Raw genomic sequence first — 284,935 nt, forward strand, 5'->3', positions numbered from 1 at the left:
AGAGACAATATTTGTAGTAACAACAAAAAGGACTGGGCGTGGTGGCTCACATCTGTAATCCCAGCACTTTGGGAGGCCAAGGCAGGCAGATCACTTGAGGTCAGGAGTTCAAGATCAGCCTGACCAATATAGTGAAACCCCATCTCTACTAAAAATACAAAAATTAGCCAGGTGCGGTGGTGAGTACCTGTAGTCCCAGCTACTCAGGAGACTGAGACAGAATTGCTTGAACCCAGGAGGCAGAAGTTGCACTGAGCCAAGATCATGCCACTGCACTCCAGCAACAGTGAGACTTCATCTCAAAGAAAGAAAGAAAGAAAACCTAATTCTCCATCTATAAAGGAATGGCAGATGTGCAATTAACCCATTGTATGTTCATACAATGGACTATTAGGCAGCTATTACACACAATCAGTTACACTATCTTCATTACCTGGAAGGATATTAATTATATACTGGTTGCAGAGAATAAAAGAAATTGCAGAATAATGGTGTTTGAAATGCTTGTTCCCCAGTGCTGTAAGGAAATAGCACTTGAACATAAATTTAATTTACTCGGCAAGGCCATTTTTATACTTTCTGCAGAAAGGGTACACTCACCAGCATTTGTGCCATGAGAGTACACTGAACAAAGGAGACAGGGTCATTTATAACCTGACGTGTCCACTTTACTGCTGTGTCCGGTTTCTATTGGCTGGAACAGGACCTCACATTCTGTATTTGTCCTGATTGGCTAGCAACTTAGAACTTTTTAAAGGAGGCAAAAGTAGAGGAGAACAAAGGAAAGAGGAAGTAACTTGTGGAAGACTGAGAAAGGTAAAAACACCTTCAAATAAGGAAGAGGAACAGGCTATGACCTAATGCTCGCTTGGACCAGTATAAGCATGCCAGGGCAAATATTGAAGCTAATTTGTGGGAGCTAAGAACATAAAGTACATTGATTTCTTTATCATGGCTAGCAGATATTTAAGAATGTTAGCACAGGTCTTTGAATAAATGTTGCTTCTAAGAGAAGTTACTATTTATTCCTAATTAAATGGGGAGGAAAATCTTTGAAGAGGAACCTCTACTTTACTTTTTACAAAGTGTACAATGTGATCCATTAAAAAAATGCACACTTTACTTATTTGTGTACATTTGAGTGAGTGTGGAACAGGGTGGGAAAGGATGCACCCAAGATATCAATATTGGTCATCTTAGTGGGTAGTAACACAGCAGGAACAAGGAGAGCATCTTTACTTTTTATGTCTATTTTAAAGTTGTTGTGCATATTACTGCATGCATTTTGGGGGATTAAAGAATAATATAATAAAGAAAAAGTAAAGGAAGAAAATGAAATTTGATGAAACTATAAGAAAAAAATGCTCAGAAAGTGTTCAGAGTTCTAAAAAATATTCAAGGAAGAGATAATTCCAACATTATAAAAACTATTACAGAGTAGAAAAATGGAAATCGTCTAACATAATTTTTGGAGGCTAGATTTACCATGGTACTAAAACTAGAAAGGAAAACTTGAGCCCAATTTCACTTGCAATTGACCATCCCTGCAAAAAAATCCAAAATAAGACATTAACAAATTGACTTAGGTTATTAAAAAGATAAGACAAATTATCCAGTAATTGAAGGTAGTTTCACATTAGAAAATCTATTAATATAATTCTAACCTTAACAGATTAAAGGAGAAACTATAAATGCTGAAAAAAAAGTGTGACATTCCTTTTTTTTTTTTTTTTAAGAAAAATCAAGGCTATTTAGTAAGTTGGGGATATAGAGACCCTTCCTTCAACTGATGCACCATGCTGACTGTATTCCCTGGGCCCGTAAGTTCCAGTTTTCACTCATCTGCAGAGACCCTGGCAAAGGTTTCTACTTGCCTGGTGTGTCCTCTGGTTTCCTGCTGAAACTGACTAACAGGAAATTCACCAAAAAGATGGAGGAAGGAGGAGAGTGGGTCAGGGTATTTGTTTCTGGGTCTCCTCCCCGCAAAGTCACCTGAGTAGTTGCTGGAGCTCTCAAGGCAGCAGACTCCACAGGACTCTTCCTTCTGCGTTCTGGCACCTGCTCCCTCTTCATCCCTCTGCCTTAGAGGTGTTGAGTGTGCTGCTGCTCCTGAGCCCTGGATTGCTTCTCTACCCTTTGTGGTACCCTTTACCTGAACCTTTGTCAATACAGCAAATTCTTGTTATTGTACGTAGATCTGTCCTACAAAGTCACTACAAACACTGAATTAAGAAATACCGAATCATCACACCTAGAGGAAATATAAAGTTAGGTACCTGAGAGCCTGTGGTCAAATATTTTCATTAACCAATCAATACATAACCTTGCTTTCTATGTGTTTCTTACACATATTTAATCTATATCATTGACTTGTTAACATTGAACTTACAGCCTTATACCATAACTCATGCCTGAATGAAGCTTCTCCAACACACGTATTTTCTCCTTAAGGCACATCATAGCCTTTGAGGGCTAAATTCTGATTTTTTTTTTATCTTGCTGAAATTCCTATCTAAGGAGTCTGGGGAATCATGCCCTACAAACCATAAATTCTCATCAGATGGGTTTTATTCAACCTTGTATATCGTGACTTACTTTCCAATCTAACTCTGAAATAATGAGAAAGAAAATCAAAATGTTCTACTCCAAAATATGTTTCTCTGCCATATCTTAAACTTGACCTGCAAAGTGTCTTGTGGGAAAATCTACATTCTATAGAAAATCCCCTTTCCCCTTTGGTTTCCTTCCTTCCTTTCCAAATCCAGGAGATAATCAACCAAGAGTCAGGCACCATTTTAAGTCCGATGAGAAACATTTTACAACCGCTCTCTCTAAAGTCTGCTATCTGCGAGCTCCCTCTGCACAATAAAACTTGGTCTCCATAATCCTTTATCTTAACCTGAACATTTCCTTTCTATTGATCCCAGGTCTTCAAATAAACTCAACCAATTGTCAACTAGAAAATGTTTAAATTTACCTATAGCCTGGAAGCCCCGCTTTGAGTTGTCCCACCTTTCTGAACCAAACCAATGTATTTCTTAAATGTATTTGATTCATGTCTCATGCCTCCCAAAAGTATATAAAACCAAACTATATCCCAACCACCTTAGGCACATGTTCTCAGGACTTCCTGAGGGCTGTGTCATGGGCCATGGTCACTCATATTTGGCTCAGAATAAATCTCTTAAAATATTTTGCAGAGTTTGACTCTTTTCGTCAACACCTTCTTTCTCTAAATAGACAGCACCTCAGCAATGTGTTTCAGGGCCATTTTAAACAGAAAAATCACAAGAAAAAGCACAGAAATTCAACAAAATGTGGCACTAAATAAACCACGAAAAAATGCATGTTTATTTATGAGAGCTTAAACAAGAAGGCAGATGACACCTTGTTTGACATCAGCTGGGAAGATGCACATTGGTGACTCCATTTGTTTTTCACCATTCTGTGTATAAATGTTCATGAATTACTGAGAAAGTAAGGTGGTTACTGGTTATAGGGTTACAAATAAATTTTAACAAGTAGGTAAATTTGCAAATATAGAATCGTGAATAATGAGGATCGACTCTTTATAAACAAACTCTTCTCAGATTATGCTATTTCAAAATGTTATCAATTTCTTATTGGGAGTCTGATTTAATAGGTACATATGACAGAAATCTATTGCAAGTACCATAATAAATGATGAAAAATTAGAAGCATTACTATTAACGGAACAAGGAAAGGCTGTTGCATCATTCTCTGTGCTGGACATCCTTAGCCAATGTGATAAGGAATAAACAAAAACATGAATATTGACAAGAAAAACCAAAAATGTCTTTGATTTAGAATGACATAATTATCCACCCATGAAGTCCAAGAAAATAAATTAAAACCCTATTTAGCCAGAGTTCAACAATGTGAATGCACATAAAATCAACATATGAAAAGTAATAGCTTCTCAATTTGCTTACCAAAACCAATTAGAAATTGAAAAAATAATTGCATTTACACCACCAATAAAACCTCTAAAATTCCTAGGAATAATAAGCAAAATATAACATTCATAAGGATAAAAAAATAAAACTTATTAAAGACAAAAAAAATCTGAATAAATGGAGAGTTATACCATGTTCCTTATTTGGATGACTCAATATTTTAAAAATGTCAGTTATCCCCAAATTGATCTATAAATTCTTTGCAATACCACTCAAAACCTCCTCCCCATCTCAAATCTTACAACATATGTCAAATGTTTTTATATTTTTATTTGGAAGAGAATATGTGCCAGACCAGAAAAGTCTATTTTGAAATAGGAGACTAAGGAGGCTATAAAAGTACACTATAAGTTATAATAATTTAAAAAGTGTGACATAAGGAAGGAAATAAAGACATCAATGGAACATAATTTAGAGTCTAGAAACAGACCTATGTATGTATAGAAATTTAGTAAATGACAAAGGCTGCATTTGGGACCAGTAAGTAAAAAATTCAATAAATGATGCTGGAAAATAAATGGTGCAAGATGGTATTTGCAACATATATAATAAGAGACAGCAGATGAATATACAGAATATATAAGCAATTCTTACAAATCAGTAAGAGAAAACGCAAAAGAAAAGTGGACAAAGAATCTGAAAAGACAATTTAGAGGAAAACATGCAAATGACCAGCAACTAAAGGAAAAGATCCTCAATTTCAACAGCAATCAAGGAAATGCAAATTAGAGGAGCAATGAGATATCACTTCCAGCCATCAGTTTGGCAAAAATGGAAGAGACTGATCTTAGCAAGCATTAATGAGGAGGTGAGGAAATGGTATTTTCCTGCATTATAAGTGGTACAGTTCTTTTGGAGTACAACATGGCAGTAGAAATTAAAATATGAAATACACATACTAGATGATCCAAAAATCCACTTCTAGTTATCTAATGTAGAGAAGTACTTGCACATAAACTCAAAATATTGATTGTAGCAGTGAAAAAATTGGAAACCAACTTAAATGTCCATTAAGAATGGTTAAATAATCTGTTATACTTTTATACTATGGCTCATTGTGGCAATTTTTAAAAAGCTTGAACAGTATATATGAGCACTGAAATATATCTAACACATATACTGTTAAATTTTAAAAGCATATTGTTGGTAAATACCATGTTATGTAATATACTATGTTAAATTTAAAAATCTACACAAAACTGTTTACTTCTATTTTTGCTGATGTTGGTATGTATGTAAACACATTTTAAAATACCTGTAAGAATACACTCCAGACTCCCGGGCAAGATGGCTGAATAAGAGCGGCTCCAGTCTGCAGCTCCCAGGGAGACCAATGCAGAAGGTGGGTGATTTCTACGTATGCAACTGAGGTACCTGGTTGATCCCACTGGGACTGGTTAGACAGTGGGTGCAGCCCATGGAGGGTGAGCAGAAGCAGGGTGGGGCATCACCTGACCTGGGAAGCACAAGAGGTGGGGGAACTCCCTCCCCTAGCCAAGGGAAGCCGTGAGGGACTGTGCCATGAGGGACTGTGTTATCTGGTCCAGATACTACGTTTTTCCCAAGGTCTTCCCAACCCACAGACTGGGAGATTCCCTCAGGTGCCTAAGCCACAAGGGCCCTGGGTTTCAAGCACAAATCTGGGCAGCTGTTTGGGCAGACACGGAGCTAGCTGCAGGAGTTTTTTTCATACCCCAGTGGTATCTGGAATGCCAGCAAGACAGAACCGTTCACTCTCCTGTAAAGGGGGCTGAAGCCAGGGAGCTAATTGGTCTTGCTTATTGGAACCCACCCCCACAGAGCCCAGCAAACTAAGATCCACTGCCTTGAAATTCTCGCTGCCAGCACAGCAATCTGAAGTTGACCTGGGAACACTGGAGTTTGGTGGGAAAAGGGGTGTCTGCCATTACTGAGGCTTGAGTAGGTGGTTTTCCCCTCACAGTGTAAGCAAAGCTGCCAGGAAGTTCAGACTGGGTGGAGCCCACCACAGCACCTCAAAACCTCTGCAGCCAGACTGCCTCTCTAGATTCCTCCTCTCTGGGCAGGGCATCTCTGAAAGAAAGGCAGCAGGCCCAGTCAGGGGCTTATAGATAAAACTCTCATCTCCCTAGGACAGAGCACCTGGGGGAAGGGGCAGCTGTGGGTACAACTTCAACAGACATAAACATTTCTGCCTGCCAGCTCTGAAGAGAGCAGCAGATCTCCCAGCACAGCACTTGAGCTCTGCTAAGGGATAGACTGCTTCTTCAAGTGGGTCCCTGACCCCCGTGCCTCCTGATGGGGAGACACCTCCCAACAGGGGTCAACAGGCACCTCACACAGAAGAGCTCCTGCTGGCATCTGGAGGGTGCTCCTCTGGGACAAAGCTTCCAGAGGAAGGAGCAGGCAGCAAACTTTGCAGTTCTGCAGCCTCCACTGGTGATACCCAGGCAAACAATGTCTGGAGTGGACCCCCAGAAAACTCTAGCAGACCTGCAGAAGAAGGGCCTGACTGTGAGAAGGAAAATTAACAAACAGAAAGCAATAGCATCAATATCAACAAAAAGGACAACCACGCAAAAACTCCATCCGAAGGTCACCAACAGCAAAGACCAAAGGTAGATAAATCCTCGAAGATGAGGGAACTACCAGCAAAAAAAAGACTGAAAATGCCAAAAACCAGAATGCCTTTCTCCTCCAAAGGATCACAACTCCTTGCCAGCAATGGAACAAAACTGGATGGAGAATGAGTTTGATGAATTAACAGAAGCCGGTTTCAAAATGTGGGTAATAACAAATGACTCTGAGTTAAAGGAGCATGTTCTAACCCAATGCAAGGACGCTAAGAACTTTGATAAAAGGTTGGAGGAACTGCTAACTAGAATAACCAGTCTAGAGAAGAACATAAATGACCTGATAGAACTGAAAAACATCGCACGAGAACTTCGTGAAGAATACACAAGTATCAATAGCCAAATTGATCAAGCAGAAGAAAGGATATCAGAGATTGAATATCAACTTAATGAAATAAAGCACGAACACAAGATTAGAGAAAAAAGAATGAAAAGGAAATAGCAAAGCCGTCAAGAAATATGGGACTATGTGAAAAGACCGAACCTACGTTTGATTGGTATACCTGAAAGTGACAGGGAGAATGAAACCAAGTTGGAAAGCACTTCGGGATATTATCCAGGAGAACTTCACCAACATAGCAAGACATGCCAATGTTCAAATTCAGGAAATACAGAGAAAACCACAAAGATACTCCTCAAGAAGAGCAACCCAAGACACATAATCGTGAGATTCACCAAGGTTAAAATGAAGGAAAAAAATGTTAAGAGCTGCCAGAGAGAAAGGTTGGGTTACCCACAAAGGGAAGCCCATCAGACTAACAGAGGATCTCTCAGCAGAAACCCTACAAGCCACAAGAGAGTGAGAGCCAATATTCAACATTCTTAGAGAAAAGAATTTTCAACCCAGAATTTCATATCCAGCCAAACGAAGCTTCATAAGTGAAGGAGAAATAAAATCCTTGACAGACAAGCAAATGCTCAGAGATTTTGTCACCACCAGGCTTGCCTTACAAAACTCCTGAAGGAGCACTAAATATGAAAAGGAACAACCGGTACCAGTCACTGCAAAAACATACCAAATTGTAAAGACCATTGACACTATGAAGAAACTGCATCAACTAAAGGGCAAAATAACCAGCTAGCATCATAATGACAGGATCAAATTCATACATAACAATATTAACCTTAAATGTAAATGGGCTAAATGCCCCAGTTAAAAGACACACTGGCAAATTGGATAAAGACTCAAGAAATATCAGTGTGCTGTATTCAGGAGACCCATCTCATGTGCAAAGACACGCATAGACTCAAAATAAAGGGATGAAGGAATATTTTCCAAGCAAATGTAAAGCAAAATAAAGAGCAGGGGTTGCAATCCTAGCCACTGATAAAACAGATTTTAACCAACAAAGATTAAAAAATACAAAGAAGGGCATTACATAATGGTAAAGGGATCAATGCAACAAGAAGAGCTAACTATCTTAAATATACATGCATCCAATACAGGAGCACCCAGATTCATAAAGTAAGTTCTTAGAGACCTACAAAGAGACTTAGACTCCCACACAATAATAGTGGGAGACTTTAACACCACATTGTCAATATTAGACAGATCAACAAGACAGAAAATTAACAAGGATATTCAGAACTTGAACTCAGCTCTGCACCAAGTGGACCTAATAGACATCTACAGAACTCTCTACCCCAAATCAACAGAATATACATTGTTAGCACCACATAGCACGTATTCTAAAATGAACCACATAATTGGAAGTAAAACACTCCTCAGGAAATGCAAAAGAACAGAAATCATGACAGTCTCTCAGACTACAGTGCAATCAAATTAGAACTCAGGATTAAGAAACTCACTCAAAACTGCACAACTTCATGGGAACTGTACAACCTGCTCCTCAATGACTACTGGGTAAATAAGGAAATTAGGGCAGAAATAAATAAGTTGTTTGAAACCGATAAAAAGAAATATACAAACCTGCATGTTCTGCACATGTATCACAGAACTTAAAGTATTAAAAAAAAATGCACTCCAAATTGGTAAGCTGATGTTACCTGTGGTGAGGTAAATGCGATTGGAAGGTGGTCATGAAACCCTTACCTTATTTTTTATTTTAAAATTTAAAAAAATTTTAATTGTGGTAAAAAGCACATGAAATTTACCATCTTAATCATTTTCAAGTGTACAGTTCAGCAGTGTTCAGTGTATTCACTTTATTGTGCAACAGATCTCCAGACTTTTTTCATTTTGCAAAACTGAAACGCTGTGCCTACTGAACAACAAACCCAGGCTGGGCACAGTGGCTCACGCCTGTAATCCCAGCACTTTGGGAGGCCGAGGCAGATGAATCACTTGAGGTCAGGAGTTTGAGACCAGCCTGGTCAACATGCTGAAACTTCATCTCTGTTAAAAATACAAAAATTAGCTGGGCATGGTAGAGGGTGTCTGTAATCCCAGCTACTCAGAAGGCTGAAGCAGGAGAATCGCTTGAACCTTGGAGGTGGAGGTTGCAGTGAGCCAAGATGGCACTGCTGCTCTCCAGCCTGGGCCACAGAGCAAGACTCTGTCTCACAATAAATAAATAAATACGTACATACGTACATACATGCATAAATACATAAATAAATAAAAAATACAAAACAACAGACTCCAATTTTCCCCTCCCTCCAACTCTTGGTGACCACCATTCTACTTTCCGATTCTATGAATTTGACTATTTCAGACATCTCATATAAATAGAATCACATAGTGAAACCCAGACCCTGTCCCAAATCTTCCTAACACATAGTATTTGTCTTTTTCTGACTGGCATGCTTTACTTAGCATAATGTCTTCACATTGTGCATGTGTCAGGATTTCCTAATTTTTTAAGGCTGAGTAGTATTTCATTGTATGGATACACCACATTTCATTTATTCATTCATCTGTCAATGGATACAACAGCCACCCTTTGAACATGGGTGTACAAATACAAGTTTGAGATCCTGCTTTCACTTCTTTTAGAACAAGTAATCCCTGCTTACTTGTTCCTCAGGATACATTGCAAGACCCCCAGGGGCTGCCTGAAACTGCAGATAGTACCAAACCTTACTGTGTTTTTTTTCCCTATACATGACATACTTACGATCAAGTTTAATTTATAAATTAGGCACAGTAAGTGATTAACAGCAAGAACTGATAATAAAACAAAACAGTTATAACCAATATGTCAGTATTACTACTATGGCACTTTGGTGCCATCATTAAGTGTAATAAGGATTACTTAAACACAGCACCACTGAGATAGCTACCAAGTGACTCATGAATAGGGAGTGTAGACACTGGAAAACGAGAGGATTTATGTCCTGGGTGGGATAGAACTGACCTAGTGAGATTTCATCACACTACTCAGAATGACAAGTGATTTATAACTCATGAATTGTCTATTTCTGGAATTTCCCATTTAACATTTTCAGACTAAGGTTGACCATGGGTAGCTGAAACCACAGATAAGGGGGGGAAACTACAGTATAATCGGTACTGAGATTGCTGGATCATATGACAGTTCTATTTTTAATTTTATGGAAACCACCATAGTGTTATTTTAGTTTTATTGTTTGAATATTTTACAACAAAAAATATATTTATGCATTATTCATGTAATTAAGGGTAAAGGAAAAAATTAGTCTAGACAGACGTAGTTCAAAGGAGACCAAGAACCAACTAATAGTGGTTTTGGCAACAGCTAAGAATGGGCATGTTTGGTGGTCAGTGGTCTACCAAATGGCCAGTGAACTGGAAGTGCTGAATGAACTGGAAGTGCTGAATACTAAAGACCAAGCATTTAATTAGCATTACTAATTGTTTTGTTATTCACAAGTATCCACTCTCCTTGCCGGTGGGAGGCTTATAAGTCCCTACCTAACAGTGGCCATATGAGTTGCTTTGGCCAATGAACCACGAGCAGGAGTGCCTTGCGCCCATTCCAGGGAGATGCTTTAGGAGCAGGGCCATGATTTTCAAGTCCTCCTTCCCGTCTGCTGAGTTAACCAGCCATGTCCTACACACAGGCTGTGACGGCAGTCTGGGGCCCAAAGGGAAGGTGCGTTCAACAGAGCTGCAGCCAAACTTTGACACACAGGAAGTGTGAATGAGAAATCGAATTTGGTAGTTGAAAATGGCTGGACTGGCTGGGGGCGGTGGCTCACGCCTATAATCCCAGCGCGTTGGGAGGCCAAGGTGGGTGGATCCCTTCAGCTCAGGAGTTCAAGACCAGCCTAGGCAACATTGTGAAACCTCATTTCTTAAAAAAACTACAAAAATTGGCCGGGCATGGTGGCTCACGCCTGTAATTCCAGCACTTTGGGAAGCTGAGATGGGCAGATCACCTGAGGTTGGGAGTTCGAGACCAGCCTGACCAACATGGAGAAACCCCGTCTCTACTAAAAGTATAAAATTAGCCAGGCATGGTGGTTCACGTCTGTAATCCCAGCTACTCGGGAGGCTGAGGCAGGAGAATCACCTGAACCCGGGAGGTGGAGTTTGCAGTAAGCTGAGATTGGGCCACTGTACTCCAGCCTGGGCAACAGAGCAAGACTCCATCTCAAAAAAAAAAAAAAAAAAATTAGCCAGCTCTGGTGGTGAGAGCCTACAGTACCAACTATTTGGGGGGCTGAGGCAGGGGGATTGCTTGAACCTGGGAGGTCGAGGCTGCAGTGAGCCAAGATCCTGCATTCCAGCCTGGGTGACAAAGTGTCTCAAAAAAAAAAAAAAAAAAAAAAGCTGGACTTATTTTTGATACCACAGGACACTCTGGTCTGCCTCATGCAAGCAGTCTACCCAGAACTTCTTACCTACATGAGGACCGTGAACTCGGAGTGGGAAAAGAGATCTGTAAACCAGAGGCCTCCTCCGCTCCAGGAGCTCTCAGTCTTCTGAAGGTGGGTACACATCGCCCCCAGGCCAGGAAAAATTCCCAACACCATAATGTGTCCACATGGCATTCCAGGGATGGGGCCTCACTGCTCACGACTTGGCCTCTCAGAAATTAGCCAGAGCCCTGTCAGCCTGAAAGGGACAAAGAGCATTGCCCTGAACACTCCCTGCTATGTTAAACACTCCCTTGTATGATCATCAGAACGAACTTCAGACGTAGGAGGAATACAAGGACTATTCCAGAGGAGGCTACACCCCGTTCTCTCCCATCAAAAACCTTCTCACGTTAAGGCAGAGGAGTAGTAGCTCCGTCTCATGAACTGTCTTCCAAAATGCAGTGTTGAGAGGATTGACCAACGTGTGAGGCTAGAAAGGGCAACCAGCCCATCATCTCTGGAGCAATGGCAGGCACAGCATGTGGCAGCCGCTTCCAGAGTGCCCTCTGTCAGGAGAAGGACAATCAGCTTCACTCTGGTAGAGTGACATCTCCCTGCTTTGCTTGCAGAGTTTTACCTGGTTGGCACCAGTCCCATTAAAAGGGAAGGTAAAACTGGGCCCTGAGTTTAGCCTCATTCCGTGGAAATGGCTAAAAATTTCCCTTTCTATTCATTTGTTGTCTTAGTATTTTTTTTCACCAGAAGACTATGCGAGAAAAGTATTTTAGACAAGCTGTGGCAAAAGAAAACTGAATCATTACAAAGATTAATCATCACTGGCCAAAAAATAAAAAAATAAAAAAAAAAAAAAAGAAAAGATAAAAGCCTGACGTTAACTCCATGAAAGCAGGTATGAAATCAAGGGCATCAGACTCTTCTGGCTAATGTTCTCATTTTTCTGGCCTATCTCCAGCTGGCCTGAAATGTTGACGCAATTGCTGAGAAACAGTGACAAATAAAAACATGGTGGAAATCCATAGGACTTAAGGTTTTCTGAGATTCTGTGAAACAGACGTTTGTTGAAGCAAATGTCAATTCTCAAGTCTTGGTAAAAACATTCTAAGTATATGGTTTTACTGTCTCTACTGAAATGTACGACGTTGAAGCTGAGGCCTATGAGGTAGGTGTTTTCTCCTGACACTCTATGCCCGTAGGCAGTGGTGGGAGTTCCCCCTACGTGCCCTAGTCAATTAGCCCTTCCTTAATGAGCATTGTCCAGTCTCCCTTTGAAGACAAGGGTTCTCTAGGGAGGAGAATGGTGCCCGGGTACAAGGAATTCAGAATTCTGCCCTCTGACTTCAGCATTAAGGAATCTTGGGCAAGTCATAGCATCTCTGGCCTCATTTCTTCTGTCTATAAAATGAGGGCAAAATAATTATGGCCCATATATTCTACTATCTGATTTGTTAGGACAAATGTCATGACCACATCGGCATGAAATGTGGATGAGACTGAGGAGTACATCAGAGACACTTAATCAGGATGGTGAAAGAAGAGAATCAGGGCAGAAACACCTCATCCCCTGCTCTCCCGGCCAGCCGGCGGGGAGCAGGGGCAGGGAGCAGAGACTGGTGGTGGAGCCAGTTTGAAAACATAAGTGTGAATGAAATGTATGGTATATTTGCTATATCTATGTTGCCTTTTTAGTAAATTGCATAACATATGTATGATTCTAGATGCCATATATTATGATTTTTAGATAGATAGATAAAGAATATGTTTCCGTTGTTTTCACCGGATGCTTTCATTATGTTTAAAAATTTTCAAGTTAGAGGAATCCTGTGGATGGTATTAAGGAGAAAAACCCAAAGAATATAGGTCTGCCTCTGATATTTTCATTAATGAATCCTTTTCAATTTCCATCCTGGTGCCTCAATGTGGGGAGCAGAGCCAATAAGCAGGTCTCTCTTTAAACATGGGGAGATAACAGGCATCATTCTGGCGTGGGTTAGCCGTCCCTTTGCATCTGAATCTTTTCAAATTGACACATAAAGCTGATGCTAGCAGTTAGCAGAATGCTGCATCCTTGTAAAGAGAATTTCTGTTTTTTGAGACAGAGTCTTGCTCTGTCACCCAGGCTGGAGTGCAGTGGCCCAATCTCAGCTCACTGCAACCTCCACCTCCCAGGTTCAAGCAGTTCTCCTGACTCAGCCTCCCGAGTAGCTGGGATTACAGGCGCCCGCCACCACGCCCAGCTAATTTTTGTATTTTTAGTAGAGACGAGGCTTCATTCACCATGTTAGCCAGGATGGCCTCGATCTCTTGACCTTGTGATCTGCTCGCTTTGGCCTCCCAAAATGCTGGGATTACAGGCGTGAGCCACCACGCCTGGCCTGTAAAGATAATTTCTATGCCATTCTAGGTGCGACTATAAACTGAGCGGAAGCTCGTGCTTTCACACCTGGCACCAACGTACAGGTACATGAACATACTGTGCATTATTTACATTGCAATTTTCCAAGAAAATAAACAATAGCAACAAAAACCTGAAGCAGTAATTAGCAAAAACAAAAAGTGTGTGTATGTGTGTGGGGAGGGATGAGTCATTGTCATTTGGAAAAATCTTAGTGCATTTCTTATGTATACCCATTTGGGAGCATTCTTTAGCTAATCTACATAAAATCAACTTGGGCTTCATCAACTCTGCTGGAAAAAGAAGATGAAACACACCTTGTGACCACCAGCAAGGGATCTAGGGGAGGACAGATTTTTTAATTACATCATTAATTTCCAAAGACACAGCCATTGTTCTTGAGCTCACCAAACATAAAAATGCGCCAGAGAAAACGTAATTTTGAGTGCTAATAAAAAGAACACAAAAGGTTTCATTCACCAGCAATCTCTGCTTCCTTTGATTTACAGTTTTCAGAAAGCAACAGTGTCATTGAACTACAGGGTCACAGAGCCGCCTCCCGGTGGAACGCTGATTAGATGGCCTTCCCTGACGTACATTCAGTAAATGAGTGGATGACGGCCAACTCCTCATCACCCAGACACAGCGGACCTGGTGATCACGGTGAACGTGTTCACAGGAAGTAGGGCCAATCACTGCCCGGCTGGTGTGGGTCTGCTGCACACAGAGCCCTTGGCTGATTTTATTTCAGACATCCTCTCAACTGATACCCTCTTGCCAAAGGAGGAAAGCATTACTGCAGATAACACAAAATGGTAATTAATCAGCCCGAGGCTTTCCTTAAATTCCTTCTCTCTACTTCCTGAGAGGCAATTTCTGGAATTTCCATCTGCATCACACAGGACAACTGCTACATTAGTTACTGGGTTGGCCGCAGAATGTAGGAGTAGTTCTCACTTCTCTTGGAATTATGGAGTAGACTGCACAAGGGAGGGGTTCACAGGGCACCTTCACTATACTGGTCATGTTTCATAGCTTGAGCTGGGTGATGAGAACATGAGCGTCATGTTATTCCCTAGCCCTTTTCTTACATATCTCAAATATAGCATAGCATATTCTTTCTAAGAAAAGTAGACTCAAATATGAGGGCTTTGGGAACTAATTCAATTCTCATAAATTATTTATGTCCGTATGCCCTTTTTTGCTCCAGATAAGAATTATTTCATGCAATTAAAATTTTCTCCACTCAGAAGAATGCCTTGCTATCATTTAAATGATAAAGATATACATAAAAAAGAAATAGTAAGAGCAAAGCACTATTTTTTGTGTGTGTGGGGGGGTGATCCCTGTTCTAGCTTCACGCCCCTCATCAAAGATAGCCAATCTCTCTTTTCTACTCCTATAGGTACATATATTTCCACATTGCACTTCCAAATGTAATGTGAGGTTTTACTCATGCATCTTGTTCATCTTTTCTGGGCATTGATCACTTAAGGTAGGCAAGAAGCAAGGACTAATGTCCTGGGCTAGAAGGGACGGGAATGTTTGGAAGGAAAACTTCCATGATTAGAGAGACAGCTATGATCTTAATGGAAAAATTTTGATGGGAATCGCGACATGTTAAACTTGCCCTAGAATCATGTGCCCAGAGACTTGTGCAAGACGTTCCAAGTGCAGGAACAGAAGGGCAACAGTCACCAGCTGGGGTCCTTGAGACCTTTTGGTTAGAACCAGCAGGTCTCTTGGCTCAAGGGCTGAGTGCTAAGATAAGGAGCCTAAATGGGCCAGGCACAAACGGGTCAAAACTGAGCAATGGAGCCAGTTTTATGATTTAAACTGACTCCAAAGAGGCTGCACATGTGGTTCGTTTATAACTGAGATGAAGTAGATTTTTCTAAGGGCCATTCATCTCAGAGCGTCAGGAGCTGGGTGATTCCCGGCTGAGCAGAAGCAAGGTCACATGTGAGGAACAGAGCTGTGGTCCTATGGTCCCGACCTAAAGAGGGGTCCCTTTTTATCCCTTGGGTAGTCACGGAAGATACAAGTATCAAATCTTGGCAAGCCTGCCACTTTATGGCTGCTTTGGGACAAAAGCTCTTCTTTCTACAACTCTTCGGAATGAGAATCTCCAGCATAAAGTGGGACTCATCAGCTGCCCCGGTGCATGCATGGACACTTGCTGTGTGAAGACACAGGGCGCTGAGAGCCAGGCTGCCCCTTGTCAAGCTGTGAGCATCTCCCATCACTTGGGGCTTCCTTACTCTTCCTCCACACCTTTCTTTTCCTTCTTCGGGTGTCTAACATGAAATTCTTTTGTGGAGATTTTTTTCTCTTACAATCTTTTAAAATTGGGGATAATAATTCACTTGCTATAAAATTCACCACTTTAAAGTATATAATTCAGCCAGGCATGGTGGCTCACACCTGTAATGCCAGCACCTTGGGAGGCAGAGGCAAGTTGATCACCTGAGGTCAGGAGTTCGAGACCAGCCTGACCAACATAGTGAAACCCTGTCTCTACTAAAAATGCAAAATGAGCCGGGCATGGTGGTGGGCACCTGTAATCTCAGCTACTTGGGAGGCTGAGGCAGGGGAATCGCTTGAACCCGGGAGGTGGAGGATGCACTATACTCCAGCCCGGGCAACAAGAGTGAAACTCTATCTCCAAAAAAAAAAAAAAAAAAAAGATATATCTTTCAGTGATCTTATTGTAAACTCGTTCCTTCAGCAGAGCCTGCTTTGCCTTTTGGTGCTGCAGACTGTTCTCTGCCGTGGCTCTTTTGGGTGGTGTTCTTCCTGCGTTTGTTTCTCTCTGACAAAGATGAACTAGAACAAAGCAGGAGCTCTGCTTTCCCCTCCAGCTGCCTCTGTCCTCACCTGCAGTTGGCAAGGATACCCCTGCCTGCAGTCCTACCATTGATTGGCATCTGACTGCCCACTGGCTCCCCATATGCTAAGAGCTCACTCCAACCTGCCTCGTGATATTTGGTGGAGGGAGGGCGCTAATAATTCACGTAGACTCCATTGATTTTTGCCATCTCCTCGGTTCCTCTTACTCCCTCTTTTTCCCTAGAGATGCAGTTAGGAAACTAGCTAACAGTCCTTGAAGCCAAACTGAGTTTCTGAATTTACCGCATTCCTAAAATAGTGGGGAAAAAAATCAAGAATTGGGCCTCAAGAAAAATCACATACTAGCAAATTGTGTTCCTGTCTGATTGTGTTGTAGGAAAAACCAGGTTCTTGTCACACCACCAGGAAAATTTAGGCACACAGATACGTTGTAGGGTGAGTGGGGCAGGGTTTATTGGGTGAAAGGGAAAAAGGGAAAGAGGAGCTCTCGGCAAAGTGAGAGTCCTGCTGGCAGGCCCCCACCTTACAGACTGAATCCCAGGCCACCACACAGGACCCCAAGAGGCCAGGCTCCTCCCCCACTGCAAACAGGGTGAACTTTCCCTGGCTCCATCCCCTTACCCCAGTGCGCAGGTGGCCATTACATAGAGAGCATCAGTCGGGAAAGGGCAGGCTTCATCCAGGACCAGCTGTTCGGTTTTTCAGCCTTCAGCCTGTTTTAGGCTTGAAGGTGGACTTTTTCCGGAGACGTTGACTGTCTCCTGTCTCTATCAATAGTGAAGCGGTCTGGCAAATCCACACCTTCAGGGATATGACATGTGCTGAGAAAGGATATTCTTTGATGTTTAGAAAATAATGAGATGGCTCAAACAAGTGAGTATCTTTCTCCATGAGAATAGAGAGTTCAGGAGACATAGCCAGGGAATATCTGGTATTTGTCTGATTTCACTGCACAAAATGACCATCCAATGGCCAGAAATAACCATGGATGCATACAACTTTATGAGAATACAATGAAGAGAATTCCAAACTCAGAAAATATTAAGAATTAAGGAGTATTCATTTTCCAAAAACAATGCTGCATTTTTGTGTTGCTGAAATTTTGTTGTACTGGATGTGGCTGACAGCAAATGGGTCGGAGACTGCAGAGATTTCCGTACTGATAATTTTTACACTCGAATATGGATCCCTCAGAATGTAGAGTAGGATGAACCCTCAGAAACTCAGGACCATATAGCTGTGTGATTACCCACAATTATGGGCCAGATCAGAGTGGATTTTTGTATTTTAAATTGATGTTGCTGGAGACTTCCTCCATAAAAGCTAATGAAAACCATATCTCCTGGAATTCTAGTAAAGTTGAGAGGTGAAGAAAGATGGTAAATTAGCAGTTCAGACAGCTGCTTTTCTACCCACAGAACCCTGAAAAACCACCAGGCAGGAGACTGGCTCACACAGCCTCGTAAATGACGGCAGTGTTGTGAATTGCCTTCCCCTGGGAGCTTAGGAAAAGCAGAGAGGGCAGGTCTCATCCTCAGCTCATTCAGCAGGTCCTGAGTTGGATAGAAGCCTCTGAAGTTTCCACAAGCTCCCCGATGATTCTGCACAGCACACCAATATTTCAGAACCTCGAATACAATGAAAACAGTTTACATTTGAAATCAAGTAGGCATGAGTTCAATTTTAGAGTCATGCATTGGGTGACCTTGAGCCAGTTGCTTCTCTCTGAGCTTCAGTTGTCTCTACATTACCTACCTTGCAGGGCTATTGCGAAGATTCATTTAATGGATGCACTGAGTGTTGATCTCAGCGCTTGACACTTCATGGATGATTAATAAATATAGCTTCCGTATTAGTCTGCTTGGACTAACTCCTCTGACAAAGTACCACGAGCAGATGCCTCAAACAACCACAATTTATTTTCTCATGGCTCTTGAGGCTGGGGGTCCAGGGTCAAGATGTTGGCAGGGTTGGTTTCTCCTGACACCCCTCTCCTTGGTTTGCAGATGGCCACCTTTTCGCTGTGTCCTCACGGGCCTTTTCTCTGTGTCCACGTCCCATGTCTCTTCCTCTTCTTATAAGGGCACCAGTCTTATTGGATTAGGGCCCCATTCTATGACCTCATTTAACCTTCATCATCTCCTTAAAGGCCATGTTTCCACATACAGTCACATAGGGGTTAGAGCTTCAACCTGTGAATTGCGGGGGCCACAACTTAGTCCACAACATTTTCCTTCGCCTTATCCTTTTTCCTATTCTCCTTCCCATTCCTATTAGCATCTGCAGTAGTGTATGAATGAACTATCTTTAACTCAAAAGAATACTTTGATAATAATTATTTGATAAGAGCTCTGATTGAAGGTAAGGGTGAGGAGGAGGTGGGGGCATTTTGCTCAAGGCATGGGCTTTGTGGAAAGCCAGACCCCCAAGCCCTCCAAGAGACTCAACTCTTACCTAAAGGATGTGATTACTCTTGCTAGTTCAATTTCTCTTGAACTAGCAAAAGTTTCTTTTGAAGTAAAAGAAAATAGAGATGGAGAAGGCACAGAATTCTCCTCTGTCCAAATTCTGAGGCCTTGCATTTCCAGATTTTGAAGGTTGGTTTGTTTTACTCTCTTATGATACATCACAGCAGAGTAAAAGAAAAGTCCTTTCACATTTCCTAAGTGGAAAGCGTAACTTTGCGGCATATTATTTCTTGACAGAGTGGTTACTGAGCACCTATTTTTAGAGGCTATAATGTTCTGTTTCAGACATGTGAGTCTCTATCCCAGGCAGAGTGTCTCTCCCTTCCCTGTCCCCAAATGTCTCCTTCATGGTTGCATACAAAGTTCCATAAAGGCTGGCAGCCTCAGAATCGAATTTGTGATGTGAATTTTGTTCATTCTGATGCTACATGGCAGCACCTTACTGTCTCAGAATCCGTCCTTTATATAACCGGCAGCACACTGAAGTGGTTCAGTCTATGAATCACAACCACTGCATTGTTCTCTTATTCATATTATAACGAATTAAGTTTTCTGGCTCAGACTATGAATTTTACTGCTTTTCTAATTTCTCACCTTCCTTGGCTCTTTGTTTTTTCACACGAAACTGAAGCAGCCTTCCAGAAATATATGCATTTATCATATATATATATTCATATTTCTCTGCTTGATTTAAAATGTGCTACTATGATTACTCTGAATTGTAAATGACAAATTGAATGGAGAAGGCTGGGGAAAGTTACTTATTTATAGTAATGTATATTTTTCTGTGATAACTTAGGCAGAGATTAAGGCCTAAGGTATGGCATTAATTAAGCCCTCATCTCTGCCTAAGTTAGGAGCATTTCAGATGCATTATCATCCAGACAGTTCTAACCACTCTAGTGGCCTGCAGCAGTTGAAATACCCATACTCTTTGCTCCTCTCTTTTCCTGTTTGCCCCATACTTGGGGAAGGGGTTATATGGTTAAATCCTAGAATGTCAGAGCCCAAAGAGCTCTTAGCATCTCTGAATCCAATCTCCCCTCTTTCCCTCAACTTTTAATTAAATCAAAGTCAAACCACATCATTCTCCAGCACCCCCAACTCCCCTGCTGTGAAGCAAGGTGCAATCTACTGCTCCTGGGTTCAGTCGTATGACTTGCTTTGGACAATGGAATGTTAACAGATATAGTGTGAGGAGAATCTTGGAAAATGCTTATGTATTTGGGCTGCTCTCTGGTACTTCCGCTAGTGCAAACAGAATGTGACTGGGCTAGCCCATTGGTTTCAGGGGGGGATAAATGAGACATATGAGCAGTATTGTCAGCAAAGCTTCCTCAGCACAAGACTAAGGCAGAGCTCCCCAGCTGACCTGCAGATAATTGAGTGAACCAAGCCAAGATCAGCAGAGCCACCTAGCTTAGCCCAGCCCAACCTCGATCCACCAAATTCCAGACAACTCACAGATATGTAAGTTATAAAAATAAATGGTCACCATTTCTAAGTCATTAACTTTGGGGAGGCTCATCATGCATATTTTTGTGGCAATGGCAAATACATTACAGTTGTGTCACTTGCTTTCTCTTGTCGTCTGCCAGATCTCTCCGCTTGAAAAGTTCTTTTCACATTTTGTAATTTATAAGTAATATGTAGGATGATACTTCTAAACTATGTATATTCATTCACATTTTATTCAGTTATTTCAGCAGCTATTCATGATCTTTATCTGAATTAAGTATTACACTAAGAATTGCAAACTGCTGATTTTTCTATGATTCCTTCTATGTTAATCAGCTAAGAGTGCTTTTATAAAGAGCATTTCCTTGCCCATTTTTTATTGTAGTACAAGTAAAAGCTTGTGGGTTCTCTTTTATTCAATACATTATAATCCATTCCTATAATCCATTGTTATTAATCCATTATTATTCTTTTTGATGCCCAAATTGTGTCAAGTTTGGCCAGTGGGAGCTCCTTCAAGTCAGCTTTTGGGTCCTTTCCGCATGTTCCCTTCAGTCTTTAAACACTTTCTGCCTTTTGGCAATGTGAGATGCCCTCTGTTGCTGGATTTAATTTGCTAGTCTTTTGTTCAGGATTTTTGTATTGGTGTTCATGAGAGAAGCTGATCTGTAGTTTTCTTGTAATGTCCTTGTCATGTTTTGGAACAAAGAATTGGTCTCATAATATGAATTGGGTAGTGGTTCCTTCCTCCTCTATTTTCATAGAAGAACTTGTGTAGAATTGGTATTATCTCCTCCTTACATATTTGGTAGAATTCATCAGGGAAGTCACCTAGGGCTGGGGTGGCTTTTGTAGAAGGGCCTTGTCCTTCAAATGCTTTCTCTTTGTAGTCTTCATTTGATATTAAGGACTCAGCCCCTGCTCCATTTTTGCTTACATTTATTTGCACAGTAAATTTTGTCCATCATTTTCCTTTTAACCTTTCCCAGTCACTTGGTCTGATAATATACATTTTGGGTAGAATATGGTTGAATTTTATTTTTTGCAGGTTACAACTTCCTCTGTTCTCTGGGAGTTTGACTTCTCTGTCATTGTCTGAGTTCTGTCTTGAAGTCTCGTCTGTGCTCTTCCCAGCCTTGTTATTTCTTCCAAATATGCATTCCCAGTTGGTGGTCTTTTCCTGTCTATCCCTGACAGCCTCAAATTACCATCGCCTCTGCCTGCACATGGCCTCACTGTTACTAGCTTATTCAAAATTAATCTCAGAGCCCATAACAGGGCCCAGCCCACAGGAGGGTCTTAATAAAGATTTATTTAATGACTGGTGATAGGTATGGCATTAATTAGTATCAGGTTTATTGGTTTAAAAAAAAAAAAAAAGAAAACCCAAATATCAGTGGCTTAAAAAGGTGATTTATCCCTTCCTTATATAAGAGTCTTTAGGCCTCTAGGCATTTTGTCCAGAGTTTGGGTCAATAAATCCTCAGAGACATAGGCTCCTTCTAAATTATTATTCTGCCATCCCAAGAGTATACATACTTCTCATCCTCATAGTCTAAGATGGCCCACATCTGAGGCCACAGGATGGAAGAAGGAATGAAGAACCAGCAGAGGTCATGTTCCCGGAGTCTGTTAGGGAAGGTTCCTGGAATCTGTCACACACACAGCACTTCGACTTGGTATCATTAGCCAGAATTTAGTCACGTGGCCACACTTTCTACGAGAGAAGTTGGAATGTGTTGTCTTAGTCTGGATAGCAATGTGCCCAGCTTAAATTGTATTACTAGAGAAGACAAGGTAGTGATTTCCTGGGGAATCCTTAGCAACTGGAGAAGACTAAAGACCTGAAAAGGCACAGCATATTTGTGAAAACAACATGAAGTGTGACGGAGCGGGATCATAGCATGAATGAGGCAACGTGGTAGATTCACTAAAAGGATAGGGAGGGGCTAGACTTAGACAATAAGACTTAGACTTTGGATATTATCCTGTGGACTATTTTTATCAGTCAAGGTCTTGAGAGAAATAAATTACACTCTTGAAAGGGGTGAAATGTTTTAATGAAGAGATTATTTAAAAAGTGGGTAGGACTGAGAAAAATGAACAAGGGATGTGAAGTGCTCCAAGGCAAGCAACAGCAGGAACTGCCAGGACTGCCAGGGCACGTGGACAAGCAGTTGCTGGAACCCAACAGGTGTGGTTGTAGGAAACGGGTCTCAGACAAGAGCGGTGCCTTTGGGAGAGGAACACTGTTCCTGCAACATTTACCCTGAAAGCAGAACTGGTGATACAATTTGCAGGGCCCAGTGCAATATGAAAACGAAGGCCCCTTGTTAAAAAATTAGTCCAAATTCCAAGGAGGCAACAGCAGGCTGTTAAACCAAGTGTGGAGCCTTTCTGAGCACGGTGCCCTGTGCAACTGTGTAGACTAAGTGCCCATGAAGCTGGCTTGCCTGCCAGGGAAGATGCTGGAGGAAGAACACCCAAAACGACTCTATCTTCCAGCCCTCTGACTCTTGCCAGTGGATCCCTTTGCCCACAGCTGAGTAGTAGTCAAACTCTAGGAGCCTGATTGAAGCCCTCCATGATGGTCAGGCGTCGGAGGGGATGAACAGCGCATCTGGAGGAGCTGGGGAGATCTAGCTCCTCTATGGAGGGCCACCAGAAATTTTTAAGCAGAATGGCATATGCAATTTATTTTTAGAAAGAGCTTTTTGGCAGCAGTGTGGAGGAGGGACTGCAGAGGCCGGAGGCAGAAAGGCCAATTAAGAGGCTATTATGATAGTTCTATAGTTGGTTTTTTTTTTTTTTTATCACAACTCACAGTAAGAAATACATTATTTATATCGGTAACCAGTGACAGATACATACATATCAAGGAAACCCAAAGTCTGTGAAACAACATAAATCCTTACTCAATGTAACAATACTTAACCTTATTAGAAGCAAAGTGCTCTGGTTTCATTTTTTAAAAATGCTGGCTTCAAACCACAAAACTGATTCTATGAATCAGAGCTTTTGATTTAAAAAAAAAATTTGGTCTAAGTAGTGCGGTAAGCAGAAAAATGCCCTTCCTACAAGATGTTCATGATCTGATCCTTGGAACCTCGGAATGTTTGAACAGTACATGGTTGATTGTTATATACATAGCAAAACCTAATAAGTGAAAATGTTACTTCCTTTGGCAAAGGGATTCAGCAGATTTGATGATGTTAAGGACCTTGCCATGGAGGTTACCCTAGATCATCCAGGCAGGGCCAATGTAATCTTGAAGGTTCTTACAGGTGACAGAGGGAGCCAGGAAAGTCAGAGCCAGAGAAGATGTGATGAAGCAAGCAGGGTCCGAGTGACACAGCAGGCAATGGATGGCTTGGATGAAGTGGAAGGGGATCAGGAGCCGAGAAAAGTCAGCAACCTCTAGACGGCAGAAAATGTAAGGGAACGGATTCTCCTCTGGAAGCCCCCAAAGGAATTCAGCCCTGCTGACACCTTGGTTTTAGCCCAGTGAGATCCACAAGACTCCTGACCTCCAGAACTGTGAGATGGTAAACAGGTGTTGCTTTAAGCACTCAAGTTTGCCGTCATATGTTATCGTAGCAACATGAAACTAATACATGGAGGGAGACGAAGACAGTGGGGTGAAGGCGGTGTCAGTGTGGGAGGGGTGGAGAAGAAGGGGCCTAATATTCCAGCAGGACTCTTTTCTTTTTTTTTCTCTCTTAAGGTCAAGGACCACAGCCCCAAGACAAACCATGGTGTTTCTTCCCTTCAAGTTTTATATTCCTGGGGAAGTTAAAATGAGTATCAAAGACTTAGAGGGGGACAAAAGTCTGTTTTAAAACTGTTTTACTGACATGAATGTATGGACTCAGGGCAATTAGATGAATGTGCAGTACCTATGAGCTAATCTCGAAAATGGAAGGAGCCACCTACGTGGTGTTTTTTTTTTACTTAGTTTTAGCTGCTTGAGGAAATGAACTGGATCAGCAAAGCTCTCACAGATGGTTCTATCTAGACCTCACAAAGCAAAGCAAACATTATTGATTTTTCCAGAAATGAAAGAAGAAACTGCTACCATGTAGAAAGGGCCATCAGACCCACAGTGAAACTAGGAGATGAGTGATTAGTAAAAGGGGCAGATGAGCAAATGAGTTAGCACAAAACTAGTTGTATCTATTGTTGAACGCAGGACAAGCAAATCAACAATCGGATCTGGTAATGATGTGCTTCTAGGAAGGTTACTCTTATTTATAAGTGTCATGATCAATTCATATTTATAAGGATACTTATTCTGAAAGCACAAATCATCTGAAAAACAAAACAAAACCAGAAAGTATAATTTAAAATAAGAAATCATTTACAACAGCAAGAAAAAACATAAAGTACTTAAGGAAAAAAATCCACAGATATCCAAGACCTTTACCTAGAAAATTATAAAACTTTATAGAGACCACATGCAATGGCTCACATCTTAATGCCAGCACTTTGAGAGGCTGAGGTGAGAAGATTGCTTGAGGCCAGGAGTTTCAGACCAGCCTGGGCAACATGGAAAGACCCTGTTTCTACCGAAAATTTTTTTAAAAGTTAGCCAGGCTTGGCGGCGCACACCTGTAGTCCCAGCTACTCTGAAGGTGGAGGTGAGAGGATCGCTTGAGGCCAGGAGGTACAAACTGCAGTGAGCCATGTTTGTGTCACTGCCTTCCAGTCGGTGACAGAGAGAAATCTTGTCTCTAAAATTAAAATAAAGAGAACTTTATAGGAAACATAGCAAGATCTAATAAATGAAAAGTAAGTTCATGTTTGTGGATGGGATGACTATTTCAAAGATGCCAGTCTCCCTCCAGGTTATTCTATATGTTCAGTGCAGTAGAATTCAATGAGTGTGAGTGTGTGTTGAGTGTGTGTGTACTTTAACAAGATGATCCCAGAGTCCATGCGGACCAGCAAGGCGAAGAATTTACAGCAGTATGGGAAGCACTGACCTTTCAGATGTCTCCCTTATCCTAAGGCTCTGTCAATAGGACTATGGCATAGAGGCAGGAAAAGGTACACAGACTCACAGGACAGACAGCAATGGACCATGCACCTGTGTAACCTCGATCCATGACAGAGGTGACGTTATAGCTCAGAAGCAAAGAGTGGACGATTCAATAAATAGCAATGGGACAACTGACTGTCAATATGAAAAAGCATACAAATAGACCTAAATGTGAAAAGCAAAATTTTAAAACTTTTAGAAGACTATAGGAGGATATTGTTGTAATATCAAGGAAGGCAATAACGTCCAAAATATATACACAAAACACAAAGGAAAACATGGATTCATTTGATTATACTAAAATTTAAAGCTGAAGTATAATAAAAAACACCACAAACACCACAAGAAGGCCCACCAAGCCTGGGAGAAAATTGTAAATACAGATAACTAATCATGGAGTAGAGCCCAGACTATATTAATAACCCTACATATCAATTCCAGCCAACCAACCCAAGAGGTAGGTGGGCAATGGGTATATACTGGCAAGTCACAGTAGAGGAAACCTATAGATGGTAAATATACAATGACATGCTCAACTTCACTAGTAACTGAACAAACAAAAGCAAATAAGAGATGCTATCCCACTCTCATCAAAGTGCTTCCACTTTGTATCCTACTCTCATGTGTATCTCATGTGTACAAGAGTGTATCCCACTCTCATGCAAAAATGTGTAAATGTGGCAATATCAAGTATTGGAGAGAATGTGGGAAACAGAAACTTTCATGCTATCCTAGTAGGCATGTAAATTGGTACAAACATTTTGGCAAACAATATGATGGCATCTAGAGAAGTTGAAGAGGTGCATATTCTATAACCCAGCAACTCTGCTCCTAGAAATGTTCCCTACAGAAACTCAAGCCTGTGTACAAGGAGACTCATACGACCCTTATGTCAGCATTGTCTATACTGGAAACAACAAAATATCCATTATTAGGAAAATTAATAGTGACATAGTCATCCAAAGAAGTACTATAAGGTAGTCAAAAATGAATTAACTAGGGCCTCATGCATGTTAAGCCTTTTTTTTTTTTTTTGGAGATGGAGACTCACTGCAACCTCTGCCTCCCAGCCTCAAGCAATTCTCCTGCCTCAGCCTCCCAAGTATCTGGAATTACAGGCGCACGCCACCACGCCCAGCTAATTTTTTGTATTTTTAGTGGAAACAGGTTTCACCATGGTGGCCAGGCTGGTCTCAAACTCCTGACCTCAAGTGATCCACTGCCTCAACCTCCCAAAGTGCTAGGATTACTGGCGTGAGCCACTGTGCCCAGTCTCAACAATAAGTCTTAAAAAACACAGTGTCAAACAGAAAGTAAAATTGTAGTAAAATACATATTGTTTATGTAGTAAAATACATATTAGTAAAATAACATGCAAAACAATCCTGTATTGTTTAGCTATACAAACACATGTGTGGAGATTATGAAAAACATCCATAAGAATGGTAAGGCCAAACTCAGAACAGAAGTCAGGTTCAGGAAGAAGGGAGGAGAATGGAATGCAGGTGGGTGGGAATACACAGGAGGCTGATCTGTAAGGTTTTATTTATACTTGATACTCATTATTGTATTTTATGCTAGTTACTGATACTTTTTTGTATGCTCGAACAGTTTTATTTAAAAAACTCCAACCCTCCAATGTGGCAACAAAGCCACTCACCATCTTCCCCTCTCTAAGGCATCTTTGCCAACCTTTGCAGGCTCCTGCCTACTGCTCCCCATGTACCACTGGGCTCTGGATGTACCAAAGTTTTGGGTCATTTCCTGAATGTGTCTCTTTTCTTTATGCCGTTGCTTACTGCTTCCTCTCCCTGTAATGCCTTCCCTCTAAACCCCACCTGGAAAGCGATTCCTCCTAGATTCATTTCATGTATCATCTCTGGAGTGAAGGGTGCTTATTCTTCAATGTTATGTCTCTGGAATGTGCACAGGACTCATCTGGAGATCTTATTAAGGCTGGTTGTGGTGGCTCACACCTGTAATCCCAGCACTTTGGGAGGCCAAGGTGAGAGGATCGTTTGAACCCACAAGTTCAAGACCAGCTTTGCCAACATAGCAAGAGCCTGTCTCTGCAAAAATAAAAATAGTAAAACTAGCCAAGTATGATGGCATATGCTTACAAGCAGGAAGATCATTTGAGCCCAGAAATTTGAGGCTGCAGTGAGCTATGATCGCCCCACTGCACAGCAGCCTGGGTGACAGATTGAGACCCCATCTCAGCAAAACAAAAAACAAACGAACAGAAAGGAAACTGCAGGGTCTGATTCGGTAGGTCTAGTTGGCGTCCCTGATTCTGCATTCCTAATGAGCTCTCCGGCGGTGCCAATGGGGTGGTCTGTGAGCAGCCAGATCCTCATGACCCCACCTTCTTCCTGGACTCCCACCCGCTCCTCTGTATTCCCTCCTTGCAACACTCATTGTGTTGTTCTGGGTCTGTTTTTTGGTATCTGTCTTTTCAATGAAACTAGTAAGGATAGCAACTGCAAAGAGTAACATTCCTGCCCCGCACTTCACAGTATTACCAGTATTCATTTGTCAAACGTTCAAAACATTCCAATGTTGAAAGTACGATTGTATTTTGCGCCTCAGGTGAAACCTTATGAAATCTCTTAAAACAGTTCTGTTTAAGTTGAGCTTTATATCCCAGGCCAGTGGGAACAGGTATACAAAGCTGTCAATGAATATTGTCTGCAGATCAGGTCTGAATAAGTTCCTAATTACAGTGCTCCGTGGGAGGGGAGAGCTGGAAAAATGTTCTGAACCCCAGGGCAGAGGAGCCTTTGGAGTTCCGGGGATTTAGTGACTTAGTCACAAGCCAGGATTTTGCTATCAGCACTAAGATAGCTTACAGGAGGTTTGCAGACCTGCTCTAAGTATAGTACTAAATAAATTAATAAATAAATTAATTAATTAATAACGCAGGCAGAGAGAAAGGGTAAATGAAGCTGCCTGAAGATGAACTCGAGTGACCTGGCCAAGGTTCTGCTCCTGCAAGCCCTCTCTGTCGGCTGAGAGCCCAGCCAGCTCCACCTGCGAGAGGCGGCACAGCCAGGCAGGGTGGAGCCGAGTGCAGGCTCTCACCTGCCCACGAGTCCAATTCTGGCGCTGCCACTGGGCGACTAGGACATCTTCAGCAACTTGCTTCACCCTTCTGGGCCTTCGGGTGCCAGATTTAGAAAACGAAATATTGCATGAGACGTATGTATACCAGAAAAGTATTACTGGTTTGCCTGAAATTCAAATACAACCGGATATCTTATATTTTATCTGGCAAGCTTATCTGGACCTCAGTCTCTTTGTGTCTAAAATAGACATAATATAGTACGTACCTCCTAAGGTTGTCAGGATGAAATGATTCTATAGATGTAAAGTGCTCACCCTAGAGCGTGGCTCCAAGGAAATGCTCAGAAAGGCAACTTTCCTACCACTTCCTCACTTCACGATCAACATCTGTTGCCAGAATCGTTAGTACAGGTTCTAATTGTCATCCTAATTCCAATTTCCCCTGCCTTTCACTTCTTCTCCGCATGACTGCCAGAGATAATGTTTGAAAAGATCAATTGGGCCAGGCACGGTGGCTCAAGCCTGTAATCCCAGCACTTTGGGAGGCCGAGGAAGGTGGATCATCTGAGGTTGGGAGTTCAAGATCAGCCTGAACAACACGGTGAAACCCTATCTCTACTAAAAATACAAAAAATTATCCCAGTGTGGTGGTGTGTGCCTGTAATCCCAACTACTTGGGAGGCTGAGGCAGGAGAATTGCTTGAACCCGGGGGGGCAGAGCTGAGATCGCACCACTGCGCTCCAGTCTAGGCAACAGTGAGACTCTGCCTGAAAAAAAAACCAAACCCTTTACTTCTAAAATCCAATCAGTCAAATATTAACCTTTATCTTAAACTATATTTCTTTTTTCAATAACTTTTTTTTGGAATAGTTTTAATTTTACAGAAAAGTTACAAATAGAGTACACACAGTTCTCATATACCTCCCATGAAGTTTCCACTAATGTTAACCCCTTTCATTACCATGGTACATTTGTCAAAAACAAGAAATTAACATTGGTACAGTATCATCAACGAAACTCCAGGCATTATTCGTATTTCGCCAGTATTTCTACTAGGGTCCTTTTTCTGTTACAGGATTTCATCCAGAATCCCACATTACATTTAATCATCACATCTCGTTAGTCTCTTCTGACCTTCTCGGTCTTTTCTTGTTTATCAGCACCCAGACAGTTTTGAGTGCTGGCCAGGTATGTTGTACAATATCTCTCAATTTGGGTTTGCTTGATGTTTCCTCATCATTAGAATAAGATTATGGGTTTTGAGGAGGAATACCCAGGGCATAATCCTGATTCTACATTGTCTCACATTAGTTTACAAAAGTTGATACTGCGGAAGCAGCCTCCAAGATGGTGAACACCTCCTGGAACTCATTCCCATGTACAGTCCCCCCCGAACCATGAATTAGGATTAGTCTGTGGATCTCATAGAATACTGTGGAATCGATAACGTGTGACATCTGAGGCCAGGTCATAGAAGGCATTGCAGCATCCTCCTCGGTTTTGTGGGTAGGATTTGCTCTGGGGCAAGTCAGCTGCTGTGTTGTGAAGACACTCCAAGACAACTGTGGAGGGGACCCACCCTGCCAGCCACATGAATGGCATCACCTGGAAGCAGATCTTCCAGCCCCAGTTGAGCCTTCAAGTGAGCACAGCCCTGACACATCTGACTGATCCTCATGAGAAATCTCAAGCTAGAGCTATCAGTCCACCTGTTTCCAAAGTCCTGGCCCACAGAAACTGTGACAGAAAAGAAATGCTTATTATTTATGCAAGTTACTAAATTTGGGGACAATTTGTTACAAAGCAATTAGATAATGAATACAGAAACACTCAGAAAAGTATCCAAAAAAAAAAAAACCATCAAATTTTACAATTCCAAAATAAATTCATTATAACTTGAATATAATCCCTTCTTTTAATGCTTAACCATACTTAAACTATGCCTTTGTATAATTTTAAAAAATAAAACTGGGATCATAATGTAAGTTCACTTTTATATACTGACATTTTCCCCACTTAGTGTGTAAATACATTGTAGATGACTTATCCATGTTATTAGAAAATTCTTCAGAAACATAAGTTTAATGGTTCTATAATATACTAAATGGATAGTCCACAATTGAGTCAAATCTTTGGACGTTTAAATTGTTTCCATATTTGTGCTATTATAAATATTACCACAAAAAAATACCTTTGAAAGAGAAAATACAGGAAACTGCTGGGAGCATAGGTTGGAAGCTCGTTTTGTGTAGGCATGTTCTAATTCTGCCCCTCCCTAGCTCTACAGCGTCGAGCAAGTTCCTTGGTATCTGTGCCTTGTTTTCCTCTCCTATAAAATAAGGAATGCAGTACCCTTCCTGGCATTTATTATTAATTTTTGTGGTAAAATTTACATAACATTTACCATTTTAACCCTTTTTAAGTGTACAATTTCGTGACATTAAGTACATTTTCATTGTTATATAACCATCACCACCATCCATATAAAAACTCTTTCATCATCCCAGACTGAAACTCTGTACCCATTAAATGGTAACTCCTCATTCTCTCCTCTACCCAGCCCTGGTAACCACTGTTTTACTTTCTGTCTTTATGAATATGACTACTTTGAGTATACTATTTGTCCTTTTTGATCTAGCTAATTTCACTTAGTATAATGTCATTTTTAAAGGGCTGAATAATATTCCATTATATATACCTTTTCCATATATTATAGAACTATGTATATATAAATTGCATATATTGTAAAAATTATATATAAAGGGAAATTATATGTATAAATATATATAAAATGTGATATATATACACTACTATATATATTTATGCCACATATATGTATTTATACCACTTGTGTGTGACCTTGACTATCTCCATTGCCTGCATCACCCTGGCTAACCAGGAGTCCTGAGTCTGTACACGTGACCAGTTCATTCCTACCACAACCAGCATTTGAGAAAGTCAGTGCACTAAGGCTATACCCAAGGAATCTCACAGAGTCTACATCACTCTCCTGCCACCCCATCAGAACTGGTGCTGGTACCTATCACTTCTCTGGATCCCTTGCAGGCATTCCCCAACACCAGCTTGGAGTGTGACAGCCCCACTGGGCAGCTAGACCCATAGGAGCAGCAACGTTCACAGTAGTCTGGCTCTCAGGGACTCCTACTTCTAGGACAAGGAGGAATGCACAACATCAAGGGAGCAACCTGTGGGACAAAAGAATTCAGAGAGCAAGGCTTCAGTCCCAGAACTTTCCGCTTGTGGAAAGTTTATTTTAGTAGAGGCACAGGTGCAGTGCGAGGCTCAGTGGGAAAAGTCTGTGATTTTATCTCAGCAGTCAGGCAGTGAGGTTGAATCAGTAATTTTTTAAAAATTGAAACAAAAGAAAAGCCCAGGTTCAGATGAATCCACAGCCAAATTCTACCAGACCTTTAGAATTGGTAACAATCCTACTGAAACTATTTCAAAAGATTGAGAAAGAGGAACTCCTCACTAACTCATTCTATGAAGCCAGCATTACCCCAAAACCAAAACAAGGGAAGGACATAACAACAAAGAAAACTATAGACCAACATCCCTGATGAACATAGATGCAAAATTCCTCAAAAAAATACCAGCAAACTGCATCCAATAGCACATCAAAAAGACAATACACCATCATCAAGTGGGTTCAGCCCAGAGATGCAAGATGGTTTAACACACATTAGTCAATAAATGAGATACATCACGCAAGCAGAATTAAAAACCAAAACCATATGATCATCTCAGTAGGTGCAGAAAAACCAGCATCACTTTATGATTAAAAACCCTCAACAAACTAGGCATAGAAAGAATATACCTCAAAATAATGAAAGCTGCATATGACAAACCTACAGCCAACATCATACTAAATGAGGAAAAGTTGAAAGCATTCCCCACAAGAACTGAAACAAGACAAGGATGCCCACTTTCACCACTTCTATTTGACATAGTACTGGAAGTTTTAGCCAGAGCAATTAGGCAAAAGAAATAAATAAAGGCATCCAGATTGGAAAAGAGAAAGTCAAACTATCCCTGTTTGCTTAATAATATGATCTTATATCTAGAAAACTCTAAGGACTCCTCCAAAAAATTCCTAGATTTAATAAGTGAATTTGATAAAGTCTCAGGTTACAAGATCAATGTACACAAAGCATAGCACTGCTATACACCAGCAACAATCAAGTTGAGAATCAAATCAAGAACTCAATCCCTTTTACAACAGCTGTAAAAAAAATGCCTGGAATATACGTAACCAAGGAGGTGAAATATCTCTACAAGGAGAACTATAAAATACTTCTGAAAGAAATCCTAAATGACACAAACAAATGGAAATATATCTCACAGTCATGGATTGGGAGAATCAATATTGTAAAGATGACCATACTGCCCAATGCAATCTACAGATTCAATGCAATTCCTATCAAAATTCCAATATCATTTTTCATGGAATTAGAAAAAATAATCCTAATAGCCAAAGTGATCCTAAGAAAAAGAACAAATCTGGAACCATCACATTACCTGGCTTCAAATTATACTACAAGGCTGTAGTTAACAGCATGGTATTGGCATAAAAATAGATACATAGACAAATGGAACAGAATAGGGAACTCAGAAATACAACCAAATACTTTGTTGAACTGATCTTCAACAAAGCATACAACAACATAAATCAGGAAAATACCCTATTCAATAAGTGGTGCTGAGAAAACTGGATGGCCACATGCAGAAGAATGAAACCAGATCTCTGTCTTTCACTTTATACAACAATCAACTCAAGCTGGATCAAAGACTTAAGTCTAAGACCTGAAACCATAAAAATTCTAGAAGAAAGCCTAAGAAAAACTTCTGGACACTGGCTATTTAAGGTTTTTCAAAAAACAGCCATGTAAACTCAAAGTACAGTATCGCTATTCCAGTAATCTTTGGTTCATTCCGAATGGGTCTCCAAAGAACTTTACAGATATTAATCAGATAATCTTCCCTGTTTCCTTAAGAGGTAGATGAGGGAGTCAACAGCCTAATCCCATAAAAAGAGAAAACCAAGGAAATGCCGGTCGCTGAGATGCAGCTGGAGGCAGAGCCAAGAACCTGACTCTTGACTCCTGGCAGATGGACAAGATGCATTCGGTGAGTTGAGCAACGGATCAGTAACTGTGATTGAGTAAGAGCTGTCTTTCCACCCTTCTTGATGCATGCACCCAGCCTCTCCCTCCGCGGACAGTTATTAAATAATGCCTCCCTCTCAGGGAGAGTCGGGGCTTGCTTTACTGCGGGATCTGGCTTAAAAGTTTCGCCCTGCCGACTGCCTCTGGGAGCCTCCAGTGACTCATTTCCTGCTCCTGGGCTTGTGCTGTAGCTCGCAGCGATGACCCCTGGGTCTCCACTCCTTTGCCATCACTGTTTCCTGGCCTCCCACAGGCTGCCAGGACTCCACCAAAACCCTCCTGGGTGCATTCCTCATCCCGGTTCCCACCCGCCCTGGGTAGGACTTGAAGTTGCCAGAGCAGTAGCAGTCAAGTCTGATTGCCAAGGACCGGGGCAATCACTCAGCATTGACAGTCTCACCAACATTCCGGCCTCCAAGCTTCGTTTCTGCTCATACCCTCACCTGGAATACTCTTCCCAGTCCTCCTCAGCTCCCCCAGTACCGTCATTCTCCAGCCTCTGCATCCAGATCCTCCCTCTCCTCCTCTGCCTCCTCCAGACCCTCTTTATTAGCGCTCAGGAACTTGACAATGTGCATAGCTTAACAGAGCCCTTTGCCCTCCTGGTAAAGGAAAACAGGCAACAAATTGTAAACATAGAATAAGACTATATAAAATACAGAGAAGTGCTACAAAGAAAACAAAACAGGCTCATTGACCAGGGAAGGAGTGGGAGTATTTATTTAGACCACACAGCCTTGGAGGAGGTGATGTTTGAGTTGAGACTTGAGTGAGGAGATGGAGCCAGCCTTGAAAAGGTCTGAGGAAAAGTGTATCTGATGGGAGGCAGAGGTTGTTCAAAGGCCCTGGGGTAGAAATAACTTGGCATTGGAGGAAAAGGAGAAAAATGTCATCTGATGGGGGAGGAGGTGGGTGAGGGGTGAGTGGGTCAGGGCGAGAGAGTTCATTCAGGACTGTGTGGGAGCTGATGGCAGGCAGGTTCCACCCCAATTGCTTTCTGTTGGTGGAGTGAGGATCAGACAAATGCCTTGTGTGCTGGGTCCTGTTACACTGCAGTAGTGAGGATGTCACTTGAGAGAGGCATTTGGTCCTTCCTTCTCCAGTCCCCAGTTAAGTTCTACTGGCTGGGCCTTCTGTCAAGTATTCTGTGGGCTGCACTGGGCTTTTTAGTTGGGAAGCCATTATTAATAGTTCCTGTTCAGAGCACTCTGCAAAAGAGTGGCAGATTGTGGAGGCAACGTGTAGCTTGAAGCTCTTCCAGACCTCCAGGACTACTGGTAGGAGACAATGGCAGAGCCCGTCATCATAACTTCTTTCCTCCTGGCTCCTTAGTTCTAGAAAACCAACCTTGCATTATTTTACACAAATTGGATGATCAAGACAAAGTCTCAGTGTCACTGAGTGATTGAAAACGCATTTGCAATGACAAGAGAGGTGAGAAAGTGGAGGAGTTCACAGGGTGGAGGTGATTCTTTCACAGTTCTGTTTCCAATTCTTTAGCCCTGGGCTTTGAGGGATCCGATAAAGGAGTGGAATAGTCCCATTTCCTTCCTCTTAATAATTAGAACAGCCTTAATGACGAATGCTTACTGAACACACACTGACAGCCAAACAGAATGTTCAGCAGTTTACCTGGGAAACTTGTTCAGTCTTCACAACTGCTCACTTTTCAGATGAAGCTCAGAGAGATTAAGGAATCTGGCCACTGTCATATCCTTGGCCAGTGGCAGGTCCAACATTCAAACCCAGTCTGAGTCTAGATTCTAAGGCCTGACCCACTGTGTGTCCTGCCTCTAAGTGGCTGTTCCTGTTCCTTATCTGTTCCTGGTTGCCAGCATCGGCTGAAGCACTTTGAGCTTCTTCCATGCCTGGAAACTGTTCTGAGGCTGAGCCTGTCAGTGGAGAGCTGCTGTCCCTTGAGGTGCTGACCCGCACTGTCAGAAGGAAAGCCAGAGTGGAAGGCAAATCCAGGACTGGCAGAGCCAGGAGAAGCCCTTTGTATATTCCCCTTGGGAAAAAACATGAGGAAATTGCATTTTTTAATAAATGAGTTTAGACAAGCCTCTTTTTTTACTCCATATCCGGGAATAGCCAACCTTCTCTAGAAGCTTCTTGACTGCAGAGGGGGAAATTTCCCAGATGTTTTTGGAAAGTTGGCTCTGTCTGTCATGTGCTGTGCTCCTCAAGGCTGAGCATTTGGTTTGCAGGCAGTGGGGACCAGCTAGGGACACCCTCACAGGTGCTTTTTCGCATGCAATGTCAGAGTTGAAGTGGTCAGCAAAATTGGCTTAAAATAAGAGCACAATGCTACAACAAGGGGCAACCTTGATGAAGGCAGTTTGCCCCTGGACAGTTCCATGGGTTGGCTATCCCTGTGAAAGTGTGCATCCCCCAGAGGCTGGCCCAGCATGGCAGGCCTGGGACCCTGATATGGGTCAGTGTAGTGGGTTGAATCACGGCCCCCAAGAAGATATGGCCAAATCCTAACCTGTGGAACCTGTGACTGTGACCTTATTTAGAAAAAGTGTCTTTACAGATGTAATTAAGTTAAGGATCTTGAGAGGAAATCATCCTGGATTTAGGGCGGGCCCTAAGTCCACTGACAGGTATCTTTATTAAGAGAAAAGTGGGAGAGCTTTGATGCACAGGGGAGAAGCCTGCATGAAGAAGGAAGCAGAGACTGGAGTGATGCAGCCACAAGCCAGTGAGCCTGGAGCCACCAGGAGCTGGCAGAAGCAAACAGGGATTATTCCCTAGAACCTTCAGAGGAAGTGTGGCCTCTCTGATACCTTGATTTCCAACTCTTGACTTCCAGAACTGTGAGAGAATGAATTTTTGTTGTTTTAAGTCACTCCATTTGTGGTCATTTGTTACAGTAGCCCCAGAAAACTAATAAAGAGAGCCCTGCTCTTGTCTCGGGCCTGTTTTACTATTTATACTTCCCCCACCCCAGAGTAACAAGTTATGCACTTACAATGAGAAACACACTGAGAAGGGGAGGCCAGCACCTGCTCAGGGCATTCTGCCTCTGTAGACAGTTGGAGGGCAGAAAATCAGATGCTGGTGCTGGTGGACATTCAGAATGTTCTCCTGGCCCAGGTCCTGGGAAGGAATCTCTCTCCTGACTCTGGGGACAGCCTTGCTGGGTGGCTTCTAGAGGTTTAACCAGCACCCCAGCTCCCTGTGTGTGGGGAGAAGGGGAGGTGAACCTGGCTTCCCTGACTTCCTCTCTTCTGTCCAAGCCTTTGGCCTACAGAGCGAGCCATCCTGTGGATTCTCACTGCCCTTCTCTAAATAGGGCATGGCTAGAACCCCACATACTCTATTATCACCACAGGCCACATTTCATGTTTCCTCCTTTAGCCAGCTTGAGTTTTGGATGTTTCCAATGTCTTTGGTGACATGTTTACCAATAACTCTTCTTAGTTAATTCTCACAGATGGCTAATCCTTTATCAGTAAATTTTTCTAGTTTCACTCTAAGAACCCAAGTCCTTGAGAAGCAAGGGAGGCACCCCATGGCCAAGACTCACACTTTTTGGCAAGAGGGCTGGTGGTGCTCAGAGAAGTCCACAGCCATGGGGAGAGTTGGGCCCCTGACATGAGCTGCAGAGCCATAAACAAGATGCAAAGGAATGGCCTTTAGTTGGTGCTTATTATCAGGAAGATTCATCCTTACTACTCTTTTTTCTCTGTGTGTGTAAGTGAGTATGTGTGTGTGGTATGTGTATTGAGGTGTGGGTCAGACACTAGCCACCACAGTGTTTGGCTTTTTCCAACTGTAAATATAAGGAAGAGACTTTGAAGGTCTTATTGTTTTTTCCTTTCCATTCTAAAATCCTAAGATCCTATGGAACATGTCCCAGGAGAATTTCAAACAAAAAATAAGGAGTTCACAAACACTTTCAACTGTTCAAGCTTATGCGGGAACTCTAAACCCACAGGAAGAAGAAACTTTTCGACGACTCCTCATTGATTCACTGTTATAACACTCGACCCTCTCAGCAGAATGTGCTGCTGTGAGGGACTCGCACTGGGTAACATCATAAGCTCTTTTGGTTTGTTCTTACAACATTTGTCCTTGAGCAACCTTGCAGGTGGCAAGACTGCTGCCCACAGAGGGGATGCCTGCGGATGCATTAGTGTTTCACCGCCAGCCCTGGGTGACAGTCGCCAGGCTTCATCTTCTGAAGAACAGCGTTCCTTTATTTGTCTGGTTCTCCCTTTGACTCCTGACTGCACCCTTTTCCTGCTGATTTCCTTGCACACAACGAGGATTTCCTTGCAATAAAGGGAAAAATAGACAAGTATGTGAAATGCAGAAAACTATATGATGAGCAGCTCAACAGCAGATGCATTCAGCTCCATTTCTTCCATTCCTGGATTCACCTGTGGCCCCAGCAGCCCCATCTCTGACTCTCAAAATATCAAATGGACACTCTCACCTGAAGACATGGTGGCCCAATGTGCTGGCCCTCTGTAGGAGGGTTTTGATCTCATTTTTGCTCTGTTCCTTCTTTGCTTTGTCTCCTCTGTTTTTGTGGACTTGGTTTGTGGAGTGGGGAGGGTGGTGTGAAGAGGTGCACGGTCCCAGGAATTGTCCTCTCTGCAAAGCTAATGAGACCTGCTTGGGCCTTGTCTGTACCTAGCTCTATCTAGCTGAAAGACCAGCCCAGGCACAGACCCCACTGGGTGGTGTACAGGAGTTCATGTGTAACTCTTGTTTCTGAGACTCACTAGGCAAAGGCCAGAGATAGAGCCTCAGAACACTGTGGACCCACTCCCGTCTGGTTTTCCCACATTCCCTCCTATTCTCCTCTCACATGCCCTCTCTGTCCCGGCACTGTGTGCCGGCCCTTGGGGATAGACTGGTGAGCAAACCTAACACGGATCGTGTCCTCTATTCACTCAGGGATTGGTTTTCCTTTTGTAATGCTGGGGAAATGCCCAAGCAGGGAACAGGTTTGTCTCCTCCCTTCGCTGAATGTGTGGATACTGGAGCTCAAGTCCTGCCCCGGCTCCACCTCCGTCTGCAATGAGCAGAGAACTCCATCACCTCCAGACAGGCCCTGGCCCCAGACCCAGCCTTGTTCTGAAGGTGTCTAGCACCCTCTGTTGGTGACCCAGACCAAATACCCTGGGCCTTGGCTTGGGACACGGGCTGCCCCAGGGAACCTTATCAGCTCAACGGAACCCTGTGTGTTGTGCGTCTGTCCAACCACATACTCCTACATGCCAGACTGTTCTAGGGGGTGAGGATATACAAATGTGCAGGGTAAGTGTTTAGTCTCCTTACATGTTTCAACTCCCGTCTTTTGAAGGAGGATCCCAATGCTGGAAGATGGACCAGGAACAGGGCTCATTCTAGTACTAGGCTTTCAAAACACTAGGCTTTGAATAATCCCTTTCAAAGCACTAGGCTGAGAGGTCTAAGCATCAAGAGGCCCCTCTATGGCTGTCCTCTGTTCCCTAGAGTTCCTGACCTCAGAGGACAGATCTGGCCCCACCCCTGTGCCACCTGCAGAATCATGGGCTCAATTCCTCTGGGGAGACTGAAACTCCTGTTCCCCCCATGCCTACCTTCACCCTCATCCTGTAACTCCTCCCTTCTTCTCCCTAAATGGGAACTCACTGGCAGTGGGCATGACTGGGCAAGGGTGAGTCCCTATCAGAATCCTCTGTCTTCTTCCTTCCAGCCAAGCTGTCATTGCTGGGCCCTTTATATACCTGATGCTCCTGCTGGTCCCCTGACCAGCTCCCCTGCCATTTAAAGGCCAACGCACACACCTTGATGTTCAGCAACGACTGTGGGAAACTCATGCTCCCTTTCTTGCTCCAACAAGATCATAAAAATACAGTTGTGTGCAAGAGGCTGGCCCTCCAGATCCCTGCATGTGCCACCACATCCTTCAAATGAATCAGCTCTTTCAGAGGGACCAGCCCTGAGAGGGCAGAATGCTCATGAGCAGAAAGACAGAATGCAAGCTTTTCATTTGTTTGTTTTCCCTTTCTGGGATTTATGTAGTTTAACATTTTTCTTTTAACTTTTGTTTCAATAGAACAACTTTATTGACTTATAATCTATGTGCCATCCAATTTACCTATTTAACAGGTACAATTCAATGGTTTTTAGCATATTCACAGAGTCATGCAGCCATCACCACAATCAATTTTAGAACATTTTTCTCACCCCATAAAGAAATCTCATACCCATTAGAAATCCTTTCCCATTTCCCCCAGGAACCCCCAGCCCCTGGCAACTACTAATCCACTTTCTCCCTCTATGGATTTGCTTATTCTGGACATTTCAAATAAATGAGATCACACAACATGTGGCCTTTTGTGTCTGGCTTCACTCACAAAACAAGCTTTTGCTCCATATTTTATTTGCATTTTAATCAGAGTGACCATATAATTTGTCATCCAAACTGGGACACTTTTAGAGGGAAAGGGATGCTTTTCATATTTGTGCTGTGACAAGCAGCATAAACTGGGGTTGCACGGATGAGAACGTCCTTCCTTCTACTGAAATGGTAAATAATCCACACCTCCCACCCACTCTGCAGCTACCTGCCTTCCCCTCCCTAAGTCAAAATCAGCAAATCTCAGTAACCTCAGGTCTTGCCAATAACGGAAGTTAATGTACTTCCAGAGTTGCTAATGCTCTGTTTACAGCTGAAGCATGCTTCTAATTTATGGGAGAAAGAAGACTAATTTCCCCCAAAGAGACAAGAACTGGCAGTTTTATTTTTCATTTTGGAAGCATGAAATTTGACTGCACGGGGTGCAAACTGTGAAAGAAAGCAGATGCAGAAAACAAAGCTGTTATGACAAATGTGGGAAGGATGTCTTGAACTATGGGCCATCAGAATGAGACTCTGGGAGGCTTAATTGGGTAGGTCACGCGTCGCAGTTCTGAAAAGGGCAATGTAATTATTTATTGTTGTGCTGTTCAATGCACCTGGCTCAATGTCACCTCTCACTGCGATGGTCTCTCCCATGCTCTTTTTGATACTCTGAAAATTGCTTCAGTGTTTGTAAGTAAATGCAAAATTTATTATTTTTTAATTATAGGTATCTGTTGGGTGCAGATAGAAGTTAAGGCTGCTTGACAACACCCTCCCTCACCGCCGGCAAATGAGCATGAGAAGCAATTCAGCAGCAGACATTTTTAACTATTGATTCCCTCCTGGCTGCAGCAAGGCTTGATCAAATAAGGAAATCTCTCTATCACCACACATAGTATTGAGGGCCCACCACATGCAAGCTACTACTCTAAACACCCTGTAAGAATTGCAAACGGAATATATTTCGGCTGCCTTGGAATGGCACCGTGCAAAAGGAAAAATTATATATAGTAACGAAGAAATCATCTTTCCCTAATCTGTCTCTGATCAGACCTCTGCATCAGTCGTGAGCCTAAATTCTCTAAGAAATCCACTGATTTTTCAATGAATTTTTTGTGTTCTGAATTCACTAAGAAAGCCAATTTGGACCACCTATCCCAGTGTGCTCAGAGATTGCCCCATGTGGAAGGTGGTTGGGTTCTTGCTGTTTAGGGATAGGCTCTGTCCTGGGAGCTGGATGTTGGGTCTTGACATCTCCAGGCCAAGGAGGCTCCCTTGTGACCATCCTGTTCTGGACCCCAGATGCAAATGTGCTCTGCTGGCATCCCAAGCAGCCTTTGTTTGTGTGTGTTTTGTGTCTCAGCTCATCCATCTGGCTCCCCTTCTGCCACCTTTTCTTCTATTTACGCCCACCATTCTCGATTTGTCTTCCAGCTCTTTCTGAACCAATTATGCTATAGACAGATTTAGTCAATTTCCAGGCCAGATGCTCAAATACATCCTCTTCTGCATTAAAGATCATCAACGTAGGCTCCCAGCCAGCCACAGGATTTACAGACCCTTGGAATTCCAGGAGAAATCCTCAGAAACTTTTCTGATTCGGGTACTATTCCCAAATTCATTCACTCGGGGGGAAAAAGGCCACTGATTTACCAACAGCGTGGAAAACATCTTACGCGCGGGTCCGCGGACCCAGTCTCTCCCATAGTCAAAAGATCTGGCCTAGACTAACTGGTGCAGGTATGTCCTGATATGATATTCTGCACAAGCTCCGCCACACACCACTTCTAGGAATGGTGAGCCATGTTGGAGAAGCCTCTCAGCAGTTGGGCAGACCCACGCCTCTAGCCTAGAAAACTGGGTTTTTCTCATCAGCGCTATTTTCCACACTTTCTTGCTGGTTCAAATTGTTGATGAAAAAGCCAAACTCTGTAAAACAATTTGAAGAGAATTATTCTGAGCCAAATGTGAGGACCATGACCCATGACACAGCTCCAGGAGGTCCTAAGAACATGTGCCCAGGGTGGTTGGGTTCCAGCTTGATTTCCTACACTTTAGGGAAAGAGAGGTTACAGGCAGACATCAATCAATACATGTAACATGTACATTGGTTCCGTCTGGAAAGACAGGACAACTTGGAGCATGGGCTTGTAAGTCATAGGTAGATTCAAAGATTTCCTGATTGGCAATTGGTCGAGAGAATTAAGTTATTATCTAAAGACCTGGAATCAATAGAAAGGAGTGTCTGGGTTAAGATAAAGGGTTGTGGAGACCAAAGTTCTTATTCTGTAAAGTCCTATAGGTAGCTGCCCTTAGAGGCAATAGATGGCAAATGTTTCCTACTCAGACTTTTCAAAGGTGCTAGACTCTCAGCTAATCTCTCCAGCATCAGAAAAAGACCTGGAAAAGGAAGAATGTAAATTTCCCCAAGAGACAGCTTCGCACTGCTCTTTCAAAATATGTCAAAGAAATATATTGAGAGGGAAAATACTTTGATTTCTTTCAGGGCCTGCTATCTGTCATGTGATGTTATGCTAGAGTCGGGTTGGAATTTGGTATCTTATTGCTACCAAGAGTCTGTTTTGTTAATCTTAAGATCTCTGTTTTAATTTAATGCTGGTCAGTTGTTCCTGAATTCCAAAGGCAGGAGAGTATAATGAAGCGTATCTAACCACTGCCCCCCTTCCTATCATGGCCCCAAACTAGTTTTTCAGGTTTACTGTGGAATCCCCTTGGCTGAGAGGTGAGGTCCATTAAGTCAGTTGCCGGGCGGAGGGGGGAGGGGGCGGAAGGGTTAAATTTTATTTTTGGTTTACAGGGTGCTATTTGTGCAGAGTCCTCCGTATTTTCAAGGTATGTAGCATGTTTAAGACCATTATCTCTTGCCTCACCTTCAAGGTCCAGGAAAGGCAGCAGCACCAATGAAACAGGTATTTTAAGGAGGAAAAGCTCCTCCGTTCACCCCACCAGGGAAAGAAACTAGCCCCTCAGCTGGGACTCAGTGGATCCTTACAGAGCAGGTATTCTCGCCACCGGGGCAAAAATCCAAGGGCTCCGGGGTTCCTGGCTCATGGGAAAGTCGCCCATCACTTCCAGAGCCACAGGCAGATACCTCTTTACCATTCATGCTCTCCCAAAGGCATCCCTGGCTTCCTGCTGAGAAGTAAGTCTCAAAATTCAGTGTGCAAAAGGGCTCTCTAGGCTGGGTGCAGTGGCTCATGTCTGTAATCCCAGCACTTTGGGAGGTCAAGGCGGGTGGATCACCTAAGGGCAGGAGTTCGAGGCCAGCCTGGCCAACATGGCAAAACCCTGTCTCTACTAAAAATACAAAAAGTTAGCCAGGCATTGTGGTGGGCGCCTTTAATCCCAGCTACTTGGGAGGCTGAGGCAGGAGAATTGCTTGAACCTGGGAGGGGGAAGTTGCAGTGAGCTGAGATTGCGCTGTTGTACTCCAGCCTGGGCAACAGAGCGAGACTCTGTCTCCAAAAAAAAAAAAAAAAAAAGGGTGGCAGGGGAGCTCGCTAATCCACTTCCAGGGGTCTTAATTCAATGAGACCCATAAAGCCACATCTTAAACAAGCACCCAGGTGATGTCGATACAGGGCATCACCAACCGCAAAATACTAGCCACCTGGTGGCATGGCTGCCCTTTATCTCCAGGCTTCTTGGCTCCAAAGACAAATGCTCTTGATGCTACCCCATAGGTTGCATGCAGACTGCTCCACCTGGTTCCCAGGTATGAAGAGTCCAACGAAAGTCCAGGGGATACAGCAGAGGGAGGAGCCGTAGAACCTGGAGGCCAGACGGAGCACTCTGTATACAGCCTGTGGGCAGCGTGAAGAGCCCCTGGTCAAACCTGAAGACAGAGAGGACAAAACCAGTCTCACCTTGACCGAAGTCACCCCAGAGGAGCCATTGGTTTGAAGGCCTGAGGAAGAGAAGGATCCAATGTCACCAACAATTGTCCTACCACCATAGGTTAACCCTGAAGGTCAAGCCTTCCAAAACTCCCTCTGCTTTACTGATGATCAACATTACATTAACTATGTTAAATACGACATGTAGTACATGATGAGTGTGGAGTCAAAAGGAAGCCAGGCTAAACTTGTTCATAAAAAGTGCAATTTCCTCCTCTTTTTCCCCAAGGGGAATATAGAAAGATTTTGGCCTGACTCTGCCAATCCTGGATTTGCCTTCTGCTTGGGCTTTCCTCTGACAGTGCATGTCTGCACCTCAAGGGACATAATATACATTTGATATTGCTTAATAAACTTTTATTCTGTGCCACAAGGTGGGGACCCTCCTTGTGGGAGGCAACAGCATGTATGAAGACCCTGGATAAGACAGTGCTCTGATCACTCGCTCCTGAAAGTCTGTAGGGCTCACAGACTAGCAGCATCACCTAGAGCATGTTAGAAACACAGGTTCTCAGCCCTCACCTCCCAAATCAGAATATGCATTTAACGAGATGTCCAGGTGACTTGTATGCGCATGAAAAATCGAGAGGCTCTGCTTTGTTTCTCACAAACCACTGCGAGCTCGGATTCACGGAGGCACAAAAGGGTTACATAACTTTGGTTCTTAAAGTAGTATACTTCTGGATTTTGTCTTTACGGTAGATGTACCTCAGCCCATGCCTTTTCTTTTTCTTGTAAATACAGGTGTACAGATTTCTATTAATAAATGAATTCCAAATTGATTTCTGAAGCCAGAGCTGACTGTGCACTGCTGCACTCTGGTGGGGAAGACCTGGAATTGCAGGTAAATGCTGGCTCCCATACAATTCAGAAGGAATTCCTGTTAGCCAAGGCTCCTGGACTCCTCAAGGGAATCTTTAAAATTAGTAAGCACACTTTTTACACCTCACATGTCTCATATCTAACCTGTGTCTGGGTTAATTAAATGGATTTAAGACCTCAGGTACCTGACCGATCAGTGTTAACTTTGTTCTGAAGAAACAGTCACAGTCAATGTTTCTTACTGCAGTCTTTGGGCACAAGCGTTTGGCTCTCTCTGGTACCTGCCACCTGTGAGGGTACACATGTCTCTGGTACATTAGCTCCTGCTACTGAGGGTCCTCAGCTCCATAGCAAGAGCCACTTGAGAATGACACCTGCATTTTTAGGCTTTGACTATGGGAGGATGCAAAAGAAGAAAAATGGTTCTGCCCCACTGCCTGGGCTTGGCTGAAGTGAAGATGACTGTTTAGGCAGCTCGAGGGGAATCCTCTGGGACTCTTTCCCAGGATAATTTTCAATACCCACCCCGGGGCCCCCTGGCCACCTCCCCGACCTGCCCAGCCAGAAGCAACCTCTCTTATTCCTGAGTGCTTAAAGCTCTTTGTCCTCAGCTCCTTGCACCCAGAGTTACCGGATTTACCAGGAGTAATGTGAGAAGACAGTAACCGTTCCTGCTTGCTGTCCTCTGCTGGGCAGAAAGCCCATGGGGAGCAGGGATCATCTTTCGTCACTCGGGGCAGGAGTCAATGATGTACATAATCCTAGAGACAGATTTTATAAATGGCCAAGTCTATCCCCTTATTAAACTGCAGCCACCAGCATGCCCAGCCATAGAACTGTAAGGCCTGCATTCGCTGACACCATGGATGTGGGCCTCCTCTGTGGGGACAGCCAGCCCTGTACAGTGCTCTAAATATCTGTGGATCTCCTGCCAAAGTGCTCAAGGCTGATAGGGGGTGAGTGCCCAGGATGGAGCCACCGGCTGAAATGTGACAAGATGAGAGTCTTCCAGACTTGTGGCCCAACATTTCATCCAGAATAAAGCGTATCTGAGATTTTACTGTCTCCCTGAAGAACAATCACATTAAGTGTGATTGATTGGTTGAAGTGTGAGCTATAAGCTGGCATGGGGCAGGCCTCATATCAGCTTCGGAGCTGGAGCTATTGGGCCTCAACCATCGGTCCACACTAATGCTGTTCTCCTGGCCTTTCCAGCTGTCCTATCAAAGAGTGAGGAACCCCGTAGACTTCCCTGTTCTGGGTTCTAGATTTTAAACACCTTCCTGTGGCTTTAAGGAATGTCCTTCAGTCTGAATACAATCTTGCTTAGTCTGGGTTTCTTTTGACTGTAAGCACTCTTGGAATAGTGTAAGTCATTGTCAGGAAGCAATAGGGAAGAAAGAGGCTTATCAACAAAACCATCAGTGTCAGGTGTAGAAACTGCTGCTGTGGAAAGTGAGCCTGGAAGACCTGTCTTGAGTCCTAACTCTCTGTCTTTTTCTAGTGGGAGTCCCTGGACAAATCTTTTTTTTTTTTTTTTAATTTATTTATTATTATTATACTTTAAGTTGTAGGGTACATGTGCATAACGTGCAGGTTTGTTACATGTGTATACTTGTGCCACGTTGGTGTGCTGCACCCATCAACTCGTCATTTACATCAGGTATAACTCCCAATGCAATCCCTACCCCCTCCCCCCTCCCCATGATAGGCCCCGGTGTGTGATGTTCCCCTTCCTGAGTCCAAGTGATCTCATTGTTCAGTTCCCACCTATGAGTGAGAACATGCGGTGTTTGGTTTTCTGTTCTTGTGATAGTTTGCTAAGAATGATGGTTTCCAGCTGCATCCATGTCCCTACAAAGGACACAAACTCATCCTTTTTGATGGCTGCATAGTATTCCATGGTGTATATGTGCCACATTTTCTTAATCCAATCTGTCACTGATGGACATTTGGGTTGATTCCAAGTCTTTGCTATTGTGAATAGTGCTGCAATAAACATACGTGTGCATGTGTCTTTATAGCAGCATAATTTATAATCCTTTGGGTACATACCCAGTAATGGGATGGCTGGGTCGTATGGTACATCTAGTTCTAGATCCTTGAGGAATCGCCATACTGTTTTCCGTAATGGTTGAACTAGTTTACAATCCAACCAACAGTGTAAAAGTGTTCCTATTTCTCCACATCCTCTCCAGCACCTGTTGTTTCCTGACTTTTTAATGATCGCCATTCTAACTGGTGTGAGATGGTATCTCATTGTGGTTTGGATTTATTCTAGTAAGCCATTCATCTAATCTGTTTTCAAGGTTTTTACCTTCTTTGCGATAGGTTCAAACATTCTCCTTTAGCTCAGAGAAGTTTGTTATTACCGATCTTCTGAAGCCTTCTTCTCTCAACTCATGAAAGTCATTCTCTGTCCAGCTTTGTTCCATTGCTGGCAAGGAGCTGCATTCCTTTGGAGGAGAATTGGCCGAGATTATGCCACTGCACTCCAGCCTGGGTGACAGAGTGAGACTCCGGCTCGAAAAAAAAAAAAGAAAAAATAATAATCTGTCCTATGAGCACAGTAATTCACATCCTTCCTCAACACTCCAAAATATCAGTAATATAAATACTATAAAAGTGTATTTCTCACTCACACAGACAAAGGCACGCCAGGGCTAGCATGGCAGCAATATGATGATCAGGGAACTGGTCTTCTGTCTTGTTGCTCTTCTGTTGTTAACATAAGACTTTTACTTCATGGTCCAAGACGACTTCTTGGGCTCCAGTCATCAAAATCACATTTCTGCCAGCAAGAAGGAATAAGGCAGGAGAATGAGCACACTGTTCCTTTAAGGATGCCTTTCTGGAAGTCATATATGACACTCCTTATATTTCATTGGTTAAAATTTAGTCAGATGACCACCTGAGCTCAAGGGAGATACAGTGGTCAGTTAAAAATCACATGTTCTAATACTAAAGAAGAAGGGTAAGTGAATGAATGGTAGGGGACAACTGGTAGCCTTCGCCACAACTCCCAAATCTATACCTCCAGGCCAGACTCCTCTATAGCTTCCACCACTTTGGTATTAAAAGGCATTTTAAACCCAAATGTCTAAGGCTGAGCTCATGATCTCTCCAAAACCAGCTCCATTTCTGATGTTCCCTTTCTCAGCGAAGGACACCACTGTCTAGCTGTGCAAGCCAGAAACTCAGGAGCCATCCTTGATTCTTAAGACAGAAAGCATTATTTGCTCACAATTCATCCTTGCATGGCTTCCCTGGGGTGGAGTTTAATTCCCTCTGTTACTGTCTTTGGGCTTTGCCATTTGGTGTCCTGTGGCTGATGTATACACAAAGACACTTTTTAGGCTTTGTCTTGCCGGTGACTTGGAATGGGCTGTGTGCTTTGGTGTGGCCTCTTGCCCTTCTTCTATCAACCATGGAGAGCTTGCCCTGTGTTGCTGCAGGTCCTAGAACAAGAGACACAAAGGGATGCCCTGAACCTCACCTGCGACCTGAAGCAGAAATGCCCCAGTCAACCTGCAGAACTATTAACAAGAGAAATAAATGATTATTGTAAGCCACTGAGAATTTGGAGTTGCTATTCAGCATTATAGGGGAGACCTAAGTAATACAATTATCTGACTCTCCACCTCTGTTCCTTCATTAAACCCTATCTGTGGATCTCAATAACATCTTAAAATCCCGTTCTTCACTTCATCTCCAGTGCCACCACCATCTGAGCCAAGCTACTGCCACTTTTTGTCTGGGCCACTGCAATGACCTCCTGCCTGTTCTCACAGCCTTTGCTCTGGCCGCGTGGCACTTAGCTCTCCACCCAGCAGCAAGGGTGACCTTGGAAAGGAATTACATTAATAATAGGAATGGGTCTGAACACTATCTCGGCCCAGGGGGTTCTGTTAGTCTTATCCACATACAGAAATGAAGGATCTCTTCCATCTGAAGCATCACTAGCCCATTTGGGTATGTCCTCGTTATTATTTTCTCTTTGGAAAGGGAATGTACACAGGTCATCAGCCATTTAATTGAGGAGATAGTTTGGATGGACTGAACAAAAAGGGGTGTCGCCTCTGCTGGGTTAGTGATGGGCAAAGTGCAGGCAGCTGGGAAGATGGCCCCTCAGCCCAGGCCACTGACAAGCCGCATGCTTTCCCCCAGATAGGGGCAGTCTGTGGCTGGGTTGGGGAAGCCTGGCTGGGTCCCCACAGGCACCCTGATGTTCTGGGGGGCAGAGGGTGAGCAGTCTCTCCACGCAGGCTCTTCTCTGCTCTCGTTGTGGTTCCCACAGGTCAAGAAGGCCCTCTGGCCTCTGTTCTTCTCCTCTTAGTCCACTCCCCTCCCCCTGCGTTTACTCCAGCTGACCACTGTCTACTCACCTTTGAATGAACTTTGTTGCCCTGCAGGGCTCTGCTTTTTGAGTCACTAAAAGCTCTGCTCTTAAAAATCAGAGCTTTGGTTATTTCTATGATCTCTGAAGTGGATGTCGATAGTGGAACCTTGACCCTGGCTCTGTCTTTGCTTTCCAAGAAAGCACCATTTTAATTCACCTCAGCAAGAGATGCTCTGACTTACGAGTGCAAAAGAAGAAAAGCCCAGTCATACGTGAATAGCTTTAAAACATCTCAGTGTGCACCAGCATCACTGCACTGCTCCCACTCGAAACGGCCCATGGCTTTCTATTGTGCTTAAGACAAAAATATTCAATATGGCCCCAAAGAGCCCAAATGGTCTGGTTTTTGCCTTTCTGTCCACCTGGATATTGGCACTGCAGCCACTGCAGCCTGCTTTCTGTACCTCAAATAAGTCATGCTGTCTCCCCAAGGAATCTCGTCTCCCCTTTCTCCACCCTTAACTCCTTCTCCTCCTTCCTCTGGAAGACACCTCTCAAGCCACCCAGCTTCTGTGGTTCCTGTGGAATGAACCCCTATATCCTGCCTCCCTTTATCTCAGGTGTTTCCTTCACTTCTTGGGTTAGTTGGTTACTATCTCTCTGTCTCCCTGATTGTGTAAGCTGCTGGAGAACTGACGTGTAGTTCTTTTTCACCACTGGTCTTTAGCAAATGAATGGAAGAAATAGATGGGTGAATGGATGGTAGTTCCTCACTGAAGACAATCTTGCAGTATTGAAGTTGGCAATATTCTGGTGGTTTGATGCCAGGCTAAGTCTTTGAGGCTTTGCCACAAATAGGGAAAGGATATTGATCTGCAAAGGAGAGTTTAACTGGCTGGTGATATGAGAATCCATTGGGTCCTAACCCAATTTTATTCATCAACGTGATCAGTGGCCAGATAGAGCCTTCTGAATGGCTAGAATATATTGCTGCCTCTGGGATAATTTGAGGTGGGAGAATCAAATCTTCCTAAGTCACCTGCTTCTCCCCTCTGGAAATGTTACCCCTCGTGTGGGCTGCTCTTCAAGAAACTTCCACTAAATCCAAATAATTCTAGGAAGGCTCAGTCCTCATGAGCTACACTTTAGGCAGTTGAATGGACAGCTGAGCCCTGGAGATCAGGGGAGTGGGATGGGGAAGCAAGAGGCAGGTGGAAGGAGAGAGAAATGGAGAGGTGATCAGGAGGCAGGCAGTGCGGATGAAACCCTGGCAGGGGAGTCGGGCATCAAAGGTCATCATCACCTTCACAGATTTGCCACACTCTGGTCCTTTTACCTTCATGCCTCATGATTCGACAAAAATGTCCTTTCACCATTTTGACTTTTTTTCCACTTCAAGGAAAAAAGATACAAAAACAAACAGGATAAATTTATTTAGAGGTAAATGGAAGCATCCGGACATGGAGATGGGGTGTTTGGCGTGTGAACGTCTCCTCTGGAAAAGCTTAGCTTAGTCCTCCATTTATTCCTTCAAGCAATGCTACTGAGGTCTACCACGTACCAGGCACTGTGCAGCCACCGGAAATAGAGAGGGAACAAAATAGACAGTTTTATGCTGCAGAATTCTGGGAATTTCCCATGAAGGCTTTGAGAGAAAAGAGCATGCATTCTCTTGTGTCTGCCCGGTCTCCCACGGCTTGGAACTGCCTGGATGTGATGGGACGTGGGACTTGGGGCAAGTTGAGGAATATATTGTATTGTTGGGAGGCATAGCAAGCATATGAGCGAAAAGGAAGCACTCTTCTTCTTTCCCATCATGTTTGGGTTTTGGCGACAGGGTAGGGGAAGATAAGGGGAAAGAGGGATGTGAGTGAGGTGCTGGATTCCAGGAAATGTCCTCACTGAAGTTTGAATATTCTGATGGCCTGATGCCAGCCTGAGGCTTTGAAGCTTTGCTGCAAATAGGGAAAATATGTTGGTCTGCAAAGGAGAGTCTAACTGGCTGGTGATATTCAAATCCATTAAATTTGCTGCGTCTTATGTTATTTATTTTTGTTCCTGATACCCAATTTCTACACTTCTGCAGTTATGTAAGGGCTAGAATCTTCATGTCCTAGCATCCCACCCTTAATAAAATTCCCTTTATTCCTTTCCTCACATTTATTACACATCTTCCTCCCTCCCCAGGCCATGATAGTGGGCATGTACAAAATAAAGCTATCCTGCGATTTCAATCAAAGCCACATAATGTCTTTCTAAAGCACTACTCTGCTTTGAAAAGTCAATATTCCCCCACTGGCAATTTCCCATAATGCGGTTAGTTTAACAAAATAAAATTTGAGAAAACAAAACATTGTGAGAATGATTGTGTTCCTACAAGTTCTCCTTCATTTTCTACTCTTTGGCATTTCTTAGCATTTCTCATGTCCTACCTCATTGTTGGCTAAGTGAGAAAGCCAAGAAAAGCTGGCCTTAAGCCTTTTGAGAGAAAAGGGTGAAGTTTTTAGGGTCTCTTGCATGAAAGTGATAGAAACTTAATTTGAGCTAGCCAGAGTCAAAAATCAAGTAGGGCAGAGCTTGGGGCTTATTAGCAGAAGGAGAGGAGATGAATCCTGGGCAGTGGGATGAACAGGTGTCCACATGGAGGCCGAAAGCAAGTGGTTCCTTCTCCTTCCCAACCAGACCATTAGGAGAAAGGTCAGGGGTGGAGGCGCTGGGAGAGGCTTCTGCCGTTTGGGAAAGGTGTCTAGGCTGAGGGGTTGAAAGTGGTTAATTGGGAAAAGGGATTGTCCAGAGCAGTGTGGGACTCTGTTCTGCACCCCTTTGCTTGGCAAAAAGGAAAACCTCTCCAAAGAGCTGTCTGCAAAAGTTGTGTGCACTCTCACCAGCATGCTCCTGCATGGCATCCATCCACCCTGTGCACCTCCCTCCCCACTGAAGCTGTGCGGGACTAGATCACCAAGAGCCTCCAGATCGCCAACTTCAAGGGGTGTTTTGGTCTTTAAGTTGCTCTGTTGGACATACTCGTCCACTCCTCTTGAAACCTTATCCTTTCTTGAGCGTCTGGGCATCGCTCTTGGCCTCTAAGGTCCTGCACTCTCTCGGTTTTGCACCTACTTCCTGACCTCTGTCATTCTCCTCTGCGGGCTTCTCCTCCCCTTGCTCCCTAGCTGCTGGGCAGCATCAAGGTTTGGTCCTGGGCTCTCTTCTGGTGTCTGTCTATGTGCTCCCTTTAAGTAGTTTCAGTGATCAGCATTTCCACCTAGATGTCCTAGAGACATCTCCAATTCAGACATGAAAACAGGACCTTTGAAGCCCTTCACTCAGTCCAAGTCTCATCCTCCCCATACCTTCTTGTCTCTGCAAGAGGCACTGCCATTCACTTGGGTACTAGCGCCCGTAATTACTGCATCCCATCCCGGACTCACATGTCTATTCTCCTCTATCTAACCTCTGTCTAACCCAGTGGCAAGTTCTGTTGTCTGTATTTCAAACTATATCTGGTACAAGCCCATCTCTCTTTATCTCCACCACAACCATCTGGGTCAAAGCCACAGTCCCCTCTCATGTGGCCAACGGCAGCAGCCCCCTCACGGGTCTCCCTGTTTCCTCTTTTGCCACCTCCCACAATTTTCCACAAAGTGTTCTTTGAGAGGCAGATTATGTCACTTCCCTACTGAAATCCTTTCGCTGATGTTCCATTGCCCTGAGGATAAAGGCCAACAAACTTCCGCCTATTCTGGCTCCTCTTAACCTCACAGCCTCATCCCATGACCGTCTCCTGCTCTTTTGCTCTGCACCAGTCACACGGCCCCAGTGTTCTCGGACTACACACAGCTCTTCCCTGCCCTGGGGCCTTTGCACTCACTCCTTCCCCTTCCCCGACTTGGAAACATTTTTCTCTAATTGCTTCGTTGTCGTTATCTTTTTTCTAATCACTTATGACTCAGCCTAAATATCACCTCCTCAGAAAGACATTTGCTTTTTAGCACTCAGCTATTTCTCTCCGGTTACAAATGATCATTTGCAATCATTTATTCGTTTAATTATTTACTGTGTCTCACATTAGAAAGATTCCAAGGACAGGAATAAAAACATCTGTCATGTTCTCTAGTTCTCATTAATGACTAGCCCAAGACCTGGCAGATAATGTATACTCAAGGAATGGCTTTTGAATGATGAGTACAAATAGCATCAAGATAACTACCATTATGTCAGTCAGAGTTCTAATTTTGAGTGCTGAACTGTAAATGTTCTGTGGGTGAAACTTTTTTTGAAATATTTAAATGACCTGGAATTGAGATCATGTTATGTCTTAAGGTGAACTCAGAGAATTTCATGCTGCATTAATTTTCTTTTCTTTTCTTTCCTTTTTTTTTTTTTTTTTTTTTTTTTGAGGAGTCTTACTCTGTTGCCCAGGCTGGAGTGCAATGGTGGAGTGCTTGGCTCACTGCAACCTCTGCCTCCTGGGTTCAAGTGATTCTCCTGCCTCAGCCTCCCAAGTAGCTGGTATTACAGGCACCCACCACCATGCCCCACTAATTTTTGTATTTTTAGTAGAGACAGGGTTTTGCCATGTTGGCCTGGCTGGTCTCGAACTCCTGGCCTCAGGCTATCCACCAACCTTGGCCTCCCACAGTGCTGGGATTACAGGTGTCAGCCACGGCGCCTGGCCGGCATGAATTTTCAAACAGAACAAAGTTATATTCCTTTGGTAGGTGCAAGAGGAGGAAAATTTCTGTGGCAAGACTATTTATTACTCTGATCAAAAATGCTGCTAGCAAATAGGATCTAAGCGGACTATTACTGAAATGGATAGGAAACTGCCAAGGAATCTGTATCTATATGTGAAAAAAGGAAAAGAGTGAAAATAAAACTGAGATTCTTTTTTGGAAACAAAGCCACCACTTGCCATCAAAACGTTTCTGTTGCTGACCTGCTGACCACTGCACCCTCCCTCACCAAAAAAAACCCAAGAAATTATTTAAAAAGAATCCTTCAGAGTTATCAAGCAGATGAGATTCCTTGAAGCGGGAGTCTAAGGAGACACGTAAAGTTACTTCCTCACAATGTCGCTAACTAGTGAAAGGTGAGAAAGAGTTTTCTCAACGGTTGCAACATTTTCAATAAAAATATGTTCACCATTCAACAATGACACCACTGAGTCACTCTATTATTTAACATAAATTTATTTTTTTCAGATGAACGTTAAAAAATATATCAAATTATATTTTCAATTATATTTTATTAAGTGTTCTTCATTTTATGTGGATTTTGCTTATTTTTTGAGTATCTCATTTTTAATTAGTCTTTAATAATTTAGTGTTTGATAAAATATAACAATTATAAATGTTTTTATTGCTGTTTGTAACATGTTTATAATTTATCTGATGTGTAAGGTATTGAATATTTGTGTTCACTAATTTTTTTTTTTGAGACAGGGTCTCCCACTGTCACCCAGGCTGGAGTGTACCAGCATAATATCGGCTCATGGCAACCTCTGTCTCCCAGGCTCAAGCGATCCTCCCACCTCAGCCTCCCGAGTAGCTGGGAGTGTGTTAGGCATGTTCCACCACGCCCAGCTGATTTTTGTAGTTTTTGTAGAGACGGGTTTTCCCCGCGTTGCCCAGGCTGGTTTTGAACTCCTGGACTTAAGCGATCTGTCCACTTCAACCTCCCAGAGTGCTGGGATAATAGGCATGAGCCACTGCACCCAGCCATTTTCACTAATTTTTAAAATAAATGTCACACTCATAAGAATATCAGTACCAGTGCTACTGCTTTATTATAAATCTAAACAGAGCAGACAACATGACAGCTTTGTTGTTTTGTTCCAGCGCAGCGATCGCCACCCTCGCCTGGCCCCAGCAGCCGACAGCTCATCTATCACAGGATGCTTGTGCCCGCCTATCACAGGATGCCACTTATCACAGGCACCCTGTCTATCACAGGATGCTTCCTGATGATCAAGGTTTGAGGATCAAGGTGTTTGCAGCTTATCTCCTCTGGTCTGGACTGGGCTGATCCAAGTGTGCCTGATCCAAGCAGAGGTTTTGTGGTTACTCATCCACGGAAAGAGGAGGACCCTGCATGGAACACATGGTGTGTGTCCCTTTAACCACCACAGTTGTCCTACCGTGCGGGTAGCATTGATACTATTTTCAGTTGAGGACACTAGGGTTTAAAGAGCTTAGATAATTTCCCCAGATCCCGCAGCTAGTGAGTGTGGGAGCCAATAGCTGAGCCCATGCCAGTCAGACACCAAAGCCTTTCCATTCTGCCTCCCTTCCTGATGCCAGGAGCCACCAGACACTGCACTCTGGCAATAACCAGCTCCGGTGTCTCTAAGAGAGAAGGGTCAGGTGGCTTCGTGCTGTACTGGACCTGGGATAGAATTTCAGAACCAAGTTCAGGGTTGCAAAAAGTGATCCCAACAACGGACCAGGGAGGGCACCATGCAGAGCTGCCCTACCTTCTGTTGCTTGCTCCTAGCTGAATATAAAATGGAGAAGGGTGTTCTCTTCCTTGCTCTTGCCCGCAAGGGCACTTGACCTGCTAAGAGGAGAGAAGAGAATCTCCTTGATGGGAACTTCTATGGAGGCTTTCTCTAAGTTCAAATCCCTGGAAACACCAAAAATTCTGTACAATTTTAATTGCAGATGTTTCATTCATTAAACTTGATAATCAGTACTCCTGTTATTACTATCAATACTACTACTGTTATTACTATCCTGTTATTGCTATCAATAATACTGCTACTGTTATTACTATCCTGTTATTGCTATCAATAATACTGCTACTGTTATTACTATCCTGTTATTGCTATCAATAATACTGCTACTGTTATTACTATCCTGTTATTGCTATCAATAATACTGCTACTGTTATTACTATCCTGTTATTGCTATCAATAATACTGCTACTGTTATTACTACTACTGGTTAACATTTTCAGAAACCTAACTTGACTCTCCTCAACTGCAGCTTCTTAGCGAACTCATCATCTGTGGAGAAACTGATGAAGCTTTGGGATGGGAGTGTTGATGACGATTTAAAATAAAAGCTTTTTACTGCTTTTTGTGCACAGAACCACAAAGTTCATATTTTAATTGATGCCATAAGTATTTGAAAGAATTATCTTTACTTTTTTTTTTTTTTTTTGTCACCCAGGTTGGAGTGCAGTGGTACGATCTCAGCTCACTGCAAGCTCCGCCTCCTGGATTCACGCCATTCTCCTACCTCGGCCTCCCAAGTAGCTGGGACTACGGGCGCCCACCACCATGCCTGGCTAATTTTTTTTGTATTTTTAATAGAGACGGGGTCTCACCATGTTAGTGAGGATGGTCTCCATCTTCTGACCTCGTGACCCACCCTCCTTGGCCTCTCAAAGTGCTGGGATTACAGGCGTGAGCCACCGCGCCCGGCCAAATTATTACTATTTTTAGTTAAGGTTGTATATTCTAACTATAATCCACTAGGTACTTATCAATAATATCAACTTGCATCAGGACATTTTGTATGCTGTTTGTCTCAAATTGATTTTTAAATAAAATTCCTAGATTTTCAAATTCAGCACACATCCTATCAGATTATTCTGTTTGCCTTTGCTTTCGACTTCAAATAAAAGTTACTCCCTGCTAAATTGGATGGGTAAAATGTCTGAGTAATAATTGACTAAGCAGTCGTGACAACAGCAGTGAGCTCTGCAATGACGCACTCAAGCTTACCAGCACAAGTGTATCTGTAAGTGCATATTTTGAACTAGCCCAGCATTTGTTCCTGAGTCACGAACAAGTTGTGCAGTGACATTTATTCCTGGCTTTCACTCTTGTCTATAATCTTGGGAGACCAAGATAAAGAGACCAAGATTTTACAGATGAAGTAAAAATCCTTTGGGAGTAGATTAAAACAATTGTATGCACCCAAAGTATTGTAAAACACTTAGAGTCAAATCTCTCACAGGTAAAGGCAAATCCAAGGGGCTGTCACATCTGGTATGTCACTGAAAGCCTGAAATAAATTATATCAGCCTTTCTTAGCCCAAGGGTTGATTTTAATTCAAAACAATTCAGACTCATACTAGATTACAATAAAATGCAAATAGTCACCAGGCCTTGTACATTCTAAGTATTCTAGCTAAAGACTAAAAATGAAGAGTTGGCCAGGCGCGGTGGCTCATGCCTGTAATCTCAGCACTTTGGGAGGCTGAGGTGGGTGGATGACCTGAGGTCAGGAGTCAGAGACCAGCCTGGCCAACATAGCAAAACCCCGTCTCTACTGAAAAAAAAAAAAAAAAAAAAAAAAGCAAAAAAATTAGCCAGGCATGGTGGCAGGCGCCTGTAATCCGAGCTAGTTGGGAGGTTGAGGCAGGAGAATCTCTTGAACCCAGGAGGCAGAGGTTGCAGAGAGCCGAGATCGCACCGCTGCACTCCAGCCTGGGCCACAGAGTGAGACTCTATCCTAAAAGTAAAATAAATAGATCAATAAATAAATAAACGCAGAGTCCCACCAAGCCTTGCAGGCCACATTCAATCCACGTTTCAGGGAATTAAGCACTAAAAAGTCAGAAACACATTTAGGTTTGGGTGTAAGTTCTATGTGTTGGAAAATGTTACACTGTTTTATTGAAGTTTTTAAAAATTGAAACCATAAAATTAAGGAATACGGCTTTGCTGAATTCTTAAGAAACTGAGGACTTTATTTTTTCAATTTTCTGAGGCATGCAGTTTATTCAAAATAACCATTCTATTCCCCATGCAAGTTTAAAGAAACTGGACTATTTAAACCGTCAACCATTCCTAAGGAGCTATTTTTTAAAAATAGACTTTAATAGCAAACACTGGAAACAATTTAAAAGTACATCAGTAAAGAAAATGTTAAAATATAGAAAGTCCTCAGAGGTACATTACTCAGAAAAAAAGAAAAGTTGTAGAATACTATGCCCAGTACCATCCCATTAATTTTAAAAAGAATCCTGTATATGCGTATGCTTGCACACTCCAAACTGAAACAGTGGCAACATGGGAGAGAAGAGGAGGTTTGGGCAGAAAGTGGATGTGTTCATGTAAGATTTTGAAGTTAAACATTAACAAGCAAAACAAGACTAATAACAAACAAGAAACAAACAAAAAGTGCACGAGGATTCTGAACTAATCACAGCATGTATTCGGTTACCACAGCAAAGTCCCGCCGCCTGGGTGGCCTAAACAGCAGGGTTTTATTTTCTCACAGTTCTGGAGGCTGGAAGTCCAGCACGAAGGTGTTGGCAGGTGTGGCTTCTTCTGCCACCTCGCTCCTTGGCGTGCGGAAGGCCGTCTTCCCCCTTCCTCACACGGCCTTTCCTCTGTGCATGTGCAGCCCTGGGTTCTCTTTTTCCCCAGTGTGTCCTTACCCCCTTTTCTTATAAAGACACAATTGGCAGGGCACGATGTCTCATGCCTGTAATCCCAGCACTTTGAGAGTCTGAGGCGGGTGGATCACGAGGTCAAGAGATCGAGACCATCCTGGCCAACATGGTGAAATCCCTTCTCTACTAAAAATACAAAAATTAACTGGGCATGGTGGCACAACCCTGTAGTCCCATCTACTTGGGAAGCTGAGGCAGGAGGATCACTTGAACCCGGGAGGTGGAGGTTGCAGCAAGCCAAGATTGTGCCACCACACTCCAGCCTGGCAACAGAGTGAGAATTCACCTCAAAAAAAAAAAAAAAAAGACACCATCATATTCCATTAGGACCCACCCTATATTTTAACTTAAAAGACCCTGTCTCCATTAGGACCCACACTATATTTTAACTTAAAAGACCCTGTCTCCAAAAATGGTTACATTTTGAGGGACTAGGGGATGGACTTCAGCATGGGAATCTCAGGAGCACAATTCGGCCCCTAACGCAGTGTTTCTGTTTCTGGTTCTAACCTGTTTGTGCTTCACAGTGTATTGGTTTTAACAACAACTACGCAGTTTTGCACTCTAGGTGGGCACATGACTTTGAAAATGTATTCTCAGAAACTAAGTCTTAGATACAAAAATCCCCTGCAGCTTCACTAGGATACAATGTGAAGGTGGTGCCTCTCAAGCTAGTTCTCTGAGCCTCTCCTTCACGCTCACATGGAGCTTCATTCCTAGTTCCATCGCCCTGCCTCAGCCGTGTCCTGGGTGTCTCCTCTGTCTCTCAACATCCACGTGGGTTTGCCACATAGTGGTTATTACGGGTTGAATTATGTCCTCCCAAAAGTCATACGTTGAAGAAGTCCTACCCCCAGGACCTCAGAATGTGACCTTATTTGGAAATAGGGTCGTTGCTGATGTAGTTGGTTAAGATGAGGTGATGCTGGAATAGGATGGGCCCTAATCCAAGATGACTGATGTCCTTATAAAAAAAGAGGAGATTTGGACTCAGACACACCCAGGGAGAATGCCACGTGAACATGAAATCGGAGACTGGGGTGATGTGTCTGCAAGCCGAGGAAAGCCAAGACGGCCAGCCAGCCACCAGGCAGTGGAGAGAGGCCTGGAGTCCCTCTTGGCCCTCAGAGAAACCAGTCCTACAGACACCTGGGGCTCAGTCTTCTCGCCTCCAGTACTGGGAGACGATAAATGTCTGTGTTTCAGTCACCCAGTTGGAGGTACTTTGTTACGACAGTCCTAGCAAACAAATACAGTAAGTATCAATAAAGAGTGAGGACGGGTGCGGTGGCTCAAGCCTGTAATCCCAGCACTCTGGGAGGCCAAGGCGGTGGATCACTTAAGGTCAAGGGTTTGAGACCAGCCTGGCCAACATGGTAAAACCCCATCTCTACTAAAAATACAGAGGTTAGCCAAGTGTGGTGGCCGGCACCTGTGATCCCAGCTGCTGAGGAGGCTGAGACAGAAGAACTGCTTGAACCCAGAAAGCAGAAGCTGCAGTGAGCCGAGATCACACCACTGCACTCCAGCCTGGGCAACAGAGCAAGACTCTGCCTTAATCAATCAATCAATCAATCAATCAATCAAAGAGTGAAAAGAGGCACCGTTAACAGCTACACTCAGGCCATAGGCATCACTGGGACATATGGCTCCCCTTCCTATAAATCATTGCTGAATTTGATTCTCTTTAGTTTCTTGTCCTTTTTTGCTGTCTCTCCTCCCGATAAGAATGTGTAGGACCTTGGGTGACAGGAAGAAGGTCTATTTCTTCACTGCAGAATGTCTCATTCTACCTCCAATGAATCAAATGTTTTCTTGAGTGCTACTCACATCGTCATTTGCTTAAAGTAATGAGGAACAGTGAGAAGAGTTCAGATCAGAAGCAGCGAGCTTTGCATCAACGCACTCCAGCTTACCAGCACAAGCCTATCTGTAGGTGGGTGCAGAGTTCGAACTGGCTCAGCATTTGTTCCTGAGTCAAGCACAAGCTGTGCAATAACGTTCGTTTCTGGCTTTCACTCTTGTCTATGGTCTTGGAGACAGTTCTCAAATATTTACAGCTACAGTTCTTACTTTTTACTTGGGAGCTTGTCTTGGGGATCCCCATAGCAGTTCTGGGGAACTGAGACCAGGGACCAAATTTGCATTTGTGGCTCATGCGCCTACCCCATCTGGCAAGGCTAAGTTCTACCTGTTCCATTGCTTCAAATCCGGGCATTCATTCTTGCAGCTGTGGGTCAGACAACACAAAGCCCCAATTTTAATGTTTGTTTTCCTGTTTGGTGTGGATACCCTATCTGTCTCTGCAATGCACTCATGAACACATAAGCCAAAAATAGCTACGGTGGGTCATAGGTCAAAGCAATTCATGAAGATAAACTTTCTGAGAAATTTGCTCTGAAAATCTTTTGCAATTATGGGATCAGTATAATTATGTCTGATGGTTTCTACCACTCAGGAACTGTTTAATCTCCATCCCTTGGGAAGTGGGGTCAAGATGATGTGGGTTCAGGTTGTAGGAGGTAGGTGTCCAGGAGTAGGGGCAATATGTGGAGTGGCAATTACTAGAAAAAACAAAAACCCCAAGGCAGTCCCAGGCCAGGGTCAGAATCAAGCAGCAGGGCCAGGCCTCCCAGCCGTGTGAATCTGGGCCAAGGCTGTATGTGTGTATGTGTGTGCGTGTGTGAGTAAGAGAAGGCACCAATGCACTGAAGAGAACAAAGCAGATAGAAATAGGATAAAAATCTGGAGTTATTCCTGACCCCAAATTAGGCCACTTAAGTGCTGTGTTTGTTAAAGTAGCATCCATGGCTTCCGAGATGCATATGTAAGATGCATGAAGAAATGAGAGGCATTTTCCAGCTGGTTATCTTTTACGTCATCGCTTGATCAAAGGCAATTCTAGCACTTTGGGAGGCAGGGACGGGAGGATCACTTGAGCCTAGGAGTTTGAGACCAGCCTGGGCTACATAGTGAGACTGCATCTCTACTGAAAATAAAAAAATTAGCTGGGCATGGTGCACACGCCTTTAGTCCCAGCTACTCAGGAAGCTGAGGTGGGAGAATCGCTTGACCCCAGGAGTGCGCGGCTGCAGTGAGCCACGATTGGACCACTCTACTCCAGCCTGGGTAGCAGAGACCCCATTTCTGAAAAACAAAAATAATACTTTAAAAATAAGGATAGGCCAGGCGTGGTGGCTCACAACTGTAATCCCAGCACTTTGGGAGGCCGAGGTGGGAGGATCATGAGGTCAGGAGATCGAGACCATCCAGGCTAACACGGTGAAACCCTGTCTCTATTAAAAATACAAAAAAATTAGCCAGGTGTGGTGGTGGGCGCCTGTAGTCCCAGCTACTTGGGAGGCTGAGGCAGGAGAATGGCGTGAACCCAGGAGACGGAGCTTGCAGTGAGCCGAGATCATGCCACTGCATTCCAGCTTGGGCGAACAAGGGAGATTCCGTCTTAAAAATAATAATAATAAAAATTTAAAAAATAAGGATAACATTGGCCAGATGCAGTGCCTCATGTCTGTAATCCCAGCACTTTGGGAGGCTGAGGCTGGCGGATCACCTGAGGTCAGGAGTTCGAGACCAGCCTGGCCAACATGGTGAAACCCCGTCTCTACTAAAAATACAAAAAAATTAGCTGGGCGTGGTGGCAGGTGCCTGTAATCCCAACTACTTGGGAGTCTGAGGCAGGAAAATCACTTGAGCCCAGGAGGCGGAGTTCGCAGTGAGCCGAGATCGCGCCCCTGCACTCCAGCCTGGGCAATGAGAGCGAAACTCTGTCTCCAAAAAATAAATAAACAAATAAAGATAACACTGCCATCAAGTTCTATGAAGGCCTTGCATGGTATGATTGAAATAATGTGATGTAGGGATGTAGCTCTTGGATAAAGAGTAGACTAAGAATCGTTGGATAAATGGGCATACACACTAGCTGAGCGTCTCCCACGCCTGGTAAGCGGCAGACCTGCCTCGACAGGCTTCTGGTGTGCTCCCTCCTGCCGCTCCGTCCACCAGATGACAGTGACAGCCTCTGCAGTGGTGTGGAAATCAGCACGTTCTCTTTCTCACTCTGAAGGAAAAGGCTGGGAATGATCTCACCCCAAGACCTCATTGTTCTGCCAAGTCAATCACCCCCGAGGCTCCAAAGCGTTTGCTCCTCGGTGCTGACTTTCGTGGAGCCTCTAATGAGGCCCAGCACGGCCTAGCGTTGTGTCCTCCAGGCCTCGTCGTCTGCCTTTCTTGGAACGTGGACTGAGAGCTTGTTTTGGATCGTCACCAATCAGGCCTTCGCTATGGCCAGGAGGTCTCAGTAGACAAGCCGGGTAATTGAACATATGCAAGTTGTTTATTTTGTCCATAAAGCAGTGACCACACTCGGAGGAGAAATTGCCTTGTTAAAAAAAATACTCTGTTCCTCATCACTCGATGCCTGGCTCTGCCAGCTGCAGGGACTTTCCAGCAATTAAAATAAACAATTCCACATGGGCACAGTCAACCTTGCAGAAAAAAGGTGTCAGGAAATAAAGATGTCACAGAATTTGAAATAAAATGTGTTTAAGAGCAGCCTGGCTCTCTTGAATTGGAAAGTGGCTTTTCTTGGAGCTGTAAGAGTCTTAACGACTTTAGAACTGGAAGAGAATGGAGTGTCCATGTGGTCCAGCCTCCATGTTTGACGGCGAAGGAAACTGAGAGCTGGTTTTTCCAGTACTGCAATTGGGCTGTGGAAGAGCTGAGACTATAAACCTGCGCCTGACTCTCAGGGCTGTGCCTTCCTGTCTTTTGGAGATGATCAGTAGGGACAAGAGCCGTCAAAGAAGGCTCCAGGAGACAGCTCTGGCTGTAGATCTGGAATTAGAGGGCCTAGTGGAGATCACTACAGGGCAGGGGACAAATGAGAATGAGAATGAAGGCCCAGGGGCAGGAGTGAACAGGATATATTCCTGGAACCAGAGAGGAGATTAGCCTGGTAAGTTGTGGGGGAAAGTAAGGATTAAAGTTGGATAGTAGAATACATTGGTTAGTCAGAGGCAGCAATCGCAGGAACCAGGTGCCAGGCTAGACAGTTAAAGCAGAAAGGACTTAGCAGTATATGCTACTTGGACAATGGAAAGAAGAAACAAAGCCTCTAGTCTCTAGGTTAAGCTTCTAAGAATGACTATTTTTTTCTTTCTTTCTTTCCCTTCCTCCCCCTCCCTCCCTCCCTCCCTCCCTCCCTCCCTCCCTCCCTCCCTCCCTCCCTCCCTCCCTTCCTTCCTTCCTTCCTTCCTTCCTTCCTTCCTTCCTTCCTTCCTTCCTTCCTTCCTTCCTTCCTTCCTTCCCTCCCTCCCTCCCTCCCTCCCTCCCTCCCTCTCTCTCTCTGTTTCTTTGTTTCTTTCTTTCTTGATGGAGTTTTGCTCTTGTTGTCCAGGCTGGAGTGCAATGGTGTGGTCTCAGCTCACTGCAACTTCTGCCTCCTGGTTTCAAGTGATTCCCTTGTCTCAGTGTCCCAAGGAGCTAGGATTACAGGCATGTGCCACCAGTCCAGCTAACTTTTTGTATTTTTAGTAGACACAGGGTTTCACCATGTTGGCCAGACTGGTCTCCAATTCTTGACCTCAGGCGATCTGCCAGCCTTGGCCTCCCTAAGTGCTGGGATTACAGGTGTGAGCCACTGCACCTGGCCAACCAAGAATGACTCTTAACCACACTGTAGAAGTGGTCACCAAGAGAGCAGAGAGGGCTCTGCTATGACCTGGCAGCTGCCACATTAAGAAGCTGCCTCCAGACCAGGAAGCCACTGCCTCCAAACCAGACCCCCCTGCCCTTGTCGCAACCCACGCTGGCAAAATGGATGCTTCACCCCCAGTTCTCTTCCACATACCTCAGCTTTGAATCAGATCTCACCAAGTGCATCTGACAGTCGGAATCTCCTCACAGCTGGGATTCTAACTGCGGTAGAGTCAGAAAAATGTAATTTTTAGCTCTCAATTTGGGCGGCTTATGAAAGGAATGCTGGAAGGGTTTGGGATGGATGCTGAACAAGCCACTCCACAGTATTCACTGCACATGGAGAGCTTGGAGCCACAGGACAGGGACCTGTGATCGGGAGCCTGGGCTTGCGTCGTCACAAGTAAGGAGTTGCTGATAATTTCTTGGTTAGAAGAGAGTCATGAAGAAAGTGATTTTGAAATGATTTCTCTAAAGATATTATGCAGGCTTGACTTGTCAACAGGAATTCTCGGATAAGGAGGAATGTATAGGAGGTGATTGCATCATATGCGTAAGAGATAATGAAGCCTTGGAACAGGCTGACAAGAGTAGAGAGGAAGAGGATAATAACTAATAGCAAATTGGGAAGATTTGGTGATTAATGAAATGAGAAATAAAATGAACCATAAACTCCACGAGCAGAGACTATGCCACTTGTCCTTGAACTGCGAGTATCTCTGCCAGTGCTTGGCATGTGATACGTGCCCAGTGAATGACTAGGAAATGAATGAAAGGGAAAAGTCAAAGATGGCGAGTGATCACCGAAAGGAACGTTTTAAAATAACTATTGAAAACACGGAGAGTCAATAGACTTTGCTATTTTCCCCTCTTTGGGACCACCAGCCTGAGAAGTAAACAGAGCACTTTACAAAGAGTCAAAGAGTCAAGGGGGAGACTGGGGATACTGAGGGGCAGAGGAATGGGAGAAATGGGAAAAGTGAAGCACAGAACTGACTCCCCAGCAGAAAGGAGGGTTCCAGGACTACGCCTAAATCGGAAGAACCATCTGAAGCCCCATGTGGGAATGTTGACACCTGCCATTCCCACACCACCCCTGCAGCCAGGCAGAGTGATCCCAGGTTCCACACAGCAATACAGCAGCAAAGAGCAGGGTGCAGCTTCTCCAACAGGCTGCACATGGCCACAGTCAAGCTTTCTGCCCTTTCCTTCTATTCCCCCACTCCATTGCCTCAAACTCCAGAACACTGTAATTAGACAACTAACATGTAGATTATTAAAAAATCAAAGGACTAGACATAGCTAAAAATTCAAGCACACTGGCACAGAAGAAAGGTTTCCAGTAATCTCAGTGTATGCAAACGAAGACAACAGAGATGTTAAAACGGAGAGGAGAATGGATATGGTACAGAAAAGAAGAGAAACCAACATAAGAACAATCGTGTGTTCCTGAAGCAGAGGATTGAAAAGGGGTGGAGAAGGTTTACTCAAAGATATCTACATGGGCTCTCCCAGGCAGGATTGACTCTGCAAATTAAAAGCACACCCCATGTTCTTGGAGATTTTGATACTCCAGGAGGTTCTGTGCCAAAAAATCTCCAGGCATCCAGAAAAACACAAATCAACTGCAACAGAAATCAACTACAACAGAAACAAATTAGACCAGCCTGAGAATTCTTCATAGCAATCAAAGCCGTAAGACAATGGAGTAACGTCAACAGAGTTCCAGGAAGTGTGACCTGAGACTATCTAACCTGTCAAGGTGCCCTTCAAATGGAAAGGGAACAGGCAGACATCTCCACACAATGTCATGAATCTTCTCGAAAAAACATTTACCATAAAACGTTGGGAGTTTGAGACCAGCCTGGCCAACATGGCAGAACCCCGTCTCTACTAAAAATACAAAAATTAGCTGGGTGTGGTGGCACGGACCTGTAATTCCGGCTACTCGGGAGGCTGAGACATGAGAATTGCTTGAACCCAGGAGGTGGAGGTTGCAGGAGCCAAGATCGTGCCACTGTCCTCCAGCCTGGGTGACAGAGCGAGACTCTGTCTCAAAAACAAAACAAACAAACAAACAAAAAAACAAGCAAAAAAAAGTTACCAACTTTAGGTGAATCATGATTTAAAAACAAAAATGACAAGGAGTAGGAAAGCCCTGATAAAAGACTGACAAGTAAGTGAAACTCGTTTAAATATTGAATTAAAACTGAACAATTAGGAGAATACTAATTAAAGAGCACAGTGCAAGTGATGGAAACCTGGAACTTTTTTTTTTTTTTTTTGAGACGGAGTTTCACTCTTGTCACCCAGGCTGGAGTACTGTGGCGCGATCTCGGATCACTGCAACCTCCAACTCCCGGGCTCGAGAGATTCTCCTGCCTCAGCCTCCCAAGTAGCTGGGATTACAGGCGTCCACCACCACGCCTGGCTAGTTTTTGTATTTTTAGTAGAGACGGGGTTTCACCATGTTGGCCAGGCTGGTCTCAAACTCCTGACCTCGGGTGATTCACCTGCCTCGGCCTCCCAAAGTGCTGAGATTACAAGTGTGAGCCACTGCACCCGGCATGGAACATTTTGAGATAATCATGTAACCTACAAAATACGGAGGGGGTTAGGTGGAAGAAGTATTAATATTTTCGTCTTTCATAGCAGGGAGTCAGTATTTTCTGAAATTGATATGTAATGTGTAATACAAACAATAATGCCAGTGTCTTCTCTTCTGCGTCCCTCATAATTACTCTTTTCTTAATCCTAGACAGATTTTTAAGAAATCATCCTGTAGTGGTGAAGATATTTTTATGTGACAGTCAGTGTGTCCTTTGGTTTCACTTCAGTTTCTTATGTTAAATTTAACTAAAATTAAATACCTAAAAATTGTAAATGGCTGCAATTACATGATCCCAAGTTTTTAAATGTGAATTTGTTTATTAACCATTTCAACTATCTGTATGAAAGAAAAATATTCCGTTAATATTCTTACTTAAGAGTGATGGGCCGAGTGCAGTGGCTCACGCCTGTAATCCCAGCGCTATGGGAGGCCAAGGTGGGAGGCTTACTTGAGGCCAGAAGTTGGAGACCAACCTGGGCAACATAGGGAGACCCTGTCTCCTCAAAAAAAAAAAAAAAAGAGTGAAGGGCTTGGGGTAATGTGAAACATTTTCATCTCTTCATGTTTAGGACCGTTTAAATTCCTTATAGTAAGCATTTTTTAAACAAAAATTTATAATTTCTTGCAATATAAAGACTGAAGGGAAATATGCCAAGGTGACAACCAGAGTTCATTCCATGTGATGTGAATGTGGATGATACCTGTGCAACTGTCTTTGAAAAAAGTCCAAACCTCAAAGTCATTGGCAGGGCTTCCAAGGTTCCTCAGTCACATTCTTTGCTTACTTTTCCAGCCTCCCCTTTCTCAATTCCTTTGTAGAGATGGGGTCTCTCTATGTTGCCCAGGCTGGTCCCAAACTGCTGGGCTCAAACAACCCTCCTGCCTTGGCCTCCCAAAGTGCTGGAATTATAGGCATGAGCCACCTCACCCAGCCCCATTTTAACCAGTTTTAAGTGTGTAATTCAAAAGTGTTAAGTACATTCACAATGTTATGCATCCATCACCACTTTCAATTCCCAGAACGTTCTCACCGTTCCAAACTGAAACTCTATACTCAACAAACAACAACGCCCCACTCTTAGCCCCAGGCGGCCACCATTCTACTTTCTGTCTCTGTGAATGTACCTGTTCTTGGGACTGCACATGAGCGGGATCATGCAGTATTTGTCCCTCTATGACTGGCTTATTTTATTTAGCATAGTGTTTTCTATGTTCACGCATTTTATAGCACGTGTCAGAATGTCCTTCCTAGTTAAGGCTGACTAATATTCCATTGTACATGCTACATTTTAAATATCCATTTGCATTTTGTGTATAATGCTACATTTTGTATATCCATTTGCATCTTGTGTATGCTGCATTTTGTATGTCCTTTGATGAACATCTGGGTCATTTCCACCCTTTGGCTGTTGTGAGAATGCTGCTATAATCACTGATGCACAAGTCCTACTCGTTTGTAAGGATTCCTGCTGAATATCATCTTCTGAAAGCCATTCCTGGTTTCCTTATTTGGGGCTGGGTACCTACCCATTGTGTTCTTGTGATGTCTTGTGTATACACCATCTTATTTGTTAGGTTATCCTGCAATTGCTGGTTTGTAAGTTCTGCTTGCCATCTTCCCCACTAGACTATGGGCTTCTTGAGAGTAGAGATCACTTCATTTGACTCGGAATCCTTACTAGCTCACCTAATGCTTAGAACACAGGCGACAGTCAATACTATAGCAGAAAGGGTTTCACTGTCCAGGTTTGCAACACATTCTAGTAATATAGCTGGACCTCTGATGTTAGAGGATAAGAATCCCACAGGACAGGTATGGTGGCTCACACCTGCAATCCCAGCACTTTGGGAGGTTAAGGCAGAGTTCAAGATCAGCCTGGGAAACATAGACACTCTGTCTGTACAAAATTTTTTTAAAAAAATTAGCCAGATGTGGTGGAGCATGCCTGTGATCCCAGCTACTTGGGAGGCTGAGGTGGGAGGATTGTTGGAGCCTGGGAGATTGAGACTGCAGTGAGCCAGGATTGCATCACTGCACTGCAGCCTGGGTGACAGAGCAAAATCCTGTCTCAAAAGAAAAATAAGAATACCTCAGACAAAGCCAGAAAACCAAATAAACAGGAAGAGTGAGGCAAGGGTTCCAAAGATGTCCTATTTTGGGGAGCTATTATGGCAGGAGCCCCCACCCACGTTGCTGAATGTTTTACCTTTCATGAGAGTTCTCAGTTGCACAGTGTGTTAGTGAGGTTCTCCAGAGAAGCAAAACCAACAGGATGTATACATAGAGAAACAGGGATTTATTACAAAGCATTGGCTCCCACAATTACGGAGGCTGGCAAGCACTAAGCTCCGCAGGGGAAATTGGCCAGCTGGAGCCCCGGGAGAGCCAGCAGTGCACTTCCAAATACTGGCAGGCTTGAGACCCAGACTAACATTTCAGTTCAAGTCCAAAGGCAAGAAAAAGCCAATGTCAGGCAGGAAGAATCCTCTCTTAAACTGTGGAGAATCAGTCCTTTTGTTCTAGTCTAGCCTTCCACTGATGGGACGAGGCCCACCCGCATGGAAGGGACAATCCGTTCTACTCAGTCCGCTGATTTCAACACTAACTGCATCCACGACACCCTCACAGAAACACCCATATGTTTGACCAAACATCTGGGCACCCTGTGGCCTAGTCAAGTCAAACATAAAATTGACCATCACACATAGCTTCTCAAGTCACGCACATGCCTTTTTCGGATCCAACGTGAGGATAAAGCAGAAAGTCACATTAAGAGGGTGTGAACCCCGAAAAGCTGAGACAGGTCTCAGTCAATTTAGAAAGTTTATTTTGCCAAGGTTGAGGACGCATGCCCGTAACACAGTCTCAGGAGGCCCTGATGACATGTGGCCAAGGTGGTCAGAGCTCAGTTTGGTTTTCTACATTTTAGGGAGACATGAGACATCAATCAGCATATGTAAGATGAACATTGGTTCCGTCTGGAAAGGCAGGACAACTTGAGTAGGAGAAGGGCATCCATTTGTCTCTTATCTGCCTATTTGTCTCTTATCTGCCAGGTCATAGGCAGATAAGAGACAAATGGATGCATTCTTTTGAGTTTCTGATTAGCCACTCCAAAAAAGGCAATTAGATATGTGTTTATCTCAGTGAGCAGAAGGTGACTTTGAATAGAATGGGAAACAAATTTGCCCTAAGCAGTTTCCAGCTTGACTCTTCCCTTTAGCTCAGTGGTTTTGGGACCCCAAGATATTTTCCTTTCACAAGGGAAACTAGCCTATGTCCCAGGAGGTGGACGGAGCTGCCTTTGAAAGCATGGGTCCAATGAGTCTACACTCATTGCTGTGGGCACAGGCCACCAGTAGACTTAGGGGCTGAGGATGAATGAGCACAGCTGACTAGGAAAACACCTTTAAAGCAGGAAACTGGCCCGGTGCGGTGGCTCATACCTGTAATCCCAACACTTTGGGAGGCCGAGGTGGGCGGATCACCTGAGGTCAGGAGTTTGAGACCAGCCTGGACAACATGATGAAACCCCGTTTCTACTAAAAATACAACAATTAGCCAGGTGTGGTGGCGTGCGCCTATAGTCCCAGTTACTCGGGAGGCTGAGGCAGGAGAATTGCTTGAGCCCGGGAGGTGGAGGTTGCAGTCAGTTGAGATCGCACCACTGCACTCCAGCTGGGCGACAGAGCAAGACTTCATCTCAAAAAAAAAAAAAAAAAAAAAGAAAAGAAATAAAAATAGGAAACAAAGTGCCCCAAGCCATGATTACTGCGTTGAAATCTTACTTTGAGAAAACTATATTCTAAAGTTGAGTACGCAAAACTGGAGAAAAATGAGGATAAAGTAAGGCCATGGAATACAAGAAACCCAGCCTACTGTACGAAGCCTGGTTTATATACATTTTCTTTCCACAATATTTCCCTAGTCTTGGCATGTAAGCTTTGTCCAAGCCTCTATCCGGTAGGGAATCTTGGCTTAGACAATATACTAAGGGATGGTCACATTTTCGTTACAACAGGAAAGTGGTTCTTTGGAGAAACTGATGATGTAAGGAGGTCTTTATAATTAAGTACAAGTCCCAAGACCATCCTGGCTTGTCAAGGAAAAACACACTAGAAAGGAGATGGCAGGGAAGGGACGGGCTGCCAAGAGATGAAAATAGGAATGTGTATAGGCAGGAAAATAACACTGACAAAGGGAAGAAAGGCAGGAACCAGCAGAGAAATTAAGGAGGGATGGAATCAGATTTGGAAACGTGCTTGGACGTAAACTAATTCATCCTTACGTCCAATACATGACTCTTCTCTCTCCTACCTACTAGGCAGGGCATTTTTGCTTTCTGACAGCATCTACTTGAACACCTCCTGCGATGGAAGCTCACTATCAAAAATAACTCCTTTCCTTTTTGCACGGTGCTGAGCCAAACTGAATCAAACTTTGTCTACCTGCAAATTCTGCCCATTAGCTCTGTTCTGACCACTGCAGCAACTCTCAATAGGTATGACGCCTTTTGACACAGCGGCCCTTCAAGTAACTTCAGTTTCTTCTCTCTGGCTGGGGGTTAAACATCAACACTTCCTCTGACAGCACCACCCTGACACCATTTCTAGATCCTACATGATCCTGGTTGGTCATTTGTGAACACACTTCAGATGTGTCAATAACTTTGAAATGTGGAACCTAGAACTGAACACAACATTCCACGTCATCGATGAAATTGGAGCACAACATTATTGTTCATATCCTGAGACTTACTGTCCTGTTAATAAAGTCTGAGATAGAACTTACTTTTTGGCAGCCCTTCAACAACGTTGGGTCACACGGAGGCTAAAATCAGTTTTAAATTACTGCTCCATCTTCTGATCACATCATAGATTCCAGGAGCTCTCCGATTATTGGATTTTATTTCAACACTAAAAAATGTTGAGAACAACATAGCATTATATTTTTTAAAAAAAGGTTCTAAGGAAGGATATTTTAAAAAGGCAAAAGATTAAAAGAAAATGATATCCAATGGAAAGTCATATCTAATGCAGAGTTTAGGAACTGGTAAATATGTGGGCAAATATAAAAGCATTTTCAAAAGTCATCTTTTTATTTCTTTAAAAGATAACTGGCTGTTTAAAACAATGATTATATGTTCTGAGATTTGTAACATATAAAGGCACAATGTATGGCATGAGAGCACAACAGACAGAGGCGGAGAAGTGCAAGTAATCTTCTTTCAGGTCTTGAATTACATGTGAAGTAGTGTAATGTTATTGAAGGTAGACTGTGAAAACTTCAAATGTATATTGTAAGCCCTAGCTATTAAGCCAATCGTAGAGTTAGAATTAAAAATACCGTGATGTAAGCTTCCCATTTATAAATTTAAAAAAAGAAAAATGCTTGATCTAGAAAGAGAACAGATGAGACAATCCTTAGTGTGGCATAACTGGTTTTCTCAATGCCAGGACATTAAACTGGTATGTCCATAATTACATTAAATGTAAATAGTAAAAAGGCTGGTGCGGTGGCTCACGCCTGGAATCCCAGAACTTTGGGAGGCTGAGGCAGATGGATTGCTTGAGGCCAGGAGTTCGAGACCAGCCTGGACAACGTGGTGAAACCCATCTCTACTAAAAATACAAAAATTAGCTGGGTGTGGTGGTGCATGTCTGTAGTCTCAGCTACTTGGGAGGCTGAGGCAGGAGAACCACTTCAACCTGGGAGGCGGAGGTTGCAGTGAGTCGAGATCGCACCACTGTGCTCCAGCTTGACAGAGCAAGACTGTCTCAAAAAAAAAAAAAAAGAAAGAAAGAAAGAAAGATAAAAGCACTCCAGTTAAAGGGTAGAGATTGAATAGTTCTTGTAAAAAAAAAAAGTAATAATCTACTATACACAGTATATAAGAAATATACTTTAAACACATAAATGGGTTAAAAATAAAGAATGAAAAAGGATACACTACGTAAGCTGTAGTCATGAGGAAACTGAAGTGGGGATGTTGTAACTGCCCAGTGGGCTCACGTTGCCCGCTGCCTAGACAGCCGATTTATCAAGACAAGGAATTGCAGTAGAGAAAGCGTAATTTATGCAGAGCAGGCTGTGGGGGAGACTGGAGTTTTATTATTATTCAAATCAGTCTCCCTGAAAACTCAGGGATCAGAGATTTTAAGGATAATTCGGTGGGTAGGGCCAGTGGGTTGGGAGTGCGGATTGGTTGGTTTGGGGATGAAATCATAGGGAGTCCAAGCTGTCCTTTTGCACTGAGTCAGTTCCTGGATGGGGGCCACTGGACTGGTTGGCACCTCCAGGCTGGGGACACCCAGTTGTCAGAAATGCAAAAACCTGAAAAAACATCTCAACAGACCAATCTTAGGTTCACAATGGTGATGTTACCTTCAAGAGGAAGTTGCAATCTTATGACCTCTGGAAGTTGCAATCTTATGACCTCTGGAATAATGGCGGGCAATATTGAGAATTCCAGCCCCTCTCATCCTTAACTTCGTGGCTGGTGACCTTTTATTTGTTTTGCAAGAACAGTTTCACTTTTGGTCAGGGCTATTATCTAAACCCTAAACTAAGTTCCTTCCCAAGGCTCATTCGGCCTATACCCAGGAATGGGCAAGGACAGTTTAGAGGTTAGAAGCAAGATGGAGTTGGTTAGGTCTGATGTCTTTCACAGTCATAATTTCCTTAGTTATAATTTTGCAAAGGCAGTTTCAATGTTAGTATCAGGAAAAAAATAGAATTTAGGAAAAGTAATATTGAAATAAGAGACGGGGCTCAGACACTGGACCAAATTGAGGACTAGCTAAAACAGGGACAGGGCAGAAGCACCTTTCCATCATGCCTACCAGTGTGCCTGTCAGTTTACCATTGCCATGGCAATACCCAGAACTTACCACCCCTTTCCATGACAATGACTCAGCAAGCAGAAAGTTACAGCCCTTTATTAAACATGTCTGCATAATCCGCCCCATCATTTGCATATAATTAAAAATAAATAGAAATATGACTACAAAACTGCCTCTAAACTACTACCCTGGACACAATGACTATGAGGCATCCCTCCCTCCCTCCCTGCCTCCCTGCCCTGCTCTGCAAGGAGCAGTCCCCTTTGCTGCTACCATGCACTGCTGCTTCAATAAAAGTTGCCGTCTGATACCACTAGCTCACCATTCAGTTTTTTCCTGGACAAAGCCAAAAACCCTCCCTGACTAAGCCTCAGTTTTGGGGCTCGCCTGCCCTGCATCATCATCAGAAATGAAGATAAACGTAATGATAAAAGGAACAAAGAGGCCGGGCGTAGTGGCTCATGCCTGTAATCCCAGCACTTTGGGAGGCTGAGGCAGGTGGATCACTTGAGGTTGGGAGTTCGAGACCAGTCTGACAAACATGGAGAAACCCGTCTCTTCTAAAAATACAAAATTAGCCAGGCGTGGTGGCGCATGCATGTAACCCCAGCTACTTGGGAGGCTGAGGCAGAAGAATCGCCTGAACCCGGGAGGTGGAGGTTTCAGTGAGCCGAGATCGCGCCACTGCATTCCAGCTTGGGCAACAAGAGTGAAACTCCGTCTCAAAAAAAAAAAAAAAAAAAAGGAACAAAGAGATACTGCAATCCTAATTGTGTATGCGCCTAATTACACAGCTTCAAATGCATGAAGCAAAAGCTGACAAAATAGAGAGTTAGACAAATCCAGATTTACAGTTCTCTCAGTGATAGAAAAAGCAGACAGAAAATCAGTAAGACCTGAACAACACTATCAACAAGTTTGACCTAATTGAGATTTATAGAAAACAACATTCAATAATAGCAGCATTCACTTTTATCCCGAATATATATCCTATTATAGGGCACATGGAATTTTTACTGGAATAGACCCTGTGCTGGGCCATGAAGCAAATTTCAATACACTTAATTAAAATTATACAGAGAATGTTTTTCAGTCTATAGTGGAATTAATTTGAAAATTGATAATTAAAAGATATCTTAAAATTCCTACTTGGGGCCGGGCACGGTGGCTCATGCCTGTAATCCCAGCACTTTGGGAGCCGGAGGTGGGTGGATCACGAGGTCAGGAGATCGAGACCATCCTGGCTAACATGGTGAAACTCCATCTGTACTAAAAATACAAAAAAAAAAAAAAAAATTAGCCTGGCATGGTGGCGGGCGCCTGTAGTCCCAGCTACTTGGGATGCTGAGGCAGGAGAATGGCATGATCCTGGGAAGCGGAGCTTGCAGTGAGCCGAGATCGCGCCACTGCCCTCCAGCCTGGGCAACAGAGTGAGACTCCGTCTCAAAAAAAAAAAAAAAAAGAAAAACAAAACAAAATTCCTACTTGGAAAGAAAACACATATTGATAAATAAGCCATGAATAGAAATCACAAGGGAAATTAGAATTTTTTTTAACTGATTGAAAATGAGAACACAATATAGCCAAGTTTGTGGGATGCAGCCTAAGCAGCACACAAAAGGAAAAAAATTAATCTAAGCTTTCTACCTCAAGAAGCTAGAAAAAGTGAGAGCACACTAACAATAGAAACAGAAAATAAAATAACAGTGGAGATCAATGAAATAGAAAATAGGTAAGTAATCCAAATCAAAAAACACTGAAAATAAAATGCTGTTTCTTTGAGAGCAATAAAGTATATAAGCCACTAGCTACACTGAAATAAAAAGAAAGAAAAGACAAAAATTACCTGTATCGGGAATGAAAAAAGATGATATTGTTACAGATGCTATGGCATTTAAAGTATAAAAAGTAAAGATTATTAACAATTGTATGTCAATCCATTTGATACTTGGATGAAAATGGCATGCCTATAAAATGGAGTATTATAGAGCTATAAGCAAATGCGTTTTCAAAGATTTAATATTCTGGGAATACGCTTGTGATACGTAAAGATGAAAATCACATACAAACTCTGTATACAGTACTCTTTTATTTTAATGTATACATATTCATAAAGAGGACTAGTGGAAATTTGCCAAGATATTAAGGGCTGATTTTGGATAGTGGGATTTTCTTCCCCTCATACTTTTCTGTAATCATGGGATTACAGTCCTAAAATGGAAAAATATCAATTTTAAAAACAGAAAAAAATTATAAGGCGTATTTTTAAGAATCGTCTTTGCCTGAGAAAATGAACCTTCAATGTTCAAAGAATAAATGGGACTTCTCTGGGCCTGTTTTATCATCTGTAAAATGGGCCTATGTTATGACCACAGAACAGTGCTTGTCACTAAGTAAACAGTCAATAAATGACAGCCTTAAAATACAGAACACCCCAGGACTGCAAAGGAGGCAGTGCCCTCAGGCGAGTCAGGGGTCAGAGCAAGAAAGTGAAGGGAACTTTCAGAGAGGTCGAAGGCATATGGCAAGTTTCCAATGGAGCCTGACCTCCAGAGGCCAGTACAGGGTTTCTGGAATGGGGGAGGGTGTGTGACAGAAAGTGGGAATAGAAAAGGGGATGTCCTGGGCTGGTAGAGACTCCAGTGAGGACACTGAGAGGGGATGTGGCTGTCTGAGGTTCCTTCTGGTCTCAGAGCAGATGATGATGGCGAGGTTGTGAGAGAGTGCCTAGGGCTTGCCCTCCACTTCTGACAATGAAACTGGGAGAGGAACAGGTTACTCAGAGTGCACAAGTTCTTTCAGAACTCGGAAATGTAACTGAAATATAACTTTAGCTGGGTCTGGTGACTTGAACCAAGGTAGCGGGGCACCTGCTTCCTGTCGTTGTCACCTCGGTTGGTTTCCAGTGCCACATTAACTGTCCTCATTCCCAGCTTTAGCGTGTGCTCCCTTCTAGGGATCTGCTCCAAGCCATAGGTGTTCAGATTTAACGTGGTTGGTATGAGGCCCAGGCATCGATATTAAAAAGTAAAAAAATGATAACTCCCTGAGTGATTCTAATGCACAGCCACACTTGAGAAATATGGGGTGTATCCCTGCTGGTTTTTGTGTGACCATAACAAACATGTAGCTTTTATTATTTTTCTGTCAATTCTAGCTCATCCCAGGCCTTTCCAACATTATTCACAGAAGTGTTTGGCACTTATTATATTCATCCTTGATTTATATATCCAAACTCCCACTTTCTGTTCATGTTTTTTAAAATTATGAGATTGGAGAGCTGACTCGTAGCCACAATGGTCTCTTTTGATGCCTCTTTTCCCTTCATCAGAATAATCTGTGACTACACAGCAGATACTTATTTTTCAGAGATCTGAATACATAGAAGCATCTTCGTATTTTCTCTCATCTTTTTGTAAGCTAATTTCATAAGGTTTGGAGTAGATGTTGATGCCTAACACTCTCTTCTATGTATATGATGCTTTGAACTGGAAGAAGGAAAAAGCTCCAACAGATTACTTCCCAAGAAGCCCAGAGCATCAGGCTCCACACTGAGCAAAGTCAGCAGCTCTTCTAATGTATAGACTCAATGGTATTCCTATCAAACTACCAATGACATTCTTCACAGAACAGAAAAAAAACTATTTTAAAACCCATATGGAACCAAAAAAAGAGCCCCAATAGCCAAGGCAATCCTAAGCAAAAAGAACAATGCTGGAGACATCAGAGGCATCATGCCACCTGACTTTGAACTATACTACAGGGCTACAGTAACCAAAACAGCATGGTACTGGCACAAAAACAGGCACACAGACTGATGGAACAGAATAGAGAGCCCAGAAATAAGGCTGCACTCTATGGCCATCTGATCTCCAAGAAACCTGGCAAAAACAAGCATGGGGAAAGGACTCCCTATTCAATAAATGGTGCTGGGATAACTGGCTAGCCATATGCAGAAAACTGAAGCTGGACCCCTTCCTTACACCAGAAAAAAATCAACTCAAGACGGAATAAAGACTTAAATATAAAACCCCAAACTATAAAAATCCTGGAAGATAACCTTGGCAATGCCATCCTGGACATAGGAATGGACAAAGATTTCATAACGAAGACACCAAAATCAATCACAACAAAAGCAAAAATTGACAAATGGGATTTAATCAAACTTAAGAACCTCTGCAGGCAAAAGAAACTATCAACAGAGTGACAGACGACCTACAGAATGGGAGAAAAATTTTGTAAACTATGCATCTGACAAAGGTCTCATATCTAGCATCTATCAGGAATTTAAACAAATGTACAAGTATAAAATAAACAATCCCATTAAAAAATGGGCAAAAAAATGAACACTTTTCACAAGAGTACACGTGGCCAAGAAGCGTATAAAAAAAGCTCATCACTGATCATTAGAGAAATGCAAATCAAAACCACAATGAGATACCATTTCACAACAGTCAGAATGGCTATTATTAAAAGTCAAAAATTGGCTGGGTGTGGTGGCTCTTGCCTGTAATCCCAGCACTTTGGAGGGCTGAGGCTGGTGGATTGCTTGAGCACAAGAGTTTGAGACCAGCCTGGGCAACATGGAGAAACCTCATCCCTACAAATATAAAAAATCAGCCAGGCACAAGCTTGTAGCCCCAGCTACTCACGAGGCTAAGGTGGGAGGATCGCTTGAGCCCAGGAGGCAGAGGTTGCAGCGAGCCGAGCTCACACCACTGCACTCCAGCCTGGGCCAGAGTGAGACCCTGTCTCAAAAATAATAAAAGGTAACTAAATAAAAGTCAAAAAATAACACATTCTGGAGAGGTTGTGTAGAAGGGGACACTTATACACTGTTGGTGGGAGTGTAAATTAGTTGAATCATTGTGGAAAACAGTGTGGCGTTTCCTCAAACACCTATAAACAGAAATACTATTCGACCTAGCAATCCCATTACTGGGTATATACCCAAAGGAAAATAAATCGTTCTATCCTAAAGATGCATGCATGTGTTCACTGCAGCGCTCTTCCCAACAGAAAAGACATGGAATCAACCTAAATGCCCATCAGTGGTAGACTGGATAAAGAAAATGTACATAGGCACCATGGGATACTGTGCAGCCATGAAAAACGAATGAGATCATGTCTTTTGCCGGGACAGGGATGAAGCTGGAGGTAATTATCCTTAGGAACCTAATGCAGGAACAGGAAACTACTGCATGTTTGTACTTATAAGCAGGAGTTAAAAGATAAGAACACATGGACACATGGAGGGGAACAACAGACAATGGGGCCTACCAGAGGGTAGAAGGTGGGAGGGGGAGGATCAGGAAAAATAACTAATGGGTACTAGACTTAATACCTGGGTGATGAAATTATCTGTATGACAAACCCCTGTGACACGAGTTTACCTACATAACAAACCTGCACATGTAGGCCTGAACTTAAAAGCTAAAAAAGAATCAGCAGCTCTGCAAGGGCAGGTGTTTTCCTTTCTCCTCTACAGCTTCAATATGCTGGCTTTGCCCTCAGGCTAGATCCCTTCCAGGTCCAAATGTGGCTATAGCAGTTTCAATCATCACATTCAGGCAAAATAATGTCCACAGGCAAAAAGTCTCCGGCAAGGTCTCCTTGGGAGTGAAGGAACTTTCCCCAGAAACACCCTCAGCAGAGTTCCCTCACATCTCCTTTGCCAGGATGGAGTCCCACGACCACTTCTAAAGCAATTACACCCAAGGTAACAGGGCTGGGATAACGTCCTACTTCCCTAAGCCACGAGGAGGGGGAAAGCAAAGTTACTCCTCAATATCCCAGCCAGGAAGCAGCAGGGATGCTGGAGAAGCAATCACCAGTGTCTTAGTTTCATCATTACTAACATTTGAGTGCACACCTATGTTCACTACAGGCTCCTAACATTTCCCCTAGAGTAATTCTTTCCCACTGGGTCAAAATGAATCCCAGAGCAGCAGTTTTGTTACTTCTGGTAACCTAATGGGATGGCATTATCAGCAAGTCAAGAGTTAATAGGACTCTTAGCAAATAAGATATCCAGGAAGGTCTTTTATAGCCCAACTACTGCATCCCTACCACGTCTTGTCTCCGTGTTTTCCTGTTGCAGATTCAGAACAGAAATCCATAGCCTTAATCTGATGAAGAAAAGTACAATATAACCCAACCATCATATTTTTGTCTTTTTTCATCAGTATTCACATACTCATTTACTTTCCCTCTCAGGTCTAAGTTCCTTTTGTGTATTCTTGATGTATAGTAGTTTCCCACCTTTATTAGACCCGTTTCTTTTGAACAGTGTAATTTTTGTACCCTAGTAACAAGTAGCATCTCAGATTTTGACAGTCATGTTTACAGCCTTATGTTAACATGTCTAAGCTCTATGTATGACCTGGTACCTCGTATATACACATCCGGAGCTGTGTCATTACTGGGTCCCCTACTTTCCTTCTATTCTAGAGCTTATTTTTCAGATCTCCCCACTCATCTTCCTTTTAAACGAACCCAGCATCATCCACATTTTCTCTGGCCTCTTCATAAGCTACTTTCATAAAGTTTAGAGTATATGTCGATGCCCAGCACTTTATTTCCAACATAAGGCCTTCTGACAGGTTTGCTAGCTTACAAGAGTTCTCGGACAAAGCAGCGCTCTAAATCTTTATTTTAAAATAATCCTTACAGCAACTCTCTAAACTACGTGTTAATTTTTATATATGAAAAACTGAAGCTCAGATATTGAGTAACTTGTTCAAAGTCACCCAGAACAAAGCCAGGCTTGACTCCAAAGTCCAGCTATTCTTCTGGTTTTCTGAACTCTGAGCACTGAAGAACAGTATCAGCCAAAATGTAGATGTGTTAAAATTATCAGACTTAAAAAAATGCTACTGAGAAACACTGGGGGACAGTGGCACCCTCACTAATGGAACCCAGGTGAGTGATGCCCAGGGAAAACCATGTGATAAGGAAGAAAGACATAAGGGGAACCATGCTCCAGCATGCAGGGAAAAAGAAAAACTATCTTCTCTGGCAGACAACTGAGAATTGGCCAACTTCCTGTATGTTCCTACAAGAATTCTGAGGGTCTCGCTCTGCTACGGCTTGTCCCAGTTCCCCTCTAGGTTCTGCTACCTCCTTTTATTATTTAACTATAGCAAAGTTTCTCCCACTTCATTGTAAGACTTCCCTTACATCAAATAAGCTTCAAGAACATGTGTAGAAAATAAAAGATATCAAATAATGTTTGAATGTATAATTACCACATTCTAAAACCAGCCAGACTCTTGGCCTAAGACTTCTAACAACAAACCACTTCCAGAGCCAAGTTAGAAAATGTGTTTACCCAACTCCTTTTTTATTGGTTGACTCACATGAAAGAGATGGGCATTTCCTTTCCCCAAATGGGAACTTACTATGCCTACTCCCTATTTCTTGAAAGCTGTCATTTTGAAAAAGAGGAATATGAAAAATATTAAAAGACAAACATCTGACATCACTGTCGAAGACTACAAATAATGTAGTAAGTGAAATTGGTTTTCACATTTTAGTACTGGCTTAAACTCTTGATATTTAAGAATTAGGTGTTTCTCACTTAGTTTTATCCATGATCTCTTTCAGAAGTCAACCGTCTCCTGTGTAAAAAGGCTCATAGAAGCCGCTGCCTTCTGAAAAAAGCACACCAACTGGTGGGGGTCAGGGTAAACCAGGAGTCACACCCAACCATCAACTGCTCACGCCCAAGAACCCCACCCTACCCTGGCCACAAAAACTGTGCCTAGACTCCAGCACAGCCTGCAGCTGTGTTTCAATTATAGCTGTGTTTGTAATTACAGGTCACGTGCCCCACCCCAATCACTCCATTTGGCTAACAAGTGCCCATATTACAACACACAAATGGAAAAAAAACTGGAATGCTCGCAAAAGTTACAAATAAAAACGATATGAAGGCATATTAAATTTTGGCTGATACTTCTCTTTGATTTTGCTAAACCACAGCAGAGTAAAGGCTGGCCCAATGTTGAATTTTACTGAAGAGTATCATAAACTGAAGAAAGAAAAAAAGACAAAAACAGTAGTGAAATAAAGAATAGGCAAATATACCAGAATTATGAATGGAAGTCATTCTAGAGAATTATTCTACAACAGATGAAGTTTTAATTTCTTTTCACATTAAACACTGTTTACCACAATCAGCTAACAGAAATTACTGTAACATTGGTCACGATGACTTCATAAAACTAAAGATAGATGTTATGAGGAAACTTCATTTCATGTGAATGGTAACGTTAGATACTGTATTTTTTCATGGCAAAATACAACTTATCTTGAAGAGAAAGCAAATAGTTCAGATCAGGGAGACATGCTAAGGTTTTAATAAAGAAAAGCTTGGCCTCGTCCGGAACACTTAACAAAGTTCAGGACAAATTAGATAAAAGAGATGAGTGAGACACCAGCGTTAGGCAGGGACATAGGCTCATCATTCAGGCTTTATGTACATTACTGGATCTATGCAGCTCTCACTTTTAGAGAAGCACGCTGTATTTTTGGCAGAGGGATCTTCAAAAGTAGCCTTGGATATGAGGAATCGTATTTTAACCACCAGGCAGTCCAAGAAATTATTTTTAAAGGGGCAGCTGAGTATTTTCACGTATATACTATTAAGGCATCTAAATTTTTGGTGTTTTCAGTATATACTTTTACTGCTACTTTTTATTTTTTTTCATGTTGTCCAACTATGATATTAGGTATTAAGCGACATAATTCTTTCTCTACTAGTGAACCAGTTTATCTCACTTAGCAAACTCTAAATTGATTGAAATATATAGTCTGAGAACACACAGAAAAATATATTGAAAAACCAATAGAGATTTTTAAACATCATAAAAACTCAATCTTAATTAACTGATAGTCTTTAACTTAAAAAAAGAGTAATTAGAATGAAAATAAGTATTAAAAATAATTACCAGTAGTTTGTTTTACAAAAGAATAGAGCCATAAATTGTTTTAATTGCCCAATTAAGCAACTACCAGATTCTTTAGTCAACACTAACAGAATTCACATTTCAGCTAGTCAACAAAGCATATATTTAACATCTCTTGAATATAACATTTTAGTGATAACACAGACTACATAATTCTATCCATTGTTGTGACTGTATACAAATTAACCATGTTAAATATCAAAGATACATTGGGAATACTCCCCAAACCAACAACAGAATATTAATTAAATGAATTTTAAAAGCTTAAGAAATAAAAGTAGAAAACATGAATGAGACAGTGCTTTAACAATTATTGACCTAATCAAGACCTTTAAAATTACCACCAAAATGCACTATGATTTTTTTTTTTTATTTAGTTTACAGGAAGAATCTATAAGTACAGGTTGCAGAAAGAAAATGTTTAGTGCTATTTACATTCGTTTTAAAACTCTGCTCTATACAAATTTAATTCTGATCAGTATGAACAATATTTTCGTAGATCTACTGCATATAAAGCCTTTTCATCAAAGCATTAACAATGAATAAAATAACCTGATTACATTTAAACAACGCTGACCATTTGAAACCATTTACATTTAATGTTTTTAAGGGCTGTTGACACTTAGTAAGTACAGAATGTAATGTCAGCCTGCAACTTCATTTTTATAAAGGCTAAACTTATTTATATGGAATATTGTTCTATATACTACAAGCCAATCTATATTTTAAGTCCTATAGTTAGGTATTTTATAAGTCTTTTATTAAATATATTCTACACATATTTGTAATTTCACCCAGGAAGAATTTCTTCCCAGTGAAAAAATATAAAATCTTTCATATTTTTACAGGTTTAGATGAAACTAGCTCATGCTTTAGTGCTGTGCAAATTGTTTTTAGCATATCAATCTTTAATTTATTGGTATGAAATAAAAGAAAAAGTGGCATTCTTAATTGTGTATGCCATAAAAATCAGCTTTTGACTTTAATACAATTGCAAGCACTAATATCAAATGCAAACTATATAAAGAAACAAAATTAGTACTATGGAGTTTTTCTTTTTAAATTTTAAGAATTCATCTGAACTCTCTAAGGAGTAAGAATGACACTGGATGTGGTTACAAATGAATGATAATTATGGAAAATTTCAATTCACTGATATTCAAATACGTAAAATTGATCAATGAGGTTTTCTAATATTTCTGCACAATAATGAAAGCCGATGAGTGACTGGAACTACCCTCCCACATTAAGGCTAGGAGACGCACTCTCACCCCTTCTTGTGCTGTCTAAACAAGCGCTCAGTTACTGTAGGACTCAAGAGTGCATGTCTTAAAGGGAAAAAAATCAGTTTCATCAGCCCTCTACTGAGTGCTTTAAACAGGCACATTTTGTTTTTTCATTTGTTGCAGTGAAAAGAGTCACACTCAGTTTAGTATTCTGTGCCACTGCAGCCACCACGGCTGACTTTGGTAGAATTCACCCAACATTTTTGTTTCTTTTCCATTTTTTCCTCTCAAGTTGGCCCAGTAATTAACTTCATTAATTGCTGAGTGTCTTCCAGTGTGGAATTGTATATGTAAGTATTTCTAGGTACCATAAACTGTTATAAATTCTGCTGATGAGCAAAATAATGCCAATCTTTTTAGTGCAAATTGTATTTGGAACACTTGCTTTATTAGTTCTGATGATGAAAATTTTGTGGCAGCAAAATGGTTTCTGCTACGAAAGATAACTTGTTAACTTTTCCCCTGGAGATTGACATTCAAAAACCAGTATGTTTTAAAACAGCTCAACATAAAAAGAGGAGAAATAAAAAATCAGAGTGAAAAATGTTCTTGGTGCTTTTACTTTCATGAGAAAACAGGACAGTGTTCATGTGGTAATTCAGTTCCATGGGCTTACAGGCAGACTGTTCTGAACGGTTTCTCAAGCAATGGCGGGTCTTTTCTGTCCCAGCAGCATGAAAGACAAAGACTATATCACATCACACTAGGCAGACAGTGTTTACAGGATTACACAACAATTACTCTCTCCAGTCTTCTCACGATTCCTCTGACCTAGGGAAAATGAAGAAGGGCCTCGTTTATAAAAATTCTAGAACTGGAGGGGAAAAGGGGCTAGGCAATCAAGTATAGGAAGCAGTAGTTTTGCGTTTTTAAAAATGTTTGCATTTTTCAAAATTAAGAAGCTGTAATAAATGTTCTTTTAATTTTAGCATGTTTCAAAAATGTCTGGTTATTTGCTTGACAATCTCTATTCACAAACTATGCAAACTTCCTTTCCCTCAGAATCTCCAAGAAAAACCCAGCATTTCTGAATGCCTGTCTTTGTGCCTCAACTGAGACACTTTTCCAGTGCATGGCTTACCTTGAGAGTTTGGCTCTGGCAATGTCTCTCTGGCCACCAAATGCATCACTGTTGTTTTGCCAAAAGGAAGTTTTAATGCTATGTGAAAAGCAAAAGATGATTAGTTACACATATATCAACCTATTAAAATCACTATCCAGATTTAAAACCATTTTAAAAATTGATTGCTTTTTTTGACTTCTTTAACAGATTGAACTTCTTAACTCAGAGTACCTTCACAAAATTAGATTAATATTATCAGAAATAACATTTAAAATTTAAAAATTTTTTGCAGTTATATAGCCATTTGCTTGACACATTTACCCATATTATTTAAGAAATGATAAAAGAAAAAAATATGTAATTGGCTAATATCAGAGGCTACCTTTAGAGGAGAAAGGATTAAATTTTTTTAAAAAAATACTCTTTCTATATTAGGTAAAAGTTTAGATTAAGAGATATTCATTTCTAAATCTAATTACCTGTCAATTGTCTAATAAAATTACTGCACTGAACAGGCTACTACGATGTAGAAATGCAAGAAACAAACTTGATTTTAAACATTTATTCTCATCCCTGTATTCGTCCATTAGAAAAGAATTTTCTTAAAATGATTAGGTTAAAATAATCACTGTCTTGGCGTTATCAATAATCACTGTTTCCTAATCAAGTCTTTATAACATGTTTTCACTCATAAATTTAATAAATTTTATCATGAAATATTTCAGGCATAGAATACACACCCATGTCCACTAAGGCAAATACAAACACTGAGTTTCATGGTAAATCCCTTTGTTACTCTGTGTATAAAATTAGAAGCAGCTGGTATATTTAGCTTCTAGAACTGTTTCTATAGTTGTCATGTTTTAGTTCTGACACCTCAAATTACCCTGTCTTCAAAAACTACAAACTGAAGTAAGGCCAAAGATCATTACTTAGCAATAATGACTCTCCAGCTCCCTGTTTTTAAAACTTGCTCTATAGGATGATGGTTACCATGCAGATTTTAAAAAGAATCCTAATTATCTTCAACACTGGTACTATTTCATATGTTTAAGGTGAGTTCCCATCTTATTTAAAGTTGGCCAGCCATTATTTGGTCTACACTTTTAACCTCTGATGTTCAAATGAAGCACGATGGCCCATAAATACATAACGAAAAAAGGGAGGCTTTTAGAATAACTTCCTAGGCCTGACTTAAATTAAAATGTAAATAAGACTTTATGTTATGAAAAATTTCACTAAATATTTGGGAAAGCCTGATCAACATTTTAAATCTTGAACTGAACTTAAAATGCACACATACCAGGCTGCATATCATTCTCATACCTTCAAACCTTGAACTGAACTTAAAATGTGCACATACCAGGCTGTGTATCACTCTCATATCCGTCTTCCGGGCTCTAGTAAGACAGACCTGGATTAAAAATTTTCATCTCTGCTGCTTCCAACTGTGTAACTCTCAACAAGTTACTTACCCTCTAAGCTTCTGTTTCCTCAACTAAACCGGAGATACTAATTCTATTACATGCCCTTTGTAGCTGTGTCCATTAAATCAAACAATCCAAGCAAAGTGCTTTGCCCAGAGCTTGGCACAAAGAAAGCATTCAGTATATACTACCATCATCATTTTGAGATAGCAAGGAAAATGAATCTGAGAAAAAAGGTAGGTGAACTGAGATATAAATGTAAAAACACGTCAGACAGGCCTGGAAAGTTCCCAAGAGGCTTACCATTTGAAGTTACAAATGTAATGTGTGGGAGCTATTATTTTTTCTTCTTCATCTGAATTTTAACTAGACATAGTAGGTATTGATGTTAATAACATTTAAAAATGTGAAAGAAAAGGAATGCCAGAATCTAAAATGCGTTCTCTTCCTTTCACTGTGGACGCTTCTGCTTTCTCCTATGACACAGTACAATATCCAGAATAGAGGTTTTCAACCTTTAGAGTACATAAAAATCACCCAGGAATTCAATTCTCTAGTAAAATCAGGAGACGCGGGTTGGGGAGAGAGGGCGTGCAGAAATCTGTATTTTAAAATAAGTATCCTAGATGAGCCTCATGCTCATTATTTCAGAACCACATTTTGGGAAATGCTAATCTGGGCCATACTGAATGCCAAAGCTTTAGCTGATCATCTTCTTCACCCTCTGATTAACAAGGCTGCTGTCACACTTTTCCTTTAATGAAATGAAACTCTATATGACTACATAAAGGTTCTAGTTCAAAAAGGGGGATTCAGGGCTATGTTTTAAGACATTTGATAACTGAACATTTCAATCTGAAACTTAACTGAATGAGAAAATTTCAAGAATGGCAGAGAATGCCCTGGCTTCCCACTTTAACTGTCCACATAATGGCTGAATTCCACCCATGGCTGTATACCCACTACTTCATGGTCATCCACTGCTTGACCACCACCTATAACAAAGATCTCACTAACTTTCCCTGGCAGTCTAGTCTTTCTTTAGGTAGTTCAATGTGTTCACATGTTCTTTCCTATATTGAATAGAAAACTGTCTTTGATTTCCAGTTATTGATCCGAAGTCTAATTCACAGGGCTACACAGAGCAAGTTCTAGGGCCACACAAAGCCTTCTTCCACACAGGCCACTCAAATATTTATAGATGGTTGCATTTCCCTGTGCGCTATCTTCTTTATTATTCACATTGAAGAACACAGGGATGCGAAAAAGAAAAACTGAGACCCAAAAGACAAATAGTTGATTATCGTTATCCAAACTTGCTCAAACATCCAGTTATAATTATTAACGCAGAGGTCCAGGCCATGCTTCTACGCTAGAGATAGTTTATTGTTTTTGAAAAGAAGGACAGCAATACAGAATGACAATAATAATTATATAAGTCAATCTGGTAATTATTCTAAAACAATTTCAAAAACATACTGGTAAAAATTATACTTTAGTGGGAATGAATCAATAATTTTGATTTTTAACACAAATTCTATGAGCTTTAATATGAAGTTCAAACTCTGAGGTCACAACAGAAAAGATAATTAAGGAATTGAGTTGGTGGGAAATTGCTCACATAGATCAATACTCAAAAGGGAAATGGAGTATTTCAAGGTTCACTCATATAATCAATAGATTAAATTCAACCATCATTTACCAATTTTTAATTCACGTAAGATCTTGTATGAGCCATAATTTTAAAAAGACCAGAACATGGTCCCATCCTTAATGAATGTACAATATAGCTCGGGAGCTAACAGTCAATTCTTACACAAAGAGCATTAAGAGTCGGTCCATCTATTTATACAAAAGCTATAAAAAAAGCTACAAATCAAAAAAGCTCCATTTTAAAGTGCCAGATATCTTAGTAGATAGAAGCATTTTTTAGACCAGTTATAAAACTACTAGTGAAACTCAGTGTGAGATTATAGCCTGAAATGTTTTATTCACTTGACACTGTGATAAAATCATTTGCATTCATCTACTTTAGCCCTTATTGCCCAGGATTTTTACCAGTGCATTTGATCTGTTTGTCCTATGTAATACTAGGGCAACCTGAAGGGAGAGCTTCTGTCTTACTCAATACTGGATTCCCAAGTGCTTAGCACAGTACTGGCACATAAGAATTTAATAAATACATGCTGAATGAATGAATGCAAACATTCTACCTTTAAGGAAAAACAGATTATATATTAGGTTTAGAGGAAAAAGTCAGACTATATTTAATGAAATATATATTTAGATAGATCATTTAATTTGCCTATACATTTCCAATTATCTGAATATATTTGAAATACCTATTTTCAAAACTAAACAAATCCTGTTGATGGTAGAAAATGTACCCCATAAGGGGGCACTATTGAGCTACATTTCTCCAGTCATATATAAAGAATAATAATAGCTAACAATTAAGGTGTTTACTATGTGCCATGCATGTAAGCACTTTGAATATATAAAGTAATTTACCCTTCTTAACCTCTGAGGTAGGCACTATGGTAATTCCACTTTACTGATGAGGAAACTGGAACACAGGTTGGTTAAGTCACTTGCCCAAGGTTTACACAGCCAGTAAGTAGTGCAGCTAATACAACTTAAATAGTCTAGTTCCAAAATCTTTTCTTTCAACTATTACGCTAAAATGCTGCTCTAATGTCAGTCACTTACTTTATTCTCACATGATTAGCAACTATATCAGGTAGGAACACCTGAAAACATCCCTTCATATATTTGAAAACTATCATAAATTTTTCCTAGTTTGTGTGTCCAGTCTTAAGTTTAAAATACTATATCTGAATTACATTATTTGGAAATATAATAACATCACATTTAAAAAATAGTAGGTATAGAATTCTATCTATACTGGGATAGAGTTTATTTTACAAGGTAGTAGATACTTATTACAGTCCTAAAATTAAATTTAACAGAATACACAATGTGAAGGAGTAGGCATACCAGAAGTAGGCAGAATTCATAGTTTGAATTTGTCTTTTTTTTTTAGTAAATTCAAAGACATTAGCATTTAAAACAAACGAATCATGCTACCATGAGACAGACATGAAATCCCATTACAAAGGTGGCTGTTACCTCCTAATGTGACATTTCCATGTAGAAATCGTCCTTGATAAATGAGTCGTAGAATATTTGGACTGCTGACCTGCTCTTCTTCCCAGTCTGAAAAGAATCCAGTGAACTGGTTAGGTATATTCTAACACGTAATTAACGTACTACTATATTGTTTTAAAAATTCAGATTCAAATCAGTTAGAGTACAAAGAAGGCCCTTGGAGCTTCCTACTATTAGAAACAGTCACTATTCATATATTCACCGCAACCCTAGTTCTTGCTTATTCTTCTTAAGTAGCAAGAGCTGCAAAGAGACTCATTTTGCTTCTTAAAGAATACTAAAATGTACCAAACTGTAGTCCCCAAGTTTAAAGTTAATACAAATGAGTTGGGAAAGACCTACCAAGTAAAAACAAATACCATTTTAAAATTAATTTAAATTACCAGTAATTAACAGATAGTATTATAATGTTCCAATATTTGTACCTGTTAAAATGTACATTTAAGGCTAGAAAACAGCAGGTTTAACAAATATCTAAAAAACAGTTAATATATTAAGAATAACAAAAAAACTGTGTTTACTTTTGGATAATGTTGATTTATTATCTTATTTTCTATCTGAAGTCAGTTAGTAAACATTAGAGAAGATACAACTTTAGTTCACCTCACCCAAAATGAAGACTTGGAAGAAACTGAAAAACTAATATATATTAGGAGGTACTGTACAAACATGAAAACTTAGAAAAGTGTACACACAAAGAAAATCAAAAGACAAACTGGTAGGTAGAATGGGTAAAAGATTATTTAACTTCAGCCTATAATTTATATAATAGTAAAAGATGGAAGCCACTCCATTAAAATAAAGGTTTAAGGACACTAGTGTTATGATAGGGTAAAGGGTTAGTAATTTTCATGAGCTTGTAGATGTAACAATTTAAGCCTTGAGTTTATTAATGATCTGAGAATTCCTTTGTCTTTTTCGTCAACAATTCTCACGTGTTTGTTTCCTATAGCAAGAGATAATGGGCAACACAAAAAAAATAGTTTAAAGTATTCTGAAAGAGTGACAGAAGAGAAAGGAAGTAATTACAGATTTTTCTTTTGCCCTTTTCTTGACTATTCAAAATGATGAATATGAATTTGATAAAACCACTGCCTATAAGTGACTTAGGCATAGCTGAAATGAGCAGAGGAGAAATAAATCTCAGTCATTTCCTGCCCCTGACCCATGCCTTTAGTCTCTTCCCTCTTCTCCCTCCTGCAAGGTTTTGTTGCCTTCTGATCCTGTTACTCCCAGGTCCCTCCTATTCCAGAAGAAAGATCAAATAAGTCTCTAACACTATAATACAAATTGTTTTGAATTCATCACTTCCAAAATTATTGTTTAATAGAATATTTCTGGTCAAGATGGAAGTGCTCCATAGATACAAAGGTAAATTACAGTAATTGTTTAATTCACAGGAAACAAAGACTAATATTCTAAAAATACTTGAATTTTTTTTTTTTTTGAGGTGCAGAAACCTGAAGTCCCATGTTTCATTATCTTATACAGAGTGTCATGATTTCCACGTACTTCACTGGTATAATATGCTATCTCCCTTCCCCTCTCCAAGGATCTGAAATTTAGAGAAACCTTAGAATATAGCTTAAATGAAGAATTTCAGGTGTTATTAACATATCCTAAGTTTAATAGATTTTTTTGAACCTTTGACCCAATAACAGCTATGTGTCTGACTATTCCACCTGTTAGTAATATTTCCACTAAATAGGATAAGGGTATGCTAAGGAAAACTAATTCCTTCAACAAGTATAGTGCATTAAGTATTTTCTTCTATTGATTTAATATTTGCCACACATTTATTATTAGCATCAATAAGTATTTAATTTGCTGATTTTAAGTACGTTATGTGATACAATACAGACTTACATTTTTAATTTAAATATTTTATGTAAAATAAAAATTAAAGTACTTCTCTATTCTTTGCAGTGTCTAAAACTGCTGAGTAGACTTGGCAACCTGAGGAAATACTGGGAATTAAAATCTTTTTTTGAAAATAAAGGAACATCCACTGATACAATCAATTTTCAGTACTGGTAGATGGTTTGTTCATTTGGGATACTATTTATGGCAAAGACTTATACTTGAATTTAAACTAATTTTAATATCTAAGTAAGTAATTATGAAAGTAGAAGTGTTTCTTTTACCTTTACTGCCCAAATAAATTTCAGAGTGATTACCCTTCTTCTGCCTTGTGTTATCTCATCTATAATATCCATATATCAAAAGCTATTACTATGACCACTCCCCCCAAAAAAAATCTCATAAAGGTAATCTTTTTGTATCACACTTAGAATAACATCATTGTTGGATATTTAAAAATGCTTTTCATACTGACAGTCATCTATTTCCGCCTGACTATAAAGAATAGCCAATATTCTTAGAGCCCAAATTTAGTCATCTTTAGCTTTTCTGAAATTCCTTCTTAGCTATAACCTTTATAGCTTCAGTATCTCCCTGATTTAGAAATCAGCCGCTTGGTTACTAATGTGAAGAAAGATCCAGTAGTTGAAAGTATTTGTCTAAATCAGTATTTCTTAAATTTAGGCCTATGAATCCACAAAGACATGTCCTTAGGGTCTAAAAGTCCTCTTCAAGAAGTTTTAAGTTGTATTTTCATTTTAATGAAAATCTGGAAAATCTGTATTTTCATTTTAATGAAATCTGGAGGAGATTGTCTAGATGATTTAAATAGTCATTTTATAACCAAGCGCAGCCTTGGGGTTTTCAGTACTCACGTGTGCATGAAACTTATGATTGTACTGGTGCCAAGCAGTCAGTACTTCTTTAATTGTTAAGAGGCTAATGAGATAAGGACAGAGGTTCACTTAACAGGTAAATGATGCATTCTATCTAAGAGAAAACTGAGTAACAATTTGTTATACTGTATAAGTAAAGGTTTTACGGTGACTCTACAGATAACTTGATCATCAAACACTATGTAGGAACATAGGCATGGCAAACTCAATAGTATTCATGGGGTAAGCAGTGAGTTGGTTTTGGCAAAAATACATCATCTAGCACATTAATGTTATTAATTTGAACATTATTGGTTTGAGAGTTATATTTGCATTTTCTGAATCGATCTTTTTTAGTTTTATGATTATGCATATGAGTTAACAAGAATAAAGAGTTTTAACTGGGTTTATGTTTCTATATTTTAAAATACTCGTTGTAATAAAAATAATTTAAGTCAGCAACTAGAGATCTACAAGAATTATGTTCCTCTAGAAAAGTTCCATATATTATTTAAGGCTGAGAAACACTGATCTAATTGACTCATTTTGTACATATACTATGTTCTTTGTCAAAACGAGTCTTGTCCTTTAAAAGTTCAAATTGCTTCTGCTAAAAAAATTAAGTTAAATCAGCTGAAAATAATTCGTATCACTATGATACATGACATAAGGATCAAGATGACACTGGGGAAGTTCAAAGGAAGAAAACGAACCAACAATTCACTTGAAGGAGGCAATTTTTTTCTTTTTTTTTTTGAGACGGAGTCTCGCTCTGTCACCCAGGCGGGAGTGCAGACGCATAATCTCAGCTCACTGCAAGCTCTGTCTCTCGGGTTCAAGAGATTCTTCTGCCTCAGCCTCCCGAGTAGCTTGGATTACAGGGGTGCACCACCACGCCCAGCTAAATTTTGTAATTTTAGTAGAGACTGGGTTTCACCATGTTGGCCAGGCTGGTCTTGAACTCCCTGACCTCAAGTGATCTGCCTGCCTCAGCCTCCCAAAGTGCTGGGATTATAGACCTGAGCCACCACACCCAGCCCACAGTCTTATTATATATTAAAAAAAAAAAATCAGAGAAAGGAAGAAATACCACACACATTTTCCAAGATTGTTATGGTTACTGGCTTGAAAATGGAAAGCATAGACAGATATTAATCATCTTGACCTTATAGTAGTTCAGAGAACACAAGAACTGACATGAATTAGAAGTTAATTTTGTTTCAAACTTAATTTTAAATAGGCTATCTAGAGAAGACCATAGAGAATGTATTATCTGTTAAAAATGTTGCTCTTTCCTCTTACTTTGTGTTTTGGTAAAAATAGGTTTACTCATATGAAGGTGTGTGTATACTCACTATTTTGTGTGTGGTTTTTTTTTTTTCTTTTCTTTTTTCTTTTTTTTTTTTTTGAGACAAGGTCTTGCTCTGTCGCTCAGGCAGGAATGTAGTGGTGTGATAACTGCTCATGGCATCCTCAAACTCCTGGCCACAAGTGATTCTCCTGCCTCAGCCTCCCAAGTAGCTGGGACTACAGGCATGTGCCACCATGCCTGGCTAATTTTTAAATTTTTAGTAGTGATGACATCTTGCTATGTTACACAGGCTGGTCAGTCTCAAACTCCTAGCTTCAAGCAATCCTCCTGCCTTGGCCTCCAAAAGTGCTGGGATTACAGGTAAAAACCACTATCCCTGGCTGCATTTTTCTTTATTAAAAATATTTTTTGGCCAGGCACGGTGGCTCCCATCTGTAATCCCAGCACGTTGGGAGGCCGAGGTGGGCAGATCACAAGGTCAAGATATTGAGACCATCCTGACCAACATGGTGAAACCCCGTTTCTACGAAAAATACAAAAAATTAGCTGGGTGTGGTGGCACGCACCTGTAGTCCCCGCTACTCAGGAGGCTGAGGCAGGGGAATCACTTGAGTCCAGGAGGCAGAGGTTGCAGTGAGCTGAGATCGCGCCACTGCACCCCAGCCTGGCGACAGAGCGAGACTCCATCTCAAAAAAAAAAAAAAAATTTTTTTTCCACCTACATTAAAACAGTTCTAAGGCAAAAGGAGCCATTGCATCCTGGGCTCCTTTACCATCTGGGAATGAGACTGCTGAAGAGCAAGATAAGGAAGGATACAATGATCTTCTAAATCTGAGACTTACACTCCCAATTTTTGGTTGTTCTTTTAAATGTTATATGTTTATAACAGTTTCAAAATGTTTGTGAGACAAGGTAGGGCATAAAGAATCAACATTATTCATACTCAAGGAAAAAATATCACTTACCCATTGGCCAATTGTCATATACATGCTTTGCAATGTCAGAAGCAGAATCGTTAGGAGAAAACAGGAACTCTTTTGTTTTTCCGCTTACCAAAATGAGGCGCAAATTTATCTGTAAGAAGACAATGATTCTTTTAACATAAATCTAAAAATCTTTTAAGTAAAAAAGAAGACTCAAAGGTTTTTCATTTCAATCACATTCTAAATTATTACCAATGCCATATTGTGGTTTTTATTTAAATTCTATAAAACTTTTTAAAAAAGAATGGGAATTTGACATTTCATTTTATTGCCTATTATTTAAGGGGTGTGTGTGTGTGTGTGTGTGTGTGTGTGTGTGAGACATATTTGCCATAATAAATGAACGCAGGGAAAAAAAATTCATTATGCTTTTAAATTTAATTACTCCAACAATGTTCAGAATTGAACTTTTGCAAGTTATCACTATTATTATAGAACATACATTTTAACTCAAAAATTAATAAAAATGTTGGCACTGAAGATCTCATCACTAAGCAGAAAAAAAAATTAGTTGGTACTCTACTTCTTAAAATATATAATTAAAAGAAAAACTATATACAAGTTTTTATCCTATGAAAATTATTAAAACCTAGACAAATTAACATGAAACTATATATATATTTTTTGAGACAGAGTCTCCGCTCTGTCACCCAGGCTGCAGTGTAGTGGCACAATCTTGGCTCACTGCAACCTCTGCCTCCCGAGCTCAATCAATTCTCCTGCTTCAGCCTCCCAAATAGCTGGAATTACAGATGCCCACCACCACGCCCAGCTAATTTTTGTGTTTTTAGTAGAGATGAGGTTTCACCATGTTGGCCAGGCTGGTCTTGAACTCCTGACCTCAAGTGATCTGCCCGCTTTAGCCTCTCAAAGTGCTGGGATTACAGGTGTGAGCCATCGTGCCTGGCCAAGAAACTTTAATTTTAAAGAACTTTATCATGGTTAAAGGAGGAATCAATAATAGTAGCTCTTTTAGTCCCAACTGCATGACCATATATTTTTTAGGCGGAGTAAGGTAGGACACGGAGTAAGATAGGGACAAAGGATATAAATTCACCTTCAGTGATAACCCTAAGGGGGATAAGAGAATTAAAGTGTTTGAGATCTACTGGTTTCACATTTCCAAGTCAATATATATTTGCTTATATCATTGTTAATATATTTCACAAATGTTTAATTTTTATCTGTTGTAATTAATGTTTTTTTTAAAAAACACCATATCTATGTATTCCCCTGTAAGTCACAGAAATACAAGTGTTGTTTCTATTACTCCTGGCCTTTGTTAAAAGAGTAAGTAAGATCTTACTAAAAGTTGGGTCCAGTCCAGAGCTGTGCCCTGGGATAAGGCAATCTAGCCTAGTTTCTTTATATGTAAAGAACAGAGAATCTCATTGTACCAGTCTGAACTGTGCCAGGTCCCAGGTTACCCAAGCTCTCCTTTTTAGTGACTAATTTTTTTTCTTATTAAAAATACCAGAAAATCTTTAAGATGTCAGAGTCTACAATGAATAAATTGGTGCCTATTACAGCAGTCACTGATTTACTATATTCACTTACCACCATGGCCAGTGTCACTTCCAGCACCTCACCAATTTGAAAATTATTTGAAAATTTTGTTGAAAGTTATAAAATATCTCCCCTATAAAAATGCATATACACAATTCTGGATTCAATGTAATGCAAATGAATTTCATATTAGATGGAGTGGAAGTAGATTTCATATTCTATCTACATATTTCAATTAAAAGTTTTTTAAAAGATAAAAGAAAATAATCTATGTTCCAGGTGAAAAGCCCTTTCAATATGCCCAATAAGAATTTCTTGCTGCTTTTTCTAATTAGAATGAAGTTATACCAAATAGCTGAATACAGGAAGAGATCTGATAAAAACATGTTGCTGTAAAGAAGTGATCCAAAAACTTTGAGTTCCACTTGAACGAGTTCAAGTAGTAGTCTGCAAGAATGATTACGCTCTATGAAAGTAACACCTTATTTATTTCCTATAGCAAATCGGTAATGTGCAATTCTTCAAGCAAGGAACCTAACATCTATGCAACACAATGTGAATTTTAGTCATCACAGATACATTACTACTCATGGCTTTCTCTTAATGTATGAATAACAAATACATATTACCCTATGAACTTATATGGAATATTTAAGGTTCTTCAGTCATTAATGTCCAAGAAATTCTGCCCCTAATAGTTCAGCCACTTGTGTTTAACTAGAAAAAATATAATTAAATTCAAGCTTCCTAATTAAGAGTAATGCAAATTATGTGAACTTACTACTTCTTAAAATTTTTTACGCTTAAAATTAATTTCCATTGGGTTTTTACTCAAATTATAATATTTTAAAATGATGAAAGGAAATAGATTTAGTCTTTAGGATCTGTAAAGGTGACACCAAAGCCTACTTTTGATTTTCCCTGATGTCTATCAATATGGATATGGGAAAACAAATGACAGTATATCCTTACCATGGAATTCCATGCAGCGTTAAACGACATGAGATAAAGACCTGTATGATCTGACATGAAAAGACAGCCACAACATACTAAGTGAGAGAAAGCAGCCAGGTATAAAACAGTACTGTGGGAACAAAAGAACACATGCCTATTTGCTATGTACTGACTCACATGTCCCCAAAATCTCTGTATTGAAGCCTTAACTCCCAAAGTGACTGTGTCTGGAGGATAGGGTAATTAAGGTTAAAGGCAGATCATAAGGGTGAGGTCCTCGTCTGTCCAACAGCAGGCTTATAGGAAGAGAAAGAGCTCGGCTCCTGTGCTCTCTCCCTCTCTCTTCCTGCCCTCCAGCTGGGGACAACAAGAAGGCAATGGTATTTTGCCGTCTACCGTATTTTGTTGTGGCAGCCTAAGTTGAATAATACACACAAAGAAAAATATAAAATAAGAAATGTGAGGCTCCCTTTAAAAAGGGAAGCAGCTTTTCATAGAAACTATGATTGGTGAGAAGGTTGACCAAAAAAATCAACAAAAACTAAAAACTAAATTACTTGGATCTAAAAACATCTTGTTTATTCAACTTTTGTGTTATAAATTCCTTTGCTGTCCTATAAGAGGCTAGAAAATATAGAATATTCATGGGTTGCTGAACAAGTAACCTGTTTACTAACAAGGTTGAGAAAAGGTGTAACTAAGACTACATTTAACTATCCTGTATTTTCTATCTTCAATGACAAATTTTTCTACTTTGTTTTCCTATTATTCCATATAAAGAGATCAGGACTCTCTTGTTGCCAAAATGTTTTATTACAGCAACTTGGTTTCTTGTCTCTCTGGTACAGCAGTTTATAAGTTTATAACTTTGAATTGAATGAAAATGCTAGCCAGGCGCGATGGCTCACGCCTGTAATCCCAGCACTTCGCGAGGCCAAGGCAGGTGGATCACCTGAGGACATGAGTTTGAGACCAGACTGGCCAACCTAGTGAAACCCTGTCTCTAATAAAAATACAAAATATTAGCCGAGCATGGTGGTGCATGCTTGTAATCCCAGCTATCTGGGAGGCTGATGCAGGAGAATTACTTGAACCCCAGAGGCGGAGGTTGCAGTGAGCCGAGATTGCACCATTGCACTCCAGCCTGGGCAACAAGAGCAAAGCTCCACCTCAAAATAAATAAATAAATAGTGCTTCTGACAGTTTAAAAACCTAAAATACAAAGCAGAACTCTGTTTATATTTCAATAGTATGGGTGTGTATATCTCACACATATATATGTACAAACTAAAGTCTTGAAAGGTATGTACCAAATGTAACAGTACTTATTTCATCTTTAGTTTCTTCTTTGTGTATTCCTGCATTTTCTAATTTTTACAGTAAGTCTGTATTACTTTTAAAATAGAGTAACATTTAATTCAAAAATAATCATTTCAGGATATTCCTAATAAACTATTAATATTAAAAAAATTTTAAACTATCAAGTACTATATCAGTATGGGCTTTCAAAGAAATACAAATGATTTTCTTAAGTAGACAAATAAGCATATCAATTGTAATAAATACACTGCTCTGGTGGGGGAATGCTGATAACAGGGAAGGCCATGTATGCATGGGGGAAAAATGTAAATGGGAAATCTCTGCCACCTTCTCAATTTTGCTGTGAACCTAGAACCGCTCTAAAAAATAAAGTTGGCCAGGTACAGTGGCTCATGGCTGTAATCCCAGCACTTTGGGAGACTGAAGCAGGAGAACAGCTTGAGGCCAGGAGTTTGAGACCAGCCTGATCAACAAAGTGAGACCCTGACTCTACAAAAATTTTAGAAAAAAAATGCCAGGTGTGGCGGCATATACCTATAGTACTAGCTACTCTGGAGGCTGAGGCAGGAGGATTGCTTGCACTCAGAGTTTGAGGCTGTGGGGATACAGTGCAATGATCATGCCATTGCACTCCAGCCTGGGTGACAGAATGAGACCCCATCCCTAAAAAAAGATAAAATAAAAATAAATCAACAAAGTCTACTTTTTATAGAAAACACTAAGCACAGAAATATAGAAATACAACATTTAAAAATGAAGTTATAAGATATTCATGGATCCTTTGAAGGCTATTCATTGAACCTAAGACCTTCTGTTCTAGATGTCCGGCTGAAGAAATTATCTTTGAACATTCCCAATTTCTTTATTTCCTCTTTTTTTCCTCTCACAAGCTTTTAAGCTTTTAAGCTTATGAGAAGAAAACCAAACCAAAACAAAACAAGACAAAACAAGACACACACACCGCACTCTATAAATTTAACTGTCTGGGTTCGTGCCACAAAATTCTCAGCATTTCCTATTTTAAAACTAACACACATCACAGTTGCCAATAAACTGATATTATACTTTCATATTTCAAAAATCAATGGTCTAAAGAGTTCATATTTATCTAGATGTTCAGAACGTTGGAAACTCATAGCCTCTAAATACGTTTGAACCAAGTTTAAAAAATATTATTTTAATGTTTATAGGTGGTTATGCATCTTCGGTTTGACAGAGACCCTACTCCTCCCTCCTTACTCCCCCTGGCCTGCTTCAAACACTCAGGAAACTGCCTAGTTCCAGAAAACATTTGAGTTTGGTAATTCACAGTAGAGTCTGAAAGTGGTTTCGAAGTATAAAATGAGAACAAAAAGCAGGGTAAGATTTTAAAATCTTCTACTCAGAGGAAACATAATCACCCTTCTGGGTGGGGAAGGGGGAGAAAATGACAACTGCCAACAGTAACTGTGTAAATACTTAAGTCTAAAAATTTATCAAGTCTTATAGTAAAACTGCTTCAGGAAAGAAGCTTATGTCCAAAATTGAAAAGAGCGGCAACAAACCCACAACACTGCATTGCTGAGGAAAGTAACTCTCGCCTGAAACACCCAGTGCCTGTATGAGTGTTTGGCGCATAGCAGGTAGTCAGTAACTGTGGACTAATATTTCAGTTTTTTCAGTTTCAAGATGCAAGTGAAAGTGCAGACTAGAAAGGTCAGAGCTGATTCAAACCTGGGCTTCAGCATTCTGGCATTGTATTGAAGGGGTGGCACAGTAGGTAGAACAGGAATGGATCATTGTTTCTTGGTAGTGCTATGGTCATGCAGATAGTTCAAATGCATAAACACCTCAATCTTTGATTTAGGCTCTGGATCTTTACTGTCAGCAACATGCCCCAGTTAACCTAAATGCTATCATTTAGTAACGTATTTTGAAAAGTAAAATTAATTCTAAGTTACCATATTAACATATATGTTTGGGCCTACTTTTCAAATGGACTAGGTTAATAGATACAGACAATTAACAGACTGGTCTTAACTTGGGCCTATGCTTATATCTACGAGACAAGCTTGCTACTAGACTAGAGCCGTGAATCTGCCTCAGTCTGCTTGTCAAGTGTACCTTAGGACTGTAAGAAAGATGGAGAAAAACACTGGATTCCCATAATTTCCTTTAGAAGAAATCCTGAAAGCAATCACACAGATAAACAACTGGATACCCGGGCTGGTTATTAGTTAATTGCTCCTGTGCTATAGTAAGAATCTTCCAGGGCTTATTCAGATAAATAATGTTAATTGTAGCTCCTCTCAGTAAATGTATGACAATTTCTATAAATGTGAGCTGGTTTCCTTTAAAATATTAAGTACTTATTATTTAAATATTTATTAATGAAAGACCTTTTTACATCTTTGAAGCCAAGCTAAGCCTAAGTATAAAATCCATTTAAAACCTCTGCTTGTAGGATCCTTGACACAGCAACAATGGGTTAAAAATAAGACTTATTTATAGCTTAAAATGTAATATACTTTGTGTACATACCTGTCTAAAAGAAAACTGGTAATAAGGACTCTGACTTGGTATGAAAGCTAATATGTAGTAAAGTTCCTAAGAGATGGCATTTAGATCACTCAAATGAATTATATATTTTTTATATTTACTTTCGAGGCAAAACAAATCAGACAAGACTATTAGTGAGGCAGAACTACCATGATGATTTCCTGTAAGGCCAATGGATACAACAAGAACCCTTAAACGCATGTAATTTCAAGTTAGAACCATTTTTAGTCAAACTGCCATTTCTATTTGTTAGACAGTATCAATTTGGGGAAATTTCATATAGAACTTAGTTTATAAAATAATATGTTTTTAATCAGTCAGGATGAAAAAAATGAGGGGAAAGAAAGAGGGAGGATGGAAGATGGAACTGACTAGAATGGTCTTTGGGTATAAAATATAATTATGGAGATGGACCATGCCCTTTAAAAAGACTGTTTTCTGCTGAAAGACAAATACGTTGATCTGAAAAGGAATTCCCACTTCTCCTCTGAGAGTCTCTTAAGAATAAAATGAGTATTGGGATACTCTACTTCACATGCCAGTCTTCCTTAGAGAAAACCATCAACAGAAGCACGCTTTGCCTTTCTACGGCTCATTCCTGCCTTCTTTGCTAAATGGCAACAACAAGCAGGTAGCCAGTGGGAAAGGTATTAGACCCTTTTTGCAAATCTTAAAAAAAAAACAAACTCCCAACTTATATCAAGAGAATTATGCTTAGTGAAGAAAGCCAATTGCAAAAGGTAACATACTATATGATTCCACTTATACAATATTCTTGAAATGACAAAATTATAGAGATGGAGAATGGCCAGGCTGGAAGGGAGGAGACAGGAAGGGTTACATTGCCTATAAAAGGGTAGCACAAAGAATCCTTGTGATGGAACTGTCTGTCCTGTATCTTGGCTGTGGTAGTTGGTACAGGAATCTATCTGTGATAAAACTGCATAGAACTAAATACATACACACACACATACACACACACACACATAAATGCACATAAAACTGGACAAATATAAAGTCTGTGAATTTTATCATTACCAATTTCTTTTTTTTTTTTTTTGAGATGGAGTCTCACTCTCGCCCAGGCTGGAGTGCAGTGGCGGGATCTCGGCTCATCGCAAACTCCGGCTCCCGGGTTCAGGCAATTCTTCTGCCTCAGCCTCCCAAGTAGCTGGGACTATAGGTGCACGCCACCACGCCCGGCTAATTTTTGTATTTTTAGTAGAGACAGGGTTTCACCATATTGACCAGGCTGGTCTCGAATTCCTGACCTCAGGTGATCCACCTGCCTCAGCCTCCCAAAGTGCTGGGATTACAGGCGTGAGCCTCCATGCCCGGCCTATCATTATCAATTTCTTGTTGTGATATGCACTGTGATTATGTAAGATGTTACCATTAGGGAAAACTGGGTGAACAGTGTTTGGGATTTCTCTGTATTATTTCTGAAAACTGCATGGTTAATCTGTAACTGTCTCAAAACAAAAAGATTTTTTTTTAAGTGCTCAACTTTCTGATAATTTGTTGTTTATGTCAGTCTCTGGTTATTTTTCTTATTTGCATTTGAAAATGAGTAGTTTTTTAAAAATAATATCATATTAAAACAGCTACTTGATCTACAAAAAAAATAAACCTATCAGTGACTTATTTTAATATATAAATTTTAAAATAAACATTTTCTAGAGTTAGGAATTTATAAAGGGCATATTTTGAATTTTTGTTAACTATACTGTAAAACAAAGAATGAGGAAGTGATATATTCATTTTCCTATGTAAGACTGATTTAAAATAAAAATTATTCAAACAATTGCAGCGCTAAAATATGTAATTACATATTTCATAAACTTTCTTTTATTCACTTATTCAAACATTTTCTAAAACAGACACTGCTTGGTACCTGGATTGCAAAAGGTTAATATGAAATTCCTTGAGGATCTCATAACCTTGAAGCTATGAGAGACATACAAACAGATAACTATGGGAGGGAGGGGTAGTTAGGATATGTTAATTGTAAGTGCTTGATAAATATTTGCTGGATGAATTTTAAAAATAATAAAAATGAAGCAGCTGTGGGTCTGAGATTCCTGAGTAGGGTATGGAACAGCGAGTTATAAAAAGTAAAAATAATAGCTTGCCATTTACTGAGTGGTGCAGTATATTTCAGGTGCTGCACTTGATTATTCTACCTAGCCCATCTCTGAAAAAGGTATTAGTCTCACATTCTAGAATTATGGGACAGAGTTTAGAGACTAGTAAGCAGATAAGCTGAGATTTGAGCCCAGGTGCATCTGAGCCCACAGCACTTAGCTGCCATATCACTCTGCTAAAGACCAGCTGACCCAGCAACTCCTTACCATGGTCCCTATATGGGCCTGCTTATTCTCCAACGTCATCTCCATCACTCTTCCCCTCACTAGGCTCCAACCACAGGGGTCTTTCAGTCAAAACTGCTAATTTCTTACTTGCCCCAAGGCCTTTACACAGGTTTTTCCTTCTGCCTAGAATGCTTTGCACTCCTCACCCTCTACCCCAATTCACACATTCTAGCTTCTAGATGTTTGAGAGGGAATGGCATTAATAAATCCTTTGGCATCTAATCATCCTGGATGAAATAATGACCCATGTTTTGAAAAAAAGAGTAGAAAAAGAATGTCAAAATAGAACTGGAGAAGTCAAGAAAGGATTTCTCTCCCCCACTGAAATGGGGCACCCATCATATTTGTGAAGAAGTAATTTAAGCCATCTGCGAAAACAGATTTTAACCTATAATACATCTGAATTCCTAACTATGAATTTACTTGTATTCAGTAGACTAAGGCATGAAGCTGTAAACTAGGGTATATTTAGATTTGCTAAATGGATGGAATAAGCTATGGGGTCTTTTTCTATATTCTGTTTACCATTCAGTATGATGTAGATTCTAATATTTATTAAATGTTAGTATTAAATCCTTACAGGTAGAACACTCAGTGAGATTCCTGCTTTTACTTGTGGAAACATTTACCTACCCTATGAGGTAGATAAGAGAGGCCAGAGAGTCCTCCAGCTTAAGTTCCCAAATAAAATTTTTACGACATCTCATTTACTTGGAATGTGAACTTCCAGAACATTTTAACTCATTTTAAAATGTAGGTGGAAAACTACATTCCAAAGCAACATTTAATAATTTTTGAATTACAGAAACCATTCAACTACTTATTAGCTAAAATATTTTCGGGAGAAGGCTCATGAACATGAACAAAAAGCTGTTGGGCTATGGAGATGAATGAATAGTAATAGTTAATTAGCCTCCTTGCTTTCTATGTAAACTGTTTTTTTTTTCCTTCATCAGTGAAGAAACAAAGAAAACTTTGGGTTCTTATAAATACATTTCAGAATCAAAGTATAAAACTCACAATTCATAAAGCATTTAGTGCCCAGCACATAAGTCCCTAATAGTTAGATATTATCACAAATTATCATCACTATTATATCCATCATCAGTTTAGTAAATAACGTAACGCTAACTATATAATGCTCTTTCCTTTAGTACTTTAAAATGTACATTTACTTTCAGTTTGGGAAACTTTGATAAAATTAAAATTCCATGAGAAGACTGACAGTATATATTACTGCGAATTCCTGCAACTTATTCTTAAAACTACTTTTTTCTCAAGTTCAAAATCCTGTAAGCTTACAGAGCATACTGATTCTGAATTAAATTATAGTCTGTATCACTTTAAAACCTGACTGTAGGATATCCCTTTCATCTAGGATACAAGGTAACAGCTTTAACCTGATTTCAATGGACAATGGTAGCCCTCTAGTTTTCTATACATACTATTAACTAAATAACAAATTTGAATGAATTCAAAAGTATTTTCTCTAGGGCAATGGACTGACTTCTAGAGAAATCTTTGTTTTGGGGAGTGTCTTGAGGTCACAAGGCTCAGTAAATTAAGAACAACTGTTCAGTACAATTGTTTCTGTCACCCAAACACTGAAGATATTAAACTAAGAAAGGAAAAAGGGAAATGGTAAAGGCAAAGCACTAGAGAGGACAGCAGGGAGGGGAAGAGTAGTATATATTCATGATACAGTTTCATATATTTCAGGAAGATGACAATTCCATTTCCTCTGTCCACCTTCCATTAGTGGGGGCATGATGGTGGAAGTTTTTTGGATAAGACAGCCTGAAATTAACCAGTATTTTTTGAAGATCAACTAGGCACCAGTTTTCTTTTGAATAGTTCTAGCACAAGGCACATTTCCAGCACCTACTATATAGTGTTTCCTCTTCTCTCTAACCATCTAGATATTCCAATAAATCCAGGTATGATACAGGATAAATCTTTTACGTCTACACTTATTTGCCTTAGCTTTGCCATTATTTGGGCCTTCCACAATATCCCCTTTGAGCTGTCTGCTCCTTTGTTGTGTCAATTTCCAGATTCCCTCTCTCCTACTTATTCTATGCCATTATCAAATTCTCAGTACTACTTTAAATTCTATGCCTTTCACAATATTCCTCAATCATTCAACACAGAACAATTTTTAAAACTAGGAATCTCAGAATTCATCCAGTTCATAGATAAGGAAAAAACCAGGACAGAGAGGCCCTGAGAGGCTGGCTAGAACCTGGGTTTTCTCCCTTCTAGGTCAGGGCTTGTTCCAGCACACTTCGATGCCACCCCAAAAACAGCCGCTCAAGACTCCTCCTATTTCTTTTTAAATATTTGATTTCTATCTTATTCAAATAGCCTCTCCAGAAAAGCTTGTTTTCTCTTAGGATTTACACAACTTTTGAGACAAAATATTCCTTAATTAATCTGCTATATACTAACTGAAAACGAATCCTGCATTTCTCTGACCCATGGAACTTGTAGGGAATATAAATAGATGCTAAGATAAAAAGAATTCTTAATTACTGTGAAATAAGTTTGGAAATGGGTTAAAAAATTCAAAAAATGCAGTTGTCAGGGAATGGAGGTGGGGCTTAATGGGGAATAGTGTGTGTGTGTGTGTGTGTGTGTGTGTGTGTGTTTGAGATGGAGTTTTACTCTTGTTGCCCAGGCTGGAATGTAACGGCACCATGTCAGCTCACTACAACCTCCACCTCCGGGGTTCAAGAGATTCTCCTGCTTCAGCCTCTCAAGTGGCTGGGATTACAGGCGTGCACCACCACACCCAGCTAATTTTGTATTTTTAGTAGAGACGGAATTTCACCATGTTAGTCAGGCTAGTTTCAAACTTTTGACCTCAGGTGATCCATCCGCCTCGGCCTCCCGAAGGGCTGGGATTACAGGTGTGAGCCGTCACGCCCAGCAGGAATTATTGTTTAATTGGCATAGAGTTTCAGTTTTGCAAGATGAAAAGAGTTCTGGAGATGGACTGCGGTGATGGTAGCAAAACATCACAAATGTGCAATACCACTGAACTGCACATTTTAAAATGGTTAAGACGGTACACTTTATGTTATATGTATTTTATCACAATTTAAAAATATAAAAGAAAATTTCAATTCAAGTAAGTTTCTTCACTGCAAAATTCAGAATCTTTCATATGCCAAAATCTCTAAGAGGGAGGAGAGCTATACCTGTATTATTAGTGTGTTCAAGATTGTTCTACTTTTAGCTGATTCTTCAAAAGACTGAGCACACAAATGTGTGTTAAAAAGGCACTAGGCTAGATGCACTAGAAAATACAGAGATGATCAAACACAGTTGCTAGCTCCACAGTACTTTGGGTTTGCTACAAGGCATTCAGCCACCTCAGCAGGCAATGGGGCTAACACAAACAGGTCACTGAAATTCAAGTTTATTTGCTGATTTTCAAATTTGTTGTGCACAATGTATTGATGTAGAAACAAAATTTTACTTGTAATGGAAAGTCAGCCAGAAGTCCTATGACATAGCATTGCTACCTTTAAAAATGTTAAAATAACTGTAATTAAAATAATCTACTTATTGTTAGTGAATGTAAAAATGACTCCCCCTTTTATAGCATAACTATGAATTAAATATTTGTATCACTGTTGCATGAAAGAGCAGAATATACCCAGAGATGGTCTTTAATATTTATTAGAATAAAATTCACATAAGATGGACACTGTAAAAACACAGAATTTAAAAAGGTGCATCTTTCCCCATACTTTTAAGAAAACATGGGGAAATAGTTTAATGCTTGATGCCATGGCTAAAAAATAAGATAATTTTAATGTATGACTTTACCCTATAAAAAGGAATGGTTCTCAGAGGTATTGTTCTAGATGACTGTTAAAAGTTCCTCACTAATATATGAAAATTATTAAGTAAAAAGAGAATGTTATTTAGGAATATAATAATATACATAGGACACATAAACATTCATTAATGACCAATTTATTCCTATCAGTCACACTTTAGACTTAGATAGAGGTAAAATTACATAAATCCAATACTCTAATTTCCTTATCACTAACTCTTTATCTTTCATTCCTTTTAAACCTGTGTCTATTGAAGCCATGCTACTGAACTGGGTTCTTAAAGGTTGCTTATGACCATCTAATGAAAACATAAAAAATTTTCTTCTCATTTCTCATCTTCCTTAGTCTCTCTGTAACATTCCACACAATTTAACCCCTTACTTCTTAAACGTCTTTCCTCATTAGGTTCCTATAATTCCCAAAGTATGTTTTCTGGAACACCAACCCCCAAGAGGTATTTTGGGGAGAAACGGGTTCTGATGTCAGATACATCTACAAAACACTACTTTATGTGTTTCTTTCTTGGAGATGTGTCATGTATGTTAACATATTAAAAGGGCATGGAATTCTTTTTTTCTTTTTGAGATGGAGTCTCGCTCTGTCACCCAGGCTGCAGTGGCACAATCTCCGCTCACTGCAAGCTCCGCCCCCCGGGTTCATGCCATTCTCCTGCCTCAGCCTCCCGTAAAAGGGCATGGAATTCTTGCAGTGAATGAGTATTTAACTATAGAACCAATTTTCTTTCCCATATTACCTGTTACCACCTCACAGAACTAGTGTTTGGTAAAACATCCTTTGGGAAGACTATTCCTGCTTATTTAATCTTCTGATCCTCTCTTTCAGTTGGTTTCTCTTCCTTTTATAATCCAAATATGGGGTTTTCCAAGGTTCCCTCATCAGTTTCTCTCCCAGCCCTTGCTCCATCCTTGAGAGATCTCATTCACTCCCAAGGTTTCCACTGCCATCCATTTGGAATATTCCCAAACTAATTATCCATGAAGCACCATTTTCATTTATCCAACTGCTAGCTGCCCATTTCTGATTGGGTAGATAGCTCACTGTCTCCTCAAAATTGATATGTTTAAAACTGAACTTACTTCTTAACAACAGATACCTTTCCTGACTTATTTATTTCTGCTGAATTCTCCTGGTCTCCTAGTCCTTTAGGCTTGAAAGCTCAGTCATCATTTACTCCTGCCCTTTGTTCTCACTTGCCCTTACCCAATTACTAATTCTTTCAAATTCTCTCTGCCAGTTTCTCAGCCCAATCCATCGTGTACTCTCAAACACATTCTTAAAAGTTTAAAATTCTGTCAGGGTGTTCTAGACAGCTAACATTTACTAATCACTTACAAGTGCTGCACAGTACTTTCTATGACGTACACAGTTAAACATCACAGGACCCTATAAGACAGGTACTGTTATCTCTGTTTTACAGATGGTAAACTGGGACACTGAGGTTAAGTAACTCTTAAGATCAAATATTTATAATCCAAACTCTTCAGTACAACTACTGCCAATTCCCTATCCAAATTTCTATTTCAGCCAAAGCAATATATTTATTATAAATCCTATCCTGGCAAGAATCACCAGAATGACTTTCTAATTGTTCTTGTTTGGTTCTGAGGTCACCTTTGAAGCCTAAGTGACCACTCAAACCTACACTACTCATTCCTTCCTCAGCGTTTCCATCCAATCACTGGCATATCCAATCACTGTCACTATAGGGTCCATGCTTGCCTAGGACAATTCTGATTCGTGTTTGTTGTCTCACTATTACTATGAACTATATGTCTCACTATTACTGTGCCCCCTTTCACTCTCAAAAGTACCTCAATTTAGACAATAAATTATAAGGTCATCCTACATATATCACATCTGTTATTGTAGCAAGAAACCATTTATGTCCATATCCTACCAACTCCCCCAATTAAATCATGGTCCTTGAAGGTAGAAAATCAATCTTAAAACTTAAATTGGTCTTATTTCTCTTACACCAGGCACATTTATTATGTGTATGTGGCTACAGAACAATTGTGGAGATGAGGTTCCATTGGTTGTGTTTTGTTTCTCAATTAAATCCTGCTTTTAAATCAAAAAAGGAAAAATAATTCATTTTAAGTTAATTCATATAGTTAACCTCAGTCACAGTGTTTGAAAAAAGTAGGTATTAATACTTTCAAAGGATGAATGAATAATGTACTAGAGTATGTATGCAACTATAGCCAACATTACTAAAATATTTCAAAGATATACATGCAACTGGACACTTCATGTATAATCAGCAAGTGGATCTACCAATAATTACCAAGAAAAAATGTTTTCCAATATTTTTTACTGTTATACACAGTTAAGTGGTAACACACTATTTCCTACAACCATTTTGGAATACAAGCTCTGAAACAGATTACAGTGATAATAAAAACCAATTACTCTAAAGAGGGAAAAAAATAAAAATAAATAAATAATCATCCTATTCTTTACAATATGTTGTCAGTTAACTCATTATTCAAAAGTGATAGCAAGCTCTCCTGTTTAAAAAGAATACAGTCTGTCTGTCTATGAAGAAAACGATTGTTTCACACTGCCTCTGCTTTGCAGTCCTATTCAGCTCGCACAGACAATTTGCATCAACCTGTGACTAGTGATACTGTCACTTAGTGGTGCCCCAGAGAGCCATGATCTCACGTGCTCTTAATATTGAAGTTCTTATTTATAAATAGATGCCTCTGGAATACTCATGAATTCTTACTTGAATACAATGGTGTTTTATTAATAGTAATTAATTAAATTTTAAAATCCTAATACATAATCTATCAATTTACTTAGAATTGGTATGACAAATTATTCAGGACAGCTTTGCATAACAAGCAGTGAAAACGACAAGCAAAAGTGACAAATGCATCTCTGTCCCTACATAATATAAAATACAGCACAAAATTCTGCATCTATGCATACTTTCTAAACTAAGAATGCTCATTAACATAATCATTAAGTGCTATTTATTAGAGGCAAAGGCATCACACTATTTATGTTTTTTTAAAAAACAGAATGCTCATAAGCTCCTTGTTAGGGAATATAAATCTAGTAGCATCAAAACACTTCGTATTACAATACAGAAAGCAAAACAAATGGCAGCAGATGGCTTCAAAGAGTCCCGGGAAATAAAGAAGAGAACTACAGAATAGTAAAGTTCAAATTAAAATTGAAAGGAAAAAATTTAAAAAGAAACAGCTAAGGAAAAGAACAGATAAACTCCTGGGGAAAAGTCAACGACTAACAGACAGCAGAAATAATATTCATGAACAGGAAAGATTGGTATATGCAGATTAGACAATTATCCAAAGCCATGGACATGAAAAGAGCAGAATGCTTCATTGTTAGAGACACAATTCAAGAACTAATGGATCCCTGGCACTGAGCTAGAAAATATCACATATTTTTTGCAAATTTAGAAAGAGGCTCAGAGTTTGTAGAGAATTATCTAAGGTTATAAAAGACAAGACAGAATTTCAAATAAATTGGTATAGGTATGGCAACCCTCTGACATGAACTATTTGCTTAGCAATGTTCTATTTATTTATTTTAGTTTTGTTCTTTTTTATTACTTTAATATTCTAAATTTCTTCCTCTTTTGTTCATAAATTACTCAAATATTCTATTTTTAATCAATGATATAGCCTATACTCACATCTATTATCTACAATTATCTACATCTACAATCCTCAAGAATATTTGAGGGATGCCAGAAGTTGCTACCATGTATCAATGATAACTCAGAGTAACTAACAAGTCTGGAAAAGATTTAAATTAGTCTCTGGACCTCTCATTACAAGAACTAACATGTGTTACTAAGTGTTACTACCACTTTCATTTCTTCTATTACATTTCCCCCCACCACCTGTTTTTTTTTTTTTTTTTAAACAGAATCTTGCTTTGTCGCTCAGGCTAAGAGTGCAGTGGCACAACCTCGGCTCACTGCAACCTCCACCCGCCAGGTTCAAGAGATTTTCCTGCCTCAGCCTCCCAAGTAGCTGGGATTACAGGTATGTGATACCATGCCCAGTTAATTTTTTAGGTTTTTAACAGAGATAAGGTTTCGCTATGTTGGCCAGGCTGGTCTTAAACTCCTGGCCCCAAGAGATCCACCTGCCTCACCCTCCTGAAGTGCTGGGACTACAAGTGTGAGCCACTGCACCTGGCCTATTAGATATTCTCTTATTTTCATAATAGTCAAGATGTTAATATTTGAACACTTACCAATACTGAAGGTATTATCTTACTTTATCTTAAAAGTTTTAGAAAGTATGACTATGCCATAAAAGCTGCTTTCTTAGGAAATTTTTTTTTCTCAGTTTTCTTCAATAGCAATTCAACACTAATAAGAGGGAATCTTTACTAACACTACACACACACACACACACACACACACACACACACACACACACACCCCTACCTATGTGCAGGTTGACTTTTTCTAATCTACTTTAGTTATGTTTGTTAGGTGAAAACTAAGTACCCAGGTACAGGTTAATTGAATTTAGAGAATAATAATGATCCTAGAAGTTAGAAGAAGATATAAAGAACATGGTTGGTAGCAGATATGATTTTAAATCATATTTTAATCACAACTATTTTTATTGAGCTACAGTCATCAGGTTTTATTAATTTTTCTTCTGCAGTGTTTATCCTTTATTTTTTCTCCATTCACCTGTCAGCATCCTAGTTTAGACCCTTATCACTAGGTAAGTAATCTACTAATGGGTCTTCCCAGGCACTGGGTGCCCTTTCTCCAATACATCTTGCTCTAGTTAATCCTGTGTATTAATTTGTTCATGCAAAATGTATTTATCAGGCACTTATCATATCAATGCTTAAATATTCAAGACCTGCAAAAGCAACAGAAATTAGCAGGTACACTTCAATATGTGCTTCTGAGATCATGAAATTGGCTATGCATTTGACTACATTTTTCTTGCAGCAGGTACAGGGAAGAATTAAATGCATGTATCAAGACTACAAAATAACAAAGGCAGAATTCTACTCAAAGAGACAATTATTACGAATTGTAGCCAAAACATTCTTATCTTGACACTCTCAAATAAGACAGCAAACATTCATTTCAAATTCAAGTACTCAGGCTATTCACTCATGAACAGAGTTAGTGATTTTGATCATATATGTTCATACATAAACTTGTATGTGCATAAGACCTAATGCCTTCAAGGAATAACTCTACTACCAGTGGCTTTAATCTAGCAAATACTAAATAATCTGGAGCCTGACCAATGCTGATTTATAAACTTTCATGTCCTAAGGGCTTAACTTGTAACTCCATTGTTTGTAACCTGGATTACATTTTCCAAAGGGGAAAAAATGAGCTATATATGGCAGCAAGTATCCTAGCGAACTCCTAAGAATATAATCTAATAATATAAAAAATATATACTTAATATGCGGTACGTAGTAGTAACATTAATAACTACTAATACATATAACTCTTACTAGATCCTCTAGTCAGGATCTAGTAACATTATTAATAATATTAGTAACAGTTACTAACATTAGTTATATTATTATTAATTAGTAACAATTAGTAACATTGTGTTAGTATTAATAATGTAAGTAACATTATTAATCAGTAATAACACTATTAGTAATTGCTAATCCATATACCTCTTGCCAGATCCTCTTTTAGGTGTTTATAAATTGACTTATTTAATTCTCACTGCAACCCTAAGGAGACACGCGGCTTGTGCCTGTAATCCCAGCTACTAGGGAGGCTGAGGCAGGAGGATCACTTGAGGCCAGGAGTTCAAGACCAGCCTGGGCAACATAGCAAGGCCCCATCTCAAAAAAAAAAAAAAAAAAAAGAGAGAGAGCCATGTGTAGTGGCATGCACCTGCAGCCCCAATTACTTGGAAGGCTGAGGAAAGAGGATCACTGCAGCCCAGAAGTTTGAGGCTACAATGAGCTGTGACTGTGTCACTGCACTACAGCCTGGGTGGCAGAGGAAAACTTGGCTCTCCCTTTTTTTTTTTTTTAAATAAGGAGAAGAATTTTAAGTTTTTCTTTTTAACGATATTTTTAAATACTTAGTTCTATTGTTCGGTTCTTATAATTAGAAAGCCTGAAAAGAGAACAGAAGATAAAACTTGAAAGATCTACTGCAAAGGAAGAAGCATGTTAGAGCTGGCCTAATATAAATAATTAGATGATTAAAATTAAGCCATTTGCTCAAAGGCTGAAGATGTGAGCTGCTTTTGGAGCCCTTGGAAGTGGTTTTTGTGCCAAGAGTAGTTTTTGTGCAAAGAAAATAAAATCTAGAAGTTTAATTTTATTTTTTAATTAATATTTGACGTATGAAAATTACAAAAAAAATCAAAAAATTAGTCCCAGCTTTTAAAGTTAGCTTTAAGTTTTTACTTAACTTACAAATCTGTCAAAATGTATCACTTACCACTGGCTTTCAATTATTTAGATTTTAAACTGCAATTATTAATTGAACAGACTCAATTTCTTCTTTAGATATTTCCACTAACCGCTGGTGAATCTTCCCAATTACCTATACTTCTTATAAGTCTAATAAACTAAACTTATAAACATGGTCAACCTGAAATTCTCATAAATGTTATGGTCCTACAAATAAACTTCTAAGCCTTTCTCCTAAAAATCACAAGCAAAATCACTACTCAAGTACATGTTTTAAATTGGAAGTGACACTGCCCAGTAAGCACCTGAAAAGATGCTCAGCATCATTTAGTCATCAGGAAAATCAAAATCAAAACCACAGTGAAATGCCATCTCCAACCCACTAAGATGGCTGTAATCAAAAACGCTGACAATCTTTTAGGTGATAAAATGATTTCATCTTGGATCTCTCCCATGACTTGGTCTGAATTCTGATCACAACAGTTAAGGTCATTCTTCTAAAAGGTTTGAGGATTCTTTCAGCCTTTCACTAGATACTGTTTAAACTCAGCTGCTATTTCTCAAGGGCTTTGTATTCTAGATTTAGAAAAGTAACAGGAAGATTTTAGGAAAAAATTTAAGGGCAGGAAGCATGGGTCATATAAAGAGAACATAGTCTAAATGTCTCTTTAACCACTGACATTGCAATTATACTGCCATGGAATAAGTAGTTAACGTACTTAGAAATTAATTATTTACAAATTAATTAGTAGAAATTATTTATTGAAAACATTATCAAACAGGCTCTAAAGAAAAAAATTCTTAATGTATTTTTCTTATTCTTCATATTTTAGTATCAGTTTTCTGTTGGCTGGTTGGTCTTTGTCTCCCCATTGAAACTGTACATTTCTTCAGGTCAGAAAAGGAAAAAGAGAAAGAAAATTACATGCTAGGTACTTTGCTTCCCTGTGAAAGAGATATGATGTTCATGGTCAAAGAAGCAGGCTTAGTTAGTGAGTAAAATGTGAGTTGAAGGGTACAGACAGAATCTTAGAACTACAGGAATTTAATGTCTCTATAGAATATTTTCACCAAGATGTGGTTCTCCGGTGAATCCCCCTAATCCTCTTTAAGGTCTTGAAATACATTTATTTACACTGGCCAAGATAGTGTTGGAGAAAGAACCCTTCAAATTCTACACTGACATTCCCCAATACATGTTTTTTACCATTACATTTTTACCAATACATCTTCAAATCTATAATCTGACATTACCTACATTACCTACATGCATTTGGGAGGCACATTACATAACTGTTCATTCACCTTTTATGACTACTGCAAAGATCAAATAAAATAAATATGATCAATGTAGTTTTGTGTGTTTTTTTTTTTTTGATGGCATATTAAACACTTTTTTTTTTTTTTGAGACTGAGTCTCGCTCTGTTGTGCCCAGGCTGGAGTGCAGTGACACGATCTTGGCTCGCTACAACCTCTGCCTCCTGAGTTCAAGCAATTCTCCTGCCTCAGCCTCCAGAGTAGCTGGGATTACAGGCACCCATCACCGCGCTCAGCTAATTCTTCGTATTTTCAGTAGAGACGGGGTTTCACCATGTTGTTCAGGCTGGTCTCAAACTCCTGACCTCAGGTGATCCGACCACCTCGGCCTCCCAAAGTGTTGGGATTACAGGCGTGAGCCACCGCGCCTGACCCTAAACATCTTTAAAGAAGGCATGGTACGAGTACTAAATCAGCTGATCGTCCTCCCTAAAGTACATCAATAAAATCATCAGGGGGCCATTAGAAAGAAAGAGAAAAATACCATAATTACCATGATTACAGACAAGATGTCTAATAAGCCACAGCTACTACTGTAGATGTAGCCCCAAAAAAGAAGAGGCCCCACTCCATAAACTTACTAACAGTCCTTATTCTAAAGACTCAGAGTCCACTAAATATGTGCAATCATTCTTCTACAAATTTGTCACAGCATTTAAGCATTATTTTGATAATACAAGTATGAATAGAGTAGTCTGAATCAAGAGTAATTACAAAACACATGGAAAACAAAAACTTCTAAGTAGTCATACTTGCAACAGCACAGCTATTTCACAAAGGATATGTGAATTCTTCTTAAATGAGCAAAATTAACAGAGAAACCCAAAAACTATAGATGCATTTAAGTACTCATCAAACTTTATAGTTTTAGTAATTTTTGACATGCTTGATATTATTGGTGGTGACAACAATGAGAACAGTATGTGTTGCCTGCTTACCACGGTTTTGGAGATTGTGCTAACTATAATTATAGAAGATAAATATTATTCTCTTTATTTTCCAGATAAGGGAACTGAGGCGTGAATGAGGTTAAACATCTTGCCAAAGGTAAGTGGGAAACTGAATACAGCTCTGTTTCTGAACAGATCTTAGGCTAAGATAGGGTTTCTCAACCTCAGCACAACTGATATTTTAGACCAGATAATTCTTCATTTGGGTGGTGGGGGCGGGGGTTTGTGCATTGTAGGAGGTATAATATCATCCCTTGCTTCTATCCACTAGATATCAGTGGCATTCCATCCTTGCTGCCCCCCTTTCCCCTGGCCCCCGGCAAAGTTGTGGCAATAAAAAAATGTATGCAGACATTGTCAAATGTCTCCTAGGGGGCAAAATTGCCTTGGTTGAGAATCATTGCTAAGTAAAGTATTACTTAATTCATACCTTTACCACGATGAACCCTCAAGAGCACATTCTTGGAGAAATCTAGAGCAATACAATAACTTCACACATTTTAAACTACTCAGCAAATAGGATATTTAAAATCATTTGAAAATAAGACTAACTGAAGATGTTATATGGTTAAGCAAAAATGTCTAAAAGGTACCTAAATGCAATAAATTACATGATCACATATTATTTTCTTTGTTCCTATACACTAAGACTATAAAATTAAGAATCTGTAACAAAAATAGAACTTAAGAATAGAAATTAAGAATTTAAGAATTTAGAAATTAAGAAATTAAGAAATTAAGAATTAAATTAAAAATAGAAATTAAGAATCTGTAACAAAAATAGAAAAATAGAAATCACTGAATTTCACGTTTAGTTTTTAAAATATCTTTTGATATGCTAGTGTTGACACTTGCTCTGCTGAAAATATGACAAGAGACACCAACAAAGTAACAAGACTGATGGATTTAAATTTCAGCCTCTTATTTCTCCTCCTAACCCCTGACTGAATGAGTTAATAAGTTCTGACGGCCAGTGAGTAGGCAGATTTGAGGAGACAGAAGAGCACTTGAACAGTGTAAGCCTGTTTGAAAAGTCATTTGGCAATTAATATCAAAAGCTGTAAAAAATATTCCCTCATTTTAACTGAGATTCGATTCCTAGAAATTGATTCAATGTAAATAATTCAAAAAAGGCAGAAGAAAAAAAGCTATGACATACAAAAACGTCTTCTAAAATCCTAACAACGATAAAGTGTGAATGTTTTAATACAACTAAAAAACCAGAAGATAAAAGAAAAAACAGGGCAGACTAACTTGAAAGAATGTTATGCAGCCGTAAAAATTTATAAAATATGGATAGAATAAGTCAAGCCAACCTTTTGACATGATAGTTACCTGCCAGTCTGTTAAATCGTTGGAGCAACATTGCCCTAAGGAACAGACACTCAGGCTGGTAGCAGCTCTGCACCTCCCTGGGATGGATCTCCCAGAGGGAGCAGACAGGCCACCATTTTTGCTGCTCACCAGACCTCTTTTCTGTTGCCTTGAGGCTTAGAAGGCAGCTTAGTGGCTGGGGACTGACAGGGACCCTGGCACAGTGCAGCAGCCTTATGGAAAAAGGGCCAGATGGGTTTTCACCTCCAGTTAGGGGCAGGGTGCCTCTCAACCTGGACCCCCAGCACATCTGCCCTGCCCCTACCCGAACTCTTCAGTGGGTGGCAGCTCTGCATTTCTCTAAGGAGAAAATCCCAGAGACAACCCACAGCCCCTCTACCACTGCAGATGCAGTGGTACCGCCCTTGCTACCCTCAAGCTGAGAAAGGAACAGAGGGCCTGATGGCAACTCTGGCATACCACAGCCACGCTATGGAGAGAAGCCCAGTCTCTTTTCTCCGTGAGACCCCACTCCCCACTCTTCACCAGGTACACCTGCTCTCGGAACCACTGAATAGCCATCCTACCCCAAGCTGAGCATTCCCACTGCTAGTGACTCTGTGTTTCCCTGGGGAGGGGCTCCCAAAGGCAACCAACAGCAGCGGTTCTGCACCAGCTGCTCTTGGACTGGAGAAGAAACAGAGAGCCTGAGAGCTTTATTCACACTTAAAGCACGGCAGTCATTGTACAGAGGAGCTCAGCTTCTTCTCACTATGAGCCCTCAACCCCCGCATTTTTCAGCAAGCAGAGCCCCAAGCTTGGGCCAGCAGTGCAGCCTTCCCAATCCTTGGCTGAACAGTAGCAATGGCTCTGCATTTCTCTGATTTCGCTCCCGGAGACAACTGAAAGCCCCTCTGCCACTTCAGTTGTACTGCCCTTATTGCCCTCGGACTGGGGAAGGAGCGAAGACCCTGAGTGCTTTAACTATACCTTTAGTAAGCCAGAGCCGCCCTAAGGAGAACAGGCCAGACTGTCTCCCCTCAAAGTCCTCTTTCCCCATTGCTCCTCACCAGGCAGGGTTCCCTGGCTTGAGCCCACTATGCAGCCACCCCACCCCAGGCCAATCACACTGATTGGTAGAGGGTCTGCATTTCTCTGGGGTAGAGCCCCAAGAGGCAAGTGAAAGGCCCTCTGCCACAGCTACTGCCAAGGTCCCTTCCCCTGCTGCCTCCAAGCTGGGAAGGGAACATGAAGCCTGAGCTCATCCAAGGGCAGCAGTGTGCAGCCTGGGAGTATGAAGGCCAGATCTGCAGCCAGCACTTAAGTGGGAGAGGAGCCCACACTTTCAGAGCACGGAGAGGAAGCACAGCTGCAATGGTGACGAAATACAGAGGGGCCACGTGGTGGAGCAAGAGCCTACCTACTAGCCATTACGCTTAAGCACCATCTACTGGATCACAGCTTAAACTTCAACACCAAAAATACTTTGCTAATACACCCTGCTGTAAAACCCAGGACAAGAACTCAGTGACAAATAAAGACTCTGCACAAATAAAAGGCCAAGACACAAAGCCTTGGCCTTCTGAAAACATCCAGAAAAGAAGTTAACTGACTGTACTCGAATTATACCACAGTTAAAGAACATCAGCCCACACAGATAAGAAAGAACCAGTGCACGAACTCTGGCAACCCAAAATGCCAGCTGACCAACTGACCATGCTAGTTCCTAGCAGAGGTCCTCCAACCAGGCTAAAATTTAATCCCAATTAAAAGGCATAGAGTGGCAGATGGATAAAGAAGCAAGACCCACTGGTACGCTGTCTTTAAGAGACCCATCTCACATGCAATGACACCCACAGGCTCAAAGTAAGGCATGGAGAAAAATCTACCAAGCAAATGAAGGGAGAAGGGGTTTCAATCCTAATTTCAGACAAACCAGACTGTAAAACCACAAAGATCAAAAAAGACAAAGATGGACATTACATAACAGTAAAGGGATCAATTCAACAAGATCTAACTATCCTAAACACATATGCACCCAACACAGGAGCACTCAGACTGATAAAACAAGTTCTTAAAGACCTATAAAGAGACTTAGATTGCCACACAATAATAGTGTGAGGCTTCAACATCCCATTGACAATATTAGGCAGAAAATTAGCAGAAATCAAGGCAGAAAATCAAGGCAGAAAATTAGCAAAGATTTTCAAGACCTGAACTTGATATTTGACCAAAAAGACCTAACAGACATCTACAGAACTCTCCACTAAAAAACAACAGAATATACATTCTTCTCATCTGCACATGGCACATACTTTAAAATAGAATACACAATCGGCCATAAAACAATCCTCAACTAAATCAAAAAACCTGAAATTATGCTGCCATACTCTTGGATCACAGCTCAATAAAAATAGAACTCAATACTAAGAAAATCACTCAACACCATACAATTACTGGTAAATTGAACAACCTACTCCTGAATGACCTTTGGGTAAACAATAAAATTAAGGCAGACATCAATAAATGCTTTGAAACTAGTGAGAACAAAGATACAACATACCAAAATCTCTGGGACACAGCTAAAGACGGAAGTTTATAAAGAGGGAAGTTTGTACCACTGAATAACCATATCAAAAAGTCTGAAAGATCTCAAATTAACAACCTAACATTACACCTAGAAGAATTAGAGAAATAAGAGGAAATTAACCCCAAAGCTAGCAGAAGACAAGAAATAACCAAAATTAGAGCTGAACTGAAGGAAACTGGGATGTGAAAAACCATACAAAAGATCAACAAATCCAGGATTTGGTTATTTGAAGATTAAATAAGATAGACCACTAGCTAGAAAAACGGGAGAAGATCCAAATAAACACAATGAGAAATGAAAAAGGGAGCATCACCACCGACCCCACAGTAATACAAAAAACCCTGGGAGACTACTATGAATACTTCCATACACACAGTCTAAAAAAAACCTAGAAGAAATGGATAAACTCCTGCAAACAGCACCTCCAAAGATTGAACCAGGAAGAAACTGAATAACGCAACAGATGTTATTTCTGGGGGACAGCATAATGAGTTCAGATTTCTACTTTATCCTTTTCACATTTTTCCAAATTTCCACAATGAACATGATTTATAGCTATAAACAACAGAGATTACAGAAACAGCTTATAATGCATTCGATCATTCCTACCTTCCAATGATCTGAACATACACAACACACGTGCATGTGGCCTGAAATACACATGCACATATATATACAACTTGGTTATGTATAATTCTGTATCTCAGGTAACAGTACTAACTTGAAAGAGCCAGGATTATTAAATGTCAAAATAGCCATCTGATTCAGAAATACGGGACCATTTAATTAAGCTAAGCCAATGATTTAAATAAAAAACAACTCTCTAAAGAGACTACTCAATAATTAAAAGGTATTTAAAATATCAGAAATACTAAGATTTATGTAAAACACATAGTACACCTATACCAAACTAAGAATGTCTGCCATTTTATCACAATGGATGATGGATTAAATGGTCTATAGCAGCTTTCCACAGTAATTCTCTCTTGGGAATTCTGTCTGGAAAACAAACCCAATTTTAGAATCTAAATTCTCAAAGTTCCCAGATTTCAGCAGTCCTTGAGGGCAAGGTAGATTCAAAATCATCTAGGGAGTTTTTTCAAATTATATTTCCTGGCCTGGGCCCCCCCTTCCAAGAGTCTGATATGTCTGCTGTGTGGGATGAAAGCATGGGCATCTACACTTAGAAAACGGCTCTTACATCCCCAATACTGCCTTCTCTTTGAGAAACATGACTGTATATGCTATATATCTTTTTAATAAAAAATAGTCTCCTCTAACTTGGGGGGGTGGGAATCACTCCCTAGTACAACTGGTTTGGCTTAATTATAACCTACCCTCCCATATTTTTTTATTGAATGAATGGTTGAAACATCACAACATTCAAGAAGTTGATAGAACATGATTTCACATATTCATTATATACAATTTCCATGCAATTATCCAACATTAAATTATATACAGGATAGATTTAAAAATAAATTCTTAACAATTCTACCATTTTCTAAAACTACTAAGGATTTCCAGAAAACTATGGCATTACAAATGCCATTCTAGAATAAAGTGGTATGCATCCAAAGTTGTACCTTGTGGCTGGACATGGTGGCTCATGCCTGTAATCCCAGCACTTTGGAGGCCAAGGCAGGCAGATCACCTAAAGTCAGGAGTTTGAGACCAGCCTCGCCAACACAGTAAAATTCTGTCTCTAATAAAAATATAAAAAATTAGCTGGGCATGGTGGTGTGTGCCTGTAGTCCCAGCTACTTGGGAGGCTGAGGCAGGAGAATAGCTTGAGCTCAGGAGGCAGAGGTTGCAGTGAGCCGAGATTGTGCCATTGCACTCCAGCCTGGGCGACAGACCAAGACGCCGTCTCAAAACCAAAAAACCCCACAAAGTCGTATCTTGTATTTCTATGTTAGTAAAATTACATACTAGCATCGAATTAGATAAAACTGTGCTATAGAGAAAAAACCTTTATTACTCAGCAAGTGAGTAGTTAGCTCTTCTTCTATGGTTACTGATTGATTTACTAACTTTTACATTAGTCTACTTTAGCAAGAAAAATATCCAGAAAATATCTAATGCCGGCCTGGAAAACAAAGTTTATCACTCTTGCCAATTATTAATTTAGAGGAACTGCTGAAAATACGTTCCATTAAGAAGGATCTTAAACCATCTCTAGGTTCAGTGGAAAATGAGTTGCTATTAATCATCCACGTCTGTCGTAAGTAAAGGGTAGCGCTGAGGGGCAGGGAGTATGGTAGATGCAGTGCTGAGGTGCAAGGGTGCCATATATTTACTGACCCCAGTCTAACACCTTCTTAAATTGGACCCAGATCTTTGCTTCATTATAAATACTGAGGCATTCTTTGGCTTAACTTCAGAAATATTAAAAAGCATTTTTCTCACTCCAAAACTGGCTTCACATGTGTTCACTGCCTGAAGGGGTATATTGGCCATGGCTCTGCCATCTCTTCTGACCCAGTGATACACATGCAAACTCATAATTCACTTTATTGCCTTTTGTGATCTGTAATGCTTTCTTCAACAGCTTTTGTGTCTATGGTGCAATTTTTAAGTTTTATAATAATATCCTCTATCTTGTTCTTTCCCACCGTGAGATTGTATTTCCAAACTAATATTTAATATATACCATATTTTATCATTTCAATTATAATTATCAGTTATTCTAATATGTAGTATACTTCAGAACGATGAAATCACAAAGAAAGGGTAATGATACCAAAAAGGAATTGGTCAGAATATGAATTTGGGCATTTGAATCTGAAGGTTTACCATATTTTCTTTCCTCTTCCACAGAGACCCAGCTATTGTTAAAGAGAACATAGGTGCCACAAACTTCATATAAAGTTAATATTTGTAGAATTCATTTTCTATAACGTCAAGCCCAGTTCTTGCTACTTCTTGTATGGGAAACAAAGGTTAAACTGTAAGTCAGGAACCCTGGACTCTCCTAGTCCTGGTTTTTACACTAGCTGACTATATAATCTTGGGTAAGTCACTTCACTGCTGAAGGCTCAATTCCCTAGTCCGTAAACTGGGCAGCTGCCTAAGAATCTAGCCTGCCAGTTTAGCTGCCTTACTGCTCCTGAGTTCTGTGATTCAAGTACCTCAGACTTCAATTCTCATTGCCTTTTATCCCTTTATTTTCTGCTCTCCACCAAATTACTGACTTCAACCACAATTCTACATCAAGTTTTTCCTGTTAATTCTATGAATTTTTAAGGCTCCTTTTTATTCAATAGTTATTATTATCCAAGTAACTGTTTACATTGCTGTTCAATGAAGTATGACTTAATTTAATAACTGTAAGTATAGTATCTAGTGTAGTCTAAATAGCATCACTGTTCAGATAAAATATAGCCCTCAAGGAAGCAATCAGCTATGATGATTGCGGTTCTGGAAAAAAAAAAAAAGGAATTCTGAAAAAGAGAAGGCAAAAGTTGATTCAAGACTTACCTCTAACAGTTAACTGCAAGATTGCCAAGACAGAAACCAAAATATTTACACAGGCTATCTTTGGGAGGTAACAATATGGATGGCTTTTTGCTACTTTTTAATATTTCCCACATTTTTCAAATTTTAAAAGAACTGTCTATTGCTACTTAATGGTTAAACGTACTATAATAGTCTATTTTATAAATTCTTTGTAGTGGGTTAAAAAACCACAATGATTAACGAACATGAATTAAAACAGCTTTTATAGCACTTCTAAGAGAAATCAGGTCTATATGAGGAAATTCTCAAAGCCTCTGTTTGCTAAAGGGAAAAATGAACAAAAAGAAGCTGCTTAGGCAGCTTTCACTACAATCTATTCTAGATCATTAAAAATCAACTTCCATTTTCCTTCCAACTCTTAAGATGAAAAAATTCGTTAAATATTTAATGTATAGCTAGCAAGTTAATTTTGTATCAAATGTATAAAAAGGTGTCACAGTATTCTCATTTGCTCAGTGTAGACTCAATGCATACAGTGCGTATATGACCATTTAATAAAGTATGACATTACTATTTTAAATTAATTACAAAATTTCAAAACCCAAGCTCCCACTCCCCTCACCTCACATATAGATTTATGAAGACATTCTAGTATGTTACCACTCAACCTTTTGATTTTTTCATTTCACTATACAGACTGGGTTTGGTTATCAATCATACCACTTAATACCTGTGACATCCTAGACATGCCACTTAACTGTCCTGGAAGCTAAGTTTCTTAGTTGTAATATCATTATCACCAACATCTGTTTTGTCTTGCGTAGTTTACAAAATATTGTCATATATATTAATTCTATGGATACCCACACCACCCTCATAGTCTCATTTTGCAAATGACTTACCTCCCAAAGTCACATGCTTAGTAGTAAGACCAGTGCTTACATAAAGTTAAATACCCCAACTACTCAGAAGACTACTGTGAAGCTCAAATGAGACAATATGAATGTATTTTGTAAGCTCTAAAACTTTTTGTAAAAATATAAAGTAGCACATTATTTTCTGCGTTCCCCTCTTAGGGAAGTAGTAGTTGCATTCAATGATCTCCCGTTGTGCTCAGGTATAAAACTGCAAGTTAGAAGAGTTTTTAAGTTTTAATTGAAAAAAAAATTGGAATAACTAAAGACTATTAATATTTTTAACACAGTATGATCATGCTCAATAGAAACATAAATCTTTCTTTTCCTCAAAATAATATAAACATCTCTCCAAGATGCATGACTATTAATCATGCATTCAAAAATTTTGAGCACCTACCCTAGACACCTACTGGGTACACATGATGTAAAACACAGATGGATGTCTGAAAACATGGAGCTAACGGTACAGTGATGAAGACAGGTAAACAAGGAAACAAACAAAAGACAACTTGCGGGAAAGTGCTATAAAGAAATAACAGGGTCAACAGGGTCCCAGAATAGGGAACCTGGGGAGAGGAGCTTCAGAAAGTGATACTTGCACTGAAACCTGAAGACGGACTCGGAAAAGCAAAGAGTAGGTGGCAGAACAACTGAGGCAGTGGGAACTTCATGCATAAAAACTCCAAAGCAGAAAAGAAAAAGCCTTAGTACATCTGAGGAAAAAATAAATAAATCAGGACAGAATTGTGACTGAGGAAGAGAGCCACCAATGAGGTTGAAGAGCAAGCAAGAGTCAGATTTCACACAGCCTGGGAAGGACTTTAAATATTAAAGTGGACTGTGAAACCATTAAAAAGTTTTCAGCAGTGGAGCACAGTCCAATTTACATTGAAGGTCATCATGGTTGTTGTATGGATAAAGCATTCTTTCTTTAGAAACAGAAGCTGACAGACCAGTTAGAAGACTTTGCAGGAGTCCAGTTGAGATGACAAAAGCCTGGACAGGGGTAGAGGCAGTGAAGAAGGTATGTTTCCATTAAATACAGAGTCATCTCTAAGCATTAGTGGGGGCTACGTTTCCGGACCCTGCCCTCTGACCCCCACCCTGCAGATAACAAAAAGCAAGGATGCTCTGGTTCCTGATCGAAAATAGCACAGTATTTCCATATAACCTAGCACATCCTCGTATATACTTTAAATCACCTCTAAATTACTTTTAATACCTAATACAAATCACTATATATTACTTCATTTGTGTGGATCCAACATAGTACTCAGACTGCAGAAAATTCAAGTTTTGCTTTTTGAAACTTTGTGAAATTTTTTTTCCCGTATATTTTCAATTCACAGTTGGTCAATCCACAGACACAGAACCTACGAATATGAAAGGCCAACTGTATATTTCAGGGGTAAAACATACAACTTGCTGAGGTCTGTGATGTGAATAATGGAGAAACTGAGGAATTAAGGTTATTCCACAAACCTGATTGAGCAACTGGGAGAATGATGATGGTATCAATAGGATCAATCCTAAATTTGACATGTCTGTTTTTTAAAAAGTGAGATGTTAAAAATAACTGGCCATGTGATTAAGGAATTCAGAGGAGATCATCTGGGCTAGAAATACACATTTGGGGGTCATCAGCATTTAAGTGGTATTTAGCCTGGGAACTGATCCAATTCTAGAAAAGAGAGAGACAGAAGAGAGCACAGACTGAGCTCTGAAGAAGGCTAATATTTAAAAAGCAAATACAGAGTTGGCAAAAGAAACTGAGAGGGAATAGCTAATGAGATAGCAAGAAAATCATGTATATAGGGTCACAGAAACCAAAAGAAGAAAGTGTTTAAAAGGCTAGATGCAGTACTGTTTTAAGTGCTGCTGAGAGGCCAAGAAGATGAAGACAAGGCATCTTTTGGATTTGTAAACTGAAGACCAGTGGTGTATAATACATTTTGTGCATAGCCTTTGTAAATATTTAACAACTAGTTAATATTCTACTATGTGAAAATACAGGTATTTTTAGTGTAACAGTGAATTTTCTACATGTGAATTAGTTATTTTAAATTAAGGAAACTGATTTGCCTTATTTGAACCAATGTTGTTTATAATGCAAGCTATGATTGGAAACCAGCACTCTGCTTAGGAAGAAGTTGCTGCACACACAACAGAAGGACACAAAATGATTTAGTTTGAAAGGCTGGCTACAATGTGGGAATGTGTTCTTTTGCTCACTGTTAACAATTATGAATTTTGGGCCTTTACAATAAACACCTGGAAAACGTGCTCAACTTTTACTAGCTATGCATAGACCCTTGACATAGTTCGAGTCAACGGTGGTATAGGTTAAAGCACCTGGGGAGGAAGGGTCATTTCTCAAAGCACTGCTAGGGAAAAGCCTTTTGCCCATCCATTTATTCACCACCCAGAACACAATGTGATCTTTGAAATTATTATATGATAATCTTTGGACTATGGGGAGGAAATCCATAAACTAAGGAAAGCAGAGCAAGTAGACAGGAGGATACTGGTCCCTTGAAGGCACTTCTCAGGCCACTGTACTAGACCTGGAATGCCACCTTCCAAATTTCTCGTTGCAGAATAATAAAAACTCTTTACTTATTTTAACCTACTAAGTATGATTTAGAAGTTACTAATTGCTAAACTCAGTATTAATTGATACATGCCATGTTTGTTTCATTCCTTCCTAAGTAAGAGTATTTTAAAATGAAGCAATGTTTAACACAGTGAAGAGGACATCAGAGCTACAGTAAACTCCATTGCAACTAGTACTAGCCATGTGACCTAGCTCTGGACAAAGAGATGTATGGAAGACTGATGGGGGCTTCTAGGAAATTTAATCCTATGCTGAAAAGAAGAGAGAGCTGCGGAAGGAAATTGGTAGATGATGCTGTCCCTGCCATGCCCTCCATGCCATTCCACACCCCTTGCTCTCCTTGTCTTTCAATTAGTTGTGATACCTAGAGCTACACAGCTATCTTGCAATTACTGAGCAACAAGCACAAGGATAAAAAGCCTGCCTCCAATAATGAAAATACCTGGCTGCTTGATAACATCACTGAGTTGCTAGACTAGCCAGAATGCCTTTTCCCCAGTTTCTTGTTATGTGAGATAATTAAATATCTTTAGTGATAAAGTCACTATTAGTTGGGGTTGTTTGGAGTTTTTGTGGTTTTTTGGTTGGTTGTTTTTGCAGCTAAAAGCATTCCTAACTGATACACTCCCTATTTTCTCTCAAATATCCAAGTACCTTCATGCTGCCCTTTAAATAAACAAAATTCGAAATTTTCTCCCTGACTCTGGCTTTCCATCTCACTTCAAAATTTCTTCGCCAATATAGGCTGTACTCGCACTAATGTTCCTACACTTGGAATGCTCCCCCATCTAAATCTTATGAATTTGTAAAAGGCCTAGCTTAATACCTGTATCCTTCCAGAAGCCTCTCCAAAGGGGCCACAGGGTTTACATCTTGAAGTCCACAATTCTCTGAATGTATTGACAGTCTCGCCATTATTTATTCCCCATGTAAACCTTCCCTTTCAAATCAGCATAGGGTTTAGCCAATTCAAAATTCAATTCTAAGAGTTTTCAAGCTGGGAATGTTGAATATCTGCACTTTGGGCTCTTATTGCTGAACTCTTGTACAAAGCCTACCTGCAAGAACCACCACTCATGGTTATATCACTTTAAGTATACGCAGCTCATTTTCTCTTCTGGATTAATACATTCTTAGCCAAGTGTATAAATCAGAATATATTTGTGGAACTTTCCAAAATACATATTCCAAGGCACCACCCCAGACGTACTAAATCATCTCCAAGGTCATATATGTTGAAGGTATCTGGTGATTCTGATGTGTACTCTCGGGTAAGATTTTTCTAACTCTAGATACTCTAGAGTTGCACTGTTCCCTGCAGTAGCTACTGGCCATATACAGCTATTGAGCACTTGAAATTAATTTAAATTTAAAAATTGATATGTGAGATTCAGTTACCAGAAAACCTTATGCATGTTTGGAACTTGGGTATATGAATTTATTTTTTCAACTGTAAATTTTATGAACTATAGACTATTTCTAACGAAAATCTGACATCTGAACTCAGATGTGCTCTAAGTATAACGCACCTTAGATTCTGAAGACTTAGTATGAAAAAAGGTAAAACACCATCAATAATTTTGTATCAATTAGAAGTTGAAATTATAATATTTCGGATATATCAGGTGAAATGTTATTAAAATTAATTTTACCTGTGTCTTTTAACTTTAATGTGGCTACCAGAAAATTTAAAATTGCATATGTTGTGTTCTACTTCTATTGGACAGTGCTATTTTCTAAAGAGTCATTTTTACCCAATTGTGACTAAGAGTTATGTCATTAAAAATACCTATTACATTTACTTGGAAAGAGCTAGTCAATGTCTCCTTTATAAGGGCCTATGTAAGACATTTCTCTCAGACTTCAGTGCCAGAAAAAAAATTCCTTATCCTAAGCAATTGGTATAGTTTTAATTTATGAATATTACGAATCTTATTATCAATCAGGTATCTCTCTTTGCCTTGCTGAGAACCAAATTACAGCCAAACTTCAGTAATTGCATAGAACTTCAGGAAACGCTTCTCCGGCTAGCCATAGTATTCTTCTTCATTTTCTCTTTGCTCAGAAATTATTTTTCTTCTTGAAAATCATAAACCTTTTTTTGTTGTAACGAGAAAAAAAATTATCTTCAATAAGAACCAAAGTCTGAGAAACACCAAAACAACTTAAGGCGAAGGCAAATTTATTTAAGTAAAATATGAACAGTTGTAAAGCTGGCTGTATCCTCGAGACTCTGCATTCGCAGGTTCAACCAACCACAGGTTGAAAATATTTGGAAAAAATTGAAAATAATACAATAATTAAAAATAATGCAAATAAAAAACTACATATAATGACATTAAATTGTATTAGTTGTAAGTAATCTAGAGATAATTTAACATATAGGAAAGGATGTACATAGGTTATATGCAAATACTGCACCATTTTATATCACGGACTTGAAGCATCTGTGGATTTTGGTACTGGGTGATGGTAGCGTCCTGAGCAAATCCTTCCCTCATACTGAGAGACGACTGTATTCATTTCCTCAAACTGCTACTTTTTAAATTCACTTTGCATCATTATTTTCAAGAAATAAAGCAACCTTTAAACACCACCACAATATTCTCATATGCTTTGGGGAAGAATAGCCAGAGCCACTTTTGAAATAAAATGAAAATCCTCAGAAGAAAAAGATGTAATTAATGAGTATTAGTGACACTGTTCTGGTTATCTAATGAAATAATGTTCAGAGTTACAAAAGAAGGAATGCAAATCATCCTTCTTCAACTTATTCAAGAGGGTTAATTTCTATTCCCAGTTATTAGGTCTAATCCAAGAAGAAACAGTAGTTTTAGGTTCAATTTAGAATCTTTCTTTTTCTAAAAGAGTATCTAATGTTATTTTGCTGTAGATTTTGTGAAGTTATATTGCACAGCCAATATGAATAAATACAGGTTGTTTTATTTACTTCAAATATCAAAAATCATACAAGGTCTTTCCACAGTTACAAATTTTACTCATTAGTCCTTAACTAAAACTGAGCCTGCCTGCTAGCTTACAGATGTTCTCAAGGAAAACAAATTTATATTCTGCCAAACAGAAAATCTAGAACAAATTAATGGCAACAACATGAAAACCTACTAAGAACTTCTACTGTTATCACAAATAATCATTTAATATATAGAGATCTATAACAACTATATAATAAAAAATAATAAAAATTTTGAGATGCCAAATTTTATAAATGAGTAAAAAGAAAAACTTTTAATACTCTTTCAAAAAGTAATCAAATAAATATTAAAACCCACTCTTTTCCAAGCACTGTAATAGGCCTAAGATATAAGGGCCTACTATAAAGCTGAATAAGATGCCCATGTGCCATGCCCTCCCAGCACATGAGCTAGTGAGACAGACCAGAGTTTTATTAAAGAATGACCTAGGCGGGCTGCTGTCCAGAAATACACCACTGGAATAAGATGGCCATGTGTGGTTGTAGTCAGCTGAAGTTCCAAAACTGAACAATATATTTTTACCAGAATTAATTAAATTTTACTGTGTAATTTTAAATGCCCTTTAGAAGCTGTCTGGTTCAGAAAAATCATGCAATAAAAACTAAGGGATTAAAACTACCAAACCTTCAGAAATGTTTTGTCTAATTATTTTTAGAAAACTGACCCTGCATTGGCCAGCAGAAAATGAATTAGTAGGTATTTGTTTCTATATAGAAATGTTATAAAAAGAAAATCAGTTTATTCCTCTTCTATTAAATATATGTTGGGCAAATATTTAAAAATTATTATTACTGTGTTAGTTCGCAACTATTAGTTCCCAACCCCTATGAATTGTCCTAACTCTGGGCAAAACATGGTAGCAACTGAAAAGTCAATCCAGTGTGTACTATAACAGAAATCCTGTGTCATTGGGCACAAAGAGTGAGCACCAATACAGATTTACAAGGGTCTGAAACAGCATCCCAGAGAAAAAGACTCAGCTGAGATTTCAAATAGAATGAGTTAGATGAGTGGGAAATGGGTGGGTGTGTGGGGGGGAAATATCTCTTATAATAAATCAGCTTCAAACTTCTGAGATCCTCTAGTCTGGATACCAAAAAATGATAAATGCATACTTTGGGAAATGACCATGAATTACCCACCTACCATAGATCAACATTAAAATTAAAATTATTAACATTAAAATTATTTTATCCAAGTTAGAAATGTGTTAACTTCCTGAACAAATCAATTTGTGAGGTCTAGAAGCCAAGGCATATGTACACCCACAGCTAAACTAAACAAACAAAACCCCATTTTATTGTTGCTCTTCTGAATGCCACTTTGTTCCCAAATATGTACTATCTTTCCAACCCAGAACCATAAAATAAAACTTCAGGCAATGTTACTGTCATTTTATGGAAATTCTCAGTGTGCTTTCTGAACTGCCTAAAAATCTACCTAAAAGTTACCAGATGAGTGGGTTTCTATACCTATGTCATTCACAAAGCGATTAAACAGATGCCAATTCAAACAGAAAAGCACTCAATGAAAGATGTCTAGATAACTTACCTACTGCAATGAAGGAACTGAACTCATACAGGTCTATGTTAGCGCTATCCTTGGGAGCTATCTTTGTGAACAGCTGAATAATCTATACATTTCTGATGTAGGTAAGTTTAGCACCTCTCAATAACTATCAAATAACCAGTCTCTGCATGGAGTCATCAAAAATATCACTTATCACACAATGATGCTTTTAGGACATATTAGGTAGGTGCTGAGGGCTATTTTCCACTAAACTTCAGAATGCTATGCTAGGAATTCTGTCAGCTTTGAAGGATTTTTTTTCCCCACCATCACCAGGATCTGACTAAGAAGAAATAATCTATTTTTTAATAAGACAATATGAATGAAAGTATTTTAACTGAAAAGCAAAAAGCACTCTGTAAACATATTATAATTTTATTATTGAATAATAGTAGTATTATTACTTTACTTTGTGTAGAGTCCCTTCTCAATTAAAGCAATATGGTATTGAAGAAATTGACTAAATTATGGAATGTAACCACAGAGTTTAGGGAGTCTACTTTGAGAACTAAATAACAATAAGGAATTTTTATCATAGAAGCTGTTTTCACTATCTAAAGCAAATCTCTTGCTATGTGCTGAAATAATCAGTTTTAAACTGTTTACCTAAAATAATACTACACGTGTCTAAAATAAAAGTAAATGAGCTGGGCACAATGGTTCATGCCTGTAATCCCTGCACTTCGGGAGGATGAGGTTGGAGGATCGAATAAGCCCAAGAGTTTGAGACCAGTCCGGGCAACATGGTGAGATTTTGTATCTACAAAATAAATAAATAAATAAATAAATAAATAAATAAATAAATAAATAAAGTGTTGGGCATGGTAGCACATGCCTGTGGCCCCAACTACTGAGGTAGGAGGATTGCTTGAGCCCATGAGTTCATGGCTGCAGTAAGCTGTGTTTGTGCCACTGCACTCCAGGCTGGGTGACACAGCAAGACCCTGTCTCAAAAAAAAAAAAAAAAAAAAAAAAAAGGAACAACGTTGAACTCTGAAAATCTTCTAGGAGTAAAGTTTATAAATTTGGTTATAAGAATCTGTGTAATATTTTTATTGCTTGGAGACATTTGCTATTTCCTTTTTCTTGGATAAACTCTAGGGAGCAGACTGCTGTTACACCTAACTGCTAGGTAAATTAGGTTTATTTATCACCTCTCGATTCAAGATGTGAGACACAAAAGTCATCCTGCCTGCATACAACAATCCCCCAAAGACAAAAACCATGGCAGTGCTGCCATGCTGTTTCCTCATTATTCCTGGACATTTTGTACCGAGAACTGTTTGATTCCAAGTTTCAGTACTAAATACTACACCACCTCAATCTTTAAAGTCATTTTAGGAGGTAAATACATTAACTTCTTGTCTGTGACATTTTATTTATTCTGGAGTAAATAAATAAAAGCATTTTCTAGTTTAGAATCTGAATGCCATTTGGGAAGTCTACAGTTACCATAGCTTGGTATGCTACACGTTTAAGATGAAAACATAAACTGTAATAACTAAAGCTAAGCTTTTCTGTTTATTTTGCCTCTTATCTGATGGATAAATGGGCAGCAGAACCTTCTAATTTTTAAAATGAATTAAGCCATTCAGGTTTGCTCCAATGTTTTAATCACTGCTTAGTCCCCGCTCTACTTGGTAGGGGAGGGGTACAGGGTTATGATGATAAAGCTGGCTGAGGTGATGGAAATAAGAATGGGTCAGGGGAGGAACAGGAAAGAGACCATAAGCAAAATAGCTGAAATGTATTAGAAAGGAGAGGGTTTCTGGAAGTTTTCCATTTTTTTCAATGTAATCTGTAATCCAACTCTAAAAGCAGAAAATAATCATAGATAATTTTTTCAAATTTCCATTTAGCATAAGATCAATGCTGAAATCCAATTTGTTAAGTGAAATACTTAGGTACAAATTCACATGTACACGTGTGCATGCATGTATAAACTTGTGCGTGTGGTAAATCCCTACTCTAATCCCAAACTGGGTCAGCATTATGACAGATGGGAGAACAGAGAGCTGGGTAAATGGCAACCAGACATAAACAAGTGCTTTCTCTGTAAGCCAGGAATTCAAAATTACATTTGATCCAGAGAATGTTTTAAACTTTTGCTTTTATTCATTTAAATTACAGAAAATAACTTGTGCTAGCCTGAACTGACAGCAAAAATTTATTTTTAAAATCTGACATAGCTGCTAGTTTAGCAAATTAATGTGCTTCATTCACAAATTGCATTTAGTCCCCATTTCAAGCTCCTGGTATAGAACATATTATATGCAAATGTTCTGGCCTAGAAGCTGCATTACACCAGTATCAGCTCTGCATTTACCCTTAACTGCATCAAGCAGTGAAAAAAGGAAGTTCAGCAGCAAAAGCAGCTAAAAATAAGAAAACAGTCATACTCTAACATTCACATACACTCACAGGCTTTCTAATTCATGATCAAGAAATCTAAATTTAGACTAACTAAGGGAAAAAGATACTATCACACACATCCTTTTCAGTCAGGAAGAGAAAGTTAATATGTGCAAAGCCTTCAAACCACAGGAATTCAGAGACACTTAACATCAATTATTTAAACTACTAATCTTTTATAGAGCAAAGGAAAAAGAAAACTGTTTAGGTCACTTGATTAGAAGTACACAAATAACTATTTTCTTCCTTTTCCTTCCAATAAAAATGAAGATGAAAACTAATAATTTCTCAAATTAAGGCCAATCACCTGACAAATTTTTCTCTAAGAACTATTTTTAAATGTTAAGGTAGTTTTTCCAGCCTTTCAAAAAAGTGTTTGTTTCCTTATTTTTAAAGTTCTGACTTCACATAATATGCATATCACAAGTGTGCTTGCACTTCACCTTAGTGGCCAATGTATAATAGCTTGTATATTTTGATAGCAGACTGAGACTTAGTTCATTTTAGTTTAAGACTGAAAAACCCAGAACTCTAAGAATACCGTCTCAGAATTTAAAAAGACCTTTCCCACACGTTCTCTCCTTCTCAACGTTCACAAGACAAAAGCCACTTTAACACGAATCACATTCTGAAATGTTAATTTTTCAATGCCTTCAATTGCTAAAAGATAGCATCTTTACAAGCTTTATATCTGTGTGGTTTGATAATATTAAGTAATTGCTGCTAATTTTTAAGGCGTGATAAGAGTATTATGGTTGTTTTAAAAATAATCACTATCTATATTATATATCTGGGAATATTTACGAATGACGTGGAATTTGATTCAAAATAATTGAGAAGGAGCAAGTAGGGCAAATACAAATACAGATAAAACACTACTGTCTATGAGGTGATAGCTGTTGAAGCTGAAATATGGATACATGGAAGTTTTATTATAATATTCTCTCTACTTCTGTATGTTTGAAATTTTTCATGAAAGTTAAAATAAAAGTGCTTAGAAAATCCTAGCTAAGTGACTCTCTAAATGCTTTATAATCTGAGAGAATTAAACCCCACGTTTAGCTTTGGGACAGAAAAGGAGAACTATGAAGTGTAAAAAGAAAGGGAAAGAGCCAAGTAAGGTGATTTTATTGCGTTTACCCTTAACCGCATCAAGGCTATCCATATCAGAAATCCTGGGATAAAGAAAGATGCTCAGAGTTCAAAAGAAACAGTTACCTGTGAATATAACATTTGCTCAAGTCCATACACTAAGGAGGTTGTTACAATGGTACTTCTACAAACCTGGAAAAAAATTAACCTACCAATCACAGAACTAGAAGATTGAATATAATAAAGCAGTTATACTTTCTGTAATAGAACCTATATAATTACTGCTTACTTACAATAATGAATTAAAATACTAGGATACTGCAAATTATGTAGATTTCTTTTTATGAGCATTTTTCAAAAGTAAAATTTCTTCTTCTACCAGAAAAGACATCACTTTTTCCAAAAAAGGGAAAAGTTAGAAGAGAACCATATTTCCAAGTTGGAGAAAAACAATTTAGAAAGAATCCAAGGACCACACCACTGCCCCCACTCCCAAGAGTTAATGAGCAAGATTCATTAATGCCAAAGGGCTGATTTCAAGACCTGAGACCTCTATCACAGGAGATAATTCAAGAACAATAATCCTTTTTCCCCACTCCCTACCCCTCAAACTTTTCTACAGACAACTGCAAGGATAAAATGTCAACCATTCCAAAAACGTAAAAGGTTCTACAAATAAACTGTATAGGATGATCTATGGTGTTCAGATAAGCCTAACAATGTCTCTTAACTTATTCCAACACATGGTTTTTTCTTTCTTTTCTGGAAAGAAGCTTCTCTAATTAAGTCCTTAGTAATGCTAGTATGCGAGTGATCCTGAAAAGAGAGATGTATCAGAAATGAGAATCCCACTGAGAGGTCCTCAGACATTTTTTTTGAGACACAGTCTCGCTCTGTCACCCAGGCTGGAGTTCAGTAGCTCGATCTCGGCTCATTGCAACCTCTGCCTTCCAGGTTCGAGCAATTCTCCTGCCTCAGCCTCCCGAGTATCTGGGACAACAGGCATGTGCCATCATGCCTGGCTGCTTTTTGCATTTTTGTAGAGATGGGGTTTCACAATGTTGGCCAGTCTGGTCTTGAACTCCTGACCTCAGGTGATCTGCCTTCCTCAGCCTCCCAAAGTGCTGAGATTACAGGCGTGAGCCATCACACCCGGCCTGAGGTCCTCAGACTTTTTACAGTAACACAGAATGAACTCTAAGTTTAGGATACTCCCCAGATTCCTTGCGATCCCGGAGTTTATTTTTCACTCATGGTTCCTATATTTGAAATAGTATTAAACATTTAAAAACCATTATATCAAGCTTTTTTCTCCCTTGAGTCATCATCCACTATATTTCTGTCCTTTCATTCTAATGAATTAACTATAGACATTGCTTAAATCAACATATTAGGTTCCAACCATGAGAAAAATAGTAAACATAACTACATGCTAAAGTTACTGAAGTCAACCCTTCAGCTTATTTGCTACTATTTGTTAAATGACTGTTGTCTTTTTGTTCTATAATCTTACCACATGCATATATAAAATGAACTGCCTTATTTCTAATGTACATAGTATTTAATAGCAGAGTATGCCTTCCCAGAATTCTGGGAATAATAGGCGGTCACACAATAGGCTCTGGAAACAGAATGCCAGGATTTGAATGCCAGGGCTCCACCAGTTACCAAAAAACTGCTTTAAAATCTCCATGTTTCAGCTTCTTTATCTGTAAAATGGGGATAATAATAATACCTACCTAACAGCATTGTAGGGAAATTTTACTGAGTTAACATGTGTGAAGCATAGAACAGTGCCCACCTGGGCACTCGATACATGCCAGCAACTGGTATTTTACTATTAAAAAATAATGCAAAGAAGAAGAAGGCTTACTGACTTAAGTACCAAAAGAACTTTAAAAAAAAAAGACTATGAAATCTGAGCAGTGTTTCAATATATTTATACTTTTTAAACCTATCACTTATAGGTTATATATGTGTTTGATTTATTACACTAAACTCATCACAAAGAAAATACCTTTCTTGTAACATAGCAAAGCTGTGTATACACACCAGGATAAAACTTAAAATTGTCTTTATTTTTTTACAGCTGTACTATGTCATATCATAGTAATCACAACTCTTGGGTAACTAATCAAAGTGCTCAGGAAGCCAGATGTAATACCTTTTGCAGCCATTTCTTGGTAGATCTAACTTTAAAATCTCTAAAGTAAGATCAGGCTGCTACTGCATTCCAGATACTAAACGTCACTGGAACATGAAGACATTCTCATTTCCAAAAGAACATACTAACTTCTTTGGTTGAGCTTTCTAACACTTTGCATGTATATCATTTGTTCATTACAAACGTATTCCAGAGGTAGCAAAGTTTAGTTTTTAGCCAATAAAAATCTTTTATCTGCTTTATATTCTCTAGTATGAGACCATACAAAAATGTTTTTACTAATTTTCTGTAAGTTTGCTTTTGTCTTGTTCTATTGATTTTGTACAGAAATACAAAATATGAATTATCTGACTGCACATAAATCCCCAAAACAGAATCTTCAACACAGTGGCTCTCAAGGAACTCAGATGAAATTAAAAACAATTTTATGAGTAATTGCTAGGTGACTGCAACGAGTCCTAAAGCTCTTTGTTAAATTAAATTACCTGAATTTGAAGATCTAGAAACTCGCTCTCATTCAGTACTTTTGAGAAAAGTGTTGATGTTCGTAATTCTGATATAATTAACAATACCACCACTGGAATATGCTGCCTTGGTTGAATATATAAGGCAGGGAAAGTATCTTATAAATTAGCAGACATTGAACTCAGTTAATGAACTTTATGCAAACGTGATTTCTGAAAAGATAAATGTATGTGTAAATTTTGTAAATCACACATTTAGATATTTGTTTTTACTTCATTTACTTTTAGCTGGTGAAAGGGGGAGTAAATAAAACATAATTAAAATCTAAAGAGTCTTTTTAAAGGTCTTGTGTACTACAGAGATGTATATAGATACCATATACGTATTTACAAATCTAGCAATAGGATAAAGTACTGACTGAAGGAGGGAACAGTTAAAAACAAAACAGTCCTTTTGTGAGATCTCAAAGATTTTAAAATAAGCATCCCACAAATCTCAAATATAAACTCAAACCTCTGCGCCTTTTGATTCTACTGAAATAGTCTGGTTTAGGTGAGTTTCAATTTGCTTTGATCTTAGTGAAATTACAGGATTAAAATTAGAAAAGTGTTTCTAGTCACTGGCACAACCATATTACTCTATAGAATCACCTGAGGTGGAGTGCAGTAGCACAATCACAGCTCACTGCAGTCTCAAACTACTGGGCTCAAGTGATCAACCCATCTCAGACTCACCAGTAGCTGGGATTACACGCATGAACCACCACACCTGGCCAAAGACTGCATTTTAGAAAGGAAATATGGTACAGCTATGATGTGTTAAAAAGAAGCCTGTTTTATCCTATCGAAAAACTCAAAGAACTAAAGGTTTTCTTTCGAGTGAGTGTAAATTGCCTACACAAAAGAGCACATAAAAGGACCCTTAATTAAACTGGATCTTTAAGACCTCCCCAAATTAGAACATTTCAAAATGAATTATCAACTGTATACACACACACACACACACACACACACATATCACATCACACATAAAAAAATCTGGAGTGTCGAGAGAAAAAACATTAATAGTATTCATATGTAAGAAGAAGAATTTTATAAATGGCACTATTTTCCTTAAAATGTACAAGTTTTACAATAATCTTATTGCTTTTCTAATTAGTTACAAAATTAGAATGAAAGAAAAAATAAAACGGTAAATTCAGGGTTTTTTTTTTTTTTTTTTTGAGACAGAGTTTCGCTCTTGTTGCCCAGGCTGGAGTGCAATGGTGTGATCTCAGCTCACTGCAACCTCCGCCTCCCGGGTTCAAGTGATTCTCCTGCCTCAGCCTCCCAAGTAGCTGGGATTACAGGCATGTGCCACCACGCCTGGGGCTAATTTTGTATTTTTAGAAGAGACGGGTTTCTCCACGTTTGTCAGGCTGGTCTCGAACTCCCAACCTCAGGTGATCTGCCTGCCTCGGCCTCCCACAGGGCTGGGATTACGGGTGTGAGCCACAGCATCCGTCCGCAAATGTAGATTTTTAAGAGCAGACAGATAAAAATAAATAGAGTATGGCCAAGAAAGGACAAAATGGGACAAGCCACATAAATACTTCTCTTTAGGAAACACTGGTCAAGTACATTGAGAAATCACAGAAGGAATACACGTCATTAACTTTACTATGGAGGATAACTGAGCGGCAACCACATTAACCTAGTTGACGCTGCATAATGATAATTAGCTTTCCTTCTGAAAAGTTAATTGTTTAAAAATATTGTTTTTATGTTATTAAAATAGTCACATCAATTATAAATTTATAAGAAATTACTCCTATTATTTTTAATTAAAATACGTTCTTAAAATATTAAGACAAGAATGGTCAATTTGGGAAAGTTACTCTTCTAGCTTGAATGAATCATCTAATATGTGACCACACATATACTATGTTTTCAAACAGAGTGGCTAGACCATTGTTCCTATCTTTGTCATAATCTGATGTGCCTATTCTGGAAAACCTCCCTTTTGCACCTGTGATTTATTTTTGGTGTGCTTTTCAGGTAATTATAAGTTATATAAGTTATTCAAGTCACCTGGGAAACAAAAAACAGGTTTTACAGTTTCAGAGTAGACTGCTATCCCTTTTGTCCATCCTGGGATAGCCACTTGAACTACTCAAGGAAGACTTCAGCTGTCCACCTAGTGGTTCTAATTGAGAAATGAGGTATGTCAGCATTTCTTCCAGAAATGACTCACGTGTTGGCATAATTTGAAAAGCAAAAATATAATAACAAGCTTACATCTGCAGTCTGCAGTACATACAACTTATCAATGAACCCAGAATAAAGGTATTTAGGGCAAAAGTTTTCCCAGCTTTTGATTTTTCTTGGCTGCCTGTTCTAAGTCCCAAAGGAGTAAGATAGACAGTACTTTGGGGAATGAAAAAGCCATTTGTTTCTCTCCTATTCAGCTGGGAATCTGATTTCCCAATTTTTTTTAGTAAAACTCTTTCTCTGGGTACAAAGAATTTAATAAGAAACATCTCTTTGCAAACTCTGCATCAAAGCATGAACTAGATGATTGCTACTGAACCAACAGCCCTATTATTCTGTAACAGAAAAATTCACCTGTGTAGGATTAAAAAGGAATAATTTCAGAGCAAAAAGCAAGCACTATTAATGCCTGTCCTGATTATACGCAGTAGCAAAGCAAAATATTTTGACAATTAGAAAGTGTTGGGAAAATATAGATACAGGCACAAGAATGGAAAAAATGACTTCCAAAAAAATGGACATACTGAATCCTTCTATGCCTAGCATATCAATACGGAAGAAAACTACAAGAATTATATTAAAAACACTCTTGACCACATTGAAATATCTGATAATGTATTGAGACCCATACAGCTTTCACCAAATTATACAATATTCCTCACCTCCTTGCTGTATCTGCTGTTGCTGACCACTCTTCCTCCTGGAGTTTCTCCCTATATGCCTTAAATGACAATCCAGCATTTTTGTTATTTTCTTTTTTCCTGTAACTCTGTTCCTTTTCTTACTTTTTTAATTCCCTTGTTCCCAAATAGAGGGGTTGTGCCTTCAGGGTATCCTCCCTCCCTCCCTTGGTGACTCATCTAATCTCACATTGGTATTTTTTCTTCAACTGAATGCTCACATAAATTTATACTTTTTAGACTTCTCTTCTTTCCCGAGGACTAGTTTCACACTCTTACGGAAGTTAAGGAGAGGTAAAATGACTCACAGATTCCTACACTACTTGCTCTTTTAAAAAAGATAATTCCTGCCGGGTGCAGTGGCTCACACCTGTAATCCCAGCACTTTGGGAGGCCGAGGAGGGTGGATCACCTGAAGTCGGGAGTTCAAGACCAGCCTGACCAACATGGAGAAACCCCATCTCTACTAAATATACTCAGCCAGGGTGGTGGCGCATGCCTGTAATCCCAGCTACTCAGGAGGCTGAAGCAGGAGAATGGCCTGAACCCAGGAGACAGAGGTTGTGGTGAGCCGAGATCGCGCCATTGCATTCCAGCCTGGGCAACAAGAGCGAAACTCCGTCTCAAAAAAAAAAAAAAAAAAAAAAAAAGATAATTCTACTACCTTGATTATATGTCTTTCTATATGAGAACTGACTAAAATCAGAAAAGTTGAAAGAAAGGCTGATGACAGCTTAATGATAGAAAGAAAAAAAAAAGAATGCTGACATTGAGAAGAAGAAAACTGAAAAATCACAAAAAGTAAAACGAAAAGCTTAGCAATCTGGGACCACTTGGCATACAAGCCAAAAACAAACAAACAAAAAACCAAAAACAGTCAAAGATCTTTTTAGTCCACTGAAAGAATTAATCATATAAACCATACACATGCATTGTCCAATAACAGTAGCCACTAGATACACATATTTTCATTAAAATTAAACATAAGTAAAAATTCACTCCTTAAACACTAGCCGTGATGAAAGTGCTCAATAGACACAGGTAGCCCAGCAAGTGGCTACCTTATTAGACAACACAATAAAGAACATTTCCATGATTGTGCAAAGTTCTATCAGACACCTGCAGTGCTGATTCAACATTCATTGAGTTTTCCTTATTTAGTAGGTACTGTGCTAGATACAGGGGTTTAGAAAGATAAAGCCTCTTTCCGCCCTCAAAGAGTACATAGTCTGTTTAGTGGCAGAAACACATAAAAATACTTACAGTTGCTAGAGTACAGATAATGAAAATTATGAAAGAGCAACTAATTCTGTGGCCTAGCTCTGAATTTCAGACCAATTAGCTAGGATTCCAATCCTTTTACCTAACTTCTATAATTTACCTTCTCTGTAGACTTAGCCTTGTTCATCTAGCAGTATGACTTTATGACAAATAATGCTGAGACTCACTACTACCTAGAAATCCCCAGGCCATCAGAACCGGAAATACTGATGCCTGCATAGGATTTAAGGTAGCACTGTTCCTCTGGAGTCTACGCTTTACATTGCGGGCAATCCCTGAAGGAAGAAGCTATCGTGCCACTCTGGCTACTTTTCCTTGGTCCCTCCTAGAAGTCAGTTTTGTACCAACTGTCATTTTTAATTTGGAGGTCACAGCATGTTCCATACTTACAGTGTCTAGTTGCCTGACAAAATTATAAAACACTACCAAGGAATCAGCACTGCAGTTGAGGACAAGTCTCAGGTGCAAATGGAGCAAGATAAAGAGAAGTCAAGGTCCACTTTAAGCAGAAAGGGAAGGCTCTGCAAGGATGAGAGAGTAGCACAGGAGTTAAAAGAAAGATTGTGAACAAGCAGGGGTTCATTACAACTCAAACACAGGGCACATACAAGGGGCCAACAGGAGATGAGGCTGGACTGCGGCCCAACTGCCAAGAGAAGAGCCTTAATGCTGTCATGGTAAGAAGGTTGGCCTGGATTAGCATGTGAATGAGAGCCAGCCATTAGTAGGTAGTATAGTCAGTCAGACACTGAGAGCTGTATTTTCCATAGACAAATCTGGGAAAACAGTGGAAGGCAGACAGTAGTGGATAACTAAAGTAAAAAGACGTCTGGATGGAGATCGGGTTACAAAGTAGTGGAGATACAAGAGAAAACTGATTTGAAACACATTAGAGAAAAATGATTGGCTCTATTGACAGGATGTATCTAGGACACTGGCACCCAAAAATGTTTGCTGCCCAAATTAGTGAGGAAAATAATGAGACCACTTAGATCACACAGGACAGAAAACAAATACCACAAGAAACATAAAAATGTGAGGAAATGGCAGAAGACACACTAAGAAATTTAAAAAGAACAGAGACTCCAATGAGGGAATATTCCCTCTGCCTAGAATACAATTCCCCAAGAGAGCTGCATGGCTTGTTCCCCACCTCCTTTAGACTCTTGCATAAATGTCAACATCTCTGTGAGCCCTTCCCTGCTCCCACTATTTAAAACTGAACACAGACATACTCTTAGCAGCCCCAACCCCCTTTACTGCTTTTTCTTAATACTTACCACCATCTAATATACAATATACTTCACTTATTTTGTTCAATGTCTGTATCTTTACCATTTAAATGTAAGCTCTATTAGGAGAAGGATTTGTTTGCTTCATTCACCACTATACACCAGCACCTAAAAGAGCGTCTGACACATAGGAAGTACTCAACAAATACTTATTGACTGTCTGAATAAATAACGCAGTGGTTCACACCTGTAATCTCAGCACTTTGGGAGGCTGAGGCGGGCAGATCACGAGGTCAAGAGTTCGAGACCAGCCTGGCCAACATGGTGACCCCATCTCTACTAAGAATACAAAAATTAGCCGGGCATGGGTGGCGTGTGCCTGTAATCCCAGCTACTTGGGAGGCTGAGGCAGGAGAATCACTTGAACTTAAGAGGTTGCAGTGAGTTGAGATCACGCCACACTGCACTCCAGCCTGGGCGACAGAGCAAGACTCCATCTCGAGAAAAAAAAAAAGAAATAAAAAGAACAGAATGATTAATGATTACATGTAAGTTAGCATAAAAATGATACCTACCATGAAAATTCTGTTGATCTTTTTGGATGCTAAAGCAAAAAAATATGGATAACTAAATAGTTCTTTAAATATAAAAGGCTCAAAAATGTTTTCTTCATGTATGACATAATATATTCAAATACATACAATTATAATACAGTCTTTCTCTTTACAGTCACATAGTAATGAGAAAGATTTTATAGCTCGAAAAATCACAATACTTGATAGCCACATAGCAATCCACCACTTAAAGTACTTAAGTCCTATTAAAGACACCAAACTTCAGTTAATGCTTTCTCAAAACTTCCATTAGACTTTCAAATTTATTTTCTGACATTTTGGCTTAATGATAAACAAATGTTAAAATTCACATTTAAATTATTAAATTACATGCTGATTTAAAATGTTAAAAATTAAATGTTAAGCAAAGGCCAGAAGCTGAAGTTAAAATATCAGAGTATTAGTATAACCATAACCATTGGCTTTAAAATATAGTAAAGAGGATACGACAAAGTGAAGAATGGTCAAAAAGTCAGAAAATCAAAAAATCCAAGAACACAAAAAAGGCTACTTAGCTAGCTGGCTTCCTGAAAATAATCAAACATTACTAAACTTCACTTTCTCTATCAATGAAATGAAGTTAACAGTAGCACCTACCTACCTGATAGGATTGTTTTGAGAGTTTTCTGACGGATTAAATTTGTTCCAAGTAATAAGCCTGGCACAGTGTCTGTAAGCAATCATTTTACTCCTTTAATCCACAAACCTTTATGAAAAATCTACTATACAAAAGGCACTATACTAAGTACTGGTTATGGCAGCAAATAAAATATATATATATCTACCCTCCTGGAATCTTTGGCCTACTGGCGAGGACAAATAACTGAATTACAAAGTGTGATACGTGCTCCAGAAGAAATCAATATGGTCTTGCAACAGAAACCAAGGGAGTAAGGGCTCTCAACTTTAGATGTCAGGAAAAGTTTCTCTGAAGAAAGAAAAACTACCCATGCAGATGCAGAGAGGGTACAGAAGCATACTGATGAGTATCCTAAGCAAAGACTCAGTGATGCAGAGTGGGTACAGAAGTATACCGATGAATATCCAGGCCGGGCGCAGTGGCTCATGCCTCTAATCCCATCACTTTGGGAGGCCCAGGCAGGTGGATCATGAGGTCAAGAAATCAAGACCATCCTGGCCAACATGGTGAAACCCCATCTCTACTAAAAGTACAAAAATTAGCTGGGCATGGTGGTGCACGCCTGTAGTCCCAGCTACTCGGGAGGCTGAGGCAGGAGAATCACTTGAACCTGGGAGGCGGAGGTTGCAGTGAGTCGAGATCGCGCCACTGCACTCCAGCCTGGCGGCAGAGTTAGACACTGTCTCAAAAAAAAAAAGAATAAGTATATTGACGAATATCCTAGGCAAAGACTCAGCCCTGCTGTGGGACAGGGCTTGTAGGCATGTTTGAAGAACTGAAAGGGAGCCAATATAATTAAAGCATAGTAAATCAAATGAGATGAGATAATCATGTTAGGCAGGAGCTAGATCATGCAGGACCCTGAAGGCCCAAGGTAAGGATTTGTAATTTTATTCTATGGAAATTTATTCTTCAATGGAAAACACTCAAGGTATTTTTGGAAAAGGTACTACAGGGAATGTGAATGAAATTAGAAGGATTAGTTCCAAGATTAATTCAATAGTCCAGGAGAGACAGGGTGCTTGAACTATGTTGGTAGCATGGAGATGAAGAGAAGTAGATGGATTCTAGATATACTTCGAAAGTGACTGCATATAAAGAATGAGGAAAAGAGACGAATCAAGGATGGCTCCAAGAGATGTCTGACTTAAGCAACTGCTTGGCTGATGGTGCAATGGTAAGTAACATAGTAATTAGTTTTAGCTGTTCTTAGCAATTAGAAGAATAGAAGAGAGAGAGGACTGCCGATTCTACAGCACAAAACAGCAAAAATAAGTAAATAAATAAATAAATAATAAAATAAAACCAGGGTACGAAAAGAAAAGGCAATTAGGTTATCTATGAGAGAACAGCAATATCAGACCAAATTTCCCATGGAAAACAACTATAAAGGTTATATAGAATGCCCCTAAATCCCCAGCTATTTGAAGGTTTCGGGAGAACAACCAAGAGTCAGGACTTGAGAAGCCAAGATTCCTTAGAGAAGGGAAACACTTTGAAGATCTCACTTCAATTCCCCCTTGAGGTATTTGCCAATTACCAGCACAGAGCAAAAGGCCAAGCAGAAAGCAGCATCCCAGAAGTTGTATGAGTCTCACTGGGCTAGGAAGACACAAAAAGTGGATGTTGCACCACCAAGGAGCCAGGAATTCAGGATCTCAGGAAAATAAAAAGGAACTTCAAAGAAAGGAGCCCAATATTCTGTTCAACTTTTTCTCTCCAGGAATGTGCTGAATCATAAACAGCATGGACTGAAATTCAGGAAATCCCAACAAAAAGATGTTGGAAAGAGGTTTTTAAAAAAGCTTTCATCAGCCTCATGACACTTGAAATTTGGGACTTGCCAAGGAAGAGGTATCTTGGTAAATATGCCAAACTTTCAATCGAGACCTTCGCTAAGGGCTATATACCAGTAGTGCACCAATAGTGAGGCTATCAGAATTTCCTGACTGCCCTGAATTCAGGCTCATGTCATATCAGTCACTTATGAATCAAAGTAATCAATGTTTTTCTAACTACTCACCAGAGGATATTAAATCCTATATGGAGAAAGATAACCATAATTCAGATTCTCTATAATTTTTCATCACAATGTTAATAAAACATTGCCAGGCACCCAAGGAAAAAGGATTGAATGATCAAAAACAAAACAACAGAAACAGGCTCACAGGCAATCTAGATATGACGGTCATCAGAAAGGAATTTTGCAACAATAGTTAATATACTCAAGAAAACAGATGAAAACATAAGAATTTGAATCTATGTAAATTTTAGGATAAAAAATACAAAAACTAAAATTAAAAACTCAGTAATTAGAAATAACTGGATATTGGACAGTGAAGATATAAGTGAACATGAAAACAGGTGGATAGAAAATCTCTAGGCTTACGAGAAGGGGGAAAAAAGAATGGAAACGGTGACATGACCTAACATACATGTAACTTCTTTCCATAAGGAAAGAAGACAATAGAATAGAAATAATACTTAAAGAATATTAGCTAATTCCTGGGCCAGGTCACTGTAACCCCAACACTTTGTAATCATGCCTGTAATCACACCTGTAATCCCAACACTTTGTAATCATGCCTGTAATCCCAACACTTTGGGAGGCTGAGGTGGGTAGATCACTTGAGGCCAGGAGTTTGAGACCAGCCTGTCCAATATGGCAAAACCCCATCTCTATGAAAAATACAAAAATTAGCCAGGTGTGGTGATATGTACCTATAATCCCAGCTTCTAGGGAGACTGAGGCACTAGAATCACTTGAACCCAGGAGGCGCAGGTTGCAGGGAGCTGAAATCATGCCACTGCACACCAGCAAGACTCTGTCTCAAAAAAAAAAAAAAAAAAAAAAAAAAAAATTTAGCTAATTCTCAAATGACAAAATATAGTAAGCCAAAGATTGACTCAGGACCTCAAGATACTCTACAAGCTTTATGTAGATTACAAAAAAAAAAAAAAAAAAAAAAGCTACAAAAGAGCACATCAATAGTAAAATTGGTGAAAATCAAAGACAAGATATAATCTTTAAAACAGCCAAAGGAAAACACATTAACTTCAAAGGAATAACAATACAATTAAAAGCCTGAGTTGACATAAACAGTGGCAGCCAGGTGATGATAAAATAACATCTTGAAGGTGCATGAAGTAGGGACCCCTTAAAAGTGAGGTAAAATGAACACATTTTCAGGCAAACAAAAACAGAATTCATTACCAGAAGACCTGCACTAAAAGTTCCTTGGATAAAAGGATAATTACCCAGATGCACATACAATCAAAAAGAAAGAAATGAAGACTTCCAGAAGAGTAAATTTGAGGACAAGGTGAAATGAGTAATGATTATTTTAACAACAACATTTTATTACCACTGTTGTTATGGGCTGAAAACAAAGCAAAGACTGGAAGAGGGGTAAATGGAATTAAATTAAAAGGCCATTCCATTACCCTGAACTGGCAAAGGCAAAAATTTATGATAGACAAAAAAGTTAAAGATGTACATTGTAATCTCTAGACTAACCGGTAAAGATAGTAAAAGAATTTATAACAGAGAAGCTAAGAGAAAGGCATATGGGAAACTATTTGATTAATCCAAAAGAAAACAAGAAATGGAAGGGAAAGTTATAAAGGACTGATGATGGAAGCAAAACACAAATTGCAAAATTGTAAATTTAAACCCAAATAATGTGCTACAGTAATTACATTAAAGGTAAAACAGAGATTATCAAACTTAGTAAAAAAGCAAAAACCCAACTATATGATGCTTAAAGAGATTCATCTTACGTATAATGACAAAGAAAGATTTAAAAGAAATGGATAGAAAAAAAAAGAATGCTATATTAACATCCCCCCCAAAAAAAAACTTTAAAGCAAAAAGTGTTACTAGAGAGGAAGACAGAACAACCATAAATTTATTTGTAGCTAACAACTTAGCCTCCAAATACGAGGCACAATTTGAGAGAACTAAAAACATATAGACAAATCCTTATATATGTGGCAATTTTAACAGAAGTTTCTCAATTGAGTGATTTAAAAAAGACAAAAAAAAATTCAGTAGTGATACAACAGATTGAACATGATTAATAAACTTAATTGCTGTCTATGGCACACTGTCCTCAATTTTCTAAAACTGACCATAAAGCAAGTGTCAACAAATCACCCACAAGCATAGAATGATTCCAGACCACAAGAGATACCAAACTAGATATCAATAACAAAAATATAGCTAGAAAATCCCCAAATGCTGAGAGCACAAGGGAAAATTTAGAATATGCTTTATTGAATGATAATAAAAATAATATATATCAAACTTGTAAGATCCATCTAAGTTGCATTTAGAGGGAATTTCATATACATTTTTTAAATTCCAAAAATATTCCCAAAAAACCCACAAAGGAGCCAGGCACAGTGGTCTGCACATCTGTATTCCCAGCTACTTGGGAGGCTGAGGAGGAAGGAGCAGTTGAACGCAGGAGTTCAGAAACCAACTTGGGCAACACAGTGAGACCCCCGTCTCTTAAAAAGATGTTTAAAAATAGGCCGGGCACAGTGGTTCACGCCTATAATCCCAGCACTTTGGGAGGCCGAGGTGGGCGGATCACGGGGACAGAAGATAGAGACCATCCTGGCTAACACGGTGAAACCCCGTCTCTACTAAAAATACAAAAAATTAGCCGGGCGTGGTGGCGGGCACCTGTAGTCCCACCTACTCGGGAGGCTGAGGCAGGAGAATGGTGTGAACCCAGAGGGCGGAGCTTGCAGTGAGCCTAGATCGCGCCACTGCACTCCAGCCTGGGCGACACAGCGAGACTCTGTCTCAAAATAAATAAATAAATAAATAAAATTTAAAAAATAAATAAATAAGCTGAAAATTAATGACTTAGGTACCCATATCAGAAAACTTTAAAAAGTACAGAAAATTAACATTTTTAAGTAGAAGAAATAAAGGTAAAGGCAGAAATCAGTAAAAACCTAAAAACAACATTCAATTTGAAAATGGACTCTGAAAAGACTGAGTACAAAGAGACCCAAATTGCCAATAAGCAGATTTTGAAAAGGAGAGATCATAGATACTACAAATTCAAAACAATTATAAAAGGATATGCACATACAAAAAAAAACCGTAAGCTGAACTGGAAAATTCAGACAAAATGAAATCCCTTAAAAAGCAAAACTTGTCAAAACTGACAAAGAAATAGAAAATAAGAATAGCTTTTTATGTATTAAAGAAATAGAATCAATAATCTTCACAAGAAAATTCCAGATGGCTTCACCAGTGAATTATTTCAAACATTTGTGGATGAAATAAAATCAATCCTCACAAATTCTTCCAGAGAATTAAAAAGCATTTCCCAACTCATTTTATGACGTCAGCATAACCTTGATACCTAAATCTGTCAAATACTTTACAAGAAATTAAAATTGCTAGCCAATGTTTTTCGTGAACAAAAAAAATTATAAATGAAGTATTATCTAGCATATACCATTTGAGTAATGTATAATTAAAAGCTAGGTTTATCCAGAAATTCAAGGATGCTTTAAAATTAGGAAATATATATCCTTCTCTTTCCCACCCGTCCCAAAACTAACACTTATCTTTTGACAGAGCAACTACATTACTAAGAGTTTTGTCCTAAGGTAATAATCAGACAAGGTACAGAGATACGCTTAGGAATATCCACTATGTCATTGTTTGTAATAGCTTCTAAATGCTCATGAATATGGAATTAGCTAAGTAATTTATATACATCTATCATAATCAGTTCAAAATTATAATATGGTTCTATACTTATTTGCATAGATATATGTTCAATATAGGCTGAGCTTAAAATATGTAAGGAGGTAGCTTTAGGCTAAACTTGATTTAACATGACTAAATGAAAATAGCAGGATACAAAAGCAAGACTATTTCTAAGGCAAAGAAAAACACTAATTTTATATGAAAGTAAAGAAAAACTTACCATAAGAACATTTTGTCTAGACACAATAAATTGCCATCTTAAGTACATAAACAAAAAATGTTAATGTCAAACTTCCACAATTTTCTTCAGCAGAAAGAACATTTTCTTCTCAAAACCTAGTCAGAAAATTGCCCAAATATATATTTACTTAGACCAAAAATGCTACTTGATTTGACCAACCAATACAGAATCTCTCTCTTTCTACATATACATATGCAGTTAAAAGTATGAAGACAAAAACAAAATGCCCCGAAAGCACTAAATCCTTTACAAGTCAATCTATTTGTTACATATATAAAGCATTCAAAGTGGTACTTTTTAAGAAAAATCCACTGTGTAACAAATATATACACAAGAAGACTCAAAGTTCCTACAAGTTTAAAGGAAACTCCCTTTAATTTTACCAATTAGTAAGACAAGCAACCTTAATTAAAATCATTCCAATCCAGAGGTTACATAGTATATTACAAAGATACATAAAATAGGTTTCATAAAATAGGTTTCATTTCTACCATGCTAGCTCAGACCAATCAGCAGGGACTCCCTGGAACAAGGTATTGGGAAGGAACCTAAGGCATTCTTAGGATAATGTGCCTGAGGGATTCAGCGATGTTTGCTCAGTTATGGTTGTGGAGAGGGGGTGTAGATGTTTATCACTATTGCCACCAGACCCAAATTCCTATTTTAGCTCAACTTCTTCCTCGCTATGTGATCGCAAACAAATTCCTTACCCTCTCTGAACCTAGGCTGTGAGAAAGTAAAAATGAGCTCGGTTGATAACCAGACTGTGATATCTGAAAGATACAGAGAAGACCAACAGGTAGAAAGTTTTTCCTATGGCCACACTGCAGCTCCAAAATGACCAACAATCTCCTATTCTGTAAGTGATCATGTTTTCTCACCAATGACTTTCCAAGTCCCCTTCATTTATCCTGTCTCCTAAACAAAGACTGCTGAAAGACCCAATAACTAACCCACCTCCACTTGATGTATGATAGCATTCAATCCAGGAGTCCCTGCTTCCAGCACAGCCCAATCCCTACTGAAAAGTCCCCCATTCTTTCTTTTCTTTTTTGTTTTTTGGAGACAGAGTCTCACTCTGTCGCCCAGGCTGGAGTGCAGTGGCACAATCTCAGCTCACTTCAACCTCTGCTCACTGCAACCTCCACTTCCTGGGTTCAAGTGATTCTCCTGCCTCAGCCTCCGGAGTAGCTGCGATTACAGGCTCCTGCCACCATGCTCAGCTAATTTTTGTATTTTTAGTAGAGGTGGGGGTTTCATCATGTTGGTCTGGGTGATCTCGAACTCCTGACCTCAAGTGATCCGCCCACCTCGGCTTCCCAAAATGCTGGGATTACAGGCGTGAGCCCAGCCCTCCCGTTCTCTTTTACTGACACTTGGCGGTATCTGGCATATGCTCTTCCTAGCTGCAAAACAGTCAACCTAATTTGTTTCACCACAGATGCATTCCTGGTGGTCTTCACCTGGTGGGTATTAAGAGTTTCTTTATATACCAACTATATTTATCCAGGGTGACTGTAAGGATTAAATTAAATGCTATAATGTAAAACACCAAGCATCTGCCTGGTATTAGCAAGTACACAACAAATATTAGTTCTCTCTCCTCTACGAGCTCAAAGTAAAGTTATAAGTGTAATTTTATTTTTTATCACGTAACCAGTTCTTCACTATCAAGAAACTGCATATCTCCAAAACACAGCTAACAGCCAGAAAATTGGCCCCCCAAAAAAGAGAATTCTAAGCAACCAAAACAGATATGATCAAGCCCATGAAATAAAAGATCATACACTTTACTGTGAGGTAACTCCTAAAATTCTACTCAGACACCATTTGTTCATTTTAAACACATATTATTTTTAATAAACTTTGGAAATATGGTTTCTACACCCATAGCAAATTAAAACCAGCAACTGTAAATGGTTAGGAATAAGCAGACACACTGATCACAGGAAAAAACAGCTGCTCAACAAGGCAGGAGACAGAAAACTTGTAACTATCAAACACAAGAAGTTAAAATGTTCAGAAATCTTTAGTCATCTAATGCAGTGGCTTCTACATTTTTTTGATTGAAAATCCCAAACATAAAATACTTGAGGCACATATCTACAGTATATGTGTTTTCATTTATAAACATACATATAGTATAAAACACATACTAAAAACAGAAGTTAAAAGATCAAAATTTTGTTTTACTTTTTACTATTTTAACTATCAACTATTTTAAATATTAATTCGTTTTAATCTTTCAATCACTAAAAATGCTATTAACATATTAAGTGAGCATTATTATTATATATATCTCTATTTTTTAAAATCTTAGTTTCTTCATTTGTGAAGTTCAATGTATTCTGACACTTGGTTTTAAGAGTTGTCATAAGTCATATCTGAAAAACTTATCTTACAAAGATGAGATCTATATAGAAGAACATGTCACTTACTAATTTTCTAAATCATATTACTTTTCCATTCTATCACCAAATATGCAAACATTTTTATTTAAAGTCAGCTACCTGTTGTCAATGTTATTAAAATTTTGTTTTTCCTGACTGCAATAAGGTATTTTTACAAATCAAAATGTTTGGCTTTCCAATAAATGGTCCAAAGTCAATTAAAATTGATTGTAAGGAAGATTTTCAACAGATACGAAATACCTCAACACGCTTTCAAAATGTTCTCCATAACACTTGTTTCTTTTGAAAAGCAGGTACTTTCTCACTTACTATTTAAAATGTCGATTTTGCCTTCAAGTGACAATTTAGGTATTGTTTTCCTAAAAATATCTGCTAAATTTTTATTTTTGGTAGCCTCTTGTCATCACGGATAAGAACAGCATATAGAATACTCATCTTCTGTAATAAAAATGTGTGATTAATCTTTGAGTTCTACAATTCTTTTAAATGCTTTGACAGCAAACCTCTGTTCCCCATCTCAATACAAAGTATCATAGATTCTTCTTTTAAAAAAGTATTTTAAAAGGGACTATATAACAGAAAAACTGGAAAAACTCTGAGAAACTCATGATGCTGTTGCTGGCATCTACATTACAGAATTCACACATCTTCCCTCAGCAAACCACACTCTCAGCGACCACCTGAATGCAGGTGGACCTAGGAAAACCCCACAGCCAATTCATATAGTATGAATAGAAAAGCTGAATCCTTTTCCCTTTTGGGGCAAGAATAAACAAAGAGACGTTCTCATATTTACTTCTCAAAATCGACTTGCTTCATCTCACTTTGTAAATTACTGATCTAGTGAAGGCGCATAAAGCTTCACAATCTATATTAGGTGCTGAGGATATTATAGTTATAGCTTATACCTATTAATACTACTACTATATTACACAGACAGGTACCCAGTAAACACTGATTAAATGCAAGCAACATTATTCAAATCATAGCTCTTAAGTTGCCAAAAATAAGTTAACTTATGCATAGTATATTTCATTTAAGCAAATACAATGGTAATCCAACATTGTTAGAATGGGCTATTTTAACACTCAACCTCCAAGTATTCAGAAAATTTACTGGTTCAGAATGACTTATTACCCAAGGTTTCCAGGTTACCATGAATTCTACAGTCACTTTTCATTTTCCCCTCCCAGAATAAGATGACTTAGAAAATTAAAGAGCACATTTACTAAGTATATGCTTCAGTCTCCTAAAACACATTTACTGTTTTATATTATGAAAACTAATAGCACCATCAGTATTTTATCCACCAATTTAAAATAAATTCAAGCTTTAATACTACAAATATAGTTTTCATATTTCAAGTGATAACAGAAGCAGACATTATAGACTTCATATTTAATACCACTATTACTACGGAACAGTATTTACTTTTTCCATGTAACAAAGACAGTAATACTTTGTGAGTCAAGAAAGTCACTCAACAATTTCTGAATGTCTAAAAACTATCAGAGGTGAAATAAAAGTTATACTATATCCACAGACATTTGATACCTGTGTAAGAGGAATGTCAAAAGCACTAAAGGAAAGTAGTTTACAGGAAGGAAAGATCACTGTGGCCTAAAATGAACTAAAGACCATTTCAGACACAAGCTGGGGCAGGTAGAAAGAAGTTAATTCAAAACTGAGGAAAACAATGTCATCCGTTTTCTTAATAAAAATGTCTAATTCAAAATACCAAATATGAGATACATTCAAGTAAAAATTTAGAGAAACATTCAATTCTTAATATATTATTTATTAAGCTATTCAAGTAACACATATATGTAAACAGTACTTATCTACCCTTTGGCTTTATAAAACCCTTCAACTTAAACCTGAAATGAGAATCATCAGGAAGAGAAAGAAAAATAAAAAGGAGCTGTAAGTAAAGAGAAAAAAGTCCTTGGGCATTAAATCTCAGTATACTTTTCTCAATGTTAAAAACTTTCTATTTTCTGGACCTTTTTCTTTCATGGCATTTTCTCCTGGTATATTCAACATATGTCATTTCACTTTAACTTGGAAAAGTGATAAAAGTTCACTTTGAAAGGAAATATATTTTAGTAATTTCCTGTCCACAAGAGGGCTCCAATAATTCTTACATGAATGGAAGTGATACAACAAAAATTATAATAAAAATATTCATTAAGCACATAAAATATACTGGAAAAAACTTGAATTGTCATTATCTCATTCAACTCCTATTACAAATTGTTGTTATCTGCTACCATTTTTACATTAACAGTTGTTAAACATACGGGGCTTTTCTTTGTTTTATCAACTAAAATGTTTTGAATCACAAAATTGCTCTGCCATTATTCTCACACTGTCAATTTCTCTCTTAAAGTTTTCAATGTAATAGATATTATAAAGTATAATTTTAGTCCAAAGCTCTAAATAGTAGCCTAAATGTTGTCTATAGTACTCTTATAAAAACAAGAATGTATTTCTTGATAACTTTACCAATCCAGAAAACAAAATTACCACTGCTGCCCAGTCTTAGGTCTTATTACTAACACAGGCAGTGAATATTTTCTTGCAAAAATCCTACAGTGGTTAACATAAGTCACACTGCAACTATAAACAATGAATATTGCCGCATCATGAACTATGATCTTGGCTGAAAAATAAATAAATAAATACATCATTTAAATACAATATATTATAATGATACTCTGTTCACGTATTTTCAGATTTCTTCAAAAATAAGTTACTACACTAAGATGTTATCAAATCTAGTTCAAACTCAATCACTCTTAGCAAAGAAAAACCAACATTTCAAGTAAATATATTTATATTTATAGGACATATATATTACAGAATGTAGTAAAAGTACCAACTACAAATTATGTTTTAAAGGGTACAGCAAATCCTTTCAGTAGGGGTGCCACTCCCTCATCCAAAAAATTGACATTTGGATTATTAAAAATGAGAGCCCTTATGCTAAACACAAAAAATTATTGAATGTTTAAAAATAAATTTTAAATGTGAGTTCTATCTACAAAACAAAAACCAAAGCTGAAAAATCTATTTTAAAGTGAGTCATAATCATAGCCATAAAGACTTTACCAAAAACATCAATTGATTTAGCAACTATTGTAGCTCGAGAATAAATTATCTCTATTGGAAACATGACAGAGATTGTAACTTCACCACCCCCATCCCATCTCCCCAACAGGATTTTCCTATACAACTGACAAGTACCATTAACATATAAAAGATTGACTTCAATAGAAATGATACCACCACCAAAAAGTAAAACTGTAACATTTGTTTCTAAATAGCACATACTGTCAACTAGGAGAAAGCTTAATTAACATTTTACTGCATCTAGCAAAAATGTGTTTATTCATAAATGCAAGTTTAGCGGATTGTAACAGTACATATCCTGATCAATTTAGAGTTATGCTACAAGGGATATATGTCATTAGCTTTGCCGTGGGAGTGGTGAGAGGAGCTCTTCAAGGTTTGGAGCGGTAAATTGTTCTGTCATGAATGTAAACGAAAATCAACTGTCAATTAATGGTATGAAGAGTTTAATAATTATGAAGCATTTAATCGACAACTTCTAACCAATATTTGTCATGTTATATTTCAAAAAGTTGAGAATTCTAGGCATATAGCAAATGATAGACTTCTTAAGCAAAAATGCAAAGTAAAGTAATAAATGAACGTTTAAAAGACTTTCACAAAGAAAAAAATCTTAACCTCTAACCAGTTGAACAGTAGAGAACAAGACATAAAAAAAATACTCAGAACAATCAAACTGTGCTGTACCTTAGTACCCACTCTGAAATAGCATCATCAGGGCATTATATGTTTATTACATAATACTGCTTTGCCCTTGCATATCACCTTTAATCAAAGGATCTCAAAGCACCACAGAATCATCAAGGCCTTAACATACAGTCTAAAACAGATAAACTGCTATATTTTATAATTGCAGATATTAATAAAACCCTGCTCCTACTTCCCAGTTCTCTGATCCTAACATCAGCCTCCAAACCTCTCTCTGACTTGGAAACTGTATTTCCTAAATCATCTCAATCTGTGACTGATGCTACGCACACTACAGCTTTTCTTCACTGGACCTAAAGGAAGTAGTGGCACTGTTTTAATAACACACATCTATTTCATTCCAACTTCTGTGAGAGAATAGATGGTACTTAAGGTTAACCTATCTTGCACTGTGCTTGATGATATAAAATGGAGGCTTTCGAGAGAGCAAATCTTTGCTCGAGGCGATGAACCCACAGATCACTCATCAAACAAGGGAAATAGCGTTTCCCAGCTCTGTCTAGAGACCGCTCCCAGCAACTTCAAGAGTGGTATGGAGGAAACCTTGTCCAACCGTCCTTAACCAGGCAGGAGGCTATTTCATGTGTGCACACCAGAAGAGAAGTGAAAACTAAAAGGACAACGCACGAGTTTTAGGACTCAGGAAGGAGAGTGTAAAGCTGTTATGTGGCCACCCAAGAGACAGAACACTGTGTTTCCTTTGCATTAAATGGGAAATTAAACAAGAGCAAAATTTAAACCAAGGTCAAAATAAGCCATTTAGAATCATTTAATTTTTATTATAAAATCTGTTTATGAGGTTTGCTCCTATAGAAACATCTGGCGTTTTAAAATTTAATCATCAGCAGGCCGGGTGCAGTGGCTCACGCCTGTAATCCCAGCACTTTGGGAGGCCAAGATGGGTGGATCATCTGAGGTCAGGAGTTTGAGGCCAGCCTGGCCAACATGGTGAAACCCTGTCTCCACCAAAAAAAAAAAAAAATTAGCCGGGCGTGGTGGTGGGCGCCTGTAATCCCAGCTACTTGGGAGGCTGAGGCAGGAGAATTGCTTGAACCCGGGAGGAAGAGGCTGCAGTGAGCCAAGATCGCGCCATTGTACTCCAGCCTGGGCAACAAGAGCAAAACTCCGTCTCAAAAAATAAAAAAAAAATTAAAATTAAAAAATAAAATTTAATCATCAGTAATGTTCAATTTGTTTCCACTGAATACACAAACACTCAAATGTTAACATATGTGAGCACAACTACATTAACTTCAATACTTTCATAAACAAGATTATTCCTCTTCCTGTTAATTAACTGCATTATGTTTGTCCTTAGGACTGCAAAGTGTAACTTCACACTCACACAATCCAAGCCCCCAGCACTGTAAGGTTACACGGTTACTGTCAATCAACAGACTCACAACCTCAGCCTTTATGAACAAAACAAAAAGAAAGGCGTCAATACACAACAGTACTTTTTGTTTCAAGCTCTCAACACTCAGTGATCGTGATTGAGGCTCAATACTACGTTTCCTTAGCTTTATGTCTAATATGGAATCTACTACTAATAAATATTTGCCATTAAAAAGCCCTGGAATATTCACAGTAAGTACCAATACAGGGTCAGCCTACGTTTGTGAAAATCCCAAAATATCTTAATATTTCTGTTGCCATCCGTATTCTGACATTTCAGAAAGCTCACGGCAAATTCTAACATACTTTTTCTTGAAGAGATGTGCATCTCTGTTCTTGAAAAATATCAAGTTCGTCCCTACTGCACTGATGATCTTGTCTGTGTCATAAAGCAAGATTCCCGTTTCCTTACCTATTCTCTCGTAGGGACACCAGTCCTCAGCTCTGCCCACTGTCACTGACGTTTTCAGAAACGTTAAAATACTAGTGTTCGGAGGCTTCTAGCAAAGAGAGAGATGTTTTGTCCCCTCAAGCTACCATGATACATTTCCCTACTTCTCCACTGTCTTCAAGGATTTAGAAAACACGACCAAATGAGAGAACCTATATTAAAAGCACTACTTTCTAAAAGGGGGAAACCAGAAGCTCCAACTTCTCCAAATCGCTCAGCACGGTGGCTTTTCCACAGTCCCCAGCAAATGTTCGCCCCACGCCTGCCGTCTTTCCGATTAAATAAGATTGGAAACCACAGTTAAATCAGAGTGTCATAACTTATCCGTCACTTACCATATCCGCCGGGACATTACTGGACATCTTGCCGTTTGATGTATACCCAGATATTTACGGAAAACAAAAAACAAAAAACAAAAAACAAAGAAAAAACAGCAGAAGTCTTCAAGCTACAGAAATAAGCCTTCACGATTTTGACTGGTTCGTGATGTGCTTTCTCTCCCAAAAATAAGTTATTTCGGAGCCAAAGTGCCGGTCAGGCCGAGGTTCTGGTGCGAAGAGGAACAATCCCCAGGAGCTGTGTGGCCGGAGCAGGAAGAAACTCCCGGGACAGCAGAGGCAGCCCCTGTCGTCGTCGTCAGCAGCAGCAGCAGCAGCAGCCCCAGGACCGGCCGCGCCAGGTGGACCGAGCCGAGTGACACACGGACATGAAGAGGGGTGGGAGGGGGTTAAATCCGCCTTCCTCCTTTCCCAGCCCCGGCAATGATTCACACTCGCTCCCGAGTCAAGTCCTCATCAAGCAGGAGAAAAATGCCCCAGCGTGGATGTACATAGATAACTATGTAGCTACACATCGACGCGTGAGCCGTGAGTGGCGGCCGAGCGGTGGCCGGACGCTGGCCGCGGACCCTGCCGAGCCGCTCTCGGGGCGCCCGCGCGGGTGAACGGCTCAACTCGCGCCGCCGGGGCGAAGAGCCGGGCCGCGGAAACCCGCGCTCAAGGGCATTTAACTAGTTGGGAGCCAAAGCGAAAGACCGGGACGGGGGACCGACAGCGCGGGGTGCTCGCGGCCGGCCGGGACACTCCACAGCCCCTCTGGGCTCAGGCCGCGGGCGCCTCCGGGCAGCAGCGCGGATCGGGGCGCATCGTCTCCGGCTCCTCGGCGCTCCTCTTCTGCCTCCGCCTCCCCCGCCGCCGCCTCCCCGGTCTCCGCCTTCCCCTCCCCTCCCCGGCCTCGCGAGCTCCGGGCGACGCCGACTTCGGCTGGTCCCCGGAAGAGGCCGGGTCCTCCCTCTGCTCAGCCCGGGAATGGTTTCCTCTCAGAGCTTTGTTTCTCCTCCTCCTCCTTCTCCACTTTTCAATCCCACACGCCGCAGCCGCCTCCTGTCATAGCCTCTCAAACCAACATGGCGGCAGTGGCAGCGGCGGCGGCAGCTGCCTGAGCGAGAGTAGGGGAAACGGGGAGAGCACGGGCCCCCCTTCGCAGCCACCGCCCCCGTCCTCGTCCTCCCTCCGCGGACACTAAGTGCGTCACCACGGAGACCACCCTCGAGCATCACGGGAAGTGTAGTCTACGAAGGATGGGGGGAGGAAGCCGCCGAATGCGTCCTCGCACTGCTCCGAAGCCACGCCCCCCATAGCAACAGTTGCGAGGAAAGGAGCGCCCCCTTCCCTTGCTTTGGACAAGCTGCTCCCCAGGAGTTAAGTGACACCTGCTACCAGGAGTGCTGTGATCATGAGAATTGTTGGGAGAAAATAATTCTGCACAGAGAAATTCCCTTATGCACAATATGCACACAGAGCTAAAATATGCTGTACCTCCAAGCAGAATAATTCATTTTAATTACAGCACACTCCCCACATCCTGCAATCTCAGTGCATTTTGTAGAGTGATTTAATCTAGGTCTCCTCAACATTACATTTTGAAGAACAAAAGCAATCATTGATTTCCAATAAGGTCACAGAAGTTCAACAGGAACAAGGATCTCATTAAGCAGTGAGAATGCTTGAACATGTGTTTCCTTGAAGACCCAGGGCCATAAAGCTACAATCAACTTACCTGAAATTACCAAAACTGTATTACATACAACAGTGTTATTTATCAAATCTGTATCAGGAAATAGCTACTACAAACTACATGGGGATTCACCAGTTTACCCACCTGGACCCTAAATTCCATTCTATGTAACTCATAATGTAATTAAAAACCTATATGCCTTGCAGTGATTAGCAAATAGGAGAAAATAATGCCATCGTTGAGAGACCAATCAGATGGACATTTGTGATTTCTGCATTTTGTTCCTAAATCTGAGGTCAACATCTGAATCTCTATTCATATCTCTTAGTCCTTTGACAGAGTACTTTAGAAAGGGCAGTCTCAATCTGACACCTATATATAAATGCCAATGAATTTAGAGTCGAAAGTCACCGCTCCAACCTACAGCTATGTGACCTCATCGGTAAAATGGTCTTGCCTACCTTCCAGGGGTAAAGTAGGGGTAGTTATGAGGATGAGTTCATGCATGGGAAATAAGTCACTTTGTAAATAATAATGCATCATTTGATATGAAATGTCACTACTCATTCTCTCATTCAGCAAACAAATGTGCCAGGCACTCTGCTAGGCACTAGGAGATTAAAAATGAGTCGCTGTAGCAAACAGCAGCATCATGTGGCAGAAATGCCAAGGTCTCGGGTTGGCAATGGGGGTTATTACATCCTTGTCTACAGGGCTGTTGAAAAGAGGCAGAATCCAGTCACTGTCCTCAGGGAGCTCATTGTCTAGAAGCCTACGTGATTCCCCACAGCAATCTCTCAAGTTGGATTTCTCATCAGATGGAAACCCACGGGACATTTAGAGTACCTGCCTCTTGAGTAGCCTGGGTGGAGAAATTCCAAACACTCCTAAGGGACTATATCACCCTGAGGAGGATAGATCAAATTCTCCAAAAAACCAAAGGCCAGAAGAGAAGACAGGCCCAAATCTCACTGTGATTAGGCTTCAGACTTTGTCTAGATATTTCCAAGTCCATAGTTACATGATTTTCCATGGCCTTTGTTATTTGGTAGCTCATTTGCCATATTTAGCAACCACTGAGGTCCCCCTACCCCTCCACCAGCCCTCCAGGAAATAACGGCAGGTGAGCTCAGAAGGAATGTTGGAGCACATTTTGAAAGCTCTAATTCACAGAGTTAGTTCCTCCACCACACCCTTGACTCCAACTTTTATCCAATGACCTCCCTGGCCATGGCACTGCCAGGCCTAAGTGCTACTATAAGTAGAAAGGCAAGAGTTGCTGTTTGCTACAGGTTACCACTGCCACCTCTACAAAAGGCCATGTCTTTCAAAAGTCCCTGTGTTTCCAGTTACTCTTCTAAGAGAGGCTGAGACATTATTCTCAATAAAACTCATTATAACTCATCCCTAACATTGTTAAGGCATGAGGTAACATTATTGGACACAGTTGCAGATTTTTCCACTCTTTCTTTCCTCTCTGCTTCCCAGCTCAGGCAGGTGAGATGGGAGACTGTAGAAAGGAGTTCAGCTGTCCCTAGCAGGAAAAGGTAGCATCTTCCTGACCCCGTGAATCTATTGTCAGCATCAGTTGGAAGAAAGTGAACGATACGGCATTTTTGTAATGGGAAAAATAACTTCACAGGAACTCAAAAGACCTGGCTTTGCCATGGATTAGTTATGTGACCTTTTGCCTCTATGAGTTTCAATTTCTTCATCTGAGAAGCTTGAACTAAATCTCTAAGGTCCCTTCTAAGAGTCTATGAGTGTCAAGTCCTGGAAAAATAGGGCATGACACTCATGGCCTGTTAAAAATATCTTCCCTAAGTGACTACTTATGGGTAGGAGGGATTTGGGGGGAACAGGGAAGGTGGAGTGATGACAACCTAAAATTAGATTTTGGCGATGGTTGTAGAACTCTGTAAATATACTAGAAACCACTGGATTATACACTTTAAATGGATAATTCTTTATTTTTTAAATTGTAGCAAAATACACATAACATTAAACTTAACATATTAGTCTTTTTTATATTTTCAGTTCAGTGGCATTAAGTACATTCACACTGTGCAACCACCACCACCATCCATTCACAGAACTCTTTTCATTTTGCTTCCTGAACCCTTTAAGCACTAACTCCCCTTTTTCTCCCAACCACCTTTCTACTTTCTGTTTCTATGTTTTTTTTACTACTCTGAATACTTCATATGAATACGATCATATGGCATTTGTCTTTTTGTGACTAGCTTATTTCACTTAGCGAACTGTCTTCAAGATTCATCCATGTTATAACATGTCAGGATTTCCTTCCCTTTTATGGCAGAATAATATTCCATTGTATGTATAAACCACATTTTGTGTATTCATTTATCCATGGATAGACACATGAATTGTTTCTACCACTGAGTTATTGAGAAATGAGTGGATTTTATAATATGTAAATTAAATCTCATACATTTGTTAACAAATATATCTCCCCCATCTACCATGTAAGGGGTCTAAAATGGCTCCCATCTTAAGATCATTCCCGAAGGATCTTCTCAAGGAACCTCGTGAAGTTAAAGTAACTAAATGGAAGGATTACTTTCTGTGAGACCAGTAAGCTTTTATCATGTGGTTCTTTAGTTGATTATCTCATGATGCCATGCACTGACATTTACAAAGAATCAGACAGTAGGAAAATGCGATAAGAAGCAGAGATAGCCTTTGCCATCGCCATTCAGTTTTGCTGAAAGCTGGCCTGATCTGCAGGTACCCAGGATCCCAGACACAGTCTGGAGTTTCCCATCAAAGGGCAGCTGGAACCCTATGTGTCCTGGTCATGGCCCGGGGTAGGGGCCCAGTGCAAGGACAATCACGACTCTAACCATGCCTAAGGTTCTTCTTTAAGTCTTTTATTTGATTCTAGCCAATGTAAGAGTCACTTCAAAGGCTTAGTAAAATTATTCTAAACTTCCCATGAGAAAACTACGTGAAACCCTCTAACATAGACGAGGTCTCAGGAAACATTGATTCCGCCATGTGCAGTGGCTCATGCCTGTAATCCCAGTCCTTTGGGAGGCCAAGGCGGGTGGATCACCTGAGGTCAGGAATTTGAGACCAGCCTGTCCAACGTAGTGAAACCCTGTCTCTATTAAAAATACAAAAAAAATTAGCCGGGAGTGGTGGCAGACGCCTGTAATCCCAGCTACTCAGGAGGCTGAGGCAGGAAAATCACTTGAACCTGGGAGGCAGAGGTTGCAGTGAGCTAAGATTGCGCCACTGGACTCCAGCCTGGGCAACAAGAGCAAAACTCCATCTTCAAAAAAAAAAAAGAAAGAAAGAAACAAAGAAATGTTGATTCCCTACCATAAGTGGCCAAGGGCTTTCCTCTGAAACTAGACATAATTTACTGAATGGTTTTGTCATGGATTTTCCTCCCTTAGTCTTTACTCTTGCTGGAGCAGAATGAATGTGTGTTTAGATTTGAAAATTGTCCTCTGAAGGAGTTTGCAATATAAAGAATGAAATTAAATTGTGTAAAGCAAAGGAATAGATAGGACAGTCTGGGTGACCTCTTTGTACTCCAATACACATATGGCAGATACTTCCAGCTTGTTAACCTCACACTTTCCTAACCAGAGATTCTCAACTTTCTTCCCATAAGAATCACTGGAATTCCACATATAAGTGAAATCATGCAGTGTTTATCTTTCAGTGCCTGGTTTATTTCACTTAACATAATGGCCTCCAGCTTCATCCATACTATTGCAAATGACAGGATTTCTTCCTTTTTAAAGTTGAATAGTATTCCATTGTGTTTATATACCACATTTTCTTTATCCATTCATCTGTTCATAGACACTTAGGCTGATTCCATATCCTAAGGATGATGGTTACCAGGAGTTGAGGGTGTGGGAGTGGGGAGGAATGGCGAGTTGTCAATCAAAGTGTACAAAGTTCCAGTTAGACAGGAGGAAGAAGTTTTGAGAACTGTTGCATAGCAGGAGGACTATAGTCAACAATAATGTAGGATATGTCTCAAAATCATTAAGTTTCAGATGTCTCACCACAAAAAACAATGAGGAAGGTTATGTAAAGGAAGTGATGGTTACGCTAACCAGCTTGATGTAATGCTTCCGGGTTGTATAGACATATCAAAGCATCACAGTGTACCCCATGGATGTGTACATCATAATTTGTCAAATTAAAATATTAAAATAAAAAAGAATCGCTGAGAGTCATTTAAAAAGGCAAATACCTGAGCCCTCCTCCAGACCAACCAAATCAGACTGTCCAGGGCAGGGCCTGACACTGGTATTTTCCAAATCTCTAAAGTAATTCTAATGTGCAGGGAAGAAACACTGCATATGCCAGATTCCTTCTGCCCAGCTCCCCTTCTTTTCCCAGTTAGTTTCTCTTATAAGAGTGCTTACCTGAAGGTACTGTGATTTATAAAGGTGACCGATGGCCACAGTCTTGAGTGGTCTGAGGAACAATCATAGCACACTGCTCTCTCCTCCCACTCCCCATACCACTGTATTCATGCACCAACCTAATAACTAAGAGATTGACCTTTCCCTGATGCAGCCCTAGTCTCTGTCTCAAGATGCTTCCCTCTTTGCTCAGAGTCCAGTAAGAAACACAGACAAGTAAGGCGAAAATTAAAATGCCATGTGATGAGTTGTTAAATGCTACCACAGGAACATGCACTAGGCACTTTGAAAACACAGAGGAAATAAAGCAAACTAACTCAGCCTTGAGGCGTGTGGAGTTTAACCAGGTGAAGGCCAGGTGAACAGGCAGGGTAATCAGGAAGAAAACACATGGCCCAGAGTGAGGCAGAGAAGGGAGGTGGCTAAAACTCAGATGGTTACTTTTGGGAATCAAGGCAGGACTGGGGTCAGAGAAGGGCAGGAGAGAGAAACTAGAGGTAAATCACCAAAGGCTTTATAACTTAGGCTGAGCAGTTTGGATTTACCCTCATAGCAAAAGGAAGCCATTAAAAGGTTTTAAGCTGGAGAGTGTCATGATAAGATCTGTTGATATAATAGGATAAAAATAAAAGGTCTATGAACTCCAACAGTACTTTTTGTCTGTATGTTTTGGCTCAGTTGTCATGTTGTGTGACCTCTTGGACTGACATAATTTTAAAACTCTTAAGGGGTCTCAGAGATCATCAAATGCCATCTCCTCATTTTGCAGACCAGGAAACCTACCAGTGTCAAGGGCTACCAGGGTTGACCCCTAGTGCAATGCTTTTTTCACTACCCACCTCCTGCCAACAAAATTCTATAAAAACAAGGAGGACTTTTAGTCATAAAAGTCCACTACATAATATATATTTAACCCAGTAAAAATGTATTTCCCCTTCTGTTTTTAAAATAAAGAGTAACATCAGTATATCATAGCAATTCTGGAAATTAGAGGATCTATTTTTGGGTTTTGGTATATTTCTTTCCAGGATTTTGTGTGTGTATGTATGTGTGTGTGTGTGGGTGTGTGTACATGATATCACACATTTATAATAGACATAAGTTTTTCTTTTAAATATAAAAGCAGAGTTTTTTCTTTTAAATAAAAATGTGCATTTTTTACAAATGACCATGTCATCTTTCAATTGCTCGTTTTCATTTTTAAGAGCTAAACACTCTTACATGGCATATTGATCGGTGCATATGTAATCATTTTCTATTTGGCAGGCATAAGATTGCTTGCAATTGTTCACTATTTGTGCTTATAAATCTGCATTTTGAATTACTTGTTTAGGTGAGAGTTCAGAAACTATTACTGGCCACAAAGTCTCTGAGCATTCCATTAGTGCTTGAATTGCATAGCAAAATTACTTTCCGAAAGGGTTTTACCTGCTTAGAATGCTACCTGTGCATGAGAATCCAGCTTTCCCACTACCACCTCCAGCCCTTATATGTGTCTACAGCTGTGTCAGCGCGTATGTAATATACACGCATAACCTTGACGCGGTGGCAGTGCACAGTGGTGACTGCAAGGAGGTCTCAGCCTCTCAATATCACTGACTCTCCAGGGCTGGGCCCGACGCTGGTATTTTCCAAAGTCAACTAACTCTACTATACTCCAAGTAAAGATACAATCCAAGTAGAAATGAGTGTTTGCTATACAAACACAGCCTCAGCAACACCCTCACAGCCCCCACTTCACACCCTCCCACATCCACACGCAAACACACATTCCAACCAGATAGGAAACCCCAAATATTTATAAAGGTTGGAATCATTTCTGCCTATGCATGCCGATTTATTAGATTAAAAAAATGTACTTTGTGATTGTTCGTTTTATACTTTGATGATTTTTATCAGATTCAGCCTTTTATTTATTTATTTATTTTTTTGAGACAGAGTTTCACTCTTGTTGCCCTGATTGGAGTGCAATGGTACGATCTCGGCTCACCGCAACCTCTGCCTCCCGGGTTCAAGCGATTCTCCTGCCTCAGCCTCCTGAGTAGCTGGGATTACAGGCATGCGCCACCACGCCCAGCTAATTTTGTATTTTTAGTAGAGATGGGGTTTCTCCATATTGGTCAGGCTGGTCTTGAACTCCTGACCTCAAGTGATCTGCCCCCCTTGGCCTCCCAAAGTGCTGGGATTACAGGCCTTTTTCTATGCATAGCTAACAGACATTTTTGAAGGGTGGATGCTGAGCAAGCAAAAACAGGGCGGCAGGCACACTTAGTTAGATTTGGGACTTGTGTGCAACATAAAACCTTGGTTTTAGAATCACTTGAGTACAAATACCAATCTGTTAAACTTTAGAAATCATATTCTTATTCATAGATAATTTCGGTAATACCACTCCTGGGCCGTCCATCATGAATATAGAAAGAGGCAACACCCAGTTTTGCTACCATTTGGCAGCTTTGACATTTGTCTCTCTCTCTCTCTCTTTTTGAATTGCTAGTTATACCAGCAATAGAATGATATTTGTCTCTTTCACCATCATTCATCTTTTCGTCAGTTTGTGCCTGGTGTCTCCAACTATGTGTATTCTCCTTAAGGGCTGGAACTGGGTTTTAGTCATCTTTGTATCCCCAGGGCTTAACCTAGTGAATAGCACTCAAAAAAATCTTCTAAGTGCATTGCAGAGATGAACATGTGATGTCTTAAAATCCCTTCCCAGTTCTGTGATTCTGTAAAGTCAAGGATTACCTTCTTAATGTTATCTTCAGACCTAGAGCTGTGTCTGGTTTCCACAGAAATGATATCCAAGGCTTAACTCAATGGCTCTCCCATGACTAAAAGAATATGCCAATGGCAAGAGGAACGATTTTCATGTTAAGGTTGGAGAATTTCACTTTTGAAAAAACGAGTTACATTTTTTAATGGTAACGTGTTTTTTGCTATTTTGCCAACAACAATGTGAATGGGGGAGTCTAAGAATTCATACGCTACCAGAAAAAGAATCCTCGAATTTTGTGTCTTGCTGATGCCCCTCAATGCCTTTCTTCCTGACCTGACCTCACTTTGCGGACACTATGGGGTCATTGAATCATCCAGTGCTGGAGCTGGAAGGATGCTTTGTGATGATATCATCACCTTTTTTTTTCTTCCCACAAATGAGGAAATAGAAACTTCTTGAGAAGCAGCCACAATTTCTTTGTAATTTTCAAATGCACATGAGAATGCGTTTCCTTTAAGTTGTTCCAAGAAATAGAAAGACAAAACGAATTCTAGTAACATTATGTAATGTTGAATTATTATATAATTTTATGTTAAATCATGTCAAATAAATATAGAATTTATCATCAAATTGATATCATAAGACATAATCATTATTACTGGTTTTCATTGTCATAGAGACCAACCCATTATCATAGGGCTATTTGACAACAACTTTTTTTTTTTTTTTGAGACAGAGTCTCGCTCTGTCGCCAAGGCTGGAGTGCAGTGGTACCATCTCAGCTCACTGCAAGCTCCACCTCCCAGGTTCAAGCGATTCTCCTGATCCAGCCTCCCCAGTAGCTGGGGTTACAGGCGCGCACCACCACGCTCGGCTAATTCTTGTGTTTTCAGTAGAGACGGGGGTCTCACCATGTTGACCAGGCTGGTCTCGAACTCCTGACCTCAAGTGATCCACCTGCCCCAGCCTCCCAAAGTGTTAGAATTACAGGGGTGAGCCACCGCGCCCAGCCAACTAAAAAATTGTTCATGCCAAAAGTAGTAAGACTCTATCAAATGTTGTCTCCTTTTTAAAGTTGAGGGCCTCACCGTTTTGCTCAGGCTGAACTCTACCTCCTGGATGCAAGTGATCCTCCTGCCCTCAGCCTCCAGAATCTTTTGAGCCAGTCCACCATACCTGATCCCCCATTTTAAAAAAAATCCTATGTAAGAAATATATTTTCCTCAGTGTAGGCAAGTGTACTGTTAACATTAATCTTGTGTCATGAACTGTAAATCCTATTTCTCTTATACCCCAGTAACCTCTAGTATAGTCATACCATAAAGTTTTGACACTAGTTTTTATTGATTACTTGATCGATGGGTTATTCTACACATTCAAATTGTGTTGTCTTATATTCACCAAGGGAGATAGCGGCACGGTTTATCAATGAATGTATTATATATTATATTAATATTTGATAGAGCAAAATAAAGAATCAAGGAGAGGTTTCTTGCAAGCCTCACATTTGCTCTTGAAGGCTTCCACATTACCAGAGGGGTCACCACAGTTGGAGACTGGCTGCAGCCAGAGAGCGGCCTACGTCATTGCTCATTAAGCTCCTGAGTCAGGCCTTATTGGGCAACGTGGTTGAATTCATGACTGTATTTCCTAAACTGAGCAATCTAGTTAGCATGCACCTCCTCCAGCATGCTCCCGAGAGGTTTCAGGGAAGAGCCAGGGGCCTAACTCTCTTACAGGGGTAGCAACAACATTAAGAACTGATGACCCTGTTCTGCTTGGCATCTGGTCTAGCATGCCAGGAGCCTTCATATCAGATTACTGCGTCATCTTTTGTAGAGGATTCAGACATGATTAATTTAACACAATCACAACCTTTGACTTAATGCCACAGATAAAAGAGAAGACCTGAAATGAACTTAAGTAGATAAGAAAGAGAGAGAGAAATAACATATTGGTTGAGTGTGGGCCCTGGATTCACATCCTTGCCCTGCCATTTACTAGATATGGAAGCTTGAGTAAGTTTCTCATCTATTCAAAAAAAAGGGGGGCCTGGGTGCAGTGGCTGCAGTGGCTCACACCTGTAATCCCAACATTATATATGGGAGGCTGAGGCAGGAAGTTCTCTTGAACCTAGGAGCTTGAGACCAAACTGGGCAACATAGTGAAAGTCTGTCTCTACAAAAATTTTAAAAATTAGCTGGACATGGTGCACACCTGTAGTCCCAGCTACTTGGGAGGCTGAGGTGGGAGGATCGCTTGAGCTCAGGAGTTTGAGGTTGTAGTGAGCTGCAATTGTGCCACTGAACTCCAGCCTGGGCAAGACCCTGATTCTAAAAAATGTTTTAAAATAAACAAATAAAGTTTTTAAAAAGAATAATAAAATTAAAAGTGGATATATTTAGAATCTTACATCAAAACACATAAATTTAAAACTTAGAACACTTTCTAGCACATGGTATGCTATTATTAGAATTATCATAATGAAATGGGATACTGCTCTTCATAGGTGATGGAAACACTACTAATCTAACTTCTCTTAGAGCATGTGTTTTCAGTTATTTGTTGATGCTCAGCACAGATCTATCCACATCGTCCACCTTTTCATATAGAGACCAATGGAGCCATATTTATGAAAAGGTTGGCCTCATGACTAACAGAGTAAAGCAAATTGGGCCTGGGAATTTGAAACCCAAACTGTAACCTTAGGGCCACTTACTTCACAAAAAAAAGGGGATCAAGTAAAAAATTTCACACATTTGTATCCATTCCCTCACCCGTTGCTTACTCTGACCTCATCACCTTCCTGCTTCAGGGAAGCCCTATCCCCCTCCCTTTTAAAACCCTGTACCTGCCTCATAGCCACTCCCTCTGTCTCCAGAATCTTATTCTGACAAACAATCCTTCCATCTCTTACATCTTCTGTCTCCTGCTCCCAGGGTTCTCCTACCTATGGGGGCCACATAATGTATTGTACAAATCAGGAAATATTCTAGGGAAAAGGGCACTATTAATCATCCCTAGCAACAACAGGTAAGTTGGGGCTACCCCAGGCAAACCAATCTTCTTCTTTTTAGAATGGAAACAGGCTCAAGCCTCTCCCATCTTGAAAAACAAGGACTTCTCATTTCTCAGTGCTCTTGCTCTAACTCCTACCCTCTCTTGTTCTTTCCCTTAACACCACACTTCTTCAAAGTATGTGGGAGTGCCTCCTCTGTACTCCACGTAACCCTCAGGCAGGGCTGCTGCAAAGGGCTATGCAGACTGTACACAACATAACTCCAGGAGTTGCTCATACTGTGATCAATGTCAATGGCACCCCTGGAGTTATACAGTGCACATATATCAAGACCACATATGGTGGTTCTATCCACTAACATGTGGCATTCCTCTTTCTCACCTTTTATACAGTGCACATATATCAAGACCACATATGGTGGTTCTATCCACTAACATGTGGCATTCCTCTTTCTCACCTTCCCTCACACCTCACTCAGACCCTTAAGCTAGGATTTCTAATAGCCAAATGCCACAAATACATTTCAGGCTTTGTCATTGTTGACCAACGCACTGATTCCTTGACAGGAGAGGCCACTCCCTCGCCCTTGGATGAGCTCTGGACTCAAACCACATGGGACAGGATTCCAGCTCTACCACTCACTAGCATTGTGGGCATTGCTGCCTTCATTTGGGTAAAATGTGAGCATCTCAGCTGTAGAAATGGTTAGGAATGGTAGCTACTTCATAGGGTTGTTAGAAGAGCCAGAGGAAATAGTTTGTAAAGCTCTTAGCACAGCCCCTGGTAGATAGAAGGCATTCTGGAAATGCTCACTGTCATTATCTTTTCAAAAACAGCACATAGTTTTCCACAATAACACCCTTTCCAGGCTTTGTGACTCTCTCTTTGCTGTCTTTCCAGCTCCTTCACTAATTTCCGTACTGCATCAGACCCTCAAAGGTTGATGTTCCCTAGAGTGTTCGTTTTGGTCCTTTTCCCCTCCCCTCTTCCCTCCCCTTCCCTCTATCTCCCTCCTTCCCTTCCCTTTTCTCACTCTGAGCAGCCTCCGCAGCAGTGGCTTCCACTGCCTCGCTGAAGCTAATGATGTCCAATTTTGCATCTCAGGCATCACCTGCTCCAGACTCATAAATCCCACCTTCCCGTGAGACCACTCCACTAGGATGTCCTGCTGGAGCTCCCAAGTCAGCACATTACAAAGAAAGCAGCACATGGCTGCTTACTAAGCCTCCTCCCTTCCTGTGTGGTAGGAAGCTTCTTCCCGTCGTCCATCCTGGAGTTTTTCCCATCACACATCCCCAATATCCAAGTCATACTCGTTCTACCTTCTTAATATTTCTTGAGTTGATCACCCACATTTCCATACCCATTTGGACAATCTTACTTAGTTCATTCATTCACAAGTTCTTTCTGGGACCAATTGCCACCCATGGTGCCTCCCTACATCCAGGGTCACTCCCTCTAATAAAGCCCGAATATCAGAGCCTCCCAAACACCAATCCAGGATCAAATTTTTGTTAATCTGGGGGAAAATGTTGAAGAATACAGTGAGTTTTTCAAAAGGTAATTTCTTTTTTTTTCAATTTAAATAAACATTCACCCTTTGTTTGGAGAGAATGTTCTTCCTGCCTTTTTAGTGGTAAAATAATTTATTTTGAAATGGTGATAATAGATCATTTTTATTATACATACATATTTTAAGTTGGCTTTCCTGCATTAGTCACTAATTTTTTTTATAAATGTTTTACAAATAGTATACTAAAAATGTACAGTGTGGCTGGGCACAGTGGCTCACACCAGTAATCCCAACACTTTGGGAGGCCAAGGCAGGAAGACCACTTAGATCCAGGTATTCAAGACCAGCCTGGGCAACATAGGGAGATCCCATCTTAAAAAAAAAAAATTAGCTGGGCATGGTGGTGCACACCTGTAGTTCTAGCCACTGGGGAGGCTAAAGCAGGAGGATTGCTTGAGCCCAGGAGGTCAAGTCTGTAGTGAGCTGAGATTGCACTACTGCACTCCAGCCCGGGTGACAGCAAGACTCTGTCTCAAAAAAAAAAAAAAAAAAAAAAAAACAGAGGTTATTATACATCAACTGTAATCAATAAAGTTTTAAAAAATGAAATCTGTACACCTGTCAATGCCTGCTGTGTACCTATGTCAGAAGGTTTTTTCTAAAATATAAACTTTTCATGATATCCCCAATAATAACCTTCCAAACTAAAAGTACTTGCATATTTTTATGTGCCTATCACAGGCCCAAATAACTTTGTATACATTACTCTTCACAACAAATGTGTGAGGTGGGGTTTTATCATTATCCTCATTTTACAGATGAAGAAACTGAGGTTTAGATAGGGCACACGCCTTATAATTAGTGGAACTGGTACTTGGATTCAGGTTTGAGTGACTCAAAAGCCCTGATTGGTCTTTATCGCTGTTTTTTTGACTCTTTACTTAAAAATCTTTTAATCACATTCCAAATACCTTAGTTTATCTCCCTCAGTATTTGCTCTGTCTCTCTCTCTCTTTCTCTGTCTCTTTCTCTCTCTTTCAACCTATCTCCCTCTTTTTCTTTCCCTCCACTTAATTTTTTACCTCTCTTCACCCTTTAATGCCTGCTTCAGTTACACCAAACCTTTTACAAATCTAAGAGTGTGATACCTTCTTTCAAGGGAACCATGCCTTCGTATGAGCTGTTTCCGTTTCCTACCTGGGCCCCTTCACCCCTTCTTTGGCAACCTGGTGTTTCCCTGCTCCCGGAAGGTCACCATCTTTTTTTTTCTTTTCTTTTTCTTTTTCTTTTCTTTTCTTTTTTTTTTTTTTTTGAGACAGGGTCTCACTCTGTGGTCCAGGCTGTAGTGCAGTGACACAATCTTGGCTCACTGCAACCTCCACCTCTCCAGTTCAAGCTATTCTAGTTGGGACTACAGGCATGTGCCACCATGCCCAGCTAACTTTTCTATTTTCAGTAGAGACGGGTTTTCACCATGTTGGCCAGGCTGGTCTGGAGCTCCTGACCTCAAGTGATCCGCCCGCCTCGGCATCTCAAAGTGCTGGGATTACAGGCGTGAGCCACCGTGCCTGGCTGAGGTCACCATCTTTATGCCAAACTTAGTGCAGACACCCAATTGGCACAGCCACTACAGCCCAGGATTCCTGGGCACAAGCGATCCTCCGGCCTCGGCCTCCCAAGTAGCTGCACTACAGGCACGCACCACTGTGCCCCGGGCATGAGCTGTTTCCTCTGCCTGGCATATCTTTCCCCTGCTCCATTACCTGGCTAACTCCTGCTCATTCTCTGAAACTCAGTGCCCACCAGGTAGGAGTCCGCAACCCTCCCCACACCTCAACCAATCTCAGTTTCAGCCTCTGAAGGACCAAGGGGAAGACATTGGAGTCCAGTGTGGCCTGCGGCAGCCCTTGACTGACAGCCCTTTGGCAAGTGTGTCCTGCTTTGGCATCCATTCACATACCTGTGTCAGGCACCAGGCGAGAGCACGGAGCAGGACAGGTGAGGTCCCGCTCTCATGCAGCCTCTGTTTTTGTTAAGGAGACAGCTGATAAACCCAACAACTAAACACATGAATATGCAAGATAATTTTAGGTAGTCATAGATCTATAAATAAAGTAAAATTGGGTAGTAAAATGAAGAGTGACAAGGAGGGTGGTCAACTCAAGGGCGGATGGTCAGAGAAGGTCTTGGAAAAGATGGCACTTAGCAGAGACCCTAATGAAAAGAAGCAGCTAGCCAAGTGAAGCTCTAGGGGCAGAAGTTTCCAGGTATTCTTCACTTACAGGAAGTGTCATGCATAAACATGTAAGATTCTAACCTTACCTGGCACAACATCAGGGTTCAGCTCAGAGTAGTTGCTCAATTAATGCTATGAATTGGATTGTTCAGCTGAAGAAACTAGGAAGGCTCTGGCGCTGTGCTTTTCATCTCTTAGGACTCTCCTAACATCCCCCTGTTGGGGAGATATCACTACTTTACAAGATTCGTTGAATTGTCTCGGGTAAGCAAAGAATACAGAGTCAGGCAGGAATTGCTATGTTCTGAATTACAAGCACAGCCTGCCTCTGGGCCCTGGGTATGCCCAGTTCTGACATTTTCAAAGTTATCTGGAGATTTGGAGAGGAACTGTTCATCTTGTCTTTGCGGGTAGGTTTTTCATGAAATGTTCCTCTGTATATCTCCTGCTGTTATTTTCTCTATTGTCACAATTCCATCCCCGATCTTATACCCTCGTGACCTTACCTGACCTTACAGTGGGACTAGAAGTACTTTAGCGAGACCAGGATTTCATGGAAAAGACAGTGATGCAGCAGTTCTGTTAATTTTTTTTTTTTTTTGAGAATTCACATTTATTGAATTACTGATGTGCTACAACATGGAATTTCTGAATTCCAAATAAATACATTTCACTTTTTGAACATTTGTTCTGTTACTTTTTAGCACCAGCAAACTTCATAGCAGCCAGCTGCTGACCTGACAATGGGTTGACAACCTTCCCCCACTGGCTCTTCAGTCTGCTTAATCACAAGTCCTTTGCTGCTTCGTATCCTCCCAGGGGATGGCCTACTGCCCTCCTTTCTGTACAATCTGGGCAAGCCGACTGGGACGGTAAGAGTGGTGTCAATGAAGCAGTCCACAGAGCTAGAGAGGCAATTTTCAGTGTGAGAATCTAGGCATTTCCCTGGCTTCTCCACACATCCATCCCAGAATAGTTCCAGGAAGCGACACACTGGTGCTGCAACCCTGCTTCAACCACCTCGCCCAGCTCTGTCATTGTCCACGTGAGGCTCAGGACCTCTCGTTTTTCTTAAAGCCCCAGGAACACATTTCACAATTTTATTTCATTGAATGTGTGTCCTGACATATTTAAACGATTGAAATAATAAACCCCCTGATTTAGTTTGAAAATTAAAACATGCATAGGTCCTAAACCAGCTTCAATTGAGAAAAAAGTTATTTTCTACTCATAGAAAATCCAATATGAGAGATTTCCCTAAAACACTTTCTTTTGTAACTACTTCAAACATTGCGGCAATTTGAACAAAGATGTAGTGGGTGCTGCTGATGTGTTGCACAATGCTAGTCTGAAGATTTGAGTTGTTAACTCCAGCAATTTCTATGATCAATTAGAATCTCTATTATTGATAATCCAAGTTGTCATTTCCCTGAATCCTAGGGAGCTCAGGGCACTTGAATCCAAAAATGTCTGGGTGCTACGTAGAATATAAGTCAAACGTTTACAGAAGGGAAGTGGGAGAGACAGAAGCAGTATATTCATAGACAAAGTTTGCAAAAGGGTGAGCTAACTGAAAAGCAGCAGCAACAAGCACAGAGGTCATGCCCCCAGCAAGAGGCAGGAGAGGGTGTCCATAGGCTCTGCCTGTTCTGCTTCTCTTTAGGGAAGCCCAGGGCAAGTGTTGTTGAACTTTCCCACCCTCATAGCTCTCAACTCTTGCATTTGTTTATTACGCCTGAGCTGTGTAGTTGCCTTGTCCAAGGGGAATTGAACCAGTCATAAGGGCATGGAAATGAATGGATTGGTGGAGCTCTTTTCCTTGCAATTTTTCATACTGCATGGGGTTTTCATCAGGCAGCAGAAGAGGAAAGAACATGGAATAGTCCCCACAAACCTTCCTGGGCTCTACCACACATCTGTTGTGTGGAGGATGTAGAAGGTGAGGACGAGCCAAAAACGAACAAAAGCAAAAACAAGAGGAATGCTGGGTGCGTTGGCTCACGCCTGTAATCCTAGCACTTTGGGAGGCCGAGGCGGGCGGATCATGAGGTCAGGAGATCGAGACCATCCTGGCTAACACGGTGAAACCCAGTCTCTACTAAAAATACAAAAAATTAGCCGGGCGTGGTGGCGGGCGCCTGTAGTCCCAGCTACTCGGGAGGCTGAGGCAGGAGAATGGCGTGAACCCAGGAGGCGGAGCTTGCAGTGAGTCGAGATTGCGCCACTGCACTCCAGCCTGGGCGACAGAGCGAAACTCCGTCAAAAAACAAACAAACAAAAAAAAAAACAAGAGGAGAACAGAAAGAAAAAGGAACAGAAGCAGAAGGAAAATTGGATGGCACTGACGGTCCCCAGGTGACCTCCATGTGTCAGGCACAAGTAAAAAGGACTTGCGAAGCACCAGATTTATTAAAGTAAAAATACCTTATAAAGTATTTATAAACTATAAATACTTCAGTTCACCTAATCACTACAACAACCTGTTGAAATGCCCATTTTTACAGGTGAATAAAAGAGACTCGAAGCTAAATAACTTTCTTGTGGTCACTGGGTTTCATACTCATGCCTGTTTAACTCTAAGAATTAAAGAGAAGGGGAGGGGATGACTAGAAAAGGTACCATGTGGCAATTTGCACTAACTCACTAATACAGAGTTAAGACATTAGAAGAACAGGAGCTTCACTCTCCTTAGCTCATGCATATTCACTTTTCTTCCATAAACAGAGGAAAAAAAAAAAAAGTCAGCTTCAGGGACCCAGAAGTAAATTATTGGTTTAATAAAATACTGGCCTTTGGGTTTACTTTCTTTTAAAGACACAATTTGTCCATCAAATCCACTCTCGGTTTGTCTTATTCCTGGAAGGGTGTTCCTACCTTCTGCACAAATGTGATTACAGGCAACTCTGTATTAGGAAGTAGCAAAAAAATGTGAAATCAAATTTTACCATTTATTTAAAAACTAACCACATCACTAACATTTATTAGTATGTAACAATGGCAAGCTTAAACATACCTCCCAACACCGTAAAATGCTTGGAGGCCTAGACAGATCTACTGACTTTTTATTCTTCTTTTTCTTGCCAGCTCTGTCCTGTTTGGATGCAAGCAAGTGGCCCAAAGCTCTTTTTGTTTTTAAAAGTGTTTAGGGCCAGGCACAGTGGCTCATGTCTGTAATTCCAGCACTTTGGGAGGCCGAGGCAGACGGATGCGGATGGCTTGAGTCCAAGAGTCCAAGACTAGCCTGGGATACATGGCGAAACTCTGTCTCTACAAAAAACACAAACATTAGCAGGGCGTGGTGGTGTGCACCTGCAGGCCCAGCTACTTAGGAGGCTGAGGCAAGAGGATTGCTTAAGCCCAGGAGGCAGAGGTTGCAGTTAGCCAAGATTGCACCACTGCACTCCAGCCTGGGTGGTAGAGTAAGACCCCGTCTCAAAAACAACAACGATGAAAACAGTGTTCTAAAGATTAAAGATGTGCTGGTCAGATTTTAAATTCAAATTTTCTTTCAGGCTGCCTACTGAGGAAAATGAGAGATGATTTTGTTGGAAGCCTGCGTTGATTTCACCCTCCACCTGATGATTCTTCTGGACTTATGTTGAGTGGTAATTAAATTAACATAGTTTACTCTAAATCAGGTTATTCCTTTGGAATATGCCAAATAATGGTCATGAAGATACTCTGGGGAGCGTTTTGCTGTTGTTGTTGGTGGTGGTCATCTTTTCACAAATTTAAACTCCAATTATATTTGAGTATGTGGACGCTCTTCACATAGGCACATGCTAGCTTGTTCCAGATCTTGTGGTAGTAGAATGTGTGAAGGCTCAAGTTTACAAACAAATCATATTAGTGATGATTCTTAGGAGGTCAAGGATGAAATTAAAAATCTTAATTACAAATCATCGACACCTCCATCGTCAGAGGCGTTCTGGGATTCTCTGAACAGCTGCATAGTGATCCCCTGTGCTTCAGTAGCGTTGGCACGCCTTTGAGCTTGTTCCCTATTCACCTTTTATTTATAGCACCATGAGCGTGTTTATTTTCATTCTTATAAAAAATTTTTTTGCTGACTGCAAGATATGACAAAGGTTTCATATCAAAGACAGAGACCTGTGATTTTTGGAACAGATTGTCTTTTATGGGACGATTCACCGTGGACTCTTCAGTTAGAGCGGATAGACTCCTTTGTTTTTAGCTCTTTTATTTTAGTTTTTTAAAAATGTGTTTATTGGTTGGTTTTAGCCTTTGTTTTCAGCTCAACTAACCTGAATAGCTGTGGATCTTAAATTCACTTTACCAGCATAGACAACTGAGGGAAAGCATGTTCCTGAATGTAGGGTGACATTCTTAGTTTTTGATTAGCTGACATATTCTAGTGGCCCATAGAATCACTGGATCGTAGAGTGGCAAAGCCCTTGAAAGTCAACCCACTCAGTTTCCAGCTTGGGTTTCTTGATGCCAGGGGTCTGAAGAGATGGTGATGGGAAATAGAGTAGGCTAGTCTGGGCAACATAGTGAGACCCCATCTCCACCAAAAATTTAAAAATTAGCTGGGTGTTGTGGAGCACACCTGTAGTCCCAGCTACTCAGGAGGCTGAGGCGGTAGCAGGATTGCTTGAGCCTGGGAGGTCAAGGCTGCAGCGAGCTGTAACCATGCCACCGCACTCCAGCTTGAGCAACAGAGCAAAACCCTGACTCAAACAAATGAACAAACAAACAAAACAAAACAGGAAAGAAAAGGGAGTAGGGGGGAATCCAACACTTTTAAAAAGGTAAAAGAAATTGTTTATTTATGACTGATAAGGCTGCCCAGGAGACTCAAGTATCAGATATTTTAGATTTGGGCTGGAATATGATGGCATTGATTATCTCATGGGAAAATCTGTTAGTAAAAACTGAATAAATATAGTTCAGGAAACAGAAGTCTTTTGGAAAATTGGGTACATTGCAGAAAGGTAATAAAAATTTCCTGTTAATTGCTTTAGTACAAATCCTTAGCACTGTCTTTGGAAAGCCACCGTGTTGGACATCTGGGCCACGGCGGGAAATAGAAGACACAAATCACCTGCTCTTGTGAAGCTGGCATTCTGATATGGAAAGACAAAAAACAAAAAACAAACAAACAAAAAAAACAGGGACGCAAACAAGCAAATAAATAACTGAAATTAATATGGCCACCTGAGATTGTGCTAAGTGGTATGAATAAAATGACCCAGGAAGATAGAGTGAGGGGACAGGTGAACTTAGATTGGGTGATTAGAAAAGTTTCTCTGAGGAAAGACGCTTGTGCTGAGTCCTTAAGGGAAGAAGAAAAGTCACATAGGATTAGGAGGAAAACTGAGGTCCAGACCCTGGATTTTGGTAAGGTTTCCTAGGAGATGTCACCCCAGAGGCCTGCTGGGGAGCCAGTCAGCTGTGTTCCTCCCCAGGCAAGACCCCTGCCCCCACCTTTCTATGCAAGCTTTCAGATCTCAATGTGGCTGCAAACACTGTGGTCACTCTGCTTAGCAAACTGTCATGATTTTCCAAAGTAATGATCTATGGTCATTGTATTTGAAAACCTAGAGTTAAACAAAAAAGAAAAAAAGAAAACTATGACAAAAATCAAACCAAAACCACAGAGAATTTTTCCAGCAAAGGGACCCTCAAGGTAAGTTCAAGAAACAGGAGAAGACTGGTGTAGTTTGAGCTTGCTATGTGTGGGAGAAAATGGCATGGTATGACATTAGAGAGCTCAAAGTGAAGCAGTTCTTGCAGGTCCCTGGAGATCTGGCAAAGAGTCTGTGTTGCTGCAATGCATGGGGAAAATGTGCGGGGTTGAAGCAGGGCAGTATGAACATCTGATTTACATTTTATATCAATCACTCTGGCTGCTATATGAAGAATGGATTATAGAAGGATGTGAGGAGAGGCAGGGAGATCATCTGGCGACTTTTACTATCATTTAGGTAAGAAATGGTGACGACTTTTGAGCTTACAAAAGCAGAGAGTAGAACAATGGTTGCCAAAGGCTGGGGGAGCTGGAGGTGTTGGTTAAAGGGTACAAACTTTCAGTTATAAGATGAACAAGTTCTGAAGATTTAAGGTACAGCGTGGGCGGTCATGGATGTGTTTATTCATTCTATATGGTCATCATTACACAATGAAAATGCATATCAAATCATATTGTATACATTAAATATATTTGATCTTTATTTGTATGAGGTTAGTGCAAACATAATTGCAGTTTTTGCATTGTTGAAATTTGCCATTTGATACTGAAATACATTCTTAAATAAATGTGGTTATGTTATACATCATTTTAATGTGCATTTCTTGCTTTTTTTTGCTAATGACTTATTACTTGCTATTTTATTTTAGACTGTGAAAATGATGTTAGAGAAAATGCAAATTCGAGCGATTTTCTTATTCGAGTTCAAAATGGGTCTTAAAGCAGCAGAGACAACTCTCAACATTGACAACACATTTGGCCAAGGAACTGCTCATGAACTTACCATGCAGAAGTTTTGCAAAGGAGATGAGAGTCTTGAAGATCAGGAGTGCAGTGGCCAGCCATTGGAAGTTGACAATGACCAACTGAGAGCAATCATCAAAGCTGATTCTCTTACAACTACACGAGAAGTTGCGAAGAACTAACTCAACGTCCACCATGCTAGGGTCAGCATCTGAAGCAAACTGGAAAAGCGAACAAGGGTGCCTCATGAGCTAAGTGAAAATAAAAAAGAATCATCGTTTTGCAATGTCATCTTCTCTTATTCTACACAACAACAAACAATTTCTCGATTGGATTGTGACATGCCGCGAAATGTGGATTTTATATGACAACTGGCGGTGACCAGCTCAGTGGCTGGACCAAGTAGGAGCCCTAAAGCTTTTCAAGCTAAACTTGCACCGAAAAAAGGTCATGGTTACTGTTTGATGGTCTGTTACTGGTCTGATCCACTACAGCTTTCTGAATCCTGGTGGAACTATTACATCTGAGAAATATGCTCAGCAAATCGATGAGATGCGCTGAAAACTGCAACACTGGAGCAGCATTGGTCAACAGAAAGTGCCCAATTATTCTCCATGGCAACACTCGACCATATGTTGCACAATCAGCCCTTCAAAAGTTGAACAAATTGGCCTATAAAGATTTGCCTCACCTGCCGTATTCACCTGACCTCTCGCCAACCGACTACCACTTCAAGCATCTCAACAACTTTTTGCGGGGAAAACGTTTCTACAACCAGCAAGATGCAAAAAATGTTTCCAAGACTTTGTCAAATCCCAAAGGACAGATTTGTATGCTATAGGCATAAACGAACTTATTTCTCGTTGGCAAAAATGTGTTGATTGTAATGGTTCCTATTTTGATTAATAAATACATGTTTGAGCCTAGTTACAATGATTTTAAATTCACGGTCTGAAACCACAATTACTTTTGCACCAATTTAATAATTTTTTAATAAAAAGAAATGATGATGACTTGGACTATGTGGGTGGCAGGGAGCAGAGGAGGACAAGAGGTTGGATGCTGGGTTCATGTAAGATGGAGTCGGCAGGACCAGCCAAATTGCCCCACTGCAGCAGCCACTGCAGGTGGTCACATAAGAGAAAGGATTACAGAAAACACAGCGATGATATTATAGGGACAGACTTATATGTCAAAATATAAATGTTCCTGAGGAGCTACTGCAGTGGTGATAAGGCGTGCCAATTTAATTAGCGTTGCTGCTTGTGGCAGGTATATCCAGAAGCGTGCTGCAGCAGCACAGAGCCCTGTGACTTTGCTTTTATCTCCTGGAGAGCTTGAAGTTCTTCCTGCTCCCGTTGGCCAAAAAGTCTCTCATCTTCCCTCTACTTCCCTCCCTGGGAAGTCATCACCATGACAGCACACACATGAAGGCCAGTCTTTGTGACCATGGTGAGGAAAACAACTGTCCCGCCATGGTAACTGACAAGGGTGCAATCTGTCCGGGCAGGTGGTTATAGGAAGTAAAACAGAGTCTAGTTTGGTTCCAGTGACTCAGATCCCAAGGCATGGAGGACTCTGTCCAGCCTCGCGAGTCAGGTCTGTTTTTACCGACTGATTTCTGCTGGACTCCTGCAAAGTCTGTATTCTTGAGTCCCACTCTTCTTCTTCCCATTCAAAGCCAAGCTACTCTTCCCGAATACCAGAGCAGTGTTTCTGCTGGGCTCTCGGTCCTAGTCCCAGGTCTGGCAGAGCCCCCAGTTAAACGTCTCTGACCCAAAAAATAGGTCTCTTCTGAGGCTTAGCTTTCGTGGAAATAAAAATTAAGTCTCCCTTTTGGAACTGTCCTCTATTTTCTACCTGCATTCCCCTTTCCCTAGACTCTAAGCCATCTGGTTTTTTCTGGAGGAATACAAAGAGTATCTTTTGTTTACTCATTAAAATGTAATGTTTAATAATCAGTGACAGTCATTTAACAGACATACACAATGTACTATGTGCTGTGTTTAGATGAAAACCTGCCTAAGTAAGCCATTTGATCCACATTTTCTGTGCAACTGGATTGTGACCACAGCAGTTCTTGGGAATCTCTATTTATTATGACAACACCTAGAGGGCTTCTTTAACTCGAACCTTTGCAAAAATAACAAAAGGTTTAAAAATTACTGGGCTAGAGAAGGCATAGAAATGAATTTTTTTAAAAACTTGGTGAAAAATCACAAATACAAAAGTAATGCATCCTCATTAGAAAAATGTGAAAAGACATAAAGCCAGAAAAACATACCCCACCCCTAACCCTCCTAACCCTTACCACCAATCCCCACCCCTGTTAGTATTGTTTTCTACATTTCTTTTAGATGTTAGAACTCACATGATATATAAAATTTGAAATCTTGACTTTTTTTTCTACTAGCATAAACACTTTACCAGCATCACAATTCTTTGTAAATATCATAGTGAATGGCTGCCTTTTTCCATTATAAGGCTATGTCACAACATGTAGTGTTTTTTTTTTTTTTTTTTTTTGGAAAAAAAAAAACTCTCTCCACTTAACAATTTTATACAAGCTGGAATAGGTACTTGAATATGACCTTCAAATCTCCTGTCTTACTAAACTCAACTTCTTGGGAAACTCATAAAAAGCAATTGCCTAAAGTCCAGGTATATTCAGGAAGAGAAAGAAAAAGCCAGCCGGGTGCAGTGGCTCACGCCTGTAATCCTAGCACTTTGGGAGGCCAAGGTGGGTGGGTTGCCTGAGTTCAGGAGTTCAAAACCAGCCTGGGTAACACGGTGAAACACCGTCTCCACTAAAAATACAAAAAAAAATTAGCCGGGCGTGGCGGCGTGTGCCTGTAGTCCCAGCTACTTGGGAGGCTGAAGCAGAATTGCTTGAACCCGGGAGGCAGAGGTTACAATTAGCCGAGACCTTGCCACTGCACTCCAACCTGGGCAATAGAGTCAGACTCTGTGTCCAAAAAAATAAAATAAAATAAAATAAAGAAAAAGCCCATAACTTGCATAAATATTTCTTAAATACAGCTGAATGTATTTCAAATGTTCATTTACTTTCTTACTTCTGAGAATTCCAGCTCAATCTAATATCACTTAGATGGCAGGACTTTGGGCTCTTGGTAATTGACACAAATGTGTATTTTGAATATATATACAATAGTACAAATACATTTATATAATTGATTTATGCTTCTACCTCTAAAAATCCTTCATGCCATGTATCATTTTTTCAACTGAAGTGCATTAAACTTTATTTAGGGTTGTCTATTGAAGGAATTTCACAGTATTTTTGAAGTAGCTGGAGGCACCCTGGAATATTACAAACTAGGGTCCTGAAACTATCATGAAAGTGATGTTTATATTACGTCTCACATGTCAGGGACAACATTCCTCTTCTGTTTTGATGAAACAACAGTTTTGAGTAACCGATGGGGGAAAATATCATTGTTTGCCTGTCTGATTTGAAAGTCTTATTTTCATGGAATGAAATCCATTTAAATGTCATTATAAAGCAGTTTTTAGTTATTACATTCTAGTGACGGAGGAGTTTGTAATATAGTCATAGAAATAATTAAACGTTCATAATAGTGCTCTTGTTCCTGATTTTTGAAAACAGCATTCTTTTAAACTATAAAAGCTCAGAACCCTCCTATTATCTTTGATTGATCCCCTGAAATGCCCTCTCGCTCAATTTCAAGCAGTAAAGCACACTGAGGATTTAGAGAACCCAAAGGGAAGTTCAAAGAGGCTGATTGAGCTGAGCAGTTAGAATTGGAGGTTTCCTTTTGAAAATGCATCACCTTGAAGAACATTCAGCTAAAAATCTTGAAAAAAATTTAGATAGCCGGAGGGCCAGAGCATTTAGGTGGGATAGATTTTCCCCCCTAATTTTTACACAGCTTGGCATAGAGTCCCAGAAAGGAATTCTTAAAGCACGTAGGGTCTAGGCCACCAAATTAGCACAGTTCCTATCCCTGAGGAGTTGACTTTAAATTTATCCTGTCTTGGTTTCAGGAAGGAAAATTCTTTTTCTGCAAAACCTGCCCCCATTCCCACCATCAGATTTCCTCGATTTGTAGAAACTGTATCAGCATTTTGTGAAGGAGAAAGAGCTCTCAAACAAAGGGCTACGCTTGCTTTGAAGGTCTGGCAGGGAGAAAGCGGGATTCTTTTCCTCCCTGGAGGATCAAATGGCAGCAATACAAGATAGAAGCATGAGAGTGAGGGGCACAAAGGATACATTTAAAGGACACAGTTTAGCCTTTCTCAAGAGGAAGGAGGTCTTATTTTTAGTTTTATATTCTCCAGGTTAGCAAAACATGCTTCTCCTACTGATTTTGTCCTTTTCCATCCAAGTGGTTTTGATTTACAACATCAACTTGGATACTCGCTTACTCTGCCTATGTATCACTTTGTGCTAGATTCATCTACCCTTGTTGCTACCACTCTATAAACAGAAGCAGTGGCAGGTTTGTTCTTCTTGTTTCAGCGATGTGGAATGTTGGATTTTTGTTTGTTTTCTTAAGGTGTAATCTCCCAAACATCCTGGTAAATTTAAAGAGAAAATCAAAGTATGCAAACTGTGGCTATGCTCCAATCTTGGCCATATTGCTTTGAGGCACAGTCTGCTCAGCCCACCTTCATACCTTACATTCCCTTCCACTGACACCAAATTACTCTTTACACATTAATCAGCAATGCTGCCAAAATAAGAGTCCAATTAGAGCGTTTTTTCTTGATTGTTTTATTCTTTAAATTAACACTAAGCCAAAAGACCAACCCTCAGATGAGCAAATAAAGATCTATCTGCTTTAAGCAAACCTGATGGATTAAATTCCAGATTTGCAAAACCCATGCATTAGGAAGTAATTATTGGCTTTGTAAGAGAATCCTTCACTTTGCAAAGGAGCAACTAAAGGATTTATTTGAAAGCTCTATTGCATGTAAAATAATTTGGCTTACCCACATTTAATTTATACCAAGAGCCCTTCTACCGGTAAAGCTGGCAATACCATGCAAATGACCAAAGATTCTAACCACTTACTAAAGAAAGCCTGAAAGATACAAGTTATTGCAACTTTTACAGAGATCAACTGGTTCCGCAGCAGCTTCTTTAAGAATGACTGAAAAGCAGACATCCACTACATATGCACTAAAACATCTCAACTTTGGAGAGACAGAATGGTTTATCAGTCAATGAAGACCTGTTTGATGTGGAAAGGTAATTATAAATTGCAAACCTGAGATTTTGGCTGAAATAATATAGTTACTAAAGTACATAAAGGAGAATTTATTCTAATGCAGAATCTTCAGATAGGTAAGAGTTATAGGGAGGGTCCAGTAGAATTTAAAAATGGAATGTTTTCAAATAGTTCCCAATGTGCATTTAAACTCATTTAAATGGGAAAACACAGGATGACTGAGTTAACGAAAAATTGGGGATGCTCAGTAAACCTGTATCACTGCAGATTACGACTTTATTACACAGTTTTGTTAAAAATAGTAAATCAGCCAGGCACGGTGGCTCACGCCTGTAATTTCAGCACTTCCGGAGGCTGAGGCGGGTGGATCACCTGAGATTGGGAGTTTGAGACCAGCCTGACCAACATGGAGAAACCCCATCTCTACTAAAAATACAAAAAATTAGCTGGATGTGGTGGCCCATGCCTGTAATCCCACCTACTCTGGAGACTGACGCAGGAAAATTGCTTGAATCTGGGAGGTGGAGGTTGCAGTGAGCTGAGATCATACCAAAATCTCGAGCCGAGATTTCCTCCCTATTTTATTGAATGCAAGTTATAAATTAATGGATCTGCACAATTTAAACCAAGTTTTAAAGGTAAATGTTATTTAAATATAGAATTAGAAGTAAAATCATACTTCTTTTAGACTGGATTTTTCTTCCTACTGGCAAAAATTATACATTTGCAAAGGGACAAATTGTTTTGAACTCACGCGTAATTAAATATTGACTTTAGTGCATCTAAATTAATGCTCATTTTATAAAAAGATTAGAATTAGACATTATATATGCATAGTATGGCTTGAAAGTAAGATTAAAACCTCATTTCATGTTCGCTTATTTCCCTCTAATAGCTTTTTAATGGAAGTAGCTATCTCTCCTTCCCGTCCTTGCATCCTGGGTTTGGTTGGAGAAGAAGACATTTGCAGGTTACCCCTATGCTGTCACCTGAGTGGCTTTCCCACTTGTAGGGAAGTAACAAGGGGCACACATCAGTCCTTTTCCTTTTAACCAGTGCTGAATGCCTCAAAACTGAGAATTCACAAAAGACCTACCACAGGATTAAGTTCTGACCTAAATAACTGCCTTTAGCAGTTCTGCATACTCTCTCTGAAGTTGGCATGGCTCACACATCCCCCGGTGAACCTGCTCTGTTCTTATACCTCTCGACCCACCTTATTTCTTACTCACCTGAGCTCTATTTTTAGACATATAGGTCATCATTTCAAGGACTGATTTATAACGTGACATCATGGTTAATGATCTTCCATTGGCATTGTTCTTGGATTGTTTCATCCATTCTGCCTTGCCTCCCACAAGACTACCAGTTAATTGTGGTAGTCACGGCACGAGATGCCTTGTCCTCCCCAACAACGCCTAGGAGGGTGCTGACAGCTAACCAGTGTTCTTCCAATTCTCAACTGTATGTGTGTCCAGGGACTCTGAGCTCAAGGTTCATTCTGATTTGGTGAGCTTACTAGGTAAGGGCTTAGAACAACAACCATAATTATATAGTAAGGGACACTTCATAAAGTGAAAATAAGAAGAGAGGAAAGTAGCTTAAGAAATATATATATGTTTTTTATTGTGGGTAACTTATTTTAATTTTTGTAACACATTTGCTGCCAGGAGTCTAGTGTTGTAAATAGCAGTGGCATAAAAGAGAGAGGGAGAAGGAAGAGGATGATAAGATAAGGGGCACTGAAAGGAAAGATAAAGGGTTTAGTATGAGGTTACTTGCTTCCCTAATTTCCAGGGCCAGTCCTGCATTTCAAGGCATTGCTATCTTTAAGGAAGTTGGTTTACAATTACATGTCTTTCGTAAGCTGTTGCTTTGGGGTCCAGGATATAGGCTCAAATTACTGTATTTCTACTGGAAGTGAGACCAATGGAAGCTAAGCAAAAGTGCATATTTATTCAGGCAGTATTTGATGAGCTAGGCAGTCTCCAATGAGCTAGGCAGTCTCCTGAACTTCTTTATTATATATTTCCCTGCCTGTTAGCCGGCTATAAGTTATAAGATGTTAAAGAAAAGTCAACTAGAATATGCTATGGAATTAACAACAAACCATTACCTTTTCACCAATTATTAGTAGATTTAGATTCGATGATGAATAAGTGAGAAACATGATATCGTGTCAGTCAATGGGAGCCCCATAATTTCCATATAGAAGGGCATTGGGGGGTGGAGGGTCACAATTTTCTTGGAAGGACCAGGAGTTAGGGGATGTCCGCAGGTGGTGTTTTCATATGGAGCACATCATTTTTACTTAGATTGGATACTTATTTGGAGTGGTTGAGGGCTAGCTGATGCAGATTACAGGAGGAACCTAAGATTTTTAACACACATTGTTATGTTAGATATGGGGGTCTTTTTAAAACACCATTTCTATAGGTTGGTGCAAAAGTAATACTTTCTAGATAAAGCAAAATTTAAAAATATATCACTTCTGAAAAAATGGAAAGTTTTCAAACTGTCAATTTCCGTACTTCCTCCTCTTATTTTGAACATCATTGGTATGGTTTTGTGCACTAGTAAGCAATATAAGGGGAAAGCTAAGTATCTGGAAATCCTAATTGAATCTGACATGCTATGTGTGTAAACCTGGAGCTGCTTGACAGTCTGCAGAACTGTATTTCTTATATCAAATGTCAATAAGACTGCCTATTTAAAAATCTCTTCATAATTACCTGCCAGAGTGTCCATGTTAGTCATTCCTTGGGTCTAGTCACTCAAGACCCTGTTAGGATGCTATGTTGGAAGAAGAACACCCATTATTTCCCGTTAATAAATTAGTATACATTTTATTATCACATTACCTAGCCAGTCACTGCCAGATCCTGAAGGAATGAGATATAGGATGTGTAAGTCTGGATAGAAGACAAGTGACTAGAAAATTGCAAAGCAGTGAGCTGCAAGGGAGGGTATCAGTGTAGAGGGGACAGAGGGCATCAGAGGGTCTGGGGGCTTGGGAGAAAGATCAAAAGAGAGGGCCCAGTAGATGAAAACCCAATTTATAGAGTCACTATTTTGACTATGGCCAGTTGTATGTTTTTAGCATATAGTAAGGATTAAATTTAGCTTAAGCTAACATGTAACAGTTGTTGCTTAAGCGGGAAAGAACGTTATTCCTCTTATGTTCTGGAAGTTCAGAGGCAGTTAGTTCTCAGTTAGATGGTACTCCAGAGTGTCTGGAGAACCCAAACTTTGTCAACTTTATTTTTCGTCTCATGCATAATTTTCACTCTCTAGGCCATTTCATGGCTCTGGATAGCTGCTGGAGCTCTGTTCCATTGCCTTTACATTCTCACCAACAGAAGAGAAGAAGCAGAAGCAAAGGACACAATTTATCTCTTCCATTTCCACTTATGTTCTTACTGGCCAGAACTTAGACATGGACTCTTAAATTTAGCTGCAGGATGCCAAGCACAGTGGCTCACACCTGTAATCCCAGCACTTTGGGAGGCCAAGGTGGGCGGATCACAAGGTCAGGAGTTCGAGACCAGCCTGACCAACATGGTGAAACCCTGTCTCTGCTAAAAATACAAAAATTAGCAGGGCATGGTGGCACACGCCTATAGTCCCAGCTACTCAGGAGGCTGGGGCGGGAGAATCGCTTGAACCCGGGATGGAGGTTTCAGTGAGCTGAAATTGTGCCACTGCATTCCAGCCTGGGTGACAGAGCAAGACTCCATCACAAAAAAAAATTTTTTTAGCTGCAGGAGAAATTGGAAAATGTAGTCTTTATTTTGGGTGGCCATGTGCAAAGCTGAAATTGTGAGTTCCATTACTATGGAAAGGGGGAGAAAGGCTACTGGGAGACATGAGTCTCTACCATGGGATTACAGCCCCCATCTAAGCTGGTCCCACTGTTGGGGATCACCATGCTTCATCATCTCTACTGATTTTAGCCAGTGCTGGCCAAAAGTCTATGATTTGTGTCATTGAGGGGCAAGACTAGGGAGCCTATGAGTGACTAGCAGAGGCGGCAGGTTGCCAAGGGGAGCCAGGACACACAGAGATGTGGCAGTCAGTGGTGGAGAGAGGGCCAGGATCCCTGGGAGACTGAGAAAAGAAGCAACACTGCGGCAACCTCCTGGAGTTTAACTAGGCGGGGATACCCTGGGAACCCAGAAACTCCGGACAGGGAGGGGGACTTTGCTGCTGATCAGGATCTACCTCAGACCTTAGGGTGAAGAAAGCAAGTGAAACACTGGCTCCAACAGTTAACTTCAACAAGTCTCAGTTTAAAGAGCAGTTCTTTCCATGTGTTTGGGTATTATTTGGGCAGGATGTAGAGAAGAACTTTCCATCTCATGAGAAAATGTATCTGTTCTCTGCTTGGGAAACCTGATGGTGATTTAATTATCCCCAATTGAATATTAGCAGCAGGTGAGGTTTGAACTGCTGCTCTTTTAACTCTGCCAGGTATTAACATCAAAGCCTCCTTGGACTTTGTTACTGTGTTCCACACGCTGGCTTTTCCACTCCGCTGTCTTTCTTCCTTTTATGCATAAAAACTAAAGACATGGAGTTATTTCAAAGTTATGATCTGAAAAATTAGCGTTCTCATGGTAACAATAATTTATTTCCCTATTTTCTATGTCCTATTCTAAGATTTTGCAATTAGCAGGATAATTGGAAATTTAAAATACCATGGTCAATATGACCAATTTAATGGATTTTTTAATATGTAAAATTGTAGATGTCCTAATTCTATAGCTTTTAGTTCTTTATAGCTTTGTTATTTCCCTTGCAAGGGTTTTGTCTTAATATATATGAGAGTTTGTAATAGTCATGCCTACAAACATCAATGTTACTCGTGTTTTACACTAACAAGCAAGCATTCAAAAGATGAGATTAGCACTTTACAATATACATGACTGAAAGAATGTTGGTGATGTGAATAATATTATTTGCACTTAATGGCTTTTGTTTCCATTATCAGAGGACACGGATTATTACTTTTGCAGCTGTAGGTAGTATATTTCTAGTAGGACAGTGCCTTGGGCACAGCATGTGGTAGGCTACAGAGATTGCTAGGTGTCTACCCCACTGTCCATTCTAGACTCTTACTTTTGTATCAGAAGCCTGATGGGGAAAGAATGACATTTCCCAGCCTCTGTTGTAGCTAGGTGCAGCTAAGGGCTAAATCCTGCCCAGTGAGATTAAGAGGAAGCCTCCGAAATGAGTGAGGGAATGCTCTTCTTTCCTTTTCTTTCTTCCTGTCACCTGGAAGGCAGATCTTTGGTCAGGAAGTAAGGCACTAAGGTTTTGGTGAAATAGCAAAGTGGAAGCAGCCTTGATTCTAGAAGACCGGGAGGTGTCTGTATTAGTCCTGAAGGCTAACTCTGGCTTTTCAGCTGAGAGAGAAATTGTCTGTCTTGTCTAGGCTACTATTATTTAGTCTTCCCACAGTTAGGCACCCAAGATGAATTCTAACTGATAGACTGGGATTCAGGAACTTGGAATGGAGGATGCAAATCAGAGGTAGCAAGGAGCCAGACATCTTCTATTCTGGAAGTTGCAGGTTCACGTGGGAATTACATAGTGTTAAATCAAACTAAATTTGGGCTTTAGAGGCCTCCGTGGGAGTCCTATGTAAAGAACTACAACCTAGCTTAGTCCATACACAAACTGAAAACCTAACTTAGGAGTATATTCTGGTAACAAAGAGCTAAAAGTCTCAGCCAATCACAGAAGCCAAGCTTCAGTCAATTCCTTGTAGCCAGATGTTCAAACTGGGTTCCAACAAGGCAAATGCCAAGCTGAAACCAGTCCAGCTCTCTCTGTACCTCACTTCTATTTTCTGTACATCATTTCCTTTTTCCTGTCTAAAATGTTATCCAGCCACTTGGCAGTTCTAGAGTCTCATTAAACTCTCCTGGTTGTAAGAGTTGCCTGATTCTTGAGTTGTCCCTTGCTCAATTAAACTGTGCTAAATTTAATTTGTCTAAAGTTTTTCCTTCAACAATGGTCATCTGCCAAGCTTCTAGACCAAGGGGTATTATTCAACTTTGTTGAGACTGGAAATCTTGAGTAGGTACACAAAAGTTGCTTTTGAACGAATAAATAAGCAAAGGAGTAAACAAAATGAAGAAGTTTTGTTTGAGGTGGCAGGTGTGAATGGAATGATTTTTGCTCAGTAAGCCAAAATGCATGAAAAAAAACTCACTTTGGGCACTTAAAAATTAATTTTGAATTCATGATGGATGAACATACTTCAGAGTGATTCAAATATATTAGATTCTAATTCTAATGTATTAAAATATTCTTAAAATGATCTATAATTTAACCCATCAGACATGGTAGTGAGCACTTATGGGCCCAGCACTATATTGGGTACATAGTAGGGAATGTTTAAAAGTAGTTTCTCCTTTATGATATCTGACATATGGCAAGGGGCTGCAGAGCCTTACTTCTGTTCTCACACCCAAGGGGTTGTGTTGTGGGTATGTGGGGAGTAAGCCAAGCAACGACATCAACAATGTGTGTCTCCATACTTTATGTATCTCTCTCTCTCTCAATCTGCCGTGACCGGTATAGTCCATATACTCTCTCCCAGTATGGAGAATAAAGAAGGTATCCGTAAGGCCCAAAGGAATAAATCTCCAATGATGGAATGTTAGGCATGTTGATTAATAAAGTGCACATAAGCAGCAAACTAGTCTGGCTCTGCCTAAATGGGTAGTAATAAAGGTGGTACTCTACTCTTCCTTGAATGTCTTTTCTACACTGCTGTGAACCTAAATCTTCTTCACTGATGATCCAACTACCCGGTGTCTTTGGAGCTCTAGATAGCCAGAATGGGGCTAATAGGCATTCAGGAGTCATCTGAAGGAACTCTGAACCACTCCTGGAACTATCTCAGGAGAATGCTAACAGGATTGTTTCAGACTTTAGGGATTTTCATTTCACACGACTTGGATTGAGGGAACTGCGGAAAGATACTAACATCAAATTGGTCAGCCCATTGGGGTTGGGATGAGACTAAGAGTGTCTCTAAGTCAGTACTGTTCAATAGTACTTTCTGCAATGAAAGGAATGTTCTATATCTGTGCTGTCCATTGCATATAGCTATTGAGTACTTGAAATGTGGCTAGTGCAACTGAGGAACTGAATTTTTTCATTTAATTTAATTTAATTTTTATTTATTTATTTGTTTTGAGACAGAGTCTCAGACTCATGTCCCCCAGGCAGGAGTGCAATGGTGTGATCTCCACTCACTGCAACCTCCACCTCCCAGGCTCAAGCAATTCTCCTGCCTCAGCCTCTCAAGTAGCTGGGATCACAGGCACCCATGACCACGCCCGACTAATTTTCATATTTTTAGTAGGGACGGGGTTTCACCATGCTGTCCAGGCTGGTCTCGAACTCCTGACCTCAGGTGATCTGCCCACCTCAGCCTCCCAAAGTGCTGGGATTACAGGAATGAGCCACCACGCCCAGCCTATTTAATTTTAAATAATATAAGCAGCTGCATATGACTAATAAGTACCATATTAGATAGCACAGCTCTATAATTTTTTTTATTCCTAGCTATCATAAATACTTCTGGAGAGCGAGGGCTTAAAATCATATCCAAAGGAGAATGCTGAGGTCAGCCAGGAAAAATGCTGCCAAAATGAGTGGTCACGCACGAGAGGTGATGGCCAGGAATTTGCTGAGTACAGAGGGCAGGCTTGGGCCAGAGAGAGACAAGGCCAAACCGAGAAGCTGAAAGCAGAGTCCCTAGTGGGACACACAGGACCACTATGGGTTTTTCATAGCTCCTGACTTACATTTGATTGCCTTGGGCTTTTTAGAAGGTCCGGCCCTAAGTTCAAAACAAAGTGAATTACATTGGTGATAGAAAGAGAAGATAAGACCACATGTCAGAATGCCCATTGCTAATTCATCTGCTGATATTTAAATACCAACACACATGTTTAAATAAAATTCAGTTTTTTGCTAATACGTCATTTTTTGGTCTTTCCATAGGGTCTTTTTTCCCCTGGTGTGAGAATTTTATTTGGCTATGGGAATAAAAAAAAAAAAACACCAAAAAAGAAAGCTTGCAATTAAATCAAAGACATTTTCGGTTCAAAGTATTTGTAATTGCACCTAAATATTTATGAGTTAACTTTCTCTTCTTTAAAATAACAAAGTATGTGCAACTCTATTTTTAAAAAATTCATCAGAAAGTCCACCTGACTGTGACTGGCATTTTCTGTTGCCCTGGAGACAGGCTCAAGACTCTGCTCCATTGTTTCAACTTAATGGGACAATACAATAGTCTAGTGTCTTTGGGATCCCGCTGTTTCCTGTGTCTTTAAATTTATCACTATAGATACTGAGTACAATTAACAAAGACTTTGGAAGGAGGAATCCTGAGAGCATTTGACATCACTGAATCATGCCTTTCTAGTTTTTCTCAATGTGAGGCTTTCTTTAGAATTGTAGGAAAAAAAAAAAAATTGGAGAAAACGTAACCACACAGGGAGCTGGTCTTTGAAAATCCTTAAAGTGAAAGGAGTCCTCTATAAGAATTCTTTTTTCTCAGCCAAGACTCAGAGCGGCTACGTTACTGGGGATCAGGACTTCGGGGAAGAGAAAAAACATCAATGCTACTTCAGCCTTATACTTGTTAGATCAGAAGTGGTTTTTATCCTTCCCCAAAAGGCTCATATTTATGCATATTGCCCACGTCTACACGTGGCAAGAGAGGAAAGCCTAAGATTGATTGTAAGGGATTATGTCATTGGAGGTGGGGCAGAGGCAAGAGAGCCAATCCTGTACATGCAGAGTGTGATTGGCAGACAAGTCGGCCTATCTAGCTGTGGTGGAGAAAAACCATTCAGGGTAAGTATTCACCACTGTGGAGAACTCTGATTTTGCTAGCCCATTTTCTGGGTCTTACTATGCAGATCACTTGGGTAATGGATGAGTTGGAAGCACATGAGAAAGGATGGATTGATTTATACTGTAAAGGGGCAGAGACTCACTCTATGCTAATCCCCAGCCCCGCTCCCAATACTATACATTAAATCACAATCTCTGCGATTGAGGCAATGCTGTTTTTGCATTGGAAGAGCCCCTCAAATTATTATTATATTAATTTCCAGTTAAGGGCCATTGCCCTACTGGGTGCAACCATGGACTCAGCCAGATTTGAAGGTTTATTCAAATAGGCCTTCAAAAGCATGTGTAAGAAAAGGTAGGACAACAGTGTGTATAGGGGTCAGGCGCAAGGGATTTGGCAGTCAGAGATCATAAAGAGTAGCCACCGGGGTAGTGGCTCATGTCTGTAATCCCAAAACACCTTGGGAAGCCCAGGAAGGAAGAACACTTGAAGCCAGAATTTCAAGACCCGCCTGGGCAACATTTTGAAACCCCCACCTCAAACAAAACAAAACAAAACAAAACAAAACAAAAAAATTAGCTGGGCACTGTGGTGAGCACCTATAGTCCCAGCAACTTGAGAGGCTGAAGTGGGAGAATCATTTGAGCCGGGGAAGCCCAGTGGTGATCGTGCCACTGCACTCCAGGCTGGGCAACAGAGCAAAACTCTGTCCAAAAAAAAAAAAAAAAAGGAAAAAGAAAAAAAGAAGGTAGCTATAGTGAGATAGGAATTCAGTGCGACTAGTTTCCCAGACACAGGTGACAAGATCCCACTGATAAAACAGGACACAGTAGAGAAGCCAGTAAAAACCCAGCAAAACCAAGAGGGCAAGGAAAGCAACCTCTAGTCATCCTCATTGCTCATTATACACTAATTATAATATGTTAGCATACTAAAGGAACCTCCCACCAGCACCAGGACAGTTTACAAATGCCATGGCAACTTCCTAAAGTTACCCTACATGATCCAAAAGGGGAATTACCCTCAGTTCCAGGACCTCCCCACCTCTTTCCCAGAAAACATGAATAATCCATCCCCCGTTTAGCATCTAATCAAGAAGTAACCATAAGTATAGTCAGTCAAGCAGCCCCCAGTGCTACTCTGCCTAACGGGTAGCCACCCTTTTTATTCCTTTACTTTTTAAGTAAAACTCAATTTCACTTTACTCTATTGGCTCACTCTTGAATTCTTTCCTATGTGAATCCAAACACCCGTGTGGCCTCCTGGGCTGAGTCCCAATGTGGGGGTTTGCCCTGTGACAATAGTATAGAACATCATTACTCACAGCGGGGTCTGCAGTCCCGTGGTCTCAGTGTCACCTGGAAGCTCATTAAAAAATGCAGAACCCTGGGCCATGTCTCAGACCCGTGGGGTCGGAATCCACATTTCAACAACATCCCCAGGTGATTCATGGCAATGTGCACATTCAAGTTTGAGAAGCACCAGCCTGGTGGGAAAGGTGGTCTAGGACCTCCATTCAAATTCTGCCTTTGCCAATTTCCAGCTGTGGCAGAGACACAGAAGAGGGAAGATTGTGAGGTCAGGCTGCCCACTTCACACACTACCGGTGTCCCACACATGCGAGCCTACGGTCAAGATGTGTGCACGCTCTCAGCTTCCTCATCTGTATCCTGCAGACAACAATACGCCTACAACACGGGGTTGTTATGAGAATAATAAATCCAAATAAAGCACTTATCTGGAAAGTGGCAAGCGCTCAATAAATGCTAGATGCTAGTGATTTTTTCTTTAGGTGGTATGATGTTGGACAAGACTGTCAACCTCTCTGGACCTCAGGTTCTGCAGTGACAACATAAGAACCATGATAACTAGTCCCTGGCCTGTGGGGAGGGTTAACGGATGTGTGCTGTGTGGTCTGTAAACCTCTACAGAGATGACGATGCTGTTATCAGCAGCCTGTCAGAGGAAGAAGGATAGGTGTGAAGGTGACTCGTGCAGCCACTCCTGGCAAGAAGGCAAAACTCCCCACTGTGGGAGGAAGCCCTGACCCGTGCTTGGGCCACTGAGGTTTTTCTGCGGCTCAGTGAAAATCAGACCACCCGCAAATACGTGACAAGGTGAAAGGTCAGTGGGCTCATGTCACCCTGTCCTTTGTCTTATTCTCTCCACCTCCACCTAGGGACTGGACTAGAGCGCCGGAGAAGGGACATTTGCTTAGTGGCTGCTGGGTAAACAACTTTACAGGATTCTGGCCGGTGTGAAACAAGAAGCAGCGTGGCTTTTCTACCCCGCAGCTTGCCTCAGAGTCCCCCAAGACTTCTCTTGCTTTTTTGTTTCACTCCTTTCTTCTTCCCTTGCTTTTTTGTTTCACTCCTCTCTTCTTCTGACATATCCAGTCCCTTTGTAGTCTTGACTTTCCTCTGAGGGTGCTGCCAAGTGTATATGGGATACATTTCATTATTTGCGGGACTATGAGGCACTCACTTCCTGTGGCTTGTTTAGTACCTGAGGGGCAGAAAAAATGACCCTAGATTTGCTGCTGCTGCTGCTGGGGAGACTTTGAAGGTTTCTGCAGCGAACATCTCCTCCTTTGTCTATCACAGCTCTGCTGGACAGAAGCACTGTGGGTCTCAACCCTAAGCGCCCTGTCAGGGCGAACATGTGAATGCAGCCACTACTGGAGGCCCCGAGAGGCCCCTCAAAAATCTGCCTAAGAATATGCCTCCTTTTGGAAGGAAAGTGATCCATGTGGATCCTCACCCCGCTCACTGGTTTTTTTCCTGGTGCTCTGCCACCACTTGCCTTTGAGAACTGAGTCCACAGCATCTCTTTTTTTGTCTTCCTGCTCCTCCAAAACAGCCTCCAAAACAGGATGTGTGTCCCGCATCCTCTAAACTTACAGTTGCAAAATTTAAGACTCAGGTCAATGCCTGAGAAGTGTAAGCTCTGCCAAGCAAGGCTTTGCATTTCCCTTTAATAATGTGTTGCCGCATCTAGAACCATCCATAAAACCTTTGACAGCAAAATGCCCACCTCACAGAGATCCATGTAAAATTTGAGTTTTAGCCGGAGCAGAAATGCCAGCCCTGACCCTGATCCCTGGTCAGAGTCATCTGTCTCCTGATGGAGACCCTAAACCCTGCCCTGCCCTGCCCTGCCTGAGCTGTCTTATTATTTTTCGAGCTGGGTGAAGGACTCTTTCTGCCTCAGGAACAATATTAGTTACTGTTCAGGATAATGCACATTTGTGATGCTCCAAGATACTATGTAATAACGCCCTGGTGCTCTCTGGGAAGACAGTTCTGAAACTGACTCAACTATTCACTACGTCATGTGGAGAGGACTAGATCGCTTGGTGTACAGAAGTAGCACCCCTCTGGTTTCAATGACCGGGTGCCAGTAGCTTCCTCCCTGCTGGGCAGCTGCAGATCCTCTTCCTTTTCGGAAAGCAAGGACGGCACAGCACGTTGGGAGAGTTGGTTCTGTAGCAGGCCATCCATCTGTGTGTGTAGGTTGGTCTCTCTAGCATCTTCTAAGGGGATTCCATGTCAGGAGGCGAGTTATCCGAAGGAAGGAGGGCCCTCGTGACTTTGTGCCCAAGTTGACGACCTGGAGCAGCTGACTGGCCCCCATTTGCCAGGGTGGGGTTAGCTTTGCGATCCTTCCCGTGCTGCTGGTGACCCTGGCCCTGGTCAGTCCGGTGAGCAGCGCTGCCGTCCTGATCATCGGGGAGGGGAGGCTCAGGTTCCATCCCCGTGGAGCATCTCAGGCTGCTCTGAGACAGTTTTGTCCCTCAAAACAAACGTGTCCCTTGATTTAAAAGAAAATGCTGGTCCCAACTCCTTAGTTCACTCTTTGTGGGTAACAAGCCTCCCATTCACTGTCCAGAGGGTCTCTTTCTCTGGGGCCTCAGAGAAGGCCTCATTGTTAGAAGACTAGAAAACGGCAATGTGGGACAGTGAGGCCCCGCGCTGCATGCGCTCATGGCACTTGAATAGTTGGAAACAAGCCCCTCCCTCTCCCCCAAGAGAGACTTGCTCAGGTTTGAGACTCCAAAGCTTTTTTTCTTTTGTGATGTAGACTCTTGACTGTAGACTGTGTCATCAGTGTTTTCTCAGACCAGGTGAAAAATGGCTGCAATAAAAACAAGGCTTGGCTTTCCTTGTTTATGATATTCCCCTGCTCCCAGACACGAACAATTGTCTTCAAAACCCTAAGACAGAGTTACATAAAGAATAGGGAATCAAGTCAGGTGCAGTAGCTCATGCCTACAATCTCAGCACTTTGGGAGGCCGAGGTGGGAGGATCACTTGAGCCCAGGTGTTTGAGACCAGCCTGGGCAACATAGTGAGATCCCGTCTCTACAAAAAAATAAAAAACAGCTGGCCATGGTGGCACATGTCTGTAGTCCCAGCTACTTGGGAGGCTGAGGCAAGAGGATTGCTTGAACCTAGGAGATGGAGACTGGAGTGAGCTATGATTATGCCACTGCACTCCAGCCTGGGTGACAGAGTAAGATCCTATCTCAAAACAAAATGAAAAAGAAAAACAACAACAACAAAAAAACAGAATAAGGGAATCATTTGAAGACAGGTGACAGGTTCCTCAAGACAGCAAATAATGTGTTACTGGGATAAGAATGAAATTTCCATTGCTTTATTTTTGCTGCGGGTGCAGGGAAAGAAGGCTCTGGGCTAAACTATTCTTAAATCATGATAGCAGACAACACGCAAAGAAACCAATTTTCAAGGGAAATGAAAACACAAACTTTGAACTACACCCTCCCAGTCCTGTCCTTTCAACTTCCATTTCTTTGTGGGCAACTCCAATGCCTATGTCTCTGGATGCTTCTCTCCAAGCTCCAGCTCTACCATCCCAATGTGTGCTGGGTTTGTCCAACTGTGCATCCTGCTTCCCAAATTGATCATGTCCCAGGCTGGACTCAGTCCTCCGCTTCAGAATGGCACCTCCCTCCTGACTTCCCTATTCCTGCTAATGGCATCATTGCTAAATGTTTCCAGTTTTGTCTCTTTAGTAATTCCAGAATCTTCTCTTTCCCTGTGTTTCTCCTACACAAGGTGAAACCTTATTACTGTTTCCCTTGACAGTTCCTATAGGCTTGTAACTCATCTTTTCACATCCAGCCTTTTTCTACTATAGTACTTTATTTTATTTATTTATTTATTTATTTTTTGAGACAGAGTCTCACTTTGTCACTTAGGTTGGAGTGCAGTGGTGTGATCACAGCTCACTGCAGACTTTACTTCCCCAGGCTCAATCGATCCTGCCACCTCAGCCTCCAGAGTAGCTGGCACTACAGGCACACACCACCACACCAGGTTAATTTTTGTGTTTCTTGCAGAGACAGAATTTTGCCATGTTGCCCAAGCCAGTCTTGAATTCTGGGGCTCAAGCGATCCTCCTGCTTTGGCCTTCCAAAGCGCTGGGATTACAGGCGTGAACCACAGTACCTGGCCTACCCCAATCTTTTCTACACAAATCATGGCAAATTACTTTTCCTAAAGCATAGCTACAGTGGCATCATTCTTGTAGTGGAAACTTGTCATTTGTGCAGATCTGCAGAAGATCTTTGAACATCCTCCAATATTCTGGGTCATGCCTGCCTAAAGTATAAGGCTCATATTCCCAGACTCCCTTGCAGCTAAGACTCAGGTATATCATTTCAGTTCTATGAATCACAGTTACCTTGGGCTCCTGCAAGAGAGGTAGAACCAACAGTGAGTACTATGAGGGGGTACTGTTTATAGGGATCCATTCTTCTGTCAACTGCAGTATGGGAGGTTTCTGGAGCCTCAGGAGTATTAGTGAGATGTGTTTTCACTACAGCAGCCCTTTTTACCTTGCTTCAGAGCCTGACTGCTTATTCACCTGAAGATTCTATAAGCTACCTAATATTGTTTGATAACTTCTCTTTCAGCATGGACTAGGCAGAGTAGATTCTGTTGTTGGCAGCTAATAAACAGAAAATTAAAAAAGAAACACTGAATGGCTCCTCAGTGCCTAGTGAAATAAATACATGTTCCCCAGCCTGGTACCTAAATTTCTCCCTAAGAAGGTCTCAAACCCACAGGCCTTTCAAACCTATCATATTTGTTTATCTATTTCCTACTGGCGCTCTCTTACATGTGTGCCTTTCCTCCAACTTCATGATTTTCTCCCCCTTGATCTTAGTTTTTTTGCATTAGCTTCTACTTTTGTTTAACAACGTATTTTCTAAAACAACCACCAGGAACAAGCTTTTCACAATGAGGACATTGCAAACTCCAGTCTGCAGCTCTTTCCTCTTTGATTTTTAAACATTGAGATCAGCAGCTTCTAAAGGTCAAAAATATGCTAATATATGTCCTATATAAATATGAAACCCATCAAATCTTGCTTGGGACAAAACTCTAAAATATTAAAGGGGAACTTTATTATCATCAAAAAGCATTTTTGATGATGTATTTTTGCACACCTTTCATTTTCTTCTCATATTCTCATATCTGTGACTCTGTCTAAAACATCAAACATCTGAATGAAAAATGAAAAATTCAATCAAAGAAGTTTTTCATGTTTTGCAGATAAAACATCTGGAAAACAGTTTCTTCTTTTCTCCTGTATGGTTGGACCAGTATAGGCATAGTCTGTGTCATTTGCCAAGATGATAAGAACTTCCTTGTATCAGTTCATCCTTCCCCTTCATATGAATTTTTAAAAATATTTAATTCTTGAGAAGCTCATTTTCCATCCTTGAAAGACAAAGGCTTCACGGAACCTTTCAGAACACCAATGGAAAGGGATGCAATATTAATTGAAAGCTTGCCCCTTCCCGGCATCACTTTATTAATATTGGAAATCATAAGGCAGAGATTTCCCTTCATTCAGAAGAAGAAAAGGGAGTTTGGATCAGAACAGGATGCTCCTGGTTTTACTAAGCCCCGGGAGTATGGAAGTAATTGCTCAAAATCAATGCTGACCCTCTGGTGAACGTGGCTTATGCAAGGCCTAGATAGGCACCATTGTGCATTGTCTGCCTAAAGAGGCGAACGCTGCCTGTGATCGGGGCCTCGGTCTGGCTGATGGCACGCTGCTCACGCTGACTCTGAACCGCACTGTTCTCATTAGCAGCAACGGGAGGCCCTAGCCACTGCCATGGTTTCCCAGGTGATTGTAGCAGTACTGCCCCACTCCGTGTTGATTTTCAACACTCTATATGAGCTCTATTCACAGTTTAATCGCTTCCTTTCTCTTGGCAAAGAAAACACTTTCCTAAGGTCTGCAGTTATCATTAATGCCAAATTCATTGAAACTCATTATCTGTCTTCTTCACCCATTTTCACTCCCCAGGCCTGCCACAAATAGCACTCTCAACTGGCAGCATCAACAACACAATTGAAAATCTAAGTGTGCCAATGATGAACATCAACAACTTTTACCCTATCGGGTGATGGCTTTTTTGGATTACATTTTAAAAAAGATTTTAGCCATATCAGAATTGTTATATAGGTGGCAAATACCACAGAAATCTACTGCCAATATTTTCTATGTTGTCTTTATTGGTTAAATTATAAAAAGAAAAGACAAAGCTGTTTTAAATTTATTTCAAGTTAATTTATATTTTCTTTATTCTGCAGAGATTAACTACCATTACCATATATAGGCCACTGTTTCTGTCTTCGCAAACTTATTGGAAATTCCCATGATAACGCACTGTGTACGTTAAGGGGCTGGCATTTTATACGTATCATATGTAACGTGTGTGTGTGTATATACATATATAAAAAAGACATTACATATATGTTATATATCTAAGACATATATTATATTATATAAAACATATATCATATATGACATTATATAATATAGATATAAAAACATAAATATAAAAATTTATATCTATAATATATAAAAACTATATAGAATATACACATTATATATTATATATAAAACAGATATAATGTATTTGTAATATATAATAAAAAAATATATATATATTTTTATATATATATTTTATTTATATATTTTATTTATATATATATAATAAAAAGCATTTATATATTGAAATATTTACGTTACAATACAATCTATTTACAGGTTAAATTAATATATTTAGTTATAAATTAAATGTATTATTATTGAGCCTTATGGAACAATTACTTCTTGGTTAGGAGGGAGTTATGTTTGCATTTACTTCAAACTTTGTTAATTGTTTGACCTCACAATCACCAATAAGCCGGCTATGATAACTTGGGGCCTGTTAGAGTCAATGAGAGTTTACAAAAGAGGCATTCACCATCTCCCAGCATGCTTCAGGAATGGTCAGGCTTCCCCACATGACCTACATAACAGTGTTGCTGAGGCAGATTAAATTTAACTGGTTAATCATCTACCCCATACATACTTGAACAAAACTGAAAATTTTGTCATCTGGTTGCCAGATGCTCTAGAGAAAATTGAGATGAAAATTCCGAAGTTCAGTTAACACTTTAATAATTTGAGTTTTATTATTTTACAAATCTTTCTCAGGGATCAGATACGTGTGTGTGTGTGTGTGTGTACATATACATATATATTCATGCTACCTGACTCCCTGTTGGAAAATTTATTAAAACACAACTTCTTTCCATTTAAACGACTGGAATACTACTCAGTTCTCACCGTCCCCCTAACCAGGTAGGTGGTCTCTGCCTGTGTGCGCATGGGCACACCCCCACCCATTCTCTGGCCACTTGCTTTCTCCCTGGACCCCACGCCTCGCATCTTGCCTGTCCCATTTAGTGTCTACACTCCTGCTTCTTTCTCTCCTTGGCCCCTAAGGTGCTCCTCTGCTGGTTGCTTTCTCTTCCCTGGCACTTCCCATCCCAGCGCTGTCATGGACAACTATTTTCCCTGGCTTCCCTCAAGCCGCCTGTGTGCTGCTCTTAGTGCTGGGACACCTGGCCTTGTTGGTCCTCAGTGAGCACGGGGGCAGTGCCAGGCAGACTATCAGTTATTAGGCAAGTGTGGTGCAGACCCATTGCCCTTCTGGCCGGGTGAGGAAGACAGCACTTCCTGCCACTAGTTTGGCCTCTGTCTGCAGGGAGCACGAGCCAACCCAGCCACTTTCTACATGTAAGGAGGTAGCAGCAGGGGGAGAAGGTGAAGTAAAGTGCCAGCTCATGACTGCAGAGTCCCTTGCTTATTCCTGCATTCACCTCCTCGATTCTCACCGTGTCATACTGGAACCATGCAGGTACAGGCGGGAGAAGCAGAACAGAGAGAACCATATATAATAAAGGGGAAAAGGCCTGGGGGTGATGGGTCAGTTGATTTGATTTCATATATAGTCATAGCAGCTCTTCTGTGCAAAGGCAGAAAAACATCAGAACGTAGGGGCAAGGCGAGACAGGGAGCAAATGCAGAGAAATCCAGGCTGGAATAAAATGCTTTTTAATACTCTGCCCTTCCTTTCCGTGAGGGAGTCATGCCTTGGGTAGAATGCTGAGTATATCCTGTTTCAGGACTGTTCTTCAAACAGGGTCCCTACCCATTAGTAGATCTGCAATCAATTTAAGGGCTAAGAACCAACTACTTCAAAATACACATATACAAGGCCGAGCGGAGTGGCTCATGCCTGTAATCCCAGCACTTTGGGAGGCCGAGGTGGGCAGATGCTTGAATCCAGGAGTTTGAGACCAGCCTGGGCAATATGAAGAGACCCCAACTCTACTTAAAAAAAAAAAAAAAGAAAAGAAAATTAGCGGTGAGTGGGGCACATGCCTGTAGTCCCAGCTACTTGGCGGGGGACCGGGAGGAGGTGGAGGGTGGTACTGAGGTGGGAGAATCGCTTGAGCTTGGGAGATCAAGGCTGCAGTGAGCCCTGATCATGCCACTACACTCCAGCCTGGGTGACAGAGCAAGACCCTCTGTCAAAAAGAAAAGAAAACATAGAAAAGAAAAGAAAAGAGAAGAAAAGAAAAGAAAAGTGAGGAAAGGAAAAGACAAGATAAGACAGTTTTTAGAGATGGGGTCTCGCTATATTGGCCAGGGTGGCTTCCAACTCCTGGGGCTGAGCAATCTTCCTGCCTTGGCCTCCAGATGGGACTCTAGGCATATTTCACTATGCCCTGCTTAAAATATTTTTTATTGAAGTATAATTGTGATACCATGATGTATAATACAAAGTAGATATTTGGTTTTTGTCCTGTCTTCTGACCCAGAGCTCCTAAAACCCCTGGAATCTCTGAGTAATAAGTGCCTTTTTGGAATGTTAATAAATGATGGATGGCTGGGGGCTCCTAGATAGCCTCAGGATGGGGGCTGGCTCCTGGGGGAGCCAACCTTGTGATTTGAGGGCTAGAACTTTCAGCCCCATTCCCTGACCTCTGGGGAGGGGAGAGGGGCTGATGGTTAAGTGGATCACCAATGGCCAATAACATAATCAATCATGCCTATATAATAAAACCTCCATCAAAACCCAAAAGGACAGGGTTCAGGGTTGCTGAACCTGTGGAGGTGTCTGGAGGGTGGTGCACCTCGAGAGATCATGGAAGCTCCTAGCTCCTTCCCACATACCTTGCCCTGTGTGTCTCTTCCATCTGGCTGTTCATCTGTAGCCTTTGTAATCTTCTTTATAAAAAATGGATCAACACAAGTATTTCCCTGAGTTCTGTGAGCACCCCTGGCAAAGTATTATTATTATTGTTGTTGTTATTATTTGAGATGGGGTCTCACTCTGTCACCCAAGCTGGAGTGTGATGGCGTGATCTCGGCTCACTGCAACTTCTGCCTCCCGGGTTTCAAGCGATTCTTCTGCCTCAGCCTTCCGAGTAGCTAGAACTACAGGCACGCCACCATGCCTGGCTAATTTTTTGTATTTTCAGTAGAGACAGGGTTTTACCATGTTGGCCAGGCTGGTCTCAAGTTCCTGACCTCAGGTAATCCACCCAATTCGACCTCCCAAAGTGCTGGGATTACAGGTGTGAGCCACCAGTGGCGCCTGGCCTCTGGCAAATTATTGAACTCGATGAGGAGGACATAGGAACCCTGATTTATAGCTGGTTGGTCAGAAGCACAGGTTGCAACATGGGGCCTGAGATTGGTGTCTGAAGTGGGGACAGTTTTGTGGCACTGAGCTCTTAACCACTGGAGATCTGACACTATCGCCAGGTAGTGTCCAAATTGAGTTGAATTATAAGACACTGGAGAATTGCTTTGTGTACAGAGGGGGGAAAAAAAAAAAAACCCACACATCTGGTGTCGGAAGTGTTCTGTTAAGAATATAATAGGAAAAAACAGTTAGTTTGTTTTTTTCCTATTATACAGTTTACAATAATGCACATAAATCTCAAATGTATAACTCTGATTTTTTTAACATGTATATATACCCAAATAACCAACACCCAAATCATGATATAGAACATTTCCAGCACCCCAGAAGTTTCCTTAAAGTGACTGCCCAGTCTATATTCACCCAACTCTAGAGGCAACTTCTATCACCATAGATTATCTTGCCTATTTTTAATCATGGTATAAGTGAAATCACACAGTATAAACTCTTTTGTCTGGCTTCTTTCCCTCAAACATTATGTTCTTATAGTATGAGTTTATTCTTGTTTAAAATAGCTGTATAGTATTTTATTGTACGACAACACTATCCTTTAAAAAAATTAATTCTACCATTGGCTAACACTGAGTTATTTCCAGTTTTGTGCTATTATACTGCATATTCCTTCATGGACATATTCACGTATTTTCCTTGGGTATTGTCAAAGTCAGAAGAAAAAGGTAGAGATGAATAGATTTAAAGTTTCCTCTGGGAAGAAAGAATACACACAGACTGGGTAGTCTTTGGTAGGTCTGAAGAACAAACGAAGGTTGGAGGTTTTGTAGGAAAGAGAAATGTTACATATTACTCTTTGAGAAAGTTCATTGACACTAGGATGGTTTTGGGGAGCTGGGAAGCTCTCATCTGTGGGCAACAGCAGCGGGCAAAATTGGTCCTAGAGTTGAATAAGTTATTTCAGCAGTTACAGATAAAACCTGTCTCAGGTCACAACAGAGAGTTTCAGCAGCCAGACTTGCAGAGAATTCCATTTCTAGAACAGTGTTATGTGACCCGTAGGAGCAGAATGGCTGGGTTCTAGGGTAGCGGCGTATTGAGCTTTATTAAATACTACCGAAGAGGTTTTCAAAGCTGACTTGTTCAGTGCAATAGCCGCTGGCCCATCCTCGTGGCTCTTTAAATTTAAATATGGCTATTTACCTTTAAATGTAATTTTATTTAAAGTAAAATTAAAATTGATTTCTTCAGTGCTCATTAGACATTTCCAGAGCTCAACAGACACACGTGGCTGGTGGATTCTGTAACGGACAGTGCCGCTATAGAACGTCTCCATCATCCCAGAATGTTCTGTTAAACAGTGATGTTCCAAACTGACTTGCAGCATGTTTCAAAAAGCAAAATCAAATAGAAAACATCAGAGTGCATCCTACGGAATAAGGATAACTATTGTTTCTTGAGACCTTTGTTTCAGTAAACACATGTGGAAGCGTGCACCTGGTTGTAGTCGACCTGTGTATTTTATCATGTGGCATAGCGAAGCGGTGATTACGGGAACAGGCTCTTGTTATCTTTGACTGGAGACGTGAAGAGCAGCAGAACAGGGAACAGGGGGACCATGAGGGAAGTAGATAAATAAAGACTTTTTTAGATCAAAAAGATTTCATTTAGCCTAATGTTTTAAAATCTAATGCTTTTTAAATCTAATATTTTGCACAAGACTGTATAGAATATAAATTAATTTCTTCTTTTTTTCCTCCACCAGTATGAAGTAGTGAAAAAGTTAATTTCTGTAAGTACATATTGCCTCTGGTAAGGTGATTCTTCCAAATGATTAGGGGACACTGTGCTGTACAGCTATAGATGTTGTTCTCAGCTTTCTATACCCATCCTGGCCCATTGCATGCACTCCCTCCGTGAGAGTTTATTGGCCATGCATGGCGCTGGTTCAAAGGATTGCTTCAGTGACCACTGGGTACATCCAGGATGTTGTGAAGTACCATGTTACCCAAAAGAAAACTGCCTCTGTAAAGTCACTGTCAATGATAAGTGAAATGTCACATTAACTTTGCACGCTTTAAAACTCGGATTGTGTGCCATATGGTCACCTCTTCAGAAGAAGTAGTAAAGTACATTGCAGATGTACTTTGAAAGCACATTAAATGTAAGAGTACCCCCCAATTATTTTGAATTTACAAGATGTTCTCCATATGAAATTATTGCTTTAATTAGTGAACAGTGATTCTTGCATGGTTTTAATAGTTGAAAATATGCATAACCAGAAATAGAAAACTAAACAACTTTTCAAAGTATCCTGAGCAAAGTTACACAAAACTCTTGTTGACTTTTGCACACTTGTATAGATAGCATCAACCCCCAAGTCTGGTCTGGAGAAAGCCATTCTCAATTGATGGCCTCACGTGGGTAGAAAGGTCCCAGTAATCTCGGGAAACATTCCATCCTGGGTTACCCTCAGCCTGGACGCCTTGGCATAATGATTTGATTCCAGAGGCAGGTTTGCTCCATCCACAATGTGCCAAACCTTGCTGGAGATGTCAGACCACATGGAGGATGTAGCATCATCCGAGTCCAAGGCCATGTTTGTGAAAATCAACTCAACTGAAGATTGAGCTGAAGATTGTGAAGATTTGGTATAAAGATCTTTCTCGTCTACTGACATTTTCTTCCACCTCAAGAATATCAATAGCGAAGCCTTTTGTTGATAGATGTATTCTGGAAGGTGGAGCTTGCAGTGAGCTGAGATCGCGCCACTGCCCTCCATCCAGCCTGGGTGACAGAGCGAGACTCTGTCTCAAAAAAAAAAAAAAAAAATGTTGTGCACATAAATTTTGCTTTTTGTTTTTAGAGACAAGGTCTCACTGTTTTTCCCAGGTTGGAGTGCAGCGGCTACTCACACGGACAATCATAGCTCACTGTAGCCTCGAATTCCTGGGCTGAAGCAACTCTCCTGCCTCAGCATCCCAGGTAGTTGGGGTCTATACATTGAATAATAGTTCCTCTTGCCTAATACTCCAGCATCAGTTTTATAAATGCGCATTCCTGATTGCTTTTCAATAAGTAGTCTCCCAACACTTTAGCTTCTTTTATTTATTTTTAAATTGACAAATAAAAATGTTGTATATTTGTCATGTGCAACATGTTGTTTTGAAATATGCATATATTTTTGGAACAGCTAAATTGAGTGAATTAACATATTACTTACCTCATATACTTTTAATTTTTTGTGGTGATAACACTTAAACTCCATTTTCTTAGCAATTTTCAAGAATACAATATATTAACTATAGTCAGCATGTTGTATAATAGATCTCTTAAACTTACTCCTCCTGTCTAAGTGAAATTTTGTGTTCTTTGACCAACATCTTCCCAGCAACCCCACTCGCCAGTACTTGGTAATCAACATTCTCCTCCCTACTTCAGAGTCCAACTTTTTCGGATTTCACATATAAGTGAGATCATGTGATATTTGTCTTTCTGTGCTTGACTTCTTTCACTTAACATAACGTCTTCCAGGTTCATCTGTGTTGTCACAAATGACATGATTTCCTTCTTTTCATGATGAATAGTATTCCGTTGTGTATAAATATCACATTTTCTTTATGCATTCATCCATCAATGGACACTTAGGTTGATTCCATATCTTGGCTATTGTGATTAGTGGTGCAATAAACATGGGAGTGCAGGTATCTCTTTACCATACTGATTTCATTTCCTTTGGATATATACCCAGTAGTGGGATTGCTGGGTCATATGGTAGTTCTATTTTTAATTTTTTGAGGAACCCCCACATTGTTTCCCATAATGACTGTACTAATTTGTGTACCCATTAACAGCATTCCCATTGACAGTGTACAAGGGTTTCCTTTCTCCACATCCCTGCCAATGCTTGTTATCTTTCATCTTTTTGATAATAGTCATTCTGACAGGTGTGAGGTGATATCTGATTATGGTTTTAATTTGCATTTCTCTAATGGTTAATGATTTGAGCATTTTTCGTACACCTGTTGGCCATCTGTATATCTTCTTTTGAGGAATATCTATTCATATCCATTGCCTATTTTTAGTCTGATTATTTGCTTTCTTACTGTTGAGTTCTTTGCATTCCTTATGTATTTTGAATATTAACCCCTTATTGGATGTATGGTTTGCAAATATTTTCTTCTATTCCATAGGTTGTCTCCTCACTCCATTATTTTCTTGGCTGTGCAGAAGCTTTTCAGTTTGATGCAATTCCATTTGTCTAATTTTGCTTTTGTTGCCTGTGCTTTTGGTATAATATCCAAAAAAAAAAAAAAAATCATTGCCCAGATCAATGTCATGGAGCTTTTCCCCTATGTTTTCTTCTAGTAGTTTTACAATTCCAGGTCCTACATTTAAGTCTTTAATCCATTTTGGTTAGATTTTTGCATGTGGTGTGAGATAAGGGTCCAATTTTGTTCTTCTGCAAGTGGATATACAGTTGTCTCAGTATTATTTATTGAAGAGACTGCCCTTCCTTCATTGTGTGTCCTTTGCACTTTTGTTGAAAATCAATTGACCACAAATGCAAAGATTTATTTCTGGGCTCTGAGTTCTGTTCCACTGGTCTGTGTGTCTGTTTTTATACCAGTACGATACTCTCTTTTTTTCTCTCTCTTTTTAAAATTAGCTGAATTTAAGATTCAAGTAGAATATTGTTTTGATTGTTGTAGCTTTATAGTATAGTTTGAAATCAGGTAGTATGATGTCTCCAGCTTTGTTCTTTTTACTCATTATTGCTTTGGCCGTTTGGGGTCTTTTGTGGTTTTGGACAAATTTTGGGATTATTTTTTCTATTTCTGTGAAAAACATCACTGGAATTTTCATAAGGATTGCCTTGAATCTGTAGATCACATTGGACAGTATTAACAATATGCTAACAAGAACAAGCTTAGTTTCTTATTCTGACTCCCTCTCCCATATTGAATGGGATCATGAAAGACTCTTTGCATGCATTGGGTGTGTTTGGGGTAGTGCTAAGGTGATGTTACTCTTTAAAAGCATCCCAGTTATCCTTTTGTAAGGTTGAGAATCTCATACTTCGTAATTTTATGAGTGTAGGTTTCCTTAGAATGAAGCATGCTTGCATCAATTCTAATCCAATCTATTGTTTCATCATCCACCACATCACACAGAACTGATGAGGTAACACCACATTTTACTGAACCCATTTTTATGATACATAATTTTCAATGGCAATTATTATAAGACCTAAATCCAAGGTGTGAGTCTAAATTTTAGGACACTTGTCATCCAATTCAATACATCAAGTATTACAAAATATTTATCTTATTCCCTGTAGTTGCCTTTCTTGATGCCAGGCCAGATGTCACTGTATCCATCAGAGTACACCTTGCCCCTGGGCTCACATGTGGCCTCAGACACTTTCTCAACACAGCACTCCAGGTATACATGGACAAATAATCAGAATTGGTGCAAAAAAACCTATTTGCCAGCTCTGGAATCTATCATTTGTCAGTAAATTCCCCTGCAACTTGATCAGCTTTAGCCTGATAAGAAATCTGTGATGCAGTCATTGATCTAGAATGCTATGTCTGAGCCTGGCCAGAGCACATTTCTAGAAGACAGAATCGGTGTTCTTTAACCATATGAATGTCATCATTTTATCCCTTCACTACAGGGATATCAGAGAGACACCATAACATGGTGGAGTGAGACACACCTGAATCAAACTCCAATCTTGCAACTTACTTACTATATTACCCTGAACATATCACTTAACCTCTCTCAGCTTCAGTTTCCCAAGCTGCAAAATGGGGTAATAAAACCTCCTTTAGAGAGTTGACATGCGGTTATAGCAGGAAATATCAACATAACGCCTAGCACATTGCAAGCATTCAATTAATGGTAGAATGTAGTTGTACAATTTTCAACAGCTGTGATTAGCAGGTATTAGGTTTTCCTATGATGGAATTTAAATAAAGACATACACTAGTCATTGAAAACATAACCTCAAGCCTCCAGTTGAAACTTATGAGGATGATGTCCATGATAGAGGCAACTAAAGCAATCTCCATTGGGCTGTTTTCCCACTTTCCATCCAAAACATGGCTATTTGGACAGGATCCAAAATTAAACCCTTAGGAAGCAATGAAAAAACCAGCCAGCTGTTGTCTGCATAACTGTGGTTAACCTCCGAGCCACGCCTCTTTGGGCATTCCTCTCCAGAGAAGCAGAAAAACATGAGACACAACAGATTCAACTGCAAAACAAGTCCTTTTGACCCAGGAGATCCTGGAGGCGGCTCACATCGCAAGCAGCCTTGCCTCCCACACAGCTGTGTCCAGGCCTGTTACAGCTGATAGGAGGGCTCGTCTGCAGCATTGCTACCTTCTCAGCTAAAGACGATGTAGTGAGGAAAAAAGAAGATGAAAACAAAAGAAAATGAGTGTCATTGTAAGTAGGAAGTGTTTGTTCTAAGTGCATCACGTGGACAGCTAATGCTGTCTATGTTATTGATAACCATTCAGGATTCCCAGAGTACCTTTTGGCAAACTTATGCTGGGCTGTGAGGACTGGGCTATAGCCATTTCATAAGAGCACAAATAAAGACAACTTGATCAAAGAACATAAGCAAGAAAGAATGGAGATATTTTTAAATTTGAGTCCTTTTCATTCTGGAAGCTACCTGGAATGGTTACTTCAAATTAATACAATATTGGATCAAGAAGACTGCACATTTCATCCTAAGAGTGGAATCAGACATTCAGTGCAAAGAAATAGGCTGTGGAAAGTCCTCTCCATGGGGTAATGGGGTTGCCTTGCACTCTGTGCTTCCCTAGAACAATGAACTTCTTCCACACACATTTTTGTGCCTTTTTTTTTTTTTTTTTTTTTGAGACAAACTCTCACTCTGACACCCAGGCCGGAGTGCAGTGGCACAATAATGGCTCATGGCTACTGTAGCCTTGACTTCTGGGGCTCAAGCGATCCTCCCACCTCAGTTTCTTGAGTAGGGGACCAGAGGTGTGCACCACCATGGTGGATAATTTTGTTTATTTTTTGTGGAGACAAGGTCTCACTATGTAGCCCAGGTTGATCTTGAACTCCTGAGCTCAAGCAGTCCTCCTGCCTTGGCCTTCCAAAGTGCTAAAATTATAGGCATGAGCCACCATGCCCACCCCACACACTATTGTCCTTTTTAAAAAATAATAATAATTGTTTTAGAGACGGGTCTTGCCATGTTGCCCAGACTGGCCTCGAACTTCTGGGTTCAAACAATTCTCGCACCTTGGCCTCCCAAAGTGCTGGTAACAGAGTTGTGAGCCACTGTGCCCAGCTGAAATACTTAACAGCCATTCCTTTCCAGCTCCACTGCCATACACCCACGCATAACACCTGTGGTCCTCGAACTTTAGCGGCTACAGGAATCATCTGGAGGGCTTGTTAAAACGCAGATTGCTGAGCCACACACCTGGAGACTTCAATTCTGCAGTCTGGGGATTGTGTCTGAGAATTTGCATCTCTAAGAAGTTCTCAGGTGTTGCCTGTGCTTCTAGTTCTGGACCCACACTTTCAGAACCACTGCTTTAAGGACCGGCCACACACCCGCACCCAGCTGGGGCTAATTAACTGCATGCATGAATGAGTGAGTGATAAAGGAATAAATGACAGTGTGAAAGTCCTCCCTAGCAGACTCCTTGATATTCTCAGGATTAATATTTTTGTCTTTTAAGTATATCCTCTGCAAAACACACTCCTGACAGTAAAAGTAAGCCTGTTACTTCAATTTGAAGACCGCCTTTTTCATCCTGCTGGGCCCAATATCCTACGATAAATAGTTTAGTTTTTCTTGCTGATTCCAGGGCACATAAAGTTCTCAACTGTGAAGGTGCCAGAAGCTTTCTGGATTCAAAGTGTCTATCCAGATGGACAGATTGGGGAGCCAGGCTCTTCATTGCTTTCTCTGCTCTAAAAATTCTCAGCATTTCATTTGAACACATCAAAGCAGGCTCAGATTAAAGACAAAATGAGCTTGACACAACAAAAGTGGTGCCAGCTTGGACTCCATGACACTTTAGCCTTGAGAAGGCTGGTCTGGGGCCATTGGCCAGCGGGAAATTCAACTGGAGAGCCTGCTGCTGCCCTGTCTCTTGGCCTTGGTGTGAGCATTTTTCACCCAAATTGGGCCACTTCTCATCCTTGGTAACAGTGTAACAGCAGGTTCTGTCATCCATGGCTGTTTCCCAGCTGTCTGTAGACATGTTTCATAGAATCAGGTTTGTTCTCAGTTCATTTTAACAATTAATCATATTTTACCATTATAATAGAACTATATAACTGCTATAGAAAATACAGAAGAGTAGAAAAAAGGGAGAAACCATTCATAATCCTACCATCTTAGATATTAACCCTGTGGATATTGGCAATTTATATGTGTGCGTGTGTGTGTGTGTGTGTGTGTGTGTGTGTGTGTGTGTATTCTTTCTTTCTTTCTTTTTGAGACAGAGTCTTACTCTGTAGCTGGCTGGAGTGCAGTGGCGCGATCTTGGCTCACTGCAACCTCCGCCTCCAGGGTTCAAATGATTCTCCTACTTCAGCCTCCCGAGTAGCTGGGACTACAGGGGCGTGCCACATGTAGTCCGGCTAATTTTTTGTATTTTTAGTAGAGATGGGATTTCACCATGTTGGTCAGGATGGTCTCAATCTCTTGACCTTGTGATCTGCCTGCCTTGGTCTCCCAAAGTGCTAGGATTACAGCCATGAGCCACCGCCCTGGCCAACAGTTCATATATTTTCAGTTAAGATTCTACACTTAGGATTATTTGTCTGTAATATATATGTGATGAATATATACATATATATCTTCTGAAAAACACACTTTCTACAGAAAAAGAAAATTGTTTTTCAGTTTAAAGACTGTCTTCCTCATTCTGCCCAGTCAACCAACCAGCAATGTGTAGTTTAGTCTCTCTTGTTAATTCCAGGGCATGTAAAGTTCCCAATTGCCGAGGTGCCAGAAATTCTCTTTTTCTAATTCAAACAATAATTTCATAGATTTGAAAATGTCCCATTTTAAAAAGCTGATTTTTAAAAACATGATTACTTAAAAATCACAGGCTGATTTTCATATTCCACTTTATTTTTAAAAGTATTATTTTATTTAGAGAAATAGTATATATATTTCCCAGTGATCATATAAACTCTTTCAGAATCATTTTTTAAAAGCTCCCTTCAGTTCTTCTTACTTAAATGAGTTGTATTCTGGAAAACAAAAACCAAAACGGAACGATGGTAGGACAGAAAGTTTTGAAGGGCAGCACTGAATTGTGTGCATGCACGTTGAATTGTACATGACTCCAAGGCTGTTTCAGTGAGCTGATGAGAAAAATGACAACATGACTGTGAAAATCAGGCCAATCAGTAAAAAAGAAAAGTCTGAAGCCAGATAATGAAGTCAACATAAAAATCAGTTTTGAGGCCCACATTCAAGTTCAGTAAGTCTTCATTTATGCCAGTCACCAAATAGTTGTCAGGGGTCTGCTTCTTTTTGTGTAGCATGAACCAAGGTGGAAGTGTCCTCTAGTGGGTGTAGATATGTAAATTCCAGTGGATCTGAACGGAAGTCTTAACTTGGCCTTCCCCACATAGGAGATGATCACTCTTCCTCAAATTGCCTTTAAATAGAGTGGCGCCTCACCAGCACTGTCAGAGGGCAATTTACTTCTCCACTGAGAGCTGGCAAGCAGACATTTCCACTGCTTGGGAGTGGCTAACTAGAGAATGCAATAACATTGCACAATCACTGTTAAATATGAGGTTGAAAATGTAAACATAGGTCACCTTTTTGTAGAAAATAGATGAAGTATTTAATTCATTTCCTGATACTAAAAAATAGGATTTCTTTTTTTTTTAAGACGGAGTTTTGCTCTTGTTGCCTAGACTGGAGTGCAATGGCACAATCGCAGCTCACCGCAACCTCCACCACCTGGGTTCAAGCAATTCTCCTATCTCAGCCTCCCAAGTAGCTGAGATTACAGGTGCCCACCACCATACCTGGCTAATTTTTGTATTTTAAGTAGAGATGGGATTTCACCATGTTGGTCAGGGTGGTCTCGAACTCCTGACCTCAGGTGATCCACCCGCCTCAGCCTCCCATAGTGCCGGGGTTACAGGTGTAAGCCACCACACCCAGCCTGATTTTATTTTATTTTTTAATAAGATACAACTTAGTGGATGGATAGATATACACATGCACACAGGCATGCTTAATCTTTTTAGGAGCATGAAATGAACATGCATTCCAAAAACTCCCAGTAAAAATGGCAAGGTCAGTTGTATTATCAAAATAAATTTGCCATCATTGAGACCAAAAAATATTCCCTTGACATCTAACAGATATAATGAATCTTGTTCTAAACTAGTTATACTGGCCTGTGTGAGATGACTGCTGTGTTGGATTCCTAGGGCTGTCATGACAATGCACCACAAACGGGGTGGCTTAAAACAACAGAAATTTATTCTTTTACAGTTCTGGAGGCCAGAAGTTCAAGATCAAGGTGTGGTCACTTCTGGGATGGTGGTGTTCCCTTCAGCAGGATGCAAGGTTGGTTCTTTCTGGAGGCTTGAGGGAGAGTCCATTCCAAGTCTCTCTCTTAGATTCTGGTATTTGCCTGGCAATCCTTGGTGTCCCTTGGCTTGTAGGCACGTCACTCCAGTCCCTACCTTCTCTGCCTCCCTTGTCACATAGCATTCTTTCTACGTCTGTGTCCAAATTCCCCTCTTTATAAGGACACCAGTCATGGGATTGGAGTCCACCCTAATCCAGTATAACCTCATCTTAACTTGATGACATCTGCAAATATTCTGTTTCAACATAAGGTCACATTTACAGGTTCCCAGGGTTAGAACGTGAACGTATCTTTCTGGGGGACACAATTCAACAAAAAACAACTACAGACATTCCTTGACAAATGATTTTTCAAGTTTATGGTGAGGTGAAAGTGGCATGCATTCAGTAGAAACTGTATTTCTAGTACCCATACAACCATTGTTTTTCACTTTTAGTACAGTATTCAATCTAACACTTTATTATAAAATAGGCTCTGTGTTAGATGATTTTGCCTAATTGTAGGCTAATGTAAGTGTTCTGAGCACGTTTAGGAAGGTTATGTTCAGCTCCAATGTTTGGCAGATTAGGTGTATTAAATGCATTTTTTACTTATAATATTTTCAACTTATGATGGGTTTATTAGGATATGACCCCACTGTAAGTCAAGGAGCATCTGTACTTACTATAATCTTCCAACAAACATCTGGGGAGAGCTCATCTGCATGGCTAATTTCTAAAGACATGATGATCACTTAGAAACATAAACCAACAGACTCTTGCAGTGGGGCCAGAGGCGTCCGTGACTTCTCTGTGGCCGCCTAGCCAGGGACAGCAGATCCCTCACCCTCCCAACTCCTCAGTCGGAGCTTTCCCCGCGGCTCCCTGTTGCATCTCCCTTTCTTTATATGGATGCTGATGCAATACTGCTAGCACCCTGATGATGAAGAAGAAAACTGAAAGCACACCTATTGAAAACGATGAGTAAGCTACTTTTGACTGTTCTCGCCCCTCCATCCTTATTTGGATATTTTTTGTGGCTAGAAGTGCTTGCTCCTCAAACCTAGACGTTCATCCCCAACTGGATTCGTTACTGCTTCCAAACAAATCTCACACGTAGCCCAGCTTCCCGGGGCAGTGGGACAACCCGAATCAAATTGTGTGACAAATGCGCAGGAGAATTCCCAGGGCCGTCCAAGTGAAATAGATCCACGTTAACCCTAGGCTCTGCGCTAGCCCAATAGCTACAGGACCCTAGAGGCTCATGTTGACCTAGTCTACTTTTATATCGGATTTCTTACTTTTTTTGAATATTTCAGAGGCACTTCTCTGATTTACTCGCAATGTGTGGAATGAAGATGCTCTCCATCCAACTCTTGTCTCCCTAACTAGCTACACTTTCTCTAACATAAGTAGGCCTTGGAGGTGATGGTGGATGTTTATTTAATTTAATTTACATTTTTTTTTTTAAACCCAAGCCAAAAATGGTCAATGACGGTAGATGTTCAGAAATTAGCTTCTATGGCGATTTACCTGGAGAATAAGAGTTACTATCTTTTTAAAATGCCCCTGAAAAGAAAAACCTTTCTGTAGGCAGGACTAAATGAGACTGAATCACCCACATTTCGTTCTAGCCCAGGAAGACAGCTTCTCACGCTCTCACATCTGGACTGCAGGCCTGGGGAGCCTGGGAGCTGCCATCTCTCGCTTCCAAAGGCGTGGTTGGAGGCAGCTGCAAAGCCACATCCTGTCTTATGCCAAAAAGACTGAGGACATAAAGTGCGGAAAGTGGAGAGAAATTTTCTCAAGCGAATGTAATAAACACTATGAACTGTGAGTAAAATAAAAACAAAAAAATAGCTTCAGGTGAAAAAATAAATTATACGAATCTGCCTGTGCCTAAGGGCTTCAAGCTCAATATGCATGATTAGAAGAAAATTTCTCCAGGGAAATTAATATCTTATTGGTACCACCCCTGAGCCATTAGGATTGTTGAATAAGAAAAAACTGGCAACCTGGTCCAAATGCTTCCCTGCTACTGGGACGTGTGTGATTGAATTATACAGAGAGACTATCAATCATATTTCTTTGGCTTATAATGATTAAATCTTGAGTTTGGGGTAACTCGAAGTGACATCGTGCCTCCCAGGGGTCCTTGATTGAGTTGATAGAGTCGCCTTCTTCCTTGGGGGTTTTCTGAGTCCCAGCCCTAAGTAGAGTCTCCTATTTTGCATTCAGTGCAATAAATGCTCCCATGGAGTGTTGCCAGGAATATACATGCATTTAAAAGGTTGGTCTGGCATTCAAAAGTTAAGCAGCCAAAAGCACAAAGCCAAGAATGAGCAAGAGCAGAGTGAGAATGTTCACTTGGCCTAGCGCTGAGAAATGAGGCCCCATGAGCAGAGTGGGGCTGCCGTGGTTATGAACACAAAGCCATCCCCTCGCCTAGGTGTCCCTAAGAGTAGACCCCCCTTCCCCACCGCCTCCCACCATGTCACCAGATGGCGGCTTCTCTCAGCCACTGTGGAGGAGGCGCCGAGGAGGCCATTCCCCTCTCCAACGCAGAATCCTCATGGAGGACAAAGGCAGATGGTGTCTCAGATTCGATTCCGAGACCTGATGAATGACCTTCTCGACAGACTGCCATGCATGTGCCGTTCCAGCCCCTTCTTTCTGCTTGCCACAGATTTGCTCTCGGTGAACCCCTGGGACATCCAGCCAGGAGCATTTCAGGGGTAATGATCTAAAAGAGGAGCAAGGGGAGAAGTCAAAGCCCTGTGTCCAGCTGGTGCAGGACTAAGGAGGGGGCAGACAAGAGCTCTGCGTTATAAACAAGCGCATCGCCTGGGCTCTAGCATCAGGAGCAAATATTAGACTGTGCGTGTAGGGCTAGCTGTAGGTCCAGTGTGATAGGAGACCAGGTTGATTTTGATTTCCTCCCTCCACTGTTTTGCCTCTGTCCTCTGTCCTAATGAGCCTCATAAGTACACCCATGACCCTGGGGCCACCCACTGGTTATCTCCAACCTACAGCAAAATTCCTCTCAGTGTTCCACACTCCAGACTTCCCGGGTCTGGCCCTGTTAAGATGTGCTTGTTCTGCTGCCTGGAAGTGATGTACTGTGTTGCCCTGTGGGCGTGCTTTGGCAGGGCCTTCATTCTTTGAAGGTAGGCGGGGGAGGGAAAGGCATTACACCTTCTATATGCTTTGTGAGAGCTTTCTATACACTATCTCATGGAATATTTTCTGCCATCCTAGGGGAAAGGGGCATTAGCGCTATATTCCAGACAAGCAAAAGCTGAGACAGGACATGTTGGAAATGTCGGAAATCTCGCACCTGTCCAGAACAGAACCAGGATTCCAGCTCTATTTGCTCGAAGCCCATGTTCTTTCTCCAGCCTCATGGGTACAGGCAGCGGGAGCCTCAGGCCAATGAGTCACGGTTGGCCTAGAGGATCCTTCGCAGCAAGCTGTATCCCACCCCAGGGTGCCTGCTGATTGGTGTGATGATCCCAGGCCTCTGAAGAGGTAGTCGAGCCCTGGCTCTGTGTCTGGGAGCCTCTGATGGCAGCTTCCATTTGGTTCTTCAGTTTGAGTTACTGTTGTAGGCGCATTTCTCCCTCTATCGAACCTTAGGTATTGTCACTGTGCATTTATGTCCCTGGTTCCCTGGCGCATGCTTGTGAGATCAGCAAATTCAATCTAATGAGTATACACAAGGCATTGCTATAAAATGCATCTATAAGCAGTGCAGTTCTGAGGCTGGGACCCGAATCAGTGATTTGTCATCTGAAAAGGAGGTTCCATTGGCCACTGAGGTGCATATGTGAGCAGGGTTCCTCTGAACAGCAGGACCTGAACACCCACAGGACTTTTCAGGCAATTCCCGTCCTTTTTTCTGTATCCTAAACAGCATTCGGAGTTAAAAGAGATAGTCAAGACATATCTGTTGGGTTGATGATGCAAAGTCTACACGTTTAAAAAGAAACACAACTTTGAATGTGAAAATCCTGGAACATATTCTTGGTCCTCTGACCCAGAAAAGAATTTTTAAAAAATTTTCACTTCCACTGAAGAACAAAGTCATAAAGTTATTGTAAAAGACAATTCGCAATTGTTGCAATAATAAGAAATAGAATTAACATTCATGCCATATTCTCCACATGTCATTTTAACCCCAGGTTTCTACGCTTTTGCTTATTAATTATTGAACTGAAGTTACTCATACCTTAAGGAGTGAATGGTTCTTCTTGCTCTGCCCCAGGATATGATCCAGAGGTAGTGGTCATTCCAAACTGAAGGTCAATAAAAATGTAGGCAGCTTCCATAATCCGTATTTGTTTGATCATGAATTTTTGAGTCAGTTTATTTAACAGTCATTTATTTAGTGTTTACCACATGGCCCTTACTGTGTTATGATTTCTCTTTAATCACAGATGGTGCTCGCGCAAAGGTCCCAGGACCTGGCTGTGCTACTGGCCTTCGAGGAGCTCTCATTGAGGGGCTAACAAAAGGTTTAATAAAGCATGGAAGAAAAGAGGAATAATAGGGATGCAGGACTTTTGTTCCTATCGAGACAATAACTACAAGATGGAGATATGGGAGATAAGGGCTTCCCCAGGGTCCCCCGTGAAGGCTAAAATAGAAAACCATAGTGGAAAACAGCAACTCAAATGGCTACATGGCATTCTTTATTTCCTTGAAATTAGGGTGGTATAGACCAAGCAAAAGATCCTCTGGATATGTGTGGCTTTGTGTGTGAGGGTGGAGGTAGGAATGAGTGGGGAGAGGTGGGAATAGAGGAAGATGCAGGAAGAGGCAAAAGCTAGGTGGTTCTGAGGTTCTGAAGCTGCTCCTCCCAACATCCTGGTTCGTTACTGCCTATGCTTGGATCCCACTGGGCTGCTTCTGGGCTGGCTGACCGGGAGTCCCAGAGGTGCCCTCCAACAGAAAGGTCCTGGGTCAGGACCAGACTGCCCAGTCTAGAGGTACTGTGGATGGGTGTGGCCTCGTGGGGCTGTGGTGGCCTCGTGCGTAACCATTGCTGGCAGGAAGGAGGGCTCCAGCTCCAGACAGCCCGGTGCCAGTTGCCTCCCTGCTTTCAGCTCCTTTCACTGCCCTGGAAGGAAGGGCTGGGGGACTTCACTTCTGTCTGCCATGTCTGGTCATGACTGCCTTGCAACCAGCTGCTTCTGCTCCTGCCTGAAGCCTCCCACTGAACCCTATGCCAAGGACACTGTGCTGGGATTGTTTTTATTAGAAACAGGTTCTAACGTCATGCTTTCATTCAATCATTTTACTGACAGGCACAGAACACCACCATGGAGCACACACCATGCTTGGTGCAGGGAAAAAATAAGTAAGACAAAGTCTGATATTAGGAGCTCAAGTCTAGAACGAGACAGCTATACAAACAAGAACCAGCAGCAACAGACTGTGATACGTACTGCATGATTTCAATTGTATAACATTCTTGAAAATGTCATATAGAGAGGCCAAACTAGAGAGACCAAAAACAGATCAGGAGCTGGGGGGAGGAATTGACTACAGAGAGATGTGAGGGATTTTTTGGGTGGGAGCAGTAATGAAACTATGTTGTTGGTGTTGACTACACTACTAACTGTATTTATCAAAACTCACAGAGATGTACGCTAAAAGGAGTGAATTTTACTGTATGTATTGTAAGTTGATATTCACAAAAGGAAAACAAATTGCAAATGGGTCTGGTAAGCACGGTAATGGCATATTGCACAAAAAGTCACAAAGGAGGAGGGGAGCAGCTCTTCCTGTAAAGGTACAGGCAAGAGAATCAGGAAGACTTTACAGAGAGAAGAACAATTAACTTGTGGTTCTAAAGATGACAGGAGTTTGCCAGGGAGACAGGAGAGAGAGAACATTTCGTGTAGAAGCACCAGCAGGTGCAAAGGCACGGAGGGTGAGGCGGCAAGCCCCAGGTGTTCTGTGAGCTTCACCTCATGTGGTACATCTGGCCCATCAGCAGGAGTCTGAGCATGGACAGTCCTATATGTGATGCTAAAGGGTGGGGACGCTTTTTCCTTTGCTTTTCAACATTTAAAAAATTGTGATAAAATGTATGTAACATGAAATATGCCATTTAAGCATTTTGAGTTCAGTGGCATTGATTACACTCACAATGTTGTGCTTCCACCACCACTATGCATTTTTTTATTTTATTTATTTATTTATTTTGAGATGGAGTCTCACTCTGTCACCAGGCTGGAGTGCAGTGGCGCAATCTCAGCTCACTGCAACCTCCAGCTCCCCGGTTCAAGTGATTCTCCTGCCTCAGCCTCCCGAGTAGCTGAGATTAAAGGTGTGTGCCACCACACCCAGTTAATTTTTGTATTTAGACAGGTTTTCACCATGTTGGCCAGGATGGTCTCGATCTCCTGACCTTGTGATCCACCCGTCTCAAACACCTGACCTCAAATGATCCACCTGCCTCAACTTCCCAAAGTGCTGGGATTACAGAAGTGAGCCACAGTGCCAGATCAACCACTATGCATTTCTAAAATCCTTTCCTCACATCACCCTGCACTGAAACTCTGTACCCATTAAGCAGTAACTCCCCATTCCTCTCTCCCCCCAGTCCCTGGTAACCTCTAATCTACTTGCTGTCTATGAATTTTCTGTTCCAGATAGTTCATAGAAATGGAATCATACAATCTATGTTCTTTTGTGACTGACTTATTTCATTTAGCATATGTTTGATTTGTTTTTAATGAGGCTTTTGGGAAAAAAAAGGCAAGTCCTGAGACAATTATCTCATTGGAGATAGTCAAGGGAAAAGAGAAAAGAAAGCCTCCTCTGAAGCAGAAAAATCGGAACTCAGTATTGGCCGGTGTGACCTTCTCTGGGAGTCTCGCACATGCTGAGGCTCCCTCCGCATTTCAAGAGCAGGCCTTGGAGAGGGACAGCCCTGAATACGTACACCTCACTTGCACCTCCACAGGGTACAAGGTTCTGGCTGAGGCACTCCCTTGTCACTGATCTGTTGCATGCCACATTCCTACCTTCTATCAAACTGCTAAATGGATTTTTAAAAAGACTTAAGAAAATAAGTGACCAAGAATTGCAAATGAGGCAACCCAAGAAGCAGGGTTTAGAGTTAATTAGCCCTTGAACTGTCAAGCCCAGTCGCATCCAGTGAGTTCTGACATTTCTGAGAATAATTAGGGACTTGGCTGTCACATTTCACAAAGACCCAACCACTACATGAGCAAGTTCTACCTGCTTTTCCTGCACCATGTCCAGAAACACACACATAAAGGAGAATAATACCCAAAGCTAATTGCAGATCCTTGGGAGGAAGTGTCACGTTTTTGAAGAACTTTTCCTATTTTTGTGGTGAAATATAATGACTCCACTTAAGGGGTAGAAGTTAGTGGCACTTTAAAGCCATCTGAAATCACTGGTGATAATAATAGCCAACACGTACTGTGTGCTTACTATGTGCCAGGCTCTATGTTAAGTGCCACAGAGCCTATGAGAAGGATATATACATATATATTATCTCAATTGATAGATGAGGAAACTGAGACACAGAGAGGACATGTAAGTTTTTCAGGGTCACACAGTGTCTTAGTTCATTTTGTGTTGCTATAACAGAAGCCCTCTGTAAAGAAAAAGGTTTATTTAGCTCATGGTTCTGCAGGCTGGGAAATTCAAGGTCGGGTGGCTGCCTCTGATGGCTTCTGGTGAGATCCTCATGCTGGGTCAAAACCTCACAGAGACATGAAAGGGGAACCAGATGTGTGGAAAGAGCAAAAAAATTGTTACTTCACTTTACAACTACCTGCTGCTGGGGGAACTAATCCATTCCTGCAAGACTAACCCAGTCTTTTAAGAAAGGCATTAATCTATCCTAACAACTTAATCACCTCTTAAAGGCACCGCCTCCCAACACAGCTACATTGTTAATTAAATTTTAATGTGAGTTTTGCTGGGGACAAACCACATCCAAATTATAGCACATAGGCAAGGTCAAACCCAGGCAGTCCAGCTCAGAACTAGTGCTCTCAGCAATGGTGCTAAATGTCTCTCGGCCATACCACTGGATTATGCTGCTGTGAGACCAGCCAGCTTTTCTGGTGTACATTATTAGTCTTGTCAGAAAGCATCCATTGATTCCAAACTTGCACATGATTCTGATTTCTTGCCCTCTAGGAACTGTTACTCAAGCAAGAAATAAATGTATCTGTAATATATTTAACTCATCCCATACTCAAGTGACTACTTCTTAATTAGCTCCTACCATCTACATTCACTCATCAGATATTTCTTGAGTATTTACCATGTTCGAGACATTGTGTCAAGTCATGTAAGAGAGAAAAAGATTAGTTAGAGTCTTCCCAGGAGGAGCTTACACTCTAGTTGAGGAAATAACACATATAATGTATGTAATAATATAAGACAAGGTAGTATAATACAAGGTAAAGTATAACACAAGATAATATAATACAAGATAAAAGTGGTAAGTACCACAAGAAAAATATTTAGGGCTGTAGTTATTCAGAAGAGAGAAATGACTTACGGGATGAGTGTGAGTGTGTGTGTGTGTGTGTGTGTGTGTGTGCACTGTGCAAGGTGGGAAAAATTTTGGTGCAGAGAAGATAGGAAGAAAAAAGATAAGGAAAAAAGAATCAGAGAAGACTATAAAGAAAGGAATGAGATAAGCATTTGCTATGGGCTCAATTATGTTTTCACAAAATTTGTAGGTTGGAGTATTAATCCCTGGTACCTCAAATGTGACTATATTTGAAGATAAGGCCTTTAAAGAGATAATTCAAAATGAGGTCATGAGGGTGGGCCCTAATCCAATATGACCATTGTCCTTACAAGAAGAGGGCATTTGGACACCGAGAGGCAGAAGAAGGACAACATGAAGATGCAGGGAGAAGATAGCCATCTGCCAGCCAAGGAGAGAGGCATCAGAAGGAACCAACCCTGCTGGCACCTTGATTTCAAACATTTTGTTTCCGGAAAATACATTTCTGTTGTTTAAGCCACCAGTCTGTAGAACTTTGTCATGGCAGCCAAAGTAGACTTGGGCTGATACTACAGCCTTGGAAAAGAGAGGTTTTGGACCTGGGGAGATACAAGCTGATGGGAGGGAATCAGGGAGCAAGTTTGGAACAACTGGATTTTATTCAGTGAATAATGGAAGACCGTTGCAGGTTCTGGGACAGGAGTAACATGAACAACAGTCATTCAGTGTATTTCATTCATTCAGCAAATGTTTACTGAGAGTCTGCCCTGTGCCAGGCATTGCCAATACCAGCTCCAGAACTGCAGCTATTAATAAAACACCTCAGCACAGGATTCCTCAAAGGAACCCATGACTGGGTAAGAAAAAAAAAAATTGAAAATGGGTTAGACTAAAGAGAGCATGGGGGTGGGGACACTTGTTAGAAGCCTTTTATCCTGGCCTAACTCAACGCTTTTCCATCTTCTCTGGAAAGAGTCTGATATAAACCTCCCAGGGAAGTGTCCTCCTCAGTGTCCACCCCCAACTCCTTGGCCCTGTTCCCAGTCATAGGTAATGGAGCTGCCACATCTCTGCTTAGCTTCACTGGCCAAGAATATTTGGTTGAGCTTTGCTTCCTGTAGTTAGCATTATATGACGTGACTTTATTATTCCTTTCATATATAAATATTAAATTGAGTTATCTTTCCCAAACTCCACATTCTACTAGGAGATATTGAAATAACTACTCTCTCCCCATCCCAGCAGCTCTGCCCAATACATTTCTGCACCCACCACCACAGGCAATGGTGTTTTGATAGCAAACAGCATCTCTGTTGGGTAATGAATGAAAAAACAAAAAAGGAAAAAAAGTTTAAAAAAAAGATCTCTACAGTGACAAATCTTTCCTCAGTGTGACAGGAATAACAGTCCCCAAAGATGTCCACGTCTAATCCCTAGCACTGATAAACATATTACTTTACCTTGCAAATGTGGTTAAGTTTCAGGGCCTGAGATAGCGAGATGAGCCTGGATTACCCGGGAGGACTCAATCTAATCACATGGTTCTCAAAAAGGAGAAGGCCTTTCCCAGCTGTCATCAGAGTGAGCCGTAACTGTGGAAGAATGGTCACAGAGACGCACCATGGCTGGCTTTGAAGATGGAGGAAGGGGCCATGAGCCAAGGGGTGGGGGCAGCCTCCAGAAGCTGGAAAAGACAAGCAAATGGATTCCCCTTGGAGCCCCCCAAAAAGGAACACAGCTCTGCTGATACCTTGATTATAACCCATTGACACCCATGTCAGAATTCTAACCATAGAGTTGTAAGATAATAAATTTGTGTTCCTTTAAGCCACTAATGTAATTTGTTACAAGGCCAATAGAACACTAAGGTGCTCCATTTGCCATAATTCAAACAAGCTAGAACCGCTTATCTGAAGAGTGCATCCTTTCAGGATTGCCTTTGTAGTACCTTCCTGTTCACAATACCCTTGCCCCATGTGATAGACTCATTGGTCTTATTCTTCCTCCCAGATTCTGAGCTCCTTAGGGGCAGAGACTGGATCATTTATTCCAGTATCTCTAGTGCCAGCATAGTGCCTGCCACGTAGTAGATTTCAATAACTATAAATTAAATGAATGTATGGAAGCCCAAAGCTGCACAGGGCTTCATAAAGCCCCAACAGAACCTCCAAAGAGAGGCACTAGTGTTTCTTTTCAGACATAAAGGGGTCAAATCTGATGTCACCATTGATGTATATATATGTCATTATGTTGAATTGAATTTCTGTTAACTGTAACCATGACAACAACAAATCCCATTCACATGTAGAGAACAGTGAGTCGTTTGGACAAGCATCACTGAAGGCCCAGCTTCCTAAGAAAACCTTTGTGCAATGTGACTCCGAGCCCCTTTTCATGAAGTGTGCTCAACAGCAGGGTCTGTTCTAAATGGCTCTCCCTACGTGATTCATGTAACTGGTCCATGCAGCAAAGGCATGGAACCCAGAAACAAAGCTTCATTGCTTTGGATGCACTCCTTATGAAATTATGTCTGTTTTTGCAAAGAAATGATCATTTCATTCACAATTTTTCACTGTTGGGTAGAAAGCGTGAAAGTTGCTTTCTAGAAAAGCTGACAGTGGGTAGTTAGAAAAGAAAGAATGCAGCTTCCTCCCCATTGTCTCTTTGGTAATTATTTTCAACTGTCATGAGCAGAAACTCAGGGAGCTGGGGGAACGGAGTCCAGAAAATGCACCACTGGCCAGGATCTGCTCTATGGTTGCTCTTTCCACAATGAAGCTGCTCTGTAAGGGCGCTCTGCAACCTCCCTGCTGTTACCTGACCTAGCAGCCTCAGGATACAGCTGAGATCCTGCCTCTGGAGTGGCTTCCATCCCTCCCATAAGGATTTGAAAAGCTTGACCAGGTACCCAGTTAGACCTCAGCCCACCTAACACTTGGACCTTTGGGTAGCTGTTCTCCTTCCAATTTACCTGTGGGGAGAGCTGACTTCTCCTTATCTTCTCCCCATTCCCTGAGGCCCTCTCATTGGAGACCAGTGTTTTCCCTCCTGCTTCCAGACCCACTCTGCAATCATTTACACATCTCCAACCCTGACTTCATGGAACAGATTCGACTTTGCTCCAACTAGCCCCAAAGCAGCCCCATGAAAGTGTTCCATTCAGGACAGTGTGTTATGGCCAGGCCATCCCAATGAACCATGACTCTCTTCAGGGATGCTTCCTTCACTGTAAACGCCATAGTGTTGAGAGACTACTTGTATGCACATTTCCAAGTCAGGTGAACTTTCCCTTTGGGTTCCCAGTTCCAACTCCTCAAACAAGGACATAACACTGGCCAGTGATGGTCCTAAATTTATCCCCAGGGACTGAGGGGAGCAATTCTTTCCCCTCCATATCAAAATAGTCATCTAGCAGGGGTTGTGGTGACTCTAATGTGCCCTGGGCAGTAGTAGATACAGGTTCATCAGGTCTTCTTAGTCAGTAAACAGGAAGCACAAGGTTGCAGAGCAGAGCTGGGCAGCTGCCACACAATTTTTTTCCTCTTGGCTCATGTATGAGTGTTTCTGTGGCTCCAGGTCTCTGATGGAGGCATATCAAAATCAAGAAATATTTAATGAGTCACTAATATATACTAATCACTGTAACTTAGCTTGACCAGAAAAGAAAATAGATGGGCTAGTAATGAAACATTTGGAATAAACCCTAAGCCATTATCAACTGTGGTCATTGGTGTTTGGAAGAGCTGAACTGAGGTCACAGTAGGAGCCCCAGAGCAGGCTCAGGGCAGGAGGAGCCTGGGGAGGCCCCCTCCCAGCAGAAGGGCTCAGTGGTGAGCAGCCACAGCATCTTTCAGGGTAGGGCACCCATCAAACATGACTGTGCCCTATAGAGGCAGGCCAGGGACAAGGACTGGTGAGAAGGCCCTCATTCAGTCCAAGTGAAGAAGAGAGGCAGGATCTAGGAGAACCCTGGCATTAATACCCTATTAAAGAGGCAACATCTCCGGAGAAGACCAAGAAGAGACAAATGGAGTGGAAAGATGGACTCTCTTAACCCCTTCATCAAGATAGGATAAAAGGCCAAGTGAGGTGGCTCATGCCTGTAATCCCAGCACTTTGGGAGGCTGAGGCAGGAGGATCATTTGAGCCCAGGAGTTCAAGACCAGCCTGGGGAACATAGCAAGACCCTGTCTCTACAAATAATTAAAAAATTAGCCGGGTGTGATGGCGCACACCTGTGGTCCCAGCTACATGGAAGGCTGTGGCAGGAGGACCATTTGAGCCCAGGAGTTCAGGGCTGCAGTGAGCCGTGGTCATACCATGGCACTCCAACTTGGGCAACACAGTTAAATCTTATCTCAAAAAAAAAAAAAAAATGGGATAAAGGAGGAAAATTACAGAAAAGCTGAGCTGACAAGTTTGTATTAGAGGACAAAAGCTGATGGCTTGAGAGGAAGCAACTAAAGGTGTATCTGGGAGGTCACAAGCCTTTGGAGCAAGAGGTGTTACTGTGTGTGAGGATAGAGCTATAAAGAAGGTACCTATTTTACCCAAAGATAATCAGTCAAGGATAGTTTCCTGCTGCCAACCTATATTGGCAAATGACCAAACCCCTTCTCTTCTCTCTAAAACTCCTCTTCCCTCCTTAATCTCCCCCATATAGGTTTTGTACAATGGAGAAGGCAACTGGACTTTATTAGCAATCTGTCTCCATGGACCTTGTTGTAAACAAAGAGATCTTTAATTGGAGAGCATTTTTCTACCCAGCGGTCAATGTGATACATACGTTAATATCTTGCAACTACTAAGCTATACAATAAAAATAAGACAGACGGTTTCTTAGTCAAATGCGTGTTTCTTTGATCACAGAGACATAGACAGCTTAGAGCTGTCTTTCAAGTGACTCATGTCCAAATCAATAACCCAGCCCTGGACAGAAACAATCAGGATGGCCTCTCATCAGAGACAGGTCCATGGGGGTGAGCCAGCGGTCACCAAGTCACAGGATAAACCTGGTACAGCATAACAGGAAGGGTTGGATATATTATGGGATCAGAGAATTTACATGGCATTTAAAGATAAAACACAAAATTGCAAAGAAATGTACCCTTTTAGGGGGCTGCAATAGGCCACACCCCCAGAATCCCAAGAGGTTCTCCTGTGGAAAATTTGAAATGCTCTGCTTATGGAAATATAAGGAAGTCTCACGTAGCTCAGAATCCCGTATTTTCATTTTCTTCACTTCCCCCCTTGATGAAAAAATCAAATATCATGTGTCATCACAGACTGAGAAAAAGGGCAATATCTAAATAAACATGTACGCAACAGGAATCCAAAGTACATAGAGAACATAGCTGCACACCCTCTTTCACATTAAAAAACAATTAACAGCAACCTCAGCTAACACAGAAAAATGACACATGGGGTAATCCAGTGATCCGACAGGGCCAGGGGTGTGGTTCCTGACAATAAGGTAGGCTTTGTGGGAGGGTGTAGAGTAACTCCAAGATGGCAGATCAAACATGAGGGCTGTAGGCTTAATATCTTCCCACATGTCTTCCGCCTTCTTTCCTTCTTCTGTGGTCCGCTGGGGGTCCAGTGGTCCAACCCTGCTTCACTCCCCTTTAGAGGACGTCCCGGAGGCTCCCATGTTGGTAGCTCCTCTGGAAACACTGCTCCATCACACGTCCTGTGCAGATACCTGCAGGATGCCCTGTTCCCTCCTAGATCACATTTAAAATCCCACAATTTAGGACAACTGCCCTTCCTAGCCTTATATTACTTTCTTTTTTTAACCTGAATCTGACCAGGCTATTTGCCAGCTTTCAGCTGCTTTCTTGGATTTCTGTGCCTTGTGCTTTTTCCTGGGAATCTCCTCCTCCTGCTGCCACCAGTGGATGACCATGCCTGCCTAGCAGAATCTGGAGCTCATTCTTTAAGGCTCAAACTCCACTACCAAACCCTGACTAATCCTGCCTCTCCTGTGATTCTGTCACACTTTGTAGCTCTATGACAGTTGTCGTGTTGCTTTGGACTTTTAGTCATTTGCTCTGACCCTCAAAGCCAGCAACTTGAGAGTCAGCCTATGTTTTACTTATCTTGGTATTTTCCATACTCCTTACACATATGCGCCTTTCACCTGCTACGTCTCAATTTGTTCACCTTGGACAAGTCACTACATGTAAGACTTGGTGCCCTTCTCTGTAAAATGGGGCCAATAACAATAAGTCCTTCAGAAGGATTATCAGAATTAAATGAATTTACGCAAGTTCAGCATGTAGTGCACAACTTGACACATAATGAGTGTTACTTGCTATTAGCATCAATATTTTATAAAAATAGAATTTTGGCCAGGCACGGTGGCTCATGCATGTAATTCCAGCACTTCAGGAGGCCGACGCAGATGGATCACGAGGTCAGGAGACGGAGACCATCCTGGCTAACACGGTGAAAACACGCCTCTACTAAAAATACAAAAAATTAGCTGAACATGGTGGCAGGTGCCTGTAGTCCCAGCTACTCGGGAGGCTGAGGCAGGAGAATTGCTTGAACCTGGGAGGTGGAGGTCGTAGTGAGCCGAGATTGCACCACTGCACTCCAGCCTGGGCGACAGAGCGAGACTCCGCCTCAAAAGAAAAAAAAATATAGAATTTTATTTATTTAATGCTGTAGCAGTCTCTTTCCAGCTGTTAGGACATCTCTTAATTTCCTTCCTTAGTGGAGAAAAAAGTACTTCCTATGTTTTGGTGTTCTTATTCCTGGCTGTGCATTGAAATCATCTTGAGAGCCTTTAAAGATATTGATGCCTGAGACCCGCCCCCCAGAAATCCTGGTTCAGTGGGTGCGGTCTAGCTGTGACTAATTTTTGTTTGTGGAGTATTTCTCATGCAGATCCAGGGTCGATAACCCCTGCAAATCACTAGATAGCTTACCATTTCTACCACAGGTCCCTTTGGCCCTTATTTCTAGAGTAACAAGCTGTAACTCGGGGCAATTCAATCTCCAGAATATTCTACTATTAATACCCAGAGATGTACATTTCACCTTCTGTAACTTCACCCCTGGTCATTCCGTCCAAGCTCCCATGATGACTCAGCATTCTTAATACCTCTAGTTTTCCTTCTATTTCCGTAACAGTAAAGTACTTGTTCAGGATAACTTACTGCTAAGTAATAAAAACATGAAGTAGCGGTGAGTAGTAGGGGAAGAAGAACACATAAAATCTTTCCAGCTCTCCATTTCCCATTTCTCCTCCCTAACTCATGATGAGTGGTAGGCCTGATCCCATCAGCCATAAGTCGGGAGGGCCGAGTTGAGGGCATGCATAGGAATGGCCTGGCCCCTGTGCCCACATGAGCAACTGCACGGGCAGTCGGGCTATTATAATAACGTCTAGGGTAATTGCTGATAGAGAGATGCAGATCCCTATTTTTTGCCCTGTAGCCACTTAAAAGCCTTTGTTCATAATTATAGATATAAAGCTTGTACTTCTTACTGGGCATTGGATTTCAATGGGAATTAGGCCAAAATATGGACCTGAGAATTGGCCCCACTGTGGCCAACCTGCGAATGCTGGGTCAGTCCTGTTCTGCTGACTCAATTTTCTCTTTGAACTGCAAGGCTCACAGTCTAAGCATTGAGGCAAGTAGTTCTATTGCCAAGACAAAGGGAAAAAAAGACTGATTAAATTTGAGACATGGCAGATAATGCCAAAAGGCAGAGGCAATGTGATCTCTGAAGAGAGAGAGACAGAGTATGTGTTTTGGAGATACGAGTATTGGAAAAATGGAAGTCTCATGATAAAATAACTGCTGGGAAGCAGTTGCTCTGAGGAATCCCCCTTTACCCACGTCCTCTTAGATTCCCTCTTTCTTTACTCCCTTAGACTCTTCTAGTTCCGGATGGTCTGTGGTGGTTGCTGTTGTTTTTCTAACAGCCTGGAGAATGTAACTTAACCCACATGAAAGGCCCATGAAATATCAAGGTGATTCTGAGGACTGGCTCCATTTGCTCCAGAGCCCACGTTCTGGCTTAGGTAGAGGACACCCCAAGGAGACTTAAACCACAGATCCAACTTTGAGCTGCTTCCACAAGCCCCAAAATGCCTTGAGCCTAATCCAGACAGGTTTAAAAGTTTAATTGGACAGGATCTTGGACATAATTTTTACAGGTTAGGAAACTAATAGCTAGAGAGGGTAAGTAAGTCACCCAGATCACATATCATGCCTGCAACAGAAACAGGACAAGCACCTGCCTTCCAATAGCCATGCACTTGCTGGGTTCCTTGTCTGAGCTGGGGAATGCCAGGCTAGCCCCAGAATGGCCTGCGGGGCTGGAGAAGGAGGCTGTTCCCAAGCCATATATCCCATGGCCCTTCAGTTTTGGGTGAATGCTTTTGAAAATTCTGTCTCGGCACCAATTACACAAACAAAACAGAAGAAGTGGAGACTGGGCGAGCCAGCCAGAGAGGACATTCTTTATGTATGAAGTCACTGGCTTTCAGTGTAAACCACTTACAGAAACAAGGTTCTTGTGTGGACTGCCACAAGTGAGGTTCTCCAAGGCCTAAGCAGAGAAAATGTGATAAATCTACAAAACGTTCTGCAGCTTTACTCAACTCTTTAAACTCAAATATTTGTTTTAGATCAGGAAATGGCTCAGGGCATGAGCACAATCTCACCAAGTGTGTGATTCTGGTGCCACGTGGCCACAGCATGATTCAGGATTTCTCCTGCCTTAGCCACTCCTCTAATCAACAACAGCACCTGAGTCACACTCCTGGCGTCCTTGCTGAGGCTAGGACCCACCCGCCCATTGGCAGCCTTTGTCTCCGAGGGCAAGTGCAATACAGCGCCCCCTGTTGGGCACCCTGTCTTGTTCCTCTCCAGCTGGGTTTGCCTGCCTGGACTGGCTGCCCAAATTCAAGACATGGCAGCTCATGCCATGTGCGACTTAAAGGCTCTCCGCTTCCTATTTTACAAGAGGCTCTGTCTGCTTAAAGTGCTCAGTGCCTGGTGATGCCATGTTTTTTCCTGTCGGCAGTCCCCTCAAAAGAAGGAAATTCATTTGGGAGTTGTTTGAGGTGGATGAGGACATCCTTCCTTCACATCTTTGGTGTCACTGGGACAGGTGGAATTCCTGGCTGGAGGCAGGTGATGCTCCGGTGAGCACATCAGAGGCAGCAGCTGCAGTCTGCTCACCCCTCAGCTGAGACAGGGGAGAAGTTTCGCCAGATGCCTCATCAAATGGAATGCAAACAAACAGAGAGGAGAGCCCCGCATTGCTCATCATGCCCTCAGCTACTCCAGCCTTGCTCCAGGGTGCTCAGGGCAAGAGGGCAGCTCTGTGCCAAGCAGGGCTTCCTGGTGCGTTTTCCATGGAGGAAGGACTCCTCTGGGAAGGACTCCTGCTGGGGGACTTGGGGCATCTGGATTGCCAGCTGTACTCAGCAAGGAGCGGCCACAGAAAGTTATGAGCGCTTCTTGAGAGAAAGCATAAGCCATCAGCAGAGAGGGAGAGAGTGTGAGCAAGAGCGAGAGTGAGAGAGCGAGAGAGCGAGAGCGAGAGCGAGAGAGAGAGAGAGAGAGAGAGAGAGAGAGAGAGAGAGAGAGAGAGAGAATGGACCTCCCAACCTACAAAGTCCCTGCACCAGAAGTAAGGTCATCAGGCTTGAGACCTTGAGGCTGCAGCTGTGCACACCCATTCCCCCAGCCACTGCTCATGCCTGCAACTCCTGCCACAGAGAGGGGTCTTCCACCCCACAACTGAAAATAAGATTTAAATGCACATACCCCTTTGACAGAAAAACAGTGACCTTCATCAAAACAGAAAGTCACTGATTTTAAATCCTTTACTGAGATTGATAAGGAAAAAGGATTATGCAGGAGCTGCATGTGAACCGTGGTTGCTACACAATTTGGGCTAGGGTTTACTCTTCTCTCATTAAAAAACTCTGTTTATTCCACCAAAGTAGGTAAAGTTCTCCCTCTCCTCTTTGGATTCTCTACTATATTCCTTAGTGACGTCGTGAGGCTTTCTCAGGACTAAGCCTACAAGTTGTCTATTAACTCAGCTTTCCAGTGGGGACTGCCTAATATTGACCAAATACTTTAGAGAGTCAAATCATCTGTGAACTGGCAGAGATCCAGAACTCCAGTCCAGCACTCACATTTTACAGACAAGGAAGCCAGTGCCAGGGCCTTAGCCTGGTTTCACAACTCTTTCTCTGGTTCTCTTGGTGACTAACAACAAAACGACACCTCCCTATTCTGGTCCGGCTTGGGTTTCTGGCTGCCGGTATAGGAATAGCCAAAATCCTTCCTTTCAAGCTTTCTGTGTAATGGAAACCCTGCTTGACTAATTAGGGCCCACCTCTCTCGAACTCCTGAATCACTGGCATTCATTAAAGATAGAAAAGCATTTTCTCCCCCTAATGAAGGAGAACTGGAATAACATAGATGAGTCACGCACACTGAAAACTGTCATGATATTCAAGAAAGGTGACCTTCTCTCACACCTGCAGACCTGGGAGGGTTAATTGAAATCTATACCCAGTTCTTCTCCTTGGGCTCTGACTGTGACAGGAGGGTTTGTTGCTTGTTTTTTTTTTTTTTTCCTCCAGTTCCTTGTAGTAGGATGGGATGTGGGTTCTGTTTTAGGAGGTGTGGATTGTGTGGGCTGATGGTGTGGAGGAGGAGGCTAGAAGAAAAGCAATACACACACACATACTGCCCCCACACACATGAATGCATATACACTAACCCCACACAAACACACATGCAGAGATACACATGCACACACTCACACCACACAGACACAAACACAACCATACACTCACAACACACACAAATGCACACATAAACACACACATAGACACTCTCACACACATGCAAACACTCAGACACAGACATACACCTACTCATACTACACACAATCACAACAAACAAATATGTACTCACATGCTCTCTCACACACGCAGTCACACACACACACACACGCACACCTTTGGTTGCCACAGACCTTGGTGGCACTTGGTTCCCAGTGGCTGGCTCAGCAGAAAATGTGGCTGAGTTGTAAGACTGTGTTTTGAATGTGGGAGTTGAAAAGAGCAAAGGCATTCCTCAGGTTCAGGAAAGCACTGGTTAACAGGAGCCGAAGGAGGAAGAGAGAAGAGATGATTTTCTTCCCTAAGAATAACTTTTGAAGTTGGAGCTCAATTTCACCTATTCACCTTGGTGATGTCACTTTACCCTGCTGTTTCTCAATGTGCAATGCCTCTGATGAACCTGACGCCAGGCCGGTGAGGTACACCTTTAGCCATTTCTGTGATGTCAGTTTTTGTTGACGACACATGTTCTGAATGCGCCATGGCTGATCGAGTTTGACTGGATAGATAGCATAAATCTCCAGTCTGAAAGTCATCATAATACTTGGAATGTTTAGAAAAGTCATAACTTAGGGGTGGTTCATAACTTCTTAGAATAATTGTGTTTCCCTCAAATGATATATAAACAGAAGACAGCAGCTTTGGACGATGGGAGTAATTCAGGAGTAACCAGGGACCCCGAAATCTGGAAGAAGGAAGTCAAGTTAGTGCTTTCTTCAAAGGTTTCAATATTTCCTTAGATTTTAGTGCAGCTTAAATCCAAAAACGTAACTAAGGATATCTTTGCTATGGGAAGTGGCTTGTTAAATTGATGTTGTTGGCCAATTTAAAAAGAATGACATGAACTGATTCCACAAGCTGCAGAACTACAGATAGGAATTAGATTGGGTGTTCTGATTTAAGGAAACAAATTTGAGAGAAAAAGAATTCCATTTTATTGCAGAATTAGAGTTGAATAAATCAGGTAGGTAATGAAAGATTCAGGGAAAGATGATACTTTTAAAAAACAAAATTCTATGATCTCCAATCCAGATTTCACAATCCCCAGGATTGTTTTAATTTTGTCAATGGGCTTAAAGAACTTATCCAAAGATTCTTAAAATAACATTAAATCCTTTAAAGTATTTTGTAAGGTGTCATGGTGGCCTTGTAAAAAAGGGAAAAGGGATTGTTATGACATCCAGCTAATTATGGGAAACTGCAAACACCGGAAGTGCAGTCATCACTGAATTGGTTTCTGAGCTTCCAACTCAGAACAGATCTGGATTTGTTCCACAGGGTGTGCCTCTCTTATCAGATTTGGGATTTTTTTTTTTTTTTTGATTTTGGAATATTTGCATATACAGAATGAGGTATCTTGAAGGTAGGACCCAAGTCTGAACAAACACGAACTTCATTTATGTTTCATATACATCTTATGCACATGGCCTGAAGGGAGTTTTATACAATATTTCAAATGAGTTTGTGCCTGAAACAAAGCTTGGACTGTGTTTTGGCTGCCATCTGTCACCTAAGGCCAGGTGCAGAATTTTCCACTTGTTGTGGCATGTTGGCAATCAAAAAGTTTTAGATTCTGGATAATTTTGGATTTCAGATTTTTGGATTAGGGATGCTCAACCTATATTACTTTAAGGAACAGTATTGCTGCTCCAAACCTGGGGGGGTCTTCTCTCTGGGAATCAGAGAGATTATAGATATTTGGTGCTTTAAGTCCCATTAAGTTGGGCTACTCTTTCAGAAATAAATGATCTCAATTAGTATAATCTCCATAAAGTGACACCACTTGGTTATGAAACTCGTTTTCTTTTAACCAAATGTCCCCCAAATGCTTTAAAATCACTAGTAGGTTGCTGAATGAGAATGTAAGGAAGGAACTAGCACTTAATACTTCCACGTCTTTTTTATGGACTTTTCTCTTTCAAGAAATAAGAGCATTGCCTACTTTCCTGTGAACTAGATTTGTGTTGAGAATTAGTTCACAATGAAAAGTGCTAAGCATTACTATATCCCCTGTAGTAATAACACGGGTGTTATAGACACAACCATGGTGTCCAAATCAGGACCAGCAGAAGACAGACCCAAAAAATGCATGGATATGGGGGCATGGCAGCGAGGTTGGAATGAAGTTTCTGGGGAAACTGGATTTTACCCCTAAATTTCTTTATGTATTCAGTTTAGTCTATCAAAAAGGAGCCCTGCAAATAAATTTCTGCATTAAAAAAAGCTGATTAGAAAAGGCCATTTTAGACCAGGCACAGTGGCTCACACCTGTAATCCCAGCACTATGGGAGGCCAAGGCGGATGGATCACCTGAGGTCAAGAGTTTGAGATCAGCCCTGGCCAACGTGGTGAAACCTCATCTCTACTAAAAATACAAAAATTAGCTAGGTGTGGTGGCAGGTGCCTATAATCCCAGCTAGTTGGAGGCTGAGGCAGGAGATTCGCTTGAGCCCGGGAGGTGGAGATTGCAGTGAGCCGAGATCACATCATTGCACTCCAGTCTGGGCAACAGAGCAAAAAAAAAAAAAAAAATCGTCTCAGAAAAAAAGAAAGAAAAAAGAAATGGCTATTTAAAAATTTTGAAAGTTTTTTTTTTTTTCCCTTGGGATAACCAGAAACCTTGTTAAATCTGAGAGGCTGATTTTGTCTGGGATAAAAAGATTAGAAAGCATTAGACCAGGAAGGGCTTCATTTGAACCTGCCTGAAGACACATTTCAGTTCTGTTAACCAAAACTGTGCATTCTTCAACCAGAAGCACAACGGGAAATGGGGAGGAGAGAGGAAGGGAGCCTGGATGGACGGAAGAGACCTACCTGCCTTAGCCTGACTTCCCTAGAAAGCAGACCCTGAGGCAAAGTATGTGGGCTCTTTCTAGACTGGGGAGGGCCTTCCTAAGGACAGAAGAGTGAGGGAAGAGGGGAACAAGGCAGGAAAAAAGGGAGAGCTTATAAGGCGCTGTAACCGAGCTCGCCACTACTGGTTGTTCAGCTCAATAGATGATGCCATCTTGCAGGACCATCTTCCGACAGGCCATGCGAATGGTTGCATCTCAAGACAGCCCTTCTGTGGGAAGAGAGGGAGGCAGTTTAGCCATTTGCTGCATTCGTCTATGGGTCAAAGGTTGGCATGGCTGATGTGACACCCCTTGCTTCTGGTTGGACACATGTAGACGCTATGCGGTCCGTGGATGTCTCACGACAGAGCTCAACAGAAAAGCCCCAGGCTGGAGGCGAGGCACTAAGCAGTTGCTCATGCATGCTTAGGATGGGAGGTAGTTCCAAGCTCCTGAGAAGTTGGTCACAGCCCGTGCAGTGCTGCTCAGCACAGCAGCAGCTGGAATAGAACAAGGGGCCAAAGACCTTAGGGATGTGAGACCCAGAGAATCTGAGGGGTGATACAAACCTCTACCCAGATTTCTGTTGGAAACATGGCCTTTTCCATCTTTGAGTATGCTAGATACTGGGGATTGCACATCTGCTGATGTCCACATGTGGTAGACTGCTTGCTGTTTCTCCAGTATTCTCTTTCCTCTTCTTAGTAATAGAGCCCCCAGTTTTTAACTGTGCACTTGGCTTCACAGGCTAAAGACTGACTATACATTTTCTAGCCTCCTTTGCTGATTGGTGTAACCATGTGACCTAGTTCTGACCAGTGAGATGCAAGTGGAACTGATGTATGCAACTTCTGGTACATGTCCTTAAATGCAAGGGACATGCTCTTCTTTGTCCCTCTTTTCATTCAGGTAGCTGGAATTCAGATGTAATGGTTGGCACTCCAGTGGCCACTGTAGACCATGAGGTGACCTTGGGAACGGGAGCTGCATGTGGTAAGGCAAAAGTCACAAGGAACCTGAGTCCCTGTCACTACAGTCACCAAATCATCCCTGAATTGCTTACTTCCAGACTTTTTACAGTGGAGAGACCTAAATTTTCGCTTTACTTAAGCCAGTGCTCTTGTGGGTTTCCTATTGCTTTAGCTGAACTTTTGTTGTTGTTGTTGAGACAGAGCCTCTATCACCCAGGCTGGAATGCAGTGAGTATAGTCACGACTCACTGCAGCCTCGACCTCCTGGGCTCAGTTGATTCTCCCACCTCAGCCTCCCAGGTAGCTGGGACCACAGGCACGCACCACCACACCTGGCTAATTGTTTTGCATTTATTGTAGAGATGGGGTTTCACCATGCTGCCCAGGCTGGTCTCAAACTCCTGGGCTCAAGCAATCTGCTCACCTCAGCCTCCCAAAGTACTGGGATTACAGGCATGAGCCACTGCGCCCAGCCCCTTTGGCTGAACTTAATTCTAAATGATACAGCGTTCAAAGCAGGGAGGATATAAACAGAAGAGGGGCATAAGTATCCACTTTTAAAAATCACTCAGCCGGGCGTGGTGGCTCACGCCTGTAATCCCAGCACTTTGGGAGGCCGAGGCAGGCGATTCACGAGGTCAGGAGGTCAAGACCATCCTGGCTAACACAGTGAAACCCCGTCTCTACTAAAAATACAAAAAATTAGCTGGGCGTGGTGACGGGCGCCTGTAGTCCCAGCTACTTGGGAGGCTGAGGCAGGAGAATGGTGTGAACCCAGGAGGCAGAGACTGCAGTGAGCTGAGATTGCACCACTGCACTCCAGCCTGGGCAACAGAGCGAGACTCCGCCTAAAAAAAAAATAAAAAAGGACTCTCCTTTGTCTGTGTCCCACTACCCCGACCTTCTCATAGCACCTTTGACTACCCTGATGATAGTTAACACAGGCATACCTCACACATAGTGTGAGTCCTGTGCCAGATCACTGCAATAAAGCAAAATCACAATAAAGTGAGTTGCACATATTTTGGGCTTACCGGTGCATATAAAAGTTATGTTTAAAGTATAATCTAGTCTGTGCAATAGCATTATGTCTATAAAAACAATGTACGTACCTTAATTAAAATACTTTGTTGCTAAAAAAAAATGCTAACAATCATCTGAACCTTCAGCAAGTAGTCATCTTTTTGCTGGTAGAGGATACTTCTCAATGTTATGGCTGCTGACCGATCCGGGCCGTGGTGGCTGAAGGTTGGGGTAACTGTGGCAATTTCTTAAAATAAGAAAACACTGAAGTTTGTGGCATCAGTTGACTCTTCCTTTCATGAAGAGTTCTCTGTTGTATACAATGCTGTTTGATAGCATTTTACCCTTTTGTCAACTAAGTTATTTGAATAAATACTTTGTTGTCATTTCAACAATGTTCACAGCACCTGAGGAAACCACTGTCTTTTGTTATGCATAAGAAGCAACTCCTCATCCCTTCAAGTTTGATCATGAGATTGCAGCAATTCAGTCTCACTTACAGGCTTCTCTTCTAATTCTAGTTCTCTTGCTATTTCCAGTGACTTCCTCCACTGAAGTCTTGAACCCCTCAAAGTCATCCAGGAGGACTGGAATCAACTTCTTCCAAACTCTGGTTAGTGTTGATATTTTGACTTCCTCCCAGGAATCACAGATGTTCTTAATGGCATCTAGAACGGTGAATCTTTTCCAGAAGGTTTTCGGTTTGCTTTGTCTAGATCTGTCAGAGGAATCACTAAGCAGTTATAACCTTACAAAATGTACTTCTTAAATAATAAGACTTGAAAGTCAAAATGACTCCTTGATCCATGGGCTGCAGAATGACTGTGTGTAAACTGTCAGATAAACAACATTCATCTCCTTGCCCATCTCCATCAACGCTCTTGTGTGAACAGGTGGACTGTCAATGAGCACCTAAGTAATGAGTAATATTTTGAAATAAATGTTTTTTTCTGAGTAATATGTCTTAACTTTCGGCTTAAAATATTCAGTAAACAAAATACGCTGTAAACAGATGTGCTATCATCCAGGCTTTGTGTTCAATTTACAAAACACAGGAAGAGTAAACTTAGCACAATTCTTAAGGGACCAAGGATTTTTCGAATGGTCAATGAGCACTTGTTTCACCTTGAAATCATCAGCTACATTCGCCCTTGAGAAGAGAGTCAGCCTGTCCCCTGAAGCTTTGAAGCTAGGCATTGACTTTTCCTCTCTAGCTATGAAAGTCCTAGATGGCTTCTTTTTCCAATAGAAGGCTGTTTTGAATATGTTGAAAATCTGTTGTTCAGAGCAGCCACCCCCATCAATGATCTTAGCTACAGCATCTACATAACTTGCTGCAGCTTCTATATCAGCATTTGCAGTTTCACCTTGCCCTCTTATGTTATAGATATGGCGTTTTAAACCTCATGAACCAACCTCTCCTAACTTCAAACTCTTCTTCTGCCACTTCCTCACCACTCTCAGCCTCCACAGAATTGAATATAGAGTTAGGGCCTTCCTCTGGATTAGGCTTTGGCTAAAGGGAATGTTGTGGCTGGTTTGAACCTCCACCCAGACCACTCAGACTTTCTCCATATCAACAATAAGGCTGTTTCTCTGTTTTATCATTCATGTGTTCACTGGAGTAACATGTTTAATTTCTTTCAAGAACTTTTTCTTTGCATTTACAACTTAGCTAACTGTTTGGAGCCAGAGACCTCACTTGCAGCTGAACTCGGTTTTTGGCCTGCCTTCCTTACTAAGCGGAATCTTTTCTAGCTTTTGAATTCAAGTGGGAGACATGCAAATCTTCCTTCCACTTAAACACTTAGAGGCCATTGTAGGGTTATTAATTGTTCTAATTTCAATATTATTGTGTCTCAGGGAATAGGGAGGCCCAAGGAAAGGGAGAGAGATGGGGTAACGGCCTATTGGCAGGGCAGTCTGAACACATATATTTATTGATTGAGTTTACTGTCTTATATGGGTGCAGTTGGTGGCACCCCAAAACAAGTACAACAGTAACATTAAAGATCACTGATCACAGATCGTCATAACAGATGTAATAATAATAATGTAAAATACTGCAAGAATTACCAAGATATGATACAGAGTCACGAAGTGAGTACTGTTGTTGGAAAAATGGCCCTGATATACTTGCTTGACACAGAGTTACTGCAAACTTTCAGCATGTAAAAACCACGATATCTGCAGAGTGCAGTAGAGCAAAGCAAAATAAAATGAGACATGCCCATCATTGCTACTACTCTGAGGCAGGCATTATGAGGCACTGTACCTCTGGTATCTCACATAATACTTTAAATGCTTCTATGAAGTAGGCATAACTACTACCACGATGGCCATTTTTCATAGCTGGTCATCCTGCCCCCATCCTTGCTCCATTGCAGTCCATTCTCTACACAGTGGCCAGACTGATTCTCCCCCATACATCATCTCACCGCACCCTTCTGCTTAGAATTGCCCCATGGTGTTTTAGTTATATAACACCATCATCCCCAAACATAGTGGCTTAAAAAACAAAAATGATTTCTGCCTTTGTCGATGAGGAATTCAAGAAGGAGTTGGTCTGGTAGTTCTCCCTGGGAGGTCCCTACCACGATTGCAGTCATGAGTTGGCTGGGCCTGCCATCATTTGAAGTCGTGATGGGGTTAGACAGTCTGCTCCTAACGTGGCCCAACCACACAACTGCCTGGGAAGCCGGGACTGACTGGAGGCTGGAGGTCTCTGTTCTCTCCGCACAGGATTGTCCAACAGAGCTGCTGAGTGCAGGGCATGGAGGCTGGCTTCCCCATGGGAGCAACGCAAGGTGCCAAGATAGACGCGGTATTGCCTTTTATACTCTAGTCTTGGAAGTCACACCCCATCATGTCTAGTGGTACAGGAATTTGCATATTCTGTAGTACAGGATTTTGCAAACATCTGCTTGGGTTTGAGGGAGAAGGACATAGACCTTACCTCACTATGAAGTCGTGTCAATCATCAGTTGTGGCACGGGGTACGTATTGCGGTTTATGTTGGGGTCTGGGGAACATAAAGCCTGTGTCCAGAACCAAAGCACTGTCCTAACCCCACACAGAACACTCTCTACCCAAAGCCCCTTTGGCTGGCTTTGCTTTTTGCCATTTCGGCCTTGCTAAGGTGTGAGAAATGTTGCCACATCCATTGCATCTGCTGCAAAGGCATGCTAGTAATTATCAGTGATAACAGAATGAAAAGGAAACAGTTGGTTTTGAGCTTCTAACATATGGTATTGTTGGTTTTTTTCTGAGAAGAGAGATCCTGCTTGTGCCCAAGGAATCCCTGAGGATCCCTATGCAGGACCCCCTCATCCCACAGCTTTGTCTCTCTACTCCAGAGCTGGCTATGTCCAGCCACTTCTGGGAAGTGGAGCATCTGATTGGTTATCCTGTGTCATAAAAGAGATGGCGTCTGAACTAACCTCTTTACACAGAGTTTCACAGCACTTCTTCTGGGTCACACCCTCATAGCTCCATTCAGGCAAGGTATAGATTTGAGTGGAAATATCTGTCCTGAGCATTGAGGTACCACAGTGATGCCAATGCAAGCCCCAGCACAGACAGCATGTCTGTGTTTCTCCTGAGCTGGCAGATGGGTTTTAAAGCCAAGTTACAAGTGTGCCCAGGCACAGGGACAGCTGTGTGAGTGAGGGAACAGTTTTGTGCCGGGGAGGGAGAGAGGACCAGCTCTAGGGGAAACTATAGGCTCTGCAGGCTCAGAAAGAGGCAGGTGTGGTGAAACCTCCCGGGAGCACCTCATCATTCCGTTCAGGCCCCCTGACTCATTAAGAGATTCTGGTGACACCCCACCTCCCTGGCTTCAATCTCTCTAGCTGTGAGCCTGGGGATTGGAAGACTTGGCACAGTCTTTCCTCCCCAAGGGTGCTGTGCTGGTGATGTTTGCAGAGTGCATCACACTCCTCTGATAAAACGTGTATCCTGAGTACAAAGTATCATCGTCACTATATTCCACCATGTGGCTAAATATAGGTGTGCGCCAATCTGCTGAAGAGTAGAGTATCTCTTCAGCATTTGCCTGGGAGAAACAAGTGGCCCAGTGGCTGCAGAGGATGCAGCAGAGAAGAGTTGGCATGCAGCAGCAGTGTACCTGAGACCAGGGCATGGAGAGAGGGAAAGGCCCTGCATGCTCCCCTGCTGGGCAGCTCCAGCCCACTGGATGACAGTGAGTCCTGAGTGCAGCAAGGCTGGAGTCCTACTGTGAAAGCCCACAATAGCAGAGCCCCTGTCAGGAATGGAGCAAGGAGATCACAGATCACAGAGCACATTGCACCTGCCCCATGCAGTGGCAGAGCAAGATGCTCAAGGGCCTGGCATTAAGAGGGACCATTCGAGGTAAAAGGGTAGGAGTCTCCCTTCTTTTTGTTTTTTGTTTTCCCACACAGTCCCAGAGGGTGCTGTGGTGTTCTGATACACTTCTTGTGTCAGAACTGTTTCTCATTATGTCCAAGACAGAGCAGGCGTGAGAGCTGAGCATCCTCCCCTTGCTGCGCTCCGCTGGTCCCCAAGGCACCCTCCCCATGCGCCGCTTCCTTCCACTTACCGCCCGCGCAGGGCGCCACACCCTGAGCTCTGCTTGTTCCCTCTTCAGACTGGCGGGTGGTTATAGAGGTGTTTGGGGTGTCAGCTCTGAAATGCTAAAAATAATACCAGGCTTTCCATCCTGGGATGTCTCATTAGTGCGCTTACAAATGAGTCCCCCTGCAGTTTTTCAGCAATTGGCTAACAAGCTCTAATTTGAGCGTTTGGGCTGGACCTCGGCTCAGCAGGAGCAGACGCGGAGCAGATGCCTTCTCGGAGCTGCCTGTTTGGGGAAGCTGGTCAGTTTCCACTCTATCTCAGCCTCCCACAACAAGGAAGCTGCAGGAAGGTTGAAAAAAGCACAGCAAAGCAGGGATGAGCCTCCTCGGTGGAGAGCAACGCCCAGGTGGGTGTGGATGTGGAGAGCCGTGGGGCCCACCTGGGTGGGTGCAGGGGGGTGGGAGGAGGGGCCGAGAGCGCTCTCTAAGTTAAGGTCCAAGTGTGGAGGAGAGGACTTGGAAACTTCCTGCAGCAGCTTCCTGGCCCGGTGAAATGTTCTCGGCAGCAAGCATGAAGCTCTGATTTGTAAAAAAGTCAATACACCTTGCATGCCAACTATGCCTTCTCCAATCCTGCACTTGTGATGTCCGAGGTTGTCCTTCTGGGCCATGGAGCAAACCTTTCAGGGTTGAGTTCTTCTAGGTCGTGTGGAGCGGGCCAGCTTTAATGAACCTGTCTAAAAGGAAGGAAGAAAAAGAGCTCGGCTCCTCAGGGGAACAAGGAGGACCTTGGCGGCGGTCTCACTCCTCACCAGCTCTTTACCTCAGATCTTGTCCTGACTTCCTGGTCCACTAACAGCCTCCTGGATAGAAGAGTCAGGTAATGATCCCCGCCTCCCAACACTCATTGCTCAGTTTCAACAATCATCAACAATTTGCCAATCTCATTTCATCTCTCCTCTGATCTTTTGCCTTTTCTGGAGTATTCAGATCCTCACCTTCATCACCACTATTAGCTTATAAACCTCGTTTAAGGACAGGGATTCACCTCAGCTCAATTATGTTTTGCTACGCACGTGGTACCCGTCTTCTGTGTTGAGAGATGTTTGAATTATACAGTTTTTAGTGCATTAAGTGTTAGCATTTGGAATCCAATCTGGCTCACTCTAGATGAGCTATAGAGTTTTTATTTCTTCTCCTCTCCCTTTCTCCTTCTTGAGTTGAAAACTTACCCAGCCTCCCCACACCTCCCCCCACACCCTATATTGCCACTTGTTTTTCTTTCTTTCTTTTTTCTAACCATACCCTGAGGCATTTCACCGGCAACTCTTTATTATCTAACCACAGTTCACCAGCCCAGAAGATGTTCTGAAAATTGACAGTGATCATGATACAGCCTGGGTCCAGAATACTTCTCTGTACGATGGGTGTGTATGAAGACAGACAGACCTGCCAGGCTCCATCAGGGAAGCTCTGTGTCTCCTTCACATTGGAGGGACAGAATATTATCTGGAGATGGAGAGTGCTTCTGAGAGTCTCTAGCACAGGGGTCCGCAGCCTCGGATGGGTCCCAGTCCCAGTCTGTGGCCTGTTAGGAACCGGGCCACACAGCAGGAGGTGAGCAGTGGGCAAGTGAGCATTACCACATGAGCTCTGCCTCCTGTCAGATCAGCCGGTGGCATTAGAGTCTCACACAAGCATGAACCCTATTGTGAACTGTACAAGTGAGGGCTCTAGGTTGGGTTCTCCTTATGAGAATCTAATGCCTGAGGATGAGGCAAAACAGTTTCATTCTGAAATCACCCCCGCTGCTCTCCATCTGTGGAAAAATTGTCTTCCATGAAACCGGTACCTAATACCCCAAAATTTGGAGACCACTGCTCTGGTAGGCCTGCCTACTGGGCTTACTTTGCATATATGAAATTAATAATTATTCCTCATTTCAGAAATTTAAAATGTTACATTTATACTTCTTTCATATTTCCAGCATTGTACCAAAGGTCAGTCCTAGAATGCTTTGTTTTAGCTGTTTTTCTTTCCTTAGGCAGAGAACAAAGATTGGAGGCTTCCTCCTGAGCGCACTGGGATGTGTCATTACGTTGGGGCTGCCGAGTGTCCTTACCTACTGCTACCCAGACGCAAAGGCAGGTGGGCAGGGCCAGGGGGTTCGATGCTTCACCTCCTTAAGTGAGAACTGCATCATCCAAACAGTCAGCTCTCAGCCAGATGGCACCCCGAGGCTCTGTGAATTTCTCTCAGCACAACAAGCACATCTGCCAGTTGGGTTCCAGCGCTTGTTTTCTCTTTTCTTTTCGGCACTAGACACCAGGGCTTTAATTACGCAGCCAAACTCAGCCGCAGAACACTCCCCAGTCTCATCCTGGCTGGGCCCAGGACCTCCCCACCTCTCCAAAAGCCCCAAAATGGAACGACTTAGGCCGGTCATCAGGGCCAGCGGGTGCAAAGGTGCTAAGTGGGCTGAGTCGACCCTGTACTCCTCTTGGTTCTCTCTGTAATGATCCCCTCTTCCTCACAGGCCCCCTTCGCCCTGATCTCGCCCTCCCACCTGCTATCGGAGGGCCCCTCATGGAGATGCTTGGCCAGGCCTAGACCTCAGCACTCCCTTGGCGTGCCCTTTCCACTGGGCTTCCTCATGTCCTTAGTGCACGGGTCCCCAGGGCAAGGCTTGGCCAGAGGGCTGCTTGGAAGCAACAGTTACTATGTAGACAACTGACAGAAATCTGTGTGGTTGTGCGGCCATCCTCCTTTGTCAATCCTGCCCAGATATCCTGCTTTCCTCATAACAGCCAGCATTTTTTTGAGCGCTCACTATGTGCCAGGCACTTTACTGTATTAACTCATTTAATCCTACAACAACCTTCTGAGGTGGGTGCTGCTGTTAATCTCATTTTACAGATGAGAAAACTGAGGCACAGAGAGGTTCAGCCACTTGCCCCAAATCACCCAGCTAGTAATGAGCAGAGGTGGGATTCATATCTAGGATTCAAGCCTGACTCAAGAGCCCAAAGGCTTTTAAAAGAAAACCTGAAACTACATACAATTCCATATGACATGGAAAAAATTGAATAAAGTTCTTGGCTCAGAGGTTGGCATTCTGATGCTTTCCTTTTCCGTTTTCATCTTCTCATTTCCACTTTAAAAAAAAATTATAGTTCTCACACAGTGACTGTGACAAGAGTAAATATGATAGTGGAGGTTCAGATAATGTGAAAAACGAGTGGAGGAGACAATTTTAGGTGGCTTTGCCGTGTCCTCTTCACCTGACAGAGGCGGGCACCCTTAGGTCTGGTTTATGATCTTGCCCAAGCCCCATAAAGGGAAGACCAAAACTCCTAGAAGCACCCTGCGTTTTTAGAGTTGTTAGGGAAATGCGGTATGCAAAGCCTCTGTAAGGAAAGGATCCATCCTTAGGGATACGAGGATCTGCTAAAATTGTAAGGGACATGTGAATACAAGGGCGATCGACCTGTGATGATGAGTTGGCAAAAAATGAAAATACGCACAAACTCCCCACCATGGAGGAGGCCTCGTGTGCAGGAAAAGACATTGTCTCCGCCCTTTGGATGTGTTGAAGGATGCTCTAGAATAGAGAAATCCACTAAAAACTAAACAGCAGAGGAGCATGTAACACAGGACATAGTGCAATGGGAGTTTTGAGAGGGTATCAGGCAAATCAGCAAGGGGTAAGGGCAGAAGGATGAAGCTGTGGCTTTGAGAGAAGACTTGGAGGCTGGGGAGAGCTCAGATGCCACCAGGCAAGACCTTAGCCCCAACCCACATGGTTGTTGCCTCCACTGTCCTTCCAAGATGCTCCAGCCAGGGCCCATGTCCATGCCCCCTGCATCTCTTGCCTCTAGCTACGGTACCTGCCATGCAGCTGGTGCTCAATATACTTTTGTTTTAAAAAATCAGTGACTAAATGAATAAGCACAGCAATCGAGTTTTTAGCCATTAAGTCAGTCAGGTGTATGAAATTTGAAGAGCCACTTACACGTCTCCATTGAATTCTCCTTTGTCTTGCCAGTTTCTCCCTCTTCCTTTACTGCAGCTTTCAGATCTCTCAGCTTAGCCTTCATTCACGGTGGCACTCACAGTGGGATATGTCAGGCTGCGTCCACTGTGTTATTCGGTGTGTCACCAGCGCCTTGACTAGGACAGAGATAGCCTTGAAACAGTGGTTACCCTCACTAATGAGCATTATGCAATGACTTCACTGCCTTCTCTTGGTTCTTTTGGTCTCCATCCTGAATCCTACTGATGTGATCTTTGGTGATGGCGCTGGGTGAAGGTGGTGCTGACGTAAGATGTGCACAGGCTCACCTCTAGCTCAGCCTCTACCTTACTTTGGAACTCCAAGCTCATCCCCCACTATACGATGGGGGTGGCAGGACTTGCCCTGGATCCCCTACAGGGTTCTCACCAGAGAGACAGTTGGGAAAGCTCATTGAAAAGTTACTGTTCTGGCCAGGTGTGGTGACTCACGCCTGTAATCTCAGCACTTTGGGAGGCCAAGGTGGGCGGATCACCTGAGGTCAGGAGTTTGAGACCAGCTTGGCCAACATGGTGAAACCCTGTCTATACTAAAAATACAAAAATTAGCCGGACGTGGTGGTGGGCGCCTGTAATCCCAGTCGCTTGAGAGGCTGAGGCTGGACAATCACTTGAACCCAGGAGGCAGAGGTTGCAGTGAGCTGAGATCGTGCCATGGCACTCCAGCCTGGGCTACAAGAGCAAAACTCTGTCTCACACACACACACATAAACACACACACATACACACACACAAAAGAAAAGAAAGGAAAGAAAAGTTACTGTTCTATTAAATGTATTCTCTCTAATGAATGAAATCTTTCTGAGTATAATGATTTGAGCTTTCTCCATAACTTCACTCCTTTTTACACCAATTTTTGTTTTAATGGGAAGAAAAAAAACCCTGTGCACTATTTCCTCCCTTACCTTTTTCTAGTTAGGATTAAACAGAAGAAAAATGGTGGCATCATTCCCAGAGGTCCTCAGCATTTGAACTTTACAATGGAAAACTCTTAATCCAAAGCTAAAATTCATATGTAACCGATGTCCTTAAGCTAACGGTTGCTTGCACATTCTAAAAAGCTTTGTATTTCTGTCTTCATGTCAGTGTTCACTCTCTATTTCTCTTTAGCTATTTATCAGCCTCTGAGAAAATCTCCCGGCAGCTCCTCCCCACATAAAACTATTCCAAATCCATGTAAAACCCTTAATTTAATCAACACATTACCATTTCCTAACAAAGGGTAAATGAGATCAACTACATTTACACCAGGAAGAAAGGAAATTAATTTTACTCAATTATAAAAAGGAGGCAGCTTTACACAGGTAACAATTTAACAATTGTAGTAGTGGAGATTATGGAAAATTCTGAATCAGAATGCCAGAAGGTCGCGCATCGCTGATAGGTTTCAAAATAACTCCGCAAATCCTCACAGCAACAATCTAGTGAAGGCCCAAGAGCCGAGACAGTCCTTAAGAAATGAAAAGTGATGAGTGCCTAAAACAAGGAATTGCATAATAATCAGAAATTAGATTTGACACTGATAACTCACCTGTAAATAATCCACAGAGCTTGCCTTTTAGCTACTTCTAAGACTTGTAGACAATGCATTGTTTAAGCCATGTTCAGAAGACACCCTGCACCTTATTTTCTAGAACCAGAATTTTTTGTGGGTAGAAGGGAAGGAATCCAGGATTTATGGGAGATTTACAGTAAAATATAAACTAAGATGATTAAAACAAAATGGACCCTGGACAGTAATGCTAACTGGCACACTAAGATCAATAGATGTGGATTCATATAAGGTGTCTAGAGACCAGCTGGTAAAAATAGGGGGAATGGTTAGAAATAGTAACACACCCCAAGCTGGAAAATATGCCAACTGTATTATGTCATTCTGGAGCACAAATTATAATTCTACAGCACATTAAAGAGAATATTGTATGGGAAGCTAGAAGTCATTTTCTTATGCTTCTCTCTCATAGGAAGCCACAGGCCATTTGGATTATTGCACTTTTCAAAGTACACGGGAAGACTTGAGACCATCCAGAGAATGACACAAACAAAAGGGCAGAATGCCTGATGGAAAAGAGGCCCCATGAGGAAAGGCTAAAGAATCAGGACTACTGAAGCTAAAGAGGAAAACTCAAATAACGAAACATTATTGTTTTCAAATATGTGACAGGTTTTTGGCTAGAAGATATCACTCATACATTTCCTGAACACATGGAGGCCAGGGCAGACGAAAGTAAAGATGGAAACCAGACCAGCAAGTAAGTCCTTTGACGGCCTTCCAAGTGCCTAGAGATGAAGGCAAAGCTCCCTCACAGTTGCAGGCAACGTCTCATCTTTTGTCACTTCTGGCATGACACTGCACAGCCACAGCCAGTGCGGTATCTCTGCCTTGGCCCGCGTCCTGCCTTCTTTCTCCCTGGTCGGTATCTCCTCACCTCCGCCAGCCTGGCCGGCTCCTTGGTCATTGGTGTTGTACCCACCCAGGCATGTGCTTGGCTCCCCACAACCTCAGAAGCTCTCAGTACAGTGCAGGACCAGAGGGTGAAACCAATGAAAGGTTGTTGAATAAATGAACGATTTAAAGAGGAAATGTTTAATGCTGAGAACAAAAACTAGGAAAGAGATACCTAATAAGATATTTTGCAGTGAAATGCCATGTGTTGTGCTCTATAACTTCCTCTCTACCTCCCTAACATAGTGTTTAGTGAAATCTATAGTGCTCACTTGTACTTTGTGGAGTCTGGGGGTGAAAGCTTGTAGATATCCAACATTTGCATAACACTAGAAAGTCCATTTTGCCCTCTCTGAGAGAATGTAGTGATCCTGCTGTTTATATCTAGATTCAGATCCCTCAATAAGAGTTCTCTTGGTCTCGTTTTCCTACTGATCCTAAGAAGCATTCATTAACTAGGCTGTATCTGCCTAGTACAGCTCTATCCATATGGTAGATCTGCAATAGATTCTTGGGATCTTGTGGTAATTAGACAGCAAGCCTATTCTGGAATAGTGGCAATTTAGTTATTCTGTTACACTGACCAAGCATGTGTTAGCTCACTGATGGCCACCTATGTAGGTATTTAGATGCATTGTCCTGGGAGGATGGGGATGGAGAGTCTCCTGAAGTCCTTCGGCGTCTCCACTTGACCTTGGCAGGGATCCTGGGTGAACTTCATGAAGACCTACAGGGAACTGGCAGCTGGCCTCTTCTCCTATGAGAGAACTCTCTCAATAAGCCCTGTTATTTTCCTGAAACCATGTGACATTATAAGAGGCTGGAAGGGAGGGTGAGAAATCATTTATTCCACGCTTCTCTGGGCAGAACAGCACTCACCCATCGCAGAAGCCTCTATATCCTCCCATTATGTCTTATCTTTTTATTTGTTTCCAAGCCACATTCATCTCCAAAGCAAATCTTTGTTGCGTTTACTTGAGAACAACACAGTTTCCCATTGCATCTCTCACCCCCTTGCCAAAACTATGCAAATTAAGAATAATCTCGATCTGGTTGGGGTTGTTTGTAACTGAAAAGTAATTGGGTTATAATATGCTAATTATTATGCTAATATTTGGCTCCAAAGATAAAGAGACCAGAAATGCTAATGTGAGAATCCTCCCACAAAGAGGATTACGAGCAGGAAGTTTACAGGAGGAGAAGAAAGGAGAGGACCGGAATGGAGCAAGGACTAGAAATGCAGGCCCTTTAGAAATAATGAAGGGGTTTTGTTGGTTTGTTTCTTTATACTTTCTTTTATTTTGCAAATTTTCTATGATTACTATGTGTTACCGTAACACTTAGCAGGAAAAATAATGTAATGTCTAAAGAGAAAAAAGAATGAGGGACTTTTAGAGCAGAAGTAGATGAAGGAAAGGCCGAGGCTGGCCTTACCAGAGCCTCTCCCAGGAAACGGTCAGGCACTGACCAGATCCGGCTTCCCAAGACAGGAAGAGTTGGTTTCAGGGAAAATCCGTGGCTGGGATCCAGGGAAGTTGATGAGTCTGCTTTCAGGTGGGTGAGAGAACCGTGGCTACAACCTAGGCCTCAGGACCACTGGGACTGAGAGGAAACGGAAATAATATCTTCAAACCTGGTGGAAGAGGTCATTGCGAGCGTGTTAGAACCATACCCTGTCAATGTTTCTCCATTCATTTCTTCAAGGAATATTCTACACGTATCTTACCCTGTCTGTACAGTACATTCTGCTAGTCTCTGTGGATACTGGGAATGAAAGATGCTTCCCCAGTCTGAAGAGCAGGGGCTTTCTCTGTGAGCCTGCGAAGGAGGCAGTGCAGGCAGCAACCTTCTGAGGTCTTCACACCCCTCCTCCTGGCTGACCGGGAGCACTCAGTGATGAGGGAGGGAGACGGTGCCCTTGGCTGGTGGGTGGTGCCTTGAGAAGTGCTGGAGAAGAGCTGGGCCCTCACTTGGGAAATCTTTTCTTTTTTCTTTTTTTTTCCAGACAGGGTCTCACTCTGTCACCCAGTCTGGAGTGCAGTGACATGCTCATGGCTCACTGCAGCCTCAACTTGCCAGGCTCAAGTGATCCTCCCACCTCACCCTTTCAGGTAGCTGGGACTACAGCCTCGTGCCACCACGCCCAGCTGATTTTTGTGTTTTTTGCAGAGATGGGGTTTCACCGTGTTGCCCAGGCTGGTCTGGAGTTCTGGGCTCAAGCAATCTGCCCACCTCAGCCTCCTAAAATGTTGGGATTACAGACGTGAGCCACAGTGCCAGGCCTCACTTGGGAAATCTTAAGGCAAGAAATAAGGTGATGAGCTGAAAAGGGCCTTGAATTGTGGCTCTGACTGTGCTCTGCCCCAGGGCGTGTTCCACCCTGAACTTTCATCGAATCCTTTCCACATGTGATTCCACCCATGGGAAGCTCTGAACTTCTGTTAAAAGCGGGTAGTTGTGGCCAGGTGCAGTGGCTCGTGCCTGTAATCCCAGCACTTTGGGATGCCAAGGCAGGTGGATTACCTGAGGTCAGGAGTTCGAGACCAGCCTGGCCAACAGGGAGAAACTCCGTCTCTACTAAAAATACAAAAATTAGTTGGGCGTGTTGGTGCGCACCTGTAGTCCCAGCAACTTGGGAGGCTGAGGCAGGAGAATCGCTTGAACCCAGGAGGTGGAGGTTGCAGTGAGCCGAGATCGTGACATTGCACTCCAGCCTGGGTGACAGAGCAAGACTCTGTCTCCAAAAAGAGAAAAAAAAAGAAGCGAGTAGTTTTTTCCTTTCCTCATCACCCATGTCTCTTTTTGACACTCTTGAAACCCTGTAATGAATTCTCAAAAATATTAAAGCTCTCTTTAACTTCTTTTCTTCCCCTACCTTCACCAGGAGGTCACACATCATTACTGGCAGCAGATGGATCCCATCTGTACCACAGAGGGCAAAGATTTCAGTCAGTGAGTTACAGACACCACGGATGAAAACAGGAGCCCATCAGGGAATCACGTAATGATCACAGCTAAAGGAAGCCCTGTCCTGGGAGTACTTTGCTGATGCCTCAGCTTCTTGCTTCTAAGCTCCTGGCCCCATTTGGTCTGAGGCAAATAACATTCAGATTGGTGCCATTTATTTGCACCAACGTGCGGAAGAGGCGGCAGAAGTGTTGGGACATCTCTGAAGAACCGTGAGCTGGGGAGAGACTAAGACCATGCTTTCTACTCTGGAAACTTGGTTTCCAACCAGTAAAGTAAGGTCTCCCAACAAATGGAATAATGTGCCGTGTGGCTATGATGGGTGCAGATAATCAATGCTCAGCACATTTCCCCAGGGAAAGGTTTCCAGGATGCCTTTTAAGGAAAGTAATGAGCTGTTTGTTCCCTGGTTGTAGGAGAAGAGGGTGTTTGTTGATCACACATCTTTTTAATTAGTTATAGACACAGATGGGTTTTTTTTTCATGTTTTTCTGACATATACTTACTTATCTAATGAAAGGTGCCCAGCATAAAAATGCAGGAGACAGACTTCCTTCGCCACCACAGGCGTCTTCCCTGCTTCTGTATGATTGGTTTAAAGTGAACCGCCCTGAAAGAGACCATCTCCAAAGCCCTGAAGGTCCTCCATAGATCATTTCAGCCTAACGGGCCTTTTATTTTCATGCACATACAACACCAAGTGAGGTGCTATAGGTGGGCCAAACACCACAGGTGTCAAGGAAGCTGTGTGTTAGGTTGTGTTCATCCCATGCATATTAGGGCTTTGTGTAACTTCATGCTTCTCTCCTTCAGCAGCAAAGTAACTATGCTTAGAAAATCTGTTTGACCTTCTCTGAGCCCCAGCTTGTTTATCTATAAAAGGACGTCTAGACTGAATGTTCCCAAGTTCCTCCCTGCTCTAAGCTCGCAAGCTGAAGTTTGTACACACAAGCAGGACCTCTGTGAAGGAGCAAAAGTCTGCTCCATGCCCACCTGATAACCTTCCTCGGTGCTCTTGTCTTCAGAGTTTGTTTCGATCTCCTCTCTTGTCTGACAGGAACAGTTGGATTTTTGCTGCAAGCTCCAGCTCAAAGGCCATCTCCTCTCGGAGGCCTTTCCAGCTCTGTTCTTTTCCACATGTGTGTGTCTGGGCAGACACATGTATCTGTCAGGGTCCCTCTAATTCTAAAGAATCTGAACAATCTAATTCTAGAAGGGCTCCTAGAGCACTTTACGCCACCTCAGTTTCAGTGGAGTCATCATTGCACGGCTAGTGATGGGGTTCAGGACATGCTATGCAAAATATGGCACCTTGGCATTTGAGAAAGCAGCAGACACAGAAAGTTCTCTCTGACCTTCTCCTACCCTTCTCCCGTGAAGCAGGCCATCAGTGACTAAAGGAAGTAATAAGAGCCTCTTGTGATGGTACCCTCCCTCCACACCTGGAGGAAAGGAATGTCCCTATCTGAAAACATGGGGACACAGAGAAGAATCTGAGCAAACAGGCCTGGCTAGTTCTCCTCAATTAATAACCACTAGTGGGGTGGCTCACGTCTATAATCCCAGCACTTCGGGAGGCTGAGGCGGGTGGATCACCTGAGGTCAGGAATTTGAGACCAACCTGGCTAACACTGTGAAACTCCATTTCTATTAAAAATATAAAAATTAGCTGGGTGCCATGGCACGCGCCTGTAATGCAGCTCCTTGGAAGGCTGAGGCAGGAGAATCGCTTGAACCTAGGAGGTGGAGGTTGCAGTGAGCCAAGATCACGCCACTGCACTCCAGCCTGAATGACAGAGTGAGACTTCGTCCCAAAAAAAAAAACAATTTTATGACCATTAGATCATGCCCCTTTGTCCAATTACACTTATCCATTGTTGTCCACTCTTCATCAAACCTAACAAAAAGGCTGTCCTTTGGGGGTCTTCATTGCTGAAGACTCCTGTGTCGCATAAAACTTACACTAAATCAATTTGTACGCTTTTTTCTTGTTGTGCTATCTTTTGTTACAGGGGCCTCAGCCAAGAGCCTAGAAATGGGTGAGGGAAAGATGTTATCTCCCCTACACTGGTTCTTAGCGTCAGTGAGAGAGTTAGGCAGAATCGCACATAGGCAGAGTAGCCTTTGAAAAGCCTTTCTCTGTCCCATGTATTACAATGCTTTAGGGAGTGTGTTGTATGCAAACCGCTCATACATCCACAATTACATCAGCTCTGCAAGGTACTGACACAAGGAGAATTGTGGAGGACTGACCTGGCCATGGCTTCTCATCTCCCAGCTCAGGACCTGCCACATCCGTTTTCCCTTTCCTCTGGCCGTCACGTGTGGAGTGAAATTCTCAGAAGCGGCTGTCCCTGTGCGCCTCTCCGGCTGTGTCCATGTTCGTGCTCTTCTGCAGCTGCCTCATGGCCAGTCCCGAGCTTCAAGGCTGGGGCCATGCCCAATTCATTTTTAGTGGCCAGTAAAGCACGGGTTTTTTCTAGAAGCACGGGTGAATGACTGTCCCACAGACAGACCTTTTGCTATTTGTGAAAACTATGTTCCTTCACAGAGAGAGAAATCATGTGACAGAGCCTTGTAACAAGCCATCTCTTTTCCATATGAGGAGGGCCTGGGGTCCCAGAGCCGGTGTTGACTAGTCTCAGTTTAGAATCTCTCCCATTGCGTTTGACAGAGTGGAGGCTTGTGCTTAGCGATGAGTCTTATATCTCCCACCTCCAGTGCAGGCCAACGTGTTTCAGAGACCGACCAGGCGTGGTTTCTTTTTATATTAAACCGCCCGTCTTATTCCCAGATGGCAGAGACTCAAAGGTGTCTCTGGATAGGTCATTTTAGAGGGAGAACCAAGGACATTCGTAAGAGCACTCTGTGTCCTCTGTGTCAGAGAGCAGCCACTGTGAGCCCACCCTGGAGCCGGGGACAGGACTCCGGAGGGAGGAGGGATTTCATGGAGACTGTTTTTGGGCATCTGTTCCTGGCGGGGTGCCTCAGCTCTCGCTTTCTATTTGCTGTGGCCTAGGAACCCTGAGTGTGCTTGGGTGACACACCTTCCTCATCCCTCCCACGTCCTCGTCCTCAAAGCAGTTAGCTCCAGCCTGGGATCAGCTGGGAAGGGATTCCTCTACATTTCTATATTCAGGCACTGTGTTTACTCTATGGAGACTTACTAATCCAGCTTGTAAATAAATTACTGCAAATTGATCTGTCAGTGCAGGAAGTGAAAGGAAGTGTCTGGAGCGTCTCTCCACTCCCCGCTCAAGCCACAGCCGCTGGCAGCTCCGGGCGGGGAGAGGACAGCCAGCCACATTCTCCCGTGTGGGGCCAGCTCCTCCTACCTCCTGCCACCTCCTTCCACCGCCACAGACGTGAAGGGAGAGACCTGACACCCCTACATCTAGATTTGGGGAGGGAAAAGGAAGACATACTCGCTTGTTTTGAGTCCAAATGAAACTTGCCATGAGTGAAGAGTGATATTACCATCCAAGAGGCACCTTCCTGGACGTTTCCATACTTGGCCACGGTCCTCCAAGCCCCACCAGCAGAGGAGCGAGTGCCCTGGCGACGGCTGCTCAGGGACAGTGGCTTTCATAGTCCCACCTTGCCATGCCCCGCAGGAGGAGGGCTCCGAGGAAAAAGCCACAGGCAGGAAGGGGTAAATAGGGGGATGTGGCGCACAGAGATTCCCGGAGGCTCTAAAGACTGTTGTGAGAGCTAAGGGAAGTCGGAAGCTAGGAGTAAATTACGGGTGTTATTTTCAGTTGCTGGGTTAAATTATTAGTGTCCTCAGGTTGGTTGTTATCCTGGGCACTGAAGTTATAGCCTTGGTCTTGCCAAGATCTGTGTCGCTGCCCAGCCGACCGCGTCCAGGGGAAGGGAGTGTGGTACTCTGCAGTGCCCAGGACTCTGGAGACCCCATAGGTTCCTTTGAAGCCATGAGCAGCTGGGTTCTCCCCGTGCTGATGCAGCGAGGACTGACACCTGGCGTGAGTCCGCCCCACCTTGCTCTGCCATCCTCATGATTCGTAGTTTATGACACAGAAAACAGGGCTGCTGGCAACTCGAGTCGAACCTATTTCAACGTATCCTGACCCTAGAGAAAGGCTCCAACTCTTAAAGACAATGAGACCCTGAATTCCCTCTTTTCCTTAACCACTTTGTCCTGATGTCCTAAACGGGCCACACCTGGGTTCCTGGGAGGAGTCTCTGTCTGTCTCTCTCTCTTTCTTTCTGTCTCTCTCTCTGTTTTTGTGTCTGTTTCCATCTCTGTTTTCTCTGTTTCTTTTTTCTCTGGCTCTGTTACCCTCTTTCTCCATTTCTCTGTTTCTCTGTCTCTCTGTCTCTTTCTGTTTTTCTCATTTTCTCTCTGTCTCTCTCTCTGTCTCCCATCTCTGTACACCCTGCATGGAGATACCTCACTTTCCTTCTCCTGCAATCCAGTCTCACGCGTATTTCTCTTTTTGGTTCCTCTTAATAACTTGTTCAGCAACTGAAAATAACACCCACAATTTACTCCAAGCTTCCAGGCTTCTTTAGCTCCCAAGCAGAGGCCAGAGCCTTTGGGAACCCACGCCCTGCAACCCAGTTGAGTCTCACAGTCTCAGGCTCTCCGTCCTGGGAGGTGGCCATTTGGCCTGTGGTATATGTAGGTCTTTCTTTCTCTTTTTCTCCCTGCTGTTCCATGGTACATGACTTAACTGGGCAGCTTAGTAGCTCTCCGGTATGTAGGCTGGGGAGAAGGGCACTCCAAGGCCAGTCCTTCTAGATGCAGCTCTTACACATGTTTTTTGGTGCTGAGAATTTTGATAGTAATAATACAAATATGATGCTGTAGGCTTGTGTGTAGATTTCAATTACCAATTCAGAGAGTGTTTCCTTGTATTCCGGAAAATGAACATCTGTTTACAGCTTCAATTTTCTAATGATTGGAATGCCACAAACAAAGAAAACCCAGAGGAAAGCTGTTGATGCTGAAATGTTTCCTTCCTTTACATATTCCATGACGTATCATGTGGGGTTATGCAAATAGTAATATCTCATTAAATATTCTGGTCTCTTGGGAATAGCTTCACGTTGTCAAAAATATATCTAATCTCAGCTCCTACTGTAACAACAGTTAACTTTTTAAAAAAGAGTAGGTGGTGTTTTGTTGTTGTTGTTGTTATTGTTATTGTCTTGTTTGTTTGTTTTTTGAGACATGTTCTCACTGTCACCCAGGCTGGAGTGCAGTGGCATGGCGTAATATCGGCTCATAGCCTCTGCTTCCTGGGCTCAAACAATCCTCCCACCTCAGCCTCCTGAGTAGTTGGGACTACATGCATGGGCCAGCACACTCGGCTAAATTTGTTTGTTTTTTTTGTAGAGACACTGTTTTGCCATGTTGCCCAGGCTGGTCTCGAACTCCTGGGCCCAAGCAATCCTCCCTTCCTTGGTCTCCCAGAGTGCTGGGATTACAGGCGTGAGCCACTGTACCCAACTAAAAAAGCATTTTAATATTTTACTGCATGCCAGGCTCTGTGATAATTAATTAGCAGGCATTAATTAATTTATTCCTCACAATAGACTTAGGAGATAGCATCACGATTTTATAGTAAGAAAAACCAAGGCCCAGAGAGTTCAAGTGACTTGCTCAGGATTTCATAGTCAGTAAGTGGGTGTATCTGTGTATTAGTCCATTCTCACATTGCTCCATGCTCATATTAGTCCATGCCCACTACCTGGGAGCCAGGTGCAGTGGCTCACGCCTGTAATCCCAGCACTTTGGGAGGCCGAGGTGGGCAGATCACAAGGTCAGGAGATCGAGACCATCCTGGCTAACACAGTGAAACCGCATATCTCCTAAAAAAATACAAAAAATTAGCCGGGCGCGGTGGCAGGCGCCTGTAGTCCCAGCTACTCAGGAGGCTGAGGCAGGAGAATGGCATAAACACAGGAAGCAGAGCTTGTAGTGAGCTGAGATCCCACCACTGCACTCCAGCCTGGACAACAGAGCAAGACTCCGTCTCAAAAAAAAAAAAAAAAAAAGAACTACCTGATGGCCGGGCGTGGTGGCTCACGCCTGTAATCCCAACACTTTGGGAGGCTGAGGTGGGCGGATCACGAGGTCAGGAGTTTGAGTCCAGCCTGGCCAATGTGGTGAAACCCCATCTCTACTAAAAATACAAAAATTAGTCAGGCATGGTGGTGCACGCCTGTAATCCCAGCTACTCAGGAGGCTGAGGCAGGAGAATCACTTGAACCTGGGAGGTGGAGGTTGCAGTGAGCTGAGATTGTGCCACTGCATTCCAGCCTGGGCGAAAGAGCAAGACACTGTCTCCAAAAAGTAAAAGAACTACTTGAGACTGGGCAATTTATGAAGAAAAGAGGTTTAATTGGCTCACAGTTCTGCAGGCCATACAGGAAGCATGGCTAGGGAGGCCTCAGGAAACTTAGCTTTGTGGCAGAAGGCAAAGGGGAAGCAGGCACATCCTACACGTTTGGAGCAGGAGGAAGAGAATGAAGGGGGAGGTGCTATATACTTTTGGGATCTCTTGAGAACTCGATCATGAGACAGCACTAGGGTGGTGGTGCTAAACCATTAGAAACCACTTCACGATCCAATCACCTCCCAGTTGGAGGTTGGAGGAGGCCCCACCTCCAACACTGGGAATTAGAATTCAACATGAGATTTGGGTGGGGACACAGAGACAAACCCTATCAGTCTGGGATTGGAATCCATGTTTAGGTATCTCCAAAGTGTGTACTTTTAATCACTATAAATGTCCTGCCAAGTACAGACTCTTGAAAATTTGTTGGATGCAGAGACCAGGGTGATCAACTATTTAAAAACACACAGGAGTCTAAATACCCTTCCTCAGCTTCCCATCCTAGCAACTTAGCTCAGCACACCCCAGCCATTTCCATAGTATCTAAGGACTGCCAAAAGGCAGGAGGCTCAATTAAATTTTTATTAAACTCATCACTTTCTTTTTAATAAGGGATATTGAACCACGCCCAGTATAAGCCTCACTCCAATTTAGTGATTCAATACAGCGCCTCTTGATGCTACAAAGGCCTTCTTGACTCTAAGGCTTGGGAAGATTTCATGAAAGAGGAAATTAGGCTCACTCTGTCCATCCCAAGTGGCAAAGATGTTGAGAATTCTCATCCCAGGGTTTGGAACACCCTGCACAGCTAAAATAAAGTAGAAAGAAAACCCATTTCCTGTTTACCATTTTTATTTCTTCAGAGAGTTAAGCATATCTATTTTCTCACTCTCTGAGTTTTTTTCTCTATTATATCAGAGAACGCCCTAATGCCTTATTACCAGATAAAACAGAGCCCTTGCAGACTCCTAAAGACAAGCGGCCTCATTGTGCAGGATGTGCACAAAGTTTTAGGCTTCTGAGGAGACAACCTGGGCAAGGGATTGTATTAGCACACCACGTATTGCTCCACCCAGTAATTACCAGCCTTTCTTTGAATTTTTTTGTTGTTGTTGTTCAAAGTCTCCAAAGGCTGGAACAGAGACTATGGGTCTCAGGAGAACATCCATAATACCAACTCCTTCCGTGGCACTGTGTTAGAGTGGTTGTATTAGAAGCCATGTGATCCTTAAAAATAAGTGCTTTGACAATGACGGATATAGGAATGGACATAACATCTGCCCTCCTGTTCCTCTAATGCAAGTATTTGCTGGTTTAGATAACTTGCAAGTATTTTCCTCAGGTCTGGTTGGTCTCAGCCAGGAAAAACCTACTCAGAGCAATGGCTCTGGCCATACTGCTTAGAAATTGCTGGTGCCAAGGAATGTGATTATGGTCCATGTGCTTTTCTCAACATCCTTTTTCATGCCAACATATCAGAAAGATAATATTCTTGTCCTGGTGTGCTCAGAAAGTAACTCTAGCAACTAAACCGTAGTGATGAGTACAGTAAATGGGTCACCCCTTCCTTTAAAGAGAAAATTGCTCCAAGTTCTCTGGGAAGTATAGGGTTTTTCCTTGACTAGAATGAATTCATGGTTTTCTTAAGATGAAAATCTAAGGAAATACAACATAAAACATGCAAGGAGTCTATGCGTTCCATGGCAATCTTAGCTCATTGTGGGAAACAACTGTTGTTAGTAAAGCCTCATATGATGCATTCATTCAGCCGTTCAGCACATGTTAATTAGGAATTGACTTCTTCCACGGTTTGTGCCTGGTGCTGGGTAAAATTTAAAAAGAAGCAGAGCCTGTAATCCTAGCACTTTGGGAAGCCGAGACAAGTGGATCACCTGAGATTAAGAGTTCGAGACCAGCCTAGCCAACAATGCAAAACCCGTCTCCACTAAAAAAATACATAAAAATTAACCAGCATGGTGGCGGGTGCCTATAATCCCAGCTACTCGGGAGGCTGAGGCAGGAGAATGGCTTGAACACCGGGGTAGGGGACGGAGGTTGCAGTGAGCTGAGATTGCGCCACTTCACTCCAGCCTGGGCAAAAGAGTGAAACTCTGTCTCAAAAAAAAAAAGAGAAAAAGTAGAGATGCTGTCTCAACCTAAGTGGGGCTGCTGAAACTGAGGACCTCACATTCCAGTGGACAGGCACGGGTACAAAGGTAGAGTTTGGGTTCGAGTGACAAGCCAGCAACTAGCTTGAGATGACTCTGAAGAATACTCTTATGTCAATATGGCTGGTATTGTACCAACACATTTAGGTCCAGACATTGATTGCACAATGGCATAACGGGGGAGATCTGGTTTAATTGCCCTCAGTTCTGTTTTCAAAATATCTGGACTTTTTCTTTGGTCTAAAGCTTATGTTGGATCCAACAGAGTGATGCAGTTGCTTTAAAAAGTGAATGTAATTGTAAACTTCATTAAATAAAAATATCATGTCCAGATAATAAGTAACAGTAGCACTATATGCTTGTCAGATGATAATTGGAAAATAATGTTCACTACAAGGCCCTGTAATTAAGATGTCTCATTTAGAGAGGCGAGGTGGAGGTGTTGAGGGTTTTAGAAACTGTGCCTGACCTAGACTGGCGGGAAGCTCTGAGTGTGTTTAACTTGGAAGAGAGAAAACAAGGAACTATCTTCCTGTCTTCAAATATCGGAGGAGGTGTTGTGAGGACAAAGGAATAAATGGGTTTTATTTTAGGACAAGACAGAAGAGGAGCAAAGAGTGAGTAAATGTCAAGGGAAAGACAGAGGAAGTAAATCAGGAAGGAAGTGGCAAGGAGTTTGATTTTGAGTTCAATAGACGAAAACAACTTGCTAAAAGAAGCTTTCTAACAAACTAAAGTGCTCAGAATTGGAAATGGCACTCCCCAGCGATGGAGAGATCATTGTCACTTCTCAGAACGTAAACTACATGGCCATTTGTCAGGGACCTTGAGTTCCAGCATCAGGTAGAATGTTAGCTGTCTAAGTTCCTATTCATCTCCAGGACACAGGGCTTCTGCGATGGGCCGGGCTTGTCCCGTTGAGACTGTCGCCAAGGCAGGAAGTGGAACACAAGTACGTGGGCTCATTGAGCAAAGGGCTCTTACACAGATGGGACACTCTAGATGCATTAGTGAAAGCCAAGCATGTTTCTAGACACTTCTAGAGAAGGAACCTTTCCCTAACATCACAGCGGAGTCAGGGGGTAAAACGGGCGGGTCTTCGTGAGAAGCGAGCTCCTTCTATGACAGGTATGAAAGAGAAAGCTCCCTAGTTACACGTGACAGCTCCTATCAAAAATTCCAGGAGCTGCTCTGGAGGAAATGGTGCTGAGATTTGCAAAGGGCAGAGAACAAATGATGCAAGAGAAGGAGGAAATACAGACTCGGCCCAAACACAGTCCCGTCAGGGGCCGTCTGTGGGAATGCGCTGCTGTTCTTGTGCTATTTCAGCACAAAAGATTTAGGAAATACAGAGACACACAGAATGGCAATTCAAACTGATTCATCTTCCTGATTAAAAAAATAAAATATTGGTTCAGCTTAGTCCAAAATGTAACACATGGAGGTATAACCTTTTAGTTCAAAAATTATTCTTTTTCTTATCGTACAGAGAGATCTTTGCCGGTAGAGAAAATGTCTTGTTTATTTTGGTATCCCTAGAGTTTAACATACAGTCTACATGTAGCAAAGGTTTCAATAAACATTTAGTATACTAAACAGACATGTGATTTTTGGATGGTAGAGGGGTTGAGATATCTGGGCAAGAACAAAGTGTGATTTTCACTTTCTCTGGTCTTCTGTTGTCCCAGCAAAACCTCCCTCTGTTCCAATGACAGCATGATGCCCTGAGCTCCTGGTTGCAGCACAACGTCCTCTAGTCCCTTCCATGGCACCCTCAGCTGACTTACTCACTCATGCATTCAGCAAATGTCCTTTGAGCCCCTACCAGGTGCTAGGCTCCATGCCAAGGCTGGGTTATAGTGACAGAAAGACCAGTAGGATCCCTGCTTCCTGAAACTCTTCCTCCGAGTCTACATTGGTGGGAGCAATGGCATTGGAGGTTGAGTACCTGGCATCAATTAAACAGAAAAAAAAAAGTTTATTTTTTAAATTTCCAATGGAGATGTATTGATATATTAAGTGAAAATAATTTTTTTTTTTTTTGAGACAGAGTTTCACTCTTGTCGCCCAGGCTGGAGTGCAGTGGTGTGATCTTGGCTCACTGCAACCTCCACCTCGTGGGTTCAAGAATTCTCCTGCCTCAGCCTCCCAAGTCACTAGGATTACAGGCGCCCACACCATGCCCGGTTAATTTTTGTTATTTTTAGTAGAGGTGGGGTTTCACCATGTTGGCCAGGCTGGTCTCGAACTCCTGATCTCAGGTTTTATCCACCCGCCTCAGCCTCCCAAAGTGCCGGGATTACAGGCCTGACCGTGAAAATATTTTTTTAAAGAACTCTATTCGAGAACCTCTGTTATTTGGTATTTCTTTGATCCCAAAACATATCCAGATAACAAGTATAAACACAAACAAACAAACAAAAAACACTATGCCCAGAAATACTGAACAATCAGAAGAGGAGTTGATCCAAGCTTTAACTACTTTTTTTATGTTAAAAAAGTAGAATGGGTCAGGTGAGGTGTCTCACACCTGTAATCCTAGCACTTTGGGAGGCCGAGGCGGGCAGATCACCAGAGGTCAGGAGTTCAAGACCAGCCTAACCAACATGGTGAAATCCTGTCTCTCCTAAAAATACCAAAAATTAGCCAGGCATAGTGGTGGACACCTGTAATCCCAGCAACTCAGGAAGCTGAGACAGGAGAATCTCTTGAACCCAGGAAGTGGAGGTTGCAGTGAGCTGAAATCATGCCATTGCACTCCAGCCTGGACGACAGAGCAAAACTCTGTCTCAAAAAAAAAAAAAAAAAAAGGTAAAATGATTACAATCAAACACCATTCACACTTGACTTGACCAAAGCCGGTGTGATAAGTATGAATTGTTCTCAGCTACCAAGCATTGAGAGGATCATTTCCTATACCTGCTGCCTACGTGGCCATCAGTGCTTTCCAACAGGTTTGCAAACAAGAGAGGTTTGAAGGCATCGAAAATCTGCTTGTAAATCGAGTCACCTTCTCACTAAAGGATTTGTTTCAACTCATATCCTCAGACAAGAAAGGTAAAAAAGATGAATAGAGAAATGGAAAAGAAAGAGTTGAGAAGAAAGGGTGAAGAAGGGCAGACTCAGAGCTTGGAGGCCAATTAAAATAAGAAGAGGCTGAAAGAAAGGCATGAAGAATAAGAAAGGAGGGGAGGAAGTGAGAAATGAAGAAAAAGAGGAAGTAAAATTTTGCAGAGTTGCTGAGCTCAAACGTGATGGAAAGGAGCGTGTTGTTGACCTGCAAGGGACCCCTGCTGCCTGGGCTGCCTGAGTTCCCAGGGACGTGTCCTCTGATGCTGGAGATGGGGATAGATTGAATGTCACCAGCTGGATCCTGCCCAGCACACGAATGCTAGAGTAGCCCGAGTGTAGAGGATACCTCAACACAGGAGCAGATGGCTGAGATGCATTAGTGTCTGTAACACTTTGAATTCCTCTGAGATACATGCCTGGGAAACATTTTGTTCCCTCTTCCTCAACTGGTGAAGCAAGGCATTTTAATATTCCTAATTATCCCCACCCACATAGTACGTTTTTTACAAAGGCAACACTCAGAAGGGCCAGGGCTTCCTGAGCCAGACGCTGCTGAGACAGGCAGGCAGAAGGGAAATGCAACCCATCCCCAGCCCCCTCTTCATACTGGGGCTGGAGGAGTCCACGGAGAACGTCGGAGCCTCGTGCCTGCCTTATATAAATATTGTAAGGATTGATATGATCATGTTGGCAAACTGCTCTGCACTCCTGAGAGAAAGAGAGTTACAAGGATATGGTTTTATTATTCACAGCATGCTGCGTGCTTACTGTTGTAGAGCTCAGATGCAAACTGCCTGCGGGTTGTAATTTCACTCTGCTCCTTCTGTGTCGGGGACCAGCAGCTTAGGTTTCTATATTTGAAAAATAAGTTTCTTCATCAGCAGCTACTCCAGTACATCAGAGGGGAATGACGGAGTAGAGCGAGTTCGATAAGAGCAGCTCTATTGCCCTGGTGAGATTTGTCCGAATAGGAGAGTTCAGCCAGGAACGGGGAGATGAGACAATGAGCCTCGACTCCATTGAGTCGGGATCCTCTCTCAGCAAGACACTGCTGAGCCAAAAAATCAATAGCAAGAGAAACAAAATCAAACGACATCCAGGTTTCAACACCTTGGGGAAATAACGGGAAGAGGGAAACTTTATGAAGACTGTTCTGTCAACCCTACTCATTCCTTTGAGGCATTTCTTCTTTAAATATTCCAGTCCATTTTGGAGAGCAGAGGCAATCACAGGGTAGATTGATCTTGCACTAAATAGACATTTGGTTAGCTCTAAGATGTGGGTACAAGAGATGGATTTTCCCGAGGAAGTGTGTGAGAGGGTAGCCTCTCCAACTCCCACCCCAGGGCCAGGTCCAAGACTCATAGCACTACTTCCAGGACTGTGAAGGAACAAATGACCTTGTTCAGAAGAAAAGAAGAATGGGCACAAATGACTTGGAGAAATGGCACAAGTGGGGATTTTTATCTATATATTGTCCTCAAATAAATCACAAAAAAATGACACTACAACTACTCAATATGTTTATTCTTGTCTTTCTCTCCTCTCCTGCCCTAACAAGCCCTGGACAGATGTGCCCCATCCCTTGCTCTGATGCTTTACTGTAAAACTCTAAACATCATCAGAGGTGCATTGTTTTCTACTTATTTAGCCACTGCTTATTTTATTAAGCACTTGCTATGGGCTCAGTGCTTTCTTAAACACTGCAGGGCTCGGTAAAGAAAAATACTATTTGCTCCTTTCCTAAGAAAGCTTACAGACTGGCCAACAGGCATGAAGTTATTAGAGACTGGGTCACAAGGAAATAGGAATCAAGTGCTCCAATACACAGAATAAATGTTGCTTCTCTAGTCTTGAAAGACAGCCCGATATTGACAAGGGTCCCTGGATGCCTGCCCCAGCTCCCATCATTGTCTCAGCAAACCTACTGGGCCCAGTGCCCAATCATTTGCAGGAATGGTTACCCCTGAGTTCTTAAAACCTGGGCTTGAGGTAGGAAGTGTGTACACAGCCTGCAGACTTTTGCCACATCCTCCCCATAGACAGCCCCAACCCTGGCCCATCCCTATCTTCTGTAGGTAGAGGGGCTTCAGAGAGCTGACCTCTTACAGCTTCCCTGCTCCCAGGGCACAGAGCTGAGCTCATGGCTTCATTCCCACAAAACAGATAGCTTTTATGACAGGATGGCTACAGGGACAGAATGGGCATGAGACATAAGGTCAGATTGCAATCCTCTAAAAAGTGCAAACAACAAAAAGTATGAGCTATGCACCCAAAATAGGAACAAAGGGGCCAATGTGTCTTGAGTTGGGAAGGCTTTAGAATATATTTCTAATGCAAAGACAAGGTCAACAAAAAAGGAGGGGCCAAGTGAGGCCTTCAAAGATTTGCTTTGGGAGAACCCCAGGCTCCTTGGGCTTTAGGGAAGATTCTCTTCATCCTCAGGCCACCCAGAGCCAAGCCAACACAGCAGCTGCCTTGCCCATGACAGCCAGATCTGGGACACTCTCCAGTGAGCCGGGCTTCTAAGCTTGCTCCTGAAATCCACGTCATCCCTGGGCCTAGAGTGTGACTTTGCAATGCATTAAGGACCTGGACCAGCTCCTCCACCTCCTCAGCCTGCTTGCCTCCCACTCCCGAGTGTTTGCATTTGAGTGGATCTTGGAAAAGAGTAGGAAGTCTTTTTATAGGCAAATGGGATTTGGCCCAGGTCTCTTTTATCAAGACTAAGCTTTTCCCCTACAACAGTCAAAAGCCTGCTCACCTGTTTTGGGTTGGCAGCCCAATCCAAATGCCACCTCCTCTGAGAACCATCAAAGACCTGAGAAGCATCAAATGTCATCCACTCCACCACCCGCAACCCCATACGTCATCAGCTCACTCCAGCCCATTCCCTGCCCTGCCCTAGCCTAGCTAACTGCTCCGTGGTTCGGGGCACCATTTCAGCAGGTCCTGTGTGAGTACATTCATGTGGAATTTATCTTTGTATGGCTCACAATGTAACCGCCCAAGGGGTTTACCTAGCCCGCTGCCTAGACAGAGCCAATTCATCAAGACAGGGGAATTGCAATAGAGAAAGCGTAATTCACGCAGAAGCGGCTGTGCGGGAAACTGCAGTTTTATTATTACTCAAATCAGTCTCCCCGAGCATTCAGGGAGCAGTTTTTAAGGATAACTTGGTGGGTGGTGGGGAGCCAGTGAGCTTGGAAAGCCGATTGGTCAACGATGAAATCACAGGGAGTAGGAGCTGTCTTCTTGCGCTCAGTCAGTTCCTGGGTGGGGGCCACAGGATCAGATGAGCCAGTTTATTGATCTGGGTGGGGCCGGCTGATCCATTAAGTTCAGGGTCTGCAAAATATCTCATGCACTGATCTTAGGAGCAGTTTAGGGAGGGTCAGAATCTTGTAGCCTCCAGCTGCATGACTCCTAAACCGTCATTTCTAATCTTGTGGGTAATGTTGGTCTTACAAAGGCAGTCTAGTCCCCACGCAAGAAGAAGGTCTGCTTTGGGAAAGGGCTGTTAACATTTTCGTTTAAACTATAAACTAAGTTTCTCCCAAAGTTAGTTCAGCCTATGCCCAGGAATGAACAAGGACAGTTTGGAGTTTAAAAGCAAGACAGTGTTAGTTAAGTTAGATCTCTTTCACTGTCTCAGTCATAATTTTGCAAAGGCAGTTTCAACAATGCCCCCAGCACTATTGTGGTTTCTCAGTTGGTAATGATCCCACACCCAGTTCCATATGGCTCACACCCTTCTGTCCCTCCTGCCTCTTTGCTGCCCTGCATGTGACCAGCTGTCCTTCTCCCCTGTCTTCCCTGCCCTCCATTCTTTCCCCATCTCTAGTGATGTTGTTCTGTCAGTGCTACACTCCAAAGTTTGTCCTGGTCCCAGTGTGATTAGTCCCTGGGTGCCTACTCTGTGGAGGGGAGGCATACGCAAAGATGAAATAGAGACAGGGACTTTGCTGCTCTCCTGGAGCCTGACGCCAGACCAGCCGGGTCCTGGAAGCTGCCCCAGGCCACGGAGCAGGGAGGTTCAGTCCTGTAAAGACAGGGCCTCCGAGTCTGCTTAGAAACAAAAATCCCATCACACAAACACAGCACTGAGAAGATGAGGCAGACACAAGGCCAAAAAGATCTGGTAGCTCTTGGTGGACCACACACAGAACATGAGTCAGCCAGAGCTGCCATGGCTTTAAAAGGTGTTAATGAGTTCAGGAGAGCCACCCCTCGGGGCATCTAACGGTCCCAGAGGAAGGCTCCATTATGCAGCCCCAGAATGCCCTTCTCACTTCACAAATGCATGCCACTGGTCTCAAGGGACGAGTGAAGGGATGTGCTGGATAGACTGGACCAGGCTGCATTTCTGATCACTGAAAGCGGAAGAGGAACAAGTCAGCTCTCAGCTGAAGTGTGCAGTTGGAGCGGGGGTCCCCAGGGGGCTTTTTCTCCAGTTACCACCTGAGCTCAGTTCCCCAGGCCCCAGCTCTTCTAAGTGCTTTCCTGGAGGAGAAAGGCAGGGTCCCTCATCCCCACTCCTTGCCCCTCCCTTAGCCAGTCCCTAAAAGGAGGCACAGGTGTTAAGCAACCACTCAGCCCATGACCTTGGGTACAGCTTTCAGCAAACAGGCCACCTCTGATGAAAGTGACGTAGACAGCTGAGCAGTTACAAAGTGGCAGCAGACAGACTGGACAGGGAGTGGACAGACAATGTGTCCAGCCCTGTGGAAAATTTGTGGGCAATGAATATTCAACAGCTGCATGGCACACCACCAGTGCCTTGAGGATCACTAAAGAGGGTGCTTTCTTCTACATGACTTTGTGTCTCTGTAGGCAACAAAATACCACAAGCAGCTGGGTGCAGTGGCTCACGCCTATAATCGCAGCACTTTGGGAGGCCGAGGCGGGTAGATCGCAAGGTCAGGAGATCGAGACCATCCTGGCTAACACGGTGAAACCCGGTCTCTACTAAAAATACAAAAACTTAGCTGGGCGTGGTGGCATGCTCCTCTAATTTTACCCAGCTACTGGCGAGGAAAATCGCTTGAACCTGGGAGGAGGAGGTTGCAGTGAACTGAGATCGTGCCACTGCACTCCAGCCTGGGCGACAGAGCGAGACTGTTAAAAACAAAACAAAACAAAACAAACAAAAAACAAACCACCACAAGCTAAAATGCTGATCATATCTCTGCTAAAGACAGTTCACAGTGGTTGGCTGAGCTTGGAAGCCTGAAGAGGGAGGGGGAGAGGTAGGTGCTTCTCTGACTCAGAGCCACTGGGTTCTCAACCTTAGGGCACTTCAGAGTCACCTGGGAGCCTTAAAAAAACCCACCAATTAAACTAGAACCTCTTTACGGGTAGGCCCTAGGAACCAAGTTTAAAAGGATGTTTTAAAAACTGTTTTTGGAAATAATTTTAAGCTCTGAGAAGGTGTTAGACTAAAACTACTACAAAGAATACCCATATGTCCTCTACACTGACTGTGAACATTTTAACCTATTTGCTTACTTACTTTTCTCTATCTTTCAATACACACACACATACATATTCAAACAAAATATTTTTAAATATTTTTTTTTCTGGGCCATTTGAAGATTAGTTACATCATGGTCCTTGACCTCAAAATACTTCGGTGTGCAACTCCTAAGAGACATTCCCCTACATAACTATAGTACAGCTACCCACTCCAGCAAATTTAACACTGATACAACACTTTGGGAATCAGCGGTCTTTTAACTCTTCAGGTGAGTCTGATGTGCAACCAAGCATGAGAATAATGGGGCAGCCACTAAAATTCACCCCAGGATCTCAAGTCCTGGTACAGGAGGCAGAGAAGAGGTTGGTGGCCCACATTCGGTCTTCCAGGCTTGCCTGGATTCATTAACAGGAGCAGACCGGTCCATGCACAGTTGAGACAGAGGAAACCAGGGGTCCCAGGAGTGGCTCTTGGAAGCCTGTTTATGATCCTTGCTCCTCCCTCTTTTTCCCACCATCTCATTTCTCCATTTCCCTAGAATGGCCTTTCTGATGGTCTAGGATTATCCTTTAAGTACCAAGTGGTTTATTAATAATTTAATATAGGGCCGGGCATGGTGGCTCACACCTGTAATCCCAGCACTTTTGGGAGGCACGAGATCAGGAGATTGAGACCATCCTGGCCAACGCAGTAAAACCCTGTCTCTAATAAAAATTAGCCAGGTGTGGTGGCACACACCTGTAATACCAGCTACTCAGGAGGCTGAGGCAGGAGAATCACTTGAACCTGGGAGGCGGAGGTTGCAGTGAGCTGAGATTGCGCCAGCCTGGGCAACAGAGTGAGACTCTGTCTCAAAAAAATAAAAATAAAAATAAAAAATTTTAATATAGCACAATGACCCATTGAGAAATTACCCCAAACTTTGTTCATATTGTTTTGGCCTTTTATGACTAAAATGAATCTTTCCCTTTTCCAGTAACCCACACAGCCACACTCCTGAGGTCAAGAGATCAAGACCATCCTGGCCAAAATGGTGAAACCCCGTCTCGACTAAAACTACAAATATTAGCTGGGCATGGTGGCACATGCCTGTAGCCCTGGCTACTCGGGAGACTGAGGCAGGAGAATTGCTTGAACCCGGAAGGCGGAGGTTGCAGTGAGCCAAGATCGTGCCACTGCACTCCAGCCTGACAACACAGTGAGACTCCGTCTCAACAAACAAACAAACAAATAAAAACAAACACACACACACAAACAAATAAACCAACACTGATACATTATTATTAACAAGTTCGTAGTTACATTCAGGTTCACTCTTTGTGTTTTACAGTTCCATAGATTTTCACAAATGCATAATGTCATGTATTCACCATTACAGTATCAAACAGAAAAGTTTCACTGTCCTAAAAATTCCCTGTGGTTCACCTACTTATTCCTCTCCCTTTCCCCCCATATACCTAGCAACCACTGATCTTTTTATTGTCTCTATACTGTTGACTTTTCCGGAATGTCATATGGGTGGAATGATATAGTATGCAACCTTTCAGACTGACTTCTTCCACTTAGCAGTATGCAGCTGGGTTTCTTTCATGTCCGTTTTTGGCTTGATAGCTCATTTTTTAAATTACCGAATAATATTCCATTGTGTGAATGTACTAGTTTGTGTATCCATCTACCTATTGAAGGTCATCTTGTTGGCTTTCAATTTTTGGTGATTATGAATAAAACTGCTATAAACATTTATGTGTGTAGGTTTTTGTATGGACATGTTTTCAACTCAATTGGGTTACTGTTGAGAAAAGTGATTCCTGGATTGTACAGTAAGACTATATTTAGATTCGTAAGAGCCTGACAAACTGTCCTCCATAATGGGTGTACAATTTTGCATTCCCACCAGCATTGAATGAGAGTTCTTGTTGCTACATATTCTCACCAGCATTTCATGTTGTCAGTGTTTTTTTAAAAAATATTTTATTTATATTGACAAATAATAATTGTATCTATTTATGAGATTTGGTGTGATGGTTCAATACATGTATACTTTGTGGAATGATCAAATCAAGCTAATTGATACATCCATCACCTCACATAGCTATTTCTTCATGGTGAAAACATTTAAAATCCACTCTTTTAGCAATTTTGAAATATATAATACATTATTGTTAACTATAGTCACCATGCTGTGCAACAGATCAACAGAACGTAGCCCTCCTGTCTAACTGAAAAGTGTTTTCAGTTTTAGTCATTCTAATGTGTATAATGTATCTCATTGATTAATTTGCATTTCCCTAGTTGAGCATCTTTTTATATGCTTACTTGCCATCTGTATAGCTTCTTTGGTGAGGTGTCTATTTAGATCTTTTGGTTATTTTAAAATCAGATTGCTTGTGTCTTATTATAAAGCTGAAAGAGTTAATTCTATATTCTGGATACAAGTCTTTTATCAGATATGTGTCTTGCAAATGTTTTCTCCTGATATGTGGCATTTCATTCTCTTAACAGTACATTTTGTAGAGCAGAAGTGTTTAGTTTTAATAAAGTCCAACTTATAATCTTTTCTTTCATTAATTGTGCCTTTTGTGTTAATAAGAGCTAAAACTCAATATGCTTATGTTTTTAATGCAGCATTTTATATGATTCTGCTGTCTTTTCTATCTTAGCAAATCAATTATATGTTTCCTAATTTTTTTGTAAGTGGTTACCCTAGAGTTCACAATATATGTTTACAATGAATCTAAGTTCACTTTCAAGTAATACTACATTGTTTCACGTGCAGTTCAGGTACCTTAAAACAGACTATCCCAATTCCTCCTTCCCAACTCATAACATTTCTGTCATTCAATTCACCTAATTATATGCTACTATAATCTGTGCCTTCATTTATTCCTCCTCTGACACTCTTCCTTTCTTTATGTAGATCTGAGTTTTTGACCTGTATAATTTTCCTTCTCTCTGAAAAACTTTTTTTTTTTTTTTGAGACGGAGTCTCACTGTGTCACCCAGGCTGGAGTGCAGTGGCCGGATCTCCGCTCACTGCAAGCTCCGCCTCCCGGGTTCACGCCATTCTCCTGCCTCAGCCTCCCGAGTAGCTGGGACTACAGGCACCTGCCACCTCACCCGGCTAGTTTTTTGTGTTTTTTAGTAGAGACGGGGGTTTCACCGTGTTAGCCAGGAGGGTCTCGATCTCCTGACCTCGTGATCCGCCCACCTCGGCCTCCCAAAGTGCTGGGATTACAGGCGTGAGCTACCGCACCCGGCCCGAAAAACTTTACTATTTCCTGCAGGGCAGGTCTACGGCAACAAATTCTCTCAATTTTTGTTTGCCTGAGAAAGTCTTTATTTCTCTTTTACTTTTGAAGGATAATTCCATTGGCTACAGATCAATACTTTAAATATTTCACTAAATTTTCTTCTTGCTTTCATGGTTTCTGATGAGAAATCCAATGTATTCTTATCTTTGCTCCCCTATAGATAAGGTTTTTGTTTCTTTGTCTCCCTCTGGCTTTTTTCAAGATTTTTCCTTTGTCTTTGATTTTCTGCAGTTTGAATATAATATGCCTAGGCATAGTTTTTGGTATTCATCCTGGTTGGTATTCTTTAAGCTTCCTGGATCTTTGGTTTGGTGTTCGTTGTTCATTTTGAAAAATTCTCAGTCATTATTACTTATGAGCGATTCAGAGTATGCCATCCCAAATTATGCCACTTTGATATAATCAGTTTTGAGTGGAAGGAAATTGAAAAGAAGGAGACACAAGGCAAACTTTCTGCCCTCCCCTTTTCTACCAGGAAGGGCAGGACAATTTTTAATTGATTCTTAATCACTGGAAGCAATGCCCGGAGACAGCAGCAGAGGAATCTACCAAACAAACTGGCTAAAACGACCCTTATTTTTCATTAGTTTCTCTTATCTAGTTACTTTCTTACTGTTTGCTGTCCCTAAAGCCTAAATCATTTTTCTTTTGTCTTGTCACTTTTCTACCAATTTATTGTATTTTTTATTAAACTGTTTATGTATGAAACCACTATTACAAAATTATAACGGAGACAGTGAAAGAGATCTGACCTAACCAACTCCATCTTGCATCTAATCTTCAAGCTGTCCTTGTTCATTCCTGGGCATAGGCTAGACTGACTTTGGGTGGAACTTAGTTTTTAGTTTATTGTTTAAAACAAAGACGTTTATAGCCTTTTTTCAAAACAAACCCCTTTCTTGCCTGAAGACTAGCCTGCCTTTGTAGGACTAACAAATTAGTTGAAAGATTATAAATTATGGTTTAGGAGTTATGCCTCTGGAGGATACAAAATTCTGACCCTCCCCAAATTGCTCCTAGGGATAACATCACTATTATAAAACCTAAGATCAGTGCTTGAGATATTGCACTTGAAGGATCAGCTGGCACCACCCAGACCAATAACCTGGCTCTTCTGATCGGGTTGCCCCCACCCAGAAACTAACTCAGAGCAAAAGGACAGCTTTAACTCCCTATGATTTCATCTCCTACCCAACCAATCAGCCCACCAAATTATCCTTAAGAACTCTGATCCCCAAATGCTCGGGGAGACTGATGTGAGTAATAATAAACGGCACAGCCGTCCCTGCGTGAACAACTCTGTCACTGTTGCAATTCTTATGCCTTGATAAGTCGGCTCTCTCCAGGCAGTGGGCAAGGTGAACCTGTTGGGTGGTTACATATAAGCCCAAGTTCTAACCATCCCTTAGAGTTACTCGACACTGAGTCTCCCCTGCATGTATGTGCACTTCGTGTGTTAACACACTTGTTTACATTTTCTTGTTGATCTGTCTGTGTCCATCTAATTTGCAGATCCCAGCTGGAGAATCTAGGAGAACAGGGAAAAAAGTTGTTTCCTTCCCTACAACTGTAGGCTGGGTTTTAAATCCTGCCTCTCCCACTACTAAATTATCTTGGGCAAGTGATTTAACCTTGAGGCATAGTTTCCTTAACTATGTAATAGATAAGATAGCTATGTCTTACAGGATGCAAGGAGGCTGAAATGACGTCATGCTTTGAGCAGGGACTGCCACAGAGTGGCAGTGGAGCCTGGTAGTTAGTGAGTGGCGTGGAATGGAGGAAAATCTGTCACTCCAGGCAGGATGATGGGCCTTGGACATCAGGGTCACAAGGCAAAGATACTTTCAAATCCCTGGCTGCTCTGTTGAAACTACTCAGAGTTTTACTCATAGTTGAAACCTAGACTGATGAGGAATTCACCAAAGGGGTGGAGGGCGCAGCAGCCAAGGCCAAAGTGGGCCCCAGAATTGATAGAACCTCCTGGAATCCAGGTGTCTTGGACCTGCCCCAATCAGTGGACAGGCCCACTGGCAAACCTCAGAGTCTTCCTCCAGCTTCAAACATGTACTTGTGTAGCCAGGACCGTCTCATAGCATAAGTTTTAGGAGGGCAGAAGTCTGGCTATTCGCTCCAGGCACAGAGCTGGCTTCGGTGAGGACTGCATCTCCATGGCCAACAGTGTTTTAATGTGATCTAGCCTGGAGATTTCGGTGGTCCTTCCTGAAGCTTCTAGCCTGGCCCACTTCTGCTTCTACCTAAGACTGTAAAAAAACGTCTCTGAGGCTGAAGGCTGCTACTGCAAGGGGAATAACTCTATTCCTTTGCAAGGGCAACAGCTGAATATCCATACATGGAAAGGAAAAGGGTTAAATTCATTGTGGTGGCAAAGAAAAAGAAGAAATGAAAATGTAAACAGTTTAAAAAGGTTCAGCATAAGAGCCAAGGTACCCTATCTTCAATTTATCTGTCTTACAGCATGAGCTCTAATAATTGGTCAAATGGGTTGGGCGCGGTGGCTCATGCCTATAATCCCAGCACTTTGGAAGTCTGAGGCGGGCGATTCACGAGGTCAGGAGATCAAGACCATCCTGGCTAACACGGTGAAACCCCATCTCTAACAAAAATACAAAAAAATTAGCCGGGCATGGTGGCACGTGCCTGTAGTCCCAGCTACTCGGGAGGCTGAGGCAAGAGAATCGCTTGAACCTGGGAGGCAGAGATTGCAGTGAGCCAAGATCACGCCACTGCACTCCAGCCTGGGCGACAGAGTGAGACTCTGTCTCAAAAAAAAAAAAGAAAAAAAAGGTCAAATACGCTTCTTGTCAAGAGATTTACCTTCCTACCTGAAACAACACGACACAGACATGCCACTCTACTTGCCCGAGAGAAATCAAAGCATACGTCCATGCACACTCTGGAACATGAATGTATACACTAACTTTTTAGTAATAGCCAAAAGTGGAAATAATGCAAATGTCCATTAGGATGTGAATGGATAAATAAATTGTGGTATATCCATACAAACTAACACTTCTCAGCAATAAAAAGGAATGAATTGTTGATTCATGCAACAACATGGATGAATTGTAAAATATTTATGTGGAGTAAAAGAAGTCAGACAAAAATATAATCAGTAGTATAAAGTCCTTTTAGATAAAATGTTTGAAAATGAAATCTAATCTATAGTGACAAAAAGCAGAACAGTGGTTGCCTGGGAGTGGTGGGTGGGGTGGAAGTGGGGAATGATAGGGTAAGATTACAAACAGATGGGGGAAGCTTTAGTGGGTCACAGATACATTCAGTATCTCAATTTTTGTGATGGTTTCACAGGTATGCCCATATTTCAAAACTTACCAAATGTATACCTTAAATATATGTGGTTTATTATAGATCAAGGTTACATTAATAGAACTGTTTAAAAAATTTATTCTTCTTGAAATATTGTTTTTCTTATTTCTATTTTCCTATATCTCTATCTTCCTTCTTATCTTACATAGCTTTTTGCTGCTTTCCACTTACAAAAAACATTCAGTTTTACAAGTAATCAAAGAAAGAAAAACTAAAACAGAAATAATATAACCATCTCCATGCGCATGGAACAATTTTACAAACATGAAATGCCAATGTCCGCCGGGCATGGTGGCTGATGCCTATAATCCCAGCACTTTGGGAGGCTGAAGCGAGAGGATCACTTGAGGTTAGGAGTTCAAGACCAGCATGGCCAACATGGTGAAATCCTGCTCTACTAAAAATACAACAATTAGCTGGGCATGGTGGTGGGCACCTGTAATCCCAGCTACTTGGGAGGCTGAGACAGAAGAATCACTTGAACCCAGGAGGCGGAGGTTGCAGTGAGCCGAGATCGCACCACTGCACTCCAGCCTGGGCAACAGAGTGAGACTCCATCTCGGAAAAAAAAAAAGAGAGAGAGAAAAAGAAATATCGTCATAGACTCAGAGACATGGACTCTCCTACACTGTCATATTCTTTTGCAGGGAGTGGTAGTTGGCTTGACATTTCTGAAGGTAATTTGCAAATAAGCATTAAAAGTCTTAAAATGTGCCTAACATTTTGACCCAGTCCATTTTAGGATTAGCTCTGAGGATACCTTCTATCTTAGGATGTGAGAAAGACGTTCATAAGGATATGAATTTCAGTACTATTTATATTTGAAAAAAAAATTGCAAAAGCCAAGTAGAACAATTTGAGATTCCCTAAATAGTTCATAATGTAGTCACACAAACATAGATTCTCCAGAAACCAACATGGAAACAGTTGGGGTGCAAGGTGTTGAGTAGGGGTCAACCTCTGCAAGAGGGAGCAGGAGCAGCTAGGACAGCTTGAGAAAATAGAAAATACTGCAGGCCTGACCAAATCTTGGCTATCCCAAGAGGCTAGGCTGAAGGGGCCAGGCTTTGAGACCTGCTCCTCACTCAGTCATTGGATGTGAGCAAGATCAGAGGCAGGGTGCCCTCGGCCCTGAAGAAGCTGAGAGCTGGAGTGGTTTGCTGACCACACCCGACTGAATGGCATGTCCCTTCTCTAGGGACAGCTGCAAGGCAAGTACTTACTTGTCCACTGCCGTCCTAAAAGCCCCCCTCCCCATGTCCTTTTGTTCTTCACACTCTCTCTTCTGCTTCTATTGTCTCTACTGACTTTCAGAGTTAGTCTTTTCACGAAGTGTTTATTATGGAAGTCATTTGTGGGGCCCTCTGGAGGGAAAATGCTATTGAAATTTAATTAATGGGAAAGACAGTAAGTAAATAAAATGAGGTTCTGGAGAGAATTCAGTGCATGGGAATTACAAGCACATTCACTGTAACTTGCATCTGACGGCCTGGAAATTGATGGACGGTGCAAAGGCAAACCCCGAGAGTGCCCTCCTTTTCTGGCATTCACAAGATGAGCCATTCAAATGAAGTGGGGTTTCTCTCTGGGTTTGATGCCATCACAATGGCTTCCTGCTTGCCCTCATCCTCCTGTTTGGATGTGGCCGGAGGCTCAGGGTATGAATGTGTTTGTGTGTATGGTGTGTGTGTGTGTGTGCACGCACACATCTGTGTACGTGGGAGTGTGTATTACCAAGATCAAAGATATGGGACAGCCCTGTCTCCTCTCTGCCTGGGAAAAGGTAGAATGAGACTCTGGGACCAGCCAGTAGATGGAACATAGAGCCCATCTGGGAAGAAAGCACAGTGCTATAAACAGTAACATCAAAATTCTGGGTCAGGAAGTAAAAGCTAGAACTATTACAGAGATGAGCTGCTAATTATGGAGGAAGCCATCGAGCAAGCAGCCGTTTCTGTCCAGATCTCCATTAGAATCTCATTATCAGACAATGGGTCAAATGTAGAGCAGTGACTTGATTGTTTAAAATAAATTTTAAAAAAGTAAACAAGCTTTACGAAAACTAGACATTCTGGCTGTGCCAAATATTAATAATGATGTGGGTCAGTGATATATTTTGTGTTGCTGGGCAAAGTGTAAATTGTCAAAATGTTTTGGGAAGCAATTTGGCATGATCTTGTAGAGTTGAACGTTTGCTTTCCTTATAGTTCAACAGCTCCAAGAATATACCCTAGAGAAACTCTTGCACATGTGCCCGGGGAATAATGTGGTCTGATGTTCAATAACACTGTTAGTAAGTGCAGAAAACCATAAACAAATAGCTCAAATGTCCATAAACAAAGAAACAGATAAAAAATGTGGGAAATTACTTGGCAATACAGTTAAATGCTGACACATCCTATAATATGGAGGAGCCTTGAAAATATTCTGCGGAGTGAAGGAAGCCAGTCACAAAGGCTACATCGTATAGAATTTCATTGATGTGAAATGTCCAGAATAGACAAATCTGTAGAGACAGAAAGTACATTAGAGGGAAAGTAGGTTGTCAAGGGCTGAAGAAATTGGGGAAAGGAGGGGAGTTATTGCTAATGAATACAGGAGGTTTCTTATTGGGGTGATGCAAATGTTCTAAAATTGATTGTCATGATGGTTACTCCACTTTGTGAATATCCTAAAAGTCATTGAATGTGTACACTTTAAATAGATGACTTGTATGGTATGTGAATTATATCTCAATAAAACTATTTACAAAAAAACCCAAGTGCCCAAGAATAAGAGAATGAATATATTTATTGTGCTATAGTTATATGTGAGAATATTGTGCAACGATGGACAATGAATGAATCACAGTCACATTCATCAACACGGATGAATGTTGGTAACATTACCACATCATTAGTTGGTAATATTGAGTGAAAAAAGCAAGTCCCAGATAACTACATAGAGCCTGATACTCTCTTTATAAAGTTCAAAAACAAAGCAAAGCTAAGTAACATATTGCATAGGTGAATATATATATATATATATATATTTTTTTTTTTTTTAAAGCAACCATAGGAAACAAAACAAAGGAATGAATAAGTATGGTAGATAAAAATGGTCGCTCTGGGGTAAAGGTACCAGGGGAGGGGGACAAGGAAGGAGCAATGGTGACAGTGTTTCATGAATGACAAATTTTGATCAATCAAACTCTGTACCCCAGAATATTAAAATTATTATTACTAACAATAATAGTATTAATATGGGCAAGGAACTGGGCTAATCACCATCTATGTAGTATTTTATTTAATCTTCACAAGAATCATATGAGATGGGAACTATTATCCCCACTTCATACATAAGAAACTGAGACTTAGTGGTCACACAAGTAGCAAGTGGTGGAGCTCAGATCTGATTCCCATGCCTGTGAGACCCTACAGCTTTTTTAGTTATGCTCCCAATCTCACTACCCCAACTCCCAAGACAGAAGCCAAGGCTGTGATTGGATCCACCAAGCCCATGAGCAGGATTCCACCAGTGGGATCTGGGTTAGCAGCAGGCATAGAGTGCTAAGAAATTTCCTGGTAGGGTATTACCTAGAGTCAACAAAAATGGCTGCCATTTTGGAAAATGAAACATTGGCTAACTCAGGGACATTATTAGAAACTGCTGCTGAGACAGAGCAACCTTCTGGGGAAGCAGAAAATTAGGTGCAGTGGTGGTAAAGCCTCTGCACCCAGTGAGCATGCGTGCATGGAGCCAAGTGTCAATGGATTGAGACATCATTCAAAGGTCATTCAAGTGGCCCAGTCCAAAGTCACGGTCCTGAGAAGCATGAGCTGCTTTCTGCCTTTAGTCTTGCCTAATTCTGTTTTTCATTTTTGTTTTTTTTTTTTTAAAAAAAAACAGGGTCTCACTCTGTCACCCAGGCTGGAGTGCAGTGGTGCCATCTTGGCTCTTGGCTCACTGCAACCTCTGCCTCCCAGGTTCAAGCAATTCTCCTGTCTCATTCTCCTGAGTATCTGAGACTACAGCCATGCAACACCATACCCAGCTAATTTTTTGTATTTTTTGGTAAAGATGGGGTTTCACCATGCTGGCCAGGCTGGTGTTAAACTCCTGACTTCAGGTGATCCACCTACCTTGGCCTCCCAAAATGCTGGGATTACAGGCGTGAGCCACGGTGCCCAGCCAACCTTGCCTAATTCTGTTAGAACTTGCCTTGTTTTCTTCTGGGTTCAATGAAGAATTAAGTGGCAGTTGCTGAGCTGCCCTCTGCATTAAAGCTCACCTTGGGCATTTTCTTCTTTCTTGTCTTCCTCAACTGAGAAGGTGCCCAACTGTCTCACGGTTCTCAACCACAAGGGACAAGCATCTTTGAAGAAGAGCGAGTGAGTGTTAGCAGTTCTCCTCAGCAACAGTTTGGGGCTTTGTCATTACAAAACACTCAAATATCAACTAGGGTAAGTGGAGGTGGGGTAGCAGGAGTGGCTAGAATGAAGTCATCTATTCTAGGCATTTCCAGTTAGTCTCTTTGGATTGATTCAGTGTTTCATGCTAGTTCTCAACCCATACACCTCTTAATCTATTTTAATTCCTGTTAGGCAAGAAAAGCAGAAGAGCTCTTATACAACACTTCAAGAAGTAGGCATTAATAGGCCCTGAGAGCACAGTCTCTGGGATGGCTGCTTCGCTGTATCCCACTGTGTCCTAAAAGCAGTGTGCACTCTTTGATAGCAGAAGGACACTACATGGACAGGCAGAGAGATGGCAAGTTCTCACACACACTGAGACACCTGTTCACAATCTCAGAAGGGAAGATGTTGTCCCAAGGTCCAAGCAATATGTCACCAATTATACCAACCAGTTTCCTATATGAGACAAAAGCAAAATAAAAGACCCAGTCCTTATTCTGAAGAAACTTGTATTACAGAGAGTCAAATAACACAGCACTAGGTGAGGCTCACTTCTACACCCCTACTCAGGGCTCATTCAAAGACAGTGCCATCAGCCCTAAAAGCAGATAGTCTGGGCTTCAGAGCTGAAGAAGCATTCCCATGGAGTTCAAAGCAATATTTTCTTCCTTGCTACGATCTCTGCATGATTACTCTGGTTTTGTCTTTGGCATGGGAGTTGAGAAAATGCAGTTCAAGTGAAGCTTGGTGTAGATCTTTATGGTTTAGGAAAGGGCTCCATGCAATTAGATAGTGCAATTATTTAGCATCCTGGATGCCTCCTGCAAAGCAGCAGCAATGCCAATGGTCTTGATAATTGGATTGCTTTTACGAGCAGACACAGGCATTGGATAAAGGCCCTGGGAGCTCCTCCTGCTTGTCTGGAATCTGGAGGATGAACTGAGTTTGTGTATTCTAAAGGCCAAGTCCTGCAAACCAAAGCCAGATTGGGGTTGGGGTGTCTCACATATGTGAAGGCTTTGAAATAAAGAGGATTTGATCTTGGGAGACAGATGCTGCTTGCCTTGACTAATTATCCATTTTGGAAGAGAACATAGCATCCTTAGTGCTGGAAGACTTTTCACATTGAGGGATTTCTCGCCCTTTGTCCCCAGGCACTTGCGGGTGCCACCCAGCCTCTGCAGCTGCAGCAGCACAAGCCCAGCAGCATACCTGGCTTAATACAAGGAGCCCAACATGGTCTTAAGCCAGAAATTCGTGTTACCATCACAGGTCTCCATAGTAACCTTTCATGCTAAAAGAAGGACATTTGTAAATATGCATTTTGCAAGCCTTCTTTTCTGATTCAAAATATCAGCCCTTTGAGAACAACTCACTTTGTCAGCTATGTCTTGCTGCTGGAAGGCTGAGGAAATGGGGACTTCTCATTGGTCCCTCTCTCTTTCCTTGTGGCCCTTCATTTCTTGGCTTACTGGAATCAATCGGCAAATGCACACTGAGCTCCTTTGGTAGACCCAGAGTCAGGCGAGGTGCTGCTGGGGACACAGAAGGGGCAAGACACAGTTGATGCACACAAATTGTTTGAAGCTCAATCAGAGAGAACAACGCAAGACAAGTTGCTATCAACGCCATCCAGGAGGGGCTGAATGCTGGACAATCAGAGGGGACAGATGTGCTCCAGGAGCCCTGCAAAGGGAGGGTGCACCTGGCTGGGCTGCCTACCTAGTTGAAGACCCTCCCAGGGACCTGAGCTCTGGGGCATCTGACCAGTGGAACAAACTGTCCTAGCTGTTTGTCGTAGTGGATCTTCATCAGGGAGGGCCTTACATCACCCATGGAGCTTTAAAATGCCCTTGCCCATTCCCAGAGGTTTTGGTTTGCTAAGTCTCTGGTGGGTCTTGGGTATCTGTATTTTTTAAAATTTTTGTTGTTTTAATTGACAAGTAATAATTATATATATTCACGGGGGTACAAAGTGATGTTATGGCTTCTAAAATCCTTTTTTTTTGTCTTTGACTTTTGACAAGGCATACTATATAATGTGCCTTGTAGAGGACCTATTTGTGTTGAATCTATTTGG

General features: G+C 41.3%; 1 protein-coding gene and 2 long non-coding RNA genes across 3 annotated transcripts; all 3 read right to left on the reverse strand.

Moving 5' to 3' along the window:
- Positions 1-39,897: 39,897 nt before the first annotated feature.
- On the reverse strand, positions 39,898-74,078 carry LOC126940785 (uncharacterized). The gene is made up of 6 exons (XR_007720913.1): positions 71,757-74,078; positions 48,139-48,352; positions 47,537-47,685; positions 47,212-47,417; positions 44,043-44,083; positions 39,898-42,084 (listed from the first exon to the last, which is right to left on the reverse strand). It is a non-coding gene; the product is annotated as an uncharacterized LOC126940785 (long non-coding RNA).
- A 7,854-nt stretch (positions 74,079-81,932) lies between these two features.
- On the reverse strand, positions 81,933-159,220 carry UBL3 (ubiquitin like 3). The gene is made up of 5 exons (XM_050766961.1): positions 158,685-159,220; positions 94,734-94,842; positions 89,682-89,768; positions 85,144-85,221; positions 81,933-84,833 (listed from the first exon to the last, which is right to left on the reverse strand). The coding sequence occupies exons 1-5, from the start codon at positions 158,709-158,711 to the stop codon at positions 84,781-84,783; spliced, it is 354 nt and encodes a 117-aa protein (XP_050622918.1). The 5' UTR covers positions 158,712-159,220; the 3' UTR covers positions 81,933-84,780.
- A 68,904-nt stretch (positions 159,221-228,124) lies between these two features.
- LOC126940790 (uncharacterized) lies at positions 228,125-236,143 on the reverse strand. The gene is made up of 2 exons (XR_007720918.1): positions 235,991-236,143; positions 228,125-228,551 (listed from the first exon to the last, which is right to left on the reverse strand). It is a non-coding gene; the product is annotated as an uncharacterized LOC126940790 (long non-coding RNA).
- Between the last annotated feature and the right edge of the window lie 48,792 nt (positions 236,144-284,935).

This window comes from Macaca thibetana, chromosome 17, assembly GCF_024542745.1.
Source record: "Macaca thibetana thibetana isolate TM-01 chromosome 17, ASM2454274v1, whole genome shotgun sequence".
NCBI classification, from domain to species: Eukaryota; Metazoa; Chordata; class Mammalia; order Primates; family Cercopithecidae; genus Macaca; species Macaca thibetana.

Coding starts and splice junctions, on each gene's coding strand:
- UBL3 (XM_050766961.1), bottom strand. CDS start 158,711: ATGTCCAGTAATGTCCCGGCGGATATG. Junction 94,843..158,684: donor GTAATGTCCCGGCGGATATG/GTAAGTGACGGA, acceptor GTCTTCTTACAG/ATAAATTTGCGCCTCATTTT. Junction 85,222..89,681: donor TGGAAATGTCACATTAGGAG/GTAACAGCCACC, acceptor CTTTTCACATAG/CATTAAAACTTCCTTTTGGC.